Consider the following 275,480-nt stretch of genomic DNA (forward strand, 5'->3'; position numbering starts at 1 on the left):
GGCCGGCCGCCGAGAAGGTGCACTTGAGGGCCCCGTTCTTGTCAGCGGTGCTGCGGGGACAGCAGAGGTGGGGACACGGCCCATTGGCCTTGAGGTTCACACACACACTACAACCTCGAACACAACACTCGGTGCAAGAACCAGACACAAAAGGCCGTGTGGTGTATGACTGCTGACGTGAAACGCCCGGAACAGGCAAATCCACAGAGACAGGAAGCAGATGGGTGCCACCAAGAGCTGGAGGAGAGGAGGGGAGTGACTGCTGGTGGGGTGGGGTCTCCTTTTGGAGGCATAAGAATGTTCTGGAACTAGATAGAGGTGGCGTTTGCACACCACTGTGAATCTACTAAATGCCACTCAATTGTCCACTTCAAGACAGTTTGATGTCACGTGAATTTCACTTAAATAAAAAAACCAAAGGACACGCGGGAGCCTTCTCGAGCCCCACGCAAGCCCTGCCATGGCCCCCACACTGCAGTGTATGCGAGCCCTCTGTGCTTCAGCCCCCACCGCCCCTACTACCTGCTCATCCCTTCTTCTCCAGCCCCACCACCCCTTTGCTGTTTCATTTGGGAAAACTGATAAACAGGTAGCTTAGGAGCCCGTGATACACCACTTCTTCCTCAGAACACAAACAGGGCGGGCCCTGTTGCCACCTCCAGGGTCAGTCCCCTCCAGGACCTCCACCCCCACCCCCACTGGGCAGAGGCCACCCTCCCCAGCACCCTGCTCTGTCCTCGTGGCCTCTGCCCTCTGGAATTTGCTCTCCCATTCTAGAACCCACGCCTGACTGTAAGTGAGGGACAGGAATGCGGGCACTGATCCTTCCAAGAAAGCAGGAGGAGATGGAAGGCTCCTCGGCCCCACCGCCGGCCAGCCCCAAAACCACCGTGGACATTAAAGAGCCGACGTCAAACACAGGGCGCACAGTGGGCAGTCACTCAGCACTGCAGCTGCACCGGAGGCCGTGACCTCCCGCAGGTCGCCCTTCCAGAGACCCTTGGGAAAGGGTGGGTGACCAAGACAAACTGCTGGGCAGAGGGGCTGCAGGGCCAGGCACTGACCACAGCCCTGCAAGACACCACAGGCAGAGCAAGTTGCCCAAGCCCCAGCCCTGCCTTCAAGGTGCTCCGCGTCCTGGAGGATGAGGACAAAGCGTGGAGGACCTGGTGAGGGGCCTGCGCTCAGTGGAAAGTCTTTGAGTCCCTGGAGAGGCAGGACATAGGCTACTCGGAGCCTAATACCACGGTCATCTGGGCTGGCCAGCCATGCTGCCGGGGGTGCCGAAGTCCGGACCTCGTGTTTGCCTGGGAGGGTGGGGATGCAGCCTTCTGAAAGCTGAGGAGGGGAAAGAAGGAAAGGGGTCCAAGTGCACCCTGAGACTCTGGCTTATCCCCATGGCCTTTCCCCTGCCAGGTGGAGGGGACGCCCACCTCCACTCCTCCCTTCTTCCCTTCCCCACACATCTACCCCAATTGCACTTGCCCAGGCTGCTGCTGTGAGCCAAGCCGCGGCTCTTTTTTCCCCAAGACCCATGACAGATCCATAGTTCCGAGGCTCGTGAGGAGCATGTCACAGGCACACGGGCTGCTCCCTGTCCAGCTCCCCACAGGGGCCCAGCACCTGCCCAGACATCTCTAGGGGCAGTGCCTCGTTGCTTCCAATGAATGCCACGCCCTCTCACCGATACCCAGGCTGCCTGGGGCCAAAGCCGCATCCTGCATGTGTCTCTGAGGGCCCTCAAGGGGTCCACATCTCTCCTTGTCCCCAGCTTGCCTCCCTGCCTTTGCCAACTCCTCCTCCCTCTCGATGCGTGCAAGGATGCAGTGTGAACTTGACAAAGTAGGCCCTGTCCTCATGGGCACTCAGTCCAGGAAATAGGGACCAAAAGGGGTCAGATCACCTAGAATCATCTTTGTGTTGCAGCTGTAAAAGGGCTGGGTGCCATCGGGCTCCAGGTGACCCCTGCCAGCCTCTGTGGACACTTTGTGTCCCAGAAGTATGCATAGGCCTTGCCAGCCTTTGCCATTTTTTTGGTCTGGTTTTTCCTTCAAAGTTCAAGGAGATTTGTGGGGAGGGATGGGAGGACTTCTTTGCCTTCTCTAAAGCCCTTGGGGGCAGGTGTGCATGTGTGCATTTTCACCAGAAGAAACATATTGAACTGGGGTAATTTCATCATGGGGCCACTCAGTCCTTAGAAGTGGATTCATCATGCACGTCCATATATAAAGAGCATCAAGAAATCAATACAAATTAGCCAGGTATGCTGCCACGCACCTGTGGTCCCAGCTACTTGGGAGGCTGAGGTGGGAGGATCACTTGAACTCAGGAGGTGGAGGCTGCAGTGAGCTGTGTCTATGCCACTGCACTCCAGCCTGGGCGACAGAGTGAGATCGAAAGATGCACAAATAATGCGAGCTGATGGTTCCCAGGAAAGCAAGCAGACCTGGCTGGAAGGACCTAAGAGTTGGCCTCACTCACAGTCAGGGAAGCACACTCTCAGGGGGCTTATGAAGCAAGGTGACCCCCAGGAAGGCAGCTGGGTAGACCCAGCAATACTGTACAGGCTCATGTCCTTTACCCAACAACTCTATTTCTGAAACGTACCCCAAATACTATCTCTAGGGGTCACGGACGAGAAACAAGCTAACCATCCTTAGGGGAGGTACACGGAATCACAGCACCTTCCGAGAGAGGGCTGCCCTACAGCTGGGTGAGAATGCTGATCCTGACGCATCCCGGGGGAGATGCTGCATCTAGGGGATGGCATTATGGCTGCAGGAGGAAGGAAGAGCAGAGAAAGCGCACACAGTGGGATGCTCTTTGCACTCAGCGTGTCATCTGCCCATGAGTGCACAGAACGTATCTGCAGAACTGAGAAGCTGGACAGAGAGGACCTCCCTCTGGGGAGGAGAGGGGCCCCTGCCCCGCCCCCTGCTGTTCTGGTGACTGAGGAACAGGAAACCAGGGAGGCAACCAGGGTTCCAAGCATGGGATCTCTGGGTTCCCCAGCAAGTGGAGGGTGCCCGGAACCCAGAAGGCAGGATCAGTTCAGCTGGCCGGCAGGGCATTCCAGAGCAGGCATCAGGGGCCAGCAGCCTGGGCCAAGCCAGCTCTGGTTAGCGGGGAACTCAGCAGTCACTCAACCACCAGGCCTCAGCTACAAAGCAGGGGCAAATGACTGCCCAGCTCCCCCAGCCCCAGACCACTGGAGGATGAGATGAGCAAATGAGCAAATGCAGAGCCCTGGGACCCAGGCTGCCACTAGCATGTGACGACTACACACTCGGAGAATTCCGATGCGCCCATCTGGAAGTTAGGACACCCCAGGCCCAGAATGCTGGGTGAGGCTCATCCACTGCTGGTCACAGGGCGCAGGGCCCATGTTGGAACCACGAGCGGGGAAGCAGCTTGTCCTGCCCGGGCCTCCTCCTGGTGTCCCGGTGATGTCTGACGTGCTCCACACAGCTGTTTCCTTCTTCTCATTTTAGGGATGGGACAACTGTCCCTGAAGCCCCTGCTGTCACCCTCACCCGCTGTACTGCCGATCCTGAGAAGCCAAACCCACCCTGCTGCAGCCCCTCCTGGGGAACTCAGGGAGGGAGGAGGCCAGCAGGGGCTGAAGTCCCCCAGCCTGGATGGAGAAGTGAGACGCAGCCTGGGCGGAGGTGGGCAGGCAGAGGAGGAGGGAGGGCCGGGGCCAGGGCCGATGACTAAGGTCCTCTCCAGCCGGCCACGGGGAGGAGGGGAAGGACCCATTACTCAGGCCGGCCCAGACAGGGGGCGGCCGGCGTGGCGGGGCCACAGGCCCCAGGAAGGCGGTGGCCCTGAGCCTGTCCGAGTCTACAGACGGCCACTCGAGTCACGGTCACCCGCACGTGAGTCATCGGAGCCAATGCGTCAGCAGCCCCGGCCAGGGCCGTCTCGAGAGGCCATCGCCGCCTGCCCCGGCTGCACCCTCTGCCGGAATCTGGCCTCTGAGTGGCCACACGCCCCCGCTGCAGGCCTGGCCCGGGCTGGGGGCCATTCTGACACCCTCTTGCCTCTGTATCCCCCCAGCAATGACATCGGGCATCCCAGCCAGGCCCAGGCCATGCTGGACCCAAGGACATGCTCAGGTCTGCCCTGGCGACACCGCCCCAGCTTCTCTCAGGTGTCCCTGTGCAGGGACACCCTGGGGCTGGTGTCCGGGGAGCTGGGGTGCAGGGAACTCCCCAGGTGGACCGCCTGTTATGAGATTCCCCACATCTCCAAAGGTTGCCCCTGGGACCACCTGCTTGCTGCTGACACCCCCGTGTAGCCACCATCCCTCCCCACATTGTCCTTCATGGGGCCCTCAAACCCTCGCCTGAGAGTCTACTCTGGGGGAACCCACGAGGCATGACAGCCTCATGGGGGAGGTCACAGGAAGCTCAGGGGCTGCGGTCAGGCACCCGAGTGATGGAGCCTCGTTGGGGGATCAGGAGTAGGGGAGGTGGGGGCTGCCTCGGGAGCCAACAGTGAGGGGCACACACCTGTCAGGGCGGGCGCCCTCCTCCGGCCCCAGGCTGGCCTCATCCCCACAGTTGACTCGCCAACCCACGAGGAGCAATCCAAAGGCCCAGAACGTCTCTTTTCATTGGAATGTCCAAAAAAGAAAAAAAAAAAGGCAAGAACAAGAAAGAATTTCATGGAAACATTTCTTTGGGGTTTTGTAAAACCCTTTCCCACCCCCGCACAGAGCCCTGCACGCGGGCCAGAGTGGAGTCTGCCGGCATTGCCCTCACAGGCAGCTCTGATGCGCAGGCCCTCACTTCCCCTCAAAGCAGAGAGCGCTTCCACTTTCAAAGCCAATTTTGGTTTTATTGTCCATGTGGCTCGATGGAGCACAGCAGCGCAGCACAGCTGGTTGGCTCGCGCCCCGGCCGAAGTGATGCCGCCCCAGGGTCCCGGTGCATGGGTGGGGAAGAGGCTGTACTGCAGGGGCCGGCAGGGCCGGCGGAGAAGCCACTGCCCACCCTCCAGCCTCTGTTCCAGCCAGTCCCAGGCCGGCAACTGGACCACGAGCATCCTGAGAGCTTTATCTGAGACCCAGAGAGAGAGGGGGCAGAGGCTCGGGGAGAGGGAGACAGAGACCCAGAGAGAAGGGGCAGAGGCTCGGGCAGAGGGAGACAGAGACCCAGAGAGAGGGGGCAGAGGCTTGGGGAGACATACTTAGAGAGAGGGAAGTAGACCCAGAGGGGAACCAGGACCAGACAGAGAAAACTGGACCCAGAGAAAAGGGGAAAGAGACCCAGAGAGAGAGGGACAGGGACCCAGAGACGGAGGACAGAGACCCAGAGACAGGGAGACAGAGACCCAGAGAGAGGGAGACAGAGACCTAGAGAGAGGGAGACAGAGACCCAGAGAGAGGGAGAGGGGGAGACAGAGATCCAGAGACAGGGAGACAGAGACCCAGAGAGACGGGGAGACAGAGGCCCAGAGACAGGGAGACAGAGACCTAGAGAGAGGGAGACAGAGACCCAGAGAGACAGAGGCCCAGAGAGAAGGAGAGGGGGAGACAGAGATCCAGAGACAGGGAGACAGAGACCCAGAGAGACGGGGAGACAGAGGCCCAGAGACAGGGAGACAGAGACCTAGAGAGACAGAGGCCCAGGGAGAGGGACAGGGGGTGACAGAGACCCAGCAAGAGGGGGAGACAGAGATCCAGAGACAGGGAGACAGAGACCCAGAGAGACAGGGAGACAGAGACCCAGAGAGACGGGGAGACGGAAGCCCAGAGAGACAGGGAGACAGAGACCCAGAGAGACGGGGAGACAGAGGCCCAGGGAATGAGGGAGACACACCCAGAGAGAGAGGGAGAGATACAGGGAGAGAGGGACAGAGAGCCGGAGAAAGGAGGGAAAGCAGAGGAGGAGGCGGGGGTGAGGTCACAGCTACCCAGCAGTGTGGGGGTGGTGTGGGGCTCGGCGCCAGAGCTGTGGGGGCCCTGGTGTCCCACCACTAGCATCTGAGCCTCACGGCCACCACCCTGCTCTCCAACCACACTGACACCTTCTCTCATGACCCTTCCCACCCACTGTGACCTCACCAAGCAGGCACAGGTCTTCACCTGCAGCCTCATGAATCCCCAGCAGCCCAGGAGGTCACGTGCCCAGTATCCCTCTCCAAGATGGGAACACCGCGGCCCAGCGCCCCTGCCCCATGCCCAGCAGCTGCAGTCTTCACTGGCTCTTGGGCATGTGCCTCAAGGGTAAAAGGTGCAGAGAGGCAGGGTCCCACCTGGTCCACAGAAGCCGCTCCCCCAGCACTGTTGCCATGGTGACCACAGCGTTTCACAGCACCGGGGACTGTGCTCCCAGCCCACAAGATGGGTTATGGCACCTCATGCTGGCCCTCACACGCTCCGGCCCCCACACTCACGTCAGAGAGCTTTCCCGTGGGACAGCTCAGACACCCCTGAGGCCTGACCGCCCTGCTTTTCCCCCAGGCTGCCGAAGGCTACTTCCCAGGGTCCTCCCTCCTGATAAGGGGCCGCCCCTTCCAAGGCACCTGCTGTTCTCTGCCTCCCTGGGCTCTGGTGAGAGTGCAGAAAAGATAATGGCTTCTGGATGGACAACAGGAGAGCCCAGGAGTGGATGCAGGACCCCACCGCAGTATCCCGCAGGCCAGGATGCCCAGCCACTGACAGACCCAGAGACTGGGACAGAGGGACAGAGATGGGGAGACAGAGACCCAGAGACAGAGGGACAGAGACACACAGATGGAGATAGACACAGACACAGAGACAGAGACACGAAGACAGGAAGACAGAGCTAGAAACAGAGGGACAGAGACCCAGAGATGGAGACAGAGACACAGAGACTCATAGACAGAGACTCAGAGACAGGGAGACAGGGAGACAGTGACCCGAAGACAGGGAGACAGAGAGCCAGAGACAGAGCCTCAGAGACTCAGAGACAGGGAGACAGAGACCCAGAGACAGGGAGACAGAGAGCCAGAGACAGAGCCTCAGAGACTCAGAGACAGGGAGACAGAGACCCAGAGACAGAGGGAGACAGATACAGGGAGACACAGACCCAGAGACAGAGGAACAGAGACCCAGAGATAGGGAGACAGAGACATAGAGAAAGAGGGACAGACACACAGATGGAGATAGACACAGAGACAGAGACACGAAGATAGGAAGACAGAGCTAGAAACAGAGGGACAGAGACCCAGAGACAGGGAGACAGAGACACAGAGACTCAGAGACAGGGAGACAGTGACCCGGAGACAGGGAGACAGAGAGCCAGAGACAGAGGGAGACAGAGACAGGAAGACACAGACCCAGAGACAGAGGGAGACAGAGACAGGGAGACACAGACCCAGAGACAGAGGAACAGAGACCCAGAGACAGAGGAACAGGGACCCAGAGATAGGGAGACAGAGACTCACAGAGGGACAGAGACCCAGAGTCAGAGGGACAGAGACCCAGAGACAGGGAGACAGAGACCCAGAGATAGAGGGACAGAGACTCAGAGATAGGGAGACAGAGACCCACAGACAGAGGGACAGAGACCCAGAGACAGGGAGACAGAGACTCAGAGACCCAGAGACAGGGAGACAGAGACCCAGAGACAGGGACAGAGACCCAGAGACAGAGGGACAGAGACCCAGAGACAGGGAGACAGAGACCCAGAGACAGAGACCCAGACACAGAGGGAGACAGAGGCAGGGAGACACAGACCCAGAGACAGAGGGAGACAGAGGGACAGAGACACACAGATGGAGATAGACACAGACAGAGACAGAGACACAAAGACAGGAAGACAGAGCTAGAAACAGAGGGACAGAGACCCAGAGATGGAGACAGAGACACAAAGACTCAGAGACAATGGAAACAGAGACCCAGAGACAGAGGGACAGAGACCCAGAGACATGTTGCCAGAGACCCAGAGACAGAGGGACAGAGACCCAGAGACATGTTGCCAGAGACCCAGAGCCAGGGAGACAGAGACCCAGAGACAGAGGGACAGAGACCCAGAGACAGGGAGACAGAGACTCAGAGACAGAGGGACAGAGACCAAGGGACAGAGACCCAGAGCCAGGGAGACAGAGACCCAGAGACAGAGGGACAGAGACCCAGAGCCAGGGAGACAGAGACCCAGAGACAGAGAGACAGAGACCCAGAGCCAGGGAGACAGAGACCCAGAGCCAGGGAGACAGAGACCCAGAGCCAGGGAGACAGAGACCCAGAGACAGAGGGACAGAGACCCAGAGCCAGGGAGACAGAGACCCAGAGACAGAGGGACAGAGACCCAGAGACATGTTGCCAGAGACCCAGAGACAGAGGGACAGAGACCCAGAGACATGTTGCCAGAGACCCAGAGCCAGGGAGACAGAGACCCAGAGACAGAGGGACAGAGACCCAGAGCCAGGGAGACAGAGACCCAGAGACAGAGGGACAGAGACCCAGAGCCAGGGAGACAGAGACCCAGAGACAGAGGGACACAGACCCAGAGTCAGGGAGACAGAGACCCAGAGATGGAGGGACACAGACCCAGAGCCAGGGAGACAGAGACCCAGAGCCAGGGAGATAGAGACCCAGAGACAGAGGGACAGAGACCCAGAGACAGAGGGACAGAGACTCAGAGACGGAGGGACAGAGACCCAGAGCCAGGGAGACAGAGACCCAGAGACAGAGGGACAGAGACCCAGAGACATGTTGCCAGAGACCCAGAGACAGAGGGACAGAGATCCAGAGACAGAGGGACAGAGACCCAGAGACATGTTGCCAGAGACCCAGAGACAGAGGGACAGAGATCCAGAGACAGAGGGACAGAGACCCAAAGACATGTTGCCAGAGACCCAGAGCCAGGGAGACAGAGATCCAGAGACAGAGGGACAGAGACCCAGAGACAGGGAGACAGAGACCCAGAGACAGAGGGACAGAGACACAGAGTCAGGGAGACAGAGACCCAGAGACAGAGGGACAGAGACCCAGAGCCAGGGAGACAGAGACCCAGAGACAGAGGGACACAGACCCAGAGCCAGGGAGACAGAAGACCCAGAGCCAGGGAGACAGAGACCCAGAAACAGAGGGACAGAGACCCAGAGCCAGGGAGACAGAGACCCAGAGACAGAGGGACACAGACCCAGAGCCAGGGAGACAGAGACTCAGAGATGGAGGGACACAGACCCAGAGCCAGGGAGACAGAGACCCAGAGCCAGGGAGACAGAGACTCAGAGACAGAGGGACAGAGACCCAGAGCCAGGGAGACAGAGACCCAGAGACAGAGGGACAGAGACCCAGAGACAGAGGGACAGAGACTCAGAGACGGAGGGACAGAGACCCAGAGCCAGGGAGACAGAGACCCAGAGCCAGGGAGACAGAGACCCAGAGACAGAGGGACAGAGACCCAGAGCCAGGGAGACAGAGACCCAGAGCCAGAGAGACAGAGACCCAGAGCCAGGGAGACAGAAACGCAGAGACAGAGGGACAGAGACCCAGAGCCAGGGAGACAGAGACCCAGAGACAGAGGGACAGAGACCCAGAGCTAGGGAGACAGAGACCCAGAGATAGAGGGACAGAGACCCAGAGACAGAGGGACAGAGACCCAGAGCCAGGGAGACAGAGACCCAGAGACAGAGGGACACAGACCCAGAGCCAGGGAGACAGAGACCCAGAGATGGAGGGACAGAGACCCAGAGTCAGGGAAACAGAGACCCAGAGATCGAGGGACAGAGACCCAGAGCCAGGGAGACAGAGACCCACAAACAGAGGGACAGAGACCCAGAGCCAGGGAGACAGAGACCCAGAGACAGAGGGACAGAGACCCAGAGCCAGGGAGACAGAGACCCAGAGACAGAGGGACACAGACCCAGAGCCAGGGAGACAGAGACCCAGAGACAGAGGGACAGAGACCCAGAGCCAGGGAGACAGAGACCCAGAGATAGAGGGACAGAGACCCAGAGACAGAGGGACAGAGACCCAGAGCCAGGGAGACAGAGACCCAGAGATGGAGGGACAGAGACCCAGAGCCAGGGAGACAGAGACCCAGAGACGGAGGGACAGAGACCCAGAGTCAGGGAGACAGAGACCCAGAGATAGAGGGACAGAGACCCAGAGCCAGGGAGACAGAGACCCACAAACAGAGGGACAGAGACCCAGAGCCAGGGAGACAGAGACCCAGAGACAGAGGGACAGAGACCCAGAGATGGAGGGACACAGACCCAGAGATGGAGGGACACAGACCCAGAGATGAAGGGACACAGACCCAGAACCAGGGAGACAGAGACCCAGAGACAGAGAAACAGAGACCCAGAGACAGAGGGACAGAGACCCAGAGCCAGGGAGACAGAGACCCAGAGACAGAGGGACAGGGACCCAGAGCTAGGGAGACAGAGACCCAGAGACAGAGGGACAGAGACCCAGAGCCAGGGAGACAGAGACCCAGAGACAGAGGGACAGAGACCCAGAGCCAGGGAGACAGAGACCCAGAGCCAGGGAGACAGAGACCCAGAGACAGAGGCACAGACACCCAGAGCCAAGGAGACAGACTGCGGTGCAGGGGCCGCCAGGGTGCACCAGGAAACCATGCTGGTTTCCTCCGACATCCTCATGAATCATTTCAAGCAGGACCCTCTCCTCCCGCCATGTTGGGAAGGCAGGCATGCCGGGCAGGCCAGGTGGTAACCTCGCAGCCTCCCCACCCAGCCACCCTCAAATTGCCTCCAAGAGCCCCGTGATACTGAGGGAGACACTCGCTGTGAGCTGGCGCAACTCACACAGCGTCCTGCACGGATGCCCTCTGACCCCTGCGAAAAAGTCTTCAGCTTCCCCTTCTTCCCAGCCCCCAATCAGGAGCCATTCCCTACCTGTCTGTCCTTGGCTTCGGCCTGTCTGTGCCTGCCTGCTGGGTGGGGAAAGAATGACAGGAGACGGGGCATCTGGGAGTGCCTGGAGGGAGGCGTCTGTGCCACCAGACTGCACCCGGGGCTGGCACCCCCAGACAGGCCTCAGAGAGGCCAAGGCTCAGAGAGGGCAGCGAGCTGCCCAAGTCACACCAGGAGTTCAGGGAGGGCAGGCAGGCAGGCTCCAGAATCAAGGATCAGTTGGAAAGGACCGCCACCAATGACCCCAAGGACCCAGTGAGGTGGGAGGAGACACTGTCCTCTCAGGCTGTGCAGGTTGAGAGGTGAACCCCACAGAGCTGGGAGCAGAAGGCTGAGGCCCACCCACCCCACCCTGCTGGTAGCTCACCCACCAAACCCACCATGAGACCGGGGTGAGCTACGTGGCCTCCCCTGCCCTCAGCCTTGCTTAAACCTTCCAGAAGACAGGCGCTAGAGGTGCAGTGGTCTGCAAGCTGTCGTTCAGGAGCATGGGGGTGGTCTAGATGAGGAAGGCTGGAGGCATGGGTGGGCAGACGACGGATGCGTGTGGCCACCCCTCACCCGCTCCTCAGGGGTCACAAGCCCAGTACCCTCAAGGCCGGGCTGTGATCTCCTGCCCTAAACCCAGCCTCTGACCAACCCCACTGGGAGTCTAGGATGTGAGGGGCTCTGACTGCGGCCAATGGGCAAGAAGATGCTATGCTCAGCGCCCCTCACCCCGGACCTGCCCAACTCAGCCACTTCTCAAGGCCAAGAAGAAGGAAGCCCCACCATCCCCACAAAGGCCCAGAAGCCAACGGGGTGTTCAGACCCTACCTCCCTGACCAGCGCAAGCTCTCTGCCTCCACAGCACCCCTCCCATCCTGGCTCATGTTCAGATGACAATGCTGGGGCGTCCCCATTGGAATACACCAACCAAGGGAGCACCCAGTCTGTGCAGTCTTGGCTCCTGGCTCACCTTTTGGCAGGCAGTCTCTAAAGGGCACTGCTACCATCCCATCTAACAGACGGGGAAGCTGAGGCACAGAGAAGTTCCGACACTGGCCCAAAGTTACACAGTAAACAGGCAGCGGGACACTAGGCTTGGCCAAAGGAGATGCTCCTAGGCCAGCACACAGATGCTGGTCAGCATCTCCCCAGCCCCAGGGGGATGGGCCCCTGATCGTGACCATCACGCAGATGGGGAGACTGAGGCACAGAGGGCTGAGATAGCTCGCCAAGGCTATGCCTGAGCTGGGAGGATGGACACAGAGCTAAACAGCAGGAAGAACAAGACAAGGGCTCTTCAGCGCCGGCCCTGGGCAAGAATGTGGATTTACCCGACTAGGCCTCCAGCCACCCTGTGAGAAAGGGAACCCCACTCTGTAGATGAGGGGGCAGTGCCTGCCAGGTCACGCTGGGAGAGCCTCCATCTACGGCTCATCAGCCATCCCACTTCCCTGATCCCCAGCTGGACCATTTTTGTCTCCCCTGCTCCTTGCTCCATCTGGCACATCATCTGTTTCCAGCCTGTCGCCTCACGGCTACAAAGCGAACCCCATGAAAGCCAGGTAGGCAGGGTTCTGTTTCCTGCAATGTCCTGGTGCTCCCACCATGCCTGGTATATGGTTGGAGCTCAGTCATGCTTGTCAACTGGACGGTTGGATGGACACGTAGATGGATGGGAAATGAGTGGGTGGATGGGTGAAAGGTGGATGGATGGATGGGCAAATGGGCAGGTGAATGGATGGGTGAGTGGGTGGATGGAGGGGTGAATGGATGAGTGGGTGGATGGGTGAATAGATGGGTGGGTAGATGGATGGATGGGTGGGTGAATGGATAGATAGATGGGTGGATGAAAGGGCAGATGGACGGATAGGTGTGTTGATGGGTGGATGGATGGATGGATGGATGGATGGATGGCTGGCTGGCTGGATGGATGGGCAGATGGGTGGCTAGATCCATGGGTGGATGAAACGGCAATTGGATGGGTGGATAGACAGGTGTGTAGGTGAGTGAATGGGTGGATGGATGGGTGGGTGGATGGTGGTTGAGTGGATTGGTGGATGGTGGGTGGATGGGTGGGTTAGTGGATGGATAGTGTCGCTGGGTGGATGGGTAGATGGAAGGGCAGGTGGATGGGTAGGTAGATGGGTTAATGGATGTGTGGATGGAAGGGCAGGTGGATGGGTGACAGACAGGTAGACAGGTAGACGGATGGATAGGTGGGAAGATGGCTGGGTGGATGGATGGGTGGATGAATGAGTGGGTGAATAGATGGAAGAGTGGGTGGGTGGAAGAGTGGACTGATGAAAGGGTGGGTGGATGGGTGGGTAGATGGAAGGGTGGACTGATGGAAGGGCGGGTGGATGGGTAGGTGGATAGAAAGGCAAGTGGATGGGTAGAAAGGCGAGTGGGTGTGTGGATGGGTAGGTGGGTGGGTAGATGGAAGGATGGGTGGGTGCCATGGATGGGTAGGTAGGTGGATGGAGGGCAGATGGGTGGGTGGATCAAAAGGCAACTGGATGGGTGGAAAGGCGAGTTGGTGCATGGATGGATAGGTGGGTGGGTAGATGGAAGGATGGGTGGGTGCCGTGGAGGGGTAGGTAGGTGGATGGAGGGCAGGTGGATGGGTGGGTGGATGGGTGGATGGGGGCAGGTTGGTGGATGGGTGGGTGGGTGGTTGGGTGGATGGATAGGTGGGGGTATGGATGGTCAGGTGGGTGGGTGAACTGGTGGACACAGGAGTGAACAGGTGGGTAAGAAGGAGTGGGTGGTAGATAGATGAATGGTGGATGAAGGGTGGGTAGATAGGTGGACAGATAAATCTACATCTTTGTGCTGGGCAGGCCCTGAAGAGCCCCCGTCTTGCTCGTCCTGCTGTTCAGCTCCACATCCATCCTCTAGGTCAGGCAGGGCCTTGGTGAGCAGTCTCAGCCCATGGAAAGGCCAACTAGCACCTGTGTGCTGGCCAAGGAAGGTCTCTGTTGGCCATACCTAGTGTCCCTCTGCCTCTTGTTTACTGTGTGGCCTTGGATGAGCCCCTGAACCTCTCTGTGCCTCAACTTCCCCATCTGTAAAATGGGATGATAGCCGTTTCCCCTTTCCAGACTGCCTGCCGACAAGAGAGCCAGGAACCAGAACTGCACCACCCCAGCTGACGGCCTTGCACAAAGTGGGTACTCCCTTGGTTCATGGGGGCTGTTCTGCTGTTCTGATGGGGACACCCCAAGACTGTGGTCCAGCCACAGCCACGATAGGAGGGGTGCTGTGGAGGCAGACAGCTTGCTGCTGGCCAGGGAGGTGGGGTTTGAGGGTGAGTGGGTGGGTGAGGTGGCAGGTGGATAGCTCCTGGGTGGCGGCACTGGGCTGAACCCCAACTTTTTTTTTTTTTGACAGAGTCTGGCTCTGTTTCCCAGGCAAGAGTGCAGTGGCACGATCTTGGCTCACTGCAACCTCCACCTCCCGGGTTCAAGAGATTCTCCTGCCTCAGCCTCCCGAATAGCTGGGACTACAGGTGCACCACCACGCCCAGCTTATTTATTTATTTTTTTAATAGAAATGAGTTTTCTCCATGTTGACCAGGCTGGTCTCAAACTCCCGACCTCAGGTAATCTGCCCACCTTGCCCTCCAAAATGCTGGGATTACAGGCGTCAGCCACCACACCCAGCCAGAGGAAGCCCAACTCTTAGCTCACTGCTCGTTCCTCTCCACGCGACCTCCTGGCCCAAGTCCTAGCGTATGTGATCCTCCGGGATGCACCGCGAAGCCCTCAGCGGGACTCTCCTGCACAACTGTCTCTGGGCCTTTGCTCATGCTGCTCTCCATGCTGAGTGGCCGACCCTCTTGCCCTCAGGCCCTCTCCCTCCACTGCACTCCCGAGCCCACCAGCACTTCTGCCACCTCCACCCCAGAGCCTTCTCTGCCATGGCCTCCCTAGCCCTTATGGCCCAGCTGGGTGCCTATGGTGGGAGGCATCTCAGCCTGAGGCTTCCCTTTCCCATTCCCTCCCACTGAGGTGAGACAGCTTCTGTGACAGCCCATCCCCCAGCTTGGTCCCACTGTGCTGGGCTGGGAGCGGGGACCACTTGAATGAGCAAATCCTTTCACTCTACAGTTCAGGCAAGTAGGTGCATGACTGCACAGCCCCAGAGCACCGCTTGGAAACCCAGTGAAATTCCAGCACTGCTGAATTCCAGCATCTTGGGGTGGCAACGTGCTGCGAGGCAGCCCACCCCACTACCTCCCCTGGCAGGACAGGTGTTGAGGCCCCAGAAGGGACGGGGCTGCCACACGGCGCTGCTCATCCCCAGCAGAGCTGAGCCGGATACAGGCACTCCACAGCTTGGCCCAGCGCCTTTCAAAGACCACACAAATTTCAGCATCAGAGGGGGCCTGTCACGAAGATCTTCATTTTTGGGGTGCTTACCATCCCTCCCCTCTTCTCATAAGCGCCCCCTGTTTTCCTCAGGAACCCCCTGGAGGTTCTCTATTCTCAGCCCCAGTGGTGGAGATAAGGCAGACCCCATAGCTGGGCTGAAAACATGGAGGTACCTCAGCCTGGACAGAGGCTGCGGGGTCCCTGGCAATAGAGATTCATCTCGGGATGGGGACTCGGCCCTTCTGATCCAATCAGAGCCTTCCCTGGGATTGTCGCTGGAGCCACTAGGAGGAAGAGGCTAGTGGAGTGGCAAGGTGGGGTCGGTCCCCTTTCTACCAGGTGGGCAGCACCCAGACAAGAGGGATGGCAGAGCTTTCAAAGAAGGGAGCCACAGATTCTAGCCTTCAGACCTTGCACCGCAGCCTCCCTGCAGTTTAACTGCAAACTTTGAGTCTTTAACTGAAGGCAGGGACTTGGGTTTCTGGCTCTCCCCAGCAAGAGGGGCCTCGGATGTCAGGAGCCTCGGATCCGTCCACAGCATTCCAGACGAGCCTCTGGAAAAACCGCCGTGGCCTTAACACTTTTCCAGCTGCTGCCTCTCCCTGCAGCGCACACGAGCTTCCCACCGGGACTGAGGGGCGCGGAAGCCCCACAGAGGGCCATTCTGAGGCTGAGTGGGCGGCGGTCATCCCCAGCCGCAGCCCCGCCTGTCTGTGACAAGACAGACGGCTCCACTCTGTCCGCCACGACTCCCAGAAAAGGTCAGCAAGCTGCCCGCGCCCCTGACCAACGCAAAAGTTCAGCAGCTCTAAATGCTAACAGACTGGAGGCGTGACTGAGGCTGGAACAGCAGAGGGGCCCGATGCCATCAGCCTTGGCGAGGAAAACATCACCCGTCATCTGTGTAAGTGACTCACGTGGAGTGTAAACATTTGTGCGTTCCTGACCCCCTGCCTTACATGACAGAGGGCCACGAGGACCCGAGGAGGGGGAGCCAGCGGAGAGAGACCTAGAGAACCCTTCTGAGACAGGACAGACGTCACCCAGGAGAACACGTGCTTACGAGTGGAACTTCAGTCCTGGAAGTTTTCCAGAGAGAGGATAACCCAGGCTGATGGCGATGGAGAGGGTGCCTGGGGGTCCTCTGTGGGAGTCCCCTATGTGTCTGTCACCTCACGGTCACCTTGACACTCCTTCCGCCCCGCTCCGGGAAAATGTCCCGCTCTCAGCTCCAGTAACAGACGATCTGGGTGATCACATGCCTCTCTGCTCTGCCTCCTTCGGCAGACTGCCTCAAATTCTAACATCCCGTGGAGAGCAGAACTCTCCGGATATCCAGCCCAGACCGCTCCCGCCCGAGTCCGTCTTTGACCCCTGTGGAATTTCACAGTTGTGGCGTCAGTAAACATGTTCAGCCTCGGTCCTCGGGTGACTCCCCTCCAGGCCTTTACAAGCCTGAAGGTCCACCCCTCAAGATCTCCTGCAGGCCCAGCCTGTTCAATTCCGGAAGCCCTTGCCCTCGCCGGAAAGGTCTGCGATTCCCCCAAGGTGCCGGTTACTTCCTCCCGGATCACAATATTTTCAGCGTGCACCGCGGTGGTGCACACAGAGCGATCAGGCGCTGCGCTCGCTGCGCGGCGAGGGGTCTGAAATCACGCTGGACACGCACCAAAATCCGCTCTGCAGAGGAGGAATGCAAGGGAAATGCTGGCGCGGCCGTTGGAGACGAGTCCTGTGAATTCTGCGCGGCTGTCTCCGGAGAGACATGTGGAAGGGGCGGGGTGGGGGCAGGAAGGGACTGGAGGCTGGGGTTAACAAGTGTTAAGAGAGCTGGTCCGCACAGCTGCAGAGCGGCTACCAGAGGAGGAGGGCGGGGCTGCCGGCAGCGGGGACCCGGCGGGCTTGGCCCCCACTTCCACTTCAGACAGCTGGACAGGGAGAGAGCGGCTGTCGTTTGCCGCCTTCGCTTTAACAGGCAGGGTTGAGGCTCTGCTCACTCACTAAAGGCGCCAAACGCTACGGTGCACTGGGCTCTGTAACAGGCCGGTTTACTGACAACGCGCCTGTGAACCTCTGCTGCTGTGCCCACACCCTGCTGGTTCAATGAAGTGAGAGGAAGAGGAGGATGACCCTCGGCCAGCCTGGGCATGCAGAGCTATGCCAGGAGGCTTCCCCTCGGTATGCGGCGTCAAAGACTGCGGGGTGGGGTACTCCCTGAATCTGTACTCAGGAGCATTCACCCTGTGCCAGCAGCTGTGCTGGTGCCCGGGCCACCCAGGAAAGAGAATGATAAAGCCCTGCCCTTGGGGAGCGCACTTTCTACAGGAACATGGGTCCTTTAGCACAGAGAATGTACCATGACGACAGAGTGGGCGGTGGCACCACAGCGGACACAGTGGCCAGGCCCCGAGGAGGCAACAGTTGAGCCGTGCTAATCGCTGGGACAGGACATTCCGGCGAGCGTGCTTCAGAGCTCAGCAGAGCCATCAGGGCTGCAGAAGCTCCGGGGCCCAAAGTAGATTTTGTTCTGAGAGTGAGAGAGCCCCTGGCAGTGCTGGTGGCAGAGTGAGGTGGTCTGATGCCTGCCTTAAGAGGGTCCCGCTGGCTGGAGTTGGGGATGATGCCCAGGAGGGGAAGAGCTAAGAGTGGCTCCGAGCTGATGGGGAGGAGACAGCAGGAGGGGCTGCTCCAGGCTGTGGCCTGAAGGTGGAACTCATGAGAGATGCTACCTGGGGACCTCCTAGGCAGTTGCAGTGAGACAGGCCTTCTCTCAGGAGGGATGTTCCTGGGACTGGGACCTGCTGGTGGGAAGACCTGAAGCCCTCGAGGACTGTGGGAGCTCCAGGTGGCATGAACCCTGGGCAAGGAGAGGCATGAAGGGCTTTTCTGGAACACAGGCAGGGCTGCAAATCCCCCAGGCCAGGTGGCGCCTCCACATCCAATGCTTGTCGCAGGCAGTGCAGCCGCACGGGACCAAGGACAACCTTGATCTTCAGCCTGCCCTGGTGGCCACCACTATCGGTCAGCACAGGTTCAACCTCCAAGCATCCCCAAGCCTGTGCGCGCCTCTCCATCCCCCAGGGCCACCTTGGTCCAGGCTCCCTTGTCTCTTGCCAGAGGGAGCCTTTCTCGAGAGGGAGTCTCACTCTGTCACCCAGGCTGGAGTGCAGTGGTGCAATTTCTCCTCACTGCAGCCTCCACCTCCTGGGTTCAAGTGATTCTGTGCCTCAGCCTCCAGAGCAGCTGGGCTACAAGCGCCTGCTACCATGACCGGCTAATTTTGTGTATTTTTAGTAGAGGACTATGTTGTCCAGGCTGATCTCAAATTCCTGACTTCAAATGATCTACCCGTCTCAGCCTCCTAATGTTCTGGGAATACAGGTGTGAGCCATCATACCCAGCCTACAGAGGGATCCTTTCAAAACAGGAGACTGACCTATATGCCCCTCACCCAAACCCTGCCCTGGCCCTGCCAGCCCAGAAATGACCACACGAGGTTCTCTAACTCCTGCTGGTACATAAGCGTCCCATGGGCAGGGCCCATCTATCCCATGGACCCTGCATGCCCAGCACCAGGCACCGGGCAGACGAGCAAGTTGTCTAACGAATCCTGTCCACAGATCAAGGAGCTGGGGATGGTGGGACACATGCCGCACAATGTCACCCAATGCCTTTGGTAGATCCCACCCCTTCTTCCAGGCTCCAAGGCCCCAAGTTGCTGAATTATTTCTGTGTCCTTCCCCATCATCCTCCTCTTCCTCCTCATTCTCCTGTTCTCCAACTTTCTCCTCCTTCTCTCCTCCTCCTCTTCCTCCTCTCTTCCTCTTCCTCCTCTTTTTCTCCTCCTCTTCCTCCTTCCTCCTCCTCCTCTCCTCTCTTCCTCTTCCAGGGCCCCTCGACCCCAAATCTAAAACATCTCCTAAAACCAAAGGGCAGGTCTCTCTCTCTCTCTCTCTCTCACACACACACACACACACACACACAAAATCAGAAAAAGGAATAAGCCAAACAGCAGGAGTGAGGAGAAAGTCTCACTTTTAAAGTGCCTGAGGAGTGATGGGCGAGATAAAAAGTAATCCCCGAGCGGGAGGCGGGATGACATTTGCACGGGCTCCCTGGAGATGGTGCGATTATGGCGGAGGGTAATAAAACCCGGTAACTATGGCCGATGACAAGGAGGCTGGCCCCAGGGGTCGCAGCTACCAGGTGGAAATGGTCCAGCTGTGACGGTCGCACTGCACAATTCAGGGTGAAGTAAATGCTTTCAGAGCAATTCCACTCCCTGAGTTCTCAGGACCTGCCAGTGAGGAGGCGGGGGGAGGGTGGCCTCCCTCCCAGAGAAGGGGCTCAGCTGTGAGGGCAGCTGGAGTGGCCTGGATGTGGCCCTCTTGGGCTGGCCCAGCCCCACCTACCCCCACCTCTACTGAGACCCCCCCAGCTCCTGCTCCCAGGCCTGCTCCTGGCCAGACCTGGCCTCTCCAGCTCACGCTGGACGTGCTCCACTCTCCCGCTGCCCCTGCTGCTGTCCCACTCATGGCCACGAAGTCATGGCAACATACCCATTGCAAGGGAATGGGAAAAGAATGTCGTTGGCCGGGCGAGGTGGCTCACGCCTGTAATCCCAGCACTTAGGAAGGCCGAGGCAGGCAGATCACCTGAGGTTAGGAGTTCGAGAACAGCCTAGCCAACATGGTGAAACCCCGTCTCTACTAAAAATACAAAAATTAGCTGGGTGTGCTGGGCATGGTGGCTCACGCTTGTAATCCCAGCACTTTGGGAGGCTGAGGCAGGTGGATCACCTGAGGTCAGGAGTTTGAGACCTGCCTGACCAACAAGGAGAAACCTCGTGTTTAAAAAAAAAAAATTAGCTGGGTGTGGTGGAGGGCACCTGTAATGAGGCAGGAGAAGACCTCGAAACCAGAAGGCAGAGGTAGCAGCGAGCCAAGATCGCACCACTGCACACCAGCCTGGGCAACAAGAACGAAACTCCATCTCAAAAATAAACAAGAAAGGGACAAGAGGCTGAAGGAACAAGAACTTCCCCAAAGGAGCAAGAACCTCCTTGGAAAGCCACCTCTTCCCCGAAGTCTTCCTAGCAGGAGCTGGGGGGCTGGACTCTTCCCAGGCCTTTGGGCTTGGTGGAGACAATAGAGTGTGGAGAAAGCTTCGACAGGCAAAGGCCGTTGAGCCAGGCTTACTGTGACAAACCCACCAGGCACAGCATCTCAGCCACAGCACCCCATGAAACACCTTCAGCAGGCAACAAAACCCCTAGGCACAAGGTCCCGGCCACCACGTCTCTTTTTTTGTTTCTTTTGGGAGGCCAGAAGGTTCCTCAAGAACTCTGCCAGCCAGGTACCCCACAGTGATAGAATTTTAGCTGGGGAGGTGCGACTCCCTGGAGGGTTTTGCCTCCCCCTGCAACACTGCAAGTTGCCCAAACCTCCTTTCCCTCCAAGGCGTCTGGACCCTACGGCCCGAGCTGGGAGGAGGCCAGCTGGTGAACAAGTGTCCTTTGTGCCTGCAGTGAGGACCCCACCTCCTCTCCGCGCACCCCAGCCAGGGCAGCCACACTCCGTCCATCCCTGAGGTTCCGTTCAGTCATTCACCACCATCTCTACTAGGCAACGGGTTTTTTGTTGATCCCTTGAGATAGGAGGGAAGGAGAATAAGCTTTTCTCTTTCTTTTCTCCCCCTTGGTTGCAGAAGAGAGAAGTTGGAACAAACAAGTTATATAATGTTGGGGGTGGTGAGGGGGTGGGGGAGCACAGTCCCTCCTGGGGACAGTTTCTTGATTTGTGATACCACTGAAAGGCCAAGGGGAAGACAGGAACTGCCCCCCGCCCCTGGCCAAATGACAAAACCTCTGTGGGCCAAAACGGCAGATGCGGACGTTGCCTGGCAGGCTAGAAAGGCAGCCACAGAGACTAAGGCCAGCCCCCACCGCCCCCCAGCAGCCCCACAAGCCTCCCTGGAAAGGCAAAAGATCAAGCTGATCCCACAGAAGGGAATTCCCACCTGCCAGACTACAAGTCTCGGAGAGCAAGAAGCTCTTGCACACCCCCATTTCTCCCTTCCTCCCTCTCTCCCGGCCACATCTCTGGGACACTTCCTCCTGTGTCATTCATGTTCCAGGCACACACAAGGGCAGGAGAGACAGGCTATCCAACCTCAAGGCACTTCCAGAGGAACACAATAAATAATGTTAGGTGGTGACCAGCATGATCGAGAATATACAACAAGCATGCGCCCCAGCAATTTCGCTCCAAGATGTGTACCCCAAAGGACTGTCTGTAATTAGTGGTAAGCGGGTAACAGCTGCCTGCTTGGTATCTTCTTGAGTTATGAGTAAATGTAGAGCACCTGTGTATTAATAAGAATCACCTAAGAGCAAATAAATACGTGGATGAGAATCTGCTGGGGGCCTTCAGCCTGGAATGCAGTCAGCCCCCGAGGCTCTCGGGCTGGTGGGCCCCTGGATAGATCCACTCTGCTGTTCCATCTGGTGTCTGCCACTCAATACCTTCAGTGCCACCTGGGTGGGGGTCTCCTGACTGAGCTGATACTTGGTATGAGTGTTTAGATAAAAATGTGTACACTGATATCCATGGCAGCATGATTCCTAATAGACAAAAGGTGGAACCAATCTAAGTGTCCATCAACAGATAAATGGATAACATTGTGGTACATCCACACAGTGGAATATTACTCGGCCATAAAAAAGAATGGATAGCTGATTTAGGCTACAACATGCATGACCCCCAAAGCATCATGCTGAATGAAAGAAGCCAGACTCAAAAGGCCACATAGTGTACGATTGATTCTATTTATAAAACTTGAAAACGGATAGAGACAGACAGCAGATTGGTGACTGCCAGGAGCTGGGGAATGGGGGGAAGGGGTCACTGCTAATGAAGATGGGGTTGCCTTTTGTGGAGACAAAGATGTTTTGGAACTGGACGGCAGTGAGTGATGGCTGCACAATTCTGTGAATGTACTAAATGCCACTGAATTGTTCACTTAAAGAGGGTGAATTTTGTGTTACATATATCTTACCTCAAAAATAAAAAAGAAAAAAAGATAGTTGGGCACAGTGGTTCCTGTCTGCAATCCCAGCACTTTGGGAGGCCATGGCAGGAGGATCACGTGAGCCCAGGAGTTCAAGACCAGCCTGGGCAATATAGTGAGATTCCCCATCTCTATAAAACAATTATTTATTTATTTATTTTTGAGACAGAGTCTTGTTCTGTTGCCCAGGCTGTAGTGCAGTAGCTTGATCTTGGCTCACTGCAACCTCCGCATCTCAGGTTCAAGAGATCCTCCTGCCTCAGCCTCCCAAGTAGCTAAGACTGCAGGCACATGCCACCACACCTGGCTAATTTTTGTATTTTTAGTAGAGAAGGGGTTTCACCATGTTGGCCAGCTGGTCTCAAACTCCTGACCTCAAGTGATCCACCTACCTCAACCTCCCAAAGTGCTGGATTACAGGCGTGAGTCACCACACCGAGCCCAAAACAATTTTTAAAAACTAGTCAGGTGTGGTAGTACATGCCTATAGTCCCAGCTACTCAGGAGGCTGAAGCAGGAGGATTGCTTGAGCCCAGGAGGTCAAGAAGACTGTAGGGAGCTATGACATTGCATGTCAGCATGTGCGACAGAGTGAGACTCTGCCTCAAACAAAACAAAACAAACAAAAACCACAACAAGCCAGGTGCAGTGGCTCACGCCTGTAATCCCAGCACTGTGGGAGGCCCAGGAGGGTGGATCACCTGAGCTCAGGAGTTCGAGACCAGCCTGGCCAACATGGTGAAACCTCATCTCTACTAAAACTACAAAATCAGCCGGGCATGGTGGCGTGCACCTATAATCCCAGCTACTCAGGAGGCTGAGACAGGAGAATTGCTTGAACCCGGAAGGCAGAGGTTGCAGTAAGCCAACATCACGCCACTGCACTCCAGCCTGGGTGAGGTGACAGAGCAAGACTCCATCTAAAGAAAAAAAAAATGTGAATAGCTAAGAAGCTCATGGAAAAACTGTCCAACATCATTAGTTATTAGAGACCTGCAAATTAAAACAAAAATAAGACTGGGAACAGTGGTGTGCACACTCCACTTACTCTGGAGGCTGAGGCCAGAAGATAGCTTGAACCCAGGAGCTCCAGGGTGCACTGAGCTAGGATGGCACCACTGCACTCCAGCCTGGGCAACAGAGCAAGACCTCATCTCAAAAATAAATAAAAACACCAAATGAAGACACGAGCACACCTGTTAAAATGGCTAAAATTAAGGACTGGCCATACCAGGTGTCGGTGAGGAAGAGGAGGAGCTGGAACTCTTGAACATTGCTGGTGGGGATGAAAAATGGTACAGTCACTTTGGGAACAAGCTTGGCAGTGTCTTAAAAATTAAAACACGAGGGCCGGGCGCGGTGGCTCACGCCTGTAATCCCAGCACTTTGGGAGGCCGAGGCGGGTGGATCACGAGGTCAAGAAATCGAGACCATCCTGATCAACATGGTGAAACCCCGTCTCTACTAAAAATACAAAAAGTTAGCTGGGCATGGTGGCGCGTGCCTGTAATCCGAGCTACTCAGGAGGCTGAGGCAGGAGAATTGCCTGAACCCAGGAGGCGGAGGTTGCAGTGAGCCGAGATCGCGCCATTGCACTCCAGCCTGGGTAACAAGAGCAAAACTCTGTCTCAAAAAAAAAAAAAAAAAATTAAAACATGGCGGGGGTGGTGGCTCATGCCTGTAATCCCAGCACTTTGGGAGGCCGAAACAGACAATGACCTGAGGTCAGGAGTTCAAGACCAGTCTGGCCAATATGGCAAAATGCTGTCTCTACTAAGAATACAAAAAGTAGCTGGGCATGGTGGCACATCCCTACAATCCCAGCTACTCAGGAGGCTGAAGTAGGAGAATTGCTTGAACCCAGGATGTGGAGGTCACACTGAGTCAAGATTGCACCGCTGCACTCCAACCTGGGCAACAGAGCAAGACTCCATCTCAAAAAAAACTGAAACATGGCCAGGTCTGGTGGCTCACACCTGTAATCCCAGCACTTTGGGAGGCTGAGTTGGGAAGACTACTTGAGCCCAGGAATTCAAGACCAGCCTGGGCATCAGGGCAAGACCCTGTCGCAACAAAAACACAAAAAATAGCCAGGAGTGGTGGCACAGACCTGTAGTACCTGCCAGCTACTTGGAAGGCTGAGGTGGGAGGATCACCTGAGCCCAAGGAGGTCGAGGCTGCAGTGAGCCGTGACTGTACCACTGCACTCCAGTCTGGGCAATGCAGTGAGACCCTGTCTCAAAAAACAACAAAAGAAAAGTAAACACATCTACCATATGAGCTAGTCATTCTACTCTTAAGTATTTACCCAAGAGGATGAAAGTATATGTCCACACAGAGACACATACCCAGATGTTCACAGCAACTTTATTTGCAGTTGTCAAAATGGAAACAACCCAACAGTCCATCAACCAGTTAATGGATAAACAAACTGTGTCCATCCATACAAGATTGTTTATTTTCACTCCACACTGAAAAAGAACAAACTTCTGATACAACAACACAGATGAACTTCAAAAACATTACGTTAAGGAAAGAAACCAGACGCAAAGGCCACATGTCTGATTCCACTCTTATGAAATTTCTAGAAAAGACAAAACTGCAGAGAGTGAAAGCAGATCAGGATGTCCCTGGGGCTGGATGTGGGGGGAGCAGGGTTAATTGCAAACGAGCCTGGGGGAACTCTTTGGGGTGATGTAAACATTCCAAAAAACTACACTGTGGTGAAGGATCCTCAACTCAGTAAATGTACTGAAACTTGATGATCTGGGGTAGGCACAGTGGCTCACATCTGTAACCCCAGCACTTTGGGAGGCTGAAGTGGGCAGATCACTTGAGGTCAGGAGTCTTGAACTCCTGACCAAAGACTCCTGACCAACATGGCAAAACCCTGTCTCTACTAAAAATACAAAAATTAGCCGGGTGTGATAGTGTGCACCTGTGGTCCCAGCTACTCAGGAGGCTGAGGCAGGAGAATCGCTTGAACCCAGGAGGCGAAGGTTGCAGTAAGCCGAGATCGAGCCACTACACTCCAGCCTGGGGGACGGAGCAACACTCTGTCTCAAAAAAAAAACAACACTTAATGAACTGATCAGTTAAAATGAATGAATTGGACGGGTGTGGTAGCTCACACCTGTAATCCCAGGGAGATATCAGAGATCTTCCTCTGATGGGAGGTGGAGGCGGGCTGATCACTTGATGTCAGGAGTTTGAGACCAGCCTGGCCAACAGTGAAACCTCATCTCTACTTTAAAAATACAAAAATTAGCCGGGCATGGTGGCAGGCGCCTGTAGTCCCAGCTACTTAGTAGGCTGAGGCAGGAGAATCGCTTGAACCTGGACGGCGGAGGTTGCAGTGAGCTGAGATCGTACCACTGCACTCCAGCCTGGGTGAAAAAGCGAGACTCTGTCTCAAAAATAAATAAATAAAAACAAAATGAGTGAATTGTATGCCATGCAATTAATTATATCTCAATAAAGCTGTTTATTAAAAAAGAGCCATGCTTTTTTTAACAGATGTGGCTTACCTCTGTAATCTCAGCACTTAGTGAGGCTGAGGCAAGAAAACCGTTTGAGCCCAGGAGTTCCAGACTCGCCTGGACAACAGAGCAAGACCTGGTCTTTACAAAAAATTTAAAAATTAGCCGAGTGTGGTGGAGCACACCTGTACTCCCAGCTACTTGGGAGGCTGAGGTGGGAGGATCACTTGAGTCCTGGAGTTTGAGGCTGCAGTGAGCCTTGATGACATCACTGCACTCCAGCCTAGGTGCCTGGGTGACAGAGCAAGATCTGCTTTCAAAAAAAAAAAGAAACCTAGTCCCAGGTTATCCCACTCCAGTGCCCAAGGCACCCACTGTCCCTCTTCTCTGTCTCTTACTTGCCAATTGATACCCAGTTATCAAGCCCTAGACATTCCCTGAATGTCTCTGAAAATCCTCTGACGTCTACTGGCTCCCTACTGCAGGATAATCTTGCCCCACACCTACCCCAGAAGGCTGGTCACCTCTCTGGACACACACCTCCTGGGTTCCCCATGGCCCCTCTGGTAGACCAGATTCACTGCCTCAATCTGCCCATAGACCTAAGTCTCAAGGTGCCACTCAGCATCCTTGGGAACAGGCAGGGCTTTGCCTCCTCTGTGCCCTGGCCCAGACATCCCTTTTCCCTCCCTGATCCATCCTGTGCAAGTTCCATTCCACCAGACCTCCAAAGCCCAAATCGCACAGCCAGACCATCAGGTCATTCCCTCCAGCACTAGCCAGAGGTCCAAAATGCCACAGCACGTAAGTATTAAATAACTTCATCATTTATCATGTTGACTGAAATTATTGGCTCCTGGAAGCTCACCAGCAAGAAAAAGCCTGAATTTCCTCCTTGGCCAGACCCACGTAGCAGGCTAGAGGAGGAGCCAGGGTGGGAGGGTCTGGCTTTGCCCAATAGGAAAAGAGCAGGAGATCACACTCCCTAAGGCAGGTGTTTTTTCTGATAATCCAATACAATGCATGCACACACATATCATTAGTTATTGAACATAACTGTCATGCAAATTTTGGGGTTCAAACAATCCATGTCAGGACTTGGCCATGGGGAAAGGGGGCCTCCCTCTGACCAAAGGGGTAAATTCTATCTCCCTGTCTGAGGGCAAGACCTTTCTGTAAGTCCTTTAGCCTGTTGGGGGTTTGAATTCGGACCCCATGGAGATGGAAGGGAGGCGCCCCAAAGAAGAACCTTCTCCATGTTCTTTATAAAACCCGTGGGGTTCTCTCACCCACCTCAGGCTCCCCAGGCCCACCCCAGTCCCTCAGGGGCCCTGGCACTCCCAGATCCCCTCAGCCTCCCCATCTCGGGCTCCCAGATTCACCTGAGTCCCCCACCCAGATCCTCCCACACTCTCCACTCCTCCCAGAGCCCCTCAGCACGCTCTCAGGACCATCTTTAGCCACCTCGAGGCCCTTCAGCACCTCCCAGGATGCCTTGGGCCTTAGCCCCTTCCTCAGAGCCCCCAAGATACCTTACCACCCTCAGACTGGCCGTGGCCCCTGCTCAGGCCCTCTCTGCCACCCAGGCCCTTTGGCATCCCCGGTTGCCCCACGGCCCATCACAGTCAGGAGCCCCTCGGTTTCCCTTCAGACCTCCAGGATTCTCAGGTCCCTAGGGCCGCCCGCAGACGCCTGAAGGTCCTGGGGCACGCAGCCCCGCTCGGCTCCTCCAATATCCGACGGCCCCGTAAAGTCCAAATTCTCAGCGAAAGACACCCTCGAGCCGTGCCAGGCCTCCCCTCAGGACGCGCAAGACTCCCCACAGGTGACCTGGGCTCCAAGACAGGTGCAGGTCCATCCTGGGGGCCGGGTCTCACCTATTCGGGCGCTCGGGGCCCGGGCCCGCGCCGAAGGCGCCGCCGCCGCCAGCACCGCCGCTGCTACCGCCGGACTCCGCCATCTTCCCCCCCGCCGACGCGCGTTCGAGTGACGGGAGCCGCGCGCGCCGGCCCGGGAAACCGAGACGCGAAGGGCGGGGCGGGGCCAGGTCCGCGGAGGGGCGGGGCCTGGACCAGAAACCAAGGATCGGGGCGGGCCCAGAATCGGAGAGGCGTGGTCTACGGAGGGGCGGGGAGGGCCTGGGTAATGGGAGGGGCCTGTTATGCTGAGGGGTGGGCCCAGGGCGGGGCCTGGACTAGTGGTGAGAAATTGGGCCGGAGCCCTGGCGTGAGAGGCGGAACCAAGTCTGAAATGAGGGCGCTTCTGGGCTCAGAGGGTGTGCTGTCTGTAAATAGGCGGGGCCGGAGCGGAGCCAGGACAAGTAGGTACAGGATGGGGTTGGTCCCTGGGCTGAGAAGTGGGGCGGGGTCTGACAAAGGGGCGGGCCCAGGGCAAGAGGAGGCGGGACAAGGGTCGGGCCTACGGAAGAGGCGGGGCGCAAGATGAAGGGCGGGGCCAGTTCTGAGAAGGGACTAGGTAGGGGTTAAGGATGTGGTGGGGGCGTGGTCGGGGGATAGAAAGGAGAAGATGGGTCTCAGGATGGGATAGGTCTGGGCACTGGAGGGGTGGAATCTGGGGATGGGCGTGGTCAAGCGAAGAGAGGGCCTGGTCTGTGAAAGGGCGGGGTCTGGGCTAGGGGTGGGGTCTGGTTGGGAGAGGGGTCGGGGAAGATCAGGGAAGTGTGCGTGGAGGGGCCGAGGGATTGGCGGGGCCTTGGGGGGCGGAGCCTGATCTGATGAGGGGTGGGGCCAGGCTAAGAGAGCCACGGATCTGAGGAGGTGGGAGGCACACGTGCAGGTGTTGAGGAGTCTATGAGTGTCCTGGGGAGCTGGCGGGCGTGTTCGGGGCGTTGGCTGGGCGTGGTTATAATTTGAGGCGTGGGAGCAGGATAGGTGACCCAGGGAAGGGGGCCATGGGTAGGGTGGGCGGGAGGGTGAGGTGGAGCATGAAGAAATGGGTCTCTGAGCTCTGAGAACCCCACCCTCTCTCTACCCGCCCTGTACACCCGGACTCCAGTTTTACCTCCTTCAGATGCCTCTCTTAGGAGCGAAACTCACCCATGCCCAGGCCTCAGACTTCCCGCCCCTCATGGGTCCCCTCATGGGTCCCCTCATGGGGAGGCCCTGACATACCCTCCCAGAGCCTCCACCCTCAGACCCCAATCATTTGCCCTTAGGTCCCCAAGGCTCCTGCTTCATACACCAATTCTGGTTTCTCACACTTCAAAACCCTCCACATTCAATTATCTCCCATTCTCTACTCAAATCTCAACTCCCACTCCCCCAAATCCCTGCCCACAGATCTTTCAAACCTTACCCTAAAGTCCATTCCACCAGACCCAACATCGTCAGGTCCTCTCAGGTCGCAGATCCTTCAAACCTTACACCCCTAAAGTCCATTCCACCAGACCCAACATCCTCATCCCAACACGCCGACCTTCAGCCAGGGCTCAAAGTCTTGCATCTATAAGCCTCTATAAAGCATCTAGAGCTTTTGGGAGCACCCCTCACTCCCCAAGCCTGGGAGGGTTCAAGCTCCCAGGATCCTCTCTATAGCCTGGAGCTCATTTATTCTTTTAACCTCCAAGTCAGAAAACTCTGACTTGTGCAGTGTCTGGCAGAGAGCAGGGATCCAGAAGGAGCTCAAAGGCCTCTCTACAGTCAGTGCTGGAAGGAGGTGGCTATGGGGCTGGAGAACCCATAGGAGGAAGAAAAGGGTCTGCTTGGGTGGACTTTTGCAGGTTGGACCATACTCAACCGGCATCTCCGACAGAGGGCCTGATGCAACAGTAGGTGCTCCATCGTTGCACAAAATGCTCTCAGATGACCCTGTGCAAGTTGACAGACAGCAAGTGCTGAAGGGCCCTGCTGACCTCTCCAATACACAGTAAGCACTCCGCAAATGTTGAATGCACACGTGCATGAGCAGCCTGCACACACACACACCCTCGCCTGCCCTTGGTCGGCCCGCCGCAGGAATCTTTGTTCCAAATGAACCAGATGCAGGCATCAAACTTCGCTCAGCGGAGACCTACAGCTGACACACCCGCCACGAATAACATCTGAAGTCAATGGTGTCCATATGCATGCACACTTCATAAACATCCAGATTTGACCCACATGTCAGACACACACACAGCTGAAGATAAGAAAGAAGAGGTTCTCTGGGCTCCTGGCTGTGCACACATGCGTAGTGTGCTGTAGACCTACTGTGCTTTGGACACACTGTGTGATCTGTCCTCCCAGATCACATAGCACAGGGCAGCTGGTGCAATGTCCCTGGGGCAGGAGCCTGCCTGGATAGTGGCCTGTCAAAGAAAAATGAAAAAGAGGGAGAGGAGAGGGGAGGAGAATGGGTGGGAGGCAACAGGAGGGGGCTCAGGTCACAGAGGGCTTTGGGGATCATTTTTGGGGTCCTCTGTACGAAGTGAGAAAGGAGAGGGGGTTTGTAAACAGTGGCAATTACATTGTGATCTCAGCTCACTGCAACCTCCACCTTCCGGATTCAAGCGATTCTCTTGCCTCAGCCTCCCAAGTAGCTGGGATTACAGGCATGTGCCACCACATCCAGCTAATTTTTGTATTTTTAGTAGAGACAGTTTCACCATGTTGGACAGGTTGGTCTCGAACTCCTGACCTCAGGTGATCCACTTGCCTCAGCATCCCAAAGTGCTGGGATTACAGGCGTGAGCCACTGCTCCTGGCCTAATTTTTGCATCTTTTTTTTTTCTTCTTTTTAAAGATGGAGTTTCACCATGATGGCCAGGCTGGTCTTAAACTCCTGACCTCAGGTGATCCACCCACCTCAGCCTCCCAAAGTGCTAGGATTACAGGCGTGAGCCACCGTGCCCGGCCTAATTTTTGCATCTTTAGTAGAGATGGAGTTTCACCATGTTGGCCGGGCTGGTCTCAAACTGACCTCAAGTGATCTGCCCGCTTTGACCTCCCAAAGTGCCAGGATTACAATGTGAGCCACCATGCCTGGCTGACACTGGTTTTAACAGTGTCAATTCAACAGTGTTACAGTGTCTGACTGTTTAACAGTGTGACAATTGGGGGGCAATATCTTGAATGTGGGACATGAGTTAGGAGGCATATAATCCAGAGGAAAAATGGGTAGGGCTCATCCCAGTGTGGTGGACATGGAGGGGAGGGAGGTAGTCCCAGCTGAGATGCACTTTGCTGGTGGGACCAAATAGAGATGGAACAGATGGTATATCGAGTAAGGCAGAGTGAGGCCAGTGACCTCTGCCAGTGCTCTTGGCCTGAGCCCTGGTGGCCGCCATCACTGGGATGGCGCAGAGACAAGTGGGGGACCTGGAAGGCCCATGCTGGTGACTGCACGTGCCCCATCCAATAAGGATGACCTGTGGTCTGGCAGAGCTGGCAGTCAGGGACACAGCAGGCAGCGTCCACAGGCCTGGCCACCATCTGGCCCACAGCTGGCACGGCTCTACTAGAGGCAGGGACCGCACCACCTGCTCTCCCGCTCCAGACCAGCTGCAGGGCTCACACCCCCAGGTCAGAGCTTGGAGGCCTCCCTTACAACCCCCAGGTGTTATGGAGGAAGAAAGTGAAATCTGGGGAAGGCTTCAAGTTCCTGCAGTTTTGGGCTGGGGACAGCATCTACCCCGTCGGACGGTCACCACAGATCGGTCCTGGGGCAAGCTGCTCAAGGTCCCCCCATACCAACTCCCTGTCCTCGGCCCGGTTTGATTTTTCTCCCTAACAAACTTTTTGTTTTACTTCTCTTTTTAAAATTGAGATAAAGGCTGAGTGCAGTGGCTCATGCCTGTAATTCCAGCACTTTGGGAGGCCAAGGCAGGCGGATTACCTGAGGTCAGGAGTTCAAGACCAGCCTGGCCAACATGGTGAAATCCTCGTCTCTACTAAAAATACAAAAATTAGCCGGGTGTGGTGGCGCACACCTGGAATCCTAGCTACTCAGGAAGCTGAGGCAGGAGAATCGCTTGAACCGGGAAGGCAGAGGTTGTGGTGAACAGAGATTGTGCCATTGCACTCCAGCCTGGGCAACCAGAGTAAAACTCCATCTCAAAAAAAAAAAAAAAAAAAAAGACAGGGTCTTGCTCTGTCATCTAGGCCGCAGTGCAGTGGCACGATCATAGCTGAATATAACCTCCAATTCCTGGGCCCAAGGCTTCCTGAGTAGCTGGAACTACAAGGCACATGCCACCATGCCTTTCTAATTTTTATTATTTTATTATTTTATTTTTATTTATTTATTATTTTGAGACAGGGTCTCACTCTTGTCATCTAGGCTGGAGTGTAGTGGTGCAATCTCAGTTCACTGCAGCCTGGACTTCCTGGGCTCAAGTAATCCTCCCACCTCAGTCTCTAAAGTAGCTGAGACCACAGGTGTGTGCCACCATGCCCAGCTAATTTTTGCATTTTTTTGTAGAGTTGGGTTTCACCATGTTGCCCAGGCTGGTATCAAACTTCTGAGCTCAAGCAATCTCCACCTCAGCCTCCTAAAGTGCTGGGACTACAAGCATGAGCCACCACACCAGGCCCTTTTATTTTTATTTTATTTTATTTTTAGAGATAAGGTCTCACTCTGCCGCTCAGGCTGGAGTGCAGCGGCGCAATCACAGTTCACTGCAGCCTCGACCTCCTGGGACAAGTACCTCAGCCTCTGGAGCAGCTGGGACCACAGGTGTGTACTAGTACACCTGGCTAATTTTGTAAAATAAATTTTGGTAGAGACAGGGTCTCACTATATTATTCAGGCTGGTCTTGAACTCCAGGCCTCAAGTGATTCTTCCACCTCAGACTCCCAAAGTGCTGGGATTACAGGTGTGAGCCACCGAACCAGCCTATATCATCATTATAGGAGTATCTTAGGAGGATAACATTTGCCAAAACTCATTGAACTGGGCATTTAAAATGGGTGTGCCATAGGATGCAAATTATGTCTTATTAAAGCCGATTTACTAAAAAAGAATAAAAATCAGGCCAGTTGCAGTGGCTCAAGACTGTAATCCCAGCACTTTGGGAGGCCGAGGCAGGAGGATCACTTAAGTCCAAGAGTTTGAGACCAGTCCTGACAACATAGTGAGACCCCATCCCCCCAGAAAAAAACGCCAAATCCACCCAACATGATAGAACTGGGACTACCTCTGGGGGGTGACCAACTGGGATCCCCCTCTGGGGACAAGGGTCCTGAGAGGCTGCCGGGGATTCAACTGTCAGCCCATCTGACAAGATCCTTGCCTTCATGTTCCAGGATATTCTGAAAGGTACATTCTGATGGGAAAGACAAATCTGAGATACACAACTGATCAATGACCAAGGCCATTTGAGATGACAATAACTGACTTGAAGGCAAGGAACTGAGAGTGATCAAGTGTGTGTTGGGTGGGAGAGCACTGCTTCTGCCAGGAGATCAGGGAGAGCCTTCCTGAAGAGGTGATGATGTCCCAACTTCATAAAAGCAGGGGACAGAATGTTCTAGAATGTTCCGGGACATTCCAGAACATTGTGGAAAGTTCCAGAATATTCTGAGAGGACATAATGTGAAGGACCTGAGCCCAGTGCCAGAAAAAAGCTCAAGGGATACATATGAGGCCGAATTGGCTCGGAAGAAGTGGGCAAGGAGGAACAAGGATGGAGAGTGTCGACAAAGATGTATTGAGAGCAGCCTCCTCGGTGTGTGGGACACAGCTGTGACCGAGACGCCTAGCGCGTCGCATCTGGCAGAGGGAACATTTATTAAACCAATCATCACACAAGCAAACAAGCCATCACTTAATTGTCACCATGATAAAAGCTGGGGCTGAGCCAGAAGTTCAGACTGAAAAGCTGGCCAGAAGGAGCGAAGAGGGAACAGCCATCAGGTAGAGGGAACAGCCTGCGTGGGGGCCCTGAGAAGGGAGAGCGGGCCAGGAGCTGCATGGAGCCCAGCAGGGACCTGACGCCTCCTCCTCGTGCCCCAAGCAAAGACAGCCACCATGTGTCCCCATCCTGCCCTCCAAGTGTTTACAGAATGTCCCCGTGTGCCTGCTGGATGCTGGGGACACCCTCTCCTCATCTCTTCCCGGTGGATTGCCACCCCGGGGAAAAAAACTCAGGCCTGTCACTAGGGAACCAGGTTGCTGTGGCAACCCTGTGCTACCGTTGCCATGACGCCAGCCACCCACCCACCCACCACCAGGTCTGTGTGCAGCTCAGGAGGAAGATGGAGGGAGGGGCAGGGCTCTAGGACAGAAGAGGAAATTGAAGCTCAGAGACAGAGTTGCGGTGAGTCTGGTATTCAGCCACATAGTCAAAGGGGCCTCTCTCTCTCCTGAGAGTCTCGGTAGGGCCAAGGGTTGGTTACCAGGCAGAGCAGCCCCAAGGCCTCTGCATGGCACGCGGGGTTCTTTCCCAGCTGTCCCACACACCCTTGTTGGGTCATTCCTCTGCGATCTGCATTTATGGATGCTGGGGTCACAGCCGACCCAGCCCTGCCCTCCCAGTGAGCCAGCCCAGCCTTGAGTGGCGTAGGAGGCAGACAATGAATCCATAAAGAAGTAAATAGGACGGGTGCAGTGGCTCATGCCTGTAATCCCAGCACTTTGGGAGGCTGAGGTGGGCAGATCACGAGGTCAGGAGAACGAGACTATTCTAGCTAACACGGTGAAACCCCATCTCTATTAAAAATACAAAAAATGAGCCGGGTGTGGTGGCGCATGCCTGTAGTCCCAGCTACTTGGGAGGCTGAGGCAGGAGAATAGCTTGAACCCAGGAGGTAGAGGTTGCAGTGTGCTGAGATCATGCCACTGGACTCCAGCCTGGGTAACAGAGCAAGACTCTATCTCAAAACACAAAACAAAACAAAACAAAACTACAAAAAATTAGCCGGGTGTGGTGGCAGACGCCTGTAATTCCAGCTACTTGGGGACGCTGATACAGAAGAACCACTTGAACCCGAGAGGCGGAGGTTGCAGTGAGCCGAGATTGCGCCACTGCACTCCAGCCTGGGCAAGAAGAGCAAAACTTGGTCTCAAAAAAAAAAAAGGTTGAAGACATTGTAGGCAAACACACACACCCTGGGATGCCTCTGACACATCTACATGCACAGACAGATACACACACACACACACACACACACACACACACACGATGCTTTTCCTTCCACCTGGGACTCCCTCTCCCTCCCTTCTCCCCAGATCATACTCATCCCTCAAAACCCAACTTGCCTGCCACCTCCTCCAGGCAGCCATCACTCACCACCTGGTTGGAGGGGACTCCCCTCCCACTTCTGCATACCTACGGAGCTCACAGTAAGTGCCCACTCCACCTGGCATGACTCATTCTACATTTGTGAAGCATCCACTCTGGACCCAACCCTAGGCTGGTCACGGGATTCAAGAAGTGACCAATTACACACAGCTATGAAAAGAACACACAAAAACATTCTACCGGCCCAACTCCGTGGCTCATACCTGGAATCCCAGTACTTTGGAAGGCCAAAGCGGGTAGATGGCTTGAGCCCAGGAGTTCAAGACCAGCCTGAGCAACATAGGGAGATCCTGTCTATAGAAAATATTTTAAAAATTAGCCCTCTGCCAGGCACGGTGGCTCACGCCTGTAATCCCAGCACTTTGGGAGGCCAAAGCAGGCAGATCACAAGGTCAAGGGTTTGAGACGAGCCTGGCCAACATGGTGAAACCCGTCTATACTAAGAATACAAAAATTAGCCAGGTGTGCTGGCACGTGCCTGTAATCCTAGCTACTCAGGAGGCTGAGGCAGGAGAATCGCTTGAATCCAGGAGGCGGAGGTTGCAGTGAGCCGAGATCACACCACTGCATTCCACCTTAGGCGACAGAGCGAGACTCTGTCTCTGGGAAAAAAATAATAATAATAATTAGCCCTCGAGGTTGCATGCATATGTCGTCCTAGCTGCTCAGGAGACTGAGGAGGGAGGATCACTTGAGCCTGAAGATTGAGGCTGCAGTGAGCCATGATCGCACCACTGCACTCCAGCCTGGGTGACAGATGAAACAACAAAAATCAAACAATCGAGGGAAGGAGGAAGACGGCGGGTGCCGGGTGGATTCCTACCAAGTCCCAGACAGCATTGCAAAGTGAAGGGAGGCTCTGGGAAAGCACCGAGGCTGGACCACTGATGCATCACCAGAAGCAGTGACGACAAGACCAAAAGGCAGGAGGGATGGCAGAGAAGAGGTGGCTGCCAGACTGGCAAAGATCGAAAGCTCTTCATAGGTAAGCAGGAGAATTAGGTTCTCCCGCCTCAGCCTCCTGAGTAGCTGGAATTATAGGCCTGAGGCACCACGCCCAGATAACTTTTGTATTTTTAGTAGAGACGGGGTTTCACCATGTTGCCCAGGCTGGTCTTTAACTCCTGACCTCAAGCCTTCCACCTGCCTTAACCTCCCAAAGTTCTGGGACTGTATGTGTGAGCCGCCATGCCTGGCCTCTATTATTTATTTATTTATTTATTTATTTATTTGGAGACAGAGTCTCACTCTGTAGCTCAGGCTGGAGTGCAGTGGCGTGACCTTGGCTCACTGCAACCTCCACCTCCCTGGTTCAAGCAATTCTCCTGCCTCAGCCTCTCAAGTAGCTGGGACTACAGGTATCTGCAACCACGCCTGGCTAATTTTTTATATTTTAGTAGAGATGGGGTTTTACCATATTGCCCAGGCTGATTTTGAACTCCTGAGCTCAGGTAATCTGCCCACCTTGGCCTCCCAAAGTGCTGGGATTACAGGCGCGAGCCACTGTGACCAGTCGTTTATTTATTTATTTATTTTAAGATGGAATCTTGCTCTGTTGCCCAGGCTAGAGTTCAGTGGCATGATCTCCGCTCACTGCAACTTCCGCCTCCCAGGTTCAAGCGATTCTCCTGCCTCAGCCTCCTGAGTAGCTGGGACTACAGGTGCCTGCCACCACGCCTGGCTAACTTTTGTATTTTCAGTAGAGATGGGATTTCACCATATTGGCCAGGCTGGTCTCGAACTCCTGAACTTGTGATCCACCCACCTCGGACTTCCAAAGTGCTGGGATTACAGGCGTGAGCCACTGCACCTGGCCAACAAATAAGTCTTAATCAATGACGAATGTCATCAGAGCAGGGAAGATGGACGGGAAGTGAAAGATGGGGATCCCAGGATACTGGTGTGGCTGGGAACTTGGCAAAGCAGGACCGGAGTGTGCTCCTGGCAGAGGGGACTGCATGTACAAAGGCCCTGGGGCTGGAAGGAACAAGGTAGGCTCAAGAAATCCAGAGAAAACCTCATGCGTCCCCCGGAGCAGAGTGAGTGAGGGGCACAGCCTCACAGAAGCGCTTGGAGACAATAGTGAGACCCAGTCGTGGGAATCTGTGCTATCCAGGCATGTTTGGGCTCCTCACGACAGTAAACCCCAGAGAGGGGTGAGGTCTGGGATCAGATTTGCTTTACCCAAGACGAAAACAGAGGGCAGCTATAGAGTAGGCCAGAAGCCCCAAGGGGAGGAGGCAGTGGGCGCCGTTGTTGGGCGAGAGGCGGTGGCAGCTTGGACCTCAGTGGTTGCCATGGAAACAAAGAGATGCTTGTGGGCTGGATGTATGCTTTGGAGGCGGAGGGACATGCCGTGCTGATGGAATGAGGTGAGGTGAGGACAGGGAAGAATCAAGGTGCAGCCCAGATGTCTAGAGCTGCTGAGATGAGAAACTGGGGCCGGGCGGGAAGACAGGGTGAGTACAAATGAAGTCCCCTTCAAGCTGGGCTGACCAGTGACAGTGGCCATGCAAATCCACGGAAGGGCTGAGCGCGGTGGCTCACGCCTGTAATCCCAGCACTTTGGGAGGCTGAGGCAGGCAGATCACTTGAGGTGAGGAGTTTGAGACCAGCCCGGCCAACAGGGTGAAACCCTGTCTCTACTAAAAATACAAAAATTAGCTGGGTGTGGTGGTGGATGCCTGTAATCCGAGCTACTCGGGAGGCTGAGGCAGGAGAATCACTTGAACCTGGGAGGCAGAGGTTGCAGTGAGTCGAGATTGCACCACTGTACTCCAGTCTGGGGGACAGAGCAAGACTCAGTCTCAAAAATAATAGCAATAAAAAAACAAATCCATGACAGGGATGGTAGCACATCGTGGATGCAATTGATGCACTCAAAACTCATGAAAATGGCAAATTTTGACTAGGCAAGATGGCTCAGGCCTGTAATCCCAGCACTTTGGAAGGCTGAGGTAGGCAGATTGCCTGAGATCAGGAGTTCAAGACCAGCCTGGCAAACATGGCGAAACCCGGTCTCTACTAAAAATATAAAATACTAGCCGTGCGTGATGATGGGCGCCTGTAGTACCAGCAACTCGGGAATCTGAGGCACGAGAATCACTTGAACCCAGGAGGCGGAGGTTGCAGTGAGCCGAGATCGCGCCACTGCACTCCAGCCTGGGGAACAGAGAGACTCTGTCTCCAAACAAAACAAAAAAAATTTAAAAATTAGCCTGGCATGATGTCATGTCAGAGACAGGATCTTACTCTGTCACCCAGGCTGGAGTGCAGTGGCGCGATCTCGGCTCACTGCCGTCTCAATCTCCCCGAGCTCAAGCAGTTCTTCTGCTTTAACCTTCCAAGTATCGCGGAGTAGCTGGGACTACAGGCACCCACCACCATACCTGGCTAATTTTGTGTATATATACACATATATATGTGTATATACATACATATGTGTGTGTGTGTGTGTGTATATATATATTTTGTGGGGGGTGGGTAGAGATAAGGCTTCACTTTGTTGCCTGCACCTGGACTAAAAGATTGTTTTAGAGAAAGGGTCTTGCTATGTTGCCCAAGCTAGTCTCAAGCAATCCTCCCACTTCAGCCACCTGAATAGCTGGGACTAGAGGCACACACCCCCAGAACTGGCCATTTTTTAAAAAAAATAAAGATGGATGCCTTGGCTGGGCACGGTGGCTCAAACTGTAATCTCAGCACTTTGGGAGGCTGAGGCAGGGGGATCACGAGGTCAGGAGCTCAAGACCAGCCTGACCATTATGGTGAAACCCCGTCTCTACTAAAAATACAAAAATTAGCCAGGTGTGGTGGCCCATGCCTGTAATCCCAGCTACTCGGGAGGCTGAGGCAGGAGAATCACTTGAACCCGGGAGGCAGAGGTTGCAGTGAGCCAAGATCACGCCACTGCACTCCAGCATGGGCAACACAGTGAGACTCCATCTCAACACATAGTAATAATAAAAATAAATAAAATAAAATAAAAAAGACAGGTGCCTTGGCCAGGCACTGTGGCTCACACTAATCCCAGCACTTTGAGAGGCTGAGGCAGGTGGATCACCTGAGGTCAAGAGTTTGAGACCAGCCTGGCCAACATGGCAGAACCTCATCTCTCTAAAAATACATAAATTACCCGGGCGTGGTGGAACATGCCTGTAATCTCAGCTACTCAGGAGGCAGAGGCAGGAGAATTGCTTGAACGTGGGAAGTGGAGGTTGCAGTGAGCCGAAATCACACCGCTGCATTCCAGCCTGGGCAACAGAGCGAGACTCCATCTCAAAAAAAAAAAAATAAATACAGGTGCCTCACATGTTGCCCAGGCTGGTCTTGAACTCTTGGGTTCAAGTGATCCTCCAGCTTCAGCCTCCCAAAGTGCTGGGATTACAACTGTCAGCCACAGTGTCCACCTGGAAAAATCTTACATGTACATCAACTCAAACTAAATAAAGTAAATTCGGGGCAGGCTCGCTGGTTCACGCCTGTAATCCCAGCACTTTGGGAGGCCGAGGCGGGCAGATCACCTGAGGTCAGGAGTTCGAGCAAAACCGCATCTCCACTAAAAACACAAAAATCAGCTGGATGTGGTGGGGGGCACCTGTAATCCCAGCTACTCGGAAGGCAGAGGTAGGAAAATCATTTCAACCCGGAGGGTGGAGGTTGCAGTGAGCCGAGACCGCACCATTGCACTCCAGTCTGGGTGACAAGAGTGAAACTCCATCTCAAAAAAAAAAAAAAAAAGAAACGCAATTCGTCAGTTACACTAGCCATGCTGCAAGTGCTCAGTTACTTAGAGGTGGCTGGGAGTGGTGCAGACATAATATTTCTATCATCAAAGAAAGTTCTGCCAAAGAGAACGGCTGGCTGCCATTCTCTTCTCACCTCTGCCCACTTCTTATTTCCTGGGCTACATTCCTAGAGGTTGTCCTCAAACCCCACACAGGGCCCAGAATGATACTCCCTGGGGCCTATATTACATCTGGGTTGAATCCCGATGGTCATGATACCAGGCGAATCACTTGAGATCGGGAGTTCGAGACCAGCCTGGCCAACACAGCAAAACCCCGTCTACTAAAAATACGAAAATGAGCCAGGTATGGTGGTTTGCATCTGTAATCCCAGCTACTTGGGAGGCTGAGGCAGGAGGATCACTTAAACCTGGGAGGCAGAGTTTGCAGTGAGCCAAGATCCCGCCACTGCACACCAGCCTAGGTGACAGAACGGGACTCTGTCTCTAAATAAATAAATAATAAATAAAGTGGTTGGAAGGCCAAGACAGGCTGACTACCTGAGGTCAGGAGTTCAAGACCAGCCTGGCCAACATGGTGAAACCCTGTCTTTACTAAAAATAAAAATATTAGCCAGATGTGGGGGTGTGCGCTTGTAATCCTAGGTACTCAGGAGGCTGAGGCAGAAAAATCACTTGAACCCAGAGGGTGGAGGTTGCAGTGAGCCAAGACTGCACCATTGTACTCCAGCCTGGGCAACAGAGGGAGATTCCATCTCTAAATAAATAAATAAATAAAGGGGCTATACATATATTTTTTGAGTCATGGTCTTACTCTGTCACCCAGGCACAATCATAGCTCACTGGGACTCCTGGGCTCAAGGAACTCCTGATCCTCCCACCTGGGCCTACAGAAGTGCTAGGATTACAGATGTGAGCCATCCCGCCTGGCCTAAAGGAGCTATTATTATTGTTATTTTAAACTTATTATTATTTTTAAATTATTATTTTCTTAGATGGAGTCTCGCTCTGTCGCCCAGGCTAGAGTCCAGTGGTGTGATTTCAGTTCGCTGCAACCTCCACCTCCCGAGTTTAAGCAATTCTCCTGCCTCAACCACCTGAGTAGCTAGGACTACAGGTGCACGCTGCCACGCCTGGCTACCTTTTTGTATTTTAGTAGAGACAGGGTTTCACCATGTCTCCCAGGCTGGTCTCAAACTCCTGAACACAGGTGATCCGCCCACCTCAGCCTCCCAAAGTGCTGGGATTATAGGCACGAGCCACTGAGCCTAATTTTTGTATTTTTGTAGAGATGGGATTTCACCACGTTGGCCAGGCTAGTCTTGAACTCCTGACCTCAGGTGATCCGCCCTCCTTGGCCTCCCAAAGTGCTGGGATTACAGGCGTGAGCCACTGTGCCAGGCCCCTCCAGAGATCTTGAAGATCCCCAGGGAAGGCCACCTGGTCGAGCTGTGGTCTTGGGTCAGGGGCAGCTGGGAAGGAGACCAGGAAAGACCTTAACTCCTCCTTCATCTCATCTCCTGCCAGTGCTCCCTGTGACTGACTCCAGCGGAGAGAAGAGGACCCAAGTGGATCAACCTTCCCGAATCCAGGGTAGGGTGGCAGGTTGGAGGGTCTTACACACAGCCCTACTAGGCATCATCTAATTTGCTGCCCAGCCTGCCAACCCGCTGTCACTACATCAGCCTGGAATCCCTGGGAATTTCCACCCCATTGCCTGGGGGATGAGGCTCTGCATCAGCCAGCAATCTCTGGTTTCGAGCAACAGAAACCAGCTCAAGTCAACTGAATATCAAAGGGGAGTTACGAGAAGAATCTGGAGGAGTCTGTGGAACAGACAGCAACAGCAGGGCGTGGCTCCCCTCCTGCATGATCCTCTCCAACATAAAGTTCAAGGAAAGAAAGCCAAGTGTGGTCTCCTTGGATGGGGAAAATAAGAGGACCCCTGTGCAATGCCCTGAGACTGTCCCCAGTGGGCCAGAGCTCCATTCCCAAAAGAAAGTGGACTGGGCCAGGCACATGGGCTCATGCCTGTAATCCCAGTACTTTGGAAAGCCGAAGGGGGTGGATCATGAGGTCAGGAGTTCCAGACCAGCCTGGTCAACATGGTGAAACCCGGTCTCTAAAAAAATTAAAAGTAAGGCCGGGCGCAGTGGCTCACGCCTGTAATCCAAGTACTTTGGAGGCCAAGGCGGGTGGATCACCTGAGGTCAGGAGTTCAAGACCAGCCTGACCAACATGGTGAAACCCCGTCTTAAATAAATAAATAAATAAAAGTAAATAAATAAATAAAATTATCCGGGCGTGGCGATGTGAGCCTGTAGTCCCAGCTTCGGGGCTTTGGTGATTCTCCTGCCTCGGTCTCCTAAAGTGCTGTCATTACAGGCATGAACCTCTGCCCCCAGCCACAAGCCACCTTTCCAGGGACATCTCTAGCAGGGAGTGTGACCTGGGCTGGAGCAGAGGGAGTGTCCTTCCGAGAGGCAGCTACTTTGAGTCCCTGGTGCCACCAGGGTTTCTGGGGCTTTCCCGTGTCAGAAAGGGCCTGCTGGGCAGGGGTACTGGCCATGCGTGGGCCACACCCCAAGGGCAGACAGACAACTGAACAGAGCAGAACAGGTTCAGCCTGAGACTCTTTTATATACACGGTTTATTTCTCCCCAGCCCTGGACGAGCCCCAGGGACACTCTGTTGGGGATGGAGCTGCCTATGCCCCATCTCTTGGAAGCTGGGTCTCCGGAGACCAGGATGGAGAGAAGGAGGAAGCCCTAGCAAGACGCAGCTCCTCCTCGGCCTCAGCCCCTGCAGAGAGGGGAGAGAGAAGGGAAACGGAAGGCAACACGGGACTGGGGTTCAAACACTCAGAAAGCCACACAATAGAAGACAAAAAGTAGCAAGCCCCCGAGAAAGTGGGGACAAGGAGGAACCGGCGCCCCATCCTGCCCTCCTCCCAGCTGGGGCGCTGTGTCCCCAGGACTCCGTGGGGCCAGGGGCGGGACTGGGAGGACAGGAAGGATTCGGGGGTGGAGGAGGCCAAGGTTGGTCCCACCCTGGTCTTGGACTCCTGGGCTCAGGGCAAGTGAGGCCCGAGGGCCCCTGCGATTGGCAGTGATGGGGCCAGTGGAGGCCTACAGCTTGGTCAGGTCCAGCTTCAGCTTGTAGGGTGGCGGGCTGTCCTCACAGGCGTGCGACGGCGGAGGGTACAGGGGCCAGTCCGGCTCCATCATGAAACCCTTGTGCTGCTCCAGCGTCAGAGGCTGCAGGAAGAGAGGGGAGGAGGGAGTGGAGGGAGGGAGAGCGGCTGCACCCAACCCTGACAAGAGTCTCCTTCCCATCTCTGATTTTTTTTTTTTTCTGAGACGGAGTCTTTCCCTGTCGCCCAGGCTGGAGTGTAGTGGCATGATCTCGGCTCACTGCAATCTCCAACTCCTGGGTTCAAGCGATTCTCCTTTCTCAGCCTCCCGAGTAGCTGGGACTGCAGGCACGCGCCACCACGCCCAGTTAATTTTTGTATTTTTAGTAGAGATGGGGTTTCACCATGTTGGCCAGGCTGGTCTCGATCTCCTGACCTCAAGTGATCTGTCTGCCTCAGCCTCCCAAAGTCGTTTCGCTCTTATTACCCAGGCTGGAGTGCAGTGGCACAATCTCGGCTCACTCATAACCTCCGCCTCTCAGGTTCAAGCGATTCTCCTGCCTCAGCCTCCCAAGTAGCTGGGACTACACGTGCCCACCACCACACCTGGCTAATTTTTGTATTATTAGTAGAGATGGGGTTTCACCATGTTGGCCAGGCTGGTCTCAAACTTCTGACCTCAAGTGATCTGCCCGCCTCAGCCTCCCACAGTGCTGGGATTACAGGCGTGCGCCACCTTGCCCGGCCAGGCTAATTTTGGAAGATTTGTAGAGACGAGGTTTCACTATGTTGCCCAGGCTCTGGTGAGACCACCTCTGACTTCATGTCGCCCCAACTAACAGTGGATGTTCTTCCCGCCAATTCAAAGGCCAGTGAAGAAACTGGCCCCAAGTCACGTAGCAAGTCTGAGGTCCTGGTCAAGTGCGGTGGCGCATGCCTGTAATCACAGCACTTTGGGAGGGCAAGGCGGGTGGATTGCTTGAGCCCAGGAGTTCAAGACCAGCCTGGGCAACATAGCAAGACTCCCATCTCTACAAAGAATACAAAATTGAGCTGGGCATGGTGGCACGTGCCTGTGGCTCCAGCTATTCAGGGGGCTGAGGCAGGAGGATCGCTTGAGCCAGGGAGGCCGAGGCTGCAGTGAGCCGTGATCATGATCGTACCTGGGTGAAAGAGTGAGACCCTGTCTCCAAATTTAAAAAAATTATATATATATATATATACACACACACTCACACACATATATATATATACATACACACACACATATATATATATATGAAAAAAGAAGAAAAAAAAATCTGAGGTCCTGACCTCCATGGGAGCGGGAGGCCAAATCCAGGACCAGCAAGCAGCTCTCTCTGCCTCCACCCCCTCCCTCAGCCCAGCGCCGTTCACAGATCACACCCACCTGGAACTTGAGGTACTGGCCAGGCGCGGTCACCACGGTGGAGCAGCTCAGCCACAGCATCACCAGCACAGACAGGAAGAGGCAGCAGGCCAGGACCCATCGAGGCAGCCCCGAGCGCCTGCCCCACCCGCAGGCACCATTCAGCTGCCCAGGCTGGGTCCAGGGAGACCCACACCTCCAGTCCCACCCCCTTCCGCCCCCAGGGTCTTGCCACCCACCGGGACATGCAGCTAAGGAAGTCATTGTCCTGCGGCTCTTCAGACTCCACCTTGGCCTTGCTGCTGGTCTTGACCCGGATCTTGGCCTTCCTCACCTTGTCCAGGGGACCTACAGGGTCTGAGAGATCAGCTACCACTCAGTCACCACCAGGTCTTTGCCAAGAGGTTATAATAGCCATGTCCAGGAGGGAGGAGGTCAGGACCTGGGGCATGGAGTCCTGGAATGGAGATCAGAGCCCTGGGAGATGGGCCACAGAACTCTGAGAGAGGGACCACGGAACCCTGGGAGATGGACCACAGAACACTGAGAGAGGGACCACGGAACCCTGGGAGATGGACCACAGAACACTGAGAGAGGGACCACGGAACCCTGGGAGATGGACCACAGAACACTGAGAGAGGGACCACGGAACCCTGGGAGATGGGCTGTGGGAAAAGATGGCCAGGGGCAGACCTGTGTTACTTATAGTTAAATGATTACAAGGTTGCTTTGCTTTTTATACACTGAGATTTGTGCCACGGATTATATCCAAACTACGATGTAGTAAAATAAAAGCAGAGTTTAGGTGGTAACAGGAGGCCTATAGTTAAGACCATCTGAGAGTGCCCTATAACCGTGAAACACTGTAGCGTGGTTGCAGAGCAGAAAAAAAAAGCTGCTTTGGTCCCACGACTCTTTTTAACATAGAGTTTGTGTAAGGATTTTGTAAAGGGAGATTATGCAAACAACTCTGGGAAAAAAATGCAACTTTTGCTCATAAAACTCGAGAGGGTCTTTGCAGATGGGTGCTGGTGAGGCAGGGCAGAGACACCAGAATGCCACAGGCTTAGAGGGACCATGGAACCCTGGGAGATAGGCTATGGAACCCTGGGAGATGGACCGCAGAACACTGAGAGAGGGACCATGGAACCCTGGGAGATGGGCCACAGAATGCTGAGAGAGAGACCACGGAACCCTGGGAGATGGGCCACAGAACGCTGAGAGAGGGACCACGGAACCCTGGGAGATGGGCCATGGAACTCTGGGAAATGGACAACAAATCCCTGGGATATGGACCACAGAACCCTGAGACATGGACCACAGATCCCTGGGAGATGGGCCACGGAACCCTGAGATATAGACTGCAGAAACCTGGGAGGTGGACAACGAATTCCTGGGAGATGGATCATGGAACCCTGAGACATGGGGCACGGAACCTTAGAGGATGGACCACAGATCCCTGGAATATGGGCCACAAAACCCTGAGCGATAGACTACGGAACCCTGGGATATGGACCATGGAACACTGGGGGATGGACCACCGATCCCTGGGAGATGGACCATGGAACCTTGGGAGATGGGCCACGGAACCCAGGACTTGAGAGACGGAGATCCCATTCCTGGTGGGTCTGTTTGCCAGGCAGACTCTTCATGGCAGTGGGGCCACCCATGGAAGGAACACCGGTCTAGGTTGCACCTTACCCACGTGCACCTCCAGGGCTTCAGGGTGGGAGCCTCGCCAGGTCACCTCCACACGCTGCAGATGGCCCCCCTGGAAGCCGAGGCTCTCCACTACAGGCTGGGTCTGGGCCAAGAACGAGACAGCACAGAGAAGCCTGTGAGGACAGCACCCCTGGGCCTGGGCAGGCCCTCTGTGACTGCCATGTCCCACACCCAACTGATACCCAGTTCCCTTGGGGGGCAGGTAGGGAGGACACCATCCCATGGGCTGTGGGCTTGGTGTCAGGGATGCTGTTTTCTGCTTTCATGGGTTCTTCCATTTGCCTCAACCCCATCGTTTAGCTCCAGAAGTAGGAACATCATCCAGACCAAGCCAGTAAATTGGCCGAGAGATGGTCATATGATCCAGCCAGGGCCAGTCAGAGTAAATCCCAGCTCAGTTAAAATCCCAGAGGGGGCCGGGCGCGGTGGCTCACGCCTATAATCCCAGCACTTTGGGAGGCAGAGGCAGGTGGATCACAAGGTCAAGAGATCGAGACCATCCTGGTCAACATTGTGAAACCCCGTCTCTACTAAAAAATACAAAAATTAGCTGGGCATGGTGGCGCGTGCCTGTAGTCCCAGCTACTCAGGAGGCTGAGGCAGGAGAATTGCCTGAACCCAGGAGGCGGAGGTTGCGGTGAGCCGAGATCGCGCCATCGCACTCCGGCCTGGGTAACAAGAGCGAAACTCCGTCTCAAAACTAAATAAATAAAATAAAATAAAATCCCAGAGGGTTGGTCAAGCGCAGTGGCTGACACCTGTAATCCCAGCACTTTAGGAGGCTGAGGCAGGGGGATTGCCTGAGGTCAGGAGTTTGAGATTAGCCTGGCTAACATGGTGAAACCCCGTCTCTACTAAAAATACAAAAATTAGCCAGGCATGGTGGCGCACAGCTGTAGTCCCAGCTACTTGGGAGGCTGAGGCAGGAGAATCACTTGAATCTGGGAGGTGGAGGTTGCAGTGAGCTGAGATCGCGCCACTGTACTCCAGCCTAGGCAACAGAGCAACACTCTGTCTCTGAAAAAAAAAAAAAAAAAAAAAAAAAACTCAGAGGGGGCGGGGCGAAGTGGCTCATGCCTTTAATCCCCGCATTTTGGGAGGCCAAGGCAGCTTGATCACCTGAGGTCAGGAGATCAAGACCAGCCTGGCCAACACAGCAAAACCCCATCTCTACTAAAAATACAAAAATTAGCTGGGCGTGATGGTGCATGTCTGTAATCCTAGCTACTTGGGAGGCTGGATCGCTTGAAGCCGGCAGGCGGAGGTTACAGTGAGCTGAGATCACGCCACTGCACTCCAGCCTGGGTGACAAGAGTGAGACTCCATCTAAAAAAAAAAAAACCAGAGAGGTCGTAACCTAGAGCCTCTGACATCCACCTTACTGCCACGAGGAAGTAAATGCCTGGGAATGAAGCCACCACAGAAGAAAGCAGAGTCAAGGCATGGAGTGAGACACTGAGCCCCTGGATCCAGCTGTGCCTGAAGCTCACCCACTGCGGACTTTGCATCTCATGAGCCAAGAGCCAATGCATCACAGCATCTTATCCTGCCCACACACCTGCCACTCTGGTGTGGCCCCTGTCAGGGGTCTCACCTGAAATACCACTACCTTCCCATTGTCAGTCTGCAAGTAATACGTCCAGGTGGAGGAGACAAATCCCTGGGCTGAGTTGACGAGGTCATTGCAGAGGGTGGAAAACAAGTCCAGGAGGGAGAGGGCCCCACTTGGAGCTTCCAGGACCTTTCTCTGGCGAAAAAAGTTCCAAGACACAAAGGTGGCACCAAGAAAAGGGATTAACCAATGAATGGGAGGGGGCAGGGCACACTGGCTCACGCCTGTCATCCCAGCACTTGGGGAGGCCAAGACAGGCAGATCACTTGAGGCCAGAAGTTTGAGGCCAGCTGGGACAATGTGGTGAAACCCTCTCTACTAAAAATACAAAAATTAGCTGGGTGTGGTGGCGCATGTTTGTAATCCCAACTACTCGGGAGGCTGAGGCACGAGATTTGCTTGAACCCAGGAGGCAAAGCTTTCAGTGAGTCAAGATCGCATCACTGCACTCCAGCCTGGGCGAAGGATCGAGACTCCATCTCAAATAAATAAATGAATAAATAAACGAATAGAGGGGAGTTGGGAGAATTCACTTGGATTGGGTGTGGCTAAGTGATTTGGGCCAACAGGACTTCTCATAGTGAACGCAGATCTCAGCGTGCCTTTTGGGTTCCTGTGTACCCTTAGGGAAGTGGATTGTGCTCTCTGAGCCCTAAAATGGGGATGATTGTTTTTCTTCATGGAGTAGCCATGAAATTTCAACTAGAGGATGTCTGCCAAGCAGCGCCTGGCATGGCACAGGCACTTAATGCATAGTAGCCCCTATTATTGAAAATCTCATAATCTTGACTATTCTTATTTGACAGCATCAATGGAGTTCTGATGGCCGGGCACGGTGGCTCACGCTTGTAATCCCAGCACTTTGGAAGACCAAGGCAGGAGGATTACTTGAGGTCAGGAGTTCAAGACTAGCCTGGCCAACATGACGAAACCCCCTTTGTCCTAAAAATACAAAAATTTGCTATTGTGGCAGGTGCCTGTAATCCCAGCTACAAGAGAGGCTGAGGCAGGAGAACCTCTTGAACCTGGGAGGTGGAGGCTGCAGTGAGCTGAGATTGCGCCATTGCACACCAGACTGGGTGACAGAGCGAGACTCCATCTCAAAAAAAAAAAAAGAGGGAGCTCTGAATGGGAAGGGCTGACAGTGCAGTGAGCTCTTCTGAACAGCAGTAAAAGCCTGGAAGGGGTGGAGGAACATGGGGGAAGCAGGGAAAGGGCTTTCTGGGGAGTCCCAGTCCCTGGATCTCTGGCTATGCTACATGACTTTCTGTGCCTCAGTTTCCCCTGATGCAGCACTGCTTGGACGACAACAGATGAGCCGTTATTGCTTCTTCTACAAGGCGGTGTGTGCATGCTTTCGAGACAAGCCTGCTCTGCCCTGAGCTGTGGTTCTGAGCCCCTCCAAGGTGACAGTGACAACCAGCTCATCCCAGGGGAAGGGCTTAGACCAGCACCTGGCAGCTCTGGGGGCGCCTAAGATGAGTGAGGTGAGGCATGGCCACAGCCCTGGTGGCTTCAAGTCTTGCCCCTTGCACAGCCCTAAATGTGCGTGACCTGGGAGGTTGCCCCCGGGCACTAAATGGGGGTGACAGTGTCCCTTGTGCCTCCAAGTGACATAAGACATTTGGGACAGGTCGAAGTCAGGCCTGAACCAGGACAGATGTTTGATAAAACAGGGTGGTTTTCTGCCACTTACTCCTGAAAAGGTGGTGGGGCATGAGGGGCACTGTGCATGTCACAGAGATGGCAACTCAGGCTGGAGATGTGCCAGGGCTGGATCGAGGTCACTCTGCAGGCCTAGGACATAATGCAGAGACTGGCAGAGCCGCTGGACCTGAATGCAGATTTCCCATGGGGCAAAGTGGGTGGGGTCACAGGAAAAGGGGCCCCAGGCCACAGTAGGAGGCCCACCTTCTGCTCCGGCTCAGGCTCGGGGGACTGGCTCCAGCAGCCGTGGCTGCAAGCCTGCTGCTCTGTTTCCTTCACATAGGCTTCCACGCAGGCTGTGGGAGGTGGGAGGGCGTGACTGGGGATGGCCCTCCCAGGCCTCCTCTCCCCACCCCGGCCCACCCTGCCGGCGGACCCTCACCTGCTTCACACTCAGTCTGGGTGGCATTGGGCTTGGAGCTCCTGGCCACGAATCGGCAGATGGAGAAGAGGCGGCAGCCACGCTCGCAAGCGCTGATCAGAACAGCTCTGTCATAGGGAGACTCGGAGGCGCCCTCCAGCCCCGCCTGGGGTGGGGGGAACACAGGAGCTCAGGACATGGGGAGGGGCAGGAGGGGGTGGACCGGAGCCTTCAGGAGAGGCAGGGGAGGGTTTTCCGACTTCCCACCAAATCTAGTTAAATGGGGATGAAGTTGGGGGGAGGCTACAGATATTAGTGGAGGCTCTGAGGAGGGAGATGGGAGGGAGCTTGAGAAGAGAAATGGGCAGTGAAGGTGGAGAGAAATGAGCCTTCCTCCCCAGGCTCCAGGGAGGAGGGGAGAGATGGAAAAGGATTCTCAGACCTGGAGGAGGAGGGGGAGGCTCAGAGGAGGGGGGCAGGCTTAGAGGATAGGGGGAGGCTCAGGCTTAGAGGATGGGGGGAGGTTCAGAGGAATGAGGAGAGGCTCATAGGAGGCGGTTTTGGTCACACTCAGATCAGGCTTGAATCCTGGGGTGCGGTGGTGTGAGTAGGGGCTGGTAGCTCTGAGTGGGGAGGGAAGAGGATGTGGAGGAGGGGGAGGAGTGGGGGGGGGGACCGTTAGGCCTGAGGGAGCTGGGGGTGGGGTGCTAGAGGGTCCTTGCCCAGCAGAGTACAGAGGGAGCCCTGGAGGTGGTATCAGCCCTTATCGCAAGGACCTGCATCTCCAAGCCCTCCCCCACTGGAGGGACATCCCCGTTCCCGACCCCTCCCTCCTCAGGGACCCTCCCCCAGTCTCCTGCTGTCATCCAAGAGAAGCCATCCCAATCCCTCCCCTTTCGGAGAGATCCCCGGCTGGCACCTGGCCCCTCAAGCGCCTCACCTGCGAGGGCTGCGGGCCGAGGTCGTGGTCGCGGCACCGCAGCTGGCAGTTCTGCGTGTCCCCGAGCTGGGGGGCGAAGGGGTCGCGGGCGGACGGCGCGGAGGCCGCGGGCGGAGATGCCAGCAGCAGCAGCAGCAGCGGCGGCATCAGCGCCACCGCAGCCATGGCTGGGCCGAACGCGGGGGGCGCGGGGGACTCCGACTCCGGCCGGGCACGGAGGATGCAGCGGCTGCGGCGGGGACAGGAGCGCTGACGTCACCCGAGCGAAGCAGCCTGGGAAGGGGGGGTGGGAGATGCGGAGAGCGGGCGGGGGAGCTGCGCTGCGGCACCCGCGGGGTGCGGGTCGGGCGGGGCAGGTGCATCGCGGCCCTCACCGTCTGTCCCATCGCAGGGGTCCCAGGACACCTCCCTGGTGCCCACGGGCGGCAGATTTCTGCTGGCGCTAGGGGCCAAAAGGAAATAGATAGGGGGATGGGATGGAGGGGGCTATTCACCAGGGGTGTTGGGGAGAGCCTGGCGGAGGAGGCAAGGTGTGTGAGTCGACCCCGCGGGAAAGAGGAGGAAGGGGTGTCCAGGCTACAAGGGTCAGCGAGGACCCTGAGGAGAAGAGCTCGTTGGTGGAGGAGGAGGAGGGAGGGCGGTGGGGCTGGAGTCCAACCCGGGAACCAAGAGGGAGGAAGGTGAGAACCCCAGGACTCGGCAGCTGAGGCCGGACATCTTCGCCTTTGACACCCAGGTCAGAGAGAGGTGGCACTTGTGCGCAGTTTGCCTCCTCCGGGAAGCCGTCTGAGCCCCTCCCTCGCTCCTTCAGCTTTGCCTCCCTTTGGCCCAGCCCCGATCCACGGACCTGGGGGATCTGGCCCTGTCTCCCCAAGGCTGGGGACCCCCTGGGCCGGGCCTTAGTGCGAGGGGATACACAGGTACGCTCAGGAGCAAGGAGAGGGGAAGCTGCTAAAATTTCTAATTCTCGTGGGAAAACTCGGGGCAAATAGCGACACTTCTGATTTCCATAACCACCACACCCTCGGGTGATGCGCTGTAGCCCCAGGAGCCGAATCTCGGGTTAGGGTGTCCACCCAGCTTTTTCTCCTCCAGGTACGGGAATGGGGCCGCCCCTCTAAACCCAGATCCTCTGCAAAGATGCCCCAACTTTCGCTGGCATGCCTAGCGCAGGTGCCTGCAGCGCCGCGCCGCCGCCCGCGCGTCCCCCCCATGCTCCGCCCCTGCAGACGGCCCGGCAGCCTCGCAGGGTCCGCGGGTCAGAGGGCGCCTCAGGTTCCGGCTCGGGAGGAGGGGGTCCGAGATGGGGGCCTGGCGCCCCCGCGCCCCCCCAACGGCCTGCGGCCGCGCTTTCATCTCTGCGGCCCCCGGCCGGCCCCCACGTGGCTTAATCAGGCGCGGCTGTGCCTGGCGGACCCCGAACATCTGGATCCCGGCGCGGCCCCTCCCCCGCCCCGCCCCGCCTCTCCCCTCCCTTTGCCTCCCCTCCCCTCCCCTCCCAGCCTAGGCCGCTGCGACCCGGCGGCGAGGGCCTCCAGCCCGCAGTTTGCGCCAGAATCCAGCAGGGGAACTCCGGCTTCTACCCACCCGAACGCCAGGCCGGCACCTTGGGAAACAGCCCTGTGCGTTATGACCAATACCGTCCCCCATTTCACAGGTGGAAACTTAGGCTCCGGGACGCGTTGACAAAGACAGGATTCAAGCCCACACATGTTAATTCCAGAGGCCCGCGCGCGCCTAACCCCTCCACGATTACTGTCCTTCATTCATTCCAAACAAAACACTTTTTCTTGCAACAACCGTATAAGATAGGTATTGGTGGCGTTGCCCTTTTCTACGGATGAGGAAAATGAGGCTCAGACTGCAAAGTGGTTCTGTCCAGGTGACAGGGAGAGAAGCAAAGAAAAGCCGGCAGGGCCCTGCCAATGATGGGAGGGGGGCCTTTGAGCATAAGAGGCATTGCTTAAAGCGCATCAGGGAGGAGGAACACCCCGCGCCCTTTTGCAGAAAGGGAAACTGAGGCTGCAGGAGTGGGTCGATCGCCCAGGTTGCCCGAGGGGAGAAGGGAAAAGGCCGATTGCCGCCCACCCACCCCCCTTTCCGCTGCGTGAGGCCGCTAGAGGGGTGAGCGGAAAGAGGACTTGACCCCGGCCCCCAAGGTGAGCCCCCGCGCCCCTCCTGCTGTTCCCGGGGGAGCCGGTCCAGGTGAGGGGCGGGCGGGCCGGCGGGCGGCCAGGGTCGGGTTTCAGGAAATCCGCCGACATTCCTTCGGGGCTTAAGAGGGAAAGTTGACTCGGCGCCGCCCTCGCCCCCCCCCACTTCCTACCCCCCGGGGCGGCCTGGCCGGGGGCGGCGCGCGGGGGGCGCTGAGGCCGGCCTGGGCGTGAATCAGCGGCAGGCCAGGCGTCCAGGAAGCCACAGCGGCCGAGGTCAAGGCGGGCGTCGGACAAGCGCCCTTTGTCCCTTGCCGCCCTCATCACGACCCTGTTGACCCCCACCTCCAAGCAGGGTACAGGCTGGGGAGGAGGCAGGGCACCATGGCGCCGGTGGTGCTTGCTAAGTGTTGTTGGGGGAGGAAGGAGGGATGTGACTACCCCTCCTCCCCCAAGCAGCTAGTGCCTACTGGGACCCAGACTTCAGAGGCTTCTCAGGGTGCAGACAGGCAGGGAAACTGGCCTCCCTGGGGCAGGTCTGCAATCCCAGGCCCGGTCTCCAGGGCCTGAAGTCCAGAGTACATTAAACTGAGGACCCAGGCATCCCTGCTCCCCAGGCTCAGCCTCCAGGGCAGAAATTATAATGCCTAGGGCACACCCAGGCCCCACTTTCCTGTGCCACAGACCTTGAACCAGACATCCAGAACCTCACTGTCCCTTAATTCCTGGAAGCACCCGCCTGGAACACCAGGCAGCTAATCCTATACTGGAGGCCCCTGAGCACCCGGCTCTCAGAATGGGAAAGGCAGCTCCGCCCTCCTCCTCCCAGTGGCTGTGGATCCCCACAGGACCCTGAAGGTCCCATTTCCACTGGCCCCTCCCTGGTGCACCCTCAGTGCCTTGGAATCCCAAGGAAGCTGGGGATGGAGGGCCCCTAACCTAATACCACTCCTCCAGAGGTGACCTTTGAGTGGAGGGTACAGGACTCAGGATGGGTCCCTCCCCCAGTCCAAGGAAAGGCCCTCCCTCCATCTGCCCCTTAGACATTCCCAGCCAACTTCAAGGACTTGGGTCAATATTTGCCAGAAGTTCCATTGACTAGAGCTCCCTTTTGTCCTCAAGGAGATGATGGAACTGGGGAGAAAGGGGTTAAACTGCTGGGAGCCCTAAGGGCTGGGAAGGTTGCATCTTGGGGTCAACTCCCTTTCCCTGAAGTCAAAGGTGTGGGGTAAAGGTCACCCAATGGCAGAGGTCACACTCCAGGGTGGGGCTGGGCAGGACTGTAAAGGGTCCTTCCCCTTCTACCGATAAGGAACAGAGAGGGATGTCTACCAGCTAGGGTTACACAGCCAGACATAGAGTGTGGCCCAGGCTGGGACCACAGGCAGCATGACTTGCTGGGACTGAGTTTTCTTGCTACTTAGAGGGACTGAGAATTCTCCATCCCTTCATTTTGCAAATATTTAGTGAGTGCTTCGCCTTTAGCCCTTACTTGGTCCAGCATGGGGTCCAATGGGGCTAAGGCTGCCCACAGTCTAAAGAAAATCATTTGCACAATGAATGAAGTGTTTGGAAGAGTTGTATTTCAAAAACAATAAAACAGAGTGAAGGAGAGGGAGACTGCTGGGGGAAGGGCGGAGGGCCTCTCTGAGGAGGTGACACTGGACCTGTGACCTGGTGGAAGAGAAGGGGGCTAACTGGGGAAGATGTGGGGAACAGCATTCCAGCAGAGGGAACAGCCAGTTCGCAGAGGCCCTTTGATAGTAACAAGCCTGGTATGTTTGGGGAAACAGGGCTCCAGTGGCTGGGGTGGAATGAGGGAGAGGAGGGGGAAGAGGAGAGGGGAAAGGAGGATTGGAGAGGATGGGGAGAGGGAGGCAGGGCAAAGATCTGCTTTTTCTTCTTTTAAAAGCTCCCTGTGCCTGGTGTGCAGAGAAAGGCAGAGAGTTATCAGGGAAGTCCTGGAGGAGGCCGGGAAGCATCCCTGAGGGAGACCGTGGGGTTTGGATCTGAATGGGTTGGGGAGAAGGGGTCAGCGTCTCAGAATGGGGATGTGTTTTGGAATCAGAGCCAACAGGATTTGCTGATGAATTGGACATGAGGGATGAGGGAAGGAGAGAGTTGTCATGCGCGCTTCTAGGTCTCTGCCCTGAGCACCTGGATGGATGGGGGAGCCCTTTAAACTGAGGGGAAAAAAAATCAACATTTTGCTCCAGAAGCCTGAAGTCCTCCCAGGAGTGGGTACGGGGTCTGTACCCACAGAGAGAGCATCTGCAAACAGGGGCCGTGGGGGAGGAGTGTCGAGTATCTTAAAAACTCTATTTCAGCCAAGAACTGCCACCCCCACTTAACCCTCTGGGGCCCCTGGCAGGTGGGACAATGGCTCCATGTTTCAGAGGGGACAAGCAGGCCTGGGGGTCACCTCTGCTCCAGGAGATCCTGCACTGCTGTGCTAAGGTTGTAGAGACTTCTGCTGCCTTGCGTCTTCCCACAGAAGCCCTTAGGCTGGGTGGTGCCCATTGGGCAGAGAAAGAAACTGAGGCACAAAAGACCTGGTAAATGGCAGCGTCTCTCTTTGTCCCTCTTCTCCATCCAGAGTTCAGATTGGGCAGGGGAGCCCAGGGCCCCCATAGGCCCCTATCCCCCAATCTTGTTTTTTGACAGTCTGGAGTCTGAACGGGAGATTTAAGCAGGAGAGGGTGGGGCTTCCGTCTTGGGCAGACAAGTGGGTGCTCCTGAGCCCCCCTCAGACACTTTTACCCCCTTGGCTGGTTGAGGACCTAGGGAGAGAATCCAGGCCCCTAAGGGACTCCTAAAAAAGGGGACTTGGAGGCGTTCCCTTCTCTGGACTGCAGCTGGGGGCGGGGCTGCGACCCAAAGTGGGTAACTGCACCCTCTAACTCTCATTTCAGGCACCTCCATCCGCAGCAGCCTTGGAGGCCCGTAACTCTTTATTCCTGGGCACCCGCATCGGGTGGGGACCCAGAGGAGATAGATGAGGCGCCCGGGCCGGGAGGGGTCCCGAAACTCGAGCAATGGCCAAAAATAATAACACGGAGAAGGCTCTTTGCGCAAAAGAAGGAAGACAAACTATGCGTCGCTCCGGGCAGCCGGCGTTACCTGGAGTCGGCGGGCGGCGGCCGCCGGAGCGATTACTCACCGCGTGGCGCACCCCACCCGCGGGCCGCTGAGTGGATTTTTCCGTGGTGGGGTGTGAATAGGTCCCGGAGGGGAGAACTTCTTACCGCTCTCCTCCTGGGAATCCCTCCTATCGCGGTGCGGGACCCAGTTCCCGCGCAGGCCTGGGTCCCCGCTCCCACAGGGGACAACATCTCCCCGTCTGCCCACGCAGGAGCTCCCGCCCCGAGCAACCTCAAATCCATCCCGCGCGTGAGGGGGACAGCGCAGCCAGGGCAAGGGCGAGGGACTCCGTGCCTTCCTGCTTTTTCTCCTTTCTTCCAGTAAAGCCCGGGGCCGACGCTACAGGCGGAGAACCGAAAAGAGGCAGGATGAGGTGGGAGGGCTAGGACCCGCGCGCCGAGGGCGTGGGGCTGGGGGTGACTTTTAGGCCCCTGGGAAGGCAGAGGGGCTGGAGATGGGGGTAGGCGGGGCTCAGGGACCGCTCGGTGGGTGGGGCGGGGCCAGAGCTGGGGTGGGGGCCGGGACAGAAGATTGGGCGGTGGAGGGGGGAAATGGAGGAGCGGGCAGGGTTGGGGACCGCAGGGGCCACTGAAGAGGCAGCGGGCTGAGAGGAGGGTGCAGGGAAGTGGGCAGGGTTATGGAAACGGGATTGGGGGTGCTGGGTCCCAGACTAGGGGTGGGAAGCCTGGAGCTCGCAGGGTTGGAGAGGGAGGTCCTGGGCCGGTGGGGGTTGATTAGGGGCTTTGGGCCGCGGGACAGGGCGCGCGCGGTTCTCGGTGGGGCGGAGGCAGGACGGGCGGGGCTCGCGGTGCCCGCGGGCGGGCGGGCGGCGGGGAGGCCGGTGCGGGGCCCGCCGCCCCCCCGGGGCCGGGCCGGGCCGGAGGCGGGGCCGGGCGGGGCCAGCGGCGCATTAGCGCCTTGTCAATTCGGCTGCTCAGACTTGCTCCGGCCTCTGAGTCCGCGCCCAGCGACGTGCGGGCGGCCTGGCCCGCGCCCTCCCGCGCCCGGCCTGCGTCCCGCGCCCTGCGCCGCTGCCGCCCGCCGCGCGCCCCCGGCAGCGCCGGCCCCATGCCCGCCGGCCGCCGGGGCCCCGCCGCCCAATCCGCGCGGCGGCCGCCGCCGTTGCTACCCTTGCTGCTGCTCTGCGTCCTCGGGGCGCCGCGAGCCGGAACAGGAGCCCGTGAGTACCCTGCGCCCCACTCCTTCCCCCACGCCAGAGCAGAGGGCGGGCGCCCCGGGGGCAGCCGCGGGGGGGAGGGGGCGCGGGCGCCACCTGGACGGCCGGGGAACAAAGGAAGGCGCCCCCGGCGCAGCCCTCGGGGCGCCCTTACCTGCGGGGCGCACGGCGCCGCAGTCCCCTGCCCGGAGAGTCCTGCTTCCGCGCCCGAGGCCATCTTACCTGGGCATCTGGGCCGAGGGCGCCAAGCCAGGCCCGCAGGGGCTGGGGGATCGCGGCCTGGGACCCTCTGCACGCTAGGACGTAGCGGGCGCAAGAGTCTGCTTCGGCCGACTCTGAGCTGCGGGGACTGCGAGGCACCGCTCCCAGGCGGGGGCGCACGCGGTTGGTGCTCTGGGTGCGGGCCCCCAGCGGGGCCCCCCCGGTCGGAGGGATGAGCCCCACGGGGAGGGCGGGGCTGAAGGGGGGCCGCTCTGGCCGCCTGGCGCGCTTCCCGGGTTCCCCGGGGACTTGCCTCTCCACGGGCCGGCGCCACCGCCCTCCCACTGAGGGACCCGGTGCACGGGGGTCCGCGGAGTCCTCGCCACTGGCGGCGCTTAGAACCGTTTTCGGCCAGGCTGTGTCGGGCGGAGAGCCTCCAGCGAGAGGAATCTTTGTGAGGGAGTGGGTGAGAGGGAGAGAGAGAGCGGGAGCCAGTGAGCCCGGGCACTGGCGGGCTCAAACTTTGGGGTGACCCACTGGGAACCCGCTGCCCGACGAGCCAAGACCCCCTCCCTGGAGGGACTTCTGGTCTCAGGCACTCTGGGGCCCCCTATCCAAGGAACACCCCCGCAAGGATACATCTCTATATCCAGACCCGCTCTGGGACACACCCAGAGACACAAAGAATCACACTGGCTTGTGGCCCGTCACCCTCGCCCTCAAACTCGCGCACACTGCATCCCAGATGTACATTCGCACACCATCGCGGACGCACACACATTCCATCCCTGACACACAATCACGGTCACACACTCATCCCACAGGGGAGGCGACCCAGAGACACAGAGGCAGGCACGACTCGCCCCAGACGTGCAGTCACTCCACGCACCCCATCCAGGCGCACAGGCCACCCCGGGGGTCGCTGGGCACACACTGCTCTCAGGCTCACTCACCCTCAGCTGGGCTGTTTGCAGGCTGCCTGTAGGGCTCCTCTGGTTAGGGGCAGGGTCCCGGCATCCTCTGGGGGCACTTGCTGAGAGTGCCCTGGCATCTCCCCTGCATCTGAGCAGGTGAGGGTCTACCTCGGACCCTCCCAGGGCCCCTGACGGCTCTGCCAGGTGGTGGGCAGCGGCTGTGAGCGCCAAGCTTTGTTTTCCAGTCCGTAGAGCAGCAGGAGAAGGTGTGGGGGCGGGGGGGGTTGTTAAGTGTGTTTTTTCCTTTAAGGAGGAAGAAATTAAATAAAAGATTCTCACACCTCGGCAATATGTTTCTACTTACGGTGTGTCTTAGCACCTGACCAGCAGGCGGGTGGGTCGTAAAGTGTCTGCAGGTACCAGCGGGATGGGAGGTGGGGACCCCCGTGGGGACCCTGGGATGGAGGCCACCCCTCCGCCCTGGTTGCAGAGAATCTCACACTTTTCCCTTTTAAAACACATGGTGTTCCTTTTTAATAACGGCAGTGGCTCCAGATTGGGAAAAGAGGAGAGAAAAAACTTTTAAAGGCCCCAGCTCTTCGGGAAAGGAGGGGAGACAGGGAGTGAAAACGGGGCTGTTCAAAAGCCCAACCTAGGGATCTGCCTTGGGGAGCCCTCTAGGAGGCCCCCCAAACCAAGCCAAGTCCCCCCCAACTCAGGCTCAGTGGGCTGTTCCCAGCTGCTCCCCCGCCTGGCCTGGAATGTGTGCGTCCCTGTCCCCAGCTCCTTACCCCATTGTTTTCGGAGGCCGGGAGGGAGTGCCAAGCCACCCGGGACCCCAGAGCTAGGAGGGCCTGTCATCTTTACTGTTCTGGGGGCTGCAGGCTTCTGAGCTCTCTGGACATTGGATTCCAATCACAGCTCATTGATCTCCCCAGCAAGTAGAATGTATTTCGCCTCCCATTTTATGGAAGAGAAAAGTGAGAACTGGAGAGGGGAAGTCGATTGCCCAGGTTCTCCCACTGGGGTTGCGAACGGGAGGAGAAAGCGTCCTTCTGACCTTGCCTGCTAGGGCTAAGGGGGTGGGAGACTGGCCTGCCCAGGCCCGTCTGGCCTTGCCCTGCCCCCCCCACCCGTGGCCGCCCGGTGTCCCCCGCCCAGCCCCGGGAGGGCAGCTGCAGCTGCTGGCAAGTGAGCCACGCCAGCCCAGGCCAGGCGGGCGTGGCAGAGGGGCAGTGCCCCCTAGCCAGGACCCCCCAGAGAGCCCCTTCCTGGCCAGGCCACGGTGGTTGGTGGGGGGAGCAGGAGGGGCGTGACCCACTCTAGGAGGGCTGAGAGGGGCCTGGGGTCCGGGCAGGCCTGACCGTGCCTCCCACTCTGCTGGGGGGGCCCAGGCAGGAAGCGGTGGGTGGGCCAGGGCAGAGACGCTGGCACGCCCGAGTTCATGCAGAAGGAATTCCGAATTAGCGGGCGGCTGGCTGCCTGGGACCTCCAGGGCGGCCCCCTGGCCCCCGCCCCCCGGCCCCCGCCCCCCTCGGCCGCCCCCGCCCCCTCGGCTCTGGCCCGCTCAGCCGGCTCCTTCGCACGGACGCGGAGACCTCCGGCGAGCCCTGGGCCAAGCCCCAAGCGCAACTGCGATTCCAGGCTCCAGCAAGACAGCCCTCGAGCCAAGTTTGCCCCGGAAAATCATCAGGGCCGGCCCCAGAACCGTGTCCACCCCACCTCGCCCATCGGGGGCAGTGAGGGCAAGTGCAGGGCAGCCGCTGGCATTCAGGGGACCTCCAGGGGGCCGGGATCACCCTGTCCTTGGCTGCCATCGCTGTGAGATGGGCTGCCCCTACCTCCTGCAGTCCCTTCTCCCAGCGGCCTGGGGAGTCCTTTTGAATGCAAATCTCACCGCGCCCGTCCCTCCCCTGCTCAGAACCCTGGAATCCCTCCTCCTGCAGGTCAGGGTGTCTGACCTCTCCAACCTCATTTCCCACCGCTCCTGCCCCAGGACCTTGGCACTTGCCTGGACACCCTCTGTTAGATAATGTCACAGCTACTGCCCCTACGTTATTCACGTCTCTACTCAAAGGTCCCTTCCCCAGACAGGCCTCCGGAGTTTCTGCCACTGCTCTTTTTCTGGCCCCTGCTTTACTTTCTCCCCTATTTATTGTCTTCGATATTTTTTTGTTCCTTTTTCCTGCTGCTTCCTTGGATTTCATGCCCGCAGTGGCAGGACGTTTGTCCTCAGTCTTTGGTCATCACCCTGGTGCCCGTAGACATTGACACACTATAGGTACCTGTGAATGAACAGATGAATCAAATGAGTCAGTGAACAAAGGGGTGGATGAGTCTTTGCAACCACTCTGAGTGGAACGAGAGGCCCCTTTCCAGAGACTCAGAGAAGTAAAACACTGAGGCCGTGTGCCATGGCTTATGCCTGTCATCCCAGCACTTTGAGAGGCCGAGGCAGGTGGATCACTGGAGGTCAGGAGTTCAAGACCCAGCCTGGGCAACATGGTGAAACCCCATCTCTACTAAAAATACAAAAATTAGCCATGGAGGTTATGGTGAGCTGAGATTGTGCCACTGCACTCTAGCCTGGGTGACAGAGTGAAACCCTGTCTCAAAATAAAACACTGAGATTTTCACAGCGAGCTGGGGGCATTTGAATCCGGGTCAACTTGGTTTAAAGATCTCATGGGAAAATATTGTCTCCAACAGTATTTCCTCTCAAATGACCCCATGAGGTTTGTTTTGTTGCTTTTTATAAATTTAAATTGATTTTTTTTTCTTTTCTGAGACAGGGTCTCACTGTCACCCGGTCTGGACTGCAGTGGTGCAATCATGCCTCACTGCCGCCTCAACTTCGTAGGCTCCAGCGATCCTCCTGCCTCAACCTCCCAAGTAGCTGAGACCACAGGCACAAGCCACCACCCTCCCCCCACCCACAATCTGGCTAATTTTTGTATTTTTGGTAGTGACAGCATTTCACCATGTTGCCCAGGCTGGTCTCAAACTCCTGACTTCATGTGATCCTCCCACCCCAGCCTCCCAAAGTGCTCGGATTACAGGCATGAGCCACCACACCCAGCCAACCCCATGATATTGATGTCATGATTCCCACTTCCCAGATAGGGAAACAGACTCAGAGAGGCATCCAGAGGTTGGCCTGGGCACCCCCTCCTCCTCTGGGCCTTGGTTTCCCCATGGACAAAACAGGTTCTTCTTAGGTTCTGGTATCAAGAAGGGGAGCTCCTGGGCTGCCCTGATGGCCAGCAGGAGAGGAGGCATCGACCACCCATGGGCGTCCCCAGGGCTCCTGTGCCCAGCACCTGACACCACACCACCTAGTTCACAAAGTCCCCTTCCCCTCTCACTTTCACAGTTGCCCAGGAGACAAAGCTTTCTCATTCCCACTTTGCAGATGAAGAAAACTGAGTTGAGGAAAAGAACGATGATGTCTGGTCCTTTTGGATAGGAGTTGGGACATGCAGTTGGCCAGGGCTGCCTTTAGTTCCAGACGTAGGCAGTGTGGAAGCAGAACTTTGTAGACCAGAAAATCTGGGCATAACTAGGACGGCCTTCCCTCATTGTGGCAAGGGAACTCGATCTTTCAGAGCCAAAGTTTTTTTATCCATGAGAAGGATTGGCTGAGGAAATGAAGGTGAAGTCTTAGCACAGTATTCAGAACACAAGTGCTCAAAAAATGGTGCTTGTAGGCTGGGCGCGGTGGCTCACGCCAGTCATCCAAGCGCCTTGGGAGGCTGAGGCAGGAGGATCACATTCAGGAGTTCAAGACCCGTCCGACCAACATGGTGAAACCCCGTCTCTACTAAAAATACAAAAATTAGCCAGGTGTGGTGGTGTGCACCTGCAATCCCAGCTACTCAGGAGGCTGAGGCAGGAGAATCACTTGAATCCGGGAGGCAGAAGTTGCAGTGAGCCGAGATCGCACCATTGCACTCCAGCCTGGCTGACAGAGGGAGACTGTCCCAAAAAATAATGAAATTAACAAAATTAAAATTTAAAAAAAGGTGCTCTTAAGCATTCAAGCAAGGATCAGGGCTTTCATTTTAAGCAATGCCCTCCCCCAACAGAAACACCTACTATGTGTGAAGCTCTGGGAGTATCACAGGAAGAACCCACAATTGTTTTGTTTCTAATTGCCAAAAAAGAAAAACAAAAGGAGAATGAAAAATAAAGAAGGCTAGGCACAGTGGCTCGTGCCTGTGATCCTAGCACTTTGGGAAGCCAAGGTGGGAGGATTGCTTGAGGCCAGGAGTTCAAGACCAGCCTGAGCAACCTACAGAGACCTCATCTCTAAATAAATATTTAAAAACCAGCCACGTCTGGTGGTGTGCGCCTGTAGTCCCAGCTACTCAGGAGCTGAGATAAGGGAGGATCGCTTGAACCCAGGAGATTGAGGCTGCAATGAGCTATGATCGTGCCACTGCACTCCAGCCTGAGCAACAGTGAGACCCTGTTGCTAAGAAAATAAAAATCAAAGCGTGGCCGAGCGCACTGGCTCACTCCTGTATTCCCAACACTTTGGGAGGTCGAGGTGGGTGGATCGCTTGAGGTCAGTTTAAGATCAGCCTGCCCAACATGGTGAAACCCCATCTCTACTAAAAATACAAAAATTACCCAGGCGCAGTGGCAGGCACCTGTAATCCCAGCTACTCGGGAGGCGGAGGTTGCAGTGAGCTGAGATGATACCATTGCACTCCAGCCAGGGCGACAGACTGAGACTCTGCCTCAAAAAAAAAAGCCCGGGCATGGTGGCTCACGCCTGTAATCCCAGCACTTCTGGAGGCCAAGGCCGGTGGATCATGAGGTCAGGAGTTCAAGACTAGCCTGGCCAACGTGGTGAAACCCCGTCTCTACTAAAACTATAAAAATTAGCCGGGCGTGGTAGCAGGCACCTGTGATCCCAGCTGCTCGGGAGGCTGAGGCAAGAGAATTGCTTGAACCCGGGTGGCAGAGGTTGCAGTGAGCCAAGATCTCGCCACTGTACTCCGATGTGCAAAGCAAGAGTCACTGGATCCGAATGAGCTTTATGCCTGAGTTGTGTGACCCCTCAGAACCTGGAGCACCTCAGTGATGAAGTTTTGGAAGGATCCATTGTTGGTGTCAGACAGACCTGGACATTTAACCCAACCGATCCTCAGTTTTTCTATCTGTAAAATGGGGGACTGTCATTAGCAGCTTCTCAGGACCACCATGAACCTGGAGGTCCTGGCATGGTCCAGGGCTCAGAGGGTCCCCGCCCCGGCCTAACACGTGCTCCTCTTTGACCCCAGACACAGCAGTGATCAGCCCCCAGGATCCCACGCTTCTCATCGGCTCCTCCCTGCAGGCCACCTGTTCAGTGCACGGAGACCCACCAGGAGCCACCGCTGAGGGCCTCTACTGGACCCTCAACGGGCGCCGCCTGCCCCCCGAGCTCTCCCGGGTGCTCAACACCTCCACCCTGGCCCTGGCCCTGGCCAACCTCAACGGGTCCAGGCAGCAGTCAGGGGACAACCTTGTGTGCCACGCCCGAGATGGCAGCATCCTGGCTGGCTCCTGCCTCTATGTTGGCTGTAAGTGGGCACCCAGGACCCCCCAGGGGTAGCTCTTGGGAGCAGTATCTCCCTCTGGAGAGAGGCATGAATCATGGGTCCTCTGCCCTGGGGCTGAGCAGTGGGCCACTGGCACGGCTATGCAGGTCTAGGTGGGAATGAGAACCTGGAGACCCAGTCAGGCACAGTGGCTCACGCTTGTAATCCCAGCACTTTGGGAGGCCGGGGCGGGCAGATTACTTGAGGCCAGGAGTTCGAGACCACCCTGGCCAACATGGTGGAAACTCTGTCTCTACTAAAAATACAAAAATTAGCCAGGCATGCTGATAGGTGCCTATAATCCCAGCTACTCTGGAGGCTGAGGCAGGAGAATTGCTTGAACCCAGGAGGTGGAGGTTGCAGTGAGCCGAGATCGTGCCATTGCACTCCAGCCTGGGCAACAGAGGGAGACTTTGCCTAGAAAAAAAAGAACCTGGAGACCGAGTCACCAGCCTCTCCATTGCCCATGCAAGTGTCACCAACCGTGCTGGCATCTCTCAGCACAGGGCTGAGACGGTCCTATCTGCCCTCCTTCCACTCCAAGGTGGGGGCCTGGCGGGCGGGCAGCAACCCCTTGGCCCAGGCTCAGCTGGTCCAGACCCTCAGCCTGCTTCCTGCACCCTCCCCCTCTCCTAGTGCCCCCAGAGAAACCCTTCAACATCAGCTGCTGGTCCAAGAACATGAAGGACTTGACCTGCCGCTGGACACCAGGGACCCACGGGGAGACCTTCCTCCACACCAACTACTCCCTCAAGTACAAACTTAGGTTGGTGGTGGCCCGAGGGCCATGTGTGTGTCCCAGGCTGGCTGCATGACCTTGATGAATGTGGACCCTCTCTGAGCCCTCATGTACTGTCTGCACCCCAAGGCTGCCATGGTGAGATCTGGGGGCCAGAAGGAACTCTTATTCATCCTGTCCCCCTCCCATCCCCACAGGTGGTACGGGCAGGACAACACATGTGAGGAGTACCACACAGTGGGCCCTCACTCCTGCCACATCCCCAAGGACCTGGCTCTCTTTACACCCTATGAGATCTGGGTGGAGGCCACCAACCGCCTGGGCTCGGCCCGCTCCGATGTGCTCACGCTGGATATTCTGGATGTGGGTGAGCCCCCATTGTCCACCAGCTCCTTCCCTCAGCACCAGCCTGGCCCACCAGGCATCCGGAGGGGTCCCTTGCACCTTCTCATTTCTCCTGGGGTCCCGCCTGCCCCTCCCCAGCCGTGACGGCAACTCCCGGGCTGTCCCTGCTGGTCGGAGGGGAGGTAGGTAAGTAGCTGAGCATCCGCTCATCAGTCCGCAGCCAGGATACCCCCACTCGGAAAACACCTGGCCTGGCCACCTCCTCCTCGGCAGCCCAGGTGTGCAGGAGGGGGCCCTGGGGAGAGGGGAGGGGGCGCCCAGGTCAGGAGGCGCCCCAGGAAGCTGAGGCCTGGAGCTGGGGGGCGCAGGGCGGGAGGCAGGAAATGGATGATCTGTGAGCAGAATTGAGCCTAATCTAATTAGGGTGTTTCTCAGCCCCAAGCAGGCCTGTGCGTTAACCCTTTCAGCCCCTCACCAAGGCCTCAGGGAGAGGCAGGCTCACGCTGCTGCCCTCAGGGGCCCCCAGAAGGATCCTCAGCACCCCCAACACACACACTCCCCCGGGGGTTGTAGCCTCCATCCCTGCCCCCACTAGCCTGCTTCACTCTTCCCCACATCCTAAAGCTACAGTGAGAAGGTTCTAAGCCTCAGTTGCTTCTCTCCACCCAGCAAAATGTCACATCAAAGATTCTGGTAAAAGTGGAAGGGAGGTGGAAGTGGGGAGGGAGTGGCAGGGGGTTCCCAGAAGGCTGGCAGCCTGACAGCCCCTTGCCTCCTAAGCATGATAGTAATAATATCGTCAGCCCAGCCATGTCCGCTTTCCCATAGTGAGTTGAAGATCGGATTGTTTCTCCAGTCACAGATAATAATGGTGATAACAGCTAACGTTAATTAGGTGCTGAGTGTTTCTCCAATACTATTTATCGTGTAATCCACCAGTCCTGGGGGTGGGGGCAGAGGGAGGAGGAGGAAAGCAGGCAGGTGCCACCTAGGCCAGGTGGCCTGGGCCACGCTCCTGGGGGTAGTTCAGCCCAGACAGTCCCAGGCTGAGGGGGGCCTGAGAGCGATTCCCCGCATCACAGTGACCAGGCCCTGCTCCGCCCCGCAGTGACCACGGACCCCCCGCCCGACGTGCACGTGAGCCGCGTCGGGGGCCTGGAGGACCAGCTGAGCGTGCGCTGGGTGTCGCCACCCGCCCTCAAGGATTTCCTCTTTCAAGCCAAATACCAGATCCGCTACCGAGTGGAGGACAGTGTGGACTGGAAGGTGCCCCGCCCCTTCCCTGGCTCCGCCCCCGCTCCTGCCGGGCCCCGCCCCCTGCCCTGACCCTGTCCTCACTGTTCAGGTGGTGGACGATGTGAGCAACCAGACCTCCTGCCGCCTGGCCGGCCTGAAACCCGGCACCGTGTACTTCGTGCAAGTGCGCTGTAACCCCTTCGGCATCTATGGCTCCAAGAAAGCGGGGATCTGGAGTGAGTGGAGCCACCCCACAGCCGCCTCCACCCCCCGCAGTGGTGAGCACGACCCCCCAGGGCTGGGTGATTCAGCGGCCAGCCCCAAACCAGCTAGAGCCTCTGTTTCCTTTTCTTTTTTCCTTTGAGACGCAGTCTCATTCCGTCACGCGGTGGCGTGATCTTCACTCACTGCAACCTCCGCGTTCCGGGTTCAAGCGATTCTCCTGCCTCAGCCTCCCGAGTAGCTGGGACTACAGGCACGCGCCACCATGTATAGCTAATTTTTGTATTTTTTCGTAGTGATGGGGTTTCACCATGTTGGCCAGGCTGGTCTCCATCTCCCGACCTCAGGTGAACCACCCACCTTGGCCTCCCAAAGTGCTGGGATTATAGACGTGAGCCACCGCGCCTGGTCGTGTTTTTTTTGTTGTTGTTGTTTTGTTTTGTTTTTGAGACAGAGACTTACTCTGTGTCCCAGGCTGGAGTGCAATGGTGCAGTCTCGGCTCACTGCAACCTCCGCCTCTCGGGTTCAAGCGATTCTCCTACCTCAGCCTGGTACTACAGGCACGCGCCACCATGCACAGCTAATTTTTGTATTTTTTAGTAGAGACGGGGTTTCACCATGTTGGCCGGGCTGGTCTCGAACTCCTGACCTCAGGTGATCTGCCCCTTTCGGCCTCCCAAAGTGCTGGGATTACAGGTGTGAGCCACTGCTCAACCAGTTTCCTGATTGTCTCCAAGAGAGTAGAAGTCTCAAACTGGTGACTTCTCACCCCCTCCCCAGGGCGGAATGTGGCCTTCAATCTATTTCTTTTGGTCTGTTATTTGGAAAAAAAAAAAAAAAGAAAACCTTTGACCTACTTGTAGAAATTCAAAAACAGGAAGTTTTTACACAAAAATATCCTAGATTCCCTAGAAAAATAAATTCTCTAGAAAATGTAACCATTGCCCACAGCCCCCACCAGCAGCCGCCATCCCTTCTTGGGACCCTCACTCTCCATTTGCCCATCCACACCTGGCCTGTTCCGCCCACTTAGACTCACTCCTAAGAGAGCCAGCGAGTTGGAGACCCCTGCTTCTAAGGCCAATGGGCTGTCAACTCACTTTGATGGGCCTCAGTTTCCCCTTCTGATCAAAGCAGGGGGATGGGAATGATTAGGTGCCTGAGTCTGCCTCCTCTTGCGGCCTTGGGTTTTCTCTGGGTCCACAGACCTCTAGTCTCCCTTTTGTGAAATGAAACGAAAGCTGTTACTTGGAATGTCTGGCCTCTGTTTCCCCATCTGGAAAATGGGGATGAGAATCTCACTTGCCTTGGGCTGTTGTGAGGGTTGGATGACAGAATTTGTGGCAAGTGCCCACATGGTGGGTGACACCTAAGTGCCTGCAGGTAGCAGGCATGGAGGTACTCATTGCCGAGTCCCCCCCACCCCAGGGTTTCTCTGCAAGGGAGACCGCTTTTTCTCAGGTGAGGACACTGAGGCTCTAGGAAGTCACATGGTTCTGAACTCAGTTCACAGGAAATCCAATCTCACGCTGGCTCGTGAGATGATAGGGAAACTGAGGCCCAGAGAGGGTCCCAGAGCTAGGGAGGGGTAGCGTCTGGCTCCAGCCAGCTCCGCAGCCCCTATCCCGGGCCCCTCCAGGTTTAGGGGTGGGCGGGAGCAAGCACAGCCGGGAGGGGCCTGAGCCTTGGCCCCTGCTCGTGCCCGGCACCTGCGATTCTTGCACAGGAGCCAGCAGGCCGCTGCAACCGCAGGGGAGGCCGGGGAGGCCGGGGAGGCCAGCAGGGGCGGCGGGGGCCGCGGCTGTGCCAGGGCCTGTCAGCGGGTCCCCGGCTTTATTTATGACGTGAGGCCGATGTCCTTATCCGCCGGCCTGCTGGGGGCTGGCTGCAGCCGGCAGCTGGACCGACAGGCCGGTCTCCCACCTGGCTCTCCCGGCCCACTCCTTGTCCCATGGGCCCATGCTGGGGACTGTCCCGGGGGTCATCTTGCACTCTGTCTCCCTTCATCTGTCACTCTTCCCCTGTGCCTGTCTTGATCTCTTTGTCCCTGTGTCCCCACGGTTTCTGCCCTACCCTGATCAGGCCCTTCCCTCCTAGGCTGACCCCTTGGCTTTCACGCACCCTGCGTCTCCATCTCTCATCCCTGGCCCCGGCTCTCTCTCTCATCAGTGCCTCTTTCTCTCTTTCTCTTTTTCAGCCCCCTGCTCTGTTTGTCTGTCTCTGCGTCTCATCCCCCCCACCCCCCCACCCCGGTCCTGGCCTCTCTCCTTCTCCCCTCCCCCCACTCCACTAGCACCTGGCTCAGGCCACAGGAATCGGGTTCCTGGAGGAGATGTGGAGGAGGAGCCCCTTCCTTCCCCCGCCCCCCCCTACCTCCCCAGGGGCGCAGCCGGGCCAGGGGCGCAGCTGGGCTGCTGTGCAGGGCCGCAGGGAGGACCCGGTCCCTGAGAAACGGGGAGGGAGGTTCCCCGAGGGGAACACGGTCCTGCCGCGCCTGGGGTCTTCCCTCTCCTGCCCGCGCGCGTCCCCTGCCGGGCGCGCCCTGACACTGCCGCTCCGCCCACCACCAGAGCGCCCGGGCCCGGGCGGCGGGGCGTGCGAGCCGCGGGGTGGAGAGCCGAGCTCGGGGCCGGTGCGGCGCGAGCTCAAGCAGTTCCTGGGCTGGCTCAAGAAGCACGCGTACTGCTCCAACCTCAGCTTCCGCCTCTACGACCAGTGGCGAGCCTGGATGCAGAAGTCGCACAAGACCCGCAACCAGGTAGGCAGGAGGGACCCGCGGGCGTGGGGGTGGGGACGGGGAGCTGGGGGGCGCAGGCAACAGGAGAGGGAGAAGAAAGCAGGCTGTGAACGCAGGTCTGCAGCCCCCACGACACCTCTGCCTTCCTTCCAAGCACAGGACGAGGGGATCCTGCCCTCGGGCAGACGGGGCACGGCGAGAGGTAAGGTGGGTCCGAATGGGTGGGCGGGAGGGAGCAAGGGGGGGGCCCTTTGGGTGGCTGCAGGTCTTGCTCACACCCTCACATCCGCCAACCCCAGCTTGAGTCGCTGAGATGGAATGCGTCCTCTTTTTTATTCATCAGCATTTACTGTATTACTGGCATCGTTGCCTTTAGCCTAAGAACATTCAATGCCCTGAAAATGTCCGTAGGGAAATCTCCTCTGAAATGAATGAACATACCCACCCTAGTTGGCAGCATGGGCGCCTACTGCATCCTGGCCCCGTGCCAAGTGCTTTACCTGCAAACCATGGGATGCTCAGATAGTCTGCCTTCTCCGATGGAGAAGCCAAGGTCCAGAGAGGGGCAAAACCCTGCCCAAAGTCACACAGCCAGAAGCGGTGGGGACAGGACCCGAATGGGGGCTTCTTCAGTGGCTCTGTGGTGCGGGCCTCTCCCGGGCTCCCTGCTTAGCTCCCCTTCCCCTCTGCCTACAGGTCCTGCCAGATAAGCTCTAGGGGCTCAGGCCACCCTCTTTGCCACCGGAGATGCAGAGGCCAAACCCAAACTGGGGCCACCTCTGTACCCTCACTTCAGGGCACCTGAGCCCCCTCAGCAGGAGCTGGGGTGGGCTCTGAGCTCCAACGGCCTTAACAGCTCTGACTCCCATGTGAGGCCACCTTCGGGTGCACCCCAGTGGGGGTATGTGTGTGTGAGGGTTGGCTGAGTTGCCTAGAACCCCTGCCAGGGCTAGGGGTGAGAAGGGGAGTCATTACTTCCCCCTACCCAGGGCCCCTCCGAGTTCTTTTAAATAAAAGCTATTTAGGTGCTGTGATTGTGAAGGTGAGTTTGGGGCCTGCCTGGCCTGGGCTGGGGGCTGTGAGATTTAAGGTCTAATTTTGAACTCCTTGGAAAATGTGATTCAAAATGCCTTGGTTGGCCGGGCACGAAGGCTCACCTGTAATCCCAGAACTTGGGGAGACCAAGCTGGGAGCATCGCTCAAGGCCACGAGTTGGAGACCAGCATGGGCAACAAAGGGAGACCTCGTCTATACTGAAAAAGCATTAACAGGGCTCGTGGTGGCCTGTGCCTGTAGTACCAGCTACTCAGGAGGCCGAGGCAGGACTGCTTGAGCACGGGGAAATGGAGGCTGCGGTGAGCCGTGATCTTGCCAATGCACTCCAGCCTGGGTGACAGAGCAGCGAGACCCTGTCTCAAGCCAAAAAGCTTGAGTTTCTGGGGAGGGTGAGTCTTTCACCCACAATCCCTGGCCTTGTGGGGGCCCCTCCCCAGGCACACTGGCTGCAGCGCCCCAGGACACAGATGGCAGAGTGGCTGAAGAGGAAGAGCTCTTTATTGTGGGAGGTGTCTCAAATGCAGGAAGGTCAGCAGCGCAGTGGGGCATGACCCCAGCCAGCTGGCAGTCAGGGCTGGGCTGGGCGCCATCCGCCCCGTTTCCCATCTCCCTCCATCTCTGGGGAGCTGCCATCACTCGGCAGATTCCGCATCAAACCTGAGATCCTGGAGAACCTCGCTGATCGCCTCCATGGTTTTAATTACCCTACAAGAGCGGATGGGAACTCTAAATAAAACCCAGATGGGGTGAATTAGCTGCTGCCTCGAAGCTCCAAGAGGGCTGTGGCTGTGGTGAGCCCCGGGCCCTCCTGCCCGCCTCCAAACCTCCAGGCAGCACTAGCAGCAGGAGGGACCACGTAGGTGCTTGGGAGAAGGGGTGTCCCATAAGTCAGAGTGGGCTGAGAGGAAAGGCCATCTTGGCCGGGTGCGGTGGCTCACGCCTATAATCCCAGCACTTTAGGAAGCCAAGGCAGACAGATCACCTGAGGTCGGGAGTTCAAGCCAGCCTGGCCAAGATGGCAAAACCCTGTCTACTAAAAATACAAGAATTAGCCAGGCATAGTGGCAGGTATCTGTAATCTGACTTACTTGGGAGGCTGAAGCAGGAGAATCGCTTAAACCCGGGACGGGAGTTGGAGGTTGCAGTGAGCTGAGATCACACTACTGCACTCCAGCCTGAGCAACAGTGAGACTCAGTCTCAAAAAAAAAAAAAAAGAAAAGAAAAGAAAGGCCCGGCGCGGTGCTCACGCCTGTATTCCCAGCACTTTGGGAGACCGAAGCAGGCAGATCACAAGGTCAGGAATTTGAGACCAGCCTGACCAACTTGGTAAAACCCCATCTCTGCTAAAAATACAAAAATTAGCTGAGCGTGGTGGAACTAGCCTGTAATCCCAGCTACTCAGGAGGCTGAGGCAGGAGACTCGCTTGAACCCGGGAGGCGGAGGTTGCAGTGAGCCGAGATCATGCCACTGCACTCTAGCCTGGGCAACAGAGCAAGACCCAGTCTCAAAAAAGAAAAAAGAAAAGGCCATCTTGGTGGGGTCTGTACCATCAGGAAGTCATGAAGCGTGACTCTGTCAAATGTGTGTGCTTGGGGGCTGAGGACAGGCATGCGAAGGCGTGTGCCTGGTGGGGCATGGGCGACAATGCCCAAGCTCCAACTGACAGCCACGTGTGCAGGACTGGCATGTGTCGAGGTATACAGCAGTGGCCCGGCAATGCACAGCAAAACTGATGTGAAATTTCACAGCTGTGCCCTCTGGGGAATGTGTACATCTGGGGGCCACCAGATGAGAACACCACTGTGCACAGGCAGAGGGTCCCTCTGCTGGCAGGGCCTGACCATGCCAACCCTGGTGCAAATGCCTGCCGGTGCACGTGCACACAAATAAGCATATCCAGGCGGCCTGGGCAGCAGCGCTCACTTCATTTTCAGCTGGTGCATCTGTACCGCGTCCTTCTGCTCCACCACCTCTGGCGTCTCCATCAGCTGCAGCAGGGCCACCTGGTGGGGGAATGGGCAACTCAGAGGATGTCTCCACTGGTAGAAGTCACCCCCTGCCCTCCCACGCTGTTCAGGAAAAGACAGAGGCACCCAGAAAGGCACTGCCTGGGTAGAGCCACGAGGGGCGGTGCTTTGTGTAGGAAGAGTCAAATTCAGTTTATAGGGGCTCTGCAGAAGGGAGACAGTGGGCAGGCCAGAGGCAATGCAGAGCGGGCACGTGGGTGTGGCCTGGGAACAGTAGTGACATTTCCATTGGTGGTAGGGGTAGGTTAGGCTGGGCCTCATGGTCCCAGGGATGGGACAGGGTGTTATTAATATAATCCCAGGATAAAAGTAGGCCAAACAGGCTAGACGTGGTGGCTCACGCCTGAAACCCCAGCACTTTGGGAAACCGAGGAGGGCGGATCACTTGAGACCATGAGTTCGAGACCAGTCTGGCCCATATGGCAAAACGCGGTCTCTACTTAAAAAAATACAAAAATTGGCCGGGCAAGGTGGCTTACGCCTGTAACCCCAGCACTTTGGGAGGCCGAGGTGGACAGATCACGAGGACAGGAATTTGAGACAATCCTGAACAACATGATGAAACCCCGTCTGTACTAAAAATATAAAAATTAGCTGGACGTGGTGGTGTGTACCTGTAATCCCAGCTACTCAGGAGGCTGAGGCGGGAGAATCGCTTGAACCCGGGAGGTGGAGGTTGCACTGAGCGGAAATCAAGCCATTGCACTCTAGCCTGGGCAAGAGACCAAGACCCTGTCTCAAAAATAAAAGAGAAAAAGTCCCCAAAAAAAGGTTAAGACGGGTCGCTCGAGGGGGCGTGGCCTAGGAATTCCAGTGTAGAGCTTGATGTGGGCGTGGTTTTGCGTAGATATGATGCCCGCCCCCCCAAACACAGGGTTGCAGGGCCACCACACGCCACACACACACACACACATGGTTGCAAGGCTGAGTAGTCGGAGCTAAAGAGAGAAATAGGCCAACAACTAAAGCTGTGATGGAGGGATAATACGGATGAGGGGTGGGCTGGGAACCCCCTCGCCGGTATCTACGGGAACTTGAGGGCAGGACCCGAGACGCAGAACAACCAGAGTGGGTGGAGCATTGTTGGGGCGGGATCTGGGCATCTTGGAATAGCATTTAGGCGGGGCTGGGAGAAAGTGGGAGTACTCTGAGAATAAGGAGAAAGCTTGGAAAAAAATTGGGGATGAACAGCAGAGGGCAAGGTCCGAGAATCCCCAAAGTGAAGCTTTAATAGAAGACTGAGGTGGGACAGGAAGGGGTGAGGTCTCCGTATGGGATACTGGGACCACCCCCAATTCCCCAGACAGGGGTGCGCCATGAGCGGAACCAGCCAGGGTCCTAGAGATACTGTGGGGAAGGGGTGGGGGCCTCACCGTGCCCAGCCGAGTCTGCTCCAACTGCTGTAGGCTGCGCACGTGGCTGGCGAGCAGCGGCTGCCTGCGAGGCCCGGCCAGCTCTGCTTCCACCGCCAGCACCTCCCGCGAGGCGGCGGCGAAAGCCTGGGTCACCTCGTGCACTGTGCTCCGGTAGCGCGCGAAGTCGTAGTCCGGGCTGCTGCGCAGGTACTGGCGGTGGCCTCTGCGGCAGGTGAGAACCCTGAGGCCGCGCCCCCAGGCTCTCAGGCTCTGCACCTGCGCTAACCTCCTGAAAGGCCCCCAGGGGGTGTCCCCGGACCCCAGCGGGGAGAACTGGCAGGGAAGACGCTTCCTGACTCCCGCAAGGGAACCCGAGACAGGCCCACCGCTGCTCTTGGGGAGGAGAGAGAAGTCACGAGGAGTGGGTCGTCGGGCAGTGGGAACATGCTGTAGGGCCTTTCTTGTGAAGGTGAGGACCCGGTGCCCCGAAATCCCCGCCCCATCTGACTAGGCAGCCGCGCGAGGATCCAGCTCCTCCTCCAGACACGGCCGAGACCACGTCCACGCCCGGAGCGGGCCGGGGACTGAACCCTGCGCCCCCAGCGCCCGCACTCACTCCTCCAGTCGGCGGAAGCCCTGCGCGCGCTCAGCCTGCAGCTGGTGGATGCGCTGCACCAGCGTCTGGATCGGGGCGTCTTTCTGCGGGGAGGGGGACACGGCTGGGGCATGAAGTCGGCGCCCCTGGGTCTGCGCCGCCCGCCCCTCGCCCGTTCCCGCTCGGGCCTGGGCTCACCCAGGGCCATGCCGGCCCCTCGCGTCCCGGAGCTTCGGTGGCCGCCTCAGCAGCAGGCACTGCAGGGACCGTGGGCTCCGCCGCCGCCTCCGTGATCATGACTGAGCAGCCCTGACCAGGCTCCGGAGCAGGCCCTAACGCTGCACCCGACGCCCCCTACAGGCCGGGAGGTCCACGGATCGCCACCCTGCGGCCGGCCAACCCCGAGACCCCGGGGAAGAAAGAGAGGCCAAGACCGCGGACCGCCCAAGCAAGCCCTGCATCCTTCACCCACCCTTCTTGTTCCTGTCCAGCACCCTCCTGTGATCCTGTTTTTCCTTGAATGTGCAGTTCTGAAAATAGCACAGCTGTTAGCCTTGAGTTCGTTTCTATGTATGTATCTCAGTACAGACTTCCACGAGCGTGGGTTTTGACGTTCAAAAGCGTGAAGTTACGGCCGGGCGTGGTGGCTCACGCCTGTAATCCCAGCACTTTGAGAGACCTAGGCAGGTAGATCTCCGGAGGTCGGGAGTTCGAGACCAGCCTGGCCAACATAGCAAATCCCCATCTCTACTAAAAATACAAACATTAGCTGGGCATCACGACGGACGTCTGTAATCCCAGCTACTTGGAAGGCTGAGGCAGCAGAATCACTTGAACCCGGGAGGCAGAGGTTGCAGTGAGCTGAGATCACACCACTGTACTCCAGCCTGGGTGACAGAGCTGACTCCATCCCAAAAAAAGAAAAAAAGGCTGGGCGTGGTGGCTCACGCCTGTAATCCCAGCATTTTGGGAGGCCAAGGTGAGTGGATCACCTGACATCAGAAGTTCAAGACCAGCCTAGCCATCCTGGTGAAACCCCATCTATCTATATATATATATATAAAAAAGATAGAAAAAAAAGTGTGAAGTAAGCCTGGCAACCTAAGGAGGCCCGATCTCTACATAAGATTAGCCCGGCGTGGTGGCTCCCACCTATAGTCCCAGCTACTCCAGAGGCTGACGTGGGAGGATTGCTTGAGCCCAGGGAGTGGGGGGGCTGCCACGAGCTATGACCATGCCACTGCACTCCAGCCGCAGCCACAGTGAGACTGCCTCAAAAAAAGTGCCGTGGCTGAACTCCACTGACATTAACAGATTCATTGGTTCTTCAGAAAATCACAGGAGTGAAGACAAGATTCACTGACAGGGACAGTATCAATGGCCCAGAGTTGAATTGGGTGTCTTGTGTAATAGCTCTAAGGCTGAGGCATAGGAGGGGCCAGCACGACCTCAAGTATATACAAGGCCTTGGAGCTTTCTGCTGGAGGGACACAAGGCCTAGATTGAACTTTGGAAAGCTTCCTCAGGGAGAGAAGGAAGATGGTGGCAGGATGACCTAGTGAAGAGACCAGCTCAGGTATGGGTGACAGACACCAGCCTATAAGGGGAAGGGACTAGGCTGTTAGGATACACCATTGGCCATGCGCTGGCTCACTGACATTGAACCTTCAACAAAATTAAACAGGGGCCCAGTAAGGTGGCTCCCCTTATAATCCCAGCACTTCGGGAGGCTGAGGCAGGACCACTTGAGCTCACTCCAAAACCATCCTCCTGGGGAACATAGCAAGATACTGTCTCTCAAAGAAAAAAAAAAAAGCTCCCTCCCTCCCTTAAAAAAAAAAAAAAGAAAAAAAAGGGTAGTAAGGCCAAGCGCAGTGGCTCACGTCTGTAATCTCAACACTTTGGAAACCCAAGGCAGGTGGATCACCTGAGGTCAGGAGTTCAAGACCAGCCTGGTCAACATGGCAAAACCCCATCTGCAAAAATTAGCCGGGAGTGGTGGCATGCACCTGTAGTCCCAGCTACTCAGGAGGCTGATGCAGGAGAATCACTTGAACCCAGGAGGCAGAGGTTGCAATGAGCTGAGATCAAGCCACGGAACTCCAGCCTGGACAACAAAGTGAGACTGTCTCAAAAACACACACCAAAGCATTTACCCGGGCATGGTTGTACACACCTGTGTCCTAGTTACTTGGGAGGCAAGAGAGGATAGCTTGAGTTCCAGGATACATTGAGCCATGACCACACCACTGCACTCCAGCCTGGGTGACTTTAAGGGAAAAACACCAAGGATCGCCCTTCTTGAGAGTGGTATCATAGGAGAGGTCACCACTCAGGGGCAGACCATTTGACTGCAGACCAAGATTGATGTCCTAGCTTCAGGTTCAAAATTGGGAACTGGGTTGGGCATGGCAGTTCTTGCCTGTAATCCTAACACTTTGAGGGACTGTGGTGGGAGGATGGCTTGAGGCCAGGAGTTCAAGACTAGCCTGGACAACACCGTGAGACCCCATTTCTATAAAAGAATTTGAGAGCCAGCATTCTACGTCATTGGGTGTACTTTCTACCTGTCTCCCCACGCCTTCAGGGCCTAGGCCTGAAGGACATCTCAAAGTACCTGATGGATCACAGCTATGATAAAACTGGGATCCGTCAATAAAATCCTCAGTCCCACCAATCACAGGATTAAGGTTTTTACTCCAATTTTACAGATGACAAATCCAGAGTCAGGGGCATAGGGCAAGGACCACTGCCAGTGTGACAGAATCTAGGACGGAGGACCCCATGGGTGGCACAGAATGGAGTGATTAGAGTCCCTAAGGGAGATGCCCACTCTCCAGCCACCTCCCTGGACAGACCAGCCATGAGGACACCAGTTGCTGCTCCAGTCAACCAAAGGGACACTTTATTGAGGCTCCAGGGTCATGGGGCCTGGGCAGGAGGCTGCCCTTCCAGGAAGGAAGAGGCTTATTTGACCTTCTTCTTGGGGCGCAGGTTGTTGGTGTGGCCACACTTCTTCTTGCGGCAGTTGACAGCACGGGGGTGCAGGCGAGCATAGCACCTGCGCAGGAACAGGAGCGGCAGGTGAGGGCACAACCCGACCCAGCAGCCCTCCCAGCCCCCAGCCACTGAAGCACACATACTTGCGGCAGATCATCTTGTCGCAGTTGTATTTCTGGGCAAGCTGGCGGAGGGAAGGCTCAATAATGCCACCTCGCAGGCGCAGCACCAGGTGCAGGGTGGACTCTGTAGGAGACAGCCAGAGGGACGGCGACTGCCCAACTAAGCCCAGCCTTGGCTCCTCAGTCACAAAGCAGGCCTCTAGGGCCCTACTATAGTCTGGGGCTTTCTCAAGTGTGATGGGGACACCAAGTCGTGGTCCCCAGAGTGTTCTACGTGTGGAAGATACACTGTCCCAGTCAGGCCTGCCCCACAGAACCTCCATCCCAGCACTGACCACAAGTCCTGGAGAAGTCTGAGACTGACACATGCCAACTGAGGCGTTCATCTGGGATTTTTTTTTTTTTTTTTTTTTGAGTCAGAGTTTCGCTCGTTACCCAGGCTGGAGTGCAATGGCGTGATCTCGGCTCACCGCAGCCTCCGCCTCCTGGGTTCAAGAAGCAATTCTCCTGCCTCAGCCTCCCGAGTAGCTGGGACTACAGGCGCACACCACCATGCCCAGCTAATTTTTTTTTGCATTTTTAGTAGAGACAAGGTTTCACCATGTTGACCAGGATGGTCTCGATCTCTTGACCTCGTGATCCACCCACCTCGGCCTCCCAAAGTGCTGGGATTATAGGCGTGGGCCACTGCGCCCGGCCTCCATCTGGGTTTTCTATCATGGAAGCCAATTTCTAAGTGGTGCAGGTAAGGTAAAACATTGAAGTCTATCTAGGCCAGGCACAGTGGCTCACGCTTGTAATCCCAGCACTTTTGGAGACTGAGGCAGGCGGATCATGAGGTCAGGAGTTTGAGACCAGCCTGGCCAACATGGTGAAACTAAATCTCTACTAAAAATACAAAAAAAAATTAACCAGGCGTGGGGTCAGGCTCCTGTAGTACCAGCTACTTGGGAGGCTGAGAGAGGAGAATCACTTGAACCCAGGAGGCAGAGATTGCAGTGAACCGAGATCACGCCACTGCACTCCAGCCTGGGCAAGAGTGAGACTGCCTCAAAAAAAAAAAAAAAAAAAAAAAAAAACTTTTGGGAGACTGAGGCGGGTGGATCATAAGGTCAGGAGTTCAAGTCCAAACTGGTTAAGATGGTAAAACCCTGTCTCTACAAGTGACACTAATTTCTTTATTGCAGTGATAAAAACTTTTCCACTATTATTATTTTTTTTTTTGGAGACGGAACCTCACTCTGTAATCCAGACTGGAATACAGTGGTGTGATCTCTGCTCACTGCAACCTCTGCCTCCTAGGTTGAAGTAATTCTCAGGCCTCAGCCTCCCAAGTAGCTGGGATTACAGGAGCACGCCACCATGCCCAGCTTGTTTGTTTTTTTCAACAGATCTCACTTGATATCACCAGGCTGGAGTGCAGTGGTGCCATCTCAGCTCACTGCAACCTCAGTCTCCTGGGTTCAAACAATTCTCCTGCCTCAGCCCCTGGAGTAGGTGGGATTAGACACATGCCACCAAGCCCGGCTAATTTCTGTACTTTTATTTTTACTATGTTGGCCAGGATGGTCTTGATCTCTTGACCTCATGATCCATCCACCTTCGCCTCCCAAAGTGCTGGGATTACAGACGTGAGCCACCACGCCTGGCCAAGTTTTGAATTTTTAATAGAGACAGGGTTTCACCATGTTGGCCAGGCTTGTCTTAAAATCCTGACCTCAGGTGATCCACCCACCTCACCCTCCCAAAGTGCTGGGATCACAGGCGTGAGCCACTGCACCCAGCCCCATTGTTTTAAACAAAACATAAGTCACTTGAACTGCTTCCCCAGCCCCTGATTGAGGCCATCAATGCTCCTTTCCTAGGACCTGAGGATCTCGGGTCCCTGCTCAGCAACCCCAACCCTGGTACCTTTCTGGATGTTGTAGTCTGAGAGCGTGCGGCCATCCTCCAGCTGTTTGCCAGCAAATATCAGACGCTGCTGGTCAGGTGGGATACCTGAAGGGGAGAGAGGCTCAGTTAGAGACTCTGTGGAGCACATTACTGGCAGTGTCCCCATGCAGGGGAGCTCCAGCACTAACCCCAGTGTCTCAAAACGCAAACTCAGGTAGAGATAACATTCTTCAGATCACATGGAGAAGCAAGGGCAAAACTCAAGTCTGTCTAAAGCCAGTACCAACCCACACAGAAGGGACTCCCCTGAGCGGAGAGGGACTCCCTGTCCATAGCCAGAGCCCCCACACCCAGTCCCACTCACCCTCCTTGTCTTGAATTTTGGCTTTGACATTCTCAATGGTGTCACTGGGCTCGACCTCAAGGGTGATGGTCTTGCCCGTGAGGGTCTTCACAAAGATCTGCATCTCTGCGTCTGCTGAAGGGAGGCAGGATAGACGGATGAGCAATGCATGCCTGGGTGATGCAAGCTCAGGTACCTACACCCCAGTTGCTATCCCTGTGCCTGCACTGACCCCAACTGGTCCTGCCCCAGTACCTGTCTTCCTTCCACTCTTCCAAGCCTGGCCCATTAGGCTTCCCACACACCCTGGCCTACAGCCTAAACATGTCCTGGACTTAAAGGCCACACGTCCTCCACCCTACTGACTGCATCGGTGCTCTCCAGGAACAAAGACTGGTTATTCTCCTTAGGCTTAGCAGGGGAAGGACTCGTCATTATCTCCGGATGGAGTAAGTTCCCTTTGGCACCATCAGATACATCTTCCCTGAGCCCGGCCCCATCCTCTCCCACACAGCAAGGTCCTGGTCTCCTTCACCGGGGGCTCCTGCTGCCATCCCCTACAACACACACGCCTTCCTGTCACATCCCCTCTCCCCTCTAACTGCAACCTGGGGCACCCAACACTGTTTCCTCTCCAGACCCCACTTCCTGCTTTTACTCCAGACCACAAACATCACTTATATCTACCAGCCACTGTTTACATATAAAAGTTGACTTTTTTTTTTTTGAGGCGGAGTTTTGTTCTCGTTGCCCAGGCTGAAGTGCGGTAGTGCTATCTCAGCTCACCGCAACCGCTGCCTCCCGGGTTCCAGCGATTCTCCTGCCTCAGCCTCCCGAGGAGCTGGGATTACAGGCATGCGCCACCACGCCCAGCTACTTTCATATTTTTAGTACAGACGGTGTTTCACCATGTTAGTCAAGCTGGTCTTGAACTCCCAACCTCAGGTGATCCACCTGCCTCGCCCTCCCAAAGTGCTGGGATTACAGGCATGAGCCACCGCACCCGGCCCAGAAGTTCACTTTTAAAAAATAAAGAATCCGCCAGGCGTGGTGGCTTACGCCTGTAATCCAAGCACTTTGGGAGGCCGAGGCAGACGGATGATTTGAGTTCAGGAGTTCAAGACCAGCCTGGCCACCATGGTGAAACCCACTATCTACTAAAAACACAAAAAAACAGCTGGGTGTAGTGGCGGGCGCCTGTAATCCCAGCTACTCGGGAGGCTGAGGCAGGAGAATCGCTTGAGCCCGGGAGGTGGAGGCTGAAGTGAGCCGAGATCACACCACGGCACTCCAACCTAGGCGACAGAGCGAGCTCCGTCTGAAAAAATACAAATTAAGAGTCTAAAAGACAGACGCTACCACCAGCCCCTCCTTACAGAGGTAGTAATGGAACCAGTTATGAAAACTCGGCTAGAGAAATTTAGCATTTCTAAAGGGATTGACGCAGTGACTGGATGAGTTAACGCTACAAGCTCAATAACCCCCTCTCATTAACACAGACCAGTCCCGAGGACCCGTTCCCGCCCGGCCTCGTGGGGTCACTCAGGCAGGCAAAGCAGGCAGGTTCCTCTCCAAAGCGGCGCTCGCCTCCTGGGCCCCGGCCTGGGCTCGGAGCCGCGGCCTCGAGCGCCCTGCCCGGCCACCCCGCCGAGATTGGCCTGCATGAGCCGGCTCAAGGCCGCCTCTTCTGCCGCCCAGGCCCCTGCGGCCTCCGACAGCCCCACCACCCGACCTCAACCAGGCGCGAACCCACACAACGGCCGCCACCAACCAACTCCGCCGCCTCGCTGAAGAGAAAGAGGACGGCGGAACCGGAAACCGCCGAATCGCCGCCGAAAGCGCTTGCGCGCGGAGCACGCCGGACGCCTGAGTCACAATCCGCGCCGCGCTTCGGATCCCGCCCTGCTGCCATCTTGGATACTGGCAAACGAAGCCGCAGCGCACGTAGGTGAGCGACTCCCACACGCTTTTGGGTGTTGGCCCCGCCCGCCGAGTCACGTGAGGACACTATCGCACCTCTCCAGGTGTTTGTGCCCGTGGCCTCTGAGCCACTGGCAAACGCTGGCGGTTGGCAGGCCCTCAGCAAATACTTGAACGGAGTAGAGGAGAATGTTTTCTGCTAAAGCAAAGGCATTAGGCAGAGGGCTGCGGGTCCAGGACGCAGGAGTTGGGGCTGGGAAGGGACCTAACACCTGGAATCGGTTATTAGAAAGCTCTCGGCTGCTGTGTACGATGGATTTCAGGACAACGGCAGGGAGAGCAGCCGGAAAAACCGCATTCGCCAGGAAAGGTGGTGGTGCCTGGCAAAAGGTGCCAGGTGGGACTGAGGATCTCTTTTCCACGTAGGATCCAGATTTGTGGGTGATTGAAAAGTGCCGGGGCGGCCTGGATGCGGTGGTTCACGCCTGTAATCTCAACACTTTGGGAGGCCAAGGCGGGTGGATCACCTGTCAGGAGTCCGAGACCAGCCTGGCCAATATGGTGAAACCTCGTCTCTACTGAATATGCAAAAATCAGCTGAGTGTGGTGGCGTGCGCCTGTGGTTCCCAGCTACTGGGGAGGCTGAGGCAAGAGAATAGCTTGAACCCAGGAGGCAAAGGCTGCAGTGAGCTGAGATCGCACCACTGCACTCCAGCCTGGACGACAGAGTGAGACTCCATCTCAAAAAAAAAAAAAAAGTGCCAGGGCACTTGTGATCCCAGCACTTTCAGTTTAGGAGGTCAAGGAGGGAGGATTACTTGAGGCCAGGAATTCAAGACCAGCCTGGAAAACATAGCGAGACCCTGTCTCTACAAAAAACCGTTTTTAAAATTTATCCAGCTGTGGTGGCGCACACCTGTAGTCCCAGCTACTTGGGAGGCGGGAGGAATGCCTGAACACAGGGGTTTGAGGTTGCAATGAGCCATGATCGGGCCACTGCAATCCAGCCTGGGTAACAAAGAGAGATGCTGTCTCAAAAAAAAGGAGAAGGTTGAGTACAGAGAAGATGGGGAGCAATGAGAAGTTACCTGTAGGCTTGGCAGGGGTACCTGTTTATTTCCTTGAATGTTTGCAGGCACTAACATACCAGACAAAAGTATACCCTCCAATGTCTGAGAAGATGACTTTATGAATATTTTTTTTTCCCTGAGACGGAGTTTCACTCTTATTGCCCAGGCTGTGGTGCAATGACGCGATCTCAGCTCACTGCAACCTCTGCCTCCCAGGTTCAAGTGATTCTCCTGCCTCAGCCTCCGGATTACAGGTGTGCACCACCACACCCAGCTAATTTTTGTATTTTTAGTAGAGTCGGGGTTTCACCATGTTGGGCAGACTGGTCTCGAACTCCTGACCTCAGGTGATCCGCCTGCCTCAGCCTCTCGATGTGCTGGAATTACAGGCATGCACCCACCACGCCCGGCTAAAACAACTTAATTTCTAAGTACTCAGAAGATGAGGTAACCCTGGGAGTGTCTGATGGGGAATGGGCTCCTGTGTGGCTTCCTGATCGGGAGGAGTGCTGAGATCTGGAGAAGGAATTATGAAAGGAGAGTGGGAACAGTAGTACTGTCAGCACTGAGGGCCACATGCGGGAAGACCTAGCTGTGATGGGAACTTGGGCTGTGACAGCTCCCATCAGGGGGGTTCCAAGAAAGGGCCACATCTCTTTCCAGCTCTGTGGTGACTGACTGTCTGCACCTCCCTGCAGCAGGGCCCCCAGCCTGACATCCAGCACTTGCCCACCTTCTGGGTTGCTTGGCTGAAGGATGGAGGAAGCCACCGCTAGGGGTCCTTTTCCCTTTTTAGTAACGGTGTCTTTTTATTGATAACTTCCCAACAGCATCTGTAAACATTGGGTACAAAAATATCCCATTAAATTCTTTCCCGAGTGGCTCCGTTTGCTCCATGGCGGCCCTCAGAGAGGCCTGCTGGGCCCTCAGGTTCCACACCTCTGTTCTGAGAAACAGGCCTCAGCACGCTCACGGCTGAATGGACGGCCCGCCAGCCTTCGTCTTAAGCCTTCGACCTAGCTCAGAAACCTCCTTGACATACCAAGGAGAAAGTATTTGATACTTTTACAGAGGAAGGGGCAGGAAAAGCAGATTTAGTGGGTGCAGGGGTGAGCAGGGGTAAACTCACAAGAGACCGTGCTTGTGCGCCTCAAGGAAGTCCTGACCAGAGGTGGGGGACATCTGGCTCTGGTCTCTGGGAACCTTTTTAAGCATTATTCAGAGCAGATGTGAGGCTCAGCTCTGGAAAAATTCCCATGCCCAGCCCCGCAACTCCTGCTGGGATGGCCATGCCCTGGCATGGCAGAGGGGTCTTGCAGACGAGATGTGTTCTGAGGAAGGAAGAAGCCAGAATGAAAGACCCCCCTCAGCAATCCACACCCTTCAAGAGAGCCCTGTCCCCCTAGGAGCCCTGGGTGACAGAATGGGGCAGGGTCACCTGCTGCCACCTTGTATGCCGCTGCCCTGAGACCCTCAAGGCACCAGGCAGCAGGGCTACTCGCCCATCTCCTCGTCATCTGTCTGACTGCGCCCATTGATGGCTGGGGAGCCAGGCCGGACATGGGACAGGTCCTCGAAGCCGGGGCTCAGGGAGGGTGAGACGGTGTCAGGGCTGGTGTCACAGGAGCCCGTGCTCTGCTCTGAGGTGGCGATGGTGGTCGTGGTGCTGGGTGGGATGGGGTCTTCATCCTCATCCTCCAGGAAGGATGCCTCTGGGATGTCTAGGGGAAGGAGGCCCAAGAGTTTGTTTTGTCACCTTGCCAAGCACTGTGATGTAGGACTTACTGTCCGTGTGACCCCTGATGGCTCCCCCATCCCATGGGGGTATGACTTGGCCCATTTTTTTTGCGGGGGGAGGATGCAGTTTCGCTCTTGTTGCCCAGGCTGGAGCGCAGTGGCGCCATCTCAGCTTACCGCAACCTCTATCTCCCAGGTTCAAGCAATTCTCCTGCCTCAGCCTCCCGAGTAGCTGGGATTACAGGCATGCGCCACCATGCCTGGATAATTTTGTATTTTTAATAGAGACGAGGTTTCCCCATTTCGGCCAGGCTGGTCTCAAACTCCCGACCTCAGGTGATTCCCCCTGCCTCGGCCTCCCAAAATGATGGGATTACAGGCGTGACGTACCGCGCCCTGCCAACTTAGCCCATTTTACAGAGGAGGGAACTGAGGCCCAGGCAGGGAAGAGCCTTCAAGGTGAGGTGAGGAAGGGACACAGGCTCTGGGGATGGGCCTATAGGAGCCCTGAGGGCAAGCCTGGCTCACTGTGCTACTCGGGCCAGGTCCTGACCTCCGCTCAGCCTGGCTCCCTGCTCTGTAAACTGCTGCTGGAGACCCTGGGATGGACAGCTGTTGGCCTTTTCAACAGATGGGTAAACCAAGGCTCAGCCTGCAGAGCCCTTTAAGGTGGTGGCAACATGGAATGGTACCCCAGAGAACACGTGAGCTCTCTAACCAGACAGATGGGAACTCGAGTCCTGCCCCTCTGGGCCTCAGTTTCCCTCTCCATGAAATGGGGACACTCACAGCCCCTACCTCATGGCAGGCTCATAGGGGCTCATAGTGCCCACAGGGACAAGGATTGTCATGCTGCTTATCCACAGTCCCCCGTGTGGCTTCCCCACGGGGCACGGACCCTGGTCCTAGCACCCACTCTGCAAGCTGCTGAGAGGACCAGGCCAGCACCCCTGCCCCTGCCCTTGCCCCCGCCCCCGCCCCAGGTCTCCCCAGGCCCACTGCTCATTATAGCCTGGTCTCAGTTTCAGCCCCCAAGGTGGCCTTCCAGAAGCTCGCCCTGGGCGGAGGGCACGATGTGCTCGGGTGCAGGAGCCCTGGCGACACTTACGGCTGAAGGCCTCTGGGTGCTGCCGGGCCAGTTTCCCTTTCAGTGTCCTGCAGGGGAGAGAAGGCACACGGGCTTAACCTGCTGAGCAGGCAGGCCGGGCCTGGTGCCGGCCAAGAGCCCCTGCTGCCGGCTGAGGGCAAGGGGAGTCGGGAGTGAGAACCCCCACACTGTTCACCACCTCACATCTTCACTCTCTCTAGGTGCTCGGTCCAGCAGCCACGGCCCTGGCAGTCGCCCACCAGCCGGCCTCCAGCCCCAGCGTAGGCCCCAACCCCCAACAAGTTAGAGTCTGGGTGCTCTGAGCATAGGTGCTGGCTGGGGGCTGCCCCTGCAAGGCCTCTTCTATGTGGCCTCCACTACTCAGATAGCTTTTTTTTTTTTTTTTTGAGCCGGAGACCCCCTCTATTGCCCAGGCTGGAGTGCAGTTGTGCAATCTCAGCTCACTGAAACCTCCGCCTCCTAGGTTCAAGCAATTTCTCCTGCCTCAGACTCCCAAGTAGCTGGGATTACAGGTGTGTGCCACCCCGCCCAGCTAATGTTTGTATTTTTAGTAGAGACGGGGTTTCACTATGTTGGTCAGGCTGGTCTTGAACTCCTGACCTCGTGATCACCCACCTTGGCCTCCCAAGTGCTGGGATTACAGGCGTGAGCCACTGCGCCCAGCCATTCCTGCCTTTTGATTATGTGTCTAGCGCTATGTTATATTTTTTAAAACTAAATAAACTTTGAGGTAGGGTGTGATGGCTCACACCTCTAATCCCAGCACTTTGGGAGGTCGAGGTAGATAGATCACCTGAGGCCAGGAGTTACAGATGAGCCTGGCCAACATGGTGAAACCCTGTCTCTACTAAAAAATTTAAAAATTAGGCCAGGCGTGATGGCTTACACCTGTAATCCCAACGCTGGGAGGTCAAGGTGGATGGATCACCTGAGGCCAGAAATTCTAAATGAGCCTGGCCAACATGGTGAAACCCTTTCTCTATTAAAAAAATACATAAATTAGGCTGGGCGCAATGGCTTACACCTGTAATCCCAGCACTTTGGGAGGCCGAGGCAGGTGGATTGCCTGAGATCAAAAGTTCAAGAACAGCTTGGGCAACATGGTGAAATCCATCTCTACTAAAATACAAAAAATCAGCTGGGCGTGGTGGCATGCACCTGTAGTCCCAGCTACTTGGGAGGCTGAGGCAGGAGAACTGCTGAACCCGGGAGGTGGAGGTTGCAGTGAGCTGAGCTTGTGCCACTGCACTCCAGCCTGGGCGACAGAGCAAAATTCTATCTCAAAAAAAAAAAAAAAAATTAGCAGGGCATGGTGGGGCACACCTGTAATTCCAGCTACTCAGGAGGCTGAGGCACAAGAATCACTTGAACCCAGGAGGCAGAGGTTGCAGTGAGATGGGATCATGCTACTGCACTCCAGCTGGGTCCACAGATCAAGACTCTGTCTCAATCAATTAATCAATCAATAAACTTACTTCAAGATTTTTATCCCAGGGCTGGAACGGTTCCAGACACTTAAGTGCGCTATGAAGCCTTGTAAAACAAACAGAAATCTCCCCTTTACCCTGGTATGTGAAGGAAACTGAGGCTCAGATGGGGAGATGGAGGCAGAGGTCAGCTGGGGCCCCGGGGTGGGGCTGAGCACCCACCTGATCCGGCGGAAGATGCTGTCCAGGTCCCGTTTCATCTCTACCAGGGTCCTCGTGTGGTGCAGGAAGCGCTCGCTCATCTGCTGTAGGCGGGCGCTGGACAGGTTATTGAAGTTCAGCAGCATCTCATTGGTCTTCTCAAAGCGGTCCAGCCTGAGGGTGGAGAGAGGGCATGAGCTCCTCTGCCCAGCTTCAAGGCCCTGCCTGACCTGGCCAGACTGACTGTTCATGCCAAGCCCTTGCCTGCTTCACAACCTTTGCATGGGCTGTTCGCTTATCCTGCAGAGTTGTACCTACTCCTTGAGCCACTTAGCAAACTCCTATTCAACTTTCAAAACCCTACTCAGGTGTGTCCTTCTCATGTAGCTTTGTCTACCTCTTCCTTCAATCATACTCTCTTTAACTCCACTAGTCCCAGGTTGTTCCTCTGGCCCATCCCGGACACCATAGGGACAGGAGGTTGTCTCTGGCTTTGTCTCCCCTCAGTCTGGAAGTTCCCCAGAGCCAGGTCTGAATCTGACCTAAAGAAACAGGAGGCCGGGCTCAGTGGCTCACGCTTGTAATCCCAACACTTGGGGACGCCAAGGCAGGCGGATCACGAGGTCAGGAGATTGAGACCATCCTTGCCAATGTGGTGAAACTCCATCTCTACTAAAAATACAAAAAAATTAGCTGTGCATGGTGGCACACATACACACCTGCAGTCCCAGCTGCTCGGGAGGCTGAGGCAGGAGAACTGCTTGAACCCAGGAGGCGGAGATTGCAGTGAGCCAAGATCATGCCACTGCACTACAGCCTGGGCAACAGTGAGAGACTCCGTCTCAAAAAAAAAAAAAAAAAAGAAACAGGAGACCGGCACACCAGCACTTTGGGAGGTCGAGGCAGGCAAGTCACTTCAGGTCTAGCCAACATGGTGAAACCCCATCTCTACTAAAAATAAAATCAGCCAGGCATGGTGGCAGGTGACTGTAATCCCAGCTACTCGGGAGGCTGAGGCAGGAGAATCACTTGACCCCAGGAGGCAGACGTTGCAGTGAGCAGAAATTGCACCATTGTACTCCAGTCTGGGCAACAGAGTGAGAGTCTATTTAAAACAAAAAAAGAAACCAGGAGAGGAGAGAGACAGATACTGTGGAGCCTCAGAGCCAGCCGCTCTGGGCCTCAGAGAAAAGGTAAGGAAATCAGGTGTGTGCTGGGTCATGGAGGCTGGGAAGAGCCTCTGGCTCAGAGACACAAAAACAGCTGTGGGAGGCTATGCTTCCACTCCAAGGCTCTATCAGCCCAGTGGCGTCCAGTCTTTTGATTTCCCTGGCCCATGTTGGAAGAATTGTTTTGGGCCACACATAAAATACACTAACAACAGACAGCTTATGAGCAAAGAAAGAAAAAGAAGCCTGGGCGTAGTGGCTCATGCCTGTAATCCCAGCACTTTGGAAGGCCAAGGCGGTCGGATCACCTGAGGTCAGGAGTTCGAGACCAGCCTGACCAATATGGTGAAACCCCCATCTCTACTAAATACAAAAGATCAGCTGGGCATGGTGGCACATGCCTGTAATTCCAGCTACTTGGGAGGCTGAGGCAGGAGAGTCGCTTGAATCTGGGAGGCAGAGGTTGCAATGAACCAAGACTGCACCATTGTACTCCAGGCTGGGCAACAAGAGTGAGGCTCCATCTCAAAATAATAAATAAATAAAAGGTTGATTAAGAAAGAAAAAAAGGGCCGGGCGCGGTGGCTCAAGCCTGTAATCCCAGCACTTTGGGAGGCCGAGGCAGGTGGATCACGAGGTCAAGAGATCGAGACCATCCTGGTCAACATTGTGAAACCCCGTCTCTACTAATACAAAAAAATTAGCTGGGCATGGTGGCGCGTGCCTGTAATCCCAGCTACTCAGGAAGCTGAGGCAGGAGAATCGCCTGAACCCAGGAGGCGGAGGTTGCGGTGAGCCGAGATCGTGCCATTGCACTCCAGCCTGGGTAACGAGAGTGAAACTCCGTCCCAAAAAAAAAAAAAAAAAAAAAAAAAAGAAAGAAAAAAAGAAAATCTCGTAATGTTTTAAGAAAGTTTAGAAATTTGTGTTGGGCCACATTCAAAGGGTTGGACAGGCCAAGGGTTAGACAGACTTGGTATCAGCCTTTCTTCCCCACAGGGCAGGCCTGAATTAGGGCAAGGTTTCAGCGGCCACAGCACCAAACCCCAGTGAGGACAAGAGGCCTTTATATCCCCTCCAAGAGACGTGGGCATTGCGCAAACACAGCGTGGGCTCTGGCAGACCACTCCTTCAACAGGAAGTCGGCACACCAGCTTCTTAAAACCTGCATAAAGGCTGGGCACGGTGGCTCATGCCTAGAATCCTGGCACTTTGGAAGGCCAAGGCGGGTGGATCACTTGAGGTCAGGAGTTCAAGACCAGTCTGACCAACATGATGAAACCCCATCTCTACTAAAAATACAAAAATTAGCTGGGCATGATGATACATGCCTGTAGTCCCAGCTACTCGGGAGGCTGAGGCAGGAGAATCGCTTGAACCCGGGAGGCAGAGTTTGCAGTGAGCCAAGATGGCGCCACTTTACTCCAGCCTGGGCGACAAGTGCGAAACTCTGTCTCAAAAAAAAAAGAAACCCATAAAACCCCCTACATATGGCCCCTCTGGTCCCCTAACTATCCCTACTCTACGCCTTAGGACAGGAGCCCTTGCGGCCCCCGCCCAGCCATCCACAGCTGCAAAACCTCCCCAAAGTCCTGCTTCCTGTGCCAAGGCCTCGCCTCCAGGCCGGGAAGGAATTTACTTTGGAGCCAGCCGCAGACTTGCTCATTTCCTTCGTTTTATCACCAGTGTGGGCCCCGGGTAGGGGCAGGCAAGACGAGAATGTTGGCGAGCCCGTGGATTCCTTCCCACGCGCAGGGCCCCGGCCACCACTCACATGTTCTTCTGGGCCAGGATGATGGCGTTGACGTCATCTGTGTTCACCATGTTCAGGATGCGGCCGCAGAAGACCCTTGAGGCCGATTCCGGGAGGTCCATCTCTTCCTCCTCCTCCGCTGCCTGAAATGTGCAAGCAAAGCATGGTCTGCACCCGTCACCAGGGGAGGCGGGACCAAGAAGCCAGGCAGGGACCCTTATGGGCTGGGATCTAACCCACACGTGGTATCCTATAGTGCGGACACGTGACCCTGGCTCAGTCATGCCACCTGAACCTTAAGTTTGCCACCCCAGGAATGTGGAAGTATTGGGCAAACTAAGAGAGGTTATATTTGGAAACTGCATCCAAACACAGTAGAATCCCATCACCTCCCACTTCCATGAGCCCAAGGCCACAGGCACCTTTCACCTGCACAGAACTGCCAGCTTCCTCTCTCATCCCTGCTTTACACCTGCCGTCCTCACAAGCTGAACGTGTGTGGCTGCCTCGGCAAATCGTCGCCTCCAGTGTCTCCTCTCCCAAGAGGTCTTTGAGGACTACCCCATTCCGGTCACTCTTACCACTTCTCTTACTACTTTATCTTGGTTTTGTTTTGTTTTGGTTCGGATTTTGAGATGGAGTTTTGCTCTTGTCACCTAGACTGGAGTGCAATGGCCTGATCTCAGCTCACTACGACCTCTGCCTCCCAGGTTCAAGCAATTCTCCTGCCTCAACCTCCCGAGTAGCTGGGATTACAGACGCCCACCACCATGCCTGGCTAATTTTTGTATTTTTAGTAGAGACATGGTTTCACCATGTTGGCCAGTCTGGTCTTGAACTCCTGACCTCAGGTGATGCACCCACCTTTGCCTCCCAAAGTGCTGAGCCACTGCACCCGGCCTACTTTACTTTGTTTTTGTTTGTTAAGAGACGAGGTCTCACTATGTTGCCTAGGCTGGTCTTAAATTCCTAGGCTCACACGACCCTCTTGCCTCGGCCTCCCAAAGTGCTGGGATTACAGGCATGAGCCACTGTACCCAGCCAGTTTTAACTGCTTCACTGGTTCACCTATTCATGAAATTATCCTAGGATCAGGTGACCCCTTTGCTTGTCACCCCCTAAAACAACGTAAGCTCCAAAAGAGCAGAGGCATGTCTGTCACCAGAGTCTGACCCAGAATCTGGCTCATAGCAAGGCACTGCCAGAATCTTGTTGTGGGGAAGGCCAACAGAACTTTTCAAACAGCTCTGACATGACACTTTTATTAGCAAATTAAAGCCAAGAATTGCAGGCATTCACAGCCAAGCTGTGGGCCCCAGCAACCCAGATGGTTGTGCGGTTCCCAGTTTCGCAGGCACACAGATGACCGTAATGGCAGGCAGGGGCTTCCAGGAGAAGTAGGGTAGGAGGGGCTACAGCACTGACCCTCCTAGGGAGTTCAGGAAGAATCCAGGCTCTTGATGTAGCTCGGCTCTGAGGCTCACACTTCAATAACCAAGAAACAGAGAGACCTACTTCTACTGGCTCAGAAAGGCTTTCAGAGGCCGGGCACAGTGGCTCACGCCTGTAATCCCAGCACTTTGGGAGGCCGATGCTGGTGGACTGCTTGAGGTCAGGAGTTCAAAACAGCTTGGCCAACATGGTGAAACCCAGTATCTACTAAAAATACAAAAAAAAAATTAGCCAGGTGTGACCAGGCACGGTGGCTCATGCCTATAATCCCAGCACTTTGGGAGGCCGATACTGGTGGACTGCTTGAGGTCAGGAGTTCAAAACAGCCTGGCCAACATGGTGAAACCCCATATCTACTAAAAATACAAAAAAAAAAAAAAAAATTAGCCAGGTGTGGCCAGGCACGGTGGCTCACGCCTGTAATTCTGATACTTTGGGAGGCCGAGGCGGGTGGATCACGAGGTCAAGAGATCAAGACCATCCTGGCCAATATGGTGAAACCCTGTCTCTACTAAAAATACAAATATTAGCTGGGCGTGGTGGCACGTGCCTGTAATCCCAGCTACTTGGGAGGCTGAGGCAGGAGAATTGATTGAACCCTGGAGGTGGAGGTTGCAATGAGCCAAGATTGTGTCACTGCATTCCAGCCTGGTGACAGAGCAATACTCTATCTCAAAAAATAAAAAATAAAAATTAGCCGGGCATGGTGGCAGGCACCTGTACTCCCAGTTACTTGGGTAGGCTGAAGCATGAGAGGAGAGGCTGAAGGCAGAGAAGAAAAGTTGAGACTGAGGGAGGAGAATCGCTTGAACCTAGGAGGCAGAGGTTGCAGTGATCTGAGACTGCGTCACTACACTCCAGCCCAGGCAAATGCGAGACTCAGTCTCAAAAAAAAAAAAAGTTGGCCAGGCACAGTAGCTAATGCCTGTAATCCCAGCACTTTGGGAGGTTGAGGCAAGGTCAGGCGTTCGAGACCAGCTTGGCCAACGTGGTGAAACCCCGTCTCTACTAAAAATACAAAAATTAGCCGGGTGTGCTGGCAGGCGCCTGTAATCCCAGCTGCTCAGCAGGATGAGGCAGGGAAATCACTTGAACCCAGGAGGTGGAGGTTGCAGTGAGCCGAGACCACACCACTGCACTCCAGCCTGGGCAACAGAATGAGACTCCATTCCCCTAAAAAATAAAGGGTTTCAGAGCTCACTTAGTCTACTCTCCCATTTATTCAGCACCTACTTTATGCTAAACAAAGCATCAAGCTCATACATACTGTTATCCTTATTTATAGATGAGAAAATGGATGCTCAGGGACACTGAGGAACTGGGACACTGTCACAACCCAGCCAGTGAACCTAAATCACAACAAATGTCCACAGTCCAGAGGTCTCACAAAGGTGTGAATCTTAACAGGTGCACAGTATCTAGCAGTGACAGGACAGTGGCTTCTTACAGCAGCTGATTTCTGCATGACCTCTGAAGGATTTTTTTTTTCTAGGAAATTGCCTCATTGACAAATGTTAGCAATGAATACTTTTTTCCAAAATATCATGGAGGCCAAGGGTATCTCTTTGTGATCTGAATCTGGCTGGCCAGTGGTTTGCAGCACCTTCTAGAAATACGATGCCACACCCGGTGAAACCCCCCTCCCTCTAATAATTACCATGGTTATTGAACTCCTATGACATGCCAGGCAGAGACACCCACAGTCCCACATTCCCAAAGAAGCATGCTCTTGTATAAAGAGGATACCTGGACTGGGTGCTAATGCCTGTAATCCCAGCACTTTGGCAGGCCGAGGCGGGCGGATCACGAGGTCAAGAGATTGAAATCATCCTGGCCAACATGGTGAAACCCCGTCTCTACTAAAAATATAAAAATTAGCTGGGCGTGGTGGCGTGTGCCTGTAGTCCCAGCTACTTGGGAGGCTGAGGCAGGAGAATTGCTTGAACCTGGGAGGCGGAGGTTGCAGTGAACCAAGATTGCCCCACTGCACTCCAGCCTGGCACCTGACGACAGAGCAAGACTCTGTCTCGAAAAAAAAAAAAAAAGACCCTGGAGAGGAAGGCCCATAGCTAGTGCCAGCGGGACAGTTATTGGGATCTTCTGGGATACACTCCCACTTCAAAACAGGATTCTTTCCTGTCTCTGACTCCCAGATGTGAGGGCTGATTCATGGCACCTCCCTCTTGTTTCCCCTGCAGTTTCCTGTCCCAAGAAGCCTTCCGTGATTACTGCTAGTCTGGCCCACATAGCGAAATTCACCCAGCAAGGGCTCCGATCCCAACTCCAAATGTAGATTTATTGAAGAAACCTAGGCTGTTTGACCTTGGGAAAGCCACTTCACCCTTCTGAATCAGTTTTTTCAACCATAAAATGGGAAAAGGGTGGAATGAAGATCTCACAGTGCCGTCTGTGAGAATTGAAACCAACGGTGATAACGAGTGGAGCTCAGAACAGGCTGTTTCTCCAAGAGGAATGTGAAGGAGTTACCGGGACAGGGCCCAGGAGTCAACATTTAGAGAGCATCCCTGGGGCTTCTAAGAATATATTATGGGCAAACACTTGTAGAGCACTTCATTTAATCCTCAATCACCGTTACGAGGCAGACGCAATCATCTCCGAGGGAAACAGGCTCACAAGGGTGGGCGCAGTTGCCAAAACTCACACGGAGAGGCAGAGCAGCACCACGGTTCTATCCAGATTATTTAACATAATTTAACTCCGCCATCCAAGCTCTGAAAAACCCCAAGTGGGGAGGAGCTCAAATATCCATACCTCACGCTCCGTCACCTACAATGCGGGGAAATTGAGGCACAAACCGGGCAACGCCCAGCTTCAGGTTACACGGCACACCCAGAACACAGGCGGCCCCACCTCCTATTCCTATACACCTGATCCGGATCCAGATCCAGCCCGCCGCGCCGCATGTGTATCCATTGCGCAGACGGGGAAACTGAGGCCTGTGCGCAGCAGGAGTGACCAGATGTGGCCAGCGGCGCACCCCACCCCACCGCAGCCAGGGGGCCGCGCCCGACCCGGCCCGGTTCCCCGCGGCCCTGAAGTCCCCAGCCCCACCCCAAACTCGGCCCCGGCGTCGGTAGCGGCGGCACCTGCACATCTGGCGGCCTCGCTCGCGCTTCCGGGATGGCGCCCGCGCCGGCGCAACGTCACCACGCACCGATCGTGCGAGCGCGCGTGGCGGCGACGTACCCTGGAACCCCTTGCGTGCTTGGAGTCACGACAGGAAAGGGCGGAGCTTAGACGCAGCTTCAGCTCGCGGGTGGTCACAATGAATAGCCAATCAAACAGTTCGGCTTGCGCCTGCGTATTTCCCGAAACCCGGCTTTGAAAAACAAACAACAAAAGCATCACTATGAACTGTATTTATTTTATTCTATGGGTTATAATTTATTATTTCCTTGCCTGCCCCTTTAAATGCCTTTGTCCTTTTTTTTCGAGACGGAGTTTTGCTCTTGTTGCCCAGGTTGGAGTGCAGTGACGCGATCTCGGCTCTTCGCAGCCTCTGCCTCCCAGGTTCAAGTAATTCTCCTGCCTCAGCCTTCCGAGTAGCTGGGATTACAGGCATGTGCCACCATGCCTGGCTAATTTTGTATTTTCAGTAGAGACGGTTTCTCCACGTTCGTCAGACTGGTCTCAAACTCCTGACCTCAGGTGATCTGCCTGCCTCGGCCTCCCAAAGTGTTGGGATTACAGGCGTGAGCCACCGTGCCCAGCCACCTGTGTCCTTTTAATAGATCCCCACCATTCTCGGAGCATTATTTGTCTTGGGCACCACAACATAATCCAGTGCTGTGGAAAATTCCTGGAATCAGCCATTTCTCCAAGGAACCTGGTTTCCTTGGTTGAAGAGTAGGATTAAGAAACCAAGATCAGGCCGGGCGTGGTGGCTTACATGTGTAATCCCAGTACTTTGGGAAACTGAGGCGGGTAGATCACTTGAGGTCAGGAGTTTGAGACCAGCCCGGCCAATATGATGAAACCCTGTCTCTATGAAAAACACAAAAAATTAGCCAGGCGTGGTGGTGGGCGCCTGTAATCCTAGCTACTGGGGAGGCTGAGGCAGGAGAATCACTTGGACCAGGGAGGCAGAGGTTGCATTGAGCTGAGATCGTATCACTGCACTCCAGCCTGGGCAACAAAAGCGAGACTGTCTGAAAAAAGAAAGGAAGGAAGGAAGAAAGAGAGAGGAAGAAAGAGAGGGAGAGAGGGAGGGAGGGAAGGAAAGGAAAGGAAAAAAGAGAGAAATCGGCCAGTTGCAGTGGCTCATGCCTGTAAATCGGCCAGTGTCTCCAAAAGGGAAAAAAGGAAAGAAAGAAAGACAGAGAGAAAGAAAGGGAGAGGGAGGGAGGGAGGGAGGAAGGAAAGAGAAAGAGAGAAATCGGCCAGTCACAGTGGCTCACTCCTGTAATCCCAGCACTTTGGGAGGCCAAGGTGGGCGGATCACAGGGTCAGGAGTTCAAGACTAACTTGGCCAGCATGGTGAAAACCCGTCTCTACTAAAAACTAATACAAAAATTTAGCTGGGCATGGTGGCGCTGTAGTTCCAGCTACTCGGGAGCCTGAAGCAGGAGAATCACTTGAAACTGGGAGGCAGGATCTGAGTCACGGCACCAATAAAAATAAAAATAAAAAATTAAATTTAAAAAAAAGAAACTGGGGGCCGGGCGCGGTGGCTCAAGCCTGTAATCCCAGCACTTTGGGAGGCCGAGGCGGGTGGATCACGAGGTCGAGAGATCGAGACCATCCTGGTCAACATTGTGAAACCCCGTCTCTACTAATACAAAAAAAATTAGCTGGGCACGGTGGCGCGTGCCTGTAATCCCAGCTACTCAGGAGGCTGAGGCAGGAGAATTGCCTGAACCCAGGAGGCGGAGGTTGCGGTGAGCCGAGATCGCGCCATTGCACTCCAGCCTGGGTAACAAGAGCGAGACTCCGTCTCAAAAAAAAAAAAAAAAAAAAAAAGAAACTGGGAGGCAGAGGTTGCAATGAGCCGAGACGGTGCCACTGCACTCCAGCCTGGGCTACAAAGAGAGACTCTGTCTCAAAAAAAAAAAAAAAAAGAAAGAAAGAAAGAAAAGAAAAGAACGGCCAATGTGGTGGCTCACACCTGTAATCCTAGCACTTAGGGAATCCGAGGCAGGCTGATTGCCTGAGCTCAGGAGTTTGTGACCAGCCCAGGCAACACGTGAAACCTCATCTCTACTAAAATACAAAAAATTAGCCGGGCATGGTGGCGTCCTCCTGTACTTCCAGCTATTCCACGCGGGAGGCCGAGGCAGAATTGCTTGAACTCCAAAAAAAAAAAAAAAGAAACCAAGACCTCAGTGCTGAGTGTGCTCATTGCTGCTGGGGTGTCACTGCTTCTAGAGCCACCGTCAGCAGGCACAGCTAAACAATAAGCCAGGCGTGGTGGCACAAACCTGTATTCTCAGCTCCTCAGAAGGATGAGGTGGGAGGATCACTTAAACCCAGGAGTTTGAGGCTTCAGTGAGCTGTGATCAAGCCACTGCACTCCAGCCTCAGAGACAGAGAGACCCATTCTGCAAATAAATACACATCATGAAGCTGGGTGCAATGGTTCATGCCTGTAATCCCAGCACTTTGGGAGGCCAAGGCAGGCAGTTTGAGACCAGACTGGGAAACACAGCAAAAGTCTGTCTCTACAAGAAATACAAATGTGGCCAGTCTTGGTGGCTCACACCTGTAATCCCAGCACTTTGGGAGGCTGAGGTGGGTGCCTCACCTGAGGTCAGGAGTTTGAGACCAGCCTGGTCAACATGGTGAAACCCTGTCTCTACTAAAAATACAAAAATTAGCTGGGCGTGGGGGCACATGCCTGTTATCCCCACTACTCGTGAGGCTGAGGCAGGAGAATTGCTTGAACCAGGGAGGCAGAGGTTGCAGTGAGCCGAGATCGTGCCATTGCACTCCAGCTAAGCAATAGAGCAAGACTCTGTCTCAAAAAAAAAAAAAAAAATTAGCTGGGCATGGTGGCACATGCAGTAGTCCCAGCTACTTAGGAGGCTGAGGAGGGAAGATCACCAGAGTCCCAGAGGTGGAGGCTGCAGTGAGCCATGATTGCACCTCTACACTCCAGCTGGGCAACAGAGCAAGACTCTGTCTCAAAAAAACAAAAAATAAGCCGGCACAATAGCTCACGCCTGTAATCTCAGCCCTTTGGGAGGCCGAAGCGGGTGGATCACGAGGTCAAGAGATCAAGATCATCCTGGTCAACATGGTGAAACCCCATCTCTACTAAAAATACAAAAAATTAGCTGGGCATGGTGGTGCATGCCTGTAATCCCAGCTACTCAGGAGGCTGAGGCAGGAGAATTGCCTGAACCCAGGAGGCGGAGGTTGCGGTGAGCTGAGATCGCGCCATTGCACTCCAGCCTGGGTAACAAGAGCGAAACTCCATCTCAAAAAAAAAAATATATATATATATTAATTAATTAATTAAAACCAAGAATTCACAAAGAGATGAGGATGCCTTTTTTCTTTTTTCTTGGGACAGAGTCTCACTCTGTCCCAAGGCTGGAGTGCAGTGGCACGATCTTGGCTCACTGCAACCTCTGCCTCCCTGGTTCAAGTAATTCTCCTGCCTCAGCCTCCCGAGTGGCTGGGACTACAGGCACGTGCCAGCACACCCAGCTAATTTTTATATTTTTAGTAGAGATGGGGTTTCACCATATTGGCCAGGATGGTGTCAATCTCCTGACCCCGTGATCTGCCCACCTCAGCCTCCCAAAGTGTGCAATCTCCGTTCACTGCATCCTCTGCCTCCCTGGTTCAAGCAATTCTTCTGCCTCAGCCTCCTAAATAGCTGGGATTACAGCCATCCACCACCATGCCCAACTAATATTTGCATTTTTAGTAGAGACAGGGTTTCACCAAGTTGGCCAGGATGGTCTCAATTTCCTGACCTTGTGATCCACCCTCCTTGACCTCCCAAAGTGCTGGGATTACAGGCATGAGCCGCCGCGCCTGGCTGAGGATGCCTTTTTCTTTTCTTTTGTATTTGTTTTTGTTTTTTTTTTTTGAGGATGCCTTTTTTTTAAAAGAGATAATCTAAATGTATGAACAAAACGAGGTGAATAAATAATTGCTTCATAAATGTTTGCTTTTGAGAAATGTGTCATTAGGTTTAAAAAAATAAAATTAATACTTGCAAGTAATTATTATTAGTGATTGAGATTCTATATAGTGTGTATGTTATGAATTATACGTGTAACTTCTCTGGGTCTCTGTTTGTTAATTGCAAGTCTGTGTAATCACAGCCTCTACCTCTGAAGACTGTTGAGAGCTTAGAAGATAAACACACAAGTTCTTGGGCACATGAATGACTGTTTCAGAGCCCTGGAATTACATATATCTGAGTTTTCATTCCAGCTGTGACACATCCTAGCTGGATGGCCTTGGGTAAGTAAGTGGCTTAACTTTATGAACTCATGCAGGCAAAAATCCTTACAACCGGGCTTGGTACACAGAAAGCCCGCAGTAAACTGTTGATAATATCACTCCCAGGTTCTGCTGCCGTCATTCATTAGAAAGTCAATGACCGGGAGGCAGAGGCTGGAGGATTCCTTCAACCCAAGAGTTCAAGGCCAGCCTGGGAAACAGTGAGATCTTGTTTCTAAAAAAAATACAAAAAAAATTAACTGGGTGTGGTGGTGCACATCTGTAGTCCCGGGTGCTTGGAGGCTGAGGTGGAAGAATTGCCTGATACCAGGAATTTGAGGCTGCAGTAAGACAGATTGTACCACTGTACTCCAGGCTGGGTAATAGAGGGACACCGTGTCTCAAAAAAAAAGAAAAAGAAGTCAATGATAACTAGAATTCTTATATATTCAGTTCAACAATTGTTTTTTGGGTTCTGTTTTGTTTTGTTTTGTTTTTTGAGACAGAGTCTCACTCTGACACCCAGCCTGGAGTGCAGTGGCACGATCTTGGCTCATTGCAACCTCCGCCTTCCAGGTTCAAGTGATTTTTCTGCCTCGGCCTCCCTGAGTACCTGGGACTACAGGCATGTGCCACCACACCCAGCTAATTTTTTGTTTGTTTGTTTGTGTGTGTGTTTTGAGATGGAATCTCACTCTGTCACCAGGCTGGAGTGCAGTGGCGAGATCTTGGCTCACTGCAACCTCTGCCTCCTGTATTCAAGCGATTCTCCTGTCTCAGCCTCCTGAGTAGCTGGGACTACAGGCGCGCACCACCACGCCCAGCTAATTTTTGTATTTTTAGTAGAGACAGGGTTTCACCATGTTGGGCAGGCTGCTCTCTGTCCCTTAACCTTGTGATCCGTCCACCTCGGCCTCTCAAAGTGCTGGGAATACAAGTATGAGCCACCGTGCCCGGCCCAATTTTTGTATTTTTAGTAGAGATGGGGTTTCACTATATTGGCCAGGCTGGTCTCAAACTCCTGACCTCATGATCCACCCTCTTCGGCCTCCCAAAGTGCTGGGGTTACAGGCATAAGCAACTGTACCCGGTCTTTTTTTTTTTTTTTTTAAGACAGAGTTTCGCTCTTGTTACCCAGGCTGGAGTGCAATGGCGCGATCTCGGCTCACCGCAACCTCCGCCTCCTGGGTTCAGGCAATTCTCCTGCCTCAGCCTCCTGAGTAGCTGGGATTACAGGCACGCGCCACCATGCCCAGCTAATTTTTTGTATTTTTAGTAGAGACGGGGTTTCACAATGATGACCAGGATGGTCTTGATCTCTTGACCTCATGATCCACCCGGCTTGGCCTCCCAAAGTGCTGGGATTACAGGCGTGAGCCACCACGCCCAGCATTTTTTTTTTTTTTTTGAGTTGGAGTTTCGCTCTTCTTGCCCAGGCTAGAGTGCAATAGAGCAATCTTGGCTCACTGCAACCTCGCCTCCCCGGTTCAAGAGATTCTCCTGCCTCAGCCTCCTGAGTACCGGGAATTACAGGCACGTGCTACTATGCCCAGCTAATTTTGTGGGGTTTTTTAGTAGAGACGGGGGTTTTTCCATGTTGGTCAGGCTGGTCTCGAACTCGTGACCTCAGGTGATCCTCCTGCCTCTGCCTCCCAAAGTACTGGCATTACAGGCATGAACCACCCTGCCCGGCCTGTTTTTTGTTTTATTTTGTTTTGTTTTTTGAGACAGTCTCACTCTGTGACCCAGGCTGGAGTGCAGTGGCATGATCTCAGCACACTGCAACCTCCCCCTTCTGGGTTTAAGGGATTCTCCTGCCTCAGCCTCCTGGGTAGCTGGGATTACAGGCATGTGCCACCACACCTGGCTAATTTTTGTATTGGTAGAGACAGGATTTAGCCATGTTGGCCAGGATGGTCTCAAACTCATGACCTCAAGTGATCTGCCTATTTCGGCCTCCCAAAGTGCTGGAATTACAGACATGAGCCACTGCACCAGGCCAAAACCAAACCTTTCAGTGGGGCCTTGGGGCTCTTATGGAAGCGAGGAACCATTGATAAGGGTCTTAGATGAGTAGGGGCTATAGATTATGCCAAAAAGAACATGGCTGGCCTCTGATGTACACACTGGACTGGAGACAAGAACATGTTTTTTTGTGTGATCAAGGGAGAGGATAGAAAGTTATGGGAACATTCCGTCTGCCCAGAGATGGGGACATTGTGAGGTCGGGATTGGGGACTGGAAGTCTTTCTCTGCCACTTTTTCCGTTTCATTTCCTTTTTATTTTATTTTATTTTATTATTTATTTATTTTTTTGAGACGGAGTTTCGCTCTTGTTTCCCAGGCTGGAGTGCAATAATGGTGCGATCTCAGCCCACCGCGACCTCCGCCTCCTGGGTTCAAGCAGTTCTCCTGCCTTAGCCTCCCGAGTAGCTGGGACTACAGGTGTGTGCCTCACCCTCACAAATAGCTGGGACTCAAGCGCATACCACCATGCTCCCCTAATATTGTATTATTATTATTATTATTATTATTATTTTGGGGACGGAGTCTTGCTCTGTCTCCCAGGCTGGAGTGCAGTGGCACAATCTCAGTTCACTGCAGCCTCCTTTTCCCAGGTTCAAGCAATTCTCCTGTCTCGGCCTCCCAAGTAGCTGGGATAATAGGCGCCTGCTACCATGCCCAGCTAATTTTTGTATTTTTAGTAGAGATGGGGTTTTGCCATGTTAGCCAGGCTGGTCTTGAACTCCTGACCTCAGGTGATCCACCCGCCTCGGCCTCCCAAAGTGCTGGGATTACAGGCATGAGCCACCACACTCAGCCCACTAATATTTTATTATTATTTGTAGAGGTGGAGTTTCACTATGTTGCCCAGGTTGGTCTCAAACTCCGGGCCCCAACAGATCCTCCTGCCTCAGCCTCCCACAGTGTGAGGATTACAAGTGTGAGCCACCACTCCAGCCTTCATTTTGCACATAATACTGGTCATAGTTGCGATTAAATACTTACCTGCGTCATTGTTTGGTTAATATCCAGCTCCCTGGCTGGACTAGAAGCTCAGTGGGGGCCGGCTGCAGTGACTCACACCTGTAATCCTAGCACTTTGGGAGGCTGAGGCGGGCAGATCACGAGGTCAGGAGTTTGAGGCCAGGCTGGCCAACATGGTGAAACCCTGTCTGTACTAAAAATACAAAAATTAGCCAGATGTGGTGGCGGGTGACTGTAATCCCAGCTATTTAGGAGACTGAGGCAGGAGAGTCACTTGAATCTGGGAGGCGGAGTTTGCAGTGAGCTGAAACCGCCCACTGCACTCCATCCTCGGCAACAGAGCAAGACTCCATCTCAAAAAATAAAAATAAAATAAAATAAAATGAAGATAAAGAGAGTCTTACCAATCCTGATGAAGGCAATAAAGGAGAAAGGAGGATAGAGCAGGTAAGAAAGAGAAAAACCACCTCAGAAGGCAGATTTATGTCTAGGTATGTCCGTCATTACATTAGATACCAATAGACCAAACGCCCCAGTTAAAACACAAAGATGGAGCCAGGAGTGGTGACTCATCCTGTAATTCCAGCACTTTGCAAGGCTGAGGTGAGAGAACAGCCTGAGCCACATAGCAAGACTCCATCTCTACAAACAATACAAATTTAAAAAGTAGCTGGGTATGGTGGTGCACACCTGTCGTCGAAGCTACTAGGGAAGCTGAGCTGGGAGGATTGTTTGAGCTTGAGTGGTTGAGGCTGCAGTGAGTCACCACACTCAACTGCATGTGCCACTGCACTCCAGCCTGGGCCACACAGCTGGACCCTATGTCAGAAAGAAAGAAAGAAAACATGGCTGGGCGAGGTGGCTCACGCCTGCAATCCCCACACTTTGAGAGGCCAAGGCAGGTGGAACACCTGAGGTCAGTAGTTTGAGACCACCCTGGCCAACATGGCGAAATCCTCCTTCTCTACTAAAAATACAAAAATTAGTCAGGCGTGGTGGTGGGTGCCTGTAATCCCAGCTACTCAGGAGGCTGAGGCAGGAGAATCACTTGAACCCAAGAGGCAGAGGCTACAGTGAGCAAGATGCCATCTCAAAAACTTTAAAAAGAGAAAGTTTCAGTTCCCCAGGAAGACACAACTGTTGCAATGCTGTGTGCGGCCAATGATACGGCCTCCAAGTAGAGTATTTGTTGTTGTTGTTGTTGTTGTTGTTGTTGTTTTTGAGATTGAGTCTTGCTCTGTCGTCCAGGCTGGAGAGCAATGGCGCAATCTCGGCTCACCGCAACCTCCGCCTCCCGGGTTCAGGCAATTCTCCTGCCTCAGCCTCCCGAGTAGCTGGGACTACAGGCACCTGCCACTACATCCGGCTGATTTTTGTATTTTTAGTAGAGACGGGGTTTCACCATGTTGGCCAGGCTGGTCTCCAACTCCTGACCTCAGGTGATCCACCCACCTGGCCTCCCAAAGTGCTGGGATTACAGGTGTGAGCCTCTGCACCTGGCCGAGTATTTGTTTTATAAGAGAAGAGTAGGCCGGGCGCGGTGGCTCACGCCTATAATCCCAGCATTTTGGGAGGCCGAGGTGGGTGGATCATAAGGTCAAGAGATCGAGACCATCTTGGTCAACATGGTGAAACCCTGTCTCTACTAAAAATCCAAAAATTAGCTGGGCATGGTGGCACGCGCCTGTAGTCCCAGCTACTCAGGAGGCTGAGGCAGGAGAATTGCCTGAACCCAGGAGGCAGAGGTTGCAGTGAGCAGAGATCGCGCCATTGCACTCCAGCCTGGGTAACAAGAGTGAAACTCCATCTCAAAAAAAAAAAAAAAGAGAGAAGAGTAAATATAGGTAAAATGTTTGCCTGCAAATACCTGTTCAATGAGTGCTAGCCATTATTATTATTGTCGGTGGTATTATTTTGTAGTTTATTTTAGTAGCTCATTGTTTATTTATAATAGTAATTATTATTCTTATTTTAGAAACAGTGTCTTGCCTTGTTGCTGAGGCTGCAGTTCAGAGCCTGGATCATAACTCACTAGCCGTGACCTCCTGGGTTCAAGGGATCCCTCCCACCTCAGCTTCCCATTTAGCTGGAACTACATTTTTAAATTTTCTGTAGAGGCTGGGCGTGGTGGCTCCCACCTGTGATTCCAGCACTTTGGGAGGCTGAGGCGGGCAGATCACGAGGTCAGAAGTTCAAAACCAGCCTGACTAACATGATAAAACCCCGTCTCTACTAAAAATACAAAAGAAAATTAGCTGGGCATGGTGGTGTGCACCTGTAATACCAGCTACGCAGGAGGCTGAGGCAGGAGAATTGCTTGAACCTTGAAGGCAGAGGTTGCAGTGAGCCCAGATAGCTTCACTGCACTCTATGTGAAAGACAGAGGGAGGCTGTATCTTCAAATAAATAAGTAAATATTCTGTAGAGGAAGGCTCTCACTTTGTAACCCAGGCTGGAGAGCAGTGGCGTGACCTTGGCTCACCACAACCTCCACCTGCTGGGTTCAAATAATTTTCCTGTCTCAGCCTCCCGAGTAGCTGGGACTACAGGTGCACACCATCACGCCAGGCTAATTTTTGCATTTTTAATAGAGATGAGGTTTTGCCATGTTGGTCAGGCTGGTCTTGAACTCCTGACCTCAGGTGATCCACCCACCTCAGCCTCCCAGAGTACTGGGATTACAGGCGTGGGCCACTGTGCCCAGCCCCCTAGGTGATTTCTTACATAGCTCTGCTGTGTTACCACCTTTTCTGGCCGTCCAGCCTCCCTTCCTTCCTTCCTCAGTGACTTCCCCAAGACTCCACCATTACTTTTTGTGCCAGGCACTGTGCAAGCCTCAGAGATATAACGATGAGAAACAGCAAAGCGTTCCCAAGCTTTAGGGCTCTTCCAGTGTAGCGGGCAAGGCAGAGGTCAGCAAGGCAGTGGCTCGCACCTGTAATCCCAACACTTTGGGAAGCCAAAATGAGGGGATTGCTCGAGCTCAGGAGTTTTAGACCAGCCTGGGCAACATAGGGAAACCCCATCTCTACAAAAAATATAAATATTAGCGGCTGGGCGCGGTGGCTCACGCCTGTAATCCCAGCACTTTGGGAGGCCGAGGCGGGTGGATCACGAGGTCAAGAGATTGAGACCATCCTGGTCAACATGGTGAAACCCCGTCTCTACTAAAAAAAATACAAAAAAATTGGCTGGGCACGGTGGCGTGTGCCTGTAATCCCAGCTACTCAGGAGGCTGAGGCAGGAGAATTGCCTGAACCCAGGAGGCGGAGGTTGCGGTGAGCCGAGATCGCACCATTGCACTCCAGCCTGGGTAACAAGAGCGAAACTCCGTCTCAAAAAAATAAATAAATAAATAAATAAAAATAAATATTAGCTGTACATGAAGGCACACCTGTTGTTCCAGCTACTCAGGAGGCTGAGGCAGGAGGATCGCTTGAGCCCAGGAGGTTGAGGTGGTTGCAGTGATCTGAGATTGTGCCACTGCACTTCAGCCTGGGTTTCAAAGTAAGGCCCTATCAAAAAAAAAAAAAAAGGAAAGAAAAAAAAGAAAAAAAAGGCAGAGATATAGGTAAACTAGTTTGGGAGGCCAAGGGGGATGGATCATGAGGTCAGGAGAGCGAGACCATCCTGGCCAACATGGCGAAAGCCCACCTCTAAAAATACAAAAATTAGCTGTGTGTGGTGGTGCGCACCTGTAGTCCCAGCTACTTGGGAGGCTGAGGCAGGAGAATTGCTTGAACCCGGGAGGCAGAGGTTGCAGTGAGCCGAGATTGCACCACTGCACTCCAGCCTGGTGACAGAGCGAGACTCTGTCTCAAAATAAATAAATAAAAATAAGTAAACTAGTTATGAAGTGAAGGTTCATCGACTTCATTGTGCCAAGACAGCCAAATGAGGCCCCTGGTCTTGCCTTGGAGAGGTCTGGGAGGGCTTCCTGTAGGAGGCAACCTAGGAACTCCAACCTGAGAAGTTATCTCCAAAAAGCCAGTTACCACCTCCATGATAGCTACCTCCCAAAGCCAGTGTCTGACTCATTCATTCATCCATCCATCCATCCACCCACCCACCCACCCCCCCATCCATCCATCCATCCATCCATCCATCCATCCATCCATCCATCCATTGAGCTTCTATAGATGCCAGGCATGGTTCAGGGAGGTGCTAGTACAAAACAAGCAAAAATCTCTGCCACGATGGAGTAGAGTGGGAGGTGCCCCCTCCAACCACAGACAAAAAAATGACAAGATAATTCTGGATGGGAGTAACTGCTAGAAAGGAAATAAAACTGACTGAAGGAGGGAGAAGTGCCCCGGTTTCAAAACAAGATCCGTAAAAACTTAGCTAATCAAAGATGCCGCGTTCTCCCTGGGCTGTGGGCATCTTATCATCCTTCAGCAGAGTGCATTGGGGATGAACTCTTCCCAGTGGCCCTGCGGGCTCAGTCGCCTGCCCAGCCGTAATTGAGCGCCTCCTGTATGCACCACACAACCTTTTGGACATTAAACTGGGTGGAGGATGGGAGGGAGGTTTCTGTACGCTCTTGGGCACGTCACTCCCCCTCAGGACCTCAGGTCCTCTTCTGTAACTAGGGCTTCTGGATGGGTCATCAGCAACCCCAGAGCTGCCCTGCCGCAACTCTCTAAGGAAATAGCATTTAGTGCTGTCTCCCCAACAGCCCCCAAGGTGAGAGTGCATAGATGGGGGTGTTTATCCCCATTTTGCAGATGATCAGGATGAAGCTCAGAGGAGAGCCGGGAGTCGCACAGGCTGCACGACACTGATTAGTGTTGAGGTCCAGCCCAGAGTCTCCTGCCCCGGCCCAAGCGGCCCGGAGGCTCGGGTCCCTTTAAGAACGACCCGCGGAGCCAAGCAGGAAGGGGGAGGTGCCAACGCCCGGGACGGATGTCTACACGAGCCAATGGTCGCGGCAGTAGCGGCAACGGCGGCCAATGGGCACGGCAGGGGCGGGGCCAAGCGGCTGAACCTGGTTCCCGAGGCGCGGCGGCCGCGGCTGGGGGCGGGGAGGGGGGCGCAGGACCCCAGGCGGGGGTCCCGGAGCCGAAGGCAAGTGTCCTGCGGCGCCGGGGGCGCCTTGTCGGCTGGGGCGCTGCCCTGGCCTGGGCTGGTTCGGGGACCAGCACGCAGGGGGCTGCGGCCGATGGGCGGGGTGAGGCGCCGCGGGGGCGGCGAGCCTGGGGGCACACGGGGGTCGCGGGTGCCCGAAGGGGCGCGGCCGGCCTGGGGTGGCCGGGGATGGGGGTCATGGAGGCGAAGGGAAATCCAGTGGGGGCTTCCCTACGCAGGCGTGCAGGGCCAGGGGCGCCCGAGGCGTGCGGGGGTCGGGTGCCCCAGACTGGTGGCGTCAGACAGGCGTGGGGCGTTGGGGGCCTGGGTCGGGGCTTGAAGGAGGGCCCGGTCGGGCTGTGGGGCGTCAGGAGGGCGTGAGGTGTTATGGGATCGAGAAGGGGGGGCGTCTGGGGACACTAGAGTGTTTACGGCGCGACGGAGCGGCTGTGGGGAGAGCTGGCCCTGGCTGGGGGCGGTGGTAGTTGGGGCGGGGGGTGGGAGGGGAGGCCGAATTGTGCAGGCGCGGGGGATTATGGGGGTGGGGGGCTGGGAGGGTCTCAGAAAGTGGGGTCCGCGCCCGGGAGGCGCAAGTAGGTGAGGGCTGAGGAGGGGATGCTTCGGGCTGGTTTGGTGGCTGTGCCACACTCTTCTGAGCTTGGGGCCTGGGGGACAGAGGGTTAGGTTGTTGGTTCAGGAGGCCTGGGGCAAGGAAGAGGCTGTAGAACGCGGCGGGACCTCGACCACTCCTGGAAAGGAGGCTGCTTTGAGGGGGTGGAACCGAGGCCTGAGGAGAGGAGGATGCACTCCTAGGGAGGGGTTTGGATCAGGGTCCCTGATGTTGGGGTTGTGGGGGATAGTTTTAGATTGAGAGCGTGAGAGGAAAAATGCTCAGGGTTTCTGGGTGATTACTGTTGGTGGTCTTGGGAAGGGTCTCTTGTTTGCAGAAGAGGCTGGAGGTGGGAGGCCCTAGTAAAAGATTTAATTCCCTCAGTGGCCCCAGAGGCTCTAAAAATGGCTTCCCTAAGTCCTCAGAAGCTGTCCTCTCCACAAAAATCCCAGCACCCCTGACTTAGCATATAATCAGGCAAAACCACAGGGCCTGAAGCCCCAGGTTCAAATCCTCCCTTGGCCATTGGCTTGCTCTGTGACCTTGGGTAAATGGCTTTGGCCCTCTGGCCTGTTTCCTGTTCTGTAAAATGTTGAGGGGAATGTTCCCTACTTCCTGGAGTATTTGTAAACGTTAAATAATAATTACCTCTAATAATGGCTAACACTGTTTGAGCCTCGTGCCAAAGGCTTGATGCTTAGGTTAATTTCTCCCAACAAGCTGGGGTGGTTGTTCTACCCACTGTATAGATGAGAAAACTGAGGCCCGGAGTCCCTGAGTTACACAGAAAGTGATTGGCAGTGTGGGGAATGGGTATAGTGGGGACTTTGAGGGGCTGTATAGGATTCTTACCCACATCTCTGCCCCCGACTTCCAGGGCCAGTTCCCGTCCCCCCAGCAGCATGGCGTCGTGTGCTGAACCCTCTGAGCCCTCTGCCCCGCCACCCGCGGGGGTCCCACCGCCCGAGGACTTTGAGGTGCTTGATGGGGTTGAGGATGCTGAGGGGGAGGAGGAAGAGGAGGAGGAAGAGGAGGAGGAAGATGACCTGAGTGAGCTGCCACCGCTGGAGGACATGGGACAACCCCTGGTGGAGGAAGCTGAGCAGCCTGGGGCCCTGGCCCGAGAATTCCTGGCTGCCATGGAGCCCGAGCCTGCCCCGGCCCCGGCCCCAGAAGAGTGGCTGGACATTATGGGTAAGGAGCAAGGGTGGATTGGGGTGACCTCGGCTCTGGCCCTCTCATCCCCTGAGCCCCATTTCCGCATCTATGCTGTGAGGGTTGGAAGTCACGTGGTCACCACCATGATCGCCAGCCAGAGACAACTACTGGAGATGCTTCACATTGATATACCTCATTCATTGACTCACACGTGTGCACAAAGTACTGTGTCCCTGTTTCCCAGATCTGCCAACAGTGGCTCAGAGAGGCTGAGTCACCTGCCCAGAGCCACACAGCCAGCACACCAGGCGCTGGCAGCTCCTAACCCTATCACTGCATCTTTTTTTTGGTGTTTGTGTGACACAGGCTTGTGCTTTGAAAAATGTGTCCTAGGCCAGGCGTGGTGGCTCACGCCTATAATCCCAGCACTTTGGGAGGCTGAGGCGGGTCGATCGTGAGGTCAGAAGTTTGAGACAAGCCTGACCAACATGGTGAAACCCCATCTCTACCAAAAATACAAAAATTAGCTGGGTGTGGTGGCACATGCCTGTAATCCCAGCTACTTGGCAGGCTGAGGCAGAAGAATCGCTTGAACCTGGGAGGTGGAGGTAGTGGTGAGCCGAGATTGTGCCATTGCACTCCAGCCTGGGCAACAAGAGCAAAAACTCCATCTCAAAAAAAAAGAAAAAATGTGTCCTGGGTGCATGCCAGTCTGGGCAACACAGCAAGACCCTCACCTCCAAAAACAAAATTGTGTCCTGGGGTCAAGTAGAACAGAGGAATGTTATTCTGTTCAGCCTTCTGGTGGGTTCACAATAGTCATAATATTGTAAATGCTTAGAGAAATCCTACAAGAAGAAAACTAGGGGAACTCACACATGTTCTGCCCAGCATACCCCATCACAGCAACTGAAAACAAGGGAAATGTTAGTATTCTGTGGAAGTCGTCTTGCCAGTGGCATAGTACTGATATCTAGTATACCAAATAACGCTGGTGCCCATGCAAATAATAAGACGTCATTACCACTGTTAATTGTACAAACAATACTGTAGCAATACCATCCAATCATATTGACACTGATGAAACAGTAATTTTTTTTTTTTTTTTTTTTTGAGACGGAGTTTCGCTCTTGTTACCCAGGCTGGAGTGCAATGGCGTGATCTCGGCTCACCGCAACCTCCGCCTCCTGGGTTCAGGCAATTCTCCTGCCTCAGCCTCCTGAGTAGCTGGGATTACAGGCACGCGCCACCGTGCCCAGCTAATTTTTTGTATTTTTAGTAGAGACGGGGTTTCACCATGTTGACCAGGATGGTTTCAATCTCTTGACCTTATGATCCACCGCCTCGGCCTCCCAAAGTGCTGGGATTACAGGCATGAGCCACCGCGCCCGGCGTTATTTTTTTTTTTTAAGATGGGGTTTCACCATGATGGCCAGGCTGGTCTTGAACTCCTGACCTCAGGTGATCCACCCATCTCGGCCTCCCAAATGCTAGGATTACAGGCGTGAGCCACTGCACCCAGCCTGAAACAGTAATATTACTAAATATCATTACCACTACTGATAAAAATCTTACTACTACTTTTTTTTTTTGAGACGGAGTTTCGCTCTCGTTACCCAGGCTGGAGTGCAATGGCGCGATCTCGGCTCACCGCAACCTCCGCCTCCCGGGTTCAGGCAATTCTCCTGCCTCAGCCTCCTGAGTAGCTGGGATTACAGGCACGCGCCACCATGCCCAGCTAATTTTTTGTATTAGTAGAGACGGGGTTTCACCATGTTGACCAGGATGGTCTCGATCTCTTGACCTAGTGATCCACCCACCTCGGCCTCCCAAAGTGCTGGGATTACAGGCTTGAGCCACCGCGCCCGGCTACTTTTTTTTTTTTTGAGATGGAGTCTTACTCTGTCACTCAGGCTGGAAGCAGTGGTGCGATGTCAGCTCACTGTAACATCTGCCTTCCAGGTTTAAGTGATTCTCCTGCCTCAGCCTCCCAAGTAGCTGGGATTACTGGCTCCCACCACTGAACCTGGCTAATTTTTTTTTGTTTATTTTTATTTTTCTTGAGATGGAGTCTTCCTCTGTCTCCAGGCTGGAGTGCAGTGGCCCAATCTCGGCTCACTGCAACCTCCGCCTCCCAGGTTCCAGCAATTCTCCTGCCTCAGCCTCCCAACTACCTGGGATTTCAGGTGCGTACCACCACGCCCAGCTCATTTTTGTATTTTTAGTAGAGATGGAATTTCACCATGTTGGCCAGGATGGGCTTGATCTCTTGACCTCGTGATCCGCCCACCTCGGCCTCCCAAAGTGCTGGGATTATGGGTGTGAGCCACTATGCCTGGACTTTTTTTCTGTATTTTTAGCAGAGATGGTGTTTCACCATGTTGGCCAGGTTGGTTTTGAACTCCTAACCTGAAGTGATCCACGCGTCTCGGCCTCCCAAAGTGGGAGGCCAAAAATCTTACTACTTCTAAAAATAACATGACTGCCATTGCTCTCCAGCCTGGGTAACAGAGCAAGACTTTGTCCTAAAAAAATAAAAATAACACCAGGTAATATTTACTGAGCACTGATTTTTGTGTCAGGCCTATATATCATTTTATTTCATCCTTAAAACAACACTGTGGGCCAGGCACTGTGGCTCACACCTGTAATCCCAGCTCTTTGGGAGGCTGAGGCGGCGGATCACCTGAAGTCGGGAATTGGAGACCAGCCTGGCCGACATGGTGAAACCCCGTCTCTACTAAAAATGCAAAACTTAGCTGGCGGTGGTGACGCACGCCTGTAGCCCAGCTACTTGGGAGGCTGAGGCAGCAGAATCGCTTGAACTCAGGAGGCGGAGGTTGCAGTGAACTGATTGTGCCATTGCACTCCAGCCTGGGTGACAGAGCCAGCAAACAAAAGCAAACAAACAGGCCGGGCGCGGTGGCTCACGCCTGTAATCCCAGCACTTTGGGAGGTCGAGGCGGGTGGATTGCTTGAGGTCAGGAGTTCGAGACCAGCCTGGCCAACATGGTGAAACCCCGTCTCTAAAACAAACAAACGAACAAAACCACCGTGTTGTAATTTCTACTATATCCCCACTTTACAGATGGCAAAGGGTAGGCTCAGAGAGGCGAAGGTGCTTGCCCGAGGTCACACAGCTTCCCTGGCCATGTTAGAGATTGGCAAGCTGTTCTTTCCTCCTGATACTGTGAGAGCTGAGCTGCCCCGCACACACTCGGAGCATGAGATTGGCACTGTGTTTATAATTGTGCCAGCTGCTTTTTGAGGTCAGAATGGGGGCTTCTGTTTTTCAGGCAAGGAAACTGAACTCTTTTTTTTTTTTTTTGAGATGGAGTCTCACTCTGTCACCCAGGCTGGAGTGCAGTGGCACAATCTTAGCTCACTGCAGCCTCGGCCTCCTGGGTTCATGCAGTTCTCCTGCCTCAGCCTCCCGAGTAGCTGGGACTACAGGCGTGCGCCACCATACCCGGCTAATTTTTGTATCTTTAGTAGATACAGGGTTTCACCATGTTGGTCAGGCTGGTCTCGAACTCCTGACCTCAAGTGATCCATTCGCCTTGGCCTCCCAAAGTGCTGGGATTATAGGTGTGAACCACCACGCCTAGCCAGAAACTGAACTCTTGAGAGGAGACATGATTTTCCCAGAGGCCATCTGATTGAGAGGCAGCCATTAGTGCCTGCAAACCTCGAGACACAGGTCCATTGGGATACCCTAGCTTGGTGGTTTCCAGATGAGTTAGGGGACGTGTACAGGGTGGGAGTAGCACAGAAATTTGGAATATTGTAGAATATTCCAGAACATAGGTGGATATATACCACTGCCACTAACTTTAGGCCAGAGTTCACTCAGACTCATTAAATACTCTAGGCCAGGCCATGAGTGGTGGCTCACGCCTATAATCCTAGCACTTTGGGAGGCGGGTGGATCACCTGAGGTCAGGAGTTTGAGACCAGCCTGGACAACATGGTGAAACCCCCCGTCTCTACAAAAAATACCAAAACTTGCCAAGCGTGGTTTGGGCACCTGTAACCCCAGCTACTTGGGAGGCAGAGGCAGGAGAATTGCTTGAACCTGGGAGGCAGAGGTGGCAGTGAGCCGAGATCTCACCACTGTACTCCAGCCTGGGCGACAGAGCAAGACTCTGTCTCAATGCCGGGCACAGTGTCTCACGCCTATAATCCTAACACCTTGGGAGGCCAAGGTGGGTAGATCACCTGAGGTCAGGAGTTCAAGACCAGCCTGGCCAACATGGCAAAACCCCATCTCTACTAAAAATACAATAAAATTAGCTGGGCATGGTGGTGCATACCTGTTATCCCAGCTACTTGGAAGGCTGAGGCAGGAAAATCGCTTGAACCCAGGAGGTGGAGGTTGCAGTGAGCTGAGACTGCGCCATTGCACTCCAGCCTGGGCAACAAGAATGAAACTCTGTTTCAAAAAAAAAAAAAAAAGAAATACTCTAGGCCAATGGTGTATTACAGAACTCAGGTAAATGTGGGAATAGGAGGGACTGCAGAGCACCTCAGACCCACGTAGCCCTTGCTTTGCTAAGATAGTGTTTTGTGGACACCTTAGTAGCACTGCAAAGAAGAGGCAGGGCTGTGTGTCACCAGCCAGGTTATCTACCCTCTGCACCTCCATTTCCTGCTTTGGCGGGGTGGTTCTGGCAGCAATCACTCCAGTGCTTTCCTGGGATGACGGGATCGTCACTGTGGGGTTATCTGGGTGTGTTTGTGAGAGTATTGGCTATGGTCATTCCTGTGATTGCTGGGGGCACGAGAGGCAGCTTTTGTTTATAAGCTGTTCAGCTCTGTTTAACTTTATTTATTTTTATTTTTTTTTAAGATGGGGTTTCACCATGATGGCCAGGCTGGTCTTGAACTCCTGACATCAGGTTATCCACCCACCTCGGCCTCCCAAAGTGCTAGGATTACAGGCATGAGCCACCTCACCCGGCTGTTTTGTTTTTTGAGACAGTCTTGCTCTGTTGCCCAGGCAGGAGTGCAGTGGTGCGATCTTGGTTCACTGCAACCTCTACCTCCCGGGTTCAAGTGATTCTTCTGCTTTAACATCCTGAGTGCTAGGACTTCAGGTACCCGTCATCATGCCCAGCTAATTTTTTTTTTTTTTGAGACGGAGTCTCGCTCTTGTTGCCTAGGCTGGAGTGCAATGGCGTGATCTCGGCTCACTGCAACCTCTGCCTCCTGGGTTTAAGTGATTCTCCTGCCTCAGCCTCCCGAGTAGCTGGGATTATAGGCTCCTGCCATCACGCCTGGCTAAATTTTGTATTTTTAGTTTCACCATGTTGGCCAGGCTGGTCTCGAACTCCTGACCTCAGGTGAGCCATCTACCTCGGCCTCCCAAAGTGCTGGGATTACAGGCATGAGCCACTGAGCCTGGCCCCTAATTTTTTTATTTTTATTGGAGACAGGGTCTCACCACATTGGCCAGGCTGTACTCAAACTCCTGACCTCAAGTGATCCTCCTGCCTCAGCCTTCCAAAGTGCTGGCATTACAAGTGTGAGCCACCATGCCTGGCCATTTTTATAGAGACAGGGTCTCACTGTGTTGCCCGGGCTTGTCTCAAACTCCTGGTTTCAAGCAATCCTCTCTCCTCAGCCTCCCGAAGTGCTGGGATTGCAGGCATGAGCCACTGAACCTGGCCTTTGCTTAACTTCTAAATTCAGCACACTTGGTGCTGTGGTAGAGACCATGTATCCCAGGGCCTCTGCTAACCAAGGGCCCCATGAGCACCTCATTTCATGGCTCTGTAAACTGAGGGCCAAGCATCTCAGGGCTAGGATTTCAGCCTGAGGGGCTGGCTGTTTGCCCTCTCTGAGCTTTGGTTTTCTTTCTTTTTGAGGAGGGTCGGGAGACTGAGTTCTTGCCATTTTGCCCAGATGCTGGTCTGAGCTTGTGATCCTCCCAGTTTGGCCTCTCAAATAGCTGGAAACCTGGCCAACTTCATTTTTTTTTTTTTTTTTTTGAGACGGAGTCTCGCTCTGTCACCCAGGCTGGAGTGCAGTGGCACGATCTCAGCTGACTGCAACCTCCGCCTCCCGGGTTCAAGTAATTTTCTGCCTCAGCCTCCCAATTAGCTGGGATTACAAGTGCCCACCACCACGCCCAGCTAATGTATTTATTTATTTTAAAATTTATTTTTTATTTAATTATTTTATTTTTTTTTAGAGACAGGGTCTCCCTACGTTGCCCAGGCTGGAGTGTAGTGGCTATTCACAGGCACGATCCCACTACTGATCAGCACGGGAGTTTTGACCTGCTCCGTTTCCGACCTGGGCCAGTTCGCCCCTCCTTATGGTGGTCCCCTGCTTTTTGTATTTTTAGTAGAGACGAGGTTCACCATCTTGACCAGGGTGGTGTTGAACTCCTGACCTCAGGTGATCTGCCTGCCTTGCCTCCCAAAGTGCTGGGATTACAGGCGTGAGCCACTGTGCCCAGCCCTCAATTTTCTTTAAAAAAAAAAAAAAAAAAAAGCTGGGCACAGTGGCTCCCACTTGTAATCCCAGCACTTTGGGAGACCAAGGTGAGTGGATCACAAGATCAGGAGTTCAAGACCAGCCTGGTCAACATAGTGAAACCTCGTCTCTTTTTATTTATTTATTTTTTGTTTTGGAAATTTTTGGGGGGGCTTTCCGGCAAAAACCGGAAAGCCTGCTAGACAAATTCTAAAAGAGCTGTGACACTAACCCCGTCTCTTAAAAAAAAAACAACAACCGCCAGACCAACATTGTTCGCTGTGTTGGTCCCTGGCACCAGCACCATCACCCCGAAGTGTGTCCCATCCTGTTCAGTGTCCCACACGTGGGGTCCCCCACTCTGGTGGCAGAGTGGTCACTGGAGGTTTGGTTTTGCCCCAGTGTTGGGCCAGAAACAGAAGTTCGTATCCACTCTCTGTTTCAGAAACTCGCAGCTCCAGATAGCATCAGACTCAGAACATTCTAGAATATCCCAGAATATGGGTAGATCCCCAGCTGCCCCTAATCTGGGGCCTGTTGCAGGTTCATGGTCTATCCCAGACCAGTGGAGTGTTGTAGAATGCAGGTGGATGTGGGGACAGGGGTAACCACACACAGGGCTAGTCCACACGCCCCATGGGTTAGGCCCTCGCTTGTTTAAGGAGCCACGTTGTAGATTCTTTGGGAGAGCCCCAGGAAAGCACAGCCCTTGGTCCCGGGTTAAAGTTGGGGAAACTGAGGCCAGAGAGGCCTGCATTCCCCTGGGACAGCAAGTAGGCAGAGCTCAGGGTGGGGCTCAGGGGAGTGGGTGCCTGTTTGAGCTGCCTGGTGACAGGTTGCATGTCCCTGGCCCCTGGCAGGGAATGGGCTGTTGAGGAAGAAAACGCTGGTCCCAGGGCCACCAGGTTCGAGCCGCCCAGTCCAGGGCCAGGTGGTCACCGTGCATCTGCAGACGTCGCTGGAGAACGGCACGCGGGTGCAGGAGGAGCCGGAGCTGGTGTTCACCCTGGGCGACTGCGACGTCATCCAGGTGCGGGCTGGGGCAGGACAGGGCAGGGGCGAGGGGCGCACCTCACTGGGCCTGGGCCTGCCTGACCGCTGGCTGTCCCCACATACCCCAGGCCCTGGATCTCAGTGTCCCACTCATGGATGTGGGGGAGACGGCCATGGTTACTGCTGACTCCAAGTACTGCTACGGCCCCCAAGGCAGGTGAGAGCCGGCCACCCTTAGGGTCTCAGCAGGGGGTGGGTGGAGTGGGTGTACCCCTCAGCTTACCCGTCTACCTGCCCATTTTATAGAAGGAGAAACAGGCTGGGTGAGGTGGCTCACACCCGAAATCCCAGCACTTTGGGAAGTTGAGGTAGGAGGATTGCTTGAGGCCTTGTTTTCCAGACCAGCCTAAGCAATATAGACCCCATCTCCATACAAAAAAATTTAAAAATTACTTGGGTGTAGTGCTAAAAATTAGCTGGGTGTGTTGCATGCCTGTAGTCCCAGCTACTGAGGAGGCTCAGGCAGGAGGATCACTTGAGCCCAGGATTTCGAGGCTGCAGTGAGCCAAGACTGTGCCACTGCACTCCAGCCTGGGCAGCACAGTGAGACCCTTCCCTTAAAAAAACGGAGGAAAACAGGGGCTTAGAGCGGGGAACTCATCCATCAGGTCCCATAGCTCCAAGGCGGCAAGTCACTTACCCTGCACTTTACTGAGGAGGGAATGACAGAGGGCGGAGGGAGATAGATCCGGGACTTGAGCCAGGCTCAATCCCTCTGAGCCAGCCCAGCAGGTTTGGGGGTCACCAGGTCTGAGTGCAGCCCCTGCCTGCCCCCACCCCACTAGCAGGAGCCCATACATCCCCCCGCACGCGGCCCTGTGCCTGGAGGTGACCCTGAAGACGGCTGTGGATGGGCCTGACCTGGAGATGCTCACGGGGCAGGAGCGCGTGGCCCTGGCCAACCGGAAGCGGGAGTGTGGCAACGCCCACTACCAGCGGGCGGACTTCGTCCTGGCTGCCAACTCCTACGATCTCGCCATCAAGGCCATCACTTCCAGCGCCAAAGGTGACCGCCCGCTGGGTCAGATCCCCACCACCTCCCCTGCAAAGGTGTCCACTCTCCATACCAGAAACTTTTAGCCCCAGAGAGCCTCAGACTCAGAACATTCTAGAATATCCCAGAATATGGGTAGATCCCCAACTGACCCTAACCTAGGGGCCTGTTGCCAACTCGTGGTCTATCCCAGACCAGTGGAGTGTTACAGAATGCAGGTGGATGTGGGGACTGGCACACAGGGCCAGTCCATACGCCCCCAAGGGTCAGGCCCTTGCTTGCTTAGGGCTCCATGTTGTAGATTCCTCGGAGAGCCCCAGGAAAGCACGGCTCTTGGTCTCAGGTTAAAGCTGGGGAAACTGAGACCAGAGAGGCCTGCATTCCCCTGGGGTAGAAGGCAGCTTCCACAGGGGGGTCGGAGGGTCTGTTGGTGTAGTGACAGCCACCGTGGCGGGCACTGTCTCCCAATAGTGGACATGACATTTGAGGAGGAGGCACAGCTCTTGCAGTTGAAGGTGAAGTGTCTGAACAACCTGGCGGCCTCGCAGCTGAAGCTGGACCACTACCGCGCGGCCCTGCGCTCCTGCAGCCTTGTACTGGAGCACCAGCCGGACAACATCAAGGCTCTCTTCCGCAAGGGCAAGGTGGGCCACACCGGGGTGCCAGGCTGGGTCACCCAGCCCGGGATAGAGGGGCTGGTCCCCAACCCTGCATTTGAGAAAGGCGTAGGTATTAGCCAGCCGAGCTCTCTGGGGTGCAGGTAGAGAAACTGAGGCCCAAACGGGTGCAGGAGTATGGTCTAGGTCACAGCAATTTATTGGCTGAGGCAAGATGCAATCCTTGACTCTTGGGTCCCCTACCTTTGGTCCAGTGTGCTATTTTTGTTTGTTTCTTTTCTTTTTTTTTCTTTTTTTAAGAGAGTCTTGCTGTGTCTCCTAGGCTGGAGTGCAGTGGTGTGATCTCAACTCACTGCAACCTCCGCCTCCACCTCTCAGGTTCAAGCAATTCTCCTGCTTCAGCCTCCCGAGTAGCTGGAACTACAGGCGTGTGCCACTATGCCCAGCTAATTTTTTTTTTTTTTTGAGACGGAGTTTCGCTGTTACCACCCAGGCTGGAGTGCAATGGCGCGATCTCGGCTCACTGCAACCTCCGCCTCCTGGGTTCGAGCAATTCTCCTGCCTCAGCCTCCCGAGTAGCTGGGATTACAGGCGCGCACCACCATGCCCAGCTAATTTTTGTATTTTTAGTAGAGATGGGGTTTCACCTTGTTGACCAGGATGGTCTTGATCTCTTGACCTCGTGATCCACCCGCCTCGGCCTCCCAAAGTGCTGGGATTATAGGCGTGAGCCACCGCGCCCAGCTAATTTTTGTTTTTTTGTTTGTTTTTTTTTTTCTTTTTCTTCTTTTTTTTTTTTCTTTTTTCTTTTTCTTTTTTTTTTAGGGCCAATCCTACACCAGGAGAATTTTTGTATTTTTAATAGAGACGGGGTTTCATCATGTTGGCCAGGCTGGTCTTGAACTCCTGACCTGAAGTAATCTGTCTGCCTTGGCCTCCCCATGTGCTGGGATTGCATGCATGAGCCACTGTGCCTGACTTGGCCCAGTGTTGAAAGCTCCTCACATGTAACCCTTCATGGGTCCCATTTTCCCTCAGAGTAAAAGCGGAATCCTCATCCCAGCCCTTGAGGCCTTGAGTCCTCTGGTCTTCTTCCTCCTGCTGTCACCTCTCTCACCTCACTTTCTGGTTCCCTCCATCCCACTCAGCATTCTCCCTTTCTGCTGTCTAGGCCAAGCTCTCTCCACCTCAGGGCCTTTGCATAGGCAGTGGCTACTGCCTGAGACGTTCCTAACAGGCAGCCCGTGGAGGCGACATGCCTCTTGTCCATCTCCCCGACTTGAAGGTGGGGATTTGGTCTGTCTTGCTCACTCCTGAATCTCCAACCTTGCAAACGGCTAAGTACATAGTATGTGCTCAGTAAAAGTCCTCATGGCTTTGGGAGGACAAGGCAGGCCAAGGCTTTGGGAGGACAAGGCAGGAGGATCGCTTGAGCCCAGATATTTGTGACAAGCCCAGGCAACATAGGGAGACCCCCGTCTCTACCAAAAAAATGAAAAAATTAGCTGGGTGTGGGGGCTAGCACCTGTAGTCCCAGCTGCTCTGGAGGCTGAGGATGGCTTGAGCCACAGAGGGCCAGGCTGCAGTGAGCCTTGATCACACCACTGTGCTACAGCCTCAGCAGCGAAGCGAGACTGTGTCAAAAACAAAAGAACAGAAAAAAAATCCTGGCAGAACGTAGGGGTGATTCTGCCTTGCACAGACTTGACCTTCCTTCTCACCCCCTTTTCTGTTCATCCTCATAGCCCCACCCCTAGTGGGGCTTTCAGTACCTTTTAGCAGTTAACCAAGGAAACTGAGGCACAGACACTGGCTCACCTCCTGTGTTTGTGAAAAGCCTGAGGCAGGGCTCCCTCCAGCTGGGGTTTATGAAGCACCTGTTGTGTGCAGAGTTCTGCAGAGAGGTGTGAAGAGGGAGAAGATGCTGTTCCTGGTTTTGAGGCCTTTGCTCCACCTGGGGGTAGCATCCTCCTGGGGGCAGCGGCAGTGGCTGCTTGTATAGCTTCTTACAAGTGTAGACCTGCTGGCTGAAAGTGACAGAAACCCACTCAAACAGATTCAGGCAGAAAGGATGGATGGATGGCTCATGGAACTGCCACGTTTGGATTAGCTGGCTTCAGGCATAGCTGGATATTGTGAGGAGGCTGTGTCTCTGCTGTGACCTTCCCTCTTGGACCAGCTCCTCTCTCAGGGTGACATGATGTTTTGCCTCTCCCCTGGGAAGTTCCAGACTTCCATCCTCTACTCCCGCTCCCTTTTTTTTTTTTTTTTTCTTGAGACAGCATCTTGCTCTGTCGCCCAGGCTGGAGTGCAGTGGCACAATCTCGGCTCACTGCAATTTTGCCTCCTGGGTTCAAGCGAGTACATCCGGCTTATTTTTGTATTTTTAGTAGAGACGGGGTTTCACCATGCTGGCCAAGCTGGTCTTGAACTCCTGACCTCAAGTGATCTGCCCACCTCGGCCTCCCAGCCCAAAGTGCTGGGATTATAGGCGTGAGCTACTGCACCCAGCTCCATCGTCTCCCTTCAGCAACTCATCTCCTTTCGGCACCAGCATAGTGCAGGCTGGATCTCATTGACTCGCTTGGGTCACGTGCCGGCCCTGAACCATTCACTGTGGCCAAAGCTTTGGAAACATCAGGTCCAGGTGTGGTGGCTCACGCCTGTAATCTCAGCACTTTGGGAGGCCAAGGCAGGAGGATCATTTGAGCCCAGGAATTGAAGACCAGCCTTGGCAGCATAGTGCATTCCATTGCTACAAAAATTTTAAAAATAAAACAATTAAGGGCTGGGCAAGGTGGCTCACACCTATAATCCCAGCACTTTGGGAGACTGAGGCAGGTGGTTCAGTTGAGCCTAGAAGTTCGAAACTATTCTGGGGAATGTGGTGAGACCCTGTCTCTAAAATTAAAAAAGTAAATCGGCTGGGTGCGGTGGCTCACACCTGTAATACCAGCACCCCGCCCGGCTAATTTTTTGTGTATTTTAGTAGAGATGGGGTTTCACCATGTTGGCCAGGCTGGTCTCGAACTCCTGACCTTGTGATCCACCCGCCTTGGCCTCCCAAAGTGCTGGGATTACAGGCGTGAGCCACCGCACCTGGCCCAGACTGGTTTGTTTGTGAGATGCAGTCTCGCTCTTGCTCAGGCTGGAGTGCAGTGGCATCATCTTGGATCACTGCAACCTCCTGGGCTGGGTTTCTTGAAGGACAGAGGGGCCCAGGTATGGGTCCAGAGTGATGCCACCCTCTTCCACCTACAGGTGCTGGCCCAGCAGGGGGAGTACAGTGAGGCCATCCCCATCCTGAGGGCGGCCCTGAAGCTGGAACCTTCCAACAAGGTGAGCAGGACAGGGGCGCCCTGGAGACTTGCTCAGCTGGGAAGTCCCTCTTATGGTCTACCCCAGGTCTTTCTTGCTGTGGCTCTCTGTTGTGTTCCCATCTGAGCAGTGGCAGGGGATAGATACCTGAAGGGCCCTGGTCAGCTTGTGAAGACCCTTATGATAGCCACACTGCCAGCCTGGCCCATGCCAGTGACCTTGGCCTTCCTTCCAGAACCTTTTGTCTCCTGGCTACCTTGTGCTCTGTCCCATCTACTGGCTCCCTAGGGGGATGGGGTCAGCATCCCCAACTTTGCTAAGCCCAGAAAGGGGCAGATGGGACCCCCTATGTCCAGTGGTCCCAGTACCCAAATGACCTAGGGTCCTGGAAGGGGAGGGTGCCAGTGATGACAGGTTGGCCGCCGCATGTTCTCAGCTTCCCCTGCCTCCTGCAGACGATCCACGCAGAGCTCTCGAAACTGGTGAAGAAGCATGCTGCGCAGCGGAGCACAGAGACCGCCTTGTACCGGAAAATGCTGGGCAACCCCAGCCGGCTGCCCGCCAAGTGCCCTGGCAAGGGTGCCTGGGTAAGCTGGGGCACAGGAGGATGGGCAGGGGCTACGTGCAGCGCACGGCATGCCTAACAAAGGAGATTTATTCTGCACACGTGGATGTCCTCGGAGACTGGGCCATCCTGGGCACTGCAGGGGACACTGAGAGCCCCCAGTCCTGTGTGATCATGAGTGGAGTAGAAGGTGGAACTCAAGCTGGAGGGCTCAGGGTGGGGAATGGAGGCTTTTCCAGGGCACCAGGAGCAGTGTCCTGGAGGTGGGGCCAATTGATTTGGGTTTTGCTGCTTGAGTAGAGTTTTCCAGGAAGTGGGAAATGCATGGTCAGGCAATGATTTGTGGGGAGGTCTGCTTGGGCTGTGCTGGCAGCTGTGGTCCCAGAGGCCAGTCTCGACCTCCCTCCACCCTTCTCTCCCCTCTTCTTTATCCACAGTCCATCCCATGGAAGTGGCTGTTTGGGGCGACTGCTGTTGCCTTGGGGGGTGTGGCGCTCTCTGTGGTCATTGCTGCCAGGAACTGACCGCCCAGGTGGCCAGCACCCCCTCTGCACACCGTGGACCCTGCCCTGCGCTCCCCAACTCCCCCAGGCTCCCTGTCCACTGCCCTCCCTGGTCTGGCCCCCTCCTCCGGGTTGGGGGAGCAAGGATTGGGGGTCGTGCAGTCCAGCCAGCAGGAGGGACTAAGGCCCTCAGGAGGAAAGCCCAGAGGGAGGGGGCCCTCATTCCTTCAGACCCAGTTCCCCCCTCCCCTTACCCCGCTGGGCTAGGTCTCCGCCAGGGCCGGCCTCAGTTTCTCCTCAACAGGCCTGGGGGCAGCCCTTCCCCTGCCTCGTCCCTGCCTGAGTGCCAGCCCTCCCGCCCCGCCTGCCGCCCCTTGTCCAGGCTCCCTCCCCGCCACAGTGAAATAAAGCCTCCCACCGTGCAGTCCACAGGCTCCTGAGCGTTCTTCTACCACCATCTGGGGCTGTGTCAGGGACAGCGTGTGATGCATCTGGAGTCATATAGCACAGTGGATGCAGCTGAGCTAGCAGGAGCCGGGGTTGGGGGTCGTCTCCTCTCTGGGCACAACAGACTCATTTTGCAGAGGGGAAACTGAGGCATAGAGAAGTAGGATGATGTAGCAGGCACAAGTGGGTTGAGAGCTCTGACTCAGCTGCATTCTGGGGCTGTTCCTGCACAGCTCCACCCTGAAATCTGGGACCCCAATGGGCCCTGACTTGAGGCTGCCACGTGGGTTCTGTGGCATCATTGCTTTACCTAGTGGTTGTGCTCACTTCAAAAAAGACAGTTGGTAGGAGGATGGCTTCAGCACATGAGTTTGAGGCTTCAGTAAACTATGATCGCACCACTGCACTCCAGCCTGGGCTGGAAGACCTCACAAGGGTGAGGTCTCGCTCTCTTTTTTTTTTTTTAAAGAGGCGGGGTGTAGTAGCATGGCCTTTAATTTCAGCCCTTTGGAGGCCAAAGTGGGAGGATCACTTGAGCCCAGCCTGGGCAACATAGTGAGATTCTATCTCTGTTTAAAAAAACAAAAAAGGCCAGGCGTGGTGGCTCACGCCTGTAATCCAAGCACTTTGGAGGCCAAGGTGGGCGGATCACCTGAGGTTGGGAGTTCAAGACCAGCCTGACAAACATGGTAAAACCCCATCTTTAAAAAAAAAAAAAGGCCAGTGTGGTGGCTCATGCCTGTAATCCCAGCACTTTGGGAGGCTGAGGCAGGCGGATCACGAGGTCAGGAGATCAAGACCATCCTGGCTAACATGCTGAAACCCCATCTCTATTAAAAATATAAGAAATTAGCTAGGCATGTTGGCATGAGACTGTAGTCCCAGCTACTCTAGAGGCTGAGGCAGAGGAATCACTTGAACCTGGGAGGCGGAGGTTGCAGTGAGCCAAGATCAGGCCACTGCACTCCATCCTGGGCAACAAAGCAAGACTGTCTTAAAAAAAAAAAATTGTATGCCAGGCACAGTGGCTCCCACCTGTAATCCCAGCACTTGGGGAGGCTGAGGTGGGCAGATCACTTGAGGTCAGGAGTTATCAACCTGCCCAACATAGTGAAACCCCATCTCTACTAAAATATAAAAATTAGGCTGGGCACGGTGGCTCACGCCTGTAATCTCACCATTTTGGGAGGCTGAGGCAGGTGGATCGCCTGAGGTCAGGAGTTCGAGACCAGCCTGGCCAACAGTGAAACCCTGTCTCTCCTGAAAGTACAAAAGAATTAGCCAGATGTGGTGGTGGCAACCTCCCTAGGGGGATGGGGTCAGCATCCCCAACTTTGCTAAGCCCAGAAAGGGGCAGATGGGACCCCTCCATGTCCCAGCAGTCCCAGCACCCAAACAACCTAGGGTCCCAGAAGGGCAGAGCGCCAGTGATGACAGGTTGGCCACCACATGTTCTCAGCTTCCCCTGCCTCCCGCAGACGATCCACACAGGTGCCTATAATTCCAGCTACTATGGAAGCTGAGGCAGGAGAATCGCTTGAACCCAGGAGGCGGAAGTTGCAGTGAGCCAAGATCACGGGACTTTAATGCAGCCTGAACAACAAGAGTAAAACATCATCTCAAAAAACAAAAACAAAAATTAGCTGGGTGTGGTGTCAGGCGCCTGTAATCCTGGCTATGCAGGGGGCTGAGGCATGAGAAGCACTTGAACCCGGGAGGCAGAGGTTGCAGTGAGCTGATATCATGGGTCTGTACTGCAGCCTGGGCGACACAGCAAGACTCTATCTTGAAATAAAAAGAAAACAGATAGATGGGATCCAGGGGAGAGGATGTGAATGTCTGAATTCGACCTGTGAGGAGGCACGGCTGGGGCCCTGGAAGACCTCTCCCAGGGTATGCGTGAACTGATAACTTCCACAATGGCAAGGGTCTGCCCATGCATGGAGCTGACTGCTCCAGGTCTGGGCAGCGGCACGCCCAGTGCAAAGGCCCTGGGGCCAGATCTAGCCTGGTGCATTCCAGATGGATGAGGCTGGGTAGCCCACAGAGCCACACCCTGCTGGGCTTCAGGGCCATTGGAAAGGGCCACGGTTGATGCTGGGAGCTTCCTTGATCCCATCTGGCTCTAGACTCTGGGAGCTTCTCCCATAATGCCGCTCATCAGTGCAGCCAGGATGGGCAGAGCCAGCTGGGGGCCTCTTGTTGGCCCAGCACCCACACCCCTTCTTCCTACTGTTCCATCTTGACCCCAGGAATGAGGGTGTCCTTGAAAATAGACCACCATAGGGCCGGGCACGGTGGGTCACGCCTATAATCTCAGCACTTTGGGAGGCCGAGGCGGGTGGATCATGAGGTTAAGAGATCGAGACCATCCTGGTCAACAAGGTGAAACCCCGTCTCTACTAAAAATACAAAAATTAGCTGGGCATGGTGGTGTGTGCCTGTAGTCCCAGCTACTCGGGAGGCTGAGGCAGGAGAATTGCCTGAACCCAGGAGGCGGAGGTTGCGGTGAGCCGAGATCGCGCTATTGCACTCCAGCCTGGGTAACAAGAGCGAAACTCCGTCTCAAAAAAAAAAAAAAAAAAAAGAAAAGAAAATAGACCACCATGGTCATCTCTCCTGCATCTATCCCCTTACAGCCCAGGAGGGGAGGCTGCCTGCCGCAGCCACCCAGCAGAAGTTGGTGGTCAGACCTGGGACCTCCATCTATGCCCCCACCTCACCCCCTCACCTGCCTCTTCCAGGCCGTTGTTCTCTGGACCACCTGGATGCCTCTCTGTTTTTTTTTTATTTTTTTTGAGACGGAGTTTTGCTCTTGTTGCCCAGGCTGGAGTGCAATGGTGCAATCTCAGCTCACCGCAACCTCCGCCTCCTGGGTTCAAGCGATTCTCCTGCCTTGGCCTCCTGAGTAGCTGGGATTACAGGCATGCACCACCATGCCCGGCTAATTTTTGCATTTTTAGTAGAGACAGGGTTTTTCCATGTTGGTCAGGTTGGTCTCGAACTCCCGACCTCAGGTGATTCGCCTGCCTTGGCCTCCCAAAGTGCTGGGATTACAGGCGTGAGCCACCGCACTCGGCCCCACCTGGATGACTCTTGAGGCTAAGTGTGGCTTGAGTCTGTGCCCTCATTCCAGTGTTTAGCCCCAAGTTCAAGCAATTTTCCTGCCTCAGCCTCCCAAGTAGCTGTGATTACTATAGGCATGCCCCATCACGACTGGCTAATTTTTGTTTTTTTGAGACAGGGTCTCACTCTGTCATCCAGGCTGGAGTGCAGTGACCCAATCTCGGCCCACTGCAGCCTCCACCTCAAGCAATTCTCTCACCTCAGCCTCTCAAGTAGCTGGGATTACATGGGCACACCACCACACCTGGCTATTTTTTTTTTCTGAGACTGAGTCTTGCTCTGTTTCCAGGCTGGAGTGCAGTGGCACAATATTGACTCACTGCAATTTCCGTCTTCTAGGTTCAAGTGATTCCCCTGCGTCAGCCTCCTGAGTAGCTGGAACTACAGGTGCTCACCACCATGCCTGCCTATTTTTTTTGAATTTTAGTAGAGATGGGGTTTCACTATGTTGGTCAGGCTGGTCTGGATCTTCTGACCTCAGGTGTTCCTGACCTCAGGGGGATCCACCTGCCTCAGTCTCCCAAAGTGCTGGGATTATAGGCATGAGCCACTGCACCTGGCCTTTTTTTTTTTTTTTTTCTGAGATGGAGTCTTGCTCTGTCGCCCAGGCTGGAGTGCTGTGGCGTTATCTCTGCTCACTGCAACTTCTGCCTCCCAGATTTAAGTAATTTGCCTGCCTCAGCCTCTGGAGTAGCTGGGATTACAGGCTCCCACCACCACGCCCAGCTAATTTTTGTGTTTTTAGTAGAGATGGGATTTCACCACGTTGGCCAAGCTGGTCTCAAACTCTTGATCCCGTGATCCACCCACCTTGGCCTCCTAAAGTGCTGCGATTACAGGTGTGAGCCATTGCACCCGGCCAGCACAGAATTTCAGGTGTGAGCCATTGCACCTTTTAGTGCAATGTAATTGCACACACATTACAGATGTGAGCCATTGCACCTGGCCAATACAGAATTTCATCAATCCAGGAGCTCCTAAGATATTTTAGTCTTGGTATTTTCTGTTTTTTTTTTTTTTTTGAGATGGAGTTTCGCTCTGTTGCCCAGGCTAGAGTGCAATGGTGTGATCTTGGCTCACTGCAACCTCTGCCTCCCGGGTTCAAGCAATTCTCCTACCTCCACCTCCTGGATTCAAGCAATTTTCCCACCTCAGCCTCCCAAGTAGCTGGGATTACAGGCGCCTGCCAACATGCCCAGCTAATTTTTATTTTTTTAGTAGAGACAGGGTTTCACCATCTTGGCCAGGTTGGTCTCAAACTCCTGACCTCTGGTGATCCACCCGCCTCGGCTTCCCAAAGTGCTGGGATTACAGGCGTGAGCCACCATGCCCGGCCAAGTCTTATTTTTTTCTCAGTCACAGGCTTTTGCTGCGTCACCCGGGCTGGAGTGCTGTGGCGCAATCGCAGCTCTCTGCAGCCTTGATTTCCCGAGCTCAGGTGATCCTCCCACCTCAGTCTCCCAAGTAGCAAGGACTACAAGCATGCGGCACTGCTCTCACTCAGTATTTTAGTCTTGAATAATAGCCTAGATCTTAATAAATGTGAGACTGGTAGTTAATATTTTACTCACTTGTTTGATACACTTTTTTTTTTTTGGAGACGGAGCCTCACTCTGTCACCCAGGCTAGACTGCAGTTGGGGGGAATCTCCACTCATTGCAACCTTCACTTTCTGGGTTCAAGTGATTCACCTGCCATAGCCTCCCCTTAGCTGGGACTGCAGGTGCGTGCCACCATGCCCGGGTAATTTTTGTATTTTTAGTAGAGATGGGGTTTCATCATGCTGACCTGGCTGGTCTTGAATTCCCGACTTCAAGTTATCCGCCCGCCTCAGCCTCCCAGAGTGCTGGGATTACAGGTGAGAGCCACTGTGCCTGGCCAGTTGTTTGATAAACTGTTAAAAAAGCTCTATTAAATGAAGGAAATATCCTTCCTGGCCAAGGAAACCGCCATGCCAATGTCTGGAATCCTGCATCATACTCTACCAATTTCTTGTATTTTTTGAAGAGACAGGCTTTCTCCATGTTGCTCAGGCTGGTCTCGAACTCCTGGACTCAAACGATCCTCCTGCCTCAGCCTCCCAAATAGCCCCGGAGCTGTTGTAGGACATACAAGTTATGGCATGGCTCAGGGATGGGGAGGAGAGAGGCCCTGAATGGCAGGACTAGGAGGGTGAAATTTAGTGTGGTCATTCGCTCAGCTACTTTATCCTCAAAGGTCTGATCTGATTGTAGGTGGAGAGCTGGAGCATCTAAAACGTGTGACTCTGCAGTTGTCTTGAAGGCATGGGATGCCTGATGCCTTTTCTGGGTGGCGAAGGGCATCTCTCATGGCTGGCATAGCTGTGCAAGGTACGCCCGCTGGACCACGTGCGGTACATTTTACATTTGGAGAACGACTGGGATGCCTTTTCCTTTCATACTAAAGCATTGACTAACACCTCCCGTGTACTTGGCCTTGAGCAGTGACTCAGCCGGGCCTAATCTGGCTGGCCACGGGCTGTGGATTGGAAGTGAGCATTGCAGAAGGAATTTTGTATGTGTGTGTGAGCTCACATTTCTGAAGCACTTCAACAGGGCGAGCTACACGTGTCCTTGTCTCATGTCATCGTCACAGGACAATCAGGTGGATGCTCTGTTACTCTGCCTGTTTTTTTTTTTTTTTTTTTTTGAGATGGAGTCTCACTGTGTCGCCCAGGCTGCAGTACAATGGCGCGATCTTGGTTCATGCAACCTCTGCCTCCTGGGTTCAAGCAATTCTCCTGACTAAGCCTCCCCAGTGGCTGGGACTACAGGCACCGGCCACCTCGCCTGACTAATTTATATATATATATATATTTTTTGAGACAGAGTCTCACTCTGTTGCCAAGCGCCAGGCTGGAGTGCAGTGGCGTGATCTCAGCTCACTGCAACTCCACCTCCCGGGTTCAAGCAATTCTCTTGGCTCAGCCTCTCAAGTAGGGGGGACTACAGGCACGCGCCACCACCCCCAGCTAATTTTTGTATTTTTTAGTAGAGACGGGGTTTCACCATGTTGGCCAGGATGGTCTTGATCTCCTGACCTTGTGATTCACCCGCCTCGGCTTCCCAAAGTGCTGGGATTACAGGCGTGAGCCACCGTGCCCGGCATTTTTGTATTTTTAATAGAGACGGGGTTTCACCACCTTGGCCAGGCTGGTCTCAAACTCCTGACCTCGTGATCCACCTGCTGTGGCTTCTCAAAGTGCTGGGATTTTCATTCAGAAAACAGGAAGTATTGGCTTTGAGCCGCTGCGCCCGGCCAACACTTCCTGTTTTCTGAATGAGCAAATTGAGGAACAGAGAGGGGAAGACATGTTTAAGACCACACTCAGGGCAATGGGCAGGCTGGGGTCACTGCTTCCATCAGAGAGCTCACCAGGTGGACTCCATGTCTGGGGGGGCACCCCAGGGTGATTAACTCACTTGCAATATCGTGGGTGACCTAGTTCTTAAAAATTCCTTTTCCTGGCCGAGCGTGGTGGCTTACGTCTGTAATGCAAGCACTTTGGAGGCCAAAGCGGGCGAATCACCTGAGGTTGGGAGTTCAAGACCAGCCTGACCAACATGGTGAAACCCCATCTTTATTTAAAAAAAAAAAAAATTCCTTTTTTTTTTTGAGACAGAGTTTCACTCTTGTTGCCCAGGCTGGAGTGCAATGGCGCAATCTTGGCTCACTACAACCTCCTCCTCCCGGGTTCAAGCAATTTTCCTGCTTCAGCCTCCCACGTAGCTGGGATTATGGTGTGAGCCACAATGCCCGGCTAATTTTGTAGTATTTTAGTAGAGACAAGGTTTCACCATGTTGGTCAGGCCGCTCTTGAACTCCTGACCTCAAGTGATCCACCTGCCTCGGCTTCCCAAAGTGCTGGGATTACAGGCGTGAGCCACCACACCCAGCCGTCCTTAAAACTTTCTGCAGATAGCCAGGTGCGGTGGCTCACGGCCTGTAATCCCCCAGCACTTTGGGAGGCTGAGGCGGGAGGATCATTTGAGCCCAGGAGTTTGAGACCAGCCTGGGCAACATGGAGAAACCCCATCTCTTCAAAAAATACAAAAAACTTGCAGAGTATGATGGAGCATGCCTGTAATTCCTGCTACTTGGGAGGCTGAGGTAGCAGGATCAGTTGAGACCAGGAGGTCAAGACTGCAGTGAGCCGAGATCATGCCACTGCACTCCAACCTGGGCAACAGAGTGAGAATTTGTCTCAAAAAAAAGAAAGAAGCTTCTGCAGAGCATGCCAATGTCTGGTAAGTGCTGTCTTATTTTTCCTGCAGTCCCATCGAGAGCCACTGGGGAATCAAAGGTAAAGCGGAAGTGGAGAAATATTTTTTTTTTCTCATTATCTTTTTTTTTTTTTTCTGGTTCGTGTTCTCTGATGAAGTTGCAAGAAATACTTTTTTTTGAGACAGAGTCACCCAGGCTGGAGTGCAGCGGTGCGATCTTTGCTCACTGTGACCTCCGCCTCCCCGATTCAAGCAATTCTCCTGCCTCAGCCTACTGAATAGCTGGGACTTCAGGTGCCGGACACCATGCCTGGCTAATTTTTGTATTTTTAGTAGATATTGGGTTTCACCATGTTGGTCAGGCTGGTCTCAAACTCCTGGCCTCAAATCATCCACCTACCTTGGCCTCCCAAAGTGCTGGGATTACAGGCATGAGCCACTGTGCCCAGCTGAGAAATACTTGTGACTAAGTAGTGCAGCCCATGGTTAACCTCTAAAAGCCTCAGTTTCCCCATCTGGGAGATGGGTTCAAACAACTGCATCTCTACCCAGAGGCAGTCATGGGTGCCAACCACTGAGCACAGAGTCTGGTGCATTTTAAGTGAGTAACTGTTCTTTTTTTTTTTTTTTCAAGACACAGTCTTGCTCTGTCACCCAGGCTGGAGTGCAGTGGTGCAATCTCGACCCACTGCAACCTCTGCCTCTAAGGTTCAAGTGATTCTCCTGCCTCAGCTTCCTGAGTAACTGGGATTACAGGCACATACCACCACACCCGGCTAATTTTTGTATTTTTAGTAGAGATGGGGTTTTCCCCATGTTAGTCAGGCTGGTCTCGAACTCCTGACCTTGTGATCTGCCTACCTTAGCCTTCCAAAGTGCTGGGATTACAGGCGTGAGCCACAGCGCCCAGCCTTTTTTGTTGTTGTTGTTCCTAGATAGGGTTTTACTCTGTCACTCAGGCTGGAGTGCAGTGGTGTGACCATAACTCACTGCAGCCTCAACCTTACAGGGGCTCAAGTGATCCTCCTGCCTCAGCCTCTGGAGTAGCTGGGACCACAGGCATGCTCAACCATGCCCAGCTAATTTTTTTTTTTTTAATAAAGACGGGGTTTCACCATGTTGGTTAGGCTGGTCTTGAACTCCCGACCTCAGGTGATCCACCCGCCTTGGCCTCCAAAGTGCTTGGATTACAGGCGTGAGCCACCACACCTGGCCTAATTTTTTAAATTTTTTTGTAGAGAGGGGGCTTCACCATGTTGCCCAGACTGGTCTCAAGCCCCTGGGTGCAAGCAATGCCTCCCATCATGGCCTCACAAAGTGCTGGGATTACAGGTGTGAGACACCTTGCTAGGCCCTGAGTACTGTCCTTTTTTATTTTTTTTCTTTTCGAGACAGAGTTGGGCCGGGTGCAGTGGCTCACGCCTGTAATCCTAGCACTTTGGGAGGCCGAGGTGGGCGGATCACCTGAGGTCAGGAGTTCAAGACCAACCTGGTCATCGGGGTGAAACCCCATCTTAAAAAAAAAAAAAAAAAGAGAGAGTTTTGCTCTTGTTGTCCAGGCTGGAGTACAATGGCATGATCTTGGCTCACCACAACCTCCGCCTCCCGGGTTAAGCAATTCTCCTGCCTTGGCCTCCTGAGTAGCTGGGATTACAGGCATGCACCACCACACCTGGCTAATTTTGTGTTTTTAGTAGAGACAGGAGTTCTCCATGTCAATCAGGCTGGTCTCGAACTCCTGACTTCAGGTGATCCGCCCGCCTCCGCCTCCCAAAGTGCTGGGATTACAGGCGTGAGCTGCTGCGCCCGGCCCCTGAGTACTATTCTTGTTGCTATGTCCTGTTTCTGAAGTGAATTCACAGAGGGTTGGAGCAGGGCTGTGCCTTTCACAAGGTCACAGAGCCAGTTGATTGGCCTTGCAAGCCGGCTCCTCTCTTGGCCAGGTGAGGTGGCTTGTACCTGTAATGCACTTTGGGAGGCCAAGGCGGGCGGATCACCTGAGGTGAGGAGTTAGAGATCAGCCTGATCAATATGGCCAAACCCAGTCTCTCCTAAAACCACAAAAATTAGCCGGGCATGGTAGCGGGCACCTGTAATCCCAGTTACCCAGGAGACTGAGGCAGGAGAATTGCTTGAACTCAGGAGGCAGAGGTGGCAGTGAGCAGAGGTCACAGTGAGCCGAGATCGCGCCACCTCACTCCAGAGCCTGGGTGACAGAGCACGACTGCATCTCAAAAAAAAAAAAAAAGAAAAAAAGCCAGACTCTCTGATATGGCCCACGACTCAGCAGCCTGGCCATCTCCACCCCCTCATCCTCTACAACAGAAATCCCAAGTTCCAGCTGCCCTTATGACCCTCCCGGGCAGTGCCAGCTTCAGTATTTAACTGCTGGCCTCTGGGATAGCTGGGCACAGACAGTGGGCAGATGGCTCAGGGTGTCTGGGCAGCAGCAGCATCCTCCCTGTAGGATCGGCTGATCCTGGGTGAACAGTGGAGGATCCAGAGCTTTGGCGCTGGGTTCAGACAGACTGGAGCTGTAATCTCTGCAGCAGTGTGTCAGACCTCGAAGTCTCTCTAAGCCTCAGGCTTCTCATCCCTGAAATAGGCTGATAGCTAAGCTATAAGCGTTAAATCAGATCACATATTCACTCAATATGTGCAATGAGGAAATATCCAGAAAGGGCCCCAGGTACTGGAGGCAGGGTGGGGGATAATGAAGAGGGCTCTGCATCAAAAAGATCCAAGTTCATGGCCAGGTGTGGTGGCTCATGCCTGTAATTCCAGCACTTTAGGAGGCTGAGGAGGAGAGGAGCATTGCTGGAGGCCAGGAATTCGAGACCAGCCTCGGCAACATAGTGAGACTCTCATCTCTAAAAAGAAATAAATTAGCTGGGCATGGTGACGCGTCCCTGTAATCCCAGCTACTCAGGATGCTAAGGCAGGAGAATTGCCTGAACCCAGGAGGTTGCGGTGAGCTGAGATCGCGCCATTGCACTCCAGCCTGGGTAACAAGAGCGAAACTCCGTCTCAAAAAAAAAAAAGAAAGAAAGAAAGAAAGAAATAGCTGGGTGTGGTGGCTCATGCTGGTAATCCCAGCACTTTGGGAGGCTGAGGCAGGTGGATCAACTGAAGTCCGGAATTCCAGATCAGCCTGCCTAACATGGCGAAAACCCATCTCTACTAAAAACCACAAGTTAGCCAAGCATAATGGCACACGTCTGTAGTCCCAGCTACTCTCAAGGCTGAGGCAGGAGAATGGCTTGAACCCAGGAGGCAGAGGTTGCAGTGAGCTGAGATCATGCCATTGCACTCCAGCCTGGCAACAAAGTGAGACTCGTCTTCAAAACAACAACAACAAACAAATAAATAAATAAAAAAAGAAAGATCCAGCGGGCGCGGTGGCTCACGCCTGTAATCCCAGCACTTTGGGAGGCCAAGGCGGGTGGATCACGAGGTCAAGAGATCGAGATCATCCTGGTCAACATGGTGAAACCCCGTTTCTACGAAAAATACAAAAAATTAGCTGGGCATGGTGGCGCGTGCCTATAATCCCAGCTACTCAGGAGGCTGAGGCAGGAGAATTGCCTGAACCCAGGAGGCGGAGGTTGCGGTGAGCCAAGATAGTGCCATTGCACTCCAGCCTGGGTAACAAGACCGAAACTCCATCTCAAAAAAAAAAAAAAAAAAGATCCAGCCAGGCGTGGCGGCTCATGCCTGTAATCCCAGCACTTTGGGAGGCCAAGGTGGGCAGATTGCGAGGTCAGGAGTTCAAGACCAGCCTGGCCAACATGGTAAAACCTCATCTCTATTAAAAATACAAAAATTAGCCAGACGTGGTGGCGCATGCCTATAATCGCAGCTACTCAAGAGGCTGAGACAGGAGAATCCCTTGAACCCAGGAGGTGGAGGTTGCAGTGAGCAGAGGTCTTGACACTTCACTCCAGCCTGGGTGACAAAAGAAAAAAAAAAAGACTCTGTCTCCAAAAAAAAAAAAAAAAAAAAAAAAAAATTAGCTGGGCATGCTGGCGTGCACATGTAATCCCAGCTACTTGGGAGGCTGAGGCAGGAGAATTGCTTGAAACCAGGAGGTGTAGTTTGCAGTGAGCTGAGATCACACCACTACACTCCAACCTGGGTGACAGAGCAAGGAAAAAAAGAAGAAGAAAAAAGAAAGACTCAACTGCAAATCCCAGCCTGCCTATGGCCTTACCCCTTCAAGCCTCAGTTTCTCCCTTGATACATGGGGATATTAACGTCAAGTACTGAAAAAGATTCTAGGTATCTAGCATTGCCTTTAGGGTGAGCACTTCATAGTTGGGCAGTAAATGAATGGTTGTGCTGCTGGGCATGGTGGCGCGTGCCTGTAGTCTGTAGTCCCAGCTACTCGGGAGGCTGAGGCTGGAGGATCACTTGAGCCCAGGAGTTCTGGGCTGTAGTGCTATGCCGATCAGGTGTCTGCACTGAGTTCAGCATCAATATGGTGACCTCCCGGGATCGGGGGACCCCCAGGTTGCCTAAGGAGGGGTGAACCGACCAGCCTAGGTCAGAAACGGAGCAGGTCAAAATTCCCGTGCTGATTAGTAGTGGGATTGTGCCTGCGAATGTGCCTGTGAATAGACACTGCACTCCAGCCTGGGCAACATAGTGAGACCCGGTCTCTTAAAAAAAAAAAAAAAAAAAAAGAATGGTTGTGCTGGCCTGGAGCAGTGGACAGAATAAATGAGATCACCTGAGAAGAGACAGACAGAAGGTCTTTGAACTTCACATTCCTCTCTCTGCTCAAAAATTCATCTTGTGACCCCTGTCTGTGAATAGACTAAAACAACAAGGAAAACCATTAAAGAACATTCTATGTCAGGAAACCTGGGAGGCCGGGAGTCATTTGGTGTGTTGCCTGTGACCTGGGCAGGGCAGGTCAGTTTCCAGCTTTGGCTTCCTATAAACCTGTATGTAAACCTATTGAATGAGAGATTGACGAAATAGCGCAGTTCCTGTGGAAAACAGTTTGGCAGTTCTTCAAACGGTGAAACGTAGAATTACTGTATGATCCAACAATTCTGCTCCTGGGTATACAGTAAATCCTCACTTAGCATTGTGGATAGGTTCTTGGAAACTTCGAGTTTAAGCGAAAAGACATATAATGCATTATTACGATGATTATTGTTAGAGACAGGATCTCACACTGTTGTCTAGGCTGGAGTGCAGTGGCATGACCATCACAGCTTACTGTGATGTCGACTTCCCAGGCTCAAGTGATCCTGCCTCAGCTTCTCAACTTCTGAATTTATATTTTTTGAGACGGACTCTTGCTCTATCACCAGGCTGGAGTGCAGTGGCACAATCTTGGCTCACTGTAACCTCCACCTCCCGGGTTCAAGCAATTCTCCCTCCTCAGCTTCCCGAGTAGCTGGGACTAAAGGCATGCGCCACCATGCTCAACTAGTTTTTATGTTTTTAGTAGTAGAGACAGGGTTTCACCATGTTGGCCAGGATGGTCTCGATCTCTTGACCTTGTGATCTGCCCTCCTTGGCCTCCCAAAGTGCTGGGTTTACAGGCATGAGCCACCAGGCCCAGACCACTTTTTTTTTTTTTTTTTTTTTGAGATGGAGTCTCACTCTGTCACCCAGGCTGGAGTGCAGTGCTGTGATTTCTGCTCACTGCAATCTCTACCTCCCGGATTCAAGTGATTCTTGTGCCTCAGCTTTCTGAGTAGCTGGGATTATAGGAGTGAGCTACCATACCTGGCTAATTTTTGTATTTTTAGTAGAGACGGTGTTTCACCATGTTGGTCAGGCTGGTCTCGAACTTCTGACCTTAAGTGATCTGCCCACCTTGGACTCCCAAAGTCCTGGGATTACAGGTGTGAGCCATCGCACCTGGCCAAACTTTTGTTTTTTTAAGGAGGGAAATCTCGATTTTTCGACCTGGCTGAAGTGCAATCATAACCCACTGCAGCCTCGACCTCCTGGGCTCAAGGGATCCTCCCACCTCAGCCTCTGAAGTGCTGCAACTACAAGCATGCACCACCACGCTGAATTAATTGTAAAAATTTTTGTGGAGCTGGGGTCTCATCATCTTACTCAGTCTGGTCTTGAACTTCTAGGCTCAAGGCATCTTCCTGACTTGGCCTCCCTAAATGCTGAGATTACAGGCAGGAGCCACTATGTCAGGCCCCCGCCCCAATCTGGACAAACTTTTTTTTTTTTTTTTTTTTTTGAGATGGAGTTTCGCTCTTGTTACCCAGGCTGGAGTGCAATGGCGCGATCTCGGCTCACCACAACCTCTGCCTCCTGGGTTCAGGCAATTCTCCTGCCTCAGCCTCCTGAGTAGCTGGGATTACAGGCACGCGCCACCATGCCCAGCTAATTTTTTTTTTTTTGTATTTTTTTTTTTAGTAGAGACAGGCTTTCACCATGTTGACCAGGATGGTCTCGATCTCTTGATTTTTTTTTTTTAAGTCTCAATCTGTCACCCAGGCTGGAGTGCAGTGGTGCGATCACGGCTCACTGCAACCTCTGCCTCCCAGGTTCAAGCAATTCTCCTGCCTCAGCCTCTCCAGTAGCATGGATTAGAGGTGCACACCACATACCTGGGTAATTTTTGTATTTTTAGTAAAACGGGGTTTCACCACGTTAGGCAGGCTAGTCTCAAACTCCTGACCTCAAGTGATGCAGCTGTCTCAGTCTCCCAAAGTGCTGGGATTACAGGTGTGAGCCACTGTGACCGGCCCCAAACTCTTAAAGGCTCCAAACATGGCTAGGCACAGTGGCTCAGGCCTGTAACCCCAGCACTTTGGGAGGCTGAGGTGGGTGGATCACGAGGTCAGGAGTTCAAGACCAGCCTGACTAATATGGTGAAACCCGGTCTCTGTTGAAAAATACAAAAATGAGCAGGGTGTGGTGGCATGCACCTGTAGTCCCAGCTGCTCAGGAGACTGAGGGAGGATAATCACTTGAACCTGGGAGGCAGAGGTTGCGGTGAGCTGAGATCGTGCCATTGCACTCCAGCCTGGGCAACAAGAGCCAAACTCGGTCTCAAAACAAACAAACAAACAAACAAAAAAATAGGATGGAGGGGTTTGGGAGAGTCTCTCTATATTGCCCAGGCTGGTCTCGAACATTCAAAGGATCCTTCTGCCTCAGCCTCCTGAGTACCTGGGACTACAGGAATGCACCATTGCATCAGGCTGCAAAATACTTCCAATATTAAACACTGAAATCAGCGTGAGCCATACATACATTTAAGACAAATTAATAAAAACAAGTAAGATAAGGCCGGGTGCAGTGGCTCATGCCTGTAATCCCAGCACTTTGGGAGGGGCGGATCACCTGAGGTTGGGAGTTCGAGACCAGCCTGACCAACACTGAGAAACTCTGTCACTACTTAAAAATACAAAATTAGCCGGGCGTGGTGGCACATGTCGTAACCCTAGCTACTTGGGAGGCAGAGGCAGGAGAATGGCTTGAACTCAGGGAGGTGGAGGTTGCGGTGAGCCGAGACTGCGCCATTGTACTCCAGCCTGAGCAACAAGAGGGAAAATTCATCTTAAAAAAAAAAAAAAAGGCCAGGCGTGGTGGCACAGGCCTGTAATTCCAGCACTTTGGAAGGTCGAGGCGGGTGGATCACGAGGTCAGGAGTTCCAGACCAGTCTGGCCAACATGGTGAAATCCCATCTCTACTAAAAATACAAAAATTAGCCAGGCATGATGGAGGGCGCCTGTAATCCCAGCTATGTGGGAGGATGAGGCAGGAGAGCTGCTTGAACCCAGGAGGCGGAGGTTGCAATGAGCCGAGACTGCACCATTGCAATCCAGCCCAGGCGACAGAGCAACACTCCATTTTTTTTTTTTTTTTTTTTTTTTTTTTTTAAAGATGGGGTTTCACCATGATGGCCAGGCTGGTCTTGAACTCCTGACCTCAGGTGATCCACCCGCCTCGGCCTCCCAAAGTGCTAAGATTACAGGCGTGAGCCACCACGCCCGGCCTCACAACACTCCATCTCAAAAAAAAACCCCCAAAAAACCAGTAAGATAATGATTTACCCATATATGTCAGTTCAGGGTCTCTGATGGCCAGATCCTCGCCTGGCAGCTCAGGATGGCAGGTGGGCAACTATCCTGAATAGGATGCCATCTCATCAAACGGCACTCACACATACCCACTCACTCAGACTGAGACCATGGAGACTTGCTACTTAATCTAATACACCCTTCTTTGGGATATGGATGGAAACTAGAGTTCTGGGAGAACACCCAGGCATACATAGGGAGAACATGCAAACTCACACAGACAGTGGCCAGCCCAGAAATCATTTTTATTTTTTTCTGCATGAGCGTTATAATGAAACAATGTTGAACAAAACCTTATTATTCACGGATCTGCTGTATATACCCACAAAAAGGGAAAACATCTGTCTACACAAAAACTTGTACATGGGGGACGGGCGCGGTGGCTCACGACTGTAAGGTCAGGAGATCGAGACTAGCCTAGGCAACATGGTGAAACCCTGTCTCTACTAAAAATACAAAAATTATACAGCTGTGGTGGGGTGCGCCTGTAATCCCAGTTACTAGGGAGGCTAAGGCAGGAGAATTGCTTGAACCCGAGAGGCGGAGGTGGCAGTGAGCTGAGATCCCGCTACTCCACTCCAGTCTTGGAGACAGAGAGAAACCAAGTTTTAAACAAAACAAAACAAAACAAAAAACAGGGCCGGGAGTGGTGGCTCACGCCTGTAATCCCAGCACTTTGGGAGGTCAAGGTGGGTCGATCACGAGGTCAGGAGTTCAAGACTAGTCTGGACAAGATGGTGAAACCCCGTCTCTACTAAAAATTAAAAAAAAAAAAATTAGCCAGGTGCAGTGGCAGGCCTCTGTAGTCCCAGCTACTCGGGAGGCAGAGGCAGAATGGCTTGAACCCGGGAGGCGGAGGTTGCAGTGAGCCGAAATCGTGCCACTGTACTCCAGCCTCCAGACTCCGTCTCAGAAAAACAAAAAACTAAAAACAGGGCAGGTGCAATAGCTCCCTCTGTAATCCCAGCACTTTGGGAGGGCAAGGCGGGCAGATCATTTGAGGTCACGAGTTGGAGACCGCCTGGCCAACATGGTGAAACCCTGGCTCTACTAAAATATAAACATTAGCTGGGCATGATGGCGGGTGCCTGTAGTCCCAGCTACTCCGGAGGCTGAGGCAGCAGGATCACTTGAACCCGGGAGATGGTGGTTACAGTGAGCCAAGATCACGCCATTGCACTCCAGCCTGGGCAGCTGAGCGAGACTCCGTCTCAAAAAAAAAAGAAAAGAAAATGGAACACTAGGCTAGGTGGCTCATGCCTGTAATCCCAGCACTTCAGGAGACCCAGACAAGTAGGATCAGTTTGAGTTCAAGAGGTCGAGGGTGCAATGAACCAAGATGGCGCCATTGCACTCCAGCCTGGGCAACACAGCCAAACTCTCCCAAACAAAAAAACACAAAAAAACAAAAAACCAGGAAAACGAAACGACTTCACCACCGCTCAGGGCTGTGGGGATGTAGGATTTTATCCTATTAAAAGTACTCATCTCATAAGAAAAAGTTTACCAGCTCCTCCTCCACCTACTGGTCCAGTGCCTTCCCTGGGGGTAGTCCCATCCGCCCCGCTTAAGGGATGCCCTGTAGGCCCAACCCAGCGTCCAACGCGCGCGCGTCGTTTACATAACCACGCCCAGCAGCCCGGGCCTGTGGCGAGGCCTACCCACGTGCTTCGTGCCGGCCCCGCCCCCTCCACGCCCTCTCTGCGGCTTTCCACGGAAGCCAAAGACGGAAGCCTGTAAAGATCTCATAAATAATGCATTACGTCAGCGGCTGTCGGGGCGGGGCTTCGACGCGCCCGGCTGAGTCAGGGTTATGTATAATACTATAGAGGCGGGGCCTGGAGGAGTGCGCGTGTTGCGGCGGAGTTCGTTCACGGAAGTGGCCACCTCTAGGGCCTGAAGAGGCGGGGCCATCAGTGCCTTATGAATATGCAACACATTGGGGCGTTGACTGTGGGCCTTGCGGGGCCCGCAGGGGGAGTGGCCGGACACGTTCCTGAATAATGTAGTGCGCTGCCTGGCGGTGTGGCGGCAACTGTTGGCTTCGCGGGACTTGCGGGGAGTGGCCAGCCGCGTCTCATGAATAATGCAGCGCGTCAGCGGGCGGCGGGGCGTGGCGTGGCCGGCGCCGCGGCGCTAGAGCCGGGAAGGGGGCGCGGGGGAGAGATGGTCGCAAGATGGCGGCGTTGAAGGAGGCTAGGAGCTATGGGCTGTCGTGCGGGCGGGTTAGCGACGGCAGCAAGGTGTCGGTGTTCCACGTGAAGCTCACCGACAGTGCCCTGAGGGCCTTCGAGAGCTACCGCGCAAGACAGGTGAGCGGCATGGGGCCCGGCGAGCCGGTCGGGGACGTCGGGGCGCGGGCCGGCCTCGCGCTCCCCTCACTGAGGCGTCCGGGCTTGGAGACGCTGGGTCTGTGGTGCTGCTCTGACGGGTCCCTGGGCCGGCGGGGCGCGGGGTGGGCGCCCGTCCCGCCTGGAGCTCAGAAAACGCGTTTCTTCTCAGCACCGGGAGATGATACAGGCCGGCGGCCCGGGACTGCTGAGCGGCCCAGACTCGCTCGCCGGGCCCGGGGGGCGTCGGGGTCCGCACCTGGCGGCGTCCGCAGCCTTTCTGGGCCGCCCCCTACCTGGGAAGGATCCAGTGTGCGCACCTGGCGGCGGGGCGAGGGGCGGGTGGGCCGCGCGGTCCTGGCACCGTGATGGGAGGAAGCTGGGGGCTTTTTCGTATGGGCCCCGGGCAGCGCCGTTGGTGGGGGTGACTGTGTCTGTCCTGGGAAGCAGCGTTCGTCTGGGTACCTGGCAGGTGGGGTCGGCGGGGCACTTGTGGGGGCGTGTTCTGTCTGGGTGGGAGGCTGTGTCTGCACCTGGGGGCCGGCTTTGACGCGTTCCGAGGGAGCCCCTCAGGTTGGGCCACTTTGATTCCTGGAACGAGGAGTTTTGGGCAGAAACTGACAGCTTGTCCGCAGCTTTTTGCTCCCCTTACCCCCAGGTGACCCTGTCTCTCTGGACACCCTTGGAGAGTGGAATTGTTGGGGAGCAGCTGTGATGTTTTCGTCAGGGCACATGTAGGGAGATCCCTGCCGCACGGGAGGAAGCTCTAGCTACCACACCTGGCCGCTGACTCTGGAACTTCTCAGAGGCCAATTTGGGCCCATCTGGGGGAAGTTTGAGGCGTTTCGGTTCTGCCACCTGGCTAGTGATGGGGAGGGGAGGCTGCTGTGTATCTTATCTTGGGCCTGACTTTGGGGCGCATCTGGGGCCGTGGTCAGAAACCTGCCTTTTCATTTCTGTTTGCGTCATGGACCCCTCTGTCCGTGCTGGGTCAGAAGTTGCAAATGACCAGTGGTCAGGTCCCCAGGGGAAGTGGTTTAGGAGCCTTGTAACTCCTTTTCTGGAGATTGGGGGCTTCATAGCCATAAAGGGAGTGGGGGTGGGTCCAGTCTCAGAGAGCCCTTCTCCCTGTATGTGTGTGTGTTTGTGTATACTGGTGATGGGGGGGTGCCGCGGGCGGGTGAGGAGGGAGACTAACTAGGAAGGAATGTGGCTTTCTTCCTGCCCCAAACTTGTTCAGCTCCATTAGCTAAGCCGGGAATTTCTTCCCCTGTTTCGTTTCCACCGTCCTCCCGGTGCCCACCCGTCTGGTGCTTCTTCCTGTGTCTTTGGGCAGTTTCTTCCCTGTCCCGGTGTCTCAGTTTTCCCCTTCATAGAATGAGGATTTCATCTTTTTTGGAAGCGCAGGTTCTCACCTTGTCAAAAAGACTCCCCAAGATGAGGCTAAGGCGCCCCTGCAGGTGAGGAGGAGACGGTGGCAGCGACAGCAGCCACTGCCCCGTGACCAGTCAGAGCCTCTCTTCCTGGTAGAACTCTGGCCCTGGGTCTTTTTCCCTGAGCGATTCTGACTTGTCCTGCAGGAAAGCAGCTTTCCTGGAAACAGCTGAGGGAGAGAGCTCGTGAGTCATGTAACTACGATGGACTTGGTACCTGGTCACCGCTGTCTTCTGCGCTTTGGGGACAGAAGCCCCGCCTTCTCTCTGATGCTGCCCTTCCTTGCTTTAGTCCAGAAGGTCCGCCTGTGTGTCCACCTCATGCTGTCACGCTGCTATTTTTACTTTAGGGTATTGCTTACATCCCTCCTCTAAGCTGGGTTTTCCTCATGTTAGGGTGAAGGTAACTGCGGACTGTTAAACTCCTCTTGCTTAGAGCCCAGCTGTGGAGGGCAGTGTGTTGACCAGCCAGGAGGGGCTCCCTAGAAGAACTTCTCCAAGCCATCCAGAGCAACTTGGCTGACTGGATTATATTTTGGGGTGATTCAAACTTGGATTTTTCTCAAATAGCTGTCTGGTAATTTAAGTGGCTTGGCAACTTACTTTCTTTTGTCTTCTCTTTTCTTTTTTCTTTTTTTTGAGACGAAGTCAGGCTGGGGTGCAGTGGCACAATCTCAGCTCACTGCAACCTCCGCCGCCTCCTGGATTCAAGCGATTCTTCTGCCTCAGCCTCCTGAGTAGCTGGGACCACAGGTGCGTGCCACCACGCCCGGCTAATTTTTGTATTTTTAGTAGAGACGGGGTTTCACCATGTTGGCCAGAATGGTCTCAATCTCTTGACCTCGTGATCCACCCACCTCGGCCTCCCAAAGTGCTGGGATTACAGGTGTGAGCCACCGCTCACAGCTGTTTTGTTTTTTTGAGATGGAGTTTCACTCTGCTGCCCAGGCTAGAGTGCAATGACGTGATCTCTGCAACCTCTGCCTCCCAGGTTCAAGCGATTCTCCTGTCTCAGCCTCCTGAGTAGCTGGGATTACAGGTGCCTGTCACCATGCCTGGCTAATTTTTGTATTTTTAGTAGAGACGGGGTTTCACCATGTTGGCCAGGCTGGTCTTGAACGCCTGACCTACAGTGATCCACCCCACTCGGCCTCCCGAAGTGCTGGGACTACAGATGTGAGCCTCCGTGCCCTGCTGGTTCAGCTACTTTCGAATTTAATCTTGCCCATGGGGCAGTGTAGTGGATGGACTTCTCTAAGGACTGGGCAGCTCCGTGCTCTCTTGTTTTGGGTAGTGAGCTTGAGGAAGGCGGCCTGAAGAACTTGATTGTGTAACCAGAGAAGTGTACTGGTTATGCACAAACTCTCACTTGGACAGCTCTGTCAACCAGCAGCCAGAGTGTTCTGTCCCCTGGTGCTGTGGTTATATAGTTTGCCAATTGCAACTTGTAGAGAGGGCTTTTATTTTTAGTTTTCAATTGCAAAGAGGCTTTTACAAATTCAGTTGCGGCAGGGGCTAGAAGGGAACTTGCTGCGGAACTTTGTGGCTCCCAGGAGCAGGTAATTCTAGCTTTGAGAACAGCCCAGGTAGAAGCCCTCCTGTTTTGTCACCCCGGTGGGCTCTGGTGTTGACCTGATAGCTAGCTGGAGCAGAATGGTGGAAGGTGAAGGTGCCGCAATACACGTAGCTGCTGCCTTCTCATTCTACCATGAACTTCATGCAGTTTTTTTGTTTGTTTGTTTTTGAGACAGGGTCTTGCTCTGTTGCCCAGGCCATAATACAGTGGCATGATCCCGGCTCACTGCAGCCTCTGCCTCTCGGGTTCAAGCAATTCTCCTGCCTCAGCCTCCTGAGTAGCTGGGATTACAGGTGTGTACTACCATGCCTGGCTAATTTTTGTATTTTTAGTAGAGATAGGGTTTCACCATGTTGGCCAAACGTGTCTCAAACTCCTGACTCCTCAAGTGATCTGCCTGCCTCAGCCTCCCAAAGTGCTGGGATTACAGGTGTGAGTCACCACACTTGGCCCGTTTTTCTTTTTTGAAGCGGGGTTTTGCTGCATCGCCCAGGCTGGAGTGCAGTGGCATGATCATAGCTCACTGCAGCTTCAAACTCCCAGGCTCAAATCATCCTCCTGCCTCAGTCTCCTGAGTAGCTGGGACCACAGGCATGTACCACTGCACCTGGCTAAGTTTAAATTTTTTTGTAGAGGTGGGGTCTCAATATGTTGCCAAGGCTGGTCTAAAACTCCGGGGCTCAAATGATTCTCCTGCCTCAGCCTCCCAGAGTGCTGGGATTACAGGATTGAGCCATTGTGCCTGGCCTAGTTTTTTTCTTTGTTTGTTTTTTGAGACAGAGTTTTGCCCTTGTTGCCCAGGCTGGAGTGCAATGATGTTATCTCGGCTTACTGCAACCTCTGCCTCCAAGGTTCAAGGGATTCTCCTGCCTCAACCTCCCAAGTAGCTGGGATTAGAGGCATGCGCCACCACGCCTAGCTAATTTTGTATTTTTAATAGAAACGGTTTCACCATGTTGGTCAGGCTGGTCTCGAACTCCTGACCTCAGGTGATCCACCTGCCTTGGCCTCCCAAAGTGCTGGGATTATAGGAGTGAGCCATTGTGCCTGGCCCAGTTTTTCTCTTTCTTCTTCTTCTTTTTTTTTTTTTTCTTGTCAGTCTACCTTAATCTTTCTTCTCTTTTCTTTCCTTTATTTTCTTCTTTCTTTCTCTTTTTTTTTCGACAGGGGCTTGCTCTGTTGCCCAGGCTGGAGTGCAGTGGTGTGATCGTAGCTCACCGCAGCCTCAGACTCCTGGGCTTAAGTGATCTTCCCACCTCAGCTGCCCAGAGTGCCAGGACTCCAGGTATGAGCCACTGTGCCTGGCCCAGTTTTTTTCTTTTCTTTTTTTTTTTTTTTTTTTTGAGACAGAGTCTCGCTCTTGTTACCCAGTCTGGAGTGCAATGGCGCGATCTCGGCTCACCGCAACCTCCGCCTCCTGGGTTCAAGCAATTCTCCTGCCTCAGCCTCCTAAGTAGCTGGGATTACAGGCATGCGCCACCATGCCCAGCTAATTTTTTGTATTTTTAGTAGAGACGGGGTTTCACCATGTTGACCAGGATGGTCTCGATCTCTTGACCTCGTGATCCACCCGCCTCGGCCTCCCAAAGTGCTGGGATTACAGGCGTGAGCCACCGTGCCCGGCCCTCTTTTCCTTTTAATTAAAAAAATTTTTTTATTTTTATTTTAGAGATGGGGTTTCCCCATGTTGCCTAAGCTGATCTTGAACTCCTGGGCTTAAGGGATCCTCCCGTGTCGGCCTCCCAGAGTGCTGCGATTACAGGGATGAGCCAGCCCCAGTTTTTCTTTGAATATGAAAACCTGTGTGGGATGGCCGGGCATGGTGGCTCAGGCCTGTAATCCCAGCACTCTGAGAGCCCAAGTCGGGAGGATCTCTTGAGGTCAGGAGTTTGAGAGCAGCCTGGCCAATATGGTGAAAACCTGTCTCTACTGAAAATGCAAAAAAATTAGCCAGTCGTGGTGGTGTGCACCTGTAATCTCTGCTACTTGAGAGACTGAGGCAGGAGAATCACTTGAACCTGGGAGACGGAGGTTGCAGTGAACCAAGATTGTACCACTGCCCTCCAGCCTGGGTGACAGTGGGAGACTCTGTGTCAAAAAACAAAATGAAACAGAACCTTCATGGGTTATTAGGTGGCTCTTCTTGTGGATCTCCTGGTTTGCTCTGATGAGTAATTTCTGGAAGAGGAGAGAGAGGAGGCATGGATGTACCCCCTCCTTCCAGGACAGTGTCACTCACCTTCGTGGAGAAGTACCTCTGGCTACTCTGAGGAAGTGACCCTCCCAGGAGCACTTGGGTTGTAGTTCATCATTAGGGGTTTGGGTGGGTGCTGTTGCTGAGTGACCTCTCCTGGGTTACAAGCTCCTTGGTGGAGAGGAACACACTGTTGTTCAGAAAAAATTGAGGTCCCAGGAAGAGCTTCATGAGGCCTGGGATTAGAGCCTCTCTCCATTTGAAGCTCAGCTCTACCTGCCTCTTGAGACCGTGGGTGAGTGCCTGACCCTGTCCATCTCCAAAACCTTCTTAGAACTGGAGTCAGCAGTATTTGACCTGCTCTCTCAAGTTCCCGATCCTTCTCTCAGGGCTGTGAGGGTCCTGGTGCCCGACCCTTTCTGAGTTTGAGATTCTCTTCTTGGGGGTGTGAGGGTCTGACCCCCAGCATAACCCTGACCCCTCTTGTGCTCTGAGCCCTTAGTGAACGTACCCAGAGCTGGCTCCTGGGGGCTGGTCCCTGCCTGGAGTTTGCAGAGTCGGTGGGAGACTCCGGGCTCACGCATCTAAGCCAGTATGATTGAACCTCTGGTCAGTGCCCATGGCTTGGGGGTGGGATACCCACCAGTGACTGAGATGGATCTCATATCACGAGTTAGCATCAGGAATACATTCTAGTGGCAGGAGACAGAATTCATGAACAGGGAGGATGGCACAGAAATTAGCAAGAGGAACTTGCCAGTGGTCAACATTAGTGATGGTGAGGTGGTCATAGGTGCTTCCAGCAGGTGACACGGAGCTGCAGTCTGCTGGGGGAAGGGTCACAGGCACAGCTGGCATGCTGTCCCAGGAAAGGGTGTAAAGAGAGTGGAGGTAGAGGGGTGCTGGGCCTCAGGCCTGCAGCCAGTACTTAGCTCTTTTGGGTGGCCCTGGAACTGTGCTGCAGGCGACTCTCTGCTGCTAAGTGGGTGGTCTGCATTGATGTCATCCTGGGCACCCATGGCAGGAGGAGCCTTACTTTAGCCTGCAATCCATTCCGATAGCAGAGCCCAAGAGGCCTGACTTGTCTTCCCTTCCCACTGGGCATCCCCCTTGGTTTTGAGCAGGGCAGCTTCTTGCCAGCCCTGCCTGCTTTTCAGAGAAGGCCTTCTTTAGAGACCTAGTGCTAGCACTGCCCCTCTTGGCGCTGGACTAGACCCCCATCCCTTCCCATGGGTGCACATCATCTTGGCCACTTTGCAGGAGAGCAAGTTTATGGTCCCCCTTCACGATAGGGATAGACGAGGCTCTGAGGGGTGGCATCACCTGTCCAAGGGCACTTGGCTGTCCTTACTGCCCCATGCTGCCTCTTGAGTGCCGAGTCAAGCTCTCGTTTGAGATTGTAGGGGCTTGAGGTGAAGGGGACACTGTTCTGAAGGGGAGTCACACTGGGGTTCTGAGCCCCACTTAAATGCCAACATTCTGTGTCCCAAGAGGCCCAAACCTTGGTGATGTGAGTGAGCAGATTCCTCCAGTTGCTGGCTGTGCTGTGCCCCCTTCCCCAAGAAAGTGGAAAGGTGATGGGTACCTACACCCACTCCCCTAGCCAGTGCTGGGTGTGCCTCCCACGTTTCTTCATTTCATCCCCCATCTTCTGTGTGGTGGGAGCAGTTCTCATTTCTCAGGTGAGGAGATGGGGGGAGACTTGCGAGGAGGCTGAATCGCCAGGCAAGATCTCCCAGTGGGGAAGTAGCTAAGAACCCAGAACCCAGGTGTCATTGCCTGGGCTCTGCCACCTCTGAAGGGCTGTGGCTGCTGGATGGGCCAGATGGAGCAGGTGGGCTGCCAGGGGGCATCAGGAGTGGCCCACTGCTGCACCGGGGTATGGTTGGCCTGTATGTTTCAAGGTGAGGATTTGATGGTTCTGGGTGGGTTCTCCAAGAAGGTGCTAGAAGAGGACAAGCTAGCTTGAGTCTGTGGGCCCGAGCTGATGGTCTCCGGAGGAAGCAGGCGAGAGTGTGTGTGAGGGACTGAGCTCCGCCGTCGGCACCGTGACCCTTGACTGTGCTTCCAGCTGGTTGTCGGGGCTGTGACTGTGTGTAAACAGCAGGCGGTGCTCATTCGGAAACCCACCCCGCTGTTGACTCATGGCCAAGGCCAGAGTTCGTCACCTTTGAAGCAGTTTTGACATCACACCCAGATTGTGACATCCCGCCTAGGAGACCTTGAGGGAGGAGCCCGCCAGCCTGACAAACAAGATTGCTTCTCTGTTCCACGTAGCCCTGGGCTTGAAGCAGCTACCCAGGGAGGAGACCCTGGTTTTCAGAGGTCTGCTTCTTGGGTATCAGCCTTGTTTGACGCTACCTGGCATGGCACAGACTTGTGATTGGTACTGTGCCTTTGGGGGTTGGCCTCTTTTGTATCCTTTGTGTTTTTTTTTGAGATGGAGTCTCTGTTGTCAGGCTGGAGTTCAGTGGCGCAATCTTGGCTCACTTCAATCTCCATCTCCCAGGTTCAAGCGATTCTCCTGCCTCAGCCTCCTGAGTAGCTGGGATTAAAGGCTTGTGCCACCATACCCAGCTAATTTTTGTATTTTTGATAGAGACGGTGTTTCACCATGTTGGCCAGGATGGTCTCGATCTCCTGACCTTGTGATCTACCCGCCTCGGCCTGCCAAGGTGCTGGGATTACAGGTGTGAGTCACCGCGCCCGAATTGTGTCCTTTTGTTTTAGGGCCTTGTTCCCCATTTGCCTTTTGCCTTGTTGAATTAAGATGTCACATTTTCTCCTGGGTCTCTGAATCTCTTGTTTTCAATCTCACCTATGTAGTCAGTCATGTCCAAAGGGACATGTAGGACAATGCATCCAAATGGCCTCTGACCTGCAGGTGCGGTGAATGACAGAGATGGCCATGACGTGGTTATTTTGTCACTTTGCTTTTTAATGAAAAAAACTGGTGTACAAATAACCATCCACAGGGAGACTGTTCCCCCTGGATAAAAGCGTACTAGAGACCTCCCACCTCCATCTGACCTGGCAGTGGGCCCTGGAGTCTGATGCTAATTATATCCTCCAGAGCTGGACCTTCCCGGCCAAGTGGAGACACGGCTCCTGGCTGAGGCAGCCAGGTCAGCGGACATGTTTGTGACTCTTGCAACCCTCTGAAGGGATAGGGCTTTGAGTTCGAATCACTGAACTCCTGTTTTAAAAGTGACCTGTGAAGTTTTTTTTCCTTTTAACTAATAAGCAGTGTAACTCAAGGTAGAAAGCCTGCAAAGTACCTAAAAGTAGCAAGTCTGTTCTCATCGCCCCAGGCAATCGATGTTGACACCTTTGCAGCCTCCTCTGTCTCGCCTGGGTGTGCCGTGTTGTCATAGTGTCGCGATTTATGATTTTGTGTCTCTTCTTCCCTGGACACTTTGATTTTTTTTTTTGAGACAGAGTTTCGCTCTTGTTACCCAGGCTGGAGTGCAATGGTGCGATGTCGGCTCACCGCAACCTCTGCCTCCTGGGTTCAGGCAATTCTCCTGCCTCAGCCTCCTGAGTAGCTGGGGTTACAGGCACGCGCCACCGTGCCCAGCTAATTTTTTGTATTTTTAGTAGAGACGGGGTTTCACCATGTTGACCAGGATGGTCTCAATCTCTTGACCTCGTGATCCACCTGCCTTGGCCTCCCAAAGTGCTGGGATTACAGGCGTGAGCCACTGTGCCCGGCCAACACTTTGTTTTAATGGCTGCACCTTCTGTGCACTATGGAGCCTGACTGGTCAGTATTCTCCATGCATTCTCGTGTTCCTGGCACTGTGCTTGGTTCTGGGGATGCCTGGATGCTGCAGGCCTTGTGTGCGTGCAGGCCAGTCCACTGTCCCATAGTGAGGCTACCCAGAGCGCTGAGGTGAGGTGACCTAGCACAGGCCACGGCCTGGCATGCCCATGTGTCTGTGAGTGGAGCCTGAAGCATGAGGCTGCAATTTTGAGGCCAGGGAAGGTAGCTCAGCCCGTCTTGGCTTGCTCCCCCTTGGAGAAATTGAGCTGCTAGTGATGGAGGGCTGTGGTCAGTCCTTCTCACTGTTCTTCAGATGAGGAGACTGCAAATGTATGCACCAGTCTAACACCGCTGTCCTTCCCTTAGGCCCATCGGGTGCCTCAGCTCTTCATGAGATGCTATTTTTGCTGCCCTGTGTCCTTTTTATATACTTGGTGAAAATGTTTTCACAAGGAGGCATCTCCCTTGAAGGATGCTGAGAACTGCATATTGGGGAATCAGGTACATTGGTGCAGCTGCTCCCATTGACAACTTGGGGCTCCAGGCTGCTGGCACCCTCCCTTAGCCTCAATTTCCCCAGGTGAAGGTGATGTCCTGGAGTTTAGGCTCATTCTTCCTGGCTATGCCGAGTTTTGCTCTGTCGTCCAGGCTAGAGTACAGTGGCACGATCTTGGCTCACTGCAACCTCTGCCTCATCCCAGTTTTTTTTTGGAGACTGAGTCTTGCTCTGTCTCCAGGCTAGAGTGCAATGGCGCAATCTCAGCTCATTGCAACCTCAACCTCCTGGGTTCAAGTGATTTTTCTGCCTCAGCCTCCCTAGTAGCTGGGACTACAGGCGCATGCCACCACGCCTGGCTAATTTTTGTATTTTTAGTAGAGATGGAGTTTCACCATGTTGGTCAGGATGGTCTCGATCTCTTGACCTTGTGATCTGCCCACCTCGGCCTCCCAAAGTGCTGGGATTACAGACGTGAAACACTGTGTCCGGCGCCTCCCAGGTTTGAGTGATACCATGCCTCAGCCTCCCGAGTAGCTGGGATTACAGGCGCCTACCACTGCACTCGGCTGATTTTTGTATTTTTAGTAGAGACGGGGTTTCACCATCTTGGCCAGGCTGGTCTCAAACTCCTGACCTCGTGATCCACCTGCCTTGGCCTCCCAAAGTGCTAGGATTACAGGTGTGAGCCACCGCACCTTGCCTGCTATTAATTAGGGTTTTATTATTTTTTTCTGAAATAAATAACTGGCTTCCTAGTTTAGGCTCACTGCAACCTCTGCCTCCCAGTCTCAAGCAGTCTTCTCACCTCAGCCTCCATCACAGACACCCACCATCACACCTGGTTTTTTTTTGTATGTTTTTGCAAAGCTGGGGTTTCACCATGTTGCCCAGGCTGGTCTCGAACTTCTGAGCTCAAGCGATCTGCCTGCCTTGGCCTCCCAAAGTGCTGGGATTACAGGTGTGAGCCGCCACAACTAGCCTGTTTCTTTATTTTTATTTATTTTTGAGACAGAGCCTTCTGCTCTGTTGCCCAGACTGGAGTGCAATCATGGCTCCCTGCAGCCTCACTATCCTGGGCTCAAGTGATCCTTCCACCTCAGCCTCCCCAGTAGATGGGACTGCAGGCACATGTTACCACACCCAACTATTTTTTCTTTTCTTTTTTTTGTTGTAGAGACAGGGTCTCACTATATTGCTTAGGCTGGCCTCGAACTCCTCGGCTCAAGCAGTCCTCCCACCTTAGCCTCCCAAAGTGCTGGGATTATAAGCTTGAGCCACTGTGCCTGGCCAGCTTCATGGTTTCTTTAGCAGTTTTCCCACTGGAAAGCCCACAGCACTGTCAGAGGGAGGTGGGCCCCCTGTACTTTCGCCCTCTCCATCAGGCCACCTCCAGTGGTGAGGTGGGCAGTGGGCAGGGGCCAGAGTAATGTCCTGCTCTGTGGATGGACCACATCGTGCTCATCTGTTCCCTCTGGCCATGGGCACTCAGGTCGCTTCCACTTTTTTTTTTTTTTCTGTGTGTGTGTGTGTGTGACGGAGTCTCTCTCTGTGGCCCCAGGCTGGAGTGCAATGGTGTGATCTCAGCTCACTGTAACCTCTGCCTCCCAGGTTCAAGTGATTCTCCTGCCTCAGCCTCCCGAATGGTGGGGATTACAGGCAAGCCTGCCACTGTGCCTGGCTAATTTTTGTATTTTTGGTAGAGACAGGGTTTCACCATGTTGGCCAGGCTGGTTTCGAACTCCTGACCTCAGATGATCTGCCCACCTTGGCCTCCCAAAGTGCTGGGGTTACAGGCTTGAGCCACCGCACCTGGCCTCTATGTTTAATTTTTGAGGATTTATCAGATTATTCTCCACAGCGGCTGCAGCATTTTACATTCCCGCTAACAGTGCACAAGGGTTGTTTGTGGTTTCGCCACATCCTTGCCCCCACTGGTTATTTTTTGATGGTAGCCTTATTAATGGGGGCTAGGTGGTCTCGGAGTCATTTAAATACCCTCATATGTGTGACTATCCTGTGAGAAGTAGGGTCTGCAGGGCCTCTGATGCCCCTGGATGGACCCAGGAATCACCTGGTTGCAGGTGACAGAGGAAGGTCTTGAGCAGGATCACCTGGGCCCAGGTGAGAGAAACGAACAGGGAGAGCCCAGTGTGGCCCTGCAGTGAGAGAAGCTGGGGCTGAATGGAGATGACAGTGGTCTGTGCCCTGCTTCTCCAAAGCCAGTGTGCGGTTGCCTGGCCTGTTGGGACGTGCATTTCTCTCTGTTTTTTTTTTTTTTTTTTTTTAAATGGATCCTTGCTGTGTCACCCAGGCTGGAGTACAGTGGTGCAATCTTGGCTCACTGCAGCAACCTCTGTGTTCCAGGTTCAAGTGATTCTCGTGCTTCAGTCTCCCAAGTAGCTGAGATTACAGGTGTGTGCCACGACGTGCAGCTAAGTTTTTTGTATTTTCAGTAGAGACGGGGTTTCACCATGTTGGCTAGGTTGGCCTTGAACTCCTGACCTCAAGTGATCTACCCACCTGGGCCTCCCACAGTGCTGGGATTACAGGCGTGGGCCCCCGTACCTGGCTGGGACATGGGTTTCTGTAAACAGTGAGGGTTAGGAAGGGCCTTGGGTGAGGCTGACCAGGGCAGTTGAGCTTCTCAGTGGCAGGACTTCTGAGCCCTGCAGGTACTGAGGCTTCGGGGCCTTTCCTGGGCAAAGAGCTTAGATGGGTGCAGAATCTCTACTTTTAGCCGTTTGTGTCCCTTTTAGATTAAGAGGTAGCTGTTGTGGAAAATGAACTTTCTTCCAGGTAAGAAGTGGCCTGGAGGCTCTGCAGGTCAGGTGCAGCCCACTGCGGGGTACTGGCTGGGTGGGGGTCTAGCTCCTGCCCTTAGCTTGGCCCTGAGGCATTTGCTGAAGGTGGATGGGAAGGAAGAGGAGGAGCAGAATTTTCTTAGGATCCTGTGGGCAGGTGCAGTCCACCTAATTCCAGGAGGATCCCAGGCCTCTAGGTGTGGAGGGGAGTGTGTGCATGTGCGCGCATACGTACACGTGCATGCTTTGGCCCCTATATCTCCATCTGTGCTCACCCTGGTGACACGGGGTCGGGCCCCTCCATCCAGGGTAGGCTGATTGGAGGGGCCTGTGGGCAAGGGGCCAGGTTAGGCAGCCACCCTGTCACATTGCCCTTCCTTCGGGAGGGTCACACCCCAAAAACCCAAAGGGCTTGGGGTGGCCTCATCTTCCACAGGCCTGAGGGGGGTAAACTAGGTTGAGAAGTTCCTTTTTCCTCTCCTCCTTTTATAAAACAGTGACTTTTGGGGGGACATTCAGCTTCCTGCTATGGATCTTGTAGTCTCCTACATCTGGAGGGAGTGGCCTGAGGGTCTTAGTGGGGCACTGTGATGGTAAGGATGCCTGCTTCATTGCATCAGGGCAGCCTGGTTCACAGGACCTCCAACTTGGCTGCTGTGGGGAAGGGCCCTGGTGGGTGCCTCCTGCTCACAGCTTCTCTGAAATGTTATTCCCGAGATCCTGAGGGGAACCTGGGCTGTGTCCACCTCATGTTTGCTCTGTTTCCCTATGGAATTAGTGGTAGAGGTGACTCACAGGACCTCTTTTTGTGTCCTCAAGGATACTGAGGCCTGTAGGTTCTGCCTAGGGTCACTGCCATGGTTGCCTATCCCCACAACCAAGCCTTCTGGTATGCTTGCTGGCTTGTTAGGACATGGACAAAGCGGGCTGTGGTGTGATCTTTTTCAGCAGCAACCTTAGAGACTGCAGTGTGTTGGTAAACTGTGGCCAAAGGGTCAGGTCTGGCCTGCCACCTGTCTTTGTAAATAAAGTTTTATTGGGACAAAGCTGCCTACTTGCTTACCTGTCATTTTTTTTTTTTTTAATCGGGTTACTCAGCCCTGAAACTTACCTGTCATTTATGGCTGCTCTTGCTCTGTGATGGCAGCCAGGGCTGCAGCTATCTAACTTGCAAAGCCTGAAATACTGACCCTGGCCCTTTGTGGAAGAAGCTTGCTGGCCGCTGGTCTAGGGTGTGGCAGGAAGACTTGGTGTGTTAGTGGAGCCACTGTCCTAGGGCCAGGCTCAGGCCTGTGCAGTGCCAAGCAGTCCTGTGAAGCCTTGCTGTTGGCCAGGGCCAGTTGACACTTTGGAGAGTCCTTTTGTTCTGGCCCCTTTACTTCACTAATGGGACATCTAGAAGATACTGGCTAACTTGAGGTCACACAGTTAGTGCAGATGGTGTCGAACTTTGAACCTGAGGGCATCCATTCTGGGACAGGCTACCCTCCTGGCTGCTGACTCCTGTTTTGTATTTTATTTTATTTTAATTTTTAGAGAGAGGGTCTTGCTGTGTTGCCCAGGCTGGAGTGGAGTGTGATCATAGCTCACTGCAGTCTCTAACTTCTGGCCTCAAGCGATCCTCCTGCCTTAGCCTCCCAAAATGCTAGGATTACAGGCGTGAACTACCGTGACCAGCTGTGACTCCTATTTTGATCTCATGCAGACTCAAAATGTTTCTCAGCCTACATGGGAGTTTCTGGGTTTTCCGGGAGTTTTTCTCAGGGATTGCATCAAGCCTGACATAGCTTCCAGTGGGAACCGGCCTCTTTATTTGTGACCTCTTTGTGACCTTTGGAATTGAAAACAAAACACAGTCATGCGCAGCCTGGATGGGAAGGGCTGGCATATGTGTCCCTTGTGGAGTTGGGAGCAGCTGCTGCACGGAGGCAGCCCCAGACTCCTGCATCCTTCTCATCTCTGGGTATGGAGTTGGAGGTCGGGGGTCGGGCATCTGCCTCCAGATGGGTATTGGGGCCTACAGAATCTGTTTCTGAGGCTAGTTGGGCTCTGAATGCAGTCCCTGAGCCTCAGCTGCACGGTTGTGCAGCGGGGCTGGTGTCTCCTACACAGAGGGCTTGCACCCAGTGAGGGTTCGGCTGCCCCTGGGAGTGTTTCTCCAGTAGGAAGCAGGAGGGATGAAGCCCCTGCCCTCACATGGCCCGCTTCTTCGCAGCAGGGAGGTGCATTGTAAACCAGGAACAGCCAGATCATGGTGGCTTTAGCCTCGCCTGGTGTGCAGAGGTGGTGGGCATGGGCAGGCAGGCATCTCCCTCCACAGGAGCAAGCTCACTCCGGGCTGGGGAGGCCTGGAGACCCTTCCAGAACTTTCTTAGCTTGGGGCAAGTGCCGTGTGCAGATTAGATTCTTTGTTAGATACCAGTGGCCTGAAAGACTCAGAGGAGGATTTCCTGGGCAGTTCTCTGCCAAGGGACTGTGGGTCTGTGGCTGGGCTCTGGCAGCAGACTTGGCCAGTTTTCACTCCTTATCTGGGGATGTTATCTCTCCCTCTTCAGAGTTGGGTGTGACTCTTGAACTGCCGCAGGCCAGGCACAAACCGTGCAGGGAGGTGTCTGAGGGCAGGGACCGGGTGCAGCTAGAAGAGTGTGTTCCTTCCTCTCCTGGTGGCACTATTTTTGGAGTTGGATGCTCATAGACGCCTGCTTGTTCCAGTGAAATGTGCTCAGCTCACACAAGATCTGGCAAGTGGGAGGGGACAGCCAGTGCTGGCGGCCTGTGTCCAGTTTATCTCCAGGCTGCCCTGGCTGTCTTACCTGTGCACAGGGTCCCACTGGTCGAGGGCCATGTGCCTGGAGCCACATGACTCCATGATGTGGAATCACTTCCATCTTGTGGCCCAGTCCTTGTAGATAGGAGGTAGAGCTGTGTTGAGAAGGATTCTGAGGTGATGTCTGGCCTAGAGCGCAGGATCAATGAGACAGGGTCCCTGGCCCTCTGATCATAGCATCTCTGTGGGGAGGGTTCCCTCTAATCTCTAAGCTGAGAAAGGTAACAAGCTCCTAGGTGTGCAAGGCGAGGCTCACATACTGTTGAGTAGACGTCTCTTTTTGTTTTTGTTTTTTTTTCAGACGAGGTCTCACTCTGTCACCTAGGCTGGAGTGCAATGGTGTGATCATAGCTCACTGCAGCCTTGGCCCCTGGGCTCAAGTGATCCTCCTACCTCAGCTTCCCAAATAGCTGGGACTATAGATATACCACCTCTGGCTAATTTTTTATTTATGTGGAGACAGAGTCTCCCTGTGTTGCTCAGCCTGGTCTCAAACCCCTGGCCTCAAATGATCTTCCTGCCTTGGCCTTCCAGTGTGCTGGGATTACAGGTGTGAGCCATGGCACCCAGCTGCGCAGAAGTCTGGGCTGATGCTGCACCCCAATGGCACAGGAGCTTGGTATCCCTTTCTCCTGGGTGAGAGGGTAACTTGCCACGGTCTGCTCTGAAGCAGCAAGGCTGTCCCTCCACTGTGGGAGGTGGCTTTGGAGCAGGTACCCCTGGAGGGCGGCCCAGGCAGGTCATGGAGGGTGCAGGAGACAGGGCCCAGGCCTGGGGCGGTGCCAGCAGGGCTGTCTCCACGTTGACTGTGCTGGGGCTGGTTCCAAGCCAGGCTGCAGACCCAGCTATTCCCTGCGGTGTGGCCTGGATCCCAGGGGCAGCAGCCTGGGCACACAGGGGCATCCAGGGCTTGGAGGGAGGCTGGGTCAGTGGGCCTAGGCACAGAGCTTCTGGGTGTGAAACTGTTGTCCCAAGGGTAGCTGAGGGCCAGCGTGGAGCCCAGGCTGCATCTTTTGCCTCACTGGTGTTGACCACATGTGTGCTGGGTGGCATGTGAGGAGGACACAGGGTGGGGGCACCTGACCGTACAGTGGTGCCACCCTCAGGGCCTCAGTTTCTCCCTCTGCAGCGTGGGGTTATCCTGGTGGTGGGAGGTCAGGTCAGTGCCTGCAGCCCCTCCTGCCGTGCACATTCACTCTCCTTACTTTGCTTTCCTGTCTGTGGGGTGTTTTGGGGTTCAGGGAGCTGTGTCCCAAAGCAGCTTGGAGGGTGTCAAGCACACATCGCTCCCTTTCTTGGCCCAGCAGTTTCCCATCACAGAAACCCCAGTTCTCTGCCCATAGCCCATAGTGAGGCTCGGGCTCTTGAAGCACCAAAAAGTAAGAAACTCTGGACGAGATGAAGAGCGTGCATGTGCGTGTGGCACAGGCGCTATGGCCCTGCCCAGTGCTTGGCACACCTGCCTTCCTGCCTGCCTAGGAAGTGGGATGAGTAATGGTAGCGGCTGGGGCTTACTGCCGGGTGCCCTCACCCATGGGAGGGTGTGACTGGCCACAGCATCCTTAGGACAAAGAATTGCACAGAGAAGAACAGCAGAAGCCATCTTCAGTCCTACTACCAAGATCCTAACTAGTGAGGGTTGCATTTGCTGTCGGGTGAGCTATGGCAGATGCGGAGGAAAGCACACAAGGAGGAGCGGGGAGAGGAGAGGACGAGAGAGAAGTGGGGACCATGGGACAGCAGCTTGTGTTTTCCCAATGTCTTGGCGTGGCACTGCTCTCTGGCACCCAGAAGTTGCCCATCCGTCTCAGCCCCTGAGGTTTGGCCATGATGGCAGGAGGGTGAGATGTTCTGAGCCTTGACCTGCTGCTCCCACAGCCCTGGCAGCCCAGAATAGTCAAGGCCTGGGTTGTCTCCACAAGGCGAGAGTTATTTCCTCTGCTGGAGCCGTGGACTGAGAGCTTCCTGTGTGCAGGCATCACACATCCCTGGGCCAGCTGGCTCCTCGGGTGCTCAGGGCTTCGGGGGCTGTGTGTTCCTCAGGGCCTGTCCACTGGACAGGTGGTGACAGGGCTCCATGGCGAGTGTCCCAGAGCAGACGGGTTCTGGGATACACAGTGTTTCTCATGACAGCCCATGGGGTGTGTTGGTTGGGGGAGACACAGTTCATGTGCCAGTGTCACCACCGGGCCTTGGCGGGGATGCAGCCGGGAGAGTTCTGTTTGTTTAAAGTCGTGCCTCGAGTTTTCCGCTGTGACTTATTAACTCATTGATCCACCCTGTGGGGGGTGTCAGGTTCTCCTGAGGCCTGACAGGTGGGTCTGACCTCTGCTGACCAGTGACAGAGAGCATCATTGCTCTGATGACTGGGCCCAGGCTGCAGGTTCTGGAGCCCATAGCCACTTCCCCTTCCTCCCAGGCAGAGATGAACGTGACAGGGATCACATGTACATGGCAGTTTCAGATGGGAGTTGAGGAATGCTGAGCTTTGTAGAAAACGGGAAATTTAGCAAAGTGAACCACACGTCATGGATTTCAGTCAGGATGTGTCGAGATGTGGGTGATCACGAGAGTCACAAGATTGCACTGAAGAAACAGAGCAGGAGTGGTCTCTGTGCGTCAGTGAGCACACCCTCGGGTAGATGGCTAACAGATGCCCTTTGCCCACCTCCCCTCCTCCTCAGCCTTACCCCTCCAGCCTCTCTGTGCCGTCCCTGGCCTGTTGGTGCAAGTGACCGAGGAGGCCAAAATGAAGTGATGTGTGCTTGGCAGGAGTGCCAGCACAGGTGACCCCTGCACCCACCATGACTGCCCGCAGGTCCTCTGCATGATACAGCCACCAGGCAAGGCCTCCCCGGATGCAGAGGAGTCAGGGCTGCAGTGAGCCCCTTGGATCAGGTTGGGGGACGTGAGCAAGCAGGGTGTCCAGGGTGGGGTCAGACCTAGTGGCTGGCCAGAGTGTGTGTCCTTAACATTGACCAGGTAGCAGCCAGGCCTTCAGGTGTGACTGCTAGTTAGCCAGGTGTGTTCTGAACAGGAGTGAAGAGTGACAGTCCTGTGGGCCCTCAGCCAGCCTGCAGCTGGGAAGGCTCCCTGAGGAGGGAAGCTCGGCAGGACCCAAGGAAAGGTGGTGCTTCTAGGCCCTGGGAAGCTGCCTTGGAACGGCCCACTCTCCACTCCTGCCAGTGCCAGGCGGTCAGGGTGACAGGTCCCGTCCCTTCCCATCCCCGTTCAGATGTCTCCTCACGGCCCCTGCGTGCCCAGCAGCCGTGGCTCTGTGTGTCCCCTAAGCTCTGAGTGTCTGGGTGTCTGGGGCCACATCAGCTCGCTTGGTGACCTGTTACTAGATGAACATGTAGTGGGGCTGGGTGAGGAGGGATGTGTGTCCTGCAGCATCCTGTTTTGTCTGTTTTGTCACCTCCAAGGGCCTGTGTCCTGCCCTGAATTCCCGGTATGGGCAGCTCAGCTCCTCAGAACCTGGCCAGGTGCACCCCTCTTGCTGGGGCTCCCTTGCTCGCACGAGTCTTCTTTTCTCCCTTGCTGTTCTCCAGCTTTGCCAGATACCTTTTCCAAAAATAAGACAGAAAAACTCTCCTCCTTTTCATCCCAGTTATCACCCTCCCTCCCAGAGTGCCATAAAGACACCCATGTCCCTGACTGCTATGCGGGCTGCGCCACTGGACACTCTCCAGACCGTGGATGCTCACAGGGATGCCCCTGCACTGGGTGCTAGCCTGGCATGGCACTGATTCTCTTTTCGTTTTAAGCCGGCTTCCTGTTTTACCACATTAAACCAGCTGTAAAGTGCCACTTGATAAAATAAGCAGGTGATAGGCAGCCACTCTGGCAGGGGCCAGGAACGCTACAGGGCAGTGCCCCCCAGCCCTGCACCTGCATGTGGTGGATGTGCAGCAGCTGGTAGTGCTGAGCTGTCTGTCTGGAGCGCACCGGCCTGTCCTGTCAGTAACTGAAGCTCTGCCAGGCATTGGCACACCTAACCCGGTGGCCCCTTGTGTTTCCCCAGGCAGGGGCTTCTGGATTCTGCATTGATGGCTCAAAATGTCTTCCCTAAGTTGGCTCAGAAGCAAAAACAGGAAGGTCATGGGGTTTCTTTGCAGAATGCTAACCCATGCTGCCACCTCCTGTTCTTCCCACTCCTCTTCCTGGCATCTGCAGTGTGACAAGTGGGCAGGTGTCTGGTGTCCGTCGTCATTGGGCCCTCCCTCTCGTCTAAACACCATCTCTTCCTCCTCAGCTTCTTCAGTTGTATTCCCTCAGAGATGGTATTTTGGGAAGTCCCATGTGTGGATTATTGGGACTTTTGTGGTTGGGGACATTGGACCTTTTAGTTGTAAACATCTGCTCCTGCTGGGGCTGGTTGCAGGATTTCCATTGTGGTGGCGGTGCCCATTGGCAGAATTAACTGCCACAGCACTGCCCACCAAGGGGCACAGTCAGCACAGGCCTGGGCCTTCACCTGGGACACCTCCCTCCCATCCTGGCCTACTCCTGGCCTGCCCACAACTCAGAAGACATAGTTGGTGCTCTCTGTGGATTATGGCTCCAGGGGCCTTTCTGTATCCACAGCTGTTCCCACGGCCCACCCTAGGGTGATCATGTCTCTCCCTTGCTGTCCTGGAAGCCTTCATTCAACTCTGGGTGCTGGGCTGGGGGTGTGCATCCTCAATGGGTTATCTGGCTGTGGTGGTGGGAACCTTCTGGGTGCTCCTGCCCTGCAGAGCTGTGGGGCCCTGGGCAGCTTAGTGTAGAGCATCAGAGCGTCTTCTACTTGCTGTAAGCCCCTTGTCCCCACGGCAGGTGCTACTCATGCCTCTGTGGGACACACTCCAGCAGCCTCTGGGGGGCTCTCTGGGGGTGACGCCTGGTTCCAGATTGTATGTCTCCTGAGCCCAAATTACCCTCATAAGGCTTCAGAACCTGCTGGCCAGGCTCCAGTGTTTCCTCCTCTTCCTCTTGACTCTGCTCAGGGCCTTCCTTTGGAAAGGGCTGCCGTGGTCACTGGTGCCCATGTTGCCTCCCCTGCTCCTGCCCACCTTCAGATCTGTAGCTGGAGGCTGAGGATGTGGGGATGCTCCCCAAGGATGGACCATTTGTGGGAGAGTCTGAATTTGCCCAGATCGGTGGTTTCAGCTTTCTTTTGCTTTTATGTGGTACCACTACCTCTTGGGCCCCAGCCAGGTGCTAAGATGGATCAGTGGGAAATGCCTGGGATTGGGCAGATCCTGTCCCAGTGAATCCTGGCTGTCCTTGTGTACTCCCCTGAATAGCTGGCTCCTGGCTTGGCCCCCGCCTCATCCACCTGCCTCTGAAGCTGGCTGTGCTGTGGGCCAGTGTCTTGCTCCCTCCTCCCAGCGGCCCCTCACTCTGAGGCCCTGGCTGGCCTGGAAGAGCTCCCTTTAGGTGTGAGGCAGGTTGGAGGGTCCACCTCATTGTCAGAGGCATGGGCCCCTCCTGGCCGACAGTGGGCCCATCCCAGGACCTTTCCCATGTCCTCTCACTCAGCGGAGTTTTTGATTCCTCTTAATTGGGTGTTGGTGCTGGGCACACACAGTATCTCGCTTTCATCTGGGTCTTCCTGGTGGCTTCTCGGGGGTTTTGCCCACTTGCGTTACTCTCTGTGGTCCATGCTGTGCTCACCACTGATTCCCGTTGGGTGGTTTGGCATGGAGTGGGGTTCGCTGTGGTACAGGTAAGTTGCGCAGCCCCTGGAGGTGTGTCGCTTGCTGCCTGCTGGCACAGCTGGTGAGGACAATGTCGTGACCTGCTTGTTCTCCTAGGTGTGCGCCCCATGCTCGGGATGGGATGGCATTGCCTCTTGGCTGTCAGTTTTGGCACAAGTTCAGTGGTTGGAGGTGGGCCTGCCTTCCCTGCAGGTTCTACTCTGTGGAGTCACATGTTGAATTTGGCAAGCAGCTGCCATGTGTTCACTTTCCTGAGTGTGGTCTGTGTGCCAAACTGGCTGGTAGTTTTTGAAGCACTCAAACCGTATTAGGCTGTTTTTGAGAGTCTTGGGTATGCTTCAGTGTACCTTAGTGACGTATTAAAAGGCTAAAGCAGTGTTTTTAAGTTGAAAAGTAGTAAGTTTTGTATGGCCCCTGAAAGTTCCCAATGCTGTTTTACATACATGGTATATTCCAACCTGAGACCATCCTCTGCCATGCTGCCTCGGGGCCTGGTACAGGTAGGGCTCGCCAAGAGGTTGCAGAGCATCTGTGTTGTGCCTGTCTCCCCAGGGGCCCCAACACACCCCTCCATCAGCCCCAACACACAGCTGCTTTCTTGAAGGAAGCTCCCAGTTCCCATCTTTCCTTTTGTGAGAGTGGAATCTCTGGGCAGGAAGCTGCGCCAGGTCCTGCCTGGAGAAAACTGGATGCTGTGTGCAAGATTTCAAATGTCAGAAGCAGCCAGTTGATGGAGCGGCTGTGAAGGTGGTATGACAAATGGTCCTCTTGAAGAGCCCTTGGTACAGCCTAGTGGGGTTCGTTTACAAACCTAGGATGTACACAGGAAGCCTCATGATCATACCTGACCCGGGAGTGAGGAAGGCAGGAACAGGAGCATGGCTGGTGGTCTCATGGTTTTTTTTTTTTTGAGACAGAGTATCTGTCTCAAAGGCTGGAGTGCAGTGGTGTGATCTCGGCTCACTGCAACCTCTGCCTCCCGGGTTCAAGCGATTCTCCTGCCTCAGCCTCCTGAGTAGCTGGGATTACAGGTTTGCGCCACCACACCTGGCTAATGTTTGTATTTTTAGTAGAGACTGGTTTCACCATGTTGGTCAGGATGGTCTCGATCTCTTGACCTCGTGATTTGCCCACCTCGGCCTCCCAAAGTGCTGGGATTACAGATGTGAGCCACCGTGCTAAGAAACTTGCAGATTAGAGGCAGCAGATGAGAGGGCAGCTCAGTGCAGTGCACCATTGCCCACTGGCTCCTCGTGAGGTTGCCTCCAAGTCAGGCAATGACATCAGAGACGGATGGTGGCCTGGAGTGTCATATTGATAGGAAATGTGAAGCTGGTGCCTGCTGTGTCGGCCCAGAAGAGTATTTTTACTCTCAGGAAACATGCTGCATTTAGGGGCACAGTCTGGCAAAGTCTCCAGCCGGCTGTCAGATGGTTCAAGGAGCAGATGTGTGCTGTACCTAAGTATGTGAGTAATAGGGATGCGGGGCAGGTGGGGGAAACTTAACAGAATATGGCTATTCTTTGTACTGTTCCTGCAGGTTTTCTCTAAGTTGAGATTGTTTTATATTGCATCCAGGAGAGAGAAGGCTATAGCAGGACTCTGCTGTCAGATGCAACCGGCTTGTAAGCAAGGCTGTGTCTCACCTGGCCTGGCCAGCCCCACATGCAGGTGACTTGAGGCCTGAGGCACCAGCAGAGGCCCCACAGCATGGTCAGGGCCAGCTCTAAATCTCTGCTTAGTGCACGTCTGAGCCCTCATTCTGTTATCCTAGGCCATTAGCCCCAGGAGTCAGCAAAACAGGAGGGACTGCCTTCTCCTGGAACTTACCTTTAGGTGGGAAGAGACCAGCCTTGCCCCCCAATGAGTGAGATGCCCACAGCCAGGGGCCGGGACCCCTGTGAGCCTTCACATTCAGAAAGCCTCTCTGATGAGGCCTTGGGGGAGTCATCGGCTGGGTGGATCCCAGGACGATCTAGACTGCAGTAGGCATGGGGTCTCATAGCACTGAGTGTGAGTACCATGAAGGGGCCAGTGTGGGCTGCTGGGGCTGCAGGGCCAAGCCTTCCGGCCTTATCAGGCACCTGAGGTGTGCAGGGCGTGATCCAAATGATACTTGGGTAAGATTCTCCTGTGAGGAGGCTAGAGAAGGTGCCAGAACTGGCTGGGAAGACAAGCTTGGGGCTTAGATGGCAGCAGCCAAGAACCTGGGATTCTTGAGGTCCCAGTGGGAGTGAGTGGTGGTTGGGGGAGCCACGGGCTAACATGAGGGGGATTGGAGCAGCTGCGGGCAGCCAGCCCGAGATCTGAATCAAGGTCTGCTAGGGCCTGCATGGCTTTCTCTAACCTGTTTGCAGCGGGGTGGTTGTCTGACCTGGCTGAACTTCAGCATTTTCCTGAAACTTCTGGAATTGTGCTAGAGTGCCCCTCGCTCACGTCTGCACCCCGTCCTGACCTAGATCTGCAGCGTGTTTGGCAGAGCTCCAGCTGCCTTCTGGCATGTGTCAGCTTCCAGGCAAATGCCTGATCCTTGTCACCTTGAGCTGAAATCGGGTGCTTTTACTTGAAGGCAGGTGACAAAATGTTCTGTAAAAAAAACAGCTGAGATTTCAGACTCCGGTTCCCTCAGGCTGTCAGGCAAGGCTCCTCCACACCCCTTGTAGGCGGGATGACGAAAGTGGGTCTGCAGATGCAGGGATCTGTGCCTGCACAGCTTCAATACAGGATGGGGGTCAGCCTGTCGGGGACCATGCCTGTGAAGAGGTTGAGCCCATCAATGTGGAAAGAGAAAAGACACACCCTGACATAGCAGGGGGCCACTGCCTCGTCATTTTGGGGGAGAGTCTTGTGTTTCAGCCCAAGCTCTGACACTTACTGAGCTGGTGGCCTTATTAAGCAAGGTACCTGGCTTCCCTGAGCCTCTGTCTTTTTCTTGAAGTTGGCCCTCAAAACACACAGCCCTGTCCATAGAAGGTCCCTGCGATCAGGCTTTTGAGGGTGTGTAGGCGCTGAGCACCTGGCAGAGCATGTTCTGTTCCAGCCCCCACCCCGTGGATGCTGGGAACATGCAGCTCCGCCCCAGAGCCCTGGATCCTGAGCCCCAGATCCTGAGCCCTGGCCTCCTGGGTACTCTGAGTTCTGGGGACTTGCCCTGGGCCAGCCCTAGCCAGCATGTGCCCCGCTGGTTTCAGGCTGCCTCTGCAGCTCCCATCCAGCTTGGCAGTGCCACACACTTCCTGCTGTGTGGTCTCCTATGGGCTCCGTGGGCGCTGTACTCTGGGTTCTGTGCTGCTGGTGGGGAGGAGTCCAGTTTGGTGACATTTCTTGTCAGGCTGTTTGAAGTACAGGCATCTTTCTGGGAAGAAGTCAGTTGGTGGATCTTGGTGTGCCCTTACCCACGACCTAACCCAATAACAGGGCGGATCCTTTTGTGAGATAAGACCCAGGTGCCAGGTGCCCTCAGGCATGTTTCTCAGGATGGGCCCACCATGTGAGGATGCCCACACCACACCACACCACACCACACCACACCACACCGCACCGCTAAGGCTGTTACTAGGTGGGACCACGGTGGACACTCACCAGCCTTGTGGCCAGAGTGGGACAGGGCTCCTCCCAGGGTAGGTTGGATTCTGGCGTCTGTGACCATGGCTGGATGGGGCAGAGCTGGTCCTGCCAGCTGGGTTCTGAGCACAGCTCCTGAGTGTTCGGAGTCTGAAAGTACAGATTGTACCTGGAAGGCTCTACTTTGTTTTTCTGGGTAATAGAAGATCCTGTTGTTCCAAAGATAAGCACCTGGACCTGTTAGAGGCCATGTGCTCAACTTTCAGAAGGATGAGGATCTGAAGGGACTGATTCCTTCTCTCAGGAGGAACAGCTTGGCGCTGTTGGTGATGAACCTGAGCATCAGGCAGCTGCATGGGTCTTCATCCCAGGGATGTTCCTTAGTGGAAGATACAGGCAGTGCTTATCTGGTCTGGGGCCTCTCTGAGGGGCCAGTGCAGCCTGGCTGTGGCTGCATCGGGTTCTCTCTCAAAAGTGAAAAGTGCATTAGTTTCATGCAGCTGCCTCTGTCAGACCCAGCAACGCAGAGGATTTTCCTGAGATAGCACAGCCTGGGATCTGAGCATATCCCAAGCGCTCAAGGTGGCTCATGGCCACACTGAGGGCCTGTCTCCCAAGCCTGGCTGCTCCTCAAGCGAGAAGGAAGACTGAGGCCCGGCTCTCGTGGCGCCTCTTTGATGCTCACCTCAGGACACTCTGTCCTCACTGGGCCGGCCTGTTTGAGGAGTGACCTGGCTCTCTGGGGTGGTTGGCTTGTTCAGACATTCCTAGAAACCTCTGGGATGTCTCTGGAGCCCTTGATGGGTTTTTATGGGGAATGTTAACCCATGCGGGCATTGACTCAGAAGCAGTTACTCCTTTCTCAGGGGGCCTCCCTGTGGGTAGAGGGTCTGAACGGCAGGGTCTATCCGCACAGGGCCTTCATGTTCCTGAGTGATTAGGTTTTACCCCCCATGTGGTGGTGGAAGCATCAGAGGTGTCAGCATGGCCTATAGCTGACGGTGGAGGCCAGCATCTTGGCAGCATCTTTGATGGACTTCAGAGGCGCATGTGGGTGAGTTGGCAGGCAGGACCTGATGCCCACGTTTGTGGCCAGCAAGGTCACATGCCTGAGGTCCTAATCTGGCAGCTCCCAGGTTGCAGGTTCAAACTGTGTATGGGAAGAGGACCTGAGAGCACCCTTGGAGTGTGAGTACTGGCTGGGGGCCACCGATCATGCCTTGAAGGGTGCCAGATTCTCTCCACAGCGTCTTTTATGTTTCTGTGATCTGTGCCCCTGTCTCCTGGGACAGAGGTTTGGGTGCTTTGCAGAGGGTGCAGTGGGCAGATGATGAGACAGGGCAGTGAGAGCCAACTCTGGTGCTGAGCTGTGAATCATACAGGCGGCTGGCGGGACACAGGAGCCCTGAGAAAGGGCATGGTTTCTGGTTTAGAGACAGGCTCCTTTCTCAGAACCCCCTGGGTCTCTGAGGGCCTCAGGGGCAGCCTTGGTGAGTGTGGCTGACCACTGGAGGAGGGATGGACGGTCCTTCTGGATCCTGAGCATGTGCCTCAGGAGCTTGGCAAGCTACCATCTCCTCCTGACCTGGGTCGTATCCATGGTGGACACTCCCAGGACCACACCCCCACTCTGGGTCACAGCGCATGTCTTGGGTGGATCTGTTGTACAAGACTGTTAGAAACAGGACTGGGCAGCCTGAGGACGAGGTGCTCAGCAGCTTCTCTCTTCCTGCCCCTGTTGAGCCAGTGTCTGACACTGCCCTTGGAGCCCTGAGCTAAGCTTCACACAGAAGCCCCTCCCCAGATTCCTTCCCAGGTCACAGGGCTCCCACCCTAGGTGTAGCCCCTCTGCAGAGTAAGTAGCCTGGGGGTGTTCGTGCTGTGGGGCTTGTTGCTTCCTGCCAAAGTCAGCTGGGGGCGGCCATGCTCTCAGGGAGAAATAGTGGCTGAGGGACTTCGAGGTGCATCAAGGAGAGTGCCTTACTGTTTCCATCCCCATGGCTTTCCCAGTGACTGTGAATGTGGCATGAATTTGGGCAAGGGACACCCTCTGCCTCCTTCAACCACCAGGCCTCATGGAGTACCCTGGGCTGGGCCTGAATCTTACCTCTAAGATGAGCCTTCCCTGGGTTGGGGGTCAGTCCTGGTCTCCCTGGTCTCCCTGGCCCTGGGAGGAGATGGGCTCCTGTAATGGAGTGTTAGCTGTTTTCAGGGGAGAGGCGGAGGCAGCTGGAGAGCTTAGGTGTGCTGGGGCTCGGCAGAAGAGGCCAGTCTGCTCTGTGCTGAGGCTGAGGACAGGCAGCCTTGGGAGCATAGCAGAGAGGTAGCACTCTAACAGCAGTTGAGCTTGGAGGGCCCAAAAGTGAGGTGGACTGAGAGACTGAGAGGTTGAGGGCACACCCATGGCCTTGTCTGCAGGGGAGTTGAGATGGAGGCCTGGAGGGGCCTCCTGGGGACAGGACAGCCCATAGGCCACGTCTGCTGGGCTCCAGATAGTCCCATGGAGGTGAGTAGGGTATGAGGCCTCCTAGCTGCCCAAGCAGAAAGCACAGTGGCAAGACAGAGCTGCATTCTCAGGGACCCAACCCCCACGGAGGCCTGGCCTGGGCTCTGACAAGGGGATGGCCCATGGCAGGCCCTAGAGCTTTCTCATTCACCTTGAAAATGTCAGGAATCCAAGGCTAGGAGAGGCTCATGCTGTGCCTTGTAGGACCCCGGTGACCTAGGTCAGTCCCGTAGCTTCTTCCATTGTCAGATGTGATCAGATCATGGTCAGATCAGATCAGGCAAAGTTAAGGAAGGTGTTGACTGGAGGGCTTGGGCCAGGTGTGGATCGCATGGCTCTGAGATGTACTCTCCTGGAAGCAGGCCTGGGCCGTGCCTGGAGCATGACCCATGGAGGTCCAGGCAGGGTGGGCAGGGCAGGCAGGGCACTCTTCCCTCCCTTGGAGGGAGACTTCTATCTGATGCACAGGAGCATAGAAGCACTATAACTTGAAGAGTTGCATAGTAAATGTTTGTCGTATCCTGCTGCCCTGGGGTCATGTGAGTTTGGATAAATCGTGAAAGCCTCATGGGGACCCCAGAGCTCGGTTTTCCTGTGAGGTTGGGATGAGGTCTGCTGTGACCTCAGGCAGCCCTGCATTTTCCTCGGTTGTGACAACTGGAACCCAATCCTGTGCAATTTAGGACGGGAGTGGGTTAGTGATGGCGGCTGGCCGTTCGTGGTACCACGAGTCCTCGCTTGTGATTTGGCTGTGATTTCTATGGACAGGCTGTGCTCAGGGAGTCCAAGCAGCTCCCCGACCCCCAACCATGATGCAGGAATGGACAGACATCTGAGGGGCCTCCCATGGTGACAGAGGCCGCTTTCCGCTCACCTGCTGAGTGCCTTCTGGTAGAAGGGCCTGGACGGTGTCCAAAAACCCTGCACTGCAACTGCCTTGTGGGCGGTGGCATCTAGGGACTATCCAGGGAGCATCTGTGGTCATGATCCGGAGCACATGCAGATGAAGGAATCTCTTCACTGGTGACTGTGGTGGCTGGAGGTGTACGCAGTAGTTACCCAGAGCTGCTTGTTTGGAAGGGGAGAGGGGAGTTGGTAAAGAATGGCAGTTTGGAGGATTTTCCTAAAATAGAGCTATTTAAAAAAAGATGGGAGTGTGATGGCTCATGCTTAGAATCCCAGCACTTTGAGAAGTTGAGGTGAGAGGATCACTTGAGCCCAGGAATTTGAGACCAGCCTGGGCAACATAGGGAGACCCTCATCTCTACAAAAGAGTTAAAAAAAAAAAATGTGGCCAGGCATGGTGACACATGCCTGTAGTCCCAGCTATTTGAGGCGAGGTTGGGAGGATTGCTTGACCCCAGGAGACTGTGGCTGCAGTGAGCCATGATTGTGCCACTGCCCACTCCCTGGGCAACAGAGTGAGGCCCTGTCTTAGAACAAAACAAAAAGATGGGAGGAACTAAGACACAAAATGAAGACCAACCCATAAAAGAAAAAATTGGAAAATTCCACTTCATCAAAATTAAGAACTTCTGTATTTTAAGAGATACTGTTAAGAGAATGGAAAGACAGGCGGGGCGCAGTGGCTCACCCCTGTGATCCCAGCGCTTTGGGAGGCCAAGACAGGCAGATAACTTGAGGTCAGGAGTTTAAGACCAGCCTGGCCAACATGGTGAAAACCTATGTCTACTCAAAATACAAAACCTAGCTGGGTGTGGTGGCACGCACCTGTAAAGTCCCAGCTACTTGAGAGGCTGAGGCAGGAGAATCGCTTGAACTCAGGAGGCAGAGGTTGCAGTGAGCCAAGATCGCACCACTGTACTTCAGCCTGGGCAACAGCTAGACTCATATCTCAAAAAAAAAAAAAAAAGGCCGGGCGCGGTGGCTCACGCCTGTAATCCCAGCACTTTGGGAGGCCGAGGCAGGTGGATCACGAGGTCATGAGATCGAGACCATCCTGGTCAACATGGTGAAACCCCGTCTCTACTAAAAATACAAAAAATTAGCTGGGCACGATGGCGCTTGCCTGTAATCCCAGCTACTCAGGAGGCTGAGGCAGGAGAATTGCCTGAACCCAGGAGGCTGAGGAGCCGAGATCGCGCCATTGCACTCCAGCCTGGGTAACGAGCAAAACTCTGTCTCAAAAAAAAAAAAAAACGGAAAAGACAAGCCATGGACTAGGAGAAAATAAAGAACCCTCAAAACTCAATAAGAAGATGACCAAGTTTTGTTTTTTTTTTGGCTGGACTTGGTGGTTCACACCTGTAATCTCAGCACTATGGGAGGCCGAGGTGGGTAGATCGCCTGAGGTCGAGAGTTTGAGACCAGCCTGGCCAACATGGCAAAAACCTGTCTCTACTAAAAAATACAAAAAGTAGCCAGGTGTGCTGGCGCCTTCTGTAATCCTAGCTAGTTGGGAGGCTGAGGCAGGAGAATTGCTTGAACCCGGGAGGCAGAGGTTGTGGTGAGCCAAGATTGCACCACTGCACTCCATCCTGGGCGGCAGAGCGAGACTCCTCATCTCCCTAAAGCAGAAAATGACCCAGTTTTTAAAAATGGGGTAAAGATTTGGACAGCTTCACCACTAAAGCTAGAAGAATGGCACATTAGCCTGTAAAAAGATGCTCGACGTGCTTAATCAGCAGGGAAACCCCAACATGAACGTCTGTGAGCTGTCACCACGCCACATACCAACCAAGATGGCTGACATTTTAAAGAAGCCGACAGCACTAAATGTTGACGTGGATGGGGAGCAACAGGAGCTGTCATTCATTGCTGGTGGCAGTACAAAATGGTACAGCCACTTTGGGAGCCAGCCTGGCAGTTTCATATATATATATATATATATTTTTTTTTTAATTTTTCAAATCATGAACATTTTATGTAATAAAAGCAACTGAGACATTTTCTAAAGTATGCAGTATATTTGATATAAAAATAAGAAATTCTTCAAAATGTGTATTAAAAATACAAAGTTTGTGACTCTAAGGTACAGAGAAAACTTTATACTTCAGTCACCCAAAACAACAGCTTGTGGTCTCCTCCAACTACACACAGAGGGAGAGTTCGATGCCAGGAGATGCCAGATCCAACGGGTACAGAACCCACGAGGATGGGCTGAGAATGTCCTAAATGATGAATTTGAAACTGGCTTGCCATTTTGCCAGGATAACCAGTGGTTGCAAACAGATTTTCACTAATTGTGGACCACCTGAATAAGCAGGCTCGATCCATGTGAACAGGTCTCTTAGTTTGAGGATAACTGGACCGAGTAATATCCCAAATTAACCAATCATTTCCTGCAACAGCTCCAACTTTGAAGGTGTTTTTTAAGCACCAGTGTGCTGACATTAATGGCACTTGTTCCGATTCAAGAGATAAAATAGCCTGTTGAGCCACAAGATCATAAAACCGGATTGTTCCATTCTTCTCTGCAACCATCAGCTTAAAAGTTTCCTCAGGATGCCAGCACACACTCATGCCAGGAGAATGAAGAACAAAATGAGATGTTTGCACTCCTTCCAAGGTCCAAATCCTGCAGGTATGATCGTCACTCACACTTGCAATTCCTTGGCCACCTTTGGGATCAAACACCAAACCATTAATGAAATCTGAATGGCCCTCTAAAACCTTATATTCATTTTTATCTTGAAGATCTGAAGTAAATAATCTAATTTTCAAATCAGCAGCTGAAGTACAAAATTTGATTATTGGAGGCAATGAATCAAGTCTAGTCTCTGGGCTCCAAGCTATGCCATCAACCCTGACTCCATGGTGAAATGTTCGAAGTGTTTTATATTGAATGCCTTCAATGCCTGCTTCTTCTTCCTGAAACGTACACGTGCCAATGACCACATAATTATTGCCACCATATGCAATTAGGTTTCCTGAATCCCCAGTCTCAAAGGGATTAAATTCTACCACATGCACATAATCTTCACAATCCACAGTGTAGGCAGGATTTCTTGAGGCATCTTGCTTCATCTTGTATGTCAAAATTCAAGCAGTTGTAAAAATTAAATAGCCTTCTACTGGACAAGGTCATGAAACGCAGAGCGCCGGGAAGCGACCCGGCAGTTTCATATTAAATTAAATGGACACCTACTCCATGGCCCAGCAGTTAGGCTCCTGGGTGTTCACCAAGTGAAATGAAAACACATTCACGCAAAAACCTGTCCATGAGTGTTTATAGCTGCTTGATTCATTAATTCTCCAAACTGGAAACAACCTGTGTCCTTTATCCCGCAAGTGGTTGCACGGAAGGTGGCGTATTTATAGAGCAGGGCAGCACACAGGATGGCTCTCAAAGGCATGATGCTGAGTAGGTGGCTGGCTGAATCATGGCCACAGCAGATTCCAGGAACCTGTGAGTGTAACCTTCTGCGGAAAAAGGGCCTTTGCCGATGAGATTAAGTTGAGATGGAGAGGTTACCCTGCATTATCTGCGTGAACCCTGTTTGTCATCACAAGTGTCCTGGTAAGAGAGGGACAGATTTGACGCAGACAGGAGAGGACTTGAAGGCCGCACGACCCCAGGGATAGAGATTAGGGTGATACAGCCACAAGCCAGGGAGTGCCTGGATCCCCCAGCAGGTGAAGAGGCCAGGAAAGGTCCTCTCCTAGAGCTCCCAAAAGGAGGGAGCCTGCTGACACTTGAATTTCAGACTTCTGGCCCCCAATCCGTGAGAGATCCAATTTTGGTTGTTTTAAGCCACCAAAACATCGTCATTTGTTGCAAGGACCACAGGAAACTCATCTTGCATGATTCCATTGATAAGACTTTCTGGAAAGGCAAAACTGTAGGGGCAGAAACCAGATCCAAGATTGCTGGGGTTGTGGGAAGGGTCAGGCTCTGAGCGGGGATGTGGGAAACTGGGCAGAAGAGAAGGTGGCCTGCTTAGCATGCTCACCTGGGAAAAGCAATCAAGATGCTTGGAAAGTGTGGATGCCACAGTTTTGGGCAATCTACATCTTTTTGCCTATAAGATTTCTGAAAACACCTTTCCCACACACTTTCTGTGCACCTTCGTGAATGTAGATGGAAATACCTGCTGTGGGCTGGGCACGGTGGCTTCTCACCTATAATCCTGGCAGTTTGAGAGGCCAAGTCTGTTGAGTTGCTTGAACCCAGGAGTTCAAGTCCAGCCTGGGCAATGTGACAAAACCCCATCTCTACGAAAATAGAAAAATTAGCCGGGGGTGGTGGTGTGCACCTGTGGTCTCAGCTACTCAGGAGTTGAGGCGGGAGGATCATCTGAGCCCAGAAGGTTGAGGCTGCAGTGAGCCGTGTTTGTACCACTGTACTCCAGCCTGGGCGACAGAGTCAGAGTTTGTCTCCAAAAAGAAAGAAAGAAAGAAAAAAAAAAAACTTGCTGAGTCGGCCGCTGAATTACACTTGGCTTGTGACCAGTTGGAGTCCCTTTCCTGCTCTTAGAGGCCCACTCAGCCTGCTGAGTACATCACTGTCCTCCCAGGCTGGCAGAGGAGCTGCTGTGAGTCCTGGCACCTCCCCTGCCCTGACCGTGGCTGCCTGACTCCCTAGGCTTCAACCAGTGAGGGCCATGGTGTGTTTGTCCAAGTTCCCCGGCTTGTCCCTGAGCCAGCCAAGCCCACTAGGCGGATCGTCCTTTGTTTTGTAGTTCACAGAGACAGCCCCACTCAGTCACTTTCTAAACTCTCCGTGGCCTCAGTGTCCTGCTCCAGTCCTGCCAGGAAGCCTCAGGGAGGATTCCTAAATAGCTTTTCCCAATCATTTGTGTTTTACTGGAAAGGGGGGCCCATTGCAGGGAGGTCACCAGCAGGGCTCTTCCCAGGACACCCTGCTGGCTTGGCAGGGTGACCCAGCTCTGTAAATCAGGGCATGTGCGCTGACGCTGGTGCTTGGGAGAGTCAGCAAGATGGACTTCTGAAGAAGGAACAGATGCCTTCCTTTCCATCATTTCCTGTATCGGGGGTGGGGTGGCAGGCCTTGCTCAGTAGACAGCAGGGAGAACGTGCTGCCTGGGCAGAGTGGGCACTCCTGCTGAGTGGGTGCTTCTGGAGGGTGGGGGGAAGGATCGTGTGTCCTTGGGGCAGCCTTGGCACCCACTGCCTTGGGCCTCATTAGCCCCAGGCCGGTAGCAGGTGTCCTGGGTCCTGGCCAGATTAGGCCCCGTCTATCCGTGTGTCTCCTGTCTTTGCTGTGCCCTCTCCCTAGTTTTTGTCTTTGGTGGAGCGTTTTTAAAACAATCCAAGATATCTTCTTTTTTTATTTTTATTTTTTTTTTGAGATGGAATCTCACTCTGTCGCCCAGGCTGGAGTGCAGTGGCGCAATCTCGGCTCACTGCAACCTCCGCCTCCTGTGTTCAAACAATTCTTCTGCCTCAGCCTCTTGAATAACTTGGATTACAGGCATATGCCGCCACGCCTGGCTAATTTTTTTTTTAGTAGAGATGGGGTTTTACCATGTTGGTCAGGCTGGTGAACTCCTGACCTCAAGCAATCCACCTGCCTCAGCCTCCCAAAGTGCTGGGATTACAGGCTTGAGCCACCACAGCTGGCCAACAATCCTAGATAACTTTTCCAATGACAGTATTTGTTGGCAGCAGATAAAGACTTGCTTTTTAAAAAATGTAATGTGGGTGCAGCGTGCACGTCTGACCCAGTTAGCAGCAGCCCCCGTGGCGTCATGGCCAGCTCCCTGCACCCCTGCCTCTGCCTGGCTTTGCCCACAGCGGCTGGTCAAGTTGGGATCCACACACATCCTGTGCCGGTGGTAATTTATACCCTCCATCCTTTCCCCCCATGCCATTTATATCTGTTGATGGGAGCAGGTCTTTTTTCCCATAGATTTTTCTGCTTTCTGCTCTGATGGTCACTTCCTGTGGCAGGGTCACCCCGGGTCTTCTCTGCCCCTGCACTGCTTGACATTTGGGGCAGGAGGTTCTGTGTTGCCTGCAGTGTGCTGAGCAGCATCCCTGGCCTCCCCTGCACCAGATGCTGGGGGCTCTCCCCGCCCTCAGTGGTGAGGACCAGAAATGGCTCCAGACTTTGCTTTGTGCCCGGGGAAGATTCACCCACCACATTTCCTGTAAACTGGTCACTAGGCCTGGAGGTTTTCGTAACACTAGGATTTTGTAAGCCACTTCCTGTTGCTTCATCCCCGGAAGTGCTCTTCGCTGGAGGGGAGAGGTTCAGGGGATTCTCTGGCCCTGGAAAGGTTCCTCCTCACTCTTTCCCCTGTCTCAGCTGCAGGGCTCTCGCCGCCTCCCATGCCCGAGCCCCTGATGTTGTCAATGCCCTGTGCCCTCCCCCTTCCTTCAGAAGGCATCATCGCTGTCTTTATGGGAGTGGCCTCATTGCGGGGGAGCTGCCTGCTGGAGTGTCTCGGTCTGTGCTCAGCAGCCTCAACAGGTACCCAGGCTGAGTGACCGCAGGACCCAGGCACCACTGCCCTGCTATGTTGAGGTCTGTCCTCTAAGCCATGGTCTGGAGCCCGGTCAGGTCTGGAAAGCGCCAGTCTCGGCACAGCTCAGTCCCCACCTGCCCCAGCGTGACCCAGCTGACCCAGTGACTGTGTCAGGCCAGCAGTGGCAGCCCTGCCAGGCTCCTCAACTCCCACCTGGGGCCTTGGCCTGAAGCACAGCAGTGAGGGTGACTTTTGTCCCTCAGGAGCTCCCAGTTCCGCACCTCATGCTGGCTAATGAAAGATGGATTTCTGCCACTCGAGGGCCTGAGAGCACTTGTCAACCAGTGTGGGGCCCAGGGAAAGGTGCAGTGGGGGCGACATGACCCCTCAGAGGGTCTGAGAGGCTGGGCAGGTGATGGTGGCTTAAGGCATGGCTCACCCCCTGCTGGGTGTTCTTGGTGTGAGGTGGCAGCGCCCTGCAGGTGTCATGTGCTACTGAGTTACCCCATTACTTAATAAATTTGGCCTGAGCCCAGCCCCAAAGCTGACAGGAAAATCACATGTGCTGCCGGCTATTCCCGACCCTCTGTCCTGCTGCACAGACGAGGTAACGAGGCACTGGGCTCTCCTGACAAGGGTTCGGCCATGACACCATGCATATCGGCTCTAGAAGGAGTAGCCAGAAGAGGGTGCAGTGGGCCACTTGCTGTCAGGCATCCCCACTGGGCCAGGCTGGTGAGCACAGAGGGTGACGGCTGGTCCCTCCGTGAACTTGGCTGGCTCGGGCTCAGCTGACACTCACCTCCTGGGGCCCTCGATTGGCTTGTCAGGGCACTGCACCCCAGTTGCCCTCTGTGTTTTTTCTTATCCCCCCAACCCCCATCTTGTGTTCTCTTTACCATCTATTAGCACCCCACATTCAAAACCCCAGCCTCACTGCTGTTACTTATGCCTTGAATGATCTTTTGCAGAAACATGAGAAAAGAGCCTTTTCCATTCATGCACACTACTGTGCCTGTGTCATCCTCTGCAGATCTCCCTCTTTCTGAAGAACTTCTAGACCTTCCTCAGTGCAGGCCAGCTGCCAACAGAAGATTGTCTCAGCGTTTGTCTAAGCGAATCTTTATTTCCCCTTCTCTTTTTACCGGGCACAGAACTGTGGTCTGGCAGTGTTTCTCCCTCAGCACTTTGAAGATGCGCTCCCAGTCTCGGGGCTGGTGTCAGCACTTGGGGCGACTTTCGTGGCTCTGCTGATTTGCTCATGATGCGCCCCAACCTGGTTCTTTGTTTTCCTGCTGGGGGCTGACAAGGCCTCTTGGGTCTGTGGGTTTATAGTGTTCGTTACATTACGGAATTTCTGGCCACTCTTTTCTCAGATCCCCCGCCTGCCCTCAGGACTCCAGTTTCTTGTACGTGGGATCCCCTGCTGTTGTCCGCAGGTCACCGAGGTGGTATTCGTTTCCTGTAGACTTCTTTCTCTGGGATTCGTCTTGGTGGCTCCTGTGGCTCTGTCTTCAGGCTCACTGCCCTTTCTTCTGCGTTGCCTGCTGTGACTTCCAGTGGCCATTTTGTTCCAGATGCTCCGTGTCTCAGCTCCAGAAACCCCTCGTGGCTCTCAGGATGCCCGCACTTCTTCCTCTACAGCTGTTTGCCTTTAGGCGCTGAGCATTCCGAGTTCACAGTAGCCGTCCCAAAGCCCCTATCTGTTCGATCAGCATCTCTGTGTTTCCCACATCTTTCTGCTAACTCAGTTTCCCCTGGCTTAGGGGTCTTGTTTTCCCACTGCTTCACATGTCTGTAGGGTTCTGCTTGTAGATGCCCTAGAAGGGTATCTACAAGGTGGGTTCGTACGAGGTGGGTCTCTGCCCGATGGTCTGTGCAGGGCTGGCCATGATTTAGACAGGAGTTAGTCTTGCTGCCCATGTTTGTTAATGGCTTGATGTGTCCTGTGTGGAGTGTCACCCTCATGCATGTGTGATGTTGGGAGTGAATTGATCTGTTGTTGACCAGGGCCTGGTCTCCTGCTGGGGGGTGGGAATACAGTGTGAGCCACAGTGGCTGGGAGCCCAGCCATGACAGCCAGCTCTCATGGGGACAGGCACTAGTCCTCCCAGCATCATGGAGATAGGCTGGCTCTGCAGCCCCTCAGCTCTTCTCCTCTGAGGCATGAAGTCTCACTCTCCATACCCTTGGGGGATGTGCATCTTGGCAAGAAAGGAGTCTTGCAGGTGACCCGCTTGACAGTCAGCTATGAGAACATGGTTAAATGCCTCACTGGATGGCATGGCCCACAGGGAGCTTGGAGACATGGGGAGGGCGGGAGGGTCAGTGCATTTGAGGCCTGTCACCCTCTCAGCCTTGCACAGCTGGGGCTGCCCTGGCACAGTTCCGTGGGGATGGGGAGGTTGTGCACCTTAATTGGTTCCTGTCCCTTGTCACCCTGATTGGCCTTGTCATCATCACTGTTTTCTCAACCCTCATCCCTGGCTCACAGCTGCACATGCAGAGGCATCACATGGACAGTAGACAGGGTGCTCACATTAGCCCCGAGCCGACCCCTCTGCAGAGGTTTGGGCCGTGAGAGACGGGCCCCACCTGCTCTCTGTAGCCGCTGCGCTGCGTCCCTGCTCCAGGCTCTGCTCCTGCTGCTCCCTCCTCCAGAACACCCTTCCTGCCTGGCCTTGGTTGTGTGCTCCCTGGACCTGTGAGGACTGGTGCTGTGAGTTTGTAGGGGGCTCCCTGAGTGGCATGGGCGGGGCCATTCTGCCTTGGTGTTTCCTTTGCTTTATGTGGTTCCTGCATCTTACACCAGTTCCCTTTCACTGGGGCATTGAAAATGGTTGACGGACAGCACTCTCCTCCACCTGTTCCAGAACTTGCTGTGTGTGTCAGAGAATGTTGCTCCAGTGCTCTGAGTCAACAAAGACGACCCCTGTGAGCTCGAGGGCAGTTTGGAAGGTGTTGCGAACACCCTCTCAAACGTCCCCATCTTGTGCATAGTCAGTGAGTTTTGACCCTCTACCCTCGCCTGGCTGCAGCTTCTCCCCACTCCCACCTCCCGCCCTGGATGCCCACTGATCGGCTTTCTGTCTCTCTGGTTTTGCCTCTCCTAGAGATGTGTAGAAATGGAGTCATGGCCTGTGGCGTGGTGTGTAGCCTTCTTTCACTTGGCAAGGTCCCCCATATTCCGTTGTTTGATTCTCTCCCCACCAGTGGATGGATGTTTGGATTATTGCCACTTTTTGGATACTCTAAATAATTCTGCTGTAAACATTGAGGTGTAAGTTTTTGTACAGAAGTGTGTTTCCGTGGGTGTATACTCAGGAGTGGAATACTGGGTGTTTGTAACCCTTTGTTAACCTTTTAGAAAACTGCCAGGTAGCTTCCACAGTGGCTGAGCCTGGTCCGTTCCCGCCCACGACGGCAGAGGTTCTGGGTCCTCGCCAACACTTGCTCTTGTCAGCCTCTTTTGGATTAGCTGCTCTGATAGGTGCAGTGCTATCTCTGTGTTTTATGGTTTTTGTTAAATTTTTATGGCCATCAATCTAGATCACTGTGGTTACAGCTTGCATTTCCCTGATGAGTAATAGCATCCGGTGTCTTTTACACCTTCATTAGTCCCCGCAGGTCTCTTTTTCATGTCTGTGTTTCACCAAATTCTTTTTTAGTTCTCACTCTTGTCGCCCAGGCTGGAGTGCAGTGGCCCAGTCTCAGCTCACTACAACCTCCACTTCCTGGGTTGAAGTGATTCTCCTGCCTCAGCCTCCTGAGTAGTTGGGATTACAGGTGCCCACTGCCACACCCAGCTAATTTTTGTGTTTTTAGTAGAGACGGGGTTTCACTGTGTTGACCAAGATCGTCTCAAACTCCTGACCTCAAGTGATCCGCCTGCCTCGGCCTCCCAAAGTGCTGGGATTATAGGCGTGATCCACCGTGCTTGGCCTGTTTAACCAAATTCTAAGCAAAGGTCACTCAGATGCTGCTTCTCCAAGGGCCCAGCTAGACTGAGGTCCCCTGTTCTCTGCAGTAGCAGCACCGGCTAGGTTGGGTCATGTTTTGGGGGACAGGGCCAGCCCTTCCTGAGCTGCTTTGGACGAGCCCCCCTTGTTGCAGCAGCACGATGGCCCTTGTGCCTGCAGCAGCTGTTTCCTGGTCCTGGAGCAGGACAGGGAGTGGGCTGTTGATGTGTTGTGCCATGGACAGTGGTGGCTCGCACTGTGAGTCATGCTCGCTGTGAAGAGGGCCTGTGTGTGTGCCTGCTGAGGGGTGGTGTGCTTGAGAAGCATGGGGCAGTTTCTGGGGCGTCAGGGCCTGGGTGGTGTTAGGATGCAGGGGCACCACCCCTCTGTTCTCCCCTAAGCAGCAGAATCCTTGAGGAGTCTTGACAAGGAAGGAGGCTCCTGGTAGACAAAAATGAGGTGCTCGGTGTCTCCCACTCTGGGCACTATGAATGTCATGTCTATATGGCTGCATGGTCTAAGCTGGCCAAGCAGACCCATGGCTCAGGGCCACCATGGAGCAGGTGCTGAGAGGCCAGCTATGTCTCATGTCCCAGGCAGCTTGCCCTGCTCCTAGTAGCTCCTGTTGTTTCCAGCTAGTGGGCACTGGATGTGGGCAGTTGAAGAGCCCACCCCTTCCAAAGGTCAGGGCCCTGTGCCAGCTCAAGCCAGAGTCCTGGAACGGTGCTGAGTAACTCCAGAGGGAGGACCCTGGGCTGACCCATGGGGTGGATGTTGTCTGATACTGGCCCAGGAGAGAGCTGCTGTTCTTACCCTGGGTCTTCTGACAGGCCTCTCCAGACTCAGGTGGCACTTTGCTCTCTGAGGAGAGCTGTGGGGAGGCCAGGGTAGGAAGGAGTGAGACCTGAGCAGTGGAGATGGAGTCCAGGATGGGGTCCTCTGAGGACAGAAGCAAGGCCTGGGTGGGAGGGCATCTCAGTGAGCTGGACCTGAGTGGGGCACTGGGGCCAGGCGGTGCAAGGGTGGGTTTGGGGGCCAAAGATCATGGTGACCAACCAGGGCCATGCCATGGGGTGACATCTGAGACACTAAGGTGCATGCTTAGGGCCCCAGGTGGGGGAGAGGGAAGAAGATGCAGAGGTGCAGTCCTCCTTGGGTCCCAGTTCTTGCTCAGATGCTGCCAGAAGGCTGGTCTCTGAATAGCCAAAACGTCAGTATTTATTTTGAGCTCTTTCGTTTATTTTTTCCTTGGAAATTCCACTGCTCCAAGCGCAGTGACCAGCTGCCCTGCAGCCATGTGGCTGCCCCAAGGCCAGCGGTGGAGCTGTGCGGGCCTCAGACTCCCGCCCCAGGCTGTAAGGTGGCCCCTCCGCACCCACTCTGGCAGACAGTGCTCACCCACTTGGGTGTTAAAAGCTGGTGTTTGTGAGACAGGACTTAGCCTGGGTTGGTGGTTTCACGGGGACCAACTGGGGCTGTGAGAATGGGGGGGGCCTGCTTTTGCCTGTATGGGGCCTTGCGAGAGTCCTGATCCAGGGTCAACCCTGACCTGCCATTCCTTTTTCTGGCAGGGCTGTGGGCACCTTGAGCCTTGCCCTCCTCTCCGGGTGGAGTCACAGGCTGGTGGTGGCTTCCAAGGATGGCACACTCCCCACCCCTGCATCCTGGGCCTGCCGCCAGCCTTGGCATTGGGGCTGCCTGTTGCCTGTGTCTGTAGGCCTCGTTCTTACCTGTCATGTGGCCCCAGTCTTCTGTCCATCTGAGGAACTCCTACTGATCCTTCCAAAACCCTTGCTCCAGTGACCTTGCCTGTCATTTTCAGAGTGTGTGCATTTCCTTTCCCTTCTCCTGAGAGCACCATCTTCATCCTGCTCCTTATAGACCTGGGGAGGGAGGCTTTGAGTTTCCCAGTGTCTTTATTCACGTTCCCCTCACGTCTTTTTTCTTTTCTTGTAGGATTCTGTTTCACTGAGGCCATCGATCCGATTTCAAGGAAGTCAAGGGGTGAGTTTTTGTCTTAATTATTCGTATTTGGAATCTTGGGACTGGCATAGTCTCAGGCCTGTCCTTGTTCGCTGGGCACAGTGGCAGCTTGCAGCAGTGTTTAGGCCTTGTCTGCCTCCACACAAGACTGGGTTCTAGGCCTCTGGGATACTCTCTTGGCTGGGGCCACACCAGGCCAGGTCTGGTGCCCCTCACAGGCCGCCTGGGCAATGGGTGGCTCTCCTCTCCCAGCATCCCTCGGGTGCCCCCTTTGTGCAGCAGTGTGCACCTGGCTCCCAGTCTGATAGGGCAGAAGTTCCCAAACCTCAGCCCTGGACTGGTTAGGAACTGCCCACACAGCAGGATGCAAGCTGCAGGTGAGTGAGCATGACCACCCAAGCTCTGCTGCCTGTCAGAGGAGTGCTACTAGAGTCTCATAGGAGTGTGAACCCTGTTGTGAACTGCATATGCCAGGAATAGAGGCTGCGTGCTGCTTATGAGAATCTCATGCCTCATCTGAGGTAGATCAGTTTCAGCCCGAAACCATCCTCCCCTGTGCCTCTCCACCCCGCTTCCGCCATCCATAGAAAAATTATCTTTCATGAAACCAGTCCCTGGTGCCAAAAAGGTAGGGGACTGCTGCGTTAGGGGACACGAGGACCGTGGACATTTGTCTGGATTTTGGTTGGGGGAGAGGTTCATAGAAACTCAGCACCCTCATTTTTTCTAAAAATATATTTCCTTTGAAATGACCATCTTATGGAAAAATCAGGGAATGACAGAAAGGGTGAGGAGTCTACCTTCCTTGACTCCCCCGTCTTAGGACTCTCCATCTCCCCCAACCCACCCCATATGCCTTAGAGGGGTTTGATGTTTTTTCTAGTCTTTGTTGCAGGTCCCCCCTCCCCCGCTGAGGCAGAGTCTTGCTCTGTGGTCCAGGCTGGAGTGTAGTGGCGTGACCTCGGCTCACTGCAACCCCAGCCTCCCCGGTTCAAGCAGTTCTCCTGCTTCAGCCTCCCAAGTAGCTGAGTTTACAGGTGCCTGCCACCATGCCTGGCTGATTTTTGTACTTTTGTAGAGACAGGGTTTCACCATGTTGGCCAGGCTGGTCTCAAACTCCTGACCTCAGGTGATCCACCCGCCTTGGCCTCCCAGAGTGCTGGGATTATAGGCGTGAGCCACCCCACCTGGCCTATTTTATTTTTCTAAAGACGGACTACTCTTGTTAGGTTGCCAGGCTGGTCTTGAACTTCTGGGCTCAAATGATCCTCCCACATTGTCCTCCCAAAGTGCTAGAATTACAGTGTTAACCACTGCACCTGTTTTTCTTTTAGAGTTACCGTGTTGTACCTAAATCAGTTTCTGTCCACAGCCTGAGAGCTCTGCACAGCTGGGTGATGGGATACCAACATGATGATCAGTGGGCTTCCAGGCATACCGGGGTTCCGCAGAGGCATGGAGCCTCTGGGAGACGTGTGTCTATGTGTGCTGATAAAGAGATGCATTGCAAGCAGAGGGCTCAGACAACTGTGGGTGGGGAGTTGTAATCCTCAGGGCTGGCTACGGACCCCCCACAACGGGAGCTGATGGAGCAGTCCTCAGGCAGAGTTTCTTCTTCCTCCTGGTAAACCCATTTCCCTTTTAAGGCCTTGAGCTGATGCGATGGGGCCACCCGGACCATCCAGGGTCATCTCCTTTACTTGCTTACGGTATCTGGGTTATGGATGGTAACCATGTCCACAGAGTAACCTCCAGGGTACCCCTAGACTGGATGTCATAGAATAATGACTCCCCAGGGACTGCAGCCTAGCCAGTTGACACAATCCCACACCTCCATCAGCCCCAGCTGGGTCTTGTGGTTACCCTTTGGCCATGTCTTTTTTACCTTCTCCAGGACATTCTCTCAGGGGTCAGAGCTTGGGGGCAGGGGCCTACTGGCCTGTGCTTGCTGCCAGAGCAGCCTCACAGCGCCCTCTGGTGTCCTACAGCAGTCACTCTGTGCCTTCCACAGCCACCTGCACCCATGCCCCATCCCCGCAACCTGAGCAGCAGGGGAGCCCCTCATCCCCAACCCCCATCCCAGCGAGGCTGTCAGATGACAAACTGCAGCCTGGCCATGGCAGAAGTGCTTAGTGGTGTCCTTGTATGCCGCATATTGTGTGCCTTGACTTGGAGCCTAAGCACATGTGCATCGGGGGCCCAAGTCGCTGAGAGAGAGTTGGGGCTGCTGCAGGGTCTCTGCCGGCCTCCTGGGGACCCAGGCAAGCATGAACTGGGGACAGAACTCCTGCCCCACCGGCCCAGCGATGTGGGGTGAAGCTGCTGCTTCACTTTTTTTTTCTTTAGATGGAGTTTTGCTCTTATTGCCCAGGCTGGAGTGCAACGACGCGATCTCGGCTCACTGCAACCTCTGCCTCCCGGGTTCAAGTGATTCTTCTGCCTCAGCCGCCTGAGTAGCTGGGATTACAGGCATGCGCCACCACACCTGGCCAGCTGCTTTACTTTAATCAGTGGGCTGTTAGCTCCAGGGCTCTTGGTCCTGGGCCATGCTGCTGGCAGCCTGCCACCAGAGCCTGCACTGGGCTCGTCTTTGTTGGAGCACCCCCTGGAGGTTTGTTCCTTCATAGATCCAGTCAGCCAGCATCACCCATGCTCCTTTGGTTCACTGTCTAGGTCTTGGGGTTGGAGGGATGACTCTTAGGTTGTTGTCCGCCGGTGCACGTGCTGATTCAGTGTTCAGGGTCCTGTGTGGGATGCAGGGACCCATTCCCCACAGGTCCATGGGACTTGAGCTGGAGACTCTGTGACTTAGGGACTTTGGCCATGCTTCTCCCTCTGTCCATCACCTTCTTTGTCCACCTCGAGGGCATCTGCAGGTTGAACTTGAGGTCAGGAGAACCAGTGTCCTTCCTGCAGCCCAGAACGAGCTCAGTCCCTCACGTGCCTCTCCCTCTTATGTGGGTGCACCGTGGCCAGCCTAGGGTGTCGGCCCACATGCTCCTGGGATGGGGGGTCTGATCTCCACCCAGTTGCCTCCTTGCCTGTGCGGCAGGTGCCCTCACAATGGCAGGTGCACCTCTCCCTTCCCCCATGCAGGCAGATTCGTCAGAGTCACTTTATGTCGTTTAGTGACAAGAAAGCTGGGCCTGCCGTGGTGTGTCCTGCCCCAGAGCAGCATGCTCGGCTCCATGGCATTTGCCTTGTCCATGCTTGTGTCTGGAGCCTCTGCCCTTTCCCAGACACTGAGTGGGGCTGACATGGGGTCTCAGCTGTCCGGGGATTCCTCCTAGGATTTAATCCTAGAAAGGCCAGTAAAAGGCTGGGCAGAGTGGCTCATACCTGTAATCCCAGCACTTTGGGAGGCCGAGGTGGGTGGATCACTTGAGGTCATGAGTTCAAGACCAGCCTGGCCAACATGGTGAAATCCTGTCTCTACTAAACATACAAAAATTAGCCGGGTGTGGTGGTGCATGCCTGTAATCCCAGCTACTCAGGAGACTGAGACAGGTGAATCACCTGAACCCAGGAGGCGGAAGTTGCAGTGAGCCGAGATCGTACCACTGCAGTCCAGCCTGGGCGGCAGAAGGAGACTTCATCTCAAAGATAGAGAAAAAAAAAAAGCAGTTGGTGTTCAGGGATGTTCCAGGTGCACCAAGGCGGGACCTGTATGGCAGTTTCTAGAAGGAGATTTGGCAGGGCTTCTCAGCAGCCTTGCAACAGTGTCCGGGCAGCTAGGCATTGATTCTTCAGGAGTAATTTGTAATAGGTACAAAGATTTAGCCACATGGAGTACATGTTGCTGTGTCATTTGTGACACGGACAATTTAGAAACAATCTAAAAATGCCTAAATTGGGAGCCATCCATGTGCTGAGGCTGAGCAGTCGGGGACCCTAGGTGGGCACAGTGTGTGGCTCTTCTCCAGCTGGCCATGGTGTGTGTGGCTCCTGGAGTGGACGCTTAAGAAAGTGCCCTTGGCTTAGGCCAGGCACAGTGGCTTAGGCCTGTAATCCCAGCACTTTGGGAGGCTGAGGCAGGCAGATCACAAGGTTAGGAGTTCGAGAGCAGCCTGGCCAACATGGTGAAACCCCTGTCTCTACTAAGGATACAAAAAATTGGCCCAGTCTGGTGGCACGTAGCTGTAATTCCAGCTGCTCGGGAGCCTGAGGCAGGAGAATCTCTGGAGTTGGCCAAGATCGTGCCATTGCACTCCACCCTGGGCAACAGGGCAAGACTCCGTCTCAAAAAAACAGACAAAAAAAGTGCCCTTGGCTTGACACTGAGAAGGTGAGGCTCCCGCTGGGCCAAAGGGGCTGCTTCCCTCCTGGAAGTTGTATTTGGCCACTTGATCATGACTCTCTTTACAAAGAAGAACAGATTTTATTCTGAGAGTTTGGTGGGAAATATAATGTAGAAAACATTATTTCTGGCCTGAAAACCTTCCAGGGTAGAGAGAACCTGGTCACTCCATTATTTGGGCTCCTGTATGTGTCGTATGGATGGCGCCTGAGGCCACCCACCCCATGTTCTTATTTCTGTTTTTGTTTTAGAGATGCTCTGTCGCCTAGGCTGGAGTGCCGTGGTGCAATCATGGCTCATTGCAGGCGTGACCTCCTGGGCTCAAGCCTCCTGAGTAGCTGGGACTACAGGCATGCACCATTATACCCAGCTAATTTATTTTTATTTATTTTTATAGAAACAGGGCCTCACTGTGTTGCCCAGGCTGGTGTTGAACTTCTGGGCTCAAGCGATCTGCCTGCCTTGGCCTCCCAAAATGTTGGGATTCCAGGCGTGAACCCCTGTGCCCCATCCTTATCTTTTTTCTAAACTGCCCAGAAGAACCAGCGTTTTTCCTCGTTTTTCTCAACCATTTTGCTCTGCACCCCCACCCCAACTTAATATGTCTCTTCAGAACCTTCCAGCTCCCTACCTGCACCGTAAAAGCAGCCCTGCAGATTTTAGGGGGTCGGGTGGGGGGTGCAGCAGGCCCCAATTTGGGATGGATTTCAAAGGTAAGAGATGAACAGACTCTGGCAGGGACCTGAGCGTGTGGTCTCCAGCTTCCCTGGCTGGCTCATTCTGGGTCACCATGTCACCTGTACAACTGGCCACCACAGAGCCTCAGAAACCTGAGGTTCCCTCATACCAGCAGCATGTTTCTAGTTACTCATATGATTGAGAATAAAATTCGGGGCTGGGCGCGGTGGCTCACGCCTGTAATCCCAGCACTTTGGGAGGCCGGGGCGGGTGGATCACGAGATCAAGAGATTGAGACCGTCGTGGTGAAACCCCGTCTCTACTAAATATAAAAAAGTAGCCGGGTGTGGTGGCACGTGCCGGTAGTCCTAGCTGCTCGGGAGGCTGAGGTGGGAGAATTGCTTGAACCCAGGAGGCAGAGGTTGCGGTGAGCTGAGATTGCGTCTCTGCACTCCAGGCTGGCGACTGAGCAAGACTCTGTCTCAAAGGAAAAAAGTGATATCTGGGAAGGGAGGTGCAGACAGGACAGGGTGGCACATGTATGTTTTGGGTGAAAAATACCTCAGTGGTGTTGGAGCAGGACAGGTTTGGATGGCCAGGGTTAACCACATGGTTCTGGCAGAGGCTTCAGGGGTGTGTGGTTATGTTTGTGTGTGGAGGGGTTGTGCGGGGGAGGTTATGTATGTGGTGCTTTGGGGGGTATTGTGTGTGTGTGGGTTGTTTGGTTGTGTGTGAGTTCGTGTGTGTGTGTGTGTGTACATCTCTGGTTGTGTGGGGGGATTGTGTGGTTATGGGGGGTTGTGTATGGAGGGGTTTGTGTGCATGGCTATGTGTATGAGAGGATTATATTTGTGTGTGGATGGGTGTGTGTGTGTGTGTGTTTCCCTGCCTGAGGGTGAATCATCAGAGGCCATGTGTGTGATTTCTCCGATGCTGAGTACAGACTGTTTCTGCCTTCTCTGACCCTGATAGAGACTTGTGCTTGTGTTCAGGTGGGGACTGACTGGCATGGTGGGCCTGCAGTGGGCTTTGGCCTCGCTCTCCACCAGCACGCTGGTTGAGCCTGGACCCCTCAGCTTGCATTTCTGTATCAGCATGACAAGGACAAGGGCTCCTGCCCTAGGGGGACACGTTTGAGGCGGAGAGAGGGTGCTGGGCAGACTCCAGCAGATAGGATGGCTTTTCTCCCAGAGCAGTGTTCAGTGTGGGGGAGGGGCAGGACGGGCCTCTGGAGAAGGGTCTGCAGGCTGGGCGCAGGGACTGGCTAGTACAGGGAATGCCTGGAATCCCAGGCCAGACTCTTCCTGCCAGAGTGGCCAAACCCAGGAGCTGTTCTTGTCTTGGGAGCAGGGACTGGCACTGGGCTGGTGCAGCCATGGCTTCCCTTGTAGGTCCAAACACTACCCCAGTGGACAAGTCTCACCCAAGGCCACATGGCAGGAGCTGGGGAGTGGTGGGACTTTACGCGCCTGGTGGCTCAGGAGCCCCGTTGTCTGTCTCACAAGTGAGGCACAGGCGGGGCGAGGGGGCAGGTGATTGAGCCGCAGTCTCTCCTTTGCTCATGATGTCACCGAGTAGGAGACAGGGCTTGGGTGCCGAGGGGGTGCGGCAGCCAGGGAAGGCCTGAGGGCTCCCCCCATGTCGTCCCCTCCTTCTTGACCATCTGACACCCTTCATTTGCCAGCCTAGCTGTGAGGACCTTGTGCCGAAGCCCAGGCATTAGTTTTAGGAAGGGCCACCTCTGTTGACAGAGGGTCTGGGGTCAGCCTGGACTGCAGTAGCTTCTGATGCAGTGCCGCCCTGCACTGATCCTGGCCAGGACCAGCCCAGTCCGTCCATCCGCCCACTTGCCCCCAGCTGTCCATCCTCCCAGGCAGGGCTAGAGCTTTGCTTAGCTGGACTGCAGGGGCACAACCAAAGTCAGGCTGGTGTAACCAGTGCCTCTGATCTGTGAGGCCCCCAGGACACAAGCCTACCTCATTCACAGCTGCAGCCAGTGGAGACTCACATGGAGTCCATGTCCATTTTAGGGGGCTGTTGAAAAGGAGGATCACTAAGGAAGAGTGCCAGAGTTGTGGGTGGCTGCCCACGCCCTTCTTGTTGCATTTTACCTTATAAGGTGTCCCAGGCCAGGTCTGTCTATGTGGTGGTGGGAAAGTGAGTCGTGGTCCAACCAAGGCACTTTCCAGGGGGTCACATGATTGGGGTGGGGGCCCTACATCCAGGCAGGTGCTGAGCACTGTCCTCCTCAGACAGCAGAGCTGTTGCTGCTGAAAACAGCCCCTTGGCCCCATGCCCACCTGCAGAGGTGCCTGAGTCCCCTCTTTGCACAGTGTGTGTTGCTGAGCACTGGCCACCCATTCCTGTCACTGGCAGGAGAGCAGGGGTGTGTTTTAGGGGAAAGGGCCAGCACACTCCCGTTGTGAGGGTTGCACTGTGGGGACTTGTGCAGGAGATGCAGGCCGTGGCCCGTCCTGTGGTTAACTCCATGCCGAGGACCTCCTGGTGACACCCCCTCCCCCTCCACACAGCACATCTCCATCCCCCAGCCTGACTGCCCCGAGGAGGCACGGACGTTCTCCTTCTACCTCTCCAACATCGGCCGCGACAGCCCCCAGGGCAGCTTCGACTGCATCCAGCAGTATGTCTCCAGGTGAGGCGCCGCCCCACCCCAGAGCACCCCACTGGCTCTTGAGGTTACCCTGCCACCTCTGGCCCAGGGTGGAGATGTGCCCCATTGAAACCGTGTTGCCTGAGACGGTGCTGACAGAACCTGTTTTCTAGGCCAGGTGGCGAGCTGGGGGCTCGGGCCCTCAACGGAGCCTCCCTGCATCGTCCCAGCTGCTGACCCCGGCTCCTGGCCTTGTCTTACAGTCATGGGGACATCCACCTGGACTGCCTGGGCAGCATCCAGGACAAGATCACGGTGTGCGCCACTGACGAATCCTACCAGAAGGCACGGCAGAGTATGGCCCAGGCAGAGGAGGAGACGCGGAGCCGCAGTGCTATTGTCATCAAGCCCGGAGGCCGCTACCTGGGTGAGCAGCGAGGCCGGCAGGGCTGCAGGGTGGCCGGGCAGCTGCCAGGGTCAGGAGGTGTTTGGGGCCCGTCCAGGCTGGGCACTGGCTGTGCCCTGCACAGAAATCAACCGAGGAGTCTGACCAGCCAGCTCCTCGGCCGGCCCTTCCTTACACTCTGAATGACGTGTCACTTCTGCAATAGGTTGACTCCCTGAATCCCCTCTCCTCATTAGTGACTCAGTTAAGTAACTTGGACTGTGTGTCGCCCCATCCCAAAGACGGATGTGTGGAATCCAAGTGGGAGGGGAGAAACGGATTGGGGTATCTGGTGACCTTGGTCTGGAGAAACTGTCATCCTTCACTGCTCACAGAAAGGTCATGTGGGGGCAGAGGGAGAGCTTTGCCTTTGTCCCTCTGAAGTTTCGCCTAAAACGTCAACTGTCAGAGACAGATGAATAAGAGAATAGGCAGACATGTTTCGTTTCTGGGACCTGTCTGTCCTCCCCAAGGCCACCACAGCTGGCAACAGGCAGGAAATGAGCCTCACAGGCCCTGTTGCCAGTGACCCAGCACTGTGGGAAGGCTCTGGCCGCTCAGCATCAACTTGGAAACGTCTCAGCAAAGTTGAGAAACCAACAGGCCTTGACAGTGGGAAGAAAAGTACTGTTTGTTTACAAAGTTGCAGTAAACAGTGGTCCCGCCTCTTAGACCAGACAGAGCTTCAGGAGTCATGGGAATTCATTCTGGCGGGAGTAGGGTACCAGGCTTCAGGGAAGAGGGAGATGGTTCAGAGCAGACGACAGCCTTGATGGCTTTTGAGTTTTATCTTTAAGAAAAGGCGGGGGGATTTCAGTTCCTTTCTCTCTTCTTTCCAAAGAAAGCATGTGATTTCCCTTTGCTGGGCAGAGGGATTCCCTCTGAATGAAACTGCAGATGTGGGTGCAGGGGTTGGTCCTCCTGGTTAACACTGGGCCCAGGTAGATGTTGCATGGCCAGGGAGTCCGGTCCATGATGTTGAGGCCCTGGGCTGTGAGCCCCAAGCTATCTCTTCTGACAGTTGAAGAGATAGCTGTACATGTGTTTTGTTTTTTGTTTTTTTCTTTTTTTAAAGACAGGACCTTTCTCTGTCACTCAGGCTGGAGTGCAGTGATGCAATCATAGCTCACTGCAGCCTCAAACTCCTGGGCTCAAGTGATCCTACCTCAGCCTCCAGAGTAGCTGGGACCACAGGCGTGTGCCACCATGCATGGCTAACTTTTAGATTTTTTGTGTAGACAGTGTCTTGCTATGTTGCCCAGGCTGGTCTCCGACTCCTGGGCTGAGATGGTCCTCTTGACTGGGTCTCCCACAGTGCCGGGATGACAGGCCTGAGTCAGCGCACCTGGCCCTATACACATACGTGTTAATAAATCTGTGGGTCCTTGAGATAGAAACTTGGTGAGAAATGTGTCTTAGCACACCACTTTGGGTACAGTGAGGGGTTTTGAAACAGTTTACGTTCTGGTGGGGACATTGTTAAGATGTGAATGTGCATGTCCCTCTGTCTCACAGCGACCCCGGCAGGCTGCTGCTCCTCCCTGTTGATCAGTCTGGCCTTGTGAGTCCGGCCCCGCCATCAGGACCCCATTGAACAGACCCCAGAGGCGTGAGCGCTGGCCCTGGGCATTCTGAAAGCGTGGCTTTCTGGGTTAATTTGACAGATCAGATTTTGAGGGATAAGATCAGAGGGACGGCGTTATGAAGAGCTTTTTTGGGGAAGGATTTGAGGCATTGTCGAGCTTGCTCCGCTCACCCTGTTCCTGAGGATGCTAGGGCATCGTTCAGGACAGAGCAGGGGAGCAGTGTGCTGGACCCTGCCCATGTCTCTGTCTGTGTCGGAGCTAGAGGGGAACCTGCTTTCCACAGGGCTCTGGGCACAGCCATGCTTGCCAGAGGAGCACTTGATCAGGCAGCCCGTGGGGCCAGCATATGACTCTGAAGTGCAGGCTTGGGAGTGACTGCCTCTTGCAGTTCAGGGACCCCCCGGTTTAACATCAGAAGGGTTTACAAACAGCCTCCACTTCAGGCTGGGTGGGGTGGCTGTGGCCTATAATCCCAGCATTTTGGGAGGCTGAGGCGGGAGGATCCTTTGATCCCATGAGTTTGAGACCAGCCTGGGAAGCATAGTGAGACCCCATCTCTACAAATAAATAAAAAAAAATTAGCCAGGCATAGTGGTGCCCACCTGTAGTCTCAGCTACTCCAGAGGCTCAGGTGGGAGGATTGTGGAGCCCAGGAGTTTGAGGCTGCAGGAAGCCATGATTGTGCCACTGCCCTCCAGCCTGGTGACAGCACAGAATCCTGTCTCAAAAACAAAACAACCCCCCACCCACACACATACTGCCCACCAGAGTGATCAGCTGTTTTTGCTGTCCAGGATTTAGGTCGCCCGTGATGAAGTCAGTTAAGGCTCTGACACAGTTCTACTGCCTGTACCTCCCACTCCTGAGGCTGGGTGCCCTGCAAGGTGCCAGCTGTGGGCAGCAGGTGGCGCTCTTGGCCGCCCAGGGTGCCCAAGGAGCAAGCAGAGCTTTGCTGTGGCTGACGTGGTATCTGCTGCCAGCACTCTCTATAGTCTCAAACCTTTGGGCACCCACCCAGTGCCACTGGCCATGGGACACGGCAGTGCCCTCCCTGTTCCCTAATAGAGAACTGTTCTGTGTTTTGCCTTGTTGCAGGTAAGAAGGTTCAGTTTCGGAAACCAGCCCCAGGCGCAACAGACGCTGTGCCCTCCCGGAAGCGGGCAACCCCCATCAACTTGGCGAGTGCCATCAGGAAGAGTGGTACCAGTGTCGTGAGCGGGGGCAGTGGGGTGTCCCAGAGGCCCTTCCGTGACCGAGTGCTGCACCTCCTGGCACTAAGGCCCTACCGCAAGGCCGAGCTGCTGCTGCGGCTGCAGAAGGATGGCCTGACGCAAGTGGACAAGGATGCGCTGGATGGCCTCCTCCAGCAGGTATGTGCCACCCCAATGTCACATCTTTACCGGCCATCTCCACAGATGGTCTCATGCGGGTGGGATGCGCCAGAATATGGAGGCTGGGATTGGGGCTGGCAGGGAAGAGCCCTTCCTGGGGTCTCTCTCAGGTTCCGAACCTGCCTCAGATCTGGGGCCTCCTGCATGAGAACACGCTTAGGGGAGCCATGGATGCATCTCTGGGCATGGCCTTGACTGTCCTGGGTTGCGAGGTGGGCTCAGCATGGAGCCCAGGCCCTCTCCCTCCACCGTCTGCCGACACGTGGGCAGTGGGGCCTGGCACAGTGGATCCAGGTTTCGGCTATAGACTATTTGTAGACTCAAGGCCTGGGGAAGGAACCCACACAAGCCAGGCAGAGCCTGGAGGGCCTCAGTATGAGTCAGCTGCCTGCCGCTCTCCAGCTGTGCCTCTGGGCCAGGGGCTTCATGTCTCGAACCCTCAGGCTTCCGTCTATGACCTGCAGCGTGCCTACCCTGGGTTGGGGGCTAGGCCAGCCAGAACGTGGTGCTGGCAGGTGGAGCCTGCTGCTGAGAAACACCCCGGGCATTGCAATGAACAAGTGTGATGGCCCTGCCTGCCTTCTACTGCCCCTCACCCGTGGAGGCTCCTGAGGCCCCACCCTGGCTTCCTGGGTTTCCTGGGAAGGGGAGCAACTTGTACTGGCTTCAGAACATTAGCCAGGCTGTGCAGACGCAGCCTTGAGGTGAACTGGGGATGGGTCTCCTCGGATTGCTGCTGTGGCTGGGGAGGAGGCACGGCTGAGCCTCATGCACCTTCCAGGGTGATGGAATTGGGATGTTGGGAACACAGGTGGTGCCTGCAGCAGAAAGCACATGCTGTGATGTGCTGGGATAGCAGCTGGAAGGACATTCTTCTATGTTTATGGAGTTCCTCACAGGCATCCCGCTCGAGTGTGCAGCTGGTGGGACCGTGCTGTACATTCCCTGGGAGGATGTCAGGATGTCAGCCTGGCCCTTGTCCACCTCCATCCTGCTCCTGAGCCAGGGCCAGTGTGGTGCCAGCAGGGGTGGCTGAAGGGAGCTTGATGCAGTTATCAGATGTGGGACCTGCACTGACCTGGCCAGGAGACGCCTGTGCTAGGGCCTGGCTTCTCCAGGTGACTTTGGTTCAGTGTTTCCTGGGAGCAGGCCTGGCCAGCATCTGCGGGCAGTGTCCCTTCCCATGCCACCGTGACTTCCCTTGCACAGCTTGTCTGCTTGCTTCTATATTCATTATGCGGCTGCTTCTCCCCAGCAGCTACGGGGATCAGCTGGACACTGTTGGCTAGCAGAGGGGGATGTGCCTCACCCAGACTGGTCATTTCCAGCCCCCACCAGGCCTGCAGACACGCTGAGGAATGGCAGTGACAAAATTGTACCACTCAAAGGTGCTTGGCCCTCCCCTCTGTGGAAAAATCTACAGCAGAGATGGAAGGTGTCCGCCTCTAGGACTGGCTGGGCCCCAGGGAAACCTGCAGGCCTTTCCTACGAGGGTAGGGGTGTTGACAGGTGGGTGATGTTTAGCAAAGCTTGTCAAGAGCCATAAAAATATTCAGCCTTGCTGGGCGCGGTGGCTCACGCCTGTAATCCCAGCACTTTGGGAGGCCGAGGCGGGTGGATCACGAGGTCAAGAGATCGAAACCATCCTGGTCAACATGGTGAAACCCCGTCTCTACTAAAAATACAAAAAATTAGCTGGGCATGGTGGCGCGTGCCTGTAATCCCAGCTACTCAGGAGGCTGAGGCAGGAGAATTGCCTGAACCCAGGAGGCGGAGGTTGCGGTGAGCCGAGATCACGCCATTGCACTCCAGCCTGGGTAACAAAAGCGAAACTCCGTCTCAAAAAAAAAAAAAAAAAAATTCAGCCTTTGACTTACTAATCTGGCTTCTGGGAATCCTGCCGAAGGAAACTGTTGCCAACGTGAAAAAGCCTGCACACAGTAATGTCTGTTTATGCTACAGAGAAACTGGCAGCAGTTTGTAGGTGGAATATTACTCACCCGTTAAAAATGCTCCCCATGAAATATGCTGTGACACAGAGCTGTGTTGGATGCAGCAAATGGTGGCTGCCGCGTCTGCAGCAAGATGGAGACTAGAGCACCCCTCAGGCCAGCACACAGCACCCATTCAGGGCAGTGACCTGGAGCTTCCTCAGATCCCTCTAAGGCAGATGGTCTGAATCCATCTTTGTCAGCAGTCTGGGAGACGAACTTAGCTTTTGTGAACCAGCAGCAGCAAGGCAGACTGGTTATAAGGAAGGTGGGCTCAGGCCTGGCCCCAGAGGTACCCCTCACCCAGCATCCCCAGCCATGGTCAACTCTGCCCCAGGAGTTGTGATCGAAATGGAGTGGAGCTGGCTCACGCCTGTTTCCAGCACTTTGGGAAGCTGATTGGGAGGATCCTTGAGGCCAGGAGTTTGAGACCAGCCAGGCAAAATACTGAGACCCTATATCTACAAAAAGTAAAATTAGCTGGGTGTGATAGTGCATGCTTGTAGCCCAGCTACTTGGGAGACTAAGGCGAGAAAATCGCTTGAGCCCAGGAGGTTTCAGCTACAGTGAGCCTTGATCACGCCACTGCACTCCAGCCTGGAAGAAACAGGAGCCGGGTTTGGTGGCTGGAATCCCAGCACATTAGGAGGCCAAGGTCAGAGGATCGCTTGAGCCCAGGGGCTCGAGACAAGCCTGGGCAACGTAGCAAGATCCCATCTTACAAAAAAATAAAATTAACTGGAGTATGGTGATGCATGCCTGTGGTTACACTACTTTCGAGGCTGAGGTGGGAGGATGGCTTTAGGTACAGGGTGTAGTGAGCCAAGATCTTGTATCAAGAAAATAAAAAAGAGAAACAGGGTAGGGGGGCCAGGGGGCAGGTGATGGGGTCTCAGGATTGCAGGGAGTAGCCCTCCCCTTTTTGGAGCCAGCCTGGCCCCAGCACTTGTAAGACAGTTGAGTCTGGACCTGGCTCCATGACCCTCAGGGTCCTTTCTGCACCCTGAGGACTGTGTGTGGGGGAGCTGGGGGTGGGAGGCGGCACAGGTCAATAGTGGGGCGTCCTCTTTCCTTTCTTCTGTCTGAGTCTGTCTCCCACTGTCTGTGCACACCCTCCCGCCCCCTGCCATCTGATCTTTTTTCTCTAGTCCCCCACCACTCTCAGGCTTTCCACAAAGTGATGGCTGGCTGTCTTGCAGGTGGCCAACATGAGTGCTAAGGACGGCACATGCACGCTGCGGGACTGCATGTACAAGGATGTGCAGAAGGACTGGCCCGGCTACTCAGAGGGGGACCAGCAGCTGCTGAAGCGGGTGCTTGTCCGGTAATGCCACCTCCCATCCCCCAGCATGTCCCCAACCCCCTGAAGGCGGCCAGAGCTAACCCAGAGGATGCTGGGGTGGTCTTATGTGGTCCTGAAGGCAGAAGGTCCTGGGAAGACGATGGAAGGGTCCAAGTAGGCCTCTCTGGCCATCCTGTCTACTGCCCACGTGGTGGAGGTGGTGCCTCCTGTGGTTGGGGGAAGGCCACCCCACAGAGTGGGATGGAGGCATGAGTTACTGGCCCCAACCCCAGAATCTTTAGACAAAAGGCCTCAGTCTGCCAGGACCCTCCTCAGCTGTCCCCAGCTTCCCCTCATGCTTCCCTCCACAACCTGGGCATCCCCACAGGGCCTCGGAAGTTCACTGACTTTTTGAGAAGAGCCTCTCAAGAACCTGAAGTAGAGAAATAAGGCAAACCAACACTCCAGGCAGGCGTCATTAAGCAGCGTTAATTAAATGCATCCCCTCAGGCTAATTAGAACCCAGGGTCAGGAGTGGCAGCAGCTCAGGGGAGCAGTGGTTAAAGAGGCAGATGGCTAATAATTTCCTTCTCTACTGATGTGGCCTGGGGAGTGCAGGCTGTGAAGCAGGCCAATCTGCTAATTAGTCCATAAGTGATTTCTCAGGGACTCGGAGGTATTTATGATTTGTGATTGTTTTTTGGAAGTTCAGCTGTTTAAAGCAGTAATTGCCTCTGGAAAGCAGAGTGAAGATGGGGGTCCACTCCGCTCCCCTGAGGGGTAGTGTCTGCCTGTCTGCCCCCGGAGTGAAGGTCAGTGGCCTGTGGGGCACTTCCCTGGCTGGTGAGAGGCTGCCTGAGGGCACAGTCTTGGCAGAAGACCCGCCCCCATCCTCGCACCTGTGTCCTCTCCCTTGGCCCCCTCCCTGGGTTCCACGGACCCTTAGGGCACTGGAGGGAGAACTGCTCAGAGCTAGTGGAATGAGGAGAAGCCTGGGCGGAATCTCTGGGGGGCGTTGGGGAGTTCCTCTGGGATGCGGGCTCCAGAGCCACCTCCAGCTTCCCTGATTCGAGGCTCACGTTCCATCTGCGGAGTAAGCTGCTGGGCTCATGCTGGCCCCTTGGCACTTGGCTTTCACTCTGGGCCGGCAGCGAGAGTGGCATTGTCTTCCCAAGCTTCAACTGGTGTGCAGGGGTAGGGTTGATGTCCCTGGGCCGCAACCACATAGAAGGTGACCTGCAGCGCTCCTCTGCACAGCTGTTTCTTTTCTTATTTAGCACCCTGCCCCCAAGAAAGCCCCATTTGTAGCAGTTTTGACACTAGGGCCTCACGTATATTAAAGCAGGGCCTTGAGGTGTTTTACCAGCAGGGCTTGCCTGGTGCAGGCCATGAGACAGACGGGGGTGTGGGGGCCCAAGTCAATGAGTCACTGCAAGAGCCTCCCCAGCTGAGCTTGCACCACATGTGGCTCGGGGTGGTTTCCCTGCTCATGTTATCTCTGTTCTTCACGTCCAACCCCAAGCTGTCCTTGGTGTCCACATCCCCTCTGATCACTATTCCTGGACAGGGGTCCTACAGGTCCCCCCGGGAGTTCCTGATTCCTCTGCCCAAGCCACACACTGCCTAGTGTCCTCACCTCCAGCCTGAGCCACTCCCCTCATGTGATCCCCATGCCAGAGTCTGCACCCTGCCTCCTGCTCCTCCCTGGTGCCGTGGGAGCCCAGCTCTGGAGCACCTCTCTGAGGACAGGGCTCTGGGAGGACTGCTGGCCACGTCTTCATGCCCAGACGGTGGTCCTGCTGAGCCGGTGGTTGATCACATCTAGACTTGCAGAGTCCAAGGTGCTTTCCCTCCACGCCAAAGGTCAGAGGCTTCCCACCCCAACCCTGGGATGGTACCATGGACCTCACAGGCTGAAACCTTGCCTCATCTGTCCATCTGTCTTTCTGTCCTGAGTGCGGGAGTGGAAAGGCCTGACGACCCTACTGCACGCCACCTCAAACTGCCCTTGGTGGGCTGCTGGAGTTCATCCTTCTCTTCCTGCTTTTCATCTCTTGCTCCTTATTATCCTTTTGGGAGAGTTCTCTGACATTTCTCGTCCCGTCTCTATTATTATTTGTAGTTTCTTTTTTGAAACACAGTGTTGCTCTGACGCCCAAGCATTGAGACAGGGTTTCACCATGTTGGCCAGGCTGGTCTTGAACTCCTGACCTCAAGTGATCTGCCTGCCTCAGCCTCCCAAAGTGCTGGGATTACAGGTGTGAGCCACCATGGGAGCCTATTATTTCTAGTTTCTGAGAGTCTTCCCTGTTGCTTTTTCATAGCATCATGCTCTTATTTCATGAAAACGATGTCTTTTTTTTTTTTTTTTTTTTTTTTTGAGACAGAGTCTCATTCTCTCACCCAGGCTGGAGGGCAATGGCATGATCTCAGCTCACTGCAACCTCTGCCTCCCAGGTTCATGCAATTCTCCTGCCTCAGCCTCCCAAGTAGCTGGGATTACAGGCGCCCGCCACCATGCCTGGCTAATTTGTGTATTTTTAGTAGAGGGAATTTCACCATGTTGGCCAGATTGGTCTCGAACTCCTGACCTCGTGATCCAACTGCCTCCGCCCCGCAGAGTGCTGGCATTACAGACATGAGCTACCACGCCCGGCCAGGATGTCTTTTTTTTTTTTTTGAGATGAAGTTTCACTCTTGTTGCCCAGGCTAGAATGCAGTGGCGCGATCTTGGCTCACAGCAACCTCCACCTCCCGGGTTCAGGTGATTCTCCTGGCTCAGCCTCCTGAGTAGCTAGGATTACAGGCATGTGCCACCACATTTGGCTAAGTTTTTGTATTTTTAGTAGAGACAGAGTTTCACCATGTTGGCCAGACTGGTCTTGAACTCCCCAGCCTTGGCCTCCCAAAGTGCTGGGATTACAGGTGTGAGCCATCACGCCCGGATCAGAATGTTATTTTTAACCTACTCTAAGGATGCTTAAAAAAAAACAAACAGCTTTATTCAGATACAGTTCATGTAGCACAAGTCACTCATTTAAAGTGAGCAACTCTGTGGCATTTTGTACATTCGTAGTATTGTGCAGCCACCACCTCTGTCTAGTTCCAAAACATTCTCATTTCCCCAAAAGGAAACCGTGTCCCCATCAGCAGTCACTATCCATTCCCTCCCACAACCCCAGCCCCTGGTAACGATTAATCTGCTTTCTGTCTCTATGAATTTGTCTGTGGTGGACATTTCAGATCAATGGAATCATAACTATGTGGCTGACATGTAATCTGTGGAAACTTGTGGCCGTGAAGAATGTTGAACCAGGACCGGGTGCAGTGGCTCATGCCTATAATCTCAGCACTTTGGGAGGCTTAGGTGGGAGGATCGCTTGAGCCCAGGAGTTCTAGACAAGCCTGGACAACATAGTGAGACCCTCATCTCTACAAAAAATGAAAAAATTAGCCAGGGATGGTGGTGTGCTCTTGTGATCTCAGCTACTCTAGAGGCTGAGGTAGGAGGATCCCTTGAGCACAGGACATCCAGGATGCAGTGAGCTGTGACTGTGCCACTGCACTCCAGCCTGGGCAATACAGCAAGACCTGTCTCAAAACAAGCCGAAACAAACAAAAAGATTTTGAGCCATATCAACCATTATGCATATCATTTTTCACTCAGCATCATATATTCGAGGTTCATCCATGTAACGTGTCAGTGCTTCCTTTTCATGGCTGACTCATATCCCAGTGTGTGGATGGACCACATGCTGTCATCCATGCACCCGCTGAGGGCCATTTGGGAGGTTTCCACCCTTTGCCAACTGTGACTAAAGCTGCTGTGGACATGCGTGTACAAGCGTTTGTGTGGACATGGGGTTCCCCTTCTCTTGAGCACTTCCCAGGCAGTGGCAGACAAGGTCTAACGGTTATTTTGAACTCTGTTCAACTGCAGCCACGTAGTCAGCTGGGTTGGGTAGACGAGAGAGGAAATTCTGCAGGCTTTGAAATCTGCCCCCACTGCGCATCTGTGAAGGGGGCCGCAGGGGATCTGAGATTAGTCAGGTCACCCCGTGCCTCAGCCTCCCAGTGTGCTGGAATTACAGGCGTGTACCACTGTGCCTGGCTTCGGAACCCTTTTCTGCTGCTGGTGCATCATCTCACAGTCCAACCAACAGCGCACGTGGGTTCTAGTTTCTCTACGTCATCCCAACACGTGCTATTTTCTGGTTTTTTTTTGTTTTCTTTTTTTTGAGATGGAGTCTTGCTCTGTCACCCAGGTTGGAGTGCCATGGCGTGATCTTGGCTCACTGTAGTCTCTGCCTCGCAGGTTCAAGTGATTCTCCTGTCTCAGCCTCCCCAAGTAGCTGTCATTAGAACTGCCCGCCACCACACCTGGCTAATTTTTGTATTTTTTTTAGTAGAGACAGGATTTTGCCATGTTGGGCCAGGCTGGCCTCGGACTCCTGACCTCAGGTGATTCACCCACCTTGGCCTCCCAAAGTTCTGGGATTACAGGCATGAGCCACCACACCCAGCCTATTTTCTGTTTTTTATTCCAGCCATCCTTGGGTGTGTGTGAAGTGGTATCTCATTGTTTGTTTTTTGTTTGGTGGGTTTGTTTGTTACTGCTCCTTGCAGGGCAGGGCCAACTCATAGGCAGTATGCCCAGAGTAGCCGGTGTCCTGTTCTGATTTGCGTTTCCCTGAAGACATGTGGCATTGAGCATCTTTTCATGTGCTTATTGGCCACTTGTATAGCCACTTTGAAGAAACATCTATTTAAATGTGTTGTTTTTCCAAGGATACTAAAACTGGTGTTTTTGTTAATTATTTTATTTTATTTATTTGAGTCTCTGTCTTGAAGCAAAAAGATGCTGCCCAGGCTGGAGTGCAGTGGCACAATCTCGGCTCACTGCAACCTCCGCCTCCCAGGTTCAAGTGATTCTCCTGCCAAGTAGCTGAGGTTACAGGCACCCACCACCATACCTGGCTAATTTTTTTTTGTACTTTTAGGAGAGACGAGGTTTCCTCATGTTGGTCAGGCTGGTCTTGAATTCCTGATCTTGGGTGATCAGCCCGCCTCTGCCTCCCAAAGTGCTGGGATTATAGGCGTGAGCCACTGTACCTGGCCTGTTGATTTAATTAATTAATTAATTAATTAATTAGAGACGGAGTTTCGCTCTTGTTACCCAGGCTGGAGTGCAATGGCGCGATGTCGACTCACCGCAACCTCCGCCTCCTGGGTTCAGGCAATTCTCCTGCCTCAGCCTCCTAAGTAGCTGGGATTACAGGCACGCGCCACCATGCCCAGCTAATTTTTTGTATTTTTCGTAGAGATGGGGTTTCACCATGTTGACCAGGATGGTCTCGATCTCTTGATTTATTTTTTAATGTTTTCATCTCCTTGTGGAGTCTCTCTTTTCAAATGTATTTTCCTGTTCTGTTTTGAGGTGTGACGTTTGTTGCCTGGAAGCTGCAGTGCAGCCCTTGGGGACACTCCTATACAGCTTGGGGCCTCTGAATCCCCGATATGGCCTAGTCCTGGGCCCTGCTTCTTCTCCTGAGGCCACACATCTGGCCATCCTGTCATCCAGCTGTGGCCCAGGTAGCTTCCCAGCTGCCTGGAGGAGTGGCCCAAGCCTATTTGCTACCTGACAGCCCTGGGCTTACTGCCCTGCAGCCCCACCAGCAGTGATGAGGACCTGGAACAGGGCTGTGGGGGTTGGCCTGGCAACAGCCTGTTGTCCCCTGAGGTCACAGTGCCTCTTGCTCTGGGCCTTGGATTCTCTGGATCCTGCGACAGTCACCACTCATGCTTCTGCTACACTTTCCAGTGTCCTTGCTCTTCCTTTTGTCTCTGCTTTGCCTCTTCAGTGGACACAAATGCCTGTCCTCAGTTTTCTGTCTTTAACTGGGAGCTCTGTTTATATTCACATGGCTCTCCTCTTAGGCCCCCAAGGAGGCGACAGCTACAGTGGTCTGCAGCTGAGCCCATCAGTCAGGGAGATGGTCTCTGGATGTCGCTGGCTGGCAGAATCGCCATAGCCCTGGGCTTCAGCCTCCCTGAGGGGCCTGGAGGGGCTCTAGGCTCCCTCGAGATGCACAGCTGCTGGGAGAGGATGGCTGGGTCAGAGAGGATACACTTAAGCTGCAGGGTTGCTGGTGGGGGCGGAGGGCTTCCCCTGACCCAGATCACATGAGCGGGAGAAGGGGCATGCACTGGGGTGTTTCTTCCCTTCTCCGGCTGCATCACCTGGTCAAGCTGGTGGTCACTTGACCGTCCTCCAGATCCTACTGTGACCTGGGCTCCCAGGAAGCCTGTCACATCCTAGGCCAGGCTCTCCGTTCTCTTCTGCATTTTGGACAGTTTCTGCAGTGAGTGTTCTTAGCAGGATGAACAGCTGTCTTTAAAAGCAGGGGCCAGCATGTGTCCCTGGTCTCCCTGGTAGCAGGCACCTACGCAAAGTAGCCCTCCTCTGGGCACAGGGGGACAGTGAGTGGGGAAGTGGGTGAAGCCAGGGGCAGGATGGGCTCAGACCCAGGTTCCTGTGACCCCCTTGGCCCTGCTCTGGATTTGGGCGTAGGGGGGTCACTTCCTTGAGGCATCTCCACCGGGGCCCCATGTGGATACACACCTGGGGCTTCTAGGCCTCCTCAGTACCGTCTGACCTAGCCCTGCCTCTCCTTCACAGGAAGCTGTGCCAGCCACAGAGCACCGGCAGCCTCCTTGGAGATACTGCTGCCTCCAGTCCCCCAGGCGAGCGTGGGCGCTCTGCCTCGCCCCCGCAGGTAAATGGGGTGGGCCTGGGGTAACTGTCCTGAGCACCTGTAGGGTACCCTGTGCTGCGTCAGTCACCCTTGTCACCTTCCTCACCAGCTCCTTGGAACATGAGCTCCTCCGAGCTGAGCTGCCTGTCTCCGCCTAGGGATCAAGGGGGAAGCTGTCGGGTTGGGGTTGGGGGCAGATTCCTGCCAGTATGGCCACAGCACCCCAGTTCACGATGTGGAACCTGGGATGGGGGCGGCTCTCAGATGTGGGGTCTCTTGGGCCTCCTGTCCCCACGTCACAGCTGTCGCTGGGGAAGCATGCTGAGCACAGCAGTGCTTTAGACTAGTTCCCCAGGGGTGGCCTGCACAGGCTGGGCCCTGCCCTTCCCTGCATTGGCCCCAGCAGGCTGAAGGGCTCAGTTTGAGGGCACACTGAGCAGCACCAAGGACCTGGCTTGGTGCCCTGGCGCCCCCGTGTGGCCGGCTTGGGCCTTGCAGGCAGCACTGGATTTTCTGGCTGGGTCACGGGATTGCCTGTTGCTGCCCAGCCGCTCTGTGCTCCCCTCTAAAATGGTCTCTGCTCCTCCCCAGAAACGGCCGCAGCCTCCTGATTTCATCGACCCCCTAGCCAACAAGAAACCCAGGATATCACACTTCACTCAGAGAGCTCAGCCCACTGTCAACGGAAAGTTGGGTGTGCCCAACGGCCGTGAGGCCCTGCTGCCCACCCCGGGCCCGCCAGCCAGCACAGACACCCTCAGCTCCAGCACCCACCTGCCCCCGCGGCTGGAGCCCCCGAGGGCCCATGACCCCCTGGCTGATGTCAGCAATGACCTGGGCCACAGTGGCCGGGACTGTGAGCGTGGGGAGGTGGCTGCCCCAGCCCCCACCGCATGCCTCGGTCTGCCCCTGCTGACGGACTGTGCCCAGCTCAGCAGGCCCCATGGCAGCCCCTCACACAGCAAGCCCAAGAAGAAGTCCAAGAAGCACAAAGACAAGGAGAGGGCGGCTGAGGACAGACCCCGGGCCCAGCCCCCAGACTGTGCCCCTGCTACCCACACCACCCTCGGAGCCCCAGCAGATGCCCCAGGTAGGTGTCCTGGCAGGATGGCACTGCCAGGACTCCCAGCACTGGCCCCACATCCACCTCACCCTCATGGGTGTTGAGGGGGCTCAAGCTGTAGAGGCTGGGGGAGGGGGCTCTTTTGCCCAGGACCCCAACAGACTCACCCTGTGTGCCCGGCGCCTGGCCCACTACATTCCCGCACTGGTCCTCTCCTCTGGAGTGCCCGGTGCCACATGAAGTCAATATGCCAGGCCAGCACTGGAGGCCTGGGGCCCAGTGCCTGGTGGGGAGTTGAGGCCACGGAAGGGGCTAGCACATGTGGAGAGGAATGGGTCCAGGCCCCAGCTCTGACTGCAGGGAAACCTCCGGAGCCAGGGCCATGCTGAGGTCTGCTGGGGCTCAGGGAAGGCAGTGGGGGCCCAGGCCCCAGCTCTGACTGCAGGGAAACCTTGGGAGCCAGGGCCATGCTGAGGTCTGCTGGGGCTCAGGGAAGGCAGTGGGGGCCCAGGCGAGCCAGCCCTATTCAGGGAGAGGCAGTGCAGGTGCAGAGGGGCAGATTCTGGTGGGAGAGGGATGACACTTGGACCTCCATAGGCCCCACGCAGCTGCTGTGGAGTGTATGTTTCTGCTGTGGGGACGGGGCCTGGCAGGCTGGGGTTGGGGAGTCAGGAGACCTGGGCAGCCCCGAGCCCACAGCCCAGCACTGGCACCGAGTAGCAGTGGCACCTGCCTAGCACTGTGGCCAGGAGCCTGTGCAGCTGCTCATTTACAGGAACCAGCAGAAGCAGTGGCCAGGGTGCAGCGGCTGTTCCACCGCCACAGGGGGTGGGGGCTGCTGTGGTCCCATGTGGCAGTGGCTGCCAGTTGCACACAGCCACCTCGCTGTCAGTGCCAGCTGGCCCAAGGGAGCCCAGGCGGTGTCACCTGCCATGTTTTTGGGTTGTGTCTCCAGGAGGAGGCTGAGTTGGGGCATTCCTGGGATGAGGATGGGAGCCCCTCTTTCATTATGGCTTTGCGGTGCTCAGAGGGCCATGCCCCTGTCCCCTGCTGTGGCTAGAGAGCAGGTCCTCGCTGCTGCGGCTGGGTCTTACTGGGTAGGAAGGGAAAGTTTCGGGGTCGGGTCAGCCCTGCCTTGTGCTAGGCTTCCCAGCTCACGTGGGATTGCATGTGGGGGCCAATGGGGAAAGGGCGACCTCACTCCCTGGGCAGCCTCTCTGACCAGGGCCACGCTCAGGGCAGGACTCCTGATTCCCAGGACACACCCCACACCCTACAGCCAGACCTGGGCCGGGATCTCTCTCAAATGGCAGAAGTGAGACCATCGGTCCAGGTCCGGACTCCATAGACCACCCTGGGCTGTGTCCCTCCTTGGATGCCCAGTGCTGAGATGCCAAGACAGGCCTAGGGACTCAGGGTGGTTTCCTCTCCGGCCTGGCGCATGTCGGCCCCTAGGCAGCTCATCCCCGGGCCCAGGGGCTGTCATCTCTACCATAGGTGAGAAAGTGCAAACCAGAGGTAGATGTCCCAAGCACCAAGGAAAGACAGTGGAGGCACCAGAAGCCAAGCCTGGTGCTGGTGGTCTATCTTACCCAGGGTCCCGAAGGTGCCACATGTGTAGGGCATGTGCTAGCTGTCCTGAGCTCCTGCCCAGGACAAGCAAGTAGAGAGACACGGGCTGTTAAGGGGACATATGGGGAGAAGAGCTGCTGTGGGGGTCTTCCCCGGGGCCCAGAAGCAGGGACCAGCTCAGCCGGTGCTTGAGTGGGAGCAAGGGGCCACTGAGATTTGCCAAGGGCTGGACTTTGAAGGTCCCACTAGCACCAGGTTGAGCTGACCCTGAGCCTTGATTTCCCCATCTGTCATCCTAGCAGGTAAAGATCTTGGGGGGTGTCAAAGGAAGTGATGTTGACCAGCCTGACACATGGCAGTTACCTGTTCTAGAATACCCAGGGAGGCCACTGTGTGGTGTGAGTGTGGGCTTGGCCGTCACAGCTGCACCTTGCCCATCACTTCCTTCCAGCCTGAACCAGGGTCAGACCCATTCAATACATGCCCAATGGGTTATGGCCCTGGGAAGGCCACAGCCTCTTAAAGACAACCCAGGTTGGGGTGGTGGCAGTACTGAAGGCAGTGCCTGGCCCAACGTCTGGAGTGTTGCGACCTTTGCGGGGAGTGAACTCTGTCCATTTTTGGGAATTTGGCAGCAGAGATGCTGCCCAGGTGTTACACTGAGAGAGAGGGCTCAGAAAACTGGAGATGGCAGACTCCTGCTCTTGGCGTAGTGCAGAGGGCACCTGAAAATTCACAGTAGGGCCAGGCACAGTGGGCTCTGCCTGTAATCCCAGCACTTTGGGAGGCCAAGTTAAGAGGATCACTTAAGTCCAGGAATTCAAGGCCAACCTGGGCAATATAGGTGAGCCTCCTCATCGCTATTAAAAAGTAAAAAAAAAAAAAAAAAAAAAAAAATCGCCAGGTGTGGTGGTTCACGCCTGTAATCCCAATGCTTTGAAAGGTCAGTTAGTTCAGAGGGTTGCTTGAGGTCAGGAGTTTGAGACCAGCCTGGGCAACATAATGAGACCCCATCTCTACAGAAAACATGTTTAATTAGCTAGGGATGGTGGTATATGCCTATATTCCCACCTACTTGGGAGACTGAGGCAGGAAGACCACTTGAGCCCAGGAGTTCAAGGTTGTAGTGAGCCACGATCATACCATTGCAACTCCAGCGTCAGCAAGACGCTGTCTCTAAAAAAGAAAAACGTATACTGAGGATACTTCTGAAAGTAATAAAATCATTTCTCTGTTGGAAAGAAGGGCACCTGCAGGACGGCCTAGGAAACACACACACTAAATTGTAGTTGTGGTCTGAGGGGATGAGGCGACAATGGTCCCAGGCAACGGGCACCTCAGTCCTCCTACCCCTACTCCTCGATTTCCAGACCTTCAAGGGTGTTATGTTATCTGATGTGGCCGAGGCACCCCACCACAGGGCTGAGGAGCAGGACAGCTGCCTGAGGCCCCATCTAGCCATCAGCTGTGCAGCTTTGGACAGGCTCCTGAAGGGCTGAGCATCTTCGTGGACGCATCACTCATGGATGGCTGGTTGGGGTGGCCCATGGGCTCCTCTGGCCGGCCCTGTCCTGGAGCTGCCTTGTGGGTCCTGCAGTTCAGCATCCAGTGGGAAGGATGGGATGATCTGAGTGGGGCGCACACCAAAGGCCTGGAACTTTGTCAGCAACAGAGGTGCAAGCCCTGCTGGCTGGGTCTTTGTCCTGCCTGGTCAGAGACCGGGATGCTCCAGGGACTTGGGTCAGGCCAGCGGTCATTTGTTTTCAGCTTAGTGACCTTTGACATGCGGTCAGTGGAGGCAGCAAAGGCCTGGCCTTGGGGAAGCTCTGACTGGTTGTGCAGGCTTTGGCCTTGCAGTTCCCTGACCTGTCCGCTGTTTGACAAGAATGCGACTGCCATGCTGATGCCTGGGCCGTCTGTACCCTGCAGGGCATTGCCCTGGACACGCAGGTACATGCCAAGCTCTCACCACCTGGAGGGCACACCCAGGTCCAGCAGCCCACAGTTGCCAGATGCCAGGTGCTCAGCCCTTGTGCCTGCCACACATGAACCCCGTCTGCCGTCTCTCCATGTCCCTCTAGCAGCAAAGCATGCATTTTTCACACACGTCCCCATCCTGGCATGCTTCCTGCAGACCGGTGCCACGGGTGCAGACTCAGAAGGTGCGCATTTGCTCTCGTAGGTTTGAACGGAACCTGCAGTGTTTCCAGTGTTCCCACGTCCACATCGGAGACGCCCGACTACTTGCTGTGAGTGTTTGTCCGGGACCTGTAGACCAGGCCTCCCTTTTCTGGGTTCAGACTGCGGGTTAGCAGAGGCAGACCCCCTGCAGGTCTGGCTATGTGAATTCCCAACATGGCAGCCTCTTCTGGGCCAGGACGGCCGCCGCCTGTGTGGGGCTGGGTTCTTGCAGCGTCCACTCAGTGGCCCCTCTCTCCTGTCTCAGGAAATATGCAGCCATCTCCTCTTCGGAGCAGCGCCAGAGCTACAAGAACGACTTCAATGCCGAGTACAGCGAGTACCGCGACCTGCACGCCCGCATTGAGCGCATCACGCGGCGGTTCACACAGCTCGACGCCCAGCTCCGGCAGCTCACCCAGGGCTCCGAGGAGTACGAGGTAGAGCCCTCTGCTGCCTACTGTGCCCTAGCTCTGGTGGGGGCCAGGGCTCACTTGGGCGTATACCACCATGACCCTCCTGGCCTACTTGGTGACCCCAGAGTCTGTCTCTTCCCCAGGCAACTCCTCCCCCTGGTGCTGCAAGCACCCCATGCGGCAACCCCATGGTTCTGGCCCGGCCCTGGGGCCTTGTCATGGGAGTCCTCGAAGGCAGCCCAACTTGTCAGCCTCCTTTGTGGTGGGATAGCTATGACCCACCTTGGGTGGGGGGTGAGCTGGAGCACATGGATCCCCACACATTTGAGCACCCAGGGTCCTCTCACAGCCCAGGACACAGGGCTCTTGGTACCTGTGCCACACCCTCGTGAGACCCCACAGCTGAGCCCTGTCCAGCAGCACCCTGGGGCCCATCTGTGCTACCAGAACCACTGCAGTGGGGAGGTGGCAGGTCCCTGTGGTCCTGGGGACTAGGAGTCCTGTGGTCCCCTGGCTTAGGCTCACAGCTCCTTCAGCTGCCATGTGGAGACAGAGTCTCCATCCTCAGCCACAGCCTTGGACGCAGCCTCCCACCTGCCACCTTTCAAAACTGGTGACTTGGCTGCAGGGCTGGGTCCCGATTCATCAGATGCTGGAGCCTCTCTCCCTGGCAGAGGCCCCTTTCGGTTCCATAAAAGACGATTCATGATGGGGTTCTAGGGGCATCTCTCCCTCCCTTTCCCTCCTGCTTTGCCTCACCACACCCCCCCAACACACACACACTTCCTTGTCCTCCCAGGCCCCCACAACAGCGGTGCCCCACCTGCTCTTGCCCTCAAGAGGCCCCGCAGCCTTTCCCTCATGCCCCACCCACTCCGGAGCTCCTGCCGCTGCGGGCCCCTGGGGCGTTACTTGGCCTTGTACGTCAGGCTGCTCCACTGTCCCAGCCCCCACCCTTCTCAGAGCATCTGGGGCCACTCAATTTGGGTTTCCTGCAGGTGAGGGCATACTTTGATTTTTCAAAATTTTGTTTTTCTTCTAGACTACTCGAGGGCAGATTTTGCAGGAATATCGAAAAATCAAAAAGGTGAGTGTCTCTTATGTTGGAATGGGCTCCACCTGACTGTGGGAGCTGGTGGGAGGAGGGTAGTCCTGGAGCAGCCTCCCCACCCTGACGCACTCAGGAGTAGCTGAGCCTGTCCCGTGAGCTGTGGAGGCTCCCCTGGTGCGGCCCCCAGACCCTTTCTGGCGTCCTCCAAGGTGTGGGGGTAGAGCCTTTGGGTCTGAGTCCAAAGTCACCCCGCCACCCCCACCTAAGTCTTCAGCCGTGGTGTCCTGGCGCAGCCACACAAACTTAGGACGTGCACGGGACCAACCCCCACTCTGCCCTTGGACCACAACCCTCTTTGCTGGGCACTGAGCCCAGGTCTTTGGTGTGGGGGGCGCTGGCCTGCTCGCAGTGGGGAGCTTGTCCTGAGTGCGTCCATGCTGTCCCGCAGACCAACACCAACTACAGCCAGGAGAAGCACCGCTGCGAGTACCTGCACAGCAAGCTGGCCCACATCAAGAGGCTCATCGCCGAGTATGACCAGCGGCAACTGCAGGCCTGGCCCTAGCCGCCTGCCCCGATGGCGGGATCTGGGAGGGTGGGGGGAGCAAAAGACGGGGGAGAGAGGATTTATTTAAAAAAATAAACCCGAGGAAGATGCTCATCTGAACCAGCACTGCCGGCTTTCAGGGGAGCCCCTGCAGACGTCTGGTCCTGGCAGGGGGCTGCAGGCCCACCTTGGCCCTTCCCGCCTCCTGAACAGTCCCTGCCTGTGACAGGCTCCCCAGGAAGCCCAGCGCCGCCTCCCTGGCTGCAGCCCCGGTTCAGCCTCTTCTCTCGCCAGAAGACTCCTAGGCCCTCGGGGTGGCGCGCCTGCCTTTTCTAGTTTTATACAAAGACAGCCACTTTTAGCTACTGCTAATGAGACTCGAGTCTATTTTTGTACAAAAGAGAAGCAGAATCTTTTTTCTAAACCTGTGCCTCCCTCTCCTCGGACACCCAGGGTCTAGCCACTGCCCTGGGTCCTGCCTGCAGTGTTAAAGAGGCTGTCGGAAGGTGCAGCCGAGCTCTGAGGGCGGGGACCCGGCAGGTGGCCTCTGCTGGTCTCTGGCTCTGTGTTCAGGCACCCTAGTCCCTGGCCTCCTCCTCAGGCAGGGTCTCTGCTCCAGCAAGCAAACGGGGTGGCCAGGGTGGCTATTTTGAGAACTCCAGCTGGTGCCCCCAGGCAGCTGCTCAGAGCCAAGGGGGGCCAGAGAGCTCTCGGCTCCCCCAGGCCTGCCCTGCTATTTCGGGCCCCCAGCTGTCGGGGGACGCAGTATTTATGTGCTCCCAGTTGAGACTGCCGCAGTGGCATCAGGTTGTACTCTGCGATGTCCTCTGGTTCCCATTTGCTGCTGCTGCCCATTCCACACTGTTGAGACCCTGTGGTCTCCATGCTGCTGGCCTCCCTCCGTCCCTCTGTCCACTTATGGGACCCGGGGTCATCTTAGCAGAGCCACCGCCAAGGTTTGCACTCAGGGAGGGGCTGATGGAGGGCTGGGCACCAGTGGGGGCCCCAAGGACCCATGGGCAGAGCTGGGGAGCCAGGAGGATGGGTCTGCCCACTCTGGGGGCGCAGGCTCTGCAGATACCCCAATTGCTGCTTTGTTGCTGTGCCTAGTCTAGCGTCCCCCAAAGCATCGGGGGGCCACACAAGTGTGTGTGCGTGCGTGTGCGTGTGTGGTGACCCCCCAGGGCATGGTGGGGTCTGAGGTGTGTGTTCCCATTTAGGGCCAAACGAAGCCATGACTTGGGAAGGTGGTGGTGGGGGTGGCTGTGATCAGGGCCCAGGGATCACATGGGGGTCACTGCTGCCATCAACAGTCAGGCAGGGAGAGCAGAAATGCAAAAATACAGATGTGTCTATTTTTCTAAACCGGGGGGTGGGGGAGTTCCTCCTGATGGCTTCCAAAGAGCTGACTGCGGAGGGCCCACAGTGCGTCCCACCCCTGCCCGAGTGTCTCTCCTTTAGGACCCCCGGGTTCCCAGAGCTCTGAGGAAATTTCCTTCATGTTTCAATAGCTGCTGTTGTTTTTGTCTTCTGGGCTGGGCTGGGGAAGGGCTGACTAGGCTTTGGGGGAACCTGAGTGGGCAGGACCCCACTGTGTCGCTCACAGGCAGCCCTGCAGACATGGGTGAGGTGGGACAATTTCAGGAGGTCCCAGCGAGGGACTGCCCGCCGCTCTGCCCTGGGAACCAGTCCACGGGGCTGTCAGTTGAATTCGCCTTTTTGTTGTTGTTTTTATGTTATTTGTTCTCCTTTTAAGGAATTATGAAGCTAAGAAAAGTTGTGTTTTGGGGGTTGGTGGACAGAGTTCTAGCTGATTAAATATGGTCTAACTTATTGATACTACTTTTTTTTTTCTTTTAATGTTGTACTGTGGAGAAAAACTATTTTGAGCCATGGGGTTGGTGTTTACAAGAATTTTCCACTTTTGCCAAAATGTTACAATTGAAAGGCATCTGCGTCTTCAGTTTCCTAATATTTTCTTAAAAGATCTAGTGTCCTTTTTGTACACTAAACAGGTGAATGCTGACTTTTTTCAGTCCTACAATAAATTTCACTGAACTGAACCTGGCAGCCCAGGCTGCCTGGCTGGTGTGTGTGGTGTGTGGTGTGTGTGTGTGGTGTATCTGTGTGTGTGTGTGGTATATCCGTGTGGGTGTGTTGTATCTGTGTGGTGTGTGTTGGGGTGTGTGGTGTATCTGGGTTGTGTGTGTATTGGGGTGTGTGGTGTGCGTGAGGGTGTGGGTGTGGTGTGTTGGGTATGTTGGGGTGGGTGTGTGGTGTGGATGTGTATCTGGATGTGATGTTAGGGTGTTGATGTGTGTTGGGTGTGGTGTATCTGAGTTGTGTGTATTGTATCTGGGGGAGTGTGGTGTGGGTATGGTGTATCTGTGGCTGTGTGTGGTGGATGTGTGTGGTGTGTGGGTATGGTGTATCTATGTGGGTGTATGGTGGGTATGTGGTGGGTGTGGTGTATCTGTGGGTGGGGTGTGGTATGTGTAGGCATGTGGTGTGTGTTAGGGTGGGTGTGGGGTGAGGTGTGTGTGGTGTGGTGTGTGTGTGGTGGGTGGGTAGTGTGTGGGGTGTGGGGTTATGTGGGGGTGTGTTTGGGGGTGTCGGCCTGGTTTCTGTGTTGGCTGTCCCTGTCCTGTGGTTGGGGGTGGGCTGGCATCAGGAGGTGATGTGGCCTGGGGCCGCCATGTTGATGAGGAAGGGTTGTTCAGGGGCTCCAGGGGGAACCAGACGAGAAGGCAAAGTTTGCAGCCTCCCTGAGCCATTGCCCAAGAATGAGGACCGAAGCAGAGGGCCCTGGACGTGAGGGGGGCAGCCTGGGCCAGGGCGGGGGCATGGGGAGCCACAGCAGACGTGTGAGCACAGCAGTACCCTCCAGTGTACTGGACAGGGTGGGCCGAACCCATCACTGGGATTCCTTGGCTTCCTGTGGCACCAGAGGCCACAGGAGTGCGGTGGGGGTTGGAGGAACCAGCTGTGACTGTCACCCTCTGATGAAAGCAGCAGGCAGCGGTAATATGTTATTACCTGTTCTTCCTGTACTGGGGCAGGGGCATCCCGTGCCACCAGAGGGGATGGGGATGATAAGGCAGGAGCGGCTGTGCAGGTGGAACCGGAGCTGGAGGACATGGAGAACATAATGCTCATCCTGCTGGCCAGGGACAAGCAAGGGCCATTTAGTAAGTTGTAACACGAATAATAAGACCGTGGGCAAAGGTCCTGGGCCTGCAGCTGTGGGGCCTGGCCTCCCTGCTGGCCTGCGTCCTTGGCCCAAGTTCTGAGGCCACCCAGGCATCTGAGGGGCGAGGGAGGGGAAGTCATGCGGCCCAGCGGGGCAGCGTGTATCCTGCTTCCAGCACAGCCTGGCCACGCCGTTCTCCCAAGGTAACATCTCTGTCCCCGTATCCCAGGCCCAAGACCAAGCTCCTCCAGCTCTCGGTCCTGCCTCCCCCAGCCCTCCCTGCCTCCCCCAGCCCTCCACTGCCAGCCCTAAGCTGACTATCCAGCAGTACTCTGGCCGTGACCCCCACGGCCCTCAGAGGCCACAGTTGGTCCCCTGACTTCCCTGAGTCATGGACGCCATCAGTCCAGTCCCCTCGCGTGCCCAGGAGAGCCCTCACCCTCATGGCCTGGGCACCCTGGTGGAGAGGAGCTCCGGGCTGCCAACCCCTCTACTGCTGCCTGCCAGGGTCCCGGATTGTCCTCTTTCCACTGGCACCCCATTCCTGCAGCCCCTCCTGTACCAAGCTCCATCTGGGCTCTGCACAGCAGTGACCGAGAGAGCCTCATCCTGGCCTTCAGGGAGCCCACAGTTTGCTGGGGGCCAGTGGCGCATCTCACCACCCACCTCAGACAGCACACCCATGCCTGACTGGAGGGGCCAGACCCCATCCCTTGACCTTATCAACCCCCGGGAGTGGAAGCAGCCTTGTCCCTATGTCACATCCTGCCAGCTGCCTCGTGGCTGGGTCTTGGGACCTTCCTCGTGTCTCAACTACACAGGTTCCTGAATCCCATGTTGCCTCGAGGCACAAGCTCCCCGATTCTCTGATCTTCCAATACCAACAGGATGTCCATTCCCAGAGATGGTATCGGACTCCACAAGTTACGGGGCTCAGTCCCACAGGGCTGCACCCGTGTCAGATGCCACCTGTTCTTCCGGCAAGTCGGCGATAAAGTGCGAGTTCCCAAGACCCCCACCTCAGGTTTGATAATTTGCTACAACAGCTCACAGAACTCCGGAAAATGCTCACGGTCAAATGGAGGAGGCACACAGGGCAAGGTATGGGGCGGGCCGTGGAGCTTCTATGCCTTTTCCAGGCGTGTCACCCTCCTAGCACCTCCATATTTCCCCCTAAACCCCATTGTTTGTTTTTTTGAGACAGTCTTACTCTGTTGCCCAGGCTGGAGTGCAGTGGTGCAACATGGCTCACTGCAGCCTCCACCTCTTGAGTTCAGGTGATGCTCCCACCTGAGCCTCCCAGGAAGCTGGGACCACAAGCTGGCGCCACCAAGCCCAGCTAATTTTTTTGTTTTTATTGAGACAGGTTTCCCCATGTTGCTCAGGCTGGTCTCAAAACTCCTGGGCTCAAGCGATCCACCCGCCTCGGCCTCCCAAAGTGCTGGGATTACAGGCGTGAGCCACCGCGCCTAGCCGACTGCCTGTTTTTCTGCTTAGGTTCTATGAAGAATCTGTAGCAATGAGATGGAATACTGCGTAGATCTAAAGGGAGCAGACTGGGTGGGGGAGGGGAGCCAGCCTGCCCAGACTTCCTGGTAACATTCCTTCCTCCAGGGTATGGGCATGACCCTCCCGGAATGAGGGTCTTCAAGGGAGCAAGCAGACGGTGACCTTTGCTGGTGTTGCGGCTTGTTTTAGGGGAGAAGGGCTCCAGTTTCTCTGACCTGGCTTGGGGAAGAGGAATTCTGGTTTCTATGGTTTCCAGGGCAGAAAGGGGCTAGAGGCAGAAGGGCAGGAGAAGGTCAGAGAGACTCACTTCTGAGCTTTCCGATGTCCTGCTCAAAGCGCTCAGCAGGCCAAGGCCCCATACTTGGGCGGGGGGGTTCTGTGTTCTGAACCCCAAACATCTCATGCATAGATGGGATTGATTAAATCATTGGTCACTGGTGATTGAGTTGAATGTCTAACCAATAACCAGGGACAAATACTGAATATTCTTTCACACTCCCTATCCCCAGCCCTCAGGGTCTTCCCTAGTCCCCAAACTGCCTCCCACGTGGCTACTTTTTCATCTGCCACTTTTTCAAGCTCAGGTGGCTTGGCCTGTAGTTTTCTTTCAGCGAACTCCTCTTCATGTCTCAAAACCCTTGCCAGCAGCCCCCTCATCTGGGAAGCCTGCCTTGGAGGGGCCCTGCCTGTGAGTTCCCTCCCACTGGGGAGGGGGGTGTCCCAGGCCACTTCCAACTCCCACAGACTGGGGCCCCTTCAGGGTGAGGCCTGGACACAGAGTCTTAAGCCCCCATTCTCCAAGGTCAGGCCCTGTCTCCTGCAAACGTTCCCAACTATCCACCTTTTGGGCCAGCTCCAGTGGTGGAAACTTTCCGGCCTCCAGGCGCTTGTTTTGGAAAGTTCCTGGGGGAGCTGCCCCGGCCTGCCCGCTGGGTTCCCACGCTCCCTTATCAGCACACATGAGGGGGGTGCCCTGCTGTGCAGGCCTCATTCTTCCCTTGCCTCAGCCCTGCCCTCGTGCCTGTCCCCTCCCCTTCCCAGTGAACAGCCTCCCCCTCCGGCCCACCCCTGCCAAGCCCTCCTGCTGCAGGTGGGGAAACAGGCCAAACAGGCCCCATCCTGGTTGAGCCCCATGGGACAGAGTGACTTCGTCCCCCCTGAGATGGATGGGGGCGGGCACAGGGAGCCAGGAGATGGGAGTGCCCGATAGGTGCTGCTGCCCATGAAGTGGAGTAGGTGGCAGCGTGGCTCCGAGGAGATTCTGGCTTTGGAGTTCTGGTCCTCTGCCTCAGTGTCCCCTGCAGTGTCTCTGACCCAGAACCTCTACCCCCTCCCCCGGAGGCCCAGCTTCCCTGCCCAGCTCCACTCCCTGACTTGACTTGTGGCTCAGCTCCTGCTTATCCTTATTGTCCTCTTGTAAAGGGGGAATAGGCGGCCATGTGCCGTGCCCCTGAGGGCTGCTGAGCGAGCGAGGTGAACCAATACTCGCAGCGCTGGAGAACGCCCGGCTACTTCCGCCAGACGGGGACCCGATGGCTACGGTGGCTCCGGGTTGTCGGGCCTCGAACCTGGGTCTCCAGACGATGGGCCCCTCCCCTCTGGCGCGGGAGAGGCGGGGGCGGGGGCGGGGCGGGGGCGGGGCCGGAGCGCTTTTCTCCGGAGGTCGCGCGCCCGAGAGCCCGCGCTGTTCGCTGCCGCTGCCTGAGCCGAGTCCGCGCCGGTGAGTGTGGTTTGGGGCGGGGGGCGGCCTCCCTGGGGACCCAGGCCGGCTTGGCCCGGCCACTTAGTGTCCCCGCTGACCCCGTGCTCACCCCGGGACCCCAGCCCGCTGCGATGGAGGCCGCCGCCCAGTTCTTCGTCGAGAGCCCGGACGTGGTCTACGGCCCCGAGGCTATCGAGGCGCAATACGAGTACCGGACGACGCGCGTCAGCCGCGAGGGCGGCGTCCTCAAGGTGGGCCAGGGCGCCGGGGGAGGGGGCGTGCTGGAGAGTGGGGCGGCGGGAGGAGATTGTTCAATGTCTCCAACCCCGTCTCTGCCGCGAGGGGAGAAGGGGATAGGACCCGGGGTTCACTGCGCGGCTTGTCTCCAGGTGCACCCCACGACCACGCGCTTCACCTTCCGGACCGCCCGGCAGGTGCCCCGGCTCGGGGTCATGCTTGTCGGCTGGGGCGGGAACAACGGCTCCACGCTCACCGCCGCGGTGCTGGCCAACCGGCTGCGTCTGTCCTGGCCCACGCGCAGCGGCCGCAAGGTGGGGGCGGGAGGGGCGCGGTGGGCAGGGGGGCTTGGTGGGAGTCCTTGCTGGCGGGGCCGGGAGCCTGCAGGCCGCAGGAGGCTGCAGCGGGCAGGGGGCTGCAGGGGGCGGGGTTCTGCAGGGCCGGCGGGGGAGCTACAGGGGGCGGGGTTCTGCGGGGTAGGAGGCTGCAGGAGGCAAGGGACCTTTCCGGGGGTGGGGGGTCTTTAGGGGGTGAGGGACCTTCCAGCGACTGGGGGCCTGTAGGGGGCGGGGGTCTGTAGGGGGCGAGGGACCTGCAGGGGGCTGGGGGCCTGCAGGGGGTGAGGGACCTGCAGGGGGCGAGGCTCTGCGGGGCGGGAGGGCTTGCAGGGGGCGGGGCCTGGCTGCGGGCGGACACCAGGGAGGGGTTTCGCGAGGTACAGGGGGCTCCTCGGGAGCCTTACGGGGGCGGAGCTTAAGGTGCCGGAGGTCTCGGGGGAGGGGCTTGGGGGCAGCGGCTTCCGTCCTGGCTGAGAGCCCGGAACTGAAAATGTCCGAAAGCGGGGTGGGGCTTGCGAGTCTAGGCGGGGCCCAGGCCGGGTCGCGGCGCGTTCACCACGCCCACTCGTCACCCCGCCTTGTCTGCTGCCCCCCAGGAGGCCAACTACTACGGCTCGCTGACTCAGGCGGGCACCGTGAGCCTGGGCTTGGACGCCGAGGGCCAGGAGGTGTTCGTGCCCTTCAGTGTGCTGCTGCCCATGGTGGCGCCCAACGACCTCGTGTTTGATGGTGGGCAGAGCCCTGGGCTGAGGGAGGGGCGGGATGGGAGATGGGGGCCGGAGGGGCCCAGGATCCGTGCAGGGCCGAGTGTGAGGGTCCCCCCCAGGCTGGGACATCTCGTCGTTGAACCTCGCCGAGGCGATGCGGCGCGCGAAGGTGCTGGATTGGGAGCTGCAGGAGCAACTGTGGCCGCACATGGAAGCCCTGCGGCCTAGGCCTTCCATCTACATCCCGGAGTTCATCGCGGCCAACCAGAGCACGCGCGCGGACAACCTCATCCCGGGCTCACGCGCGCAGCAGGTCCTGTCCCATTCCGTATTCCTTGCTCCCTGCCACCTGTTCTTCACTACTTGGTTCCCCATTTTTGCCTCACCCGAGTCCGGGCCCTACTTCACAGCCTGGGAACTGAGTGGCCCAGGTTCTGTGAGCCCGAGGGCACGTACAACCAACTTTCCCACACCCTCTCCATCCTCCCCACACCCTCTCCATCCTCCCCACAGCTGGAGCAGATCCGCAAGGACATCCGAGACTTCCGGTCTAGCGCGGGGCTGGACAAAGTCATCGTGTTGTGGACGGCCAATACAGAGCGCTTTTGTGAGGTGGTTCCAGGCCTCAACGACACGGCCGAGAACCTGCTGCGCACCATTGAGGTGGGCGCACGCCCGGGTAGAGCGGGTCAGGCAGGGGCCAGTCTCAAACACAAGTTCCGTGCTGACTGCCCACCTTGCCCACAGCTTGGCCTGGAGGTGTCTCCTTCCACGCTCTTCGCCGTCGCCAGCATCCTGGAGGGCTGTGCCTTCCTCAATGGGTCCCCGCAGAACACCCTGGTGCCTGGAGCTCTTGAGCTGGCGTGTCAGCGCCGGGTTTTCGTGGGCGGAGATGACTTCAAGTCTGGCCAGACCAAAGTCAAGTCCGTGCTTGTGGACTTCCTCATCAGCTCTGGCCTCAAGGTGCGTGGGCCGAGGGGGCTCCCGAGTGAAGGGGGCCTGGGCTGCGAGCACCTGGCTTGTGGGGCCGCAGGGCCTGCAGCTGCCGGGGCGTCACTTGTACTTACAGACCATGTCCATCGTGAGTTACAACCACCTGGGCAACAACGACGGGCAGAACCTGTCGGCGCCTTTGCAGTTCCGCTCTAAGGAGGTGTCCAAGAGCAACGTGGTGGACGACATGGTGCAGAGCAACCCAGTGCTCTATATGCCCGGCGAGGAGCCCGACCACTGCGTGCGTGGGGCGCGGGCATGGGCGCGGGGCTGCCCAGAGGGGGGTGGCAGGGACCCGGGCAAACTCCTGCTGCACCCCAGGTGGTCATCAAGTACGTGCCGTACGTGGGCGACAGCAAGCGCGCGCTGGATGAGTATACCTCGGAGCTAATGCTGGGCGGGACCAACACACTGGTGCTGCACAACACGTGCGAGGTGCGGCGCCGCTTCCCGGGCTGCTGTGGGAGGCGGGGCTTGGCCACCCTCCTCCACCTCCTGACCCGCCCACCCCACAGGACTCCCTGCTGGCTGCACCCATCATGCTAGACCTGGCGCTGCTGACCGAGCTGTGCCAACGCGTGAGCTTCTGCACTGACGCTGACCCCGAGCCGCAGACCTTCCACCCCGTGCTGTCCCTGCTCAGCTTCCTCTTCAAGGCGCCGCTGGTGCCACCGGGCAGCCCCGTGATCAATGCGCTTTTCCGCCAGCGCAGCTGCATCGAGAACATCCTCAGGTGCGCCCCAGCCTCCAGTTTCCCGCCCGGGGTCCAGATACCCCTTGGCTGAGCTATGCATAGGGCCTGGAGGGCTGTAGGCGGCTGGGACACCCCCCCCACCTTCTCCCCATTGGGTGTCTGGCTCTGCTGAGCTGTGTGGCCTCTCCAGGGCCTGCGTGGGGCTCCCGCCACAGAACCACATGCTCCTGGAGCATAAGATGGAGCGCCCAAGGCCCGGCCTCAAGCAAGTCGGACCCCTGGCTGCCACCTGCCCTGTGTTGAACAAGAAAGGACCGGTACCCGCTTCCACCAACGGCTGCACCGGTGATGCCAATGGGCACCCACAAGTGGAGGAACCCCAGATGCCCACCACCTGAGGCCCCTGTCAGCTTCCCAGCCCTTCCCCCCCCGCTGCCCCCCAGGACCTCACCTTTCCAGGCCGCCCCAAAGACAATAAAGCCGCTGCCACTCTCAGCTGTCCTTCCACCTGGGGTTTTTGGGGCCTGTGACCTGGCTGTGCCTTCCTCTATTTCCCCAACTCTGAGCGCCCAGCTTCCCGTCCCAATCCTTCTGCCCACGGTTGCCACCCTAACTCCCAGGGAGAGCCCAGAACCTGGAGCCTCAAGAACCTTGAATGTGGGGCTAGATGGGGGGTGGGGTGGGAAACGACCACAGGGTGGACAGTGTGGTGGCTGAAGACCAAAGAGGGAATCTGAGACACGCTACCAAAAACCAAAACCAGGTTCCATTTATTGATGGGGCCCACCCCCTGACGTCCTGGTGAAAGGGGCCCCCCAAAGAGCCCTTCTTTCTGGAACAAAATACAAATGGCAGGAAGGGTCCATACAGAAAAGAACGTCTCTGAGGTCCTTGCGTTTTTAATAAAATGATAAAAGTCTTTCATGTGGGGCCTCCCGGCTGGGTAAGCCTTGATTGGCCAGGAGTCCAGGTGCCCGAGGTGTGACCTCAGCCCCTCGCCCTGAGCAGGGGCGCTGGGCAGAAGCCTAGGCCCGCAGAGGCCCGGGGCTGCCGCCCCATCACACGCTCATGGTCATCCCTGGCGAGTACTGCGGAGAGAGGAGGGGGCAGCGCGCAGGGGCCGGGCTTAGCTCTGGAAGAGGCTGGGACCCGCCCCCAGGGGACAATGAGGGACAGGGTAGGGCTGGGTCCTGGGCAGACGTAGGGCGGGGACAGGAGGGAATGGGGGAGGGGCGATGCGTGGGGAGGCTGCCCTGGGGCGCGGGTCCCGGGGTGGGAACGGAGGGGAGCTGGACGGTGAAACAGGAGCGGGAGGTAGTGGGGGATGGAGAGAGGTTGGGAGGAGGGGAAGGATGCCGCGGCCGCCCCCCCACCTGGCCCGCCGCGGTCACGGTCTTGCTCTGGCCCCCCGGCCGCCCCGCCGGGGCCTGCCCGCCAGGCCCCTCCGGCCCGACGCCGCCGCGGGGGGAGAGTCGACGCAGTCGCTTACGCTTTCGCTCGGGAACGGGTGCAGGAAGGTCCCGGCGGCCGCCATCTCGCCGTCGTCCCGCGGGGTGCCCGGGGCGTTGCTCAGGCCGGCCACGGCGCCGGGGGAGCTCTGGGGGCGGCCGCCGTCAGCGCGGAACTCCCTGCCCCGCCCCCCACCCCTGCGGGGCCCCCCCCCGCGACCCACCCCAAGCAGGAGTGCGGCCCCCTTACCTTCGGCAACCCGTCCATATCGCCCGAGCCTGCGAACCGACACGGACACCAGCTCAGACATGCCTGTCCCAGGCCCCCCAGCCTCCAGGGTCCGACGACCCTCAAGAGCTTCCCCCGCCACCGCAGCCCGCAAGACCCCAGGACTGAGGCCAGGTGGAGGGTTGGGTCAGTGCATCCCCTGGTTTGGTCGACGGATCCCCCCAGCTTGGGGCAGCCCCTGTCAGTGAGCAGCACCCCCGGGGGGCTCAGGGCGCCACCCGATGCCTCCACCAGGCAGGCAGGCTGGCGGTGGCGGGAGGCAGCCAGGGGCGCATGGGCTCGGGCCGGAAGCAGCCTGGGCGGGAGCAGGGACTTCCACTCACCCAGGGATCCGTTCACGTGGTGTGGCTCCATCGCGCTCATGGCAGCCATGGGGCCTTCCGGGCCGGGGCCGATGGGGAACTGCAGGCATGGGGACAGCGTGGGACTCAGGCCACCCATCCCCCGAGTGGGGTCACCGCCTCAAGAAGCACCCCGAAAAGACCCCACTCACATTAGCCCTGCTGGCGCCCTGCCCAATGGGGTTCATAATAGTGTACATGTTCTCGCTGGAGTTGGTGGAATCTGGGGGAGACCAGGGGACAGGAAGGGTGTCGAGTGCGATGGGGTTTCCCCCAAACACACCCACCCTAGCACACCCCACCCCTGTCTAGGCTGTACCTCCAGGGCTAGGCATGATGGGTGTTCCAGGGGGCCCACCTCCTCCTGGGGGTCCCTGCACACAGAGGGAGATAGGGACTGTAAGAGATGGCCCCTCATCTGCCATCCCACAGCCCCGGCCCAGGGTGACACAGCCTTGCTCAGACTCACCGTGTAGCTGCCGGGGGATGAGGAGGAGTAGGGGATCTGGGGACAGGGGCAGCTGTGAGCAGTCGGCCAGGCGGCTCACCCAGTGCCCCTCCCACCCCACCCCATGCCTGCCCACCTAGCCTTAGACTCACCGAGTTTCCACTGGGGCTGGCCCACGGGCCTCGAACTCCTGGGCCCCTGGAAGAGACCGTGGGTGACAGACCCTGGGGCTAGTCCATGTGGATGACCACCACCACCACACCCCCCGACACCCTGCTCCACTGTGTCCCCAGACAGACCACAGAGCAGCAGACGTTGCTGAAGTGGCCAGCATGAGCTTTCAGCTTCTGATCCCAGTCCCACTGGTCCTGGGGAACTCTTGCTACCTTAGTCCTCAGTTTCCCCACTCAACAGTGGCCATGAAATAAACAATATCCAAGGCTGTCCTGAGGGTTCAGGGCCTGTCCCAGCTGACCCAGCCATGAAGCTGGTGGTGGCCTGCGAGCTGCACGCTCCTGGGGTCCCGGGGGCCTTACATGTTCATGGCAGGCAGGCCTGGGCCGGCAAGGGAGTTGGGTGGGGGCCGCATGCCACCTCCGTAGCTCTGGGGAGGCAAAGGGGCGGTGAGGGGCAGACCGGGGACAGTCCGAGGGCCCCACCCACCAGGGCTCCACTCTTACCTGGGGTCCGACGCCGGCCATGCCCCGAGGAGGCGTCACCCTCTGCATTGGGCCGCCCATGCTCGGATGCCCTGGGGTGGGGCAGAGGGAAGGGGCTTGGACCTGGACCACTCCCCAGTGTGTACAGCTGGGAGGCAGCGCCTAGAGCTGGAATTCTGACTAATGGGCGGACAGTGGGCAGAGCTTCCCTACTCACCCTGGGCTCGTGGAGAGGGCTCCATGGTGCCAGGGAGGAGGGGCTGGGAGCCAGGGAGGCCTGCGGGAGGCTGTGGAGGGGGTGCAGCAGCACTGAGTGTGGGGTGCTCCCTCTCCGGCCCATCTCCTGCCCCCCACCTCCCCTCATCCCTTTCTCACCTGACTCGGCATCCGCAGGGTGGGCCGGGGGCCCCCTGGGAACCGCGGTGACATGAAGGGCTGGAAGAGGTGGGTGGGGATCAGCAGCTCCCCCCCCACCCTCTACCCCGAAAGCTACCCTGTTTCTGCTATACCGGGGCCCCCGGCCTGGGGAGACCCCTCCTCCAGAACCAGCCAGCAAAGCCCAGTCAGCTGGCGCCGGCCAGGGCACCATGCCATGGGGGCGGGAGGGGGTGGTGCTGGGAGAGGGGATGTGTGTGTATGAGGGGCAGGCCCCATCATGGGGGCGTTGGGGTTGTGGCGGGGCGGCTGGGAGCCGGGGGGGCCCTAGGAGGACAGTACCGGGTGGGTTGCGGGAAGCGAGGCCCTCCTGGGTTTGGCAGAGGAGGGGAGGGGCTCCATGGAGGCGGAGAGGTGGGCCAGCCTATGGGACAGGGACCCTGTGGGAAGGCTTGAGGGCAAGACTCAGGCACCAGTGGTCACCAGGACCACTGTGGCCACTGCGTCCCCAAGCACCCCGTGCCCACGGATGTACAGGCCGAGCGCAGATGCCCACTCTCCACTATACTTGGGCCCTCCGTCACTGGCCCCAGAAAGGCCCAGCCGGGCACACCTGCTGCACAGAGGACCCTCCCACCCAACTCCAGCCTGCCGGCCTCATGAAGTCTGCCCACATGGGACCCACAGCCAACGTTGACTCCAGCCCTGGCCATACCTGGAAGAAGCCTGCTGCCATGGGGCCTGCAGCCATTGCGTCACCTGGGGCCATGCTCCCCATCACAGGGCTGGGGGCTGCAGCGCTCTGTAGGGTGCGGGAAACCGAGAGGGCCAGGTCAGGACACTTGGACACTTCCTATTAGGCCTGGGGTGTGCCCCCTCTTCTCTGCAGGTGGCTGGCCCCATTAGACAGGGAGCTGGCCTTGGACAGTGCACACTGGGGTTGCCAGTCTGAGGATCTGAAGACCCTGGACCCAGAGCAGCTCTCATCTTGCACAGGCCTGCCCCCCACTCCAGACCCATCCCAACTGGCCCTGTGTTGTCCTGGCCAGCAGGGCAGCTCAGCTGGCTCCCAGCTCTACCCGCGACACCCCAAATACACAGATCTACCGGCAGTTTCAAGAGGAGCTTGCCTGAAGACTCTTCCTTAGAGCAGCTGCAGACCCCGGGCCTGCCCGAGAGCGGGGAGAAGAGCAGGATTGTGGGGTGGGGTCCCCGACTCCCAGCCTCTCCGCAGATGGAGAAGGGGAGAAGACAGGGTGGTAGAGCGGGGGCTTCCTATCTGCCAGAGATTCTGCTGCAGCCCAGACCTGGCCTGGGACAGGCTGACAGGCCACTCTGGCTGGCTCCCAGTCCTAGACCTGTGTGCTCTGGGGGAGATGAGGTGGGGAGGGAGGCTCAGTCTATGAGGGCAGAGGACTTCTCTCCTGGCCTGGGTCCGTATGGTCCAGGCCAGGCCCCGAATCCCAAGAGGAAGGGGATGGGCTCCCGGGGTTGGCCCAAGCCAGCACACAGGCACACTCTGATGTTTGTGGCATGAACTGCAGCCACGTGGGCTCAGAGAGGCTGGGCACTCCGCCTGCAGTCTCAGCGTTTCCTGCCCTCAGGTATTGCTGCAAGGGGCTCCCTGGCTGGAGCAGGGCCCCCGGAGAAATCCTCCCTCCCCGTGTGGGGCAGCGGGCTGGCCCCTTCCTGCCCCTTCTCTGAGATCAGCTTCAAGCCTCCCGCCAGGGCCCTAAAGTGGGGAAGCGGGTAGAGGCGGGAGCTCCCAAGCACACCGCGACAGAGAGCACTCCTAAGGCCCAGAACAAATCCTTCGAAAGCCCTCATGCCCGCTCCTGTGCCACTTTCTCAGTTCAAAACTGCCAGGTCCCCTCTGGGCTCTGGCCCCCACCCCACCGCCTCCCACCAACACAATGGCCTGGAGCAGCTGCACTCCCAGGTGGCCTCTCTGGTCCACTTCCAGAGGGTGGGGAGGAGGCGCCTCTGAGCCCTGTGTCTGTCCACCCTGCAGGGAGGGCAGCCCCCTCTCGGGCCACAGCAGACGCCTGAGCGTTTCCTGGTCGGGGAGGCTCCACTGCAGCCTCCCTGTCCCCTGCACCCCGCGGCTTCCCAACTCTAGGCCCCAGGAGTTAATCCCGGGCAGTGCACCCTCCCCGGCGGTTGGCCCGGGCCGGACCCCCTACGTCAATCATCCCCGAAGAGGAGACGGCCCAGCCCGCGTTGCCATGGCGATTGGCTGGGCGCGCCAGTGTTTCCTGGAGACGCCAAGGTCAGCCTGGAGTCGGGGAGAGGCGGACAGAGACCCCCTCGGAAGTTGAGAGGAAGGGGCCGCCTCTGTGTGGGGTCAGCAGGCCAGGTGCCCCCAGTTAGAGCGAGAGCAATAGAGGGGCGGCCCGGCAGGATGGGTGCCCACGGGTATTTGGTCACCCCAGGGCATGGGCGGCCTCTACCCTGGGCCCTGCGGTCTCTGCTCCGCACCCGCGCTGCCATGGTAACCGCCGCGCGCCTGGGAAGCGTGTTCACGCTGACTTGCCAGCTCCGCCCTCCTGGCCCAGCGGGGGTGCCCAGAGAGGCTGCTAGACCCAGGCGGCAGGCATGGGGGGAGAGTCGCCCAAGCCACAGCTCCAGACACCCCTGGGGCCCCAGATCTAGTGGGACTGGGACAAGGGGACCACACACGAGCAGTGGGACACCGTGGGGGTGAACAGCAGTGACACCAGGAGGGCTTCGGCATGCCCGGCTCCATATCGCGTGCAGGAAGCATCTTCAGAAATACGGGCGCCCCACCCCTCCCGCCCGTCAGGCCGCCTCTGCCTTGCTGAGGCCTGCGCTCCCGAGCACAGTGGGCAGGGGTGGGCAGGACTGGCGCCCTCCAGACGCCCGCCAGCAGAGCCGGCACCTCCCCCTCAGACCCAACAGAGTGGGCCAGGTGGCCCAGCGCAGAGGATGAAGGGAAGGGCTGACATCTGCTGCCCCATGACAGCAGGAGGCCGCCATCCCGTTAGCCCGGCAGCCTCCACTTCATACTGGCCTCTGATCTTTTCCAACCCGGAGGGAAAATGACAGCAGAAAGGTAGAGAGGGCAGCTCCAGGCACCCGGCAAGGTCAGGATGCCTTGGCCACTGGGACATGATCCCCACCATGTCCCAGTGCCTGGTCCATCGGGCACCCCCACTTGACTCCCAACTCCGTGGAGCAGCGGTGACCCCCCACAACGCACACGCGGCCAAGGAGGGTGAAGGCAGTGAGCTTTCCCCATCTCCACACAAGGTCACGTGAGGGCAGGGAGATGGCACCCCCCAGTGCCCTGAGGAGGGTGGGAGGGCTGTGGGGACTGCAGGGAGCGCAGTGCAGTGCAAAAAGCTTTCCCTTACTCTGTGAGTGACCCTGGACCAAGGGGAGGGTGGAGGGACCCCAGAAGTGGCCAAGAGCCTGAGTGACAGCTGCAGCTCTGCCTGTCAACCCCAAACTGCCCCCACCCCCAGCCCTCTGGCTGTGCAGGCCCCCATCCTGCCTCCCGCCCTGGGGTGGGGACTCACATAGTCCTGGAAGGCCTTGGCCTCGCCTGAGTGCTCGCAGGCCTCTCTCCGGTCGGGCGCTGCGCAGTACAGGTCCCAGAAGACGCTGTGGGCGGCAGGGTAGGACGTTTGCTCCACACGCCCCCGCCCCCAGCCCCTTTCCACGGCCCACCCACAGCAGCCCTGCACGCACCACCACCAGGAGTGCAGGAACCCGGGGGGCTCCCCCAGCGTGATGTTCTTCTCCCATCGGATCTGCAGGGAGAGGAAGGAGGTGAGGGGCTGGCCCTATCTGACCCTGCCCCACCATGCGGCAGGGTGCCCAGAGAACATCTGGGCAGGGAGGGAGTGGGGAGGGAAGGGTAACTGGGTGGGTGGGTGGAGGGTCCCTGGACGTGCAGCAGGTCCCCACTGGGCATGCGGACCAGATGCCTGGATGCCAGCCCAGGGCCGGACCCCACCCAGCCCTCAGTTCCCAGCACCATCAGAGGGGCAACGAGGGCCCATCCCCAGGGTCCCCAGTGGAAATGGAGGAGGACCGCTGTGTGTGGGCGGGGAGGGAGGGCCAGGCTGGAGGCAGCGGCTTACCTCAGACAGGAAGGTCTGGGCTGACTTCTGGGCGCCGATGTGCAGCAGGTACTCGTAGACGTACAGCGCCAACCTGCGGGGGCAAGGCGGGCCCAGGGGGCTCAGGGGGACGGCGGGTGGAAAGGTCCTCTCCCCACCAGCTGCTCAGCAGAGACAACTGTACTCATCCGTCAACATCCTTCGGGCTCCTCCCAGGCATCCCTGACCCCCAGCTCCAGGCCAAATTCGGTTCCCTTCAGTGCACCCTCGGGGACCAAATCCTGGTCCTGTCCTGACAATGCCATGCCTCCAGAGGCCTCAGCACCTGGGAGGTCTCTGTAGAGGAGTGTCACTCCTGAGTGTGTGCAGGGTGAGGATGAATAGTGGGCCCTGGGCCGTGTCCTGTGCTAAGGGCCACCCCAACTCATCCCCAGCCTCGCTGGCCCAGGAGGGAAGGAAGGGTCCCCCCCCCCCCGCGGCCCCCTCCCATCCCTGGATCCCATCTCTTCCTTGGGGTGGCTGCCCATCCACTGTGGTGGCCTCAATTCTTCCAGCAGACTGTCCCCAACCAGGGCAGAGCTGACTCCGGGGTGGTGTCCAGGGAATGGAGGTGGGGGCCAGGGGAGGTAGGGCCCACAGTGCCACATCTGCTGCCCTGCCCAAACGTACACAGGGCTCTGTGTGAGTCCCCAGCTGCCAGGGACCCCTGGACTCACCCCCTCAGCCACTGCCCACCCCAAGAGCTCGGACCTGGGCCACCCTTGCGCAGCCAAGGGGCTCCAGCACAGCCCTCTGCAGGTCACAGGGGAAGGCTGGACCATCCACCTGGCTCCAGTCCAGCTGCCACACCAGAAAGCAGAGGACAACCCCCCATCCAAAGCATTGCCCAGTCCTGTGGCACCAGCCCTTCTGGACCTCCCCAGATCTGAGGCGCTCCCATCAGAGCCCCTCAGAGCCCTTGTACTGAGGACCCACAAGGGCCTGCTTGGGGCTTGGGGGAGTCTTGGATTCAAGACAGGGTTCCGGAGGGCGGGCCTGAGGCTGAGCCCTAGAGGCGAGAGGCAGGCAGGCCTGGGGGCCCTTCCAGCCGCCTCCAGCTCAGCTGTGCCGCCCTCCCTGGCTGCCGGCCCCATCCTAAAATAACCTTCCTTTGACTCACGCTCTGCTCCCTCCCAGCCAGGCTGCTCCAATCCCAGCACCCACCACCCATCAGGCCCCCCAAGTCCCTTTCAGACTTCCAGCCCTCCTGTTCCTGCCCTAGCCCCTAGGGGATGGGGTGGGGGGACTTCCTGCCCCCATGGGCGGTGCCCTTGCCCCAGATCTCATCCTGCCTCCCCTCCTTCATTCATTAACTTCATTCATTCCTCCAGCATCATAGAGCGCCCTTTGTGCAGTGCACACACCCAGCGCCTGTCCTGGAGGTCACATTCTTGAGGGGAGAGACAGAGACAGGTAATACGAGAGGTGAGCTGTGTGGCCCCTTGGAAGGTGCTGAGGCTACAGAAAGGCAAGGGGGCGGGCGGAGCAGGTGGCCCAGGGTGGGGCACACCAGGCTCACACTGCACCACGTGAGCAGTGGTGGCCACCCTAGAGGCAGGGAAGGGGAAGGACACACAGTGCCCAGTGGTCACCTGGCATCATCACACCACTCTCGGAGAGAGCGCCCCAGCCCACGCCCTGCTAGATCCTGACCCCAGAGCCCTCCAGTCTCCCACCCCCGCGCCTTCCTCCACTGCTCGGTCCCACAGCCTGCAGGGCTGCCTGTCCAGCCCACTTCTATGGTACCTCGGCCCTTCTAGAGGCTTCTGAGCTTTCCCCTGTGCCAGCAGCTGACAGGTCTGCGTGCATCCATGAAGGGGAGCACACAAGGCCAGGGTGGGCAGGTTCAGGGGGGCAGACCGACCAGCCTGGGGAGCCTAGTGTCAACCCACCCACCAGGTGCGGAAGAGGGGCTGAGTGGGGCCAGCCATTTCCCACCCTGGCCACTTGGGGATCAGAGCAGGGGGCACAAAAGGCCAGAGTGGGGTAAGACGGAGTTTCGGGAACGCTGGTGAGCCACCCCAGCAGGGTGAGGGCAGCAGAAGTCCTGCTAAAGCTGTGTTTGGGCACCCCACGCCCAGGGGCCGGCTGTCCAGGAGGCCTACGGGGACCCCTGAAGGAGGCAGTGGCCAACAGCTATACCTGCCTTCCTTTGTCACCCCTTCCCCGACTGTCCCCATCAGCACCTAACCCAGGAGGCAGGCCCCAGAGCCCACCTGGCCTCACCACCCCCTCCTGCTGTCCTCCTGCTTCCAGCCCCGCCGGCTCCCCACTCTGTCCTCTCCTCTCCCTGGGTGGCCACCCACCCTGTTTGGATGATGCCTTCAGGTAGGGGCTGCCCAGAGGGTGCTGTGGCCCGACCTTCCCCAAACCAGGGATCCACTGTCCACTTGGCAGCTATAGACCCAGCCTCGACACTCGAGCCCCCGCCCCTTCCCCATCCTCCCCCTCCCCGCCCAGAGGCCCTCAGGGAGATGTGCACACACATACATCTTGTCCAAGGAGCCTCTGGTGTCTGGTGGCCATGCACAGGCGTGCACCTGCATGACACCCACCCAGCTGTCCCCAAACATCACTGCGTTTACTGAATTAATGAGAAGAAAACATTGAAGGAAGTCTCTCTCCTGATTCGGGCCCCTCTCCCCACCTCCGCTGCACACCTGGGCCAGGCCACCCACCATCTCCCACCTGGATTATGAGAGTCCCCTCCAGGCGCCGCTCCCCCCACACCCCCACGCTGCTTGTTCAAACCCTCCTGTGCACCCCCACCCCCACAATGGCTGCCTGCCGCCTCAGAGCCTCTGCGCACTGTTCCCCTGCCTGGGGCACTTCCACCCAGAGACTCCAGTGTCACCTACCAGGGGCTTCCCTGTCACTTGGAAGCCCCCACCTGCTCCATCTCTCCCCATCTGATAGTCTCCCCCCGCTGCGGGCCCCCGCTGGAATGTGGCTGGAGGTGGGGCGGGGACTTGGAGTCTGCTCACTGCTACGCCCTTAGAATGGAGCTGGGCATCCAGGACCCCGTCACCACGAATGAACAAACCACCCAGGACCCCCTCCTGGGATGCCAGGAGGACCAGCTGAGCCACTGACTGACCACTGATGAAGGCCGGCAGCTACTCTGTCCACACTGAGGATTTGGGAATTGATCCTGGGAGTGAAGGGAGGCCAGAGTCTTCGGTTTTGCCGATTTCCCTTCCACGGTGGTCCTTTTATTTTTTTATTTTATTTTTGAGATAGGGTCTCACTCTGTCGCCCAAGCTGGAGTGCAGGGGCGAGATCTCGGCTCACTGCAACTTCTGAGTTCAAGTGATTCTCCTGCCTCAGCCTCCCAAATAGCTGAGATTACAGGCATCCGCCACCACGCCCAGCTAATGTTTGCATTTTTAGTAGAGATGGCATTTCAACATATTGGCCAGGATAGTTTCGAACTCCTGACCTTGTGATCCACCCGCCTCAGCCTCCCAAAGTGCTGGGATTACAGGCGTGAGCCTCCTCACCCATCCAGTCCTTTTATTTTAAACAGAATTCAGTCTCAGGGAAGAGCTGTGGGTTGTGATTGTTTTGGGTAAAAGGTTTGGAAGCCTGGCTGTTCAGCCAGGGAATTTGGGAACCTACAAGGTCCTCCCCTCCCAGAGGACTGCTTCGGGGGCCAGGTCTGGGGGTGCCACTGGTTGGGGCCCTGAGCTCCTTTCCCTGAGTTATGGGAAAGGGCTCTGGATACAAATCACCCGTGCCCCCTGCCTCCCCCCAGCCACCTGCTCTGGGGCGGCACAACCTCTCAGGGCCTGCCTACGAGGGTCCCCTGTGCCACACGGGCAGGTGGCCAGAAAGAAACATGGGGAGGCACCTGGCAGAGCAGCAAGCAGCCTCCCTGCCGAGGAACCCGAGACCTGGAGGACATGGGGCGCCTGGACCTGATCGAGCATGGAGCTGCAGGGAAGCAGAGACAGGATGGGGTGCTAGCACCTGGTGGCCTGAAATGTACCATAGCCACCACCATACTGACGCACGTTACCGTAATTACGTTACCGTAATTACCAAGAATGGCCGCACTGGTGCTCCCTGCCCAGTGCCCTCCTGGACACAGACACTGCTGGGGTGGGAGATGCCTGCCACTCACAGCTTTGTGTCACCGTGTCTCATCACCAGGTCTCACTGCTGTCCCCAAAGGGACCCTCCAACCCTCGCTGTCCTCCCTCCCCTCTGCCAACCCTAAAGGCCAGGCCTTCAGCAGCTTCTCGGCAGGGTGGTGCCTCTCTTTACAGCCCTCCACACTTGCCCCTCACAGCCATTTCCAGCCAGGGGCCAAAATGACCATGTCCAGTCACGAATCCCATCACTGGCTTACCTGCCAGGCTGATGAACAAGCCATCGCATCTACGTGCCGGCTCAAAATCAAGCCGGGAGAAACCCACGAGCTGCCAGGAGATGCCAACCATGGCCGTCATTCATAGACCCCTTCTCAACCTGCCTGGATGCACTGGAGTGCTGGAGGGTATACACAGCCCCGTCTTCTTGCGAGTGGCCCACTCAGACCCCAGCCTCTCTCGGCCCACTCTGCCGCCCCCACACTCCACAGTCACCACCATCTGCTGCAAGCCCCTGAGGGCAGGCACCCACCAGGTGCTCGGTCACTTTCCGGAGCGAGCTGGCCAAGACCTAGCGTGAGACAGGGAGGCCGGTAGGCTCCAAGGGAAGCCAGAAGGGGCTGAGGATTGGGGCCAGAGAGAGATAGAAGAGAAGGCAAGACCTCTTTTTTTTTTTTTTTGAGACGGAGTCTCACTGTTGCCCAGGCTGGAGTACAGTGGTGTGATCTTGGCTCACTGCAACCTCTGCCTCCCAGGTTCAAGCGATTCTCCTGCCTCAGCCTCCTGAGTAGCTGGGATTATAGCCGTGCACCACCACGCCCAGCTAATTTTGTATTTTTAGTAGAAACAGCATTTCACCATGTTGGCCAGGCTGGTCTCGAACTCCTGACCTCTGGTGATCTGCCTGCCTCGGCCTCCCAAAGTGCTGGGATGGCAGGCGGGAGCCACCGTGCCCGGCCTCCGGGCCTCATTTTTAGGAGGCATGAGCCTTAGTGCAGGAAGGAAAGCGCGGGGCTGGGGAGCTGAGGTCTGGAGCAGTGTAACCCCTTCACCCCATTTCACAGAGGAGGAAAGCGAGGCCCGGAGGCAGGAAGTGGCTTGCCCGTGGCGGATACTTCCTGAGAGCTGAGGGGCTGCCCTGGCAGGTGCTCTGCCTGCGGGCTCCCACCCTGTCCTGGTGAAGATCCTGAAAGACGGGTCGTCCACATTTCAGACGAGGAAACAGGCCTGGGGCTGCCTCTGAGAGCTCATCTGTGCCAGAGAAGCTGAGTTCTTGCCAGGTGGCTTCCTCTCCAGGGCCCTGGTGTCCCATTCTGTGAAATGGGCGGGGGGTGGGAGGGGGATGAGGCCATCTGGTGTTTTCCAAGCTTTCTTGCACAGTGGAACCCTACCTCCAAACCAACACCTACATGGGACCCTCTCCGTGAAACAGAAGCACGCAGGCCGGCTCTGCCTAAAGACGGTTCCCGCAGCCTCCAACCAGCAGCCGAGGCACTTACGAGAGCCTTGAGTCCTGAGGCCAGTATCCCCAAAACACCTCTGCTGGGCAGGTTGGGGGGTGGACGGACAGCGGGGGAAGGTGGCCGGGAATTCGGCTAATCCCCTCACCCTACCACCCCCGGCTCAAACCTATGAATCTCTTCCTTCTTACCTTGGTCCAGGCTGCCATCCGCTGTGTTTTGGGGTTTTTTTTGAGATGGCGTTTCACCCTGTCACCCAGGCTGGAGTGTAGTAGCGTGGTGCGATCTCAGTTCCCTGCAACCTCCACCTCTCGGGTTCAAGCGATCCTCTCACCTCAGCCCCCAGAGTAGCTGGGATTATAGGCACCCACCACCGTGCCCAGCTAATTTTTGTATTTTTAGTAGACACAGAGTTTTGCCATGTTGGCCGGGCTGCTCTCGAACTCCTGACCTCAAGTGATCCGCCCACCTCAGCCTCCCAAAGTGTTGGAATGATTATAGGCAGGAGTTATATTATAGCCCGGCCTCCCTAGCTGTCTTTCATACAACTGTGTCCTCATCCCCAGAGACTCCCAGCCTCTGTTTCTGACCCCTACAAGCCTCACTCCACCTGGGAGCCAGAACACACTTCTGCACACACAACCAACTGCGGCCCACCCAGCACTCTAGCAGGCTGCTCCTTTCTCCACCTGGGCCCAGCCCCAGCTCCTTTTCCTGGTCCCACCTCAGGGCCTTTGCACTTGCTGACGTCCCTCCCCCTCCACTATCACCCACTTTGCTTTCTCCAGGTAACTGGATACCTGCCTCCCTGCTGGGGTGGGGGCTTCTTCAGGGCCACGGAGCCTGCCTTCCTGACCACACCCTGGGCAAAAACACTTAACCGGTGAACGATCTCGATTCCCATGGGTGAGTGGTCCCCTCCAGAGCCAGCAGCTGGCTGGAGACCTGCGCTCCGGGGGTGACCATGCCAGACACCTCCTGCTTCCAACCTGAGCAGGAGCCAAATGCCAGTTTCAAAAAGTCTTTGGGCTTAAGGATGCTTGGAAATGGAGCTGAGCTTCCTGACTGCACACAGGCAAGGGAGGCCTCCTGGGCAGAGGGGACATGCATTTTGCGGAGGGGTGGGGCATCTCAAGTCAGCCCAGGCAGAAGAGGCAGGACGGGGGACACTCAGCCAAATTCAGGGCTCCTCTCCACCACCCAGACATCCTGACCTGGCCCTCAAGGCGGGTCCTCGTAGGACCCCTCCCTGCTGACCCAGCCTCCTCTCCGCTTGGGTGGCCAGTTCCACACCCGGGGCCACTCCAGGGGGCTCAACTTCAGCAAGTCTCCATCAGCTATGACAAAACTCCCCTCCTCCTGGGCACTTTTAACAGCATTGCAAACTGCCCCGTGCCCTCCCTGCGGGACGGTCACAGCTCCAAGCTCCCCACCTGGACAGCACATTCGGCTGCCTCCCCACACTGAGAGATCTCAGCCCCCACTACGACCCTTCCTCGACCCGCGCGATGGAACTTGTCCCTACCAGCTTGAGAGCTCCTGGTACCCACGGCCTGGAGCCACACCCAGAACAAGAGGGACCTCCAGTATGCACTCTTCGGTATCAAGAGAGGGGCTCCGTTGTCCCCACCCGCCCCCGGACCGTGAACTGTGCGGCTTCCCCCGGGGCCCCACACAGCTGCTGGGGCCAGGGCAGACAGGTGGCCGCGCGCCTCTCCAGCCGCCCGGGGTCCCTGAGCAGCCACTCTCGCTTGTCCCGGAAAACTTCGCCTTCCTCGATCCCCACGCGTCCCCAGCCTCGCGCACCCACGTCTCGGGGATCTCGCGCGCCCCTCAAATCTCGCGCCCTCGGGCTTCGCGCGCCCCCGCCAAGCTCGCGACCCCTGAAGCCGCACCGATCTCGCGCGTCCCCTCCCGTCTAGCGCCCCTCAGGCCGCCCGCCACCCCTCAACTCCTCCGACCCTGCGGGGTCTCGCGCGCCCCCGCCAATCTCGCGACCCCTAGAACCCGCTCGGGTTCCGCGAGCCCCGTCGCCCGCGCCCACGTGCCCCGCGCGCTGCCCGCCCGCGCCGGAGCCCACGGAAGAGCGCGGACGCCGAGCCCCGCCCCTGGCCCCGGCCCCGCACTCACTTCTCGCGGGCCTGGCTGTCGGAGGGCACGGCCGAACCCTTGCCCCCCTTGGCGTACATGCTGCTCCGCGCCGCCGCTGCGGGGGCCCACACCTGTCAGGCGGCGCCGCGGGCCGCGCTCGCCGTCGCCATAGCTACCCCGCGCCCCGGGCCTCACCGCCCCGAGCCCCGGGCGGGCACCGCGGACATCGTCCGCGCGGGGGAGCTCCAGACGGCCGCGGCGGCGGCGGCAGCTGCGGCTCCAGCGGCTCCAGCTCCGGCCCCGGCCGCAGGGTGGCTTTTTTTTCCTCCCTTCTCTCCGCGCGGGCTGTTCCGGGAAGCGCGCGCTCCCCTCCTCCCGCCGCGCGCGCCCCCGCTCGCTGCCTCCCCGCCGCCCGCGGGCGCCGCTCTTAAAGGGGCGATGGCGGGTGCGCGGGTGGGTCCCGCCCCCGGGACCGCGGGCCGGGGCGCGCACGCGCAGTGCCCGACGCGGGGGTTGGGGGCGCGTCCACACACTCGCGGGCCGGGATCTGGGACGGCCACCCGGGGACGCACAGCTGATCGCGGCAGCGCGCGCGCGCGCACACAGGTTCACCCCAAAGGGGGACAGCCACCCCAGCTGTTGTACACACCCAGCCACACACATTCGCAGCCACACTCAGCGTAGTGCTCTACACAACAAAAGTGTAGCCCGCTGCTGGAACTACTGCGGGTTGCCCCCTAGAGCCTCAGGCAGTGACACTGGGTGTTGCACCCCGCAGAGCCACCCACGCTCAGCTCGGGTGGGAACCACCGCACACACAGCCCGCTCAGTGACACACATACACTGCCACATACCCAGCTCACAGTGGCCGTCCTGGAACAACAAAACGCAGGCCACCGCACACAGACCCACAGCCGCACGCAGACACACACTTATACAAGGCCATGCCACAGCTTCCAACGGCCGTGGACAGAGCCTACACAGTTAACTCACAGTCACCCTGGGGCGCACTGTCGCGGCCTCCTGAGAACCACACCCTACCCAGATCCACAGTCACATGGCCTGTGGACACAACCGAGGAGACGGTTGTGTCTCTTCCAACCGTCCGCAGACACACAACGCAGACACACAACGCAGACACAACCCAGGCACAGACACAAAGCTCCTACAGTACCCAGGCTGTGGGAGCCATCCACCACCACCTCCATGTGACACCCGGTGACAATACTAGGTGCAGGGTGACTTCTGGCTGGGCTTCTCAGTCTCGGTGCCGTGAGCTGTAAATGGGGCTCATGCCACCTTTGTCTGCGGGAGTCAGGGTGCAGGCAGTAGGTGCCCTCTTCCCCCTCTAGGGCCCTTCACCCCCCCCCCCGCCAAGGGTGTTTAGAGAGGGTGGGGGCGGATACTGAGGCAGGAATCCCCCCAGGGCAGGGGTGCCCCATACCAGAGTGGTGTGCGCCTGGGCAGGGTAGGGGAAGGCGATGCGGTTGTGACTCTAGGTCTAGATGTTTCTGTCACGGCTATTCCTTTCTTTCCTATGCACGCCTTCGTGTGTGTGTGCAAACACGCGGCTCCTGTGTGAGTGCACGTGTGCGTCCTTGTGCGTGGGGGGCTAGCAAACACCCAGTGATCGCTGTCCCAGTGACTGTCGGTGGCTGCGTGGTAGCAGTTTTGGGTCCGCCGCGGTGGTGCGGGCCTAGCCGCCCAGTCAGGTTGTGTGCACAAGTGTGTGCGAATATGCACGTGTGTGCCTCCGCGCGTGGGTGGGCCGCCAGCTCCCTGGGATCTGTGTGTGGCTGTGCGCTTTTTGTGTGTGTGTGTGTGTGTGTGTGTGTGTGTGAATGTCTGGACGTGTCTCGCTGCCAGTTGACCCCCCAGATGCCTCCCCCATAGAGGCCGACCCACCAGTACGTGAGAAACGCCCCCGCCCCCACCCCAAGCTTTCTAGCCGGCGGGAAGTCGGGAGCCGCTGGGGCTCCAGACCCGCGGAGAGGAAGGGAAGGGCAGAGCCAGCCCCAGCCCCGCCTCCTCCCCGAGGGGCCCCGGCACGGGAGGGGGGACGCCAGCCCTTCCCACTTCCTGTCCAGCCAGCCGCCCCCTCCCCCAGCTTCCTTTCTCGCGAGCCTCCGAGCCCCGGCTGGAGGGAGGAGGGGCCCGCAGAATTCCACAGGGCCTCGGGCTGGCGACTGCCCGGAGCCTGGAGGGCCACGGGGGGCGTGGGCTTCGGCGTCCAGGACACTGTCATCTTAATGACCACCCCCACCACTGCCCCCCAGCGCCTACTCCTAACGAGGCACAGAGAGGGTGTGGCCCACCCAAAGCCACACAGAGCCTTGGTGACAACCGGGTCTCTCGGGCCCGGCAGATGCCCCTCTTGCCACCCTCAATTTAATCTCCCAAAGCTCTGTGGCTCCCCGGCACCCTGTGTTGGGTCCCTCGCCCCCTGTGAGCCACGGTTCCTTGGGTCAATGTGAGTCTTCACCCCATTAAACATGTATTGAGCGCCTACTGTGTGCTGGGCTCCGGAGACCCAGCCGGGACACGTCGCTACCTCTTTTGGAGCTCAGAGTCTGCTGGGGGAGGCGGACAGTCAAAAGCTAGCGAGTCAGTCGGGCAATTTCAGGGAGTGCCACGTGCGTAAGAGGGAGGGGACCCCTGGTGACAGGACGGGCGACGGCAGGGTCGGCCGGGCTCCCCGGGGAGGGCGGAGGCGGAGGGAGGGAGGGAAGGAGGGGAGGAGGGAGGGAGGCGGAGGCGCCGGCGGCCCTGAGAGCTGCGTTGGGGGTGGTGCGGAGGGCGGGAGCGGGGAGCGCGGTTCTCATGGCAACCGGGAAGGATCTCCAAACACAGCCTGGGCGCCGGCGGGAAAGTGCGAGGGGAGCGGGCCCCGGGTCCCACGCGGCGTCGGGGAGGCTGAGCCGCGCGCACTCCCAACCAGGGCGCACGCCTTGCGGGGCAGAACCCGCAGAAAGGGCCCCCCCACCCACGCGAGGGACAGGCAGGGCGGGGAGGAAAAATTATTAATAACGGGGAGGGGAGGGGTGGATTGGAAAGATCTGGGAAAGGAACATTCAGACTGTAGTCACAGCAAGTGCTAAGGCCCTGAGGTGGGTACATGGCGCAGGTGCTGGACGCAGAGACAGGACGCTGCGGTCGCAGGAGCAGCGGGAAGAAGAGGGGGATGATGTCAGGGAGCGCAGAGAGCTGGACCACGCCCAGCAGCTGGGGGAGGGGTCCGATTTTTTTCTAAGAGCAATAGGGAGCCATGGAAGGGTGTGGAGTGTAGAGGAGAGGTTGGGCTCTGTCTCGCGAGTTTAAGAAGCTCCATGGGCGGCTGCACGTGGTGGCAGCCTGTGCTTGTAGTCCCAACACTTCGGAGGCCGAGCCAGGAGGATCCCTTGAGCCCAGCACGTGAAGGCTGCAGTGAGCTGTGATCGCGCCACTGCACTCCAGCCTGGGCCACAGAGCAAGACCCTTTCTAAAAACTAAAAAACCTAAGAAGCTCCGTGGGGTTGCCAGCGAAATCAAGGTGGCACAGAGAAGGCAGGGAGGTTGCCTCGGGAAGGGGCCCAGGTAGACCAGGGTCCAGGGCCGCGGGCAGGGCTGTCCTGAGTCTGTGTTTGTTGGGGTGGGCAGTGGTGAGTCACCCACCATGGATGTCCCCTAAATACGGGTCGGGGTCTGTGCCTGGGGGAGTCCAAAGGAGACTCTGCTTATAGGGCAGGGGGCTGCCAGGAGAAGGTGGCCGTAATCTCTACCCTCACCCTGCATCCTCCCTACACAGTCCCACCCGCCAGCCTTAACCCTAGTGGTTCCTGCCGCTTGAAACTCTTGTTTCTCTGGCTTCTGGCCTGGCCAACGGAGGCTCCTCCTTCGACCAAGGGTTCTCCTTGGTCCTCCTGGTGGAGGAGGCCAACTCCTCCTCTTCCTTCTCTTCCCCCTTCTCCTCTTCATCCTCCTCCTCCCCCTCCTCCTCCTCCTCTCCCTTCTCCTCCTCTCCCTCCTTCCCCTCCTCTCCCTCATCACCATCCTCCTCTTCATCACCCTCCTCCTCTTCCTCCTCCTCACCCTCCTCTTCCTCTCCCTCCTCTTCCTCCTCCTCTTCCTCTCCCCCCTCCTCTTCCTCCTCCCCTTCCAATTTCCCCTCCTCTCCCTCCTCATCACCCTCCTCCTCTTCTTCCTCTCCCCTTCCTCCTTCCCCTCCTCTCCCTCCTCATCACCCTCCTCTTCTTCCTCTCCCTCCTCTCCCTCCTCCTCTTCCTCCTTCCCCTCCTCTCCCTCCTCATCACCCTCCTCTTCTTCCTCTCCCTCCTCTTCCTCCTCCCCTTCCTCCTTCCCCTCCTCTCCCTCCTCATCACCCTTCTCCTCTTCCTCCTCCTCTCCCTCCTCCTCTTCATCTCTCTCCTCGTCCTCCTCCTCCAAGCCTTCCTTGGGCACTGCCTCCGCATGACTCTCTCTGCACAGTCCCTAGTTGGACTTGGCAGTGTTCGGATGAAATAACGCATCCCGTCCTTAGTTGGCCGCCTCCACCTTCCTCTGGGTCCTGTCTCCTTGAGGACACAGCGGTGGGGGGCCCACGAGGACCGCAGAGGAGGCCAGATTAGGTTTTCCTGCTGGTGGTTTTTCCTCTCCATAGAGGCGGAAGCGGCCTCCTTCCCTCCCTCCTCATTGAAGTGGAGGGCGGTCTGGGAGGGGCCAGGACCGGGGCTGGCGGCCCCTGTAAGCCCCTCCCCAGCCGTGCGTGGGAGGCGGCCACAGCTGGGAGCCGGGTCTGCGCTAGGAGACCGTTTCCTCTCAGAAGCTGTAATTATGGGTAATTTTCTAAATGCAACACAAAAATTAAAACCCAAACAACAGCAGGGTGGGAGCAGCCACAAGCAGCTGGTGAACGCGCAGGAAGGCCGGGGGTGGTGGGGGGTGGTGGGAGGAGCTGGGTCTTCAACCCAGGCAGGCTGGGGGTGACCAGCACGGGCGAGGGGTGTGCAGGAGTGAGGCAGCCTCACTCCTGCACAGCCAGGTAGCGTTTCTGAAATGGGGATCTGACCGCAAGAACAATTGCCTGGAGGCGAAAATTCCCAGATAGAGGCTCTGGGCCTGGATTTGAACTTGGCTGTGCCCTGGCTCACTGTGTAACCTTGACCAGGAGACAGCTGAACTTCAGTGACCCCTCAAGCCACTGGATCATGCCACCAATCCCACAGGGCTGCAATGGACCCCGGGTGACAGAGCGGATACAGGAGGGCCTGGCTGAGGAGCCTCTGAGAAACCTACACCCTCCCACCCCCGTGTCCGCCCTCCACAAAGCTTAGCCAAAGCCGGGTACACTGCTGTGCTTCTAGCACCTTCTGTAGCTCCCACTCGCCACACATCAAAGCCCCACCTCTCTGCCCTGCACTTGAACTCCAGAGTCCAACTAACGCTTGGGAACTGTGCGTCCAGCTTCAATCATCCGGTAACGTGTTCCTACCAGACCAAAGAAGGAGGCTGCATTTCTAATTTTTCTTCTTAGAGATGGGAGTCTCACTCTGTTGCCCAGGCTGGAGTGCAGTGGCGAAATCATAGCTCACGTCAGCCTCAACCTCCGGGCTTAAGCGATCCTCCCACCTCAGCCTCCCAAGTAGTTGGGAACAAAGGCGTGCACCACCACGCCCAGCCATCATTTCTTCTCCTCATTTTACAGATGGGGAAACTGAGGCTTGTAAAGGAACCAAGGATGTCATGTGAGCCACCCATAGGTGACACCCCACCCATCGGAGTGCCCCCAATACCCTGTCTGGTCTGGGAGACTCGAGGTGTCTCTTGGAAATCCCAGGTCTGGGAGGGGGGTCTGTAGCAGCTGCTGGTAGCTCCGGGTGCACACTGGTTGCAGGGGACCCCGGGCCTCACCACGTGGCTGCACTCCCTACTGCCAGCCTCTGCTTCTCCTCACCTGTAGCTTTCTCTGGCAGAGAGAATGCCCTTTCTTTTCTTTTCTTTTTTCTTTTTTGAGACAGAGTCTCACTCTTGTCGCCCAGGCTGGAGTGCAGTGGCGTGATCTCGGCTCACTGCAACCTCGACCTCCTGGGTTCAGGCAATTCTCCTGCCTCAGCTTCCTGAGTAGCTGGGATTACAGGCGCGCACCACCACAACCGGCTAATTTTTGTATTTTTAGTAGAGACGGGGTTTCACCATGTTGGCCAGGCTGGTCTCTATCTTCCTGACCGTGTGATCCGCCCACCTTGGCCTCCCAAAGTGCTGGGATTATAGGTGTGAGCCACCGCATGCCTTTCTAAAGACATGCTAGTCTCCCTAAGATCTCTGCCAGGACTCAGCCTCATTTCCAAAGACCTCCCCTGCTCGTGGGCGCCCCCTGCAGGGCCCTTCCCCAGCTCCCACAGCAGGTTACTAGGTGGGCCCCCACATTCTCAGTGTACCATCCTGGGTCTGTTTTCTGGGAAATCAAACTGAAACTGGGGTGGATAAACACCCCACACGGCCGAGTGCAAAGGCCCCACCTTGGCCTTCCAAGTAGCTAGGACCAAAGTGCACCACCACATCTGTCATTTATTCTCCCCATGTTACAGATGGGGAAACTGAGGCTCGTAAAGGCACCAAGGGTGTCATGTGAGAGACCCATAGATGGCACCCCACCTATGTCTGAGGCTCAGAGCAGCAAAGCCGTTTGCCCGAGGACACACAGCAGGGAGTGGAGGCACCAGGTCTGACTTCGAGGTACCCTGGCAATGCCCATTCCTTGGCCTCTCTCTCAAGCTCCAGCCTCCTCCCCCTCCTCATTTTTTTAGAGACAGGGTCTCACTCTGTCACCCAGGCTGGAGTGCAGTGGCATGATCACAACTCCCTGCAGCCTCAAACTCCTGGGCTCAAGCAGTCCTCTCACCTCAGCCTCCCGAGTAGCTGGGACAAGTGCACCACCACGCCCAGCTAATTTTTTTTTGTAGCGGTGGGGGAGGGGTCTGACTTTGTTTCCCAGGCTGGTCTTGAACTCCTGGCCTCAAGCGATCCTCTTGCCTCAGCCTCTCAAGTAACTGGGGCTACAGATGCGTGCCACTGTGCCCAGATTCACCCTCTCTTCTTCTTCTTCTTTTTTTTTTTTTGAGACAGAGTCTCGTTTTGTCACCAGGTGCCAGGCTGGAGTGCAATGGCGCAATCTCGGCTCACTGCAGTCTCTGCCTCCTGGGTTCAAGCGATTCTCCTGCCTCAGCCTCCCTAGTAGCTGGGACTACAGGCATGTGCCACCAGGCCCAGCTAATTTTTGTATTTTTTACTAGAGACGAGGTTTCACCATGTTGGCCAGGATGGTCTCGATCTCTTGACCTCGTGATCCGCCCGCATCGGCCTCCCAAAGTGCTGGGATTACAGGGATGAGCCATGGCGCCTGGCTGAAATGCGTGTTTTGTTCAGGGATGTGCCCCTAGTGCTCATAACACGTTCTGGCATACAGTAGGTGCTCAATAAATATTTGTTGCTGAGCAAATGAACTCAAGATTACCAACGTCCCCTCTGTGCTAAACTTCCTGTGTGGCCCAGGGAGTTTTCTGCCTTTGCTAAGGCCGCCAGCGCTGCCTTGATACGGCGTTCCACGTATCACCACTTGAGGGCAGCAGAGACTCAAAGTAGCAACTCTTGAGAGTCCCAGCAGGTCCCGCCCCAGCACCCCCTTGAAGCCGCCCTAAACTGAGCCCCAAGTGTGGGGGTGGGATCTAGTCTGCCTCTCTTGACCTCGCCCTTGCTCCCAGGTTGGCTTACAAATGTGTATCTTCATATTTCTGTATTGAATTAATTAATGGCAAGGAGGAGATATATACAGAAACACCACCCAGTCACGTCACACCCCCAAAAAGCTATCCCCATTTTGAACTCCCTCCTACACAACTAGTTTTCTTGCTTGTCCATATTTTTTTCTAGAGAGGCCTTCTTTGACTAGCCCATTTAAAACTGTGAACCAGGCTAGGCGCGGTGACTCATGCCTGTAATCCCAGCATTTTGGGAGGCCGAGGCGGGCGGATCATTTGAGGTCAGGAGTTCCAGACCAGCATGACCAACATAGTGAAACCCTGTCTCTACTAAAAAAGTACAAAAATTAGCCGGGCGTGGTGGCGGGTGCTTGTAGCCCCAGCACTCGGGAGGCTGAGACAGGAGAATCTCTTGAACCCAGGAGGCAGAGGTTGCTGCAAGCTGAGATCAAGCTACGGCTCTCCAGCTGGGTGACAGAGCGAGACTTTGTCTCAAAAAAAAAAGGAAAGTAAAAGTAAAAAAGAATGGCTACAGCCAGGCATGGTAGCTCATGCTTGTAATACTAGCACTTTGGGAGGCCAAGGCGGGAGGTTTGCCTGAGCTGAGGCATTGGAGACCAGACGGGCAACATAGAGAAACCCTGTCTCTACTAACATCACACAAAATTAGCCAGTCGTGGCGGCACATGCCTGTAATCCCAGCTACTCTGGGGGCTGAAGTGAGAGAATTGCTTGAATCCGGGAGACAGAGGTTACAGTGAGCCAAGATCGCCCCACTGCACTCCAGCCTGGGCGACAGAGTGAGACTCCATCTCAACAAATAAAAATAATAATAATAATGGCCACTCCATAGGCAGAGCAGCCCCAAAGCACTATTATTTCCTAATCTCCTTTATAATTTACTGATTTACACTGGGCACGTTGGCTCACACCTGTAATCCTAGCACTTTGGGAAGCCAAGACAGGAGGATTTTTTGAGGCCAGGAATTTGAGACCAGCCTGGGCAACATAGCAAGACCTTCATCTGTACAAAAAAAAAAAAAAAAAAAAATCAAACAATTAGCCAAGTGTGGTGGCCCACATCTGTGGTCCCTGCTGCATGAACGGCTAAGCCAGGAGGATCACTTGAGCCCAGGAGGAGGAGGTTGCAGAACTGAGACTGCACCACTGCACTCCAGCCTGGGTCACAGAGTGAGACCTTCTCTCGAAAAACCAAAAAGAACTGTCTTAATTTGGTGGCTTGGGCTGGGTGCGGTGGCTCACACCTGTAATCCCAGCACTTTGGGAGGCTGAGGCAGGCGGATCACCTGAGGTCAGGTTCGAGACCACCCTGGCTAACATGGCAAAAACCCTGTCTCTAATAAAAATAGAAAAATTAGCTGGACGTGGTGGTGTGTGCCTGTAATCCTAGCTGCTCAGGAGGCTGAGGCAGGAGAATCGCTTGAACCCAGGAGGTGGAGATTACGGTGAGGCAAGATCACATCACTGCACACTAGCCTGGGAGACAGAGCGGGACTTCATTTCAAAAATATATATATATATGGTGGCTTGGTGATGGAGCTCTTAAGACTAAATTCAGGGGTGTAATTATCTGAGAGGTGATATCAGAAGCTCTCCTGGGGGGTAAAGAGGCAGGAAGGGAAGGGGCCCTGCAGGGGGCGCTGGTGAGCAGGTTCAATGTGGGCAACCAGGAGTGGGTCCCTTCTCAGGGAGGTGGCACAGAACATAAAGAACAGGTGCCCCTGTTGTCCTACCTGAGGGTGGAGGGAGCGGAGGCATTTACAGCCAACTCTCCTTCCGCCTGTGGTTGAGGTCAGCTCTCAAGAGAGCCCTGTGGCCCAGTGACGTGGCCTCCCGTGGTCAGAGCAGCTGTCAGCCAAGCAATGCAAGTCTCTCAGGAGGGACGCGCTTGGCCAACCTTGACTGCCTTAATGCCACGCTTTACTTCCTCATGGCTCTCCCAAAGGTATTCAGTGGCTTTTAAAATTTTACTAGAGGAGAGAGATCCAAGATGGCCGATTACTAGCAGCTCAGGATTGTAGCTCCCAGTGAAAGCACACAGAACGAGAGGACGCCACACTTTCAGACGAATTTTTGTTGCTCACGGACCAGGAGATTTCCAGTGGAGGAGCTCCACGGGTCACCAGGGCGACTCTTGTGGCCAGTGTGGCAGTTTTGCCAGTGCCCCGGCACGGTGGTTCCTGGTGCAGAGTAAACGGGACTGGGTCCCCTTTTGGTCGACGTTTGGAGCTCTAGGAAGACAGAGTCGCCTGTTCAGCTGATTGAAAAAGGGACTCAAGAAGGAAGCCAGATCGGAGATTCCCAGGCAGAAAAGCACCATCAATCTTAACACTGCTGTTTTGGCAGGCGCAGTGGATTGCTCAGATTTAAGCACTGGGAATCAACAAGTTGGACGTCCACTCAGAGACCTAATTTGAAAGTCGGTAATCACAAAGACGACAGGTGGATAAATTTACAATGACGGGAAGAAACCAGCGTAAAAGGCTGAGAATACCCAAAATCAGAATGCCTCTCCCTCTACAGGGGATCACAGTTCCTCATCAGCAATGGAACAAGGCCTGATGGAGAACAAGTGAGTTCCATTAACAGAAGTAGGCTTCAGAAGGTGGATAATAAGAAACTTCTGTGAGTTAAAAGAACATGTTCTAGCCCCACATAAAGAAACTAAGAACCTTGAATAAAGGTTTGACGAAATGCTAACGAGAATAGACAATTTAGAGAGAAATATAAGTGAATTAATAGAACTGAACAATACAAGAACTCTGCAAAGCATGCACAGGTTTTAACAGTCGAATTGATCAAGGAGAAGAAAGGATATCAGAGGTCAAAGACCACCTTAATGAAATGAAACGAGAAGACAAGATTAGAGAAGAAAGAGTAAAAAGGAATGAGCAAAGTCTCCAAGAAATATGGGACTATGTGAAAAGACCTAATTTACATTTGAGAGGTGTACCTGAATGTCATGAAGAGAATGAATCCAAGCTGGAAAATATTCTTCAGCATATTATTCAGGAAAACTTTCCTAACCTAGTAAGGCAGGACAATACTCAACTCCAGCTAATGCAGAGAACACCACAAGGATATTCCTCAAGTAGAGCAACCCCAAGACACATAATTGTTAGATTCACCAGAGTTGAAATAAAGGAGAAAATTGTAAGGGCAGCTAGAGAGAAAGGTCATGTTACCCATAAAGGGAAGCCTGTCAGACTCACAGCAGATCTCAGCAGAAACTTACAAACTAGAAGAGAGTGGGGGGTCAATATTCAATATCCTCAAAGAAAAGAATTTTCAACCTAGAATCTCATATCCAGCCAAACTAAGCTTCATAAATGAAGGAAAAATAAAATTTTTTGCAAACAAGCAAGCACTCAGAGATTTCATCACCACCAGGCCTGCTTTACAAGAGCTTCTGAAAGAAGTACTATACACAGAAAGGAACAACCAGTATCAGTCATCCCAAAAACTTACCAAAAGGTAAAGAGTATCTCCATAATGAAGAATCTATATCAACTAATGGGGAAAATAGCCAGCTAGCATTAAATGACAATATTAAACTCACAAATATCAATATTAATCCTAAATTTAAGTGGATTTAATGCCCCAATCAAAGACACAGACAGGCAAATTGAATAAAAAGTCAAAACCCATCAGTACCCTGTATCCAGATCCATCTCATAAGCAATGACACACTAAGACTTAAAACACAGGGTTGGTGAAAGACTTACCAATCAAATGGAGAACAAAAAAACAAAAAACAAAAACAAAAACAAAAATACACAGGAGTTGTAACTTTCATCTCTGACAAAATAGACTTCAATAGTAACAAAGACTAAAAGAAACAAAGAAGGACATTACATGATGGTAAAAGGATCAATGTAACAACAGGAGTCAGTGATCACAAATACATACGCACCCAATACAGGAGCACCCAGATACATAAGACAAGTTCTTAATGACTTATAAAGAGACCTGGACTCCCGCACAATAATAGCGGGAGACTTTGACACCACATTGTTAATATTCGATGGATCAACAACATAGAAAATTAACAGGGACACCTATGATTTGAACTCAGACCTGGAACAAGTAAACTCAATGAATATTTGTTACATTACAGCTCTTTTGAAAGTGACCACATAACTGGAAGTAAGTCACTCTTCAGCATTTGCATAGCATTTCACAGACTTAAATGAAATATTGGTTGGCTGTTTGTTTGTTATTTTCTTCCCTTATTCCTTCCTGTCTCCGCTGTTAAGCACAATTATCGGCATAAAAGAGGTTTTTAATACCTATTTTCAGATTGCATTCCAGCCCGGGCTATAGAGCAAGACTCCTGTTCTCTCTCTCCCTTTCTCTTTCTCTTTCTTTCTTTAATAAATAAATAAATAAATAAATAAAAGAAGACCTTTTCAGTAGGAGGTATGAAGATTGCCTAGTTAATCGTACCACATGGTGAACACTGATCGGCTTTTTCATTTGATCATTCATTCTGTACTTCATTCATTTACCATTTGCTGAGCTCTTACCATATGCCAGGCACTATGACAGATGCTGGGAGACAGCACAGGCAAGGCTGAGCAAAGCCGTTAAACAGGGTTCTTGTCTTCAAGGATACAGCAGCCCAGGAGCAGATAGACAAGGAAGGGTGATAAAAAAATAAAACATAAAATAAACAGCTGGGCGCGGTGGCTCACGCCTGTAATCCCAGCACCTTAGGAGGTCAAGGAGGGCGGATCACCTGAGGTCAGGAGTTCAAGACCAGCCTGGCCAACATGGTGAAACCTATCTATCTCTACTAAAAATACAAAACTTAGCCGGCTGATAGTGATGCGTGCCTGTAATCCCAGCTACTCAGTGAAGGTGAGGCACGAAAATGGCCTGAACCTGGGAGGCAGAGGTTGCAGTGAGGTCAGTTCATGTCACTACTCTTCAGCCTAGGGGACAGAGCAAGACTCCATCTCAAAAAAATAAAGTAGCCAGGCGCGGTGGCTCACGCCTATAATCCCAGCACTTTGGGAGGCCAAGGCGGGCAGATCACCTGAGGTCAGAAGTTCGAGATCAGCCTGACCAAAGTGGAGAAACCCCATTTCTACTAAAAATACAAAATTAGCTGGGTGTGGTGGCGCATGCCCGTAATTCCAGCTATTTGGGAGGCTGAGGCAGGAGAATTGCTTGAACTCGGGAGGCAGAGGTTGTGATGAGTCAAGATTGTGACATTGCACTCCAGCCCGGGCAACAAGAGCAAAATTCCATCTCAAAAAAAAAGTGAATAAACGAAATAAAAATACAGAGGAGAGAGATCCAAAATGGCTGATCAGTAGCAGCTCGGGATTGTAGCTCCCAGAGAAAGCGCACAGAATGAGAGGACGCCACACTTTCAGACACATTTTTGTTACCCACGGACCAGAAGATTCCCAGCGGAGGAGCCCCATGGGTCGCCAGGGAGACTCTTGTGGCCGGCATTGCGGTTTTGCTGCCGCCCCGGCACGGTGTTTCTTGGTGCAGAGTAAAGGGGACTGGGTCCGCTTTTGGAGCTCCAGGAAGGCAGAGTCGCCCATTTACCTGATTGAAGAAGGGACTCAAGAGGGAAGCCAGACCGGAGATTCCGGGCAGAAAAGCACCACGAATCTTGATGTCGCTGTTTTGGCCGGTGCAGTGGGTTGCTCAGATTTCGGCGCTGGGAATCAACAAGTTGGACGTCCACTCAGAGACCTAATTTGAAAGTAGGCAATTACAAAGAAGACAGGTGGATGAACTCACAATGAAGGGAAGAAACCAGCATAAAAAGGCTGAGAATACCCAAGATCAGAATGCCTCTCCTTCTACAGGTGATCACGGTTCCTCATCAACAAGGGAACAAGGCCTGATGGAAAACGAGTGCGTTCCAATAACAGATTTAGGCTTCAGAAAGTAGATAATAAGGAACTTTAGTGAGCTAAAATAACATGTTCTAGCCCAATGTAAAGAAACTAAGAACTTTGAAAAAAGATTTGACGAAATGCTAACGAGAATAAACAACTTAGAGAAGAATATAAATGAATTAATGGAACTGAAGAATACAATACGAGAACTCCGTGAAGTATGCACAGGTTTTAACAGTCGAATTGATCAAGCAGAAGAAAGGATATCAGAGGTCAAAGACCAACTTAATGAAATGAAACGAGAAGACAAGATTAGAGAAGAAAGAGTAAAAAGGAATGAGCAAAGTCTCCAAGAAATATGGGACTATGTGAAAAGACCTAATTTATGACTGATAGGTGTACCTGAATGTCATGAAGAGAATGAATCCAAGCTGGAAAATATTCTTAGGATATTATTCAGGAAAACTTTCCTAACCTAGTAAGGCAGGACAATACTCAACTCCAGCTAATCCAGAGAACACCACAAAGATATTCCTCAAGTAGAGCAACTCCAAGACACATAATCGCTAGATTCACTAGGGTTGAAATAAAGGAGAAAATTCTAAGGGCAGCTAGAGAGAAAGGTCACGTTACCCATAAAGGGAAGCCTGTCAGACTCACAGCAGACCTCTCACCAGAAACCCTACAAACTAGAAGAGAGTGGGGGTCAATACTCAATATCCTCAAAGAAAAGAATTTTCATCCCAGAATCTCATATCCAGCCAAACTAAGCTTCATAAGCGAAGGAAAAAGAAAATTTTTCACGAACAGGCAAGTACTCAGAGATTTCACCACCACCAGGCCTGTTTTACAAGAGCTTCTGAAAGAAGTACTATACACAGAAAGGAACAACCAGTATCAGTCATCCCAAAAACTTACCAAAAGGTAAAGAGTATCTCCATAATGAAGAAGGAAAAATAGCCAGCTAATATTAAATGACAATATTAAACTTACAAATATCAATATTAATCCTAAATTTAAATGGATTAAATGCCCCAATCAAAGACACAGACAGGTAAATTGAATAAAAAGTCAAAACCCATCGGTACGCTGTATCCAGATCTATTTCACAAGCAATGACAGACAAAGAGTCAAAACAAAGGGATGGAGGAAGATTCACCAATGAAATGGAGAGCAAAAAAAAAAAAAAAACAAAACAGGAGTTGTAACTTTTGTCTCTAACAAAATAGACTTTAATAGTAACAAAGACTAAAAGAAACAAAGAAGGACATTACATGATGGTAAAAGGATCAATGTAACAACAGGAGTCAATGATCACAAATACATACGCACCCAATACAGGAACACCCAGATACATAAGACAAGTTCTTAATGACTTACAAAGAGACCTGGACTCCCGCACAATAATAGCGGGAGACTTTGACACCACATTGTTAATATTCGATGCATCAACGAGATAGAAAATTAACAGGGACATCTATGATTTGAACTCAGACCTGGAACAAGTAAACTCAGTGAATATTTATTACATTGCACCTATTTAGAAAGTGACCACATAACTGGAAGTAAGTCACTCTTCAGCATTTGCATAGCATTTCACAGACTTAAATGAAATATTGGTTGGCTGTTTGTTTGTTATTTTCTTCCCTTATTCCTTCCTGTCTCCGCTGTTAAGCACAATTATCGGCATAAAAGAGGTTTTTCATACCTATTTTTAGATGGCATTCCAGCCCAGGCAATAGAGCAAGACTCCTGTTCTCTCTCCCCCTTTTTCTTTCTCTTTCTTTCTTTCTCTCAAAAAAATAAAATAAAATAAAATAAAAATACAGAGGAGGCAGCTAAGGCACAGAGAGGTTGAGGCACAGGTCCTAGGTCACACAGCTTTGAAGCGTCTGAGCCGGCCTCAATTATCGTTTGATGAATTAATGCGTACAGGTCCACGATGTCCATGCCAGTCCATGTTCCAGCTACACCCTTAAGCCCTCCCTGGCCCAGCTTATGGTCATTACACCTACTTCTAGTCCTGATCGCTGGCTCCAGAGCCCCCCAGACCCTTCCAGACTCCCAAGCTTTGTTGAGAGCCTCTGCTGCTTGGCTCAGCCCTCCCCATTCCCCTGGGGGACACTGGACTCCACCAGCAGGGGACCTGTGGGCAGAGGCTTTTTTTTTTTTTTTGTAATTCTTATTTTTTAGAGACAGGGTCTCACTCTGTGGCCCAGGTTGGAGTGCAGTGGCGCGATCACGGCTCACTGCAGCCTCGACCTCCTGGGCCCAAGGGATCCTCCTACCTCAGCCTCCTGAGTAGCTGGGACTACAGATGCACATCACCCTGCCTGACTTACTAAAACAATTTTTTTAGGCAGGGCGAGGTGGCTCACATTTGTAATCCCAGCACTTTGGGAGGCCGAGGCAGGCAGATCATTTGAGGCCAGGAGTTTAAGACCCGCCTAAAATGGCAAAACCCCATCTCTACACAAAATAATAATAATAGCTGGGCCTGGTGGTGCACACCTGTAATCCCAGCTACTCGGGAGGCTGAGGCTGAGAATCACTTGAACCCAAGAAGCAAAGGTTGCAGTGAGCTGAGACTGTGCCACTGCACTCCAGCCTGCGTGACAGGCCAGACCCTGTCTCAAAAAAAAAGTTTTGGCCTGGTGCAGTGGCTCACACCTGTAATCCCAACACTTTGGGAAGCCGAGGCAGGAGGATCATTTGAGCCCAGGAGTTTGAGACCTGCCTGGGCAACATGGTGAAACCCCAACTCTTAAAAAAATACAAAGAATTAGCCGGGCATGATGACGTGTGCCTGCAGGCCTAGCTACTCCGAAGGCTGAGGTGGGAGGATTACCTGAGTCCCAGAGGTCCAGGATGCAGTGAGCTAGGATTTTGGCATCGCACTCCAGTTGGGGTGTCAGACTGAGACCTTGTCTCAAAAAGAACTTTTTGTTCTTTATTTTGCTCTGTGTTGGGCAGGCTGGTCTTGAACTCCTGGGCTCAAGCAATCCTCCCAACTCGGCCTCCCAAAGTGCTGGGATTACAGGCGTGAGCCACCGCGCCCGGCCTGGATGTCTCTGAATATCTCTGAAAGTCTCTGGGGGTCTCTGAGGGTATTCGGGAATTTGGGGGTTTTGCGAGCATCTTGAGGTTTCTGCGAGGGTCTCTGGGAGTCTCTGAAGGTCTTGGGGGCGTGTGAGGTTTTCTGGGTGGTTCTGAGTGTCTCTCGGTGTCTCTGCACGCCTCTGGTGTTCTCTGAGTGTTTCTCTCCTGGCATCTTTGAGTATCCCTGGGGGGGTGGACTGGTCTGTTTGGGACCATCTCTCGTGGCTGCCTGGGGGTCTTTGTGTGGACTGGCTGGCCCTGCCTGGGACTCAAGCCTGGGACGGTTTGAGGTACACCATGGGGTAGCAGAGGGACCACAGGGAGGTGGCCTCTGAATGTTCCAGGCTCCCTTCAGCCAGGGAGGGGCCAGTGGAGACTTGAGCTGCCCCCATTCTCAGAAACCTGGGTGCAGCCAGCTGGGGCTGTGTCAGGAAGGTCCAGACCCCAAGACTCCCAGACCTCTGGATCCCAAGACCCCAGGACCCCCAGACCCCAGAACGCTCATATCCTAAGACCCTCAGACCCCATGACTTCAAACTCCAGGACCCCCAGACCCCAAGACTCCCAGACCTCTGGATCCCAAGACCCCAGGACCCCCAGACCCCAGAACGCTTATATCCTAGGACCCTCAGACCCCATGACTTCAAACTCCAGGACCCCCAGACCCCAAGACTCCCAGACCTCTGGATCCCCAGATTTCAGAACCACCAGACCCCTGGGATCCCAGCCCCAGGACTGTCAGACCTCTGGATCCCCAGATCCTGAACCCCCACACACATCCCCACCAAACTTCCAAATCCCAAGACCCCTAGACCCTAGGACTCCCAGACCTCTGGATCCCCAGACCTCAGAGCCCCCAAATCTCAGGACACCCTCCAGAACCCAGATTGTCAGACTCCAAGACCCCAGCTTCCCCAGGCCAACCTCCAAAACTCACTATCCCGGACCTCAGGCCTGCCTGCCCCCACCACCTGCAGCCTTGGGTCTGGCACTTCCTCATTTCTTCATTTCCTTCTTTTCTAAGTGGCGTCGGAAGCGGACTCCCCTAGTAACCTCCCGGGGCGTGGAGGGCGTGCAGCTGCACGGGGCTCACTGCTGGCTGGGCTCCTCCATCCCTCTGGTCCTTAGAGGCCCCAAGAGCTCCCCTGCTCCCTCTGCCTACTGAGGACACAGTGAGAAGAGGTCATCTGCAAACCAGGAAGCGATTCTGCTGGTGCCTTGATCTTGAACTTCCCCACTTCCAGAACTGTGAGGAATAAATTACTGTTGTTCATAAGCCACCCTAGTTTATGGTGGATTTGTTACGGCGCCTGCACAAACGCTTGGAGACATCTGCTCTCTACCCAGGGCTGCTGCCACCCTCCCACCATGGGGCCTTTGCACATGCTGTTCCCACTCCTGGATGCTGTTCCCTACATCTCCTCCTCCTATTCCCTAAGAACTTCCTTGATCATCCCATTAAAAAGTTGCTTCTGGCCAGGCGTGGTGGCACACACCTATAATCCCAGTACTTTGGCAGGCCAAGATGGGCGGATCATGAGGTCAGGAGATCAAGATCAGCCTGGCCAACATGGTGAAACCCTGTCTCGCTCTGCTGCCCAGGCTGGAGTGGAGTGGCACAATCATGGCTCACCGCAGTCACAACCACCTGGGTTCAAGTGACCCTCCCACCTCAGCCTCTGAAATAGCTGAGAGTGCAGGCTGAAGCCACCATGCCTAGCTAATTTTTTATTTTTATTTTATTTTTAGACGGAATCTTGCTCTGACGCCCAGGCTGGAGTGCAGTGGCACGATCTCGGCTCACTGCAACCTCCACTTCCCAGGTTCAAGTGATCCTCCAGCCTCAGCCTCCCAAGTAGCTGGGATTACAGGTACCTGGCACCATGCCCAGCTATTTTTTTTTTTTTTTTTTGTATTTTTAGTAGAGTCGAGGTTTCACCATGTTGGCCAGGCTGGTCTCGAACTCCTGACCTCAGGTGATCCTCCCACCTCGGCCTCCCAGAGCGCTGGGATTACAGGCGTGAGCCACCACACCTGGCCGACCTAGCCATTTTAAACTGCACAATTCGGTGGCATTTCGCCATATTCATAATATTATGCGACCATCACCTCTAATTCCAGAAAGTTTCCATCACCCCAAATAGAGTTTCCGTCACCCCATCCCTGTTAGCAGTGACTTCTTCCCGTTCTCTCTCTCCCAACTCCTGGCAACCGCTGATCTGCTTTTAGTCTGTATGCATGTGCCTACTTGGGATATTTCTTTTTTTTTTTTTTTTTGAGACGAAGTTTCACTCTTGTCACCCAGGCTGGAGTGCAGTGGCGTGACCTCAGCTCACTGCAACCTCAGCCTCCCAGCTTCAAGCGATTCTCCTGCCTCAGCCTCCTGAGTAGCTGGGACTACAAGTGCCTGCCACCATGCCTGGCTGATTTTTTTATTTTTAGTAGAGGCGGGGTTTCGCCATGTTGGCCAGGCTGGTCTCAAACTCCTGACCTCAGGTGATCCACCTGCCTCGGCCTCCCAAAGTGCTGGGATTACAGGTGTGAGCCACCGCGCCCGGCCTATTTGGGATATTTCACGTAAATGAAACCACACATGTGGCCTCTCGGAACTGGCTTCTTTCACTCAACGCAACGCCCTCTAGTTTCGTTCCAGCTGTAGCGTGGCTCAGGGCTTCTTCGTGGTTGAATCATATCCCCCTGTACGAATGAGCCACGTTTTCTTACTCGTTCCTCAGTTCACACTGTAAACATGCAAATGTGCAGGGAGGAATTCCCAGAAGCGGGCCTGCTGTGTCAGCAGGCGCATGAGTTTGTCGTTCCGGTGGCCTGTGCCACGGCGCCCTCCAGCAAGGCTGCACCAGGGACACGTCCCACAGCCCGACTGGCACGGAAGATCATTGCACTGTTGGATTTTTGCCAATCTGATCGGTGAAGACAGTTTGTGATTTGCAGTTTTCTTATTAGGAATGAGCTTTTTCTTTTCTTTTTTCTTTTTTTTTTTTTGAGACAGGTCTTGTGCTGTTGCCTAGGCTGGAATGCAGTGGAGTGATCTCAGTTCACTGCAGCCTCCGCCTCCTGGGTTCAAACGAGTCTCCTGCCTCAGCCTCCCGAGTAGCTGGTACTACAGGGGTGCGCCACCATGCCCGGCTAATTTTTGTATTTTTTAAAGTAGAGACGGGGTTTCACCATGATGGCCAGGCTGTTTTCGAACTCCTGGGCTCAGGCGATCTGCTCACTTCAGCCTCCCAAAGTGCTGGGATGTCAGGTGTGAGCCACTGCACTCGGCAGGACTTGTGGAAGAGCGGTTTCCAGCTTTTTCTTCAAGGTCTCAGTTCAAAGCCTTTGACCATTTCTTGGAGTTGGGAGAGGGAAAGGCCAGAGGCTGAGGAGAGGGAAAGTGTGGGGGAGTAGACTCCCGGCTCCCCAGGTCCTAGAGAAGCCGCTGCGCATTTGACAGCTGTGGACACGGAGGCACAGCGCAATTAAGCGGGCACCGTGAGTCAGGGGCTGGCGGAGGTTGGAACCTGGTCTGCCTGACACCAGGTTCAGGAGAGACCTTCTCCCAGCCCCTTCCTCAGTCTCACTTTTGTCACTAATACCCCTCCAGTCTGCCTCAGGCCCCCATCTGCTTCTGGGACCTCAGCCTCCTCCCCATGTTGCCCACCCAGACACCAGGTTCACTCCAGAGGGAGTTCTTCAGCCAGTGCCCCTCTGCACACACACCAGCTTTGGCTCCACGTGACCCCTTCCCCACCGCCAATTCCTTCTATCCTCTTCACTCCTTTTTTTTTTTAAAGATGGGGTTTCACCATGATGGTGACCTCAGGTGATCCACCCACCTCGGCCTCCCAAAGTGCTAGGATTACAGGCGTGAGCCACCGCGCCCAGCTATCCTCTCCACTCCTAACCATGCTATTCCAGGCAGGTACATTTTCCCAAGCTCCTGGGACCCCCCTGACTGTCCCCTCCAGCATAGAGGTGCCATTATGCAAGAACTCAGTAGGAGAGGCTTGGAGGAGCTTGGAGAGCCAATGATAGGTTTGGGGAAACTTGGAGAACTCCTACTCATGCGTTGAAGCCCCAACTGTAACGCCTCCTCCTCCAGGAAGCTTCCAGGACACTGTCCTTCCCTCCGGACCTTCCTTAACTGCATGGCACTAGGAGTGTCTGTGTCTAGCTCTGCCCTCTCTTAAGACACCTCCTTGAGGACCTGGCCAGGGCTAAGCCTTCTTGGGGGCCCATTGTGGGTGATATTTGTTGAATGAATAAATAACTGCATGAGCTGGGAGTCAACTGAGCTGAGATCTGGAAGCGAGCTGAGGTGGCAGTCAGTTGGGGTGGTAATAGGGGACATGAAGTCACTGGGCTCTCTCAAGAGGGAAGTGGGACCCTGGGCCGCCCCTCCCCCTCGCCTTCCCCCTCCCGTGAGAACCTTAAGGCCCTGCAGGAAGGCGGGTCTCTGTCTTCATTCTTCCCCTCTCCTCTCCACCCAGATACCAGTTCCTCTTCCCTCTGCTGAGTCGCTGGTGCAGAGCCAGAGGAACGCCAGGGACCCCAGAAGTGCCGCGGAGGGTGCTGGCCGCTGCACTCGGTATCCAGGTGCGCCAGGACGCAGCCCCTGGGTGCTGTGGCTTTTCCAGCATCGCCAAGGCAAAAGCGTGGCAGTGGGACCCAAAAGGTAGGCCCGAGGTTCTAGAACTTGCACCTGTGCGGGGACGCCAACCAGAGCGTGGGGGAGCCTTTCAGCAGCCCCCACTCCCCCTATCCCACCCAGGGCTTCCAAGCGACCCGCGTTCTGGGAGAGACGGGGGAGCGGGATGGGGGCGGGGCCGTCTCCAAGGCAACCGCCTATTTGCATAGGGCCCGGTCCTGGTCAAAGAGGGCGCCCAAAAACGTCCAGGACATAGCAGAAGGCGTTAACTGGGACCAGGTCTCCTCCTCGCCCTCGAAGCCCGCTAGGCACCGGGGTTACCTACCCATGCCCCAGAAGGGGAAACTGAGGCAGCCAACCAGCCCGAGGAGGCGACCAGACCCGGCCTGCGTTTTCCCATTTCGGAAGCGGCCTGCGCTGGTCTGAGCTCCAATAGTAAACTCCAGCGGTGAAGGCGAGGGCGGCCGCAGCGCTGAGGTCGGGGCTCGGATTCCGGTGTCTCCGTGTAGGTGGCTTGAATGGGGGGCGCCCTGGCCTGGACGCTGCTGCTGCCGCTGCTGCTGCCGGAGTCGGACGGCCGGGACCTGTCGTGCGCCGTCTCCTCCGCGGGTGTGGACTGGAACACGGAGTTCAGCGACACGTGCCTGAACTTCAGCGGCCTCGGCCTGAGCCTGCCCCAGAACCAGTCCCTGCGGGCCCGCGAAGTGCGTCTCCTGGACCTGTCTGCGAACGGGCTGCGGGAGCTCCCAGCGACCTTCTTCTCCGGCCTGCGGAGGCTTCAGCTCCTGAACGTGCTGCAGAACCCCCTGTCCCGTGTGGACGGGGCGCTGGCCGCCCGCTGCGAGCTGGACCTGCAGGCCGACTGCGGCTGCGCCCTGGCGCCCTGGCACCGGGTCCGGAGTGACAACTGCTCCGGTCAGACGCCCCTGCTCTGCTGGGACACAGCCACCGGCTCCCAGCGCAACCTCTCCGCCTTCCTGGAGGTCAGCTGCGCCCCCGGCCTGGGCCCTGCGACCATCGCGGCGGCGGCGGCCAGCGGGTGCCTGCTTCTCGGGCTTGCCATCGCTGGCCCCTTGCTGGCCTGGAGACTCTGGCGGCGACGCCGCGTGGCCAGAAGCCCGGCCCTGGACAAGCCCTGGGCTGCTCAGGATGGGCCCAAGCCCGGTTCAGGCTTGCAGCCACGGTACAGCAGCCGCAACTCCCGCAAGCCCCAGGCGGTCACCCCACCCCGCCCCTCCACTCCTGACTATGAAAACATGTTTGTGGGCCAGCCAGGAGCCGAGCACCAGTGGGCCGGACCGGGGTAAGTAACCCACGAAGACACCTGCCAAAGTGGCGAATGGCAAAGCACCACACCCAGACCACCCGGGTTCGAATCCCGGCTCTGCCGGGCGCGGTGGCTCATGCCTGTAATCTCAGCACTTTGGGAGGTCGAGGTGAGTGGATCATGAGGTCAGCAGTTCGAGACCAGCCTGGCCAACATAGTGAAACCCCGTCTCTACTAAAAATACGAAAAAAAGAAAAAAATTTAGCCAGGCGTGGTGGCCCGCGCCTGTAGTCCCATCTACTCTGGAGGCTGAGGCAGAAGAATCGCTTGAACCCTGGAGGCGGAGGTTGCAGTGAGCTGAGATTGTTTCATTGCACTCCAGCCTAGGTGACAGGGTGAGACTCTATCTCAAAAAAAAAGCAAAAAAAAAAAAAAAAAAAAAAAAAAAATCCCAGCTCTGCCACTTGCAGTCAAGTAGCTTTACTTCTCTGAGCCTCGGTTTCCTCACCTATAAAATGGGAGAAGACTGGCTAACATCCGAAATCCCAGCACTTTGGGAGGCCAAGGCAGGCAGATCACTTGAAGTCAGGAGTTCAAGACCAGGCTGGCCAACACAGTGAAAACCCATCTCTACTAAAAATACAAAAATTATTTTGTATAAGTATGATGGCGGGTGCCTGTGTTCCCAGCTACTGGGGAGGCTGAGGCAGGAGAATCACTTGAACCCGGGAGTCAGAGGTTGCAGTGAGCCGAGTTCACGCCATTGCACTCCAGCCTGGGTGACAGAGTGAGACTCCATCTCAAAAATAATATAAGATAAAGTGGGGGAGAATTACAGCCCTCATCTTAGTGTGTCGGGGTAAGAATTAAGCGAGTTCCCATATATGGCACAGACTTCCACTTCATGACCTGTAAACCCAGTTTCTGGCCGCCAAGGATGGGGAGAGAGGAGGTGACTGCTTGGGCAGAGTTGGGGCTCTGTGGTGGCCGTCAGCAGTGTAAGCCCAGATCCCGTGTGACCCAGGGCTGTCTCTGAACCTCCATTTACGTCTCCATAGAATAGGGACAGCCCCCCATGTCCCCATGACACACATGAGATGCTAAAGAGATGCCCTACAAAGTCTCATTCTAGATGACTTTTTTTTTTATTTATTTTTTGAGATAGTCTCACTGTCACTCAGGCTGCAGTGGTGCGATCACAGATCATTGCAGCCTCAAACTCCTGGCCTCAAGTGATCCTCCAGCCTCAGCCTCCCGAGTAGCTGGGACCACAAGCGGGTGCCACCACGCCCAGCTAATTTTTTTTTTTTTTTTGAGACGGAGTCTTGCTCTTCTTGCCCAGGCTGGAGTGCAGTGGCATGATCTCGGCTCACTGCAACCTCCATCTCCCAGGTTCAAATGATTCTCCCGCCTTAGCCTCCCGAGTAGCTGGGACTACAGGTGTGTGCCACCATGCCCAGCTAATTTAAAAAATATTTTTAGTAGAGACGGGGTTTCACTGTGTTAGCCAGGATGGTCTCGATCTCATGACCTCGTGATCCACTCGCCTCAGCCTCCCAAAGTGCTAGGATTACAGGCATGAGCCACCGTGCCTGGCCTAATTTTTGTATTTTTTGTAAAGATGGGGTCTTGCTATGTTCCTCAGGCTGGTCTCAAACTCTTGGCCTCAAGCGATCTTCACGTCTCAGTCTCCCAAAGGGCTGGGATAATGGGTGTGAGCCACCGCAGCCAGCCTCTAGATGATTTTGCTGGGCTTAGACAAATGAGTTGAACTTTTCTAGGTCGGGGGTGAGTGTGGTGACTCACACATGTAATCCTAGCACTTTGGGAGGCCAAGGCGTGCAGATCACCTGTGGTCAGGAGTTCAAGACCAGCCTGACCAACATGGTGAAACCCTGTCTCTACCAAAAATACAAAAATTAGCCAGGTGTGGTGGTGGGCGCCTGTAATCTCAGCTACTCAGGAGGCTGAGGCAGGAAGAATCGCCTGAATCCAGGAGGTGGAGGTTGCAGTGAGCTGAGATGGCGCCACTGTACTCTAGCCTGGGTGACAATGTGAGACTCTGTCTCAAAAAAAAAAAAAGAAAAAAAAAAAGCTTTTCTGGGTTTGAAAAGGGAGTGGAGGGAATTTCAAGGGGTGGGATCCCGCTCGGGGGCAGAGACCCAGAGGTGGAAAAGAACAGAGAATTTGCTGTGAATGGTTTTTGAGACGGGTGACTTGAAAGCCGAGTCCGCCTGGGGGGAACAGGGAGGACCGAGCTGGAAGGGGCCACGTCGTGGGTCGGGGCTGTGTTTGGACAGTACAGTTCATGCCAGGAGGCGGGGAGGCTACCGGGAGACCACTGGTGGAGAAGGAGGGAATATGCAAAGCAGATGCAGACGCGGCTCAGAAGCAGAAGTGGTCTGCGGCAGGGTGTTGAAGACACGGCGCACAAAGGCAGCTTCTGCTCTGATGCTCACTGCGGCCTCCCTGTCCCGAGGTTACCAGATCAGCCTCCTTCATATACCTGGCCTCCAGAAGCACTGTGTTTACAATCGAATGTGTCATTTCCACCCTACATCTTTTTTTTCAAGATGGGGTTTCACCATATTGGTCATGCTGGCCTCGAACTCCCGACCTCAGGTGATCTGCCCACCTCAGCCTCCCAAAGTGCTGGGATTACAGGTGTGAGCCACCACACCTGGCCGACATTTTTTTTTTTTTTGAGACAGAGTCTCGCTCTGTCTCAAATTCATACTAGAGGGTAAATGACTGATAGATGCTGCTTACCCAAAGTGGCCCTTTTTACCTTTTTTTTTTTTTTTTTTGAGATGGAGTCTTGCTCTGTTGCCCAGGCTGGAGTGCAGTGGCATCATCTCAGCTCACCACAACTTCTGCCTCCCAGGTTCAAGTGATTCTCCTGCCTCAACCTCCCAAGTAGCTGGGATTACAGGCACCTGCCACCATGCCCGGCTAATTTTTGTATTTTTAGTAGAAACATAAAACATATGGGTCTCACCATATTGGCCAGGATGGTCTCGATCTCCTGACCTCATGATCCACCCACCTTGGCCTCCCAAAGTGCTGGGATTACAGGCGTGAGCCACCATCCACCCTACGTCTTACAGTTACAAACATGGAGGCTCTGGGAGGCAGGGAAATGACTTGTCCAAGGTCACATAGCCAGTCAAAAAAGGCAGGAAACAAACCCTGAGTCCCAGTCCTGTTCATCTCTCTACAACCACTTAGGTATTGGTGGCAATTCATACTAGAGTGTAAATGACTGATAGATGCTGCTTACCCAAAGTGGCCCTTTTGTCTTTTTTTTTTTTTTTTTTTTGAGATGGAGTCTCACTGTGTCGCCCAGGCTAGACTGTAGTGGCATGATCTCAGCTCACCACAACCTCTGCCTCCCAGGTTCAAGCGATTCTCCTGCCTCAGCCTCCAAAGTAGCTGGGATTACAGATGTGCGCCACCACACCCAGCTAATTTTGTATTTTTAGTAGAGACGTGGTTTCCTCCATGTTGCTCGGGCTGGTCTCGAACTCCTGACCTCAGGTGATTCACCCACCTTGACCTCCCAAAGTGCTGGGATTATAGGAGTGAACCACTGCGCCTGGCTTTTTTTTTTTTTTTTTTGACACTGAGTCTTGCTCTGTCGTCCAGGCTGGAGTGTAGTGGCATGATCTTGGCTCACTGCAACCTCCACCTCCTGGGTTCAAGCAATTCTTCTGCTTCAGCCTCCCGAGTAGCTGGGAATACAGGCGCCTGCCACCACAGCCAGCTAATTTTTGTAATTTTAGTAGAGATGGGGTTTCACCATGTTGGCCAGGCTGGTCTTGAACTCCTGACCTCAGGTGATCTGCCCACCTTGGCCTCCCAAAGTGCTAGGATTTGGGTGTGAGTCATTGTGCCTAGCCCTCTGGCCCTTTTTACAAGAGGAGCTGGGGTGGAGTTAGAATGTTCAGGAGGCAGCCTGGCATGGTGGCTCACACCTGTAATCCCAGCACTGTGGGAGGCAGAGGAGGGCAGATCATGAGGTCAGGAGTTCGAGACCAGCCTGGCCAACACACAGTGAAACCCCGCCTCTACTAAAAATACAAAAATTAGTCGGGCATGGTGGCGTGCGCCTGTAATCCCAGCTACTCAGGAGGCTGAGGCAGAAGAATTGCTTAAACTTGGGAGGCAGAGGTTGCAGTGAGCCGAGATCGCACCACTGCATTCCAGCCTGGGGGACAGAGCGAGACTCCATCTCAAAAAAAAAAAAAAAAAGGAAAGAAAAAAGAATGTTCAGGAGGCAGGAAAGTCCTTCTCTGGGGGTTTTGCTGATCTTAACAGATACTCCTAAGTGACTCCCTGTTCCTCGACCAATTTTATGGATGCAGAAACTGAGGCTCCGAGACTTACTTTTGTATATGAGGGCCGCAAAGTCAGTTGCTTCGGTGGTGAAAACGTCTCCCATCTGAAGGAGCAGACAGCGTGCTGCAGCCTCTTGTGACCATGTGACCGACGTGGCCAGAGCTTCCGATTTTTCAAGAGGAAATAAAAATTTAGATTTTAATGTAAAAATGAACAGCTACCTCAATTTTTGTTTTTTTGAGATGGGGTCTCCCTCTGTCACCCAGGCTGGAGTGCAATGGCATGATCACAGCTCACTGCAACCTCCACGTCCTGGGCTCAAGCGATTCTCCCACCTCAGCCTCCTGAGTAGCTGGGACTCCAGGTGCCCGCCACCACACCTGGATAATGCTTTTATTTTTTGTAGAGACGAGGGGTCTCACCGTGTTGCCCAGGCTGGTCTCAAACTCCTGGCTTCAGGTGGTCCTCCTGCCTCAGCCTGCCAAAATGCTGGGATTACAGGCATGAGTCATTGTGCCTGGCCGCTATCTCATTTTTAAGGAAGGAAAAAGGGTTCAGGGTCCTCTGACCGCAGCGTTAATCCCCAGAACCTTCCCTAAATCACTCCCCTCCCCCAGCTTCCTCAGGGGTGGGGCTGGCTGGGAGTCAGAACACTACCCCGTGCCTCAGTTTCCCCTATGTAAATATTCAGGGTGGACTCAGCCACTCTGAAACTTTTTTTTTTTTTCCTTCTGAGACAGAGTCTTGCTCTGTTGCCCAGGCTCGAGTGCAGTGGCGCAGTCTCAGCTCACTGCAACCTCCACCTCCTGGGTTCAAGCGATTCTCCTGCCTCAGCCTCCTGAGTGTAGCTGGGACCACAGATGTATACCACCGTGCCTGGCTAACTTTTGTATTTTTGGTAAAGACAGGGTTTCGGATGGCTGCCGGTGGCTCACACTTGTAATCTCAGCACTTTGAGAGGCCGAGGTGGGTGGATCACAAGGTCAGAAGTTCAAGACCACCCTGGCCAAGATGGTGAAACCCCATCTCTACTGCATTTACAAAACTTAGCCAGGCATGGTGGCGCATGTCTGCAGTCCCAGCTACTCAGGAGACTGAGGCAGGAGAATTGCTTGAACCCTGGAGGCGGAGGTTGCAGTGAGCCGAGATCGTGCCACTGTGCCGCAGCCTGGGCAACAGAGCAAGACTTTGTTTAAAAAAAAAAAAAAAATAGTCCGGGCACGGTGACTCAAGCCTGTAATCCCAGCACTTTGGGAGGCCGAGGTGGGTGGATCACGAGGTCAAGAGATCGAGACCATCCTGGTCAACATGGTGAAACCCCGTCTCTACTAAAAATACAAAAAATTAGCTGGGCATGGTGGTGCGTGCCTGTAATCCCAGCTACTCAGGAGGCTGAGGCAGGAGAATTGCCTGAACCCAGGAGGCGGAGGTTGCGGTGAGCCGAGATCGTGCCATTGCACTCCAGCCTGGGTAACAAGAGCGAAACTCCGTCTCAAAAAAAAAAAAAAAAAAAAATGACGGGGTTTCACCAGGCTGGTCTCAAACTCCTGACCTCAGGTGATCCACCAACCTCAGCCTTCCAAAGTGTTGTATTACAGGCGTGAGCCGCGGGACCTGGCCCACTCTGAACTTTCTCGAAGCTCATGTGCCTGCCCCGAGTCCTCCTCCTTCCCCACCTACCCTTGGTCTGTCTGTCCCCACAGGGCTCACCCTTCAGAGGACAGTGACTTTTACATGAACTACGAGGACATCAACCTGACCTCCCAGCCTGTCTACTGCAACCTGCGGTCACTGGGCCGGGCCCCAGTCGATGACGAGGAGTACGTGATCCCCGGGCGCTGAGCCCAAGATGTCCCAACCTCCACCCAGACCTGCTCCAGTCCTTGCGGGGTGACTCGGGGCATTCCAACCCCTCTCTGGCCTCAGTTTCCCCATCTGAAGAATGAGGACAGGAAAGGACTATCTTTGAGGCCCCAGGGGGGCTCTGCCACCCCCCTCCCCATCCCCCACGCCACTCCTCAGCCCCCTCGGCTCCTAGAGGGGGAGGAGGAGAGACCCCCAACAAGGGGACAGGAGGGTCACTGTGTGAACCCTGTCGTCACCCTCCTGTGGCTGCGCCGGCCATGCTCAATAAATGCTTTGAGGCTGGTGAGGCTGGTGAGGCTGCTGGCTCAGGGTGAGTGGGTTCCTCAAGGTGAGGATTTGTGAGCTCCAAGACCAAGTCTCCATCCAAGACTCCCAAATTGCTCCCCACCCCATCCCTCTTTTTTTTCCCCCCTGAGACAGAGTCTCACTGTGTCACCCAGGCTGGAGTGCAGTGGCGCAATCTTGGCTCACTACAACCTCTGCCTCCTGGGTTCAAGTGATTTTCCTGCCTCGGCCTCCCCAGGTAGCTGGGATTACAGCGCCCACCACTATACCTGGCGAATTTTTGTATTTTTAGTAGAAATGGGGTTTCACCATGTTGGCCAGGCTGGCCTTGAACTCCTGACCTCAGACGATCCACCTGCCTCGGTCTCCCAAAATGCTGGGATTACAGGTGTGAGCCACCGCGCCCAGCTTCTTTCTTTCCTTCTTCCTTTTTTTTCTTTCTTTCTTTTTCCTTCCTCCTCCCTCTCTTCCCTTTCCTTCCTTCTTTCCTTCCTTCCTGCTTTCTTGCTGTTCTTTTCTTTCTTCAGTGTGAGCCACCATGCCTGGATTCTTTCCCTCCCTCCCTCCTTCCCTCCTTTCCTCCCTCCTTCCCTCCTTTCCTCCCTCCCTCCCTCCCTCTTTTTCTCCCTCCCTCCCTCCCTTCCTTACTTTCTTCCTTCCCTTTTCTTTCTTCTTTCTTTTTCTTTTCTATTTGAGACGGAGTTTTGCTCTTGTCTCCCAGGCTGCATTGCGGCGGTGCAATCTCAGCTGACCGCCACCTCCACCTCCACCTCCCAGGTTCAAGCAATTCTCCTGCCTCAGCGTACTGAGTAGCTGGGATTACAGGCACCTGCCACCACACGCGGCTAATTCTTGTATTTTTAGTAGAGACGGAGTTTCGCCATGTTGGCCGGGATGGTCTCAAACTCCTGACCTCAAGTGATCCACCCACCTTGGCCTCCCAAAGTGCTGGGATTACAGGCGTGAGCCACCGCGCCCTGCCCCATTATAGATATATATATCTTTAGCTCTAATATTTTGAGAAAGTTCTTCAAGGCCCCGGTGCAATGCCACCTCCTCTGAGAAGCCGTCCCTGGTTTCTTCTCAGGCAGAGTGAATGACTCCCAGACGTCATTAACTTCCATCTTACAACTCATGAATCAGATCTTGCCCCTCCCCTGCTTCCACACCCTCCATGGCTCCCTATTGTCCCAGACCCTCAGCCTGGTGTTGGGGCCTGTGTGACCCAGCCCCGCCCACCTCACTGCCCTTCCCCGTGCTGCTCCCCTGAGCCTCCTCCCGACCACACCACCTCCCTCCGGAAGCTTTCCTTTTCCTGCACCAGTCCTTTCACCCAGAATGCCACCCGCCTCCACTTTTTCTCACTCTGAAACTTCTTCCAAGACATCACGTCTCACTCTGTTGCCCAGGCTGGACTGCAGTGGCACTGTCATAGCTCACTGCAGCCTCCAACTCCTGGGCCGCTCACTCAGCCGTGCTTTGAAACATGGGGTGGTTCTGGTGTGTCTTCTCACTGCTGTGCCCGGGGCCTGGCGTAAGGTGGGTATACTCACTGAATATGTTAATGGGCACCTGCAGTCATTCAGGGTGGCTTCTGGGTGGTGGCATTCCCAGCAGATATACCTCACTGCTGGAAGTGCGTACTCTGTCCCCCAAGACACCCATCACCATTCCTCTCAGACTCGGGGTGGACAGGCAGTTTGGTGTGGGGAGGGGGCTGGACTCAGCACACCTCGGAATTCCAAGATCCTAAACAGGAAGTATATGTAACCTCGGAGATGTGTTGTGTATGAAAATATTCTTCACAACTTATTTGTTTCTCCCTGCTCTTTATATATGAAAGAATGAGGTGTCACTAACATGGAAGTGCCACAAACAGGAGGGGTGATGAACTCACCCCTCAGGTTGGGGACAGTGCTGCAAAACAAGGCACTTGGTGGCAGATAGACTTGGCTGTGAGCTGCCTGTATGGAAAGGTGACTCCCATGTGGGAAGATATAACAGGATGGTGATAGAGACAGAGACAGATATCTCTGCCTCAGCCCCTAAAAAGGGAAGTTCTGAGGAATGAGGAAAGATGGAGGTATGGAGGGAAGCTGAAGTCAGGTCTCAGCTGTTTCAGAAACAGAAACACCAGCCTGGGCAACATGGCGAAACCCAGTGTCTACAAAAAATACAGAAATTCCCCGGGCATGGTGGCGGGTGCCTGTGGTCCCAGCTACTCAGGTGGCTCAGGTGGGAGGATCGACCGAGCCCGGGAGGTTGAGGCTGCAATGAGCCATGATTGTGCCAGCGCACGCCAGTCTGGGCAACAGAATCTTAAAAAATAATAAAATAAAATAAAATAAAAAAGATAAAAAAGAAACAGAAGCAGGGAGATAGAGAAATAGAGACGGAGGGTCGGGAATGCCCAAGGCTGCTCTTGGAGCTCACAGGTGTCCTGGCATCCCTGAGAACACCTTCCCACTCATGCCTTGAGTCTTTCCACTCACCCCATCCCAGGTCCCCTGGATCTTCCCAAGGTCACCTTCCCTTATCCTGGACACCACAGAGAACGGTTCAGACAGCTTTCAGCTTTATTTTTATCACCAGAGTTTTAAATAAATACACAGTTCCATCAGACCAGCCCCCCAGTCCCCAGGAAGATCACCCCAATAAATTAATAATAAATAACAGACTTATATAAATACAACTGTTTGGGCGGGAATCGGGTGTCCCAGGACCCTGGAGCCCATTCCACAGGCCGGGACCACCGAGGCCGCACCCCCGCGCAGCTGCACGGTGGCGGAGCAGGGCTGCTCATGCGCAGTGGCAGTCTTTCGCTAAGAGGTCGTCGTAGGTCTGGAGCGACACCCCGCTGTCCGTCTTCTGCAGGAGCACCATGGGACTGTAGCTGGCGGGCACGCAGCAGGGCGCTGGCACCGCGTCGGGCTTCAGGCGGTGCAGGCTCGTCTTGATCTGCGCGTGCATGTTGGCCGCCCGGAACTGGCTCGGGCACGCGCCGATGCACATGCTCACTTGCACCTCCCACGGCGACAGCACCCAATCGGCCCAGCCCAGGTCTTCCAGCGACGCGCGGACCGTGTGCAGGCGGCAGCAGCGCCCGGGCCCGAGCGGACAGTGGTCCCCGTCGCGCGCACGCGCTCTGCGGCGCCCCCTGGCGGCGCGCGCCCGCAAGTGCAGCTCCAACTGGGGCCGTGCGGACCGAGACGCTGCCAGCAGCTGGTCCGACGGCGGCGGCGGCGGAGACAGTCGCAGGTGCAGCGCGGGCGCCTGGGGTCTTGCAAGTCTGAGCTGACGTCGCAGCGGGCGCGTCACGTCCCACGACCTTGAAGCCGTCGGGGACAGCCGGAACAGAGCCTGGTGAAGCCGGGAGGCCTCGGGGAGCCCCTCGGGCAGGGCGGCCCGGGGGATGCGCAGGTGCAGGCGACCGCCAGACCCCAGGCGCACTGTGGGAAGACAGAGAAGCTGGTCACCCACAGGTCAAGCTGGATCCCACCACGGCGCCTCTGCACAATTTATTTCCCCTACCAAGAGCATTTTTCCCCGCCTGGCGCGGTGGCTCACCCCTCTAATCCCAGCACTTTGGGAGGTCAATGAAGGCGGATGACTTGACGTCAGGAGTTCAAAACCAGCCTGGCCAATATGGTGACACGCCCGCTTCTACTAAAAATACCAACAAATTAGCCGGGAGTGGTGGCTGGCGCCTGTGATCTCAGCCACTCGGGAGGTTGAGGCAGGAGAATCGCATGAACACGGGCGGCGCAGGTTGCAGTGAGCTGAGATCGCGCCACTGCACTCCAGTCTGGGCAACAGAGGAAGACTCCCTCTCGGAAAAAAAAAAGCATTTCTCCTTCTGAATCTCAGCACAGCTGGCTCCTCCTCTCCCTTCCAGCCTGCCTAAAATTGGAAGCACCCTGTTTTATTTCGTTGTGAATCATTCATATTCCCTACTTAGACTCAGCTTCCGGCACACAATAGATGCTTAGTAAATACTTGAAGGAATTAATGTATATCTGATATTTAGACAGTCTGAGATTCCAGCCATGGCCTGCTTTTCTTCTGGCAGTCAAAAGCTCACTTACTTCACTTATTTATTTATTAATTATGGCCTTGCTGTTGCCCAGGCTGGAGTGCAGTGGCGCGCTCATGGCTCAGTGCAGCCTCGGTCTCCTGGGTTCAAGTGATCCTCCTGCCTCGGCCTCCTGAATAACTGACACTACAGGTAGGCACCATCACATCCGACTAATTTTTTTAAGCTTTTTTATTAGACATGGGGTCTGACTATATTGCCCAGGCTGGTCTCAATGTCCTGGCCTCAAGCAATGTTCCCATCTCGGTCTCCCAAAGTGCTGGGATTACAGGCGTAATCCTGAGAAATGAAGAGTACCAAGCCTCTAAGAATCATAGCCCCTCAGGCTGGTACAAGTGTCAGGGAGACTGGGAAGACTGGGGTTTAAGGGTGCTCTAAGCTAGTTGCTAGGCCTAGCAAGGGTGAGAGGTTTGCCTGGAGTCACACAGCACAGATGGGTTTAGGGCAGGCTAAGAGGGCACTCCTCTACCTGACCCCCTCCTGGGTCCTAGCACAGCCCAGACCTCATCCGGTGCCCTGCACCCCTGGAGCCTCCGTGGAAGGTACAGAGATGGGGAAAATAGTCTCCTCCCCCTTAACAAGGCACTCGCTGCACGTGACTTTAGCAGTGCCTTAACAAGCAGTTGCATCAGATTCAGAACCAGTGCCAGCTGGCTCTGCCCATCACAAACCTCTATCCATGCACCACTCCCCCGTCCTTTCTCCTGGATCCTGGACCCAGCCCAGGGCAGGGACCATGCCCACACCCCATACTCCACACCTCACACCCGACCCCGAGTTTTCCAGGCACCATGCACATTCAGGGGGGTCCCTGGCATCCGTGTGCCTCAATTTCCCCATTTTCAATCTAGGGATGGGTTATAACCTCCCACGCTGTGGGTGCAGATCAGGCATCGGGTACCCCATCAGACCTAAGGGGGTCCAGGATGTTCCTACCCCGGGCACAGGCGGGGCAACTGAGGTTCAAAGGTGGGTTTGGGCATCTCAAGGCAAGGAAGCACTGGTTAGATATGGGGGATGCTCGGGGGTGGGAGAGGATCTCTAAGATTTCACTTACCTTGTGGCGTGAGTATCCGGACAGCAGGGGCCGGGACGAGGTCGCCGTTCGAATCTTCCCAGCTCTGGTTGGCCCGCAGCCTGGTCAGCAGGTCCTCGTAGCGTTTCCGCAACTCTCGGAATCTGAAGTCTTCGGAGTGCAAGTCTGAGGGTCCCGGGACACTTGCGCGGCTCCTCTCGGCCAGAGACAGGGCGCCCCCATGCGGCGGCCACGAGAGCACCAGCAACACCAGAAGCATCTGAGAGCCGGTCAGTGTCCCGGGTTCTTGCCTCGGCATGGCTGAGCTGGTTGCAGTTCTGAGCTGTGACTGGCCAGATGCTGCCGGACCGGCCTTTATAGTCCCCGGACTTTGTCCGCCCCCCGCCTGCTTAGTCCCGCCCTCCTGCCCCTGCCTGCAGAGTAAACACTCCAGTGACCACAGCTGGGCGGGGTCTGGGGATGTATTTGGCGGGAGGATCTTTGGGCGGGGGTGCTTCTAGCGAAGCTAGGGCACCTCTCTGACCCTCAGTATCCTCTTCCTTGAAATGAGCACACCATTCCAGCCTGGGAGTCTTGTTGAGAAAAAAAGACATTGTTACTATGTGAAAAATTCCAGGCAGGAGTTTGAGGGGGCTGTCTATGCCCATGGGATTTCCTCTCTTCTCTTTTTGGTTGGGATCAAAGGCTAAAGATGGTGAAAACCAAAGGAAGCAGGGGAGAAAGGGCTAGATGGAGCCTGGAAGGGCAACCTCGACACGTCATTCCTCTTTGCCATGCCTGTTTCCTCACCGGAAAAACATAGACAGAGACTCTCACTGGAGAGGTAGTCAAATGAGGTGTGTAGGCACAGGGCCAGACACATAGGAGGTGCTTGATAAACTCGGTATTATTGTAGTTACTCATCCTCATCCGGAGAACTCCTACTTACTCTTCAAAACACTACTCAAAAAGCCCCTCTTCCAGAAAGTCTTCTCTGACATTGCTTTCCAGGCTAAGCAGCCTACAGGCTAAGCTCCCAAACCCCATCCTCCCATCTGGCTCAGAGCTCGCCTTGAGCTATCTTTACAGGATTAATAATTCTGGGAGCCAGGCATGGTGGCTTATGCCAATAATCTCAGCACTTTGGGAAGCCAAGGTGGGTGGATTGCTGGAGCCCAGGAGTTCAAGACAAGTCTGGGCATGTTGGCAGTATTTTGTCTCTAAAAAAAAAAAAAGAATAATTCTGGACAGAAATTTCGTTGTAATTAAGCATTAATCAGGCTGCACTTTGGCCCACTTCCTTATGACTGAAAGTTCCTTGTAGCGCTTGACACTGATCGTTTGCTATAGATGGGATTTCCGACCTTAGAATCATAAGACTTTTGTTTACGAATTGCTTAAGATGTTTTTGAAATCCCGAATTCCAGCTTAACCACTGGAGCCCACCAGTGTGGAGACCCCACAGAGGAATGGAATCCACATGAGAATACAGTTTCTTCCTGTCTGTGACTTCACCTCCTGCACTCTTTCGCCAAGCAATGACCTCCACACTTCTGCTCACTCCAAAACCTTAAAAACTCTAGCCCCAGGCCAGGCGCGGTGGCTCATGACTGTAATCCCAGAACTTTGGGAGGCCGAGGTGGGTGGATCACCTGAGGTCAGGAGTTCAAGACCAGCCTGACCAACACGATGAAACCCTGTATCTACTAAAAAAAACCCAAAAAAACCAGAAATTAACCAGTTGTGGTGCCAGCCTGTAATCCCAGCTACTTGGGAGGCTGAGGCGGGAGAATCACCTGAACTCGGGAGGTGGAGGTTGCAATGAGTTGAGATCGTGCCACTGCACTCCAGCCTGGGCAACAGAGTGAAACTCTATCTCAAAAAAAAAAAAAAAAAAAAAAAGTCTGAGTGAGGTGTCTCAGGCCTGTAATCCCAGCACTTTGGGAGGCTGAGGCGGGCAGATCACCTGAGGTCAAGGGTTGGAACCAGCCTGATCAATATGGTGAAACCCTGTCTCTACTAAAAATACAAAAATTAGCTGGGCGTGGTGGTGGGCACCTGTAGTCCCAGCGACTCGGGAGGCTGAGGCAGGAGAATTGCTTGAACCCAGGAGGCACAGGTTGCAGTGAGCCGAGATCACACCATTGCACTCCAGCCTGGGCAGCAGAGCAAGTCTTTCCCTGATCCTAGGGTGGCCCTAGTATTAAACCTCTTTCTTTCTTTCTTTCTTTTTTTTTTTTTTTTTGAGACAGTTTTACTCTGTCTCCCAGGCTGGAGTGCAGTGGCACGATCTCAACTCATTGCAACCCTCGCCTCCCGAGTTCAGGTGATTCTCCTGCCTCAGCCTCCCAAACAGCTAAAATTACAGGTGTGCGCCACCATGTCTGGCTAATTTTTGGGATTTTTAGTAGAGATGAGGTGTTACCATGTTGGCTATGCTGGTCTCAAACTCCTGACCTCAAGTCATCCGCCGGCCTCCACCTTCCAAAGTGCTGGGATTGCAGGCATGAGCCACTGTGCCTGGCCTTTTTGTTTTTTGGTTTTTTTTTGACAGAGTCTTGCTCTGTCACCCAGGCTGGAGTGCAGTGGTGCAATTATAGCTCACTGCAGGCTTGACTTCCTGGGCTCAAGCGATCCTCCTGCCTCAGCCTCCCAAGTAGCTGAGACTACAGTTGTGCACTCTCCATGCCTGGCTAATATTTTTCTAATAGAAATGGGGTCTCACTGTGTTGTCCATGCTGGTCTCAAACTCCTGGGCTCAAGCGATCCTCCCAAAGTGCTGGAATTATAGGCACAAGCCACTGCACTCAGCCTCAATGACATTTTACATATGATACACTCTTGAAACTACTTTGAAGATGAGAATCGAGAACATTCCCAGCCCCAGGAATCTCCGGGGCTTCTTCCCATCATACTCCCCAGCCCTGGGTAACAGTTGAACTGGTCTCAATCATTAGGGATGAGTTTGCCTCTTTTCCTACTTGATGGGAGTGGGAATGAGTCAGCACATCTTCTCCTCTGCCCGGTATCTTTCACACAATGTTTCTGAGTGATGCTCCATCCTTTTTCCTTGCTGTATAGTATTCCACCAAGCACATTCCAAAGGGGAGCTGCTGGTTCTGTGGGTATCTGTCACTTGAGAAGCAGGACGAGTAAGTAGTGGACTTTCTGTTTCTGTTCTTGTTTGTTTTAGAGAGAGGGTCTGGCTCTGTCACCCACTCACTGCAGCCTCGACCTCCTGGGCTCGAGGGATCCTCCCACCTCAGCCTCCCAAGTAGCTGCCACCACAACTGGGTAATTTTTCTTTTTGTAGAGATGGGGTCTTGCTGTGTCACCCAGGCTGGTCTTGAACTCCTGAGCTCAAGCATCCTCCCTCCTTGGCCTCTTACAGTGCTGGGATCCTGTGATGATGTGAGCCACCGCTTCCGGCCGCTACCCTGGCTCTGCTTCCCCAAATCTTTAACCAATGACCTCATAGCCAGCCTCATGGCCAAGCTGAGAGGAGAGAGAGATGGAGCGAATGCAGGCAGGTGGCCAGAGATGAGCTCAGCAGATCGGATCCTGTGTTCCCACTGACAGCTTCCGTGAGTCCTGGGAGGTGGAGTCACGGTGGGGATAAACAGAGTTCAGGGGCCAGAGGTCAGGCCAGTCCCTCCACCTGGCAGGGCCCCAATCTCCCAAAATCTCCCCCCCTTCTGCCCCCCGACGACCTTCCCTCGGCCGTCGGCGCTCTTGTCAAACACAGCGCTTTCGACAAACCTACTTTTACCGATTGCTTCTTGTGATGTAAGGTAAACAGGGGCATAAGCAGGAGATTCGGAAGAAGTACAAAAGCAGATTATTTGAAAGTTTCCTGCAGGTCCCGAGGACAGGGAGAAGTGCTGTCTCATGCTCGTGACAGTCCTCAAAGGTCAGCATGTGCCCTTGCCATCTGGAGGGTTTCGCAGCCAGCCGGGTTCTTTTTCTTTTCTGTTTTTGTTTGTAGAGAGATGGGGTCTCACTATGTTGCCCAGGCTGGTCTCAAATGGCTGAACTCAAACGATCCTCCTGCCTTAGTGAGCCTCCCAAAGTGTTGGAATTATAGGCATGAGCCACTGTGCCCGGCCATGAGTCTGCTCTTTCTTATTTTTCAGACGGAGGGAGTTTCACTCTTGTTGCCCAGGCTGGGTGCAGTGGCGCAGTCTCTGCTCACTGCAGCCTCCCAGGTTCAAGCGATTCTCCTGCCTCAGCCTCTCAAGTAGCTGAGATTACAGGCGTGCACCACCACGCCCGGCTTTTTAGTAGAGACAGGGTTTCTCCATGTTGGTCAGGCTGGTCTCGAACTCCAGACCTCAGGTGATCCGGCCGCCTTGGCCTCCCAAAGTGTTGGGATTACAGGCATGAGCCACTGTGACCAGCCTTTTTTTTTTTTTCCTGAGATGGAGTCTCACTCTGTCACCCAGGCTGAAGTGCAGTGGTGCAATCTCAGCTCACTGCAACCTCCACCTCCCGGGTTCAAGCAATTCTCTGCCTCAGCCTCCCAGGTAGCTAGGATTATAGGCATCCACCACCACACCTGACTAATTTTTGTATTTTTAGTAGAGATGGGGTTTCACCATCTTGGCCAGGCTGGTCTTGAACTCCTGCCCTTGTGATCCACTTGCCTCAGCCTCCCAAAGTGCTGTGAGCCACTGCACCTGGCCGACTTGGACATATGTTTTGAGGGGCCAGATTCAACTCACTACAGTTGCTGAGCAAGGTGCAGGCCCAGGGACACCGTTTTCTGTGCCTGAGTACCCCAACACATGGGAGACCGCAGATTTTCCTGGGAAGATGCGGTCCACAGAGGGTGGTGAAGCCCCCGGGACAACCACAGCAGGCATCAGTGAGGGCGGGGAGGGAACAGGGAGGTGGACGGGGACCTCTGTACTGTGCTGTGACGCCAAGAAATAAGTAACAGGTGCTACGATTCATTCAACACTTGCTTCTCCAAAACTCCTGTTGAAACATAACCTCCAATGTGGCAGTGTTGAGAGATGCGGCCTGTAAGAGGTGATTGGGTCACGGGTGGTCATTAAACCATTCACGGGCACATGGATGAGATGGAGTATCATAAAGTGGGACTGGTGGCTTTATAAGAAGAGAAAGGCCGGGCACGGTGGCTCTCGCCTGTAATCCCAGCGCTTTGGGAGGTCAAGGTGGGAGGATCACTTGAGGTCAGGAGTTCAAGACCAGCCTGACCAACGTGGCAAAACCTCGCCTGTACTAAAAATACAAAAATTAGCCAGGGGCGGTGGTGCCTGTAACCCCAGATACGCGGGAGACTGAGGAAGGAGAATCGTGGAACCCGGGAGGTGGAGGTTGCAGAGAGCCGAGATTGCACCACTGTGCTCCAGCCTGCGTGACAGAGTGAGATTCCATCTCAAAATAAACAAATAAATAAGTAAAGGCCAGGCACGGTAGCTCACGCCTGTAATCCCAGCACTTTGGGAGGCCGAGACAGGTGAATCACAAGGTCAGGAGTTCGAGACCAGCCTGGCCAATTTGCTGAAACCCTGTCTCTACTAAAAATACAAAAATTGGCCGGGTGTGGTGGCGCACCTGTAGTAGCTAATCAGGAGACTGAGGCAGAAGAATCGCTTGAACCCACCATGAGCCGAGATTGCACCACTGCACTCCAGCCTGGGTGACAGAGCGAGACTTCGTCACAAAATAAATAAATAGGAAGAGAGATCTTAGCTAGCATGCTCAGCTTCCTTGCCCTGTGACGCTCTGTGTCTGCCTCAATAACTGTAGGAAACAAGTCCCTTTGCTTTGTTTCTCTTCTGGAAGGGTTAGGGGAACAGAATTTGACTCTGTTGCCCAGGCGGGAGTGCAATGGCACAATCAGCTCACGGCAGCCTCGAACTCCTGGGCTCAAGCCACCCCCTCGCCTCAGCCTCCCACTGACCTCACACTATGAATGTGGGCCACGATGCCCAGCCAATTTTATTAATTTTTTTGTAAAATTTTTTGTCTCGCCATGTTGCCCAGACTGCTCTTGAACTCCTGGCCTCGAGGGATCCTCCTGCCTCGACCTCCCAAAGTGGTGAAGTTCCAGGCATGAGCCGCTGCACCCAGTGAAATTCCTCTTCTTTATAAATGCCCAGCATCAGGTATTCTGCTATAAACGAGAGAAAATGAACTGTGACTAGGGAAATATTTTTTGAGCAGCTGTTTGGGACAGGTGTCTGGGTCAGGTGCTTAAGATACAATTTTTTTTTTAAAGACACGGTCTTGCTCTGTCACTCAGGCTAGAGTGCAGTGGCGTGATCACAGCTCACTATAGGTTTGACCTTCAGTGCTCAAGGGATCTTCCCACCTCAGCCTCCTGAGTAGCTGGGACTACAGGGCCGTGCCACTACTACGGCCAGCTGAGTTTTTAGTTTTTTGGTAGAGATGAGGTGTCGTTATGCTGCCTTGGCTTGTCATGAACTCCTGGGCTCAAGTGATCCTCCTGCCTCAGCCTCCCAAAGTATTGGGATTACAGGCGTGAGTCACTGCATCTGGCCTCATCTTTATATAACCTGATGAGGTGGATACATTACATCCATTTCACAGATGACAGACTGAGGCCAGAGAGGTGGGCTTGTCCTGGCCACACAGCCAGGAGACAGCAGGGCTGGGGTTAGAGCCTCAAGCAGCCATCCCCCGAGCCTGTTGCATCTCCCTCAGAGCCTCTGAAATGAAGGAATATGGCCGGGCGCGGTGGCTCACGCCTGTAATCCCAGCACTTTGGGAGGCTGAGGCGGGAGGATCACCTGTGGTCGGGAGTTTGAGACCAGCCTGACCAACATGGAGAAACCCTGTCTCTACTAAAAATACAGAAAATTAGCTAGGTTTGGTGGCGCGTGCCTGTAATCCCAGCTACTCAGGAGATTGAACCTGGGAGGCGGAGTTTGAGGTGAGCCGAGATGGCACCATTGCACTCCAGCCTGGGCAATAAGAGTGAAACTCCGTCTCAAAAAAAGAAAAAGAAAGAAAGAAAGAAATGAGGGGATATGGCCACCCTAACAGGCCAGCGTGAGATGAGATTTTTACCAGCACGGTGTGGGGTCTGTGGTTCTCCCGCAGGACCTGGGCAAGGTGGAAAGAATGCAGTCTCAGAAAAGGGACACCCTGGCTGAATGCAGCGGCTCAGGCATGTAATTCCAGCACTTTGGGAGGCCAAAGCAGGAGGATCCCTTGAGGCCAGGAGTTGGAGACCAGTCTGGGCAAGATAGCGAGACCCCAAGACTCCCTCTCTTTTTTTTCTTCTTTGAGACAGAGTCTCACTCTGTTGCCAGGCTGGAGTGCATTGGTACGATCTTGACTCACTACAACCTCCGCCTCCCAGGTTCAAGTGATTCTCCTGTCTCAGCCTCCCGAGTAGCTGGGATTACAAGTGTGTGCCACCATGCCTGGCTAATTTTCATACTTTTAGTAGAGACAGGGTTTCATCATGTTGGCCAGGCTGGTTTTGAACTCCTGACCTCAAGCAATCTGCCCATCTCGGACTCCCAAAGTGCTGGGGTTACAGGCGTGAGCTACCCCGCCTGGCAGTGAAACCCTATTTCTAAAAAAAAAATTTTTTTTTTTTGAGAGGAAGTTTCGCTCTTGTTGCCCAGGCTGGAGTGCAGTGGCATGATCTCGGCTCACCGCAACCTCCACCTCCCGGGTTCAAGCGATTCTCCTGCCTCAGCCTCCCGAGTGGCTGGGATTACAGGCGTGTGCCACCACGCCCGGCTAATTTTGTATTTTTAGTAGAGACAGTTTCACCATGTGGGTCAAGCTGAATTTCCGCCTTTATAGATTGACCTATTCTGAACATCTCATGGAAGTGGAATCTTACACTATCTGTACTGTAGTTTCGGCTTGATGAGGAACGCTGCTGTAAAAGTGGGTGTACACGTCCTTGTTTAAACACCTGTTTTTGTTTCAGTTGGCTCTACACTGAGGAGTGGAATTACTGGGTCACAGAGTAACCGTGTATTTAACTTTCTGGGGAAATGCCAAACCTTTCCTCTCAATTTTATTGTGAAATCCTTCAGGCATACACAAAAGTGTTAATAATGAAATCACAAACACCCACCTATCCAGTACCCACCTAAAGAAAAATCCTTCCCGGCCGGGCGCGGCGGCTCATGCCTGTAATCTCAGCACTTTGGGAGGTCGAGGTGGGTAGATCACGAGGTCAGGAGTTCAAGACCA

At 55.2% G+C, this 275,480-nt stretch overlaps 14 protein-coding genes and 1 non-coding gene across 26 annotated transcripts in view; 6 read left to right on the forward strand and 9 right to left on the reverse strand.

Annotated features, from left to right (window-relative positions):
- The window catches only part of KLHL26 (kelch like family member 26), a 5,852-nt gene extending 5,802 nt beyond the window's left edge, over window positions 1-50 (reverse strand). Inside the window, exon 1 of the mRNA XM_012443631.3 lies at window positions 1-50. This exon is cut by the window's left edge and continues 133 nt beyond it. The gene's annotated coding sequence lies outside the window, so the exon portion shown is untranslated.
- Window positions 51-42,383: 42,333 nt separating this feature from the next.
- TMEM59L (transmembrane protein 59 like) lies at window positions 42,384-50,870 on the reverse strand. Its single transcript, XM_064381618.1, has 8 exons — window positions 50,617-50,870; window positions 49,698-49,842; window positions 49,520-49,611; window positions 47,591-47,743; window positions 45,976-46,078; window positions 44,514-44,631; window positions 44,296-44,413; window positions 42,384-43,008 (listed from the first exon to the last, which is right to left on the reverse strand). The coding sequence occupies exons 1-8, from the start codon at window positions 50,779-50,781 to the stop codon at window positions 42,880-42,882; spliced, it is 1,023 nt and encodes a 340-aa protein (XP_064237688.1). The 5' UTR covers window positions 50,782-50,870; the 3' UTR covers window positions 42,384-42,879.
- Window positions 50,871-56,846: 5,976 nt separating this feature from the next.
- Window positions 56,847-70,099, forward strand: CRLF1 (cytokine receptor like factor 1). Its single transcript, XM_012443485.3, has 9 exons — window positions 56,847-57,090; window positions 63,491-63,772; window positions 64,427-64,556; window positions 64,727-64,896; window positions 65,983-66,140; window positions 66,220-66,388; window positions 68,904-69,091; window positions 69,230-69,272; window positions 69,767-70,099. Exons 1-9 carry the CDS (start codon window positions 56,979-56,981, stop codon window positions 69,778-69,780), a joined length of 1,266 nt encoding a protein of 421 aa, XP_012298908.3. The 5' UTR covers window positions 56,847-56,978; the 3' UTR covers window positions 69,781-70,099.
- Window positions 70,100-70,606: 507 nt separating this feature from the next.
- REX1BD (required for excision 1-B domain containing) lies at window positions 70,607-74,406 on the reverse strand. 2 transcript variants are annotated; one of them, XM_012443578.2, is made up of 5 exons: window positions 74,304-74,406; window positions 74,127-74,209; window positions 73,529-73,733; window positions 72,052-72,131; window positions 70,607-70,831 (listed from the first exon to the last, which is right to left on the reverse strand). In XM_012443578.2, the coding sequence occupies exons 1-5, from the start codon at window positions 74,400-74,402 to the stop codon at window positions 70,759-70,761; spliced, it is 540 nt and encodes a 179-aa protein (XP_012299001.1). In that variant the 5' UTR covers window positions 74,403-74,406; the 3' UTR covers window positions 70,607-70,758. The 2 variants fall into 2 exon arrangements, with proteins under 2 accessions (XP_012299001.1, XP_012299002.1); XM_012443579.1 differs by having other exon boundaries at window positions 73,529-73,799; window positions 74,304-74,402.
- Window positions 74,407-76,981: 2,575 nt separating this feature from the next.
- On the reverse strand, window positions 76,982-81,319 carry UBA52 (ubiquitin A-52 residue ribosomal protein fusion product 1). 7 transcript variants are annotated; one of them, XM_012443574.3, is made up of 5 exons: window positions 81,213-81,319; window positions 79,485-79,598; window positions 79,139-79,225; window positions 77,249-77,351; window positions 76,982-77,166 (listed from the first exon to the last, which is right to left on the reverse strand). In XM_012443574.3, exons 2-5 carry the CDS (start codon window positions 79,585-79,587, stop codon window positions 77,073-77,075), a joined length of 387 nt encoding a protein of 128 aa, XP_012298997.1. In that variant the 5' UTR covers window positions 79,588-79,598; window positions 81,213-81,319; the 3' UTR covers window positions 76,982-77,072. The 7 variants fall into 7 exon arrangements, with proteins under 7 accessions (XP_012298997.1, XP_021524832.1, XP_064237690.1 ...); XM_021669157.1 differs by having other exon boundaries at window positions 81,235-81,317; XM_064381620.1 differs by having other exon boundaries at window positions 81,217-81,300.
- Window positions 81,320-82,181: 862 nt separating this feature from the next.
- KXD1 (KxDL motif containing 1) lies at window positions 82,182-94,471 on the reverse strand. 4 transcript variants are annotated; one of them, XR_001105942.3, is made up of 6 exons: window positions 94,408-94,471; window positions 89,870-89,991; window positions 86,948-87,100; window positions 85,299-85,345; window positions 83,892-84,174; window positions 82,182-83,784 (listed from the first exon to the last, which is right to left on the reverse strand). XR_001105942.3 is itself a non-coding variant. In XM_012443583.3 (6 exons), the coding sequence occupies exons 2-5, from the start codon at window positions 89,968-89,970 to the stop codon at window positions 83,948-83,950; spliced, it is 528 nt and encodes a 175-aa protein (XP_012299006.1). In that variant the 5' UTR covers window positions 89,971-89,991; window positions 94,408-94,471; the 3' UTR covers window positions 82,182-83,784; window positions 83,902-83,947. The 4 variants fall into 4 exon arrangements, 3 of the variants coding, with proteins under 3 accessions (XP_012299006.1, XP_012299004.1, XP_012299005.1); XM_012443583.3 differs by having other exon boundaries at window positions 83,902-84,174; XM_012443581.3 differs by having other exon boundaries at window positions 82,182-84,174.
- A 12,212-nt stretch (window positions 94,472-106,683) lies between these two features.
- Window positions 106,684-122,493, forward strand: FKBP8 (FKBP prolyl isomerase 8). 2 transcript variants are annotated; one of them, XM_064381622.1, is made up of 9 exons: window positions 106,684-106,771; window positions 108,259-108,575; window positions 115,880-116,049; window positions 116,141-116,229; window positions 116,858-117,078; window positions 117,538-117,710; window positions 120,945-121,022; window positions 121,457-121,588; window positions 122,004-122,493. In XM_064381622.1, exons 2-9 carry the CDS (start codon window positions 108,284-108,286, stop codon window positions 122,088-122,090), a joined length of 1,242 nt encoding a protein of 413 aa, XP_064237692.1. In that variant the 5' UTR covers window positions 106,684-106,771; window positions 108,259-108,283; the 3' UTR covers window positions 122,091-122,493. The 2 variants fall into 2 exon arrangements, with proteins under 2 accessions (XP_064237692.1, XP_064237693.1); XM_064381623.1 differs by having other exon boundaries at window positions 116,861-117,078.
- Window positions 115,188-115,249, reverse strand: LOC135276857 (U7 small nuclear RNA). Its single transcript, XR_010344411.1, has one exon. It is a non-coding gene; the product is annotated as a U7 small nuclear RNA (small nuclear RNA).
- Window positions 122,494-140,116: 17,623 nt separating the features above from the next.
- Window positions 140,117-210,410, forward strand: ELL (elongation factor for RNA polymerase II). The gene is made up of 12 exons (XM_012443557.2): window positions 140,117-140,268; window positions 180,458-180,505; window positions 187,991-188,112; window positions 188,334-188,497; window positions 191,197-191,471; window positions 194,683-194,807; window positions 201,445-201,541; window positions 202,112-202,610; window positions 206,338-206,404; window positions 206,602-206,773; window positions 207,792-207,836; window positions 208,249-210,410. The coding sequence occupies exons 1-12, from the start codon at window positions 140,134-140,136 to the stop codon at window positions 208,363-208,365; spliced, it is 1,866 nt and encodes a 621-aa protein (XP_012298980.1). The 5' UTR covers window positions 140,117-140,133; the 3' UTR covers window positions 208,366-210,410.
- On the reverse strand, window positions 170,017-171,172 carry LOC105711012 (nucleoporin Nup37-like). The gene has a single exon (XM_064380702.1). The coding sequence runs from the start codon at window positions 171,136-171,138 to the stop codon at window positions 170,158-170,160; it is 981 nt and encodes a 326-aa protein (XP_064236772.1). The 5' UTR covers window positions 171,139-171,172; the 3' UTR covers window positions 170,017-170,157.
- Window positions 195,518-201,438, forward strand: LOC135276681 (uncharacterized). Its single transcript, XM_064380748.1, has 4 exons — window positions 195,518-195,608; window positions 196,443-196,628; window positions 197,127-197,398; window positions 198,502-201,438. Exons 1-4 carry the CDS (start codon window positions 195,518-195,520, stop codon window positions 199,003-199,005), a joined length of 1,053 nt encoding a protein of 350 aa, XP_064236818.1. The 3' UTR covers window positions 199,006-201,438.
- Window positions 210,411-214,870: 4,460 nt separating the features above from the next.
- Window positions 214,871-218,641, forward strand: ISYNA1 (inositol-3-phosphate synthase 1). The gene is made up of 10 exons (XM_012443558.3): window positions 214,871-214,999; window positions 215,138-215,299; window positions 215,920-216,052; window positions 216,150-216,343; window positions 216,544-216,693; window positions 216,778-216,993; window positions 217,100-217,264; window positions 217,345-217,458; window positions 217,539-217,756; window positions 217,908-218,641. Exons 1-10 carry the CDS (start codon window positions 214,880-214,882, stop codon window positions 218,113-218,115), a joined length of 1,680 nt encoding a protein of 559 aa, XP_012298981.1. The 5' UTR covers window positions 214,871-214,879; the 3' UTR covers window positions 218,116-218,641.
- SSBP4 (single stranded DNA binding protein 4) lies at window positions 218,462-234,039 on the reverse strand. The gene is made up of 18 exons (XM_021669175.2): window positions 233,898-234,039; window positions 233,083-233,158; window positions 225,384-225,456; window positions 224,989-225,050; window positions 224,817-224,901; window positions 221,993-222,079; window positions 221,278-221,337; window positions 221,120-221,189; window positions 220,924-220,994; window positions 220,780-220,847; window positions 220,396-220,441; window positions 220,265-220,300; window positions 220,115-220,169; window positions 219,948-220,018; window positions 219,778-219,856; window positions 219,416-219,444; window positions 219,207-219,314; window positions 218,462-218,805 (listed from the first exon to the last, which is right to left on the reverse strand). Exons 2-18 carry the CDS (start codon window positions 233,139-233,141, stop codon window positions 218,776-218,778), a joined length of 1,089 nt encoding a protein of 362 aa, XP_021524850.1. The 5' UTR covers window positions 233,142-233,158; window positions 233,898-234,039; the 3' UTR covers window positions 218,462-218,775.
- Window positions 234,040-254,261: 20,222 nt separating this feature from the next.
- Window positions 254,262-262,165, forward strand: LRRC25 (leucine rich repeat containing 25). Its single transcript, XM_012443503.3, has 3 exons — window positions 254,262-254,435; window positions 254,918-255,711; window positions 261,717-262,165. The coding sequence occupies exons 2-3, from the start codon at window positions 254,927-254,929 to the stop codon at window positions 261,853-261,855; spliced, it is 924 nt and encodes a 307-aa protein (XP_012298926.2). The 5' UTR covers window positions 254,262-254,435; window positions 254,918-254,926; the 3' UTR covers window positions 261,856-262,165.
- A 2,552-nt stretch (window positions 262,166-264,717) lies between these two features.
- On the reverse strand, window positions 264,718-267,623 carry GDF15 (growth differentiation factor 15). Its single transcript, XM_012443596.3, has 2 exons — window positions 267,315-267,623; window positions 264,718-265,613 (listed from the first exon to the last, which is right to left on the reverse strand). The coding sequence occupies exons 1-2, from the start codon at window positions 267,589-267,591 to the stop codon at window positions 264,964-264,966; spliced, it is 927 nt and encodes a 308-aa protein (XP_012299019.1). The 5' UTR covers window positions 267,592-267,623; the 3' UTR covers window positions 264,718-264,963.
- Between the last annotated feature and the right edge of the window lie 7,857 nt (window positions 267,624-275,480).

This window comes from Aotus nancymaae, unplaced genomic scaffold (assembly GCF_030222135.1).
Source record: "Aotus nancymaae isolate 86718 unplaced genomic scaffold, 86718_ANA_hifiasm-v0.15.2.pri h1tg000028l, whole genome shotgun sequence".
Classification (NCBI taxonomy): Eukaryota; Metazoa; Chordata; class Mammalia; order Primates; family Aotidae; genus Aotus; species Aotus nancymaae.

Excerpts from the sequence above, each read along its gene's own strand:
- TMEM59L (XM_064381618.1), bottom strand. The coding sequence starts at position 50,781 with ATGGCTGCGGTGGCGCTGATGCCGCCGCTGCTGCTGCTGCTGCTGGCA. Across the intron at positions 49,612-49,697 it reads CCAGACTGAGTGTGAAGCAG|CCTGCGTGGAAGCCTATGTG; the intron begins GTGAGGGTCCGC and ends CACCTCCCACAG. Across the intron at positions 44,632-45,975 it reads AGCCCTGGAGGTGCACGTGG|ACCCTGTAGGTCCCCTGGAC; the intron begins GTAAGGTGCAAC and ends CTGATCTCTCAG.
- CRLF1 (XM_012443485.3), top strand. The coding sequence starts at position 56,979 with ATGCCCGCCGGCCGCCGGGGCCCCGCCGCCCAATCCGCGCGGCGGCCG. Across the intron at positions 63,773-64,426 it reads CTCCTGCCTCTATGTTGGCT|TGCCCCCAGAGAAACCCTTC; the intron begins GTAAGTGGGCAC and ends CCCCTCTCCTAG. Across the intron at positions 69,092-69,229 it reads CGCACAAGACCCGCAACCAG|GACGAGGGGATCCTGCCCTC; the intron begins GTAGGCAGGAGG and ends TTCCAAGCACAG.
- REX1BD (XM_012443579.1), bottom strand. The coding sequence starts at position 74,402 with ATGATCACGGAGGCGGCGGCGGAGCCCACGGTCCCTGCAGTGCCTGCT. Across the intron at positions 73,800-74,126 it reads GGCTTCCGCCGACTGGAGGA|GAGGTTAGCGCAGGTGCAGA; the intron begins GTGAGTGCGGGC and ends GGGGCCTTTCAG. Across the intron at positions 70,832-72,051 it reads ATGCACCAGCTGAAAATGAA|GGTAATTAAAACCATGGAGG; the intron begins GTGAGCGCTGCT and ends CCGCTCTTGTAG.
- UBA52 (XM_012443574.3), bottom strand. The coding sequence starts at position 79,587 with ATGCAGATCTTTGTGAAGACCCTCACGGGCAAGACCATCACCCTTGAG. Across the intron at positions 77,352-79,138 it reads AGACTACAACATCCAGAAAG|AGTCCACCCTGCACCTGGTG; the intron begins GTACCAGGGTTG and ends TGTCTCCTACAG. Across the intron at positions 77,167-77,248 it reads GACAAGATGATCTGCCGCAA|GTGCTATGCTCGCCTGCACC; the intron begins GTATGTGTGCTT and ends GTTCCTGCGCAG.
- KXD1 (XM_012443583.3), bottom strand. The coding sequence starts at position 89,970 with ATGGACCTCCCGGAATCGGCCTCAAGGGTCTTCTGCGGCCGCATCCTG. Across the intron at positions 87,101-89,869 it reads ATCCTGGCCCAGAAGAACAT|GCTGGACCGCTTTGAGAAGA; the intron begins GTGAGTGGTGGC and ends CTCCACCCTCAG. Across the intron at positions 84,175-85,298 it reads GCACCCAGAGGCCTTCAGCC|ACATCCCAGAGGCATCCTTC; the intron begins GTAAGTGTCGCC and ends TCCTTCCCCTAG.
- FKBP8 (XM_064381622.1), top strand. The coding sequence starts at position 108,284 with ATGGCGTCGTGTGCTGAACCCTCTGAGCCCTCTGCCCCGCCACCCGCG. Across the intron at positions 116,050-116,140 it reads GCGACTGCGACGTCATCCAG|GCCCTGGATCTCAGTGTCCC; the intron begins GTGCGGGCTGGG and ends CACATACCCCAG. Across the intron at positions 121,589-122,003 it reads GCCCTGGCAAGGGTGCCTGG|TCCATCCCATGGAAGTGGCT; the intron begins GTAAGCTGGGGC and ends CTTTATCCACAG.
- ELL (XM_012443557.2), top strand. The coding sequence starts at position 140,134 with ATGGCGGCGTTGAAGGAGGCTAGGAGCTATGGGCTGTCGTGCGGGCGG. Across the intron at positions 191,472-194,682 it reads TGGATGGCCTCCTCCAGCAG|GTGGCCAACATGAGTGCTAA; the intron begins GTATGTGCCACC and ends GCTGTCTTGCAG. Across the intron at positions 206,774-207,791 it reads AGGGCTCCGAGGAGTACGAG|ACTACTCGAGGGCAGATTTT; the intron begins GTAGAGCCCTCT and ends TTTTTCTTCTAG.
- LOC105711012 (XM_064380702.1), bottom strand. The coding sequence starts at position 171,138 with ATGAAGCAAGATGCCTCAAGAAATCCTGCCTACACTGTGGATTGTGAA.
- LOC135276681 (XM_064380748.1), top strand. The coding sequence starts at position 195,518 with ATGGGGGTCCACTCCGCTCCCCTGAGGGGTAGTGTCTGCCTGTCTGCC. Across the intron at positions 195,609-196,442 it reads GTGGGGCACTTCCCTGGCTG|AGTCTGCACCCTGCCTCCTG; the intron begins GTGAGAGGCTGC and ends TCCCCATGCCAG. Across the intron at positions 196,629-197,126 it reads GCTTTCCCTCCACGCCAAAG|TTTTTTTTTTTTTTTTTTTG; the intron begins GTCAGAGGCTTC and ends GATGTCTTTTTT.
- ISYNA1 (XM_012443558.3), top strand. The coding sequence starts at position 214,880 with ATGGAGGCCGCCGCCCAGTTCTTCGTCGAGAGCCCGGACGTGGTCTAC. Across the intron at positions 215,300-215,919 it reads CCACGCGCAGCGGCCGCAAG|GAGGCCAACTACTACGGCTC; the intron begins GTGGGGGCGGGA and ends GCTGCCCCCCAG. Across the intron at positions 216,694-216,777 it reads ACCTGCTGCGCACCATTGAG|CTTGGCCTGGAGGTGTCTCC; the intron begins GTGGGCGCACGC and ends CCTTGCCCACAG.
- SSBP4 (XM_021669175.2), bottom strand. The coding sequence starts at position 233,141 with ATGTACGCCAAGGGGGGCAAGGGTTCGGCCGTGCCCTCCGACAGCCAG. Across the intron at positions 220,170-220,264 it reads CATCCCCCGGCAGCTACACG|GGACCCCCAGGAGGAGGTGG; the intron begins GTGAGTCTGAGC and ends CTCTGTGTGCAG. Across the intron at positions 219,315-219,415 it reads ATATGGACGGGTTGCCGAAG|AGCTCCCCCGGCGCCGTGGC; the intron begins GTAAGGGGGCCG and ends GGCCGCCCCCAG.
- LRRC25 (XM_012443503.3), top strand. The coding sequence starts at position 254,927 with ATGGGGGGCGCCCTGGCCTGGACGCTGCTGCTGCCGCTGCTGCTGCCG. Across the intron at positions 255,712-261,716 it reads CACCAGTGGGCCGGACCGGG|GGCTCACCCTTCAGAGGACA; the intron begins GTAAGTAACCCA and ends CTGTCCCCACAG.
- GDF15 (XM_012443596.3), bottom strand. The coding sequence starts at position 267,591 with ATGCCGAGGCAAGAACCCGGGACACTGACCGGCTCTCAGATGCTTCTG. Across the intron at positions 265,614-267,314 it reads CCGGATACTCACGCCACAAG|TGCGCCTGGGGTCTGGCGGT; the intron begins GTAAGTGAAATC and ends GTCTTCCCACAG.